We start from the raw sequence: 288358 nt of genomic DNA, 5'->3' as shown, positions 1-288358 counted from the left end.
GACATCAGGACTGGCTTCTGCCTGGGAGGGGCCCGCCCTCGCCCTGAGCCAGGAGGAGAGAGGGTTGGAGCCCCGCCTACCCCAGTGTAGGAGGAGAGGACAGAGACTTGACCCTTCCTGGGGCATCTGGAAAGAGGCTGGGAAGTGTGAGCGTGTGGAGGGCTGTGTCCAGCTCAGCGTTTTTGCACCTTTGGTGGCTTTAAGGGTCAAGAGCCAGGCGCAGGACCACCTGCCCAGAACTGAGTGTGACTTGGATGGGCCCAGCCGGTCCTCTCCACTCCATGGGAACTTGGGGCTGTGACGTTCACTCCCAAGACCCTTCCAACAGCCCACCCTACATCCACCGTAGCAGCAAGGCCTTTCGGATCGCCCAGTCCTTTGCACCCCCGTTGCCACCGTCCTGGTCCAAGCCACTGTCTTCTCTCACCTGGACCACTGGAAAGTCCTCTTAGCTGGCCTTCCGGCTTCCCTCCTGGCCCCCTGTGCCCCAGGTCCCACATAGCAGCCCGGTGATCTTTATTAAAGTACTGATCTCATCAAGCTACCACCTGACTAAAACATTTTAATGCTTCCTGTTGATCTTAAGTGAAATGCAATATTCCTCACCTTGGCCTCCAGGGCGTTCGGAGGCCTGGCCCCTCCCCACCTCTCCAGTACCACCTCCCGCTGTCTGCTGTCGCTCTGCCGCCAGCCTCACTGGTCTTACCTCAGGTCCTTGGCTCATCAGGCTTCCTCCTGTCACAAGGCCTCTGCATGTGCTCTTCCCTCTACCGAGAAAGCTTGTCCCTCCTTCCTGTACCCCCGGAGCTTCCTCATCATTCAGGTCTCAGCTCAAGCACCCCCAAAGTCCTCCAGAGTGACTTTCCCTGTCTTCCCATCTGGTGAAGACCTCCAATCATAGACTCAGTTCTGAGGTCACGTTTGCTTTGTCTCCCATCACCCTCTGCACTGTACACTCCACGAGGGCAGGGACCACACCTGCTCTACTCCCCCGTGTACACCTGCTCTACTCCCCCGTGTACACCTGCTCTACTCCCCCGTGTACACCTGCTCTACTCCCCCGTGTATACCTGCTCTACTCCCCCGTGTACACCTGCTCTACTCCCCCGTGTACACCTGCTCTACTCCTCCGTGTACACCTGCAGGGCCTGGTAGGTGCTCCCAGAGATGTGTGACATCCACGTCAGACTCTCAGAAGCAGCTAATAGCTGCGGAGCCCCACGGGTGGGCCACACTCGGTCCTCTCGGCTGATGTTAACCCATTTGATCCTCACACGTGAAGCAGATACTATTATTCCCATCCCCAGCGGGGCTCAGCAAAGTTGTCACTTGCCCAAAATTCGCAAGTTGCCGAGGCTAGGGACAGCAGCGGAACTGGCAAGATATGGCTTTAGAGCCCCGCGTGGAGCCTCTGGACTCAGAGGTCATCTCCACTGAGCCCGCCCCCAGGAGGCAGACAGCCCAGGGCTTGGCAGCGCGTGGAGACCCAGCACCACCCGCCTTCAGCCAGCCAGCCACCGGAGCCAAGGGACCGATGACTTTGACAACGTGACTATGGGCCCAGGGCGGCCAACCCACCAGGAAAGACATCAGCCCACACATAGGACGAGCCCTTCTTGTTTGCTTTGTATCTGGTTCCTGCTCAGCAACGCCTGCCAGGAGCTGCCAGGGCTGTGCTTTTTTTATCTAATGGTTAAAATTCTTAGAAGTATTATGCTCTGCTTTGCTTGGCAGTGCCTCAGAACATACCTCTGATGCGGCAGGTAACTGGATAGGGTCTTGGTCACAGCGATTTGCTGAACACGGGGTTTTGTGCAAGAAAACACATTACAGCACTCAGGGGTGTCACTCAGGAACACTGCCAGCCATGATCGGAATTTTGTGTATCAGAGAGGAGGGTTCAGGGTGGGAGCCCCAGAAGAGGGAGGCTTGTGTGAGGGATGCAGGATCCCTAAAGTGCTCAGTAAAGAGGACCCCAGGACTCACCCCAACATTACCCAGCCTGGACCCAAGGGTGAGAACACAAGCTTGATGTCAGATGGGCTAGTGGTTAGGTCTAGCCTTACTGCCCTGGCTGTGTGACCTTGTAAAAGACAATTAACCTCTCTGAGCCTCATTTTCCTCAAAAGTAAAATGAATAAAATTGAAGGATTTACCTCCTAGGAGTTCTGCAAAATGCACACACGGTATCAATTCTGTTTGGTCACTGCTGTGTTCTCCAGACCTGGAGCAATGCCCGACACGTAGTAGGAACTCCATAGATATTTCTTGTGTAGACTTGAATGGCTCACAGCTGTATCCCCAGTACCTAGAACAGTGTGTGGCATGTAGTAGGTGCTAAAATTGTTTGTTGAATTGGCTTAATTGTTCATAGCTGTGCCCAAATACCAAGCCCAGCACATGGCATGTAATAATTACTCAAAAAGTGTTTTTTTGAATGAATGATGAACATAAAGCATTTGGCATAGGATATAGTGCTTAATTTATGTTAACTTTCTCTGTTCACTCAACAAATTTTTGTTCACTCAACACATATTCGTCGGGGCCTTGTACGTGGGTTTTTCTGACACCACTTCTCTGATTCTCCCACACCAACTAAGTGTCCAACAATTCAATTTAATTCTGATACGAACTACCCGAGCCAACATCAAGATCCACCAGTTTAGGAATCAGTCCCACAAGACTTCTCTCCCTTCAGATGTCAGCCACAAATGGGGTCCCGAGGTGACCCACTTCTGCCCAGGCAACTGCAAATTCAGGGATCCTCACAACTCCCTCAGGTTCTATCATTCAGTAGAATGACTCAGGACTCAGGAGAGGGCTTTACTTAGGATTACTGGTTTATTATAAAGGATACAACTCAGGAAAAACCAAATAGAAGACACGAATAGGGTGAAGTATGGGGGTGGGATGGGTGCGCCACCCTCCCAGCACCTCAATGTTTTCGCCAACCAAGAGTGTTTATAGGGCTTCCTGGTGGCACAGTGGTTAAGAATCCGCCTGCCAATGCAGGGGACACGGGTTCGAGCCCTGGTCCGGGAAGATCCCACATGCCGCGGAGCAACTAAGCCCGTGCCCCACAACTACTGAAGGCTGCGCACCTAGAGCCCGTGCTCCGCAACAAGAGAAGCCACTGCAATGAGAAGCCCGCGCAACGCAACGAAGAGTAGCCCCCGCTCACCGCAACTAGAGAAAGCCTGCCCGCAGCAACAAAGACCCAACGTGGCCAAAAATAAATAAATTAAAGAGTGTTTATAACCCAATCTCCAGCCCCTCCCCAGAGGTCAGGAGTAGGGCTGAGAGTTCCCACATCTAATCGCTATTTGGTCTTTCTGGTGACCAGCCCCCATCCTGAAGCTTTTTAGGGGCCCACTCTGAGTCACCTCATTAGCATAAACTTCGGTGTGGTCACAAAGGGCTCATTAGGAATAAGAAAAGACACTCCTATCACTCAGGAAAAAACAAGGGTTTTTTTAGGAGCTCCATGCCAGGAACCAGGGAAAAAGACCGAATATATTCCTTAAACCACAGCCTGCTACACACATGTCACCATCCTGGGCACTGGGTGAACTAGCCAGACAGAGCCCTGGCTTCCCACAGCTCACAGGCCTTCAGATTTTACCCCCAACTCCCACCTCACCGTAAGTTTCATGTCAATAGCAAGTCTTTGCCAAGGCCCAGCCCAGCGCTGGCACTGAGGGAGGGGCAAGAGAAAGAGACCTGGTCCCCGCCTCTCATGAGCTCGCACTCCTTGGCTGGAGAGAAAAGACTGACACAAGGGGAATCATTAGGAGAGGGGAGCAGAAAACAGAAGAAGGCAGATCATGGATGGTGTCAGTACAGAATCTCTCAGAATCAGAAGACAAATATGGATCCTGGGATGGGCTGCAGGCCCAACAGTGCTGGGCAGTCTCCAGGAAGCCCATGGAAAGATGTATCTTGTTATGGGGCAGTTGCCATGGTGTGGTGTCAAGCTGACATTTTAATGCTTTTATTGAAAAGAAAGAATTGCAAACACTGTGGGCCTAACCAGCGTGTTCCCAGCAACTGTGGGCAAAAAGAAGTGTGTGTGTGTGTGTGTTAGGGTGGGTGGGTGACAGAGAAAGAAACAGAGAGAAAGAGAAAAAGAGAGACACAGAGACTAAAAGACAAAGACATCAGCTTCCCATCAACACCCATGGCAAATGGGGCTCTTTGGGAAGCAAAGCTGAGATGAAGTTAGAAACAAAATCTTTATTAGAGCCGATAAGCCTACAAAAAGATGCTCAATAACATTAGCCTTCAGGGAAATGCAAATCAAAACCACAACGAAATACCCCTTCACCCACTAAAGTGGCCACAATTAAAAAGACAAACGATAACAAGTGCTGACAAAGGTGTGGGGAAATGGGAGCCCTTGTGCACCACTGGTGAGAATGTGAAATGGTCCATCCCCTGTGGAAAACAGTCTGGAGGTTCCTCAAAAGATTAAGCATAGGGCTTCCCTGGTGGCGCAGTGGTTGAGAGTACGCCTGCCGATGCAGGGGACACAGGTTCGTGCCCCGGTCCGGGAAGACCCCACATGCCGCGGAGCGGCTGGGCCCGTGAGCCATGGCGCTGAGCCTGCGCGTCTGGAGCCTGTGCTCCGCAGTGGGAGAGGCCACAGCAGTGAGAGGCCCGCGTACCGCAAAAAAAAAAAAAAAAAGATTAAGCATAGAATAACCATAAGAACCAGTAATTCTATTCCTATGTACAGCTGACCCTTGAACAAAGTGAACCCTCTACACCACCGAAACATCTGCTTTATAACTTTACAGTTGGCCCTCCGTATCCATGGTTCCACATCCGTGAACTCAACCAACCTCGAATCGTGTAGTACTGTAGTATATATTTATTGAAAAAAATCCACGTAGGAGTGGACCACACAGTTCAAACTGGTGTTGTTCAAGAGTCAATGTATATATGCAAGATAAGTAAAAATTTATGTCCTAACGAAAACCTGTGCACAAATATTATGGCAGCATTCTTCGGAAATGACAGAAAGTGGAAATGACGCAAATGTCCACGAACTGATGAATGGATGGGCGAAGCGTGGCAGGAGCCCTGTTCTCTCCCCATCTTACAGATGAACAGAGGGGTGGGGCTAGAATTCAGGAATCCGACTCCTAATCCAGGGTCTGTGCCTCCACCTGTCAGGCAGGAGCAGTGCTCGTCCCACGGCTTACCTGACTGGCGGTGGAGATGACCCCAAGAAGTGAATCCCGGGTGAGTACGCCGGCCTTGGGGGAGGGGTGCCACTGAGGTGGGGAGTCTCTGCAGAGGGAACTGTGCAGCCGGAGCCCTCGGTAGAGACTACTTGCCCCCAGATACAGCCTGGGTTTCCCCCTCTTCCCCCACCTACTTTATGAGTTCAGATCTGGTCCATGGGTTCCAGGAACAGCAGCAGCCACTACGGGGCAACTGGATGGCCTGGGGAGGCACCTTCTGTCTTTTCCCACCACGGAGGCAGGGACTACCAGCCCAGCGAAAGTCCCACGTCCTCTCTTCCTGTGGTCCTGGGGTGCCCATCCAACAAGATCAGGGCAGCATCCAGGGAGCCAGGAAGGGCTCCACTGAAGAGAGTCCAGCCCTTGGGACAACCCCACCCTGAGACCTCTGAAGCGCCCTGCTGGATGCTGGGGCCCCACCCCAGTCCAGGGTCTCTGGATGCTGGCCCTGCTGAAGAGGCACCCAAGTGTCACACACTCCTGAGACGGTGTGCGGGGTCAGGAGACCCGGGTTCAAGTCTCCAGCTTGCCTCCCGACCCCCTCTCCCAGCTGAACAATGACAGAGTTTGAGGCTCTCTGTTGCCTTTAGAGCGAAGATGCTCTAGGATTCCAAGTGGGATCAACAGGGAGGTCCTGGCAGTGGCCAGCCTCAGAGAAGTCCGCATAGGCCAGCTTCAGTGAGCTCTCCAGGCTGATGGTTCACCTCTCAGCTTAGCAGGACTTGGCCCCAATTTTATCAGTTACCCCTGAGACTCCAGGCTCTGGGAACTTCCACATGGCTCAGACTCACAGAAGACAGGACACATTGATGTCCAGGAATACCCACCGACATTAACCCTGGGCTAACAGAGGGCTCCTCTGATGTTGCTACCCCGAAGGGCAGAGAGGGATGCTACTGAAGGGAAAGGGAACAGATTCTATAAGAGGAAGAGGAGATGGAGAAGAAGAGCCTCAGACTGCTCACAGTAGGAGGCAATGAGAACCAGAGACCCCAAAATACCTGCCCCCAATGCCAACCTCTCCCACTCCTGTCCTCCTAGCAGACATTGCTAGTCAACCATCACTCTCAACCTCTCTTCTGCAATCTTCCAGACCTTCATAATCAATTGATCACATGCAACTCTTGAAATGAGACCTCTACCGGCTTTGGGAGCAGGGAGGCTGTCTCTTCAACAGGAGGTAGATTCTGAAGTCCTCCCACAAAAGGTAAACCGCATAGCGTCAAAGATCATCCTTGAAAATCGCCTAAATCTCAAACAAAGTATAGGAGCACTCAGACTCTTAATGACTCCAACCCAGGAAGCTTTTCCTCCAGCCTGGCCACAGGTCACTGCATGGATGGCTGAATACCAAATGAGGGGCTTGAATGTTGTCGAGAGGCCGGGATGTATGAAAATGCCTGTCTTTAAAAGCCAGACTCACTCAGGGCAGTGGGAGAGGCACCCAGGACTGAGCTCAATGGAGGGGATGGCAAAAACGGAGCCCCGCTTCCTCCTGTTCTCTCCCACATAAATGTGTACCCACTGATCACACAAAACCTCCTGTCCCAGAGGAGCTGTTAGTTTTCTCTGCTACAACCTGCAAACACAGAATTGGGAGAGCCCACTGGTTGTGTGACAGAGTGGCGGAATTAGCTAAAGGCTTATATGATCAAATCCACTTAATTTGCCATCCCTGCAGTGGGGACATTTGTCCCCATCAAGCCAGGAAGGAGGAGGAAGTAACTAATATCTTCTGAGCACCTGCTGGGCACTTTTACACATTCCATGTCCTTTAAACCTTAACACTGGGGTAGATATGTATTGTTCTTGAAGGAGGGATTCCCCAATCTGACGCCCCTCTGAGTAACCCATCACCTTACAAGACATGGTGAGAAACTGAGCCCACCTCCAACTACAGAAGCGGAAAGTTCAGGTGCTTGCTTTCAGAGGCTCCCTTGCAGCAAAGGTGCAAGTATGGGACTTCAACTCTCTCTCAGGCAACCTAACAGCGTACATCTCCAGACATAAAGATGCAAAGCATCAGAGTCTCTGTTGGGTGGGGAGGTAACAGCAACAGCAGCAGGGGCATCGAATTTGCAGAGGCAACGAGGGAGTGAAGCGATGAGTTCCTCAAATCAAGGAAAATACAACAGCCCACCAGGAAAAAGATCAATGGAAATGAATGGACAGTCACAGAAGAGGGAAGCAAAAGGCCAATACATTGGTGTGAAGATACGCGATAAGGAAATGAAAGCGATGAGATGTTACTTCCCATCAGATTAACAACAATGTTAAAGTCTGAAAATGTGAACTGGCATCCCCTTAGGGTTTTGTAAGACAGATGCCAATATGTAGGAAAGCTGACAATGTACGTACCCTACACCCCGCAACCCCTCATCTAGGTGTATCCATATCCTGAGTAGAGAGTTCCAACCCTAGCGTACTATTGGAGATACTCATCCTCTCAGGCCTGGGGGCAGCAATGGCAGGGAGAGGACCCACTTGAGCCCCCTGCGAGCTGCAACACAACCAGCCCACTCCAGGGCTCAAAACTCTGTCCTAGTTACTCAAGTGTGATGTATACATACTAGCATATCCCAATTATGCTGCATGAGGTGAAAAAGCTGGGGAATTATTGCTTATACATGTGCACAAGGAAAGAGATGTGCAAAGGTGGTCATGGCAACATTGTTATAACAGTGGGGGGAGAGGGGGGATAGAAAAAGTTTACCTCTCTGTAGTGGATTCTGTTGTGAGCTGCCCAGATACCCCTTCAGTACTGAGGCACTCATGCCCCCATCTCCTGGGAGTGTTGGCTGCTAATGGCTCATAACTGAGTTCTCCTCTAAGAATGGCCTTTAATAGAAGGGAGCTGCCTTGCTCAAGGTTACACACCCTCCCCAGGGAAGCCCTCTTCCAAGAACAGGTCAGCCCAGAGTATAGCGGCCCGTCTCCTTTGCCTCACTTCAGCACATTTGAGAAGGGCTGTCCCAGCTCCAGCACTCCCTATAGGATCGATTGCGGCTTCTGTTGCAACTGCTTTGCAGCCCAAGTTCTCCTCCACCCAAGCCTGCTTCCCACAGTCCGTCACAGATATTGGTCTTGAGAGCACACCCTAATAAACCACCTGTGTACAAATATCTGTCTCAAATCTGTTTCCCTGGAAACCCACCTGTAACAGAAGCGGTCCAAGGATGGACAAACAGTGTAAAATGAGATTTTAGAGCTGGATCACCCTACTGTCCAGCTAGCAATGAAGACCCCATCACTCAGGACAGGAGGAATACAGAAAGCACCTGGCAAGTGGAAGCAGTCCAGTTGTTAAATTTTCATGGGGAGTGAATTGGGATAGGATCAAGGTAGAAGAGAATGTGCTGGTTGATACAACATCTCAGGCATTTGAGAGAGACTGTGGATGGCTATTGTTGAGTGCTATAAATGCACTGGAGCCAGACAATGAAAGGCTGAAGGTAATTAATTACCGTCTTAAGGTGGAATATAAGACTCTCATCTCCTGCAGCAAGAGGGCATAAAAAGTTCAGGATAAAGCCTAGGACTTGCCTATAAAAATAGCAGCGCTCCACTTTGCTTTACACCAGAAACTAACACAACATCGTAGATCAACTAGCCTTCGATTTAAAAAAAAAAAAAAAAATATATATATATATATATATATATATATATATAGCACTCCACAGAAAGTGAAATTCTCAACCCCAACAAATCCACTTATGCCAAAACTAGCACCCTGGTTGGGAAAGAGCAGGACCTTGGCATTTGGGATGGAGTCAATGTGCTCAAGAATCTTGAAATCTTAGATCCTCCTGAACCCTCTAGCCCTACAAAAGTGGTCCCTCCTTTCTTAAAAGCCACTGCTTTGGGGGCTTCCCCTGGTGGCACAGTGGTTAAGAATCCTCCTGCTAATGCAGGGGACGTGGGTTCAAGCCCTGGTCCGGGAAGATCCCACATGCTGCGGAGCAACTGGGCCCGTGCGTCACAACTACTGAGCCTACACGTCACAGCTACTGAGCCTGCTCTCTAGAGCCCACATGCCACAACTACTGAAGCCCACGAGCCACAACGACTGAGCCCACGTGTTGCAAATACTGAAGGCCGCCCTCCTGGAGCCCATGCTCCGCAACAACAGAAGCCACCACAATGAGTAGCCCACGCTCGCCGCAGCTAGGGAAAGCCCACGTGCAGCAGCGAAGACCCAACACAGACAAAAATTAATTAAATAAATAAATTTTTTTAAAAAGCCGCTGCTTCCCTTTGCTTAAAGATAGTGCAGAGGCTTCTACTTTGTAAGACAGGACTTATTCTTACCTCTCCTCCTGGCCACCACCAATAACTAGGGTTAAGTCACAACCTGGTCATGGTTCTGGGCCTGCTAAGGAGGGGAAAGGACTACACCCCAAAGGAACTGTGGGGTCTCAACCTGGCAGGAGCCAGGAGAATGTAATGGAATTAGACCCTGAGGGTTCTGAACTAAAAGGGACAGACTATAAAGTTGGATAAAGGAGAGTGTATTGATTTGGGAGCCCTCTCCCATGATCAGACTTAACACCCCAGCAAGGACCTTGGGAGATGGTATTCACATGCTACTAGAGTCGATCTTGTAAACTTGGAGAAAGTGATAGACCACACAACGTGAAGAAAACATTCCAGAGCAGTCATGGCAGACGGTAAAGGAAGGAATCAGAACGCTCACAGACTTCGGCATCCTAGAGTGGATATGCTACGTAAGGCTGAAATACCTACCAGTGGCTATGTTCCATGGAAAGCCTAGAGGACACTCCATTTGCCAATGTGATAAGGCGTAACGTGGTGAGGTGGCACCAACCTCACTAAGAAGCTTACTCTCTGGGCAGCCCTATATAGGAGCTAAGTAGAAGGCTGTTAGAGAACTGACTCCCTCATAACAATGGGGATGATAAGATCCTGAATTAACCATCAAAAACAGAACGAGTGCAATTATTGTTAATGAAAAGCAAAACCGAAGTGGCAATCCGAGGACATGATCCAAAGAAAGATTATGGAAATCATTAATGGAATAAGACATCCCCAGAGGCAAGATAGACAGCAATTAACAGGATAATGCTCAACCTATACAACCAAAAGAAATCAAGGATAGATTATCAGAAGGCCAAGGGTAGCAATATTAATAAAAGTCATAATTCCTTGGCCAATTTCTGGACCCGAGCCAGTTCTCACACCCAGAAACCACTGACTAAAGGAGAAGCCAGGTTGCCATGAGGAAGAGCCCTCAATGCCATGGCAGGTGTATATGGGAATAATTCCCCCAGTTTTTCTCCAAAAGTATCTACAGTCATTTACGTGGATAACCGGACACTAGAGAAAGAGGAATACCATTACATTTCAGCAACTTCCAGATACAGGCTCTGAATTAACCCTGATACTCAAGAAACTGAAGTGGTACCATGCCCCCACCGTTAGAGAAGGACATATAGGGGCCAGGAATAAATGATATCCTGGCCCATATTTGATTCACAGTGGGTTCACTGAATCCCTAGACCCATCCAATGGTCATTTCCCCAGCCCCAAATATGGAATGGAAATAGACATTCATGGTGGTTGTTACAACCCCCCCCATTGGCCTATGGGATAAGAGCTATCACAGTGGTGAAGGCCAAGTGAGAAGCCTCTGACACCACCCTCCCCTTCTAGCCAAGGATAGTAAATCAAAAACATATCGCAGCACAGAGAGAACAGCAGAGGTCAGTGCCACCCTTAAAAGCCTATTCCCATTTAATCCTCTAGTCTGGCTCCTAAGTAACAGATGGATCCTGGAAGATGACAGTGAACAACGGTAAACTCAAGCAAGTAGTAGCCTCCGTTGCAGCTGCCGACTGGTGTGCAATCCTTGCTAAACACAGCCCCCAGGACTGTACATGGCATGCAGCCACACGTCTGGCAAATGCGTTCTTTTCCCTTCCTTTCAGGAAAAGGATCCGAAATGTTTCCCATTCATGGAAGAAAAGCAACAGTATACATTGACAGTCTTCCCAGGGCTAAGTGAATTCTCCCGCTCTCTGTCATAATATAGTCCAAAGAGATCCAGACTGGCTGGACATCAGACAGAACATCACAATGGTCTACTATACCAGCGACATCATGCTAATGGGATGAACAAGCAGTAGTGGGTATTTTGGAGGCCTTCATAAGATAAACGTATTTCAGAGAAAGAGATACAACCCTATGTAAATTCAGGGTGTTACCACATTAGTGAAGTTTTTAAGAACCCAGTGATCTGGGACATTTCCTCCAAAGTTAAAAAAGTAAATGATTGCAACTGGCACCTCCCACCACAAAGGATAATGTCTGGCAGGCTGCTTCAGGTTCTAGAGGCAGCATATTCCATACCTATTGGAGGCAGCTTCAATCCATATACCACATGATATGTAAGGCTGCTAGCTCTGAGTTGGACCCAGAGAAGGAAAATGCTTTGCAGCAGGTCCAGGCTTTAGTGTAAACAGCCCTACTACTTGGGTCATATGATCCAGTAGACATGATGGTATTAGAGGTATTTATGGTATTAGAGGCATATTTGGGAAAAGATACCATGTGGAGTTCATGGCAAGCCTCTTAGAAGAGCAAGAATGTACCATTTACAACAGAAAGTTGTTTATAAAACAGCTCCTGGAGTGCTACCAAGCCCTGGTTAGAGATGGACCATCTGACCTCGGGACATCAAGTGACCATGCAACCCAATCATGAGCTGAGTTCCATCAGACCCACTAAGTCAAAAGGTTAGCCAGGCCCAAGAACAATGTATTCTATGATAGAAGTGGAACACCTAGGATCAGGAACAAGCAAGGCCTGAAAGCACAGGAAGCTGCATGACTGGGTAACCCACGCTTTCATGTGATCCACCGCTGTTGCACTGGTCCTTCTCCTCCAGCTGCCACCAATGGTTTCCTGGTTGGAGAAGACTCTTGACCAGATGATGGAAGAGGGAAAAGCCCAAGCTTGTTCACAGATGGGTCATTTCAGGACGTGGTATAAGCCAAAAAATGGACTATTGCTCCTCTACAGCCTTGAAAGACAGAGATGAGGGGAAATATTCCCAGTGGCAGAGCTTTGGGGGGTGTGCCTGATCATTCCATTGGTGCAGGAAGAGAAGTAGCCCGAGGTTAGCCTTTATATGAATGTGTGGGCAGTCGTGAGTGGCTTGGCTATTTGGTCAGAGGCCTGGGAGGAGAAAGAACAGAAGATCAATGTCAAGGAGGTCTACAGAAGAGGGATGTGAAAGAGGTATGAGAGTGCGTATGAAGTGCAAAGCTGTTTGTAGCATTAGAGAGCATCTACCACAGAAGAGGACTAAACAACAACTTGATCAGTCCATGTCAGCCAGTCACTGTTGCCGGCCACCCAATGCTGGTCAAATGGGGTCATAAATGGAGTAGCCATAGTGACAGGGATGGAGGCTATTTGGGGGCCAAAAAACATGAGCTTCCACTCTCCAGTGTGGATCTAGCTACTGCCACTTCAGAATGTCTAGTCTGCCAGCAACAGAGACCAATGGTGGGACCTCAATATGACACTATTGCTTGAAAAGACGAACCAGTCATTTGGTGACGAGTTGCCTTCACTGGACCTCTCTACCCTGAAGGAGTCAGCAAATCTTCTTGGCTGAAATCAATACACATTCTGAATACGGATTTGCCTTTCCTGCCTGCCGGGTGGCAGTCAGCAACACTAGTCCAGGATTTGCGGATTGGTTTGATCTACCAACATGGGATCTTATATAACATTGCCTCAGATCAAAAAACCCACTTTCCAGCAAAGGAGGGGCAGCAATGGGCAAATGAGCACAGGATCCCTATCATATTCTGCCCTACTCAGAAGCTGCTGGCCTGAGACGTGTGGCTGAGTTGTCAGCTTGGAGATGACATCCTGGAAGGATGGCGTACCGTCCTTCAGGATGAGTACAAACTCGAAAGTGATGATCACTATGCGTGGAATTCCCAATAGAATAAGTTGATGAGGCCAGGAGCCACAGATGAAGGTAGGAACGGCCTCATTACTATCATTTCCCATAACCTCACTGGGGAATTTGGCATTCCCATTTCCTCAACTTTAGATTTTGTGGATCTGGAAGTTCTGATTCCCAGCGAGGGTATGCTCCCACCAGGGGACACAGTGAGAATCCCATTAAACTTAAAGTTATGGCTGTCACATGGTTCCTCAGTTTCCTCAGGCCAGGAGGACAACAGATAAGAAGATGTGTTACTACACTGGCAAGGGAATTTCACTGATAGCAGAAGGATGTAGGGCTGCCATTACATAATGAGAGCAGAGAACCCAGGTAATCTACTCAGTGTCTCTTAGTAATTCCCTGCCCAATGCTGACAGCTAATGGGCAAATACAGTAACTATGGCCTGAGAAGAAATGATGACCAAGGGTTCAGCCCCTCAGGGATGAGAATCAGGGTCACTCCAGCAGGAAAGCCACCTAGACCAGCACTGGGTCTAACAGAGGATGAAATGAAAATAGAATGGATATAAAATGAACATGAATGGATAGTAGAAATGGGAGATGATGAGATCCTGATTTGGCCTCAAGGGGCCAGGGCTAGAGTTTGCCCAACTAACTTCTTTTTGTAGTTTTCCCTGGAAAAAGAGACCAACCAGAACCCTGGAGGAACTGCCCCCAGATGTGGTGAATATGAAACAAATGGATCCAAGCAGCACAATGGGTGGACTGTAGTGGATGCTGTTGTCAGCTGCCCAGATCCCCCTAAGGACAGAGACGTTCACTCCCTTGGCTGCCACGAGTGTTGGTTGCAGATGGTCTGCAGAAGAATCCTCTCTAGGGTTTGACTTTTGGCAAATGGAGCTGCCTCACCCTTTCCTGAAAGCAGCCTTCATCCAATCCATGGGCAATGAGCAGTACAAAAGCCTGGAACCTTGTTTTGATAGGTCGTCCCAGCTCCAGCACTCCCAGTAGAGATCAATTGAGGTCTCTGCCCAAGTACATCACAGTTTAACCTCTCTCTGGTCAACTCTGATGCCCTCCCTCCTTCACAGGTGGTGCTCCAGGGAACACTTCTAAATAAACCCACTGCTCAGAAATCTGTCTCCAAGTCTGCTTCCTGGGAAAGCAAACCAAGTGGATTAAATGGGAAAAATATATTCTCTGTGATTTATTCATAAACGGAATTTCATACAGATCCTAAAAGGAATGAACCAGAACTAGATAGATCAACAAAAATCTTAAAATTTTTCAAAAGTATAAACTTATGTGAAAAAGCAAGATACTAAAAGATATGAACATGTAAAAAATTTTAGACACAAGGGACAACGTTATATACTATTTATTGCTGGACAAAACTGTAATAAAGATATAAAAACATGGGCTGGCTCACGAAATTCATCAGAGTGGCAGTTTCTGGGGAAGGGAGGAAAAGAATGAATACAAAAGGGTTTCTGAAAGGACTTTCATGGGTTTTTTTGTTTGTGTGTTTATTTGTTTTGCTTTTTTGTGGGTTTTTTGTCTGCATTGGGTCTTCATTGCTGCATGCAGGCTTTCTCTAGTTGCAGGGGCTACTCTTCTTCACCGTGCGCAGGCTTCTCATTGAGGTGGCTTCTCTTGTTGTGGAGCACGGGCTCTAGGTGCTCAGGCTTCAGCAGCTGCAGCACATGGGCTCAGCAGTTGTGGCACTCGGGCCCTAGAGCATGCAGGCTTCAGTAGTTGTGGCACATGGGCTCAGTAGTTGTGGTGCACGGGCATAGCTGCTCCACGGCATGTGGAATCTTCCTGGACCAGGGCTCGAAACTGTGTCCCCTGCATTGGCAGGCAGATTCTTAACCACTGCACCACCAGGGAAGTGCAGGACTTCCATGTTTTAAGTGATATATTGTACCTTTTATTTTTTAAAAACAATTTGAAGCAGAGATGACAAAATTTTGTCATATGTTAGTTCTGGGTTGTGGGCATATTGATAATTGTTATATATATTCACTATAACTTTCTGTATTACATTTTTCTGAGCTTAAAAAAATTGCAATATAGTACGATCAACCTTCTGAAAGACACGTGAAGGTGTGCAGTTTTCTCATAATATAACTAGTGATCCTTGTCTCTGGGGCATCAAGAGAGAAGGAATCCATCAGGTAGAAACCTAGGAACAGCGTTCCAGCACCAGGGATCATTGAAGCCAAGCAAAATGCTCCAAGACCAAAACAGCAGGGCCATTTGGTGTGCCCAGAAGAGAAGGCATGAGGAAAACAGTGGCAAATGAGGCTGGGAAGCCAGAAAGGGGCAGATTGGGCAGAGCCTTAAACACACACATAGGACCTCTAGATCCAAGTCAACCTCGGTTCTTCCAGGAGCTTCTGCCCTGATCCGGGGACCTCACACAGACACACTGGAGACTCTATGGAGAAGAATAAGCACTAAACTGTACAAAATGTGACCACATCTGGCCCAGGTTGTGCATTTTCCTGGATCTGAGGTCCTATAATAAAGACACAAAATAACACACTCTATCAACATAATGAACCACTTTGGGTCATGACCCTGTAGTAAGGCCAAGCTGGGTTCACAGTCGGGCCCCTCGATCAACCACCCAACTGGCCTTGAACAAGACAGTGACCTCTCTGAGCCTCTGTTTCCTCATCTGTAAACTATGGATGATGATAGGCCTTCCTGTGGGGTGGCTGGGAAGATGCAGTGAGGTGGCCCATGCAGCGTGCTCGACACAGTGTCTGGCACAGAGCAAGCCCTCCAGGGATGTCAACTTCCATATCATCAGGAAGGACCTCCCAGGGCCCCCTGCCAGATGCCCACCCTGAGGAAAAGTCACTCTGCCTTGGGAATTAGTGAGAAAAGGAGCCCTTTCTAGACAGTCCCCAAATTCCTCACTCCTCAAACAGGAGGGGATAAAAGAGTTCCTTAATTGGTACCACAAAGACTTTTCCACGGAGAAAGAAATAGAACTTCTAAATTAAAGGCAGATTTCTCGGCAGGAGGGGCAGCTGGCCTGGAGTCGGAGCCCAGCTGCTGAGCCATTTTCCAGGAGGGAGGCCAGGGTGGAGAGAGTGCTGTCTGGGGAGCATATGCACCCCACCCAAACTCGTCTAAGTGTCCCCATGTTTGTTATCTGATGGACACCATATTGGATGGGTGGCGCTGCCAGTGTTGCATAGCTGTACCTCCAGCTGCAGCTTGGCCTGGCTGGTTCATTGTGATGGGGCCCCAGGGAACAAGACAGTGCCTCAGAGACTCCAATCCAGTAGGTGGGCAGAGCTCTGCCTCAGGAAGCTATAACCCCAGCCAGGCCTACTAAGGCATTGGGTGGAGGAGGAGTCTTGGCACATCAAAGTGGGCTCCCCTGGGAGCAAATACCAATCATAGACCCACTGAGAGGTCTCCTGATGCATGTCTGGGCCTCTTAAATTGCCTCTAGCCTAAGAAAGGACTGGGGGACCCAAAGACAGGTGTAGATTTCAGGACGATCAGGAGCCCAGTTAGGGCTAGATAAGCATTCAATCATTCACTTACCATGCATTCAGGCATTCACTTGTCAAGAAGCATTTGGGAGGCATACGACATGCCCCAGGGCCCAGAGACTCAGCAGTGAAATGGACTGGCCTCCTGGAGGTCTCACTGAAATAATGCATAATACCTGACTTGCTCGCAAGCTGTGGTAGGACTGTGTCTCCCCACCCCTTCCCATCTCAGGCCACCTCCGCCCCTGGGCCTGGTGAGGGTCTATGCCAGATGGTCCCAGCTAGTGGGAGGACAGGCCTCCAGGGGCCAAAGTCAGGCATATTTCAGACCAAATCCTCACCTCGCAGAGTGGAAATGCTGGGCCTCAAGTCCCCCCTTGGCCCCTAATGAAATCACTGATTCAGGCAAGGATTATCAATTGATGTGTTAAAACCATTAGGTGAACAGTGGATGCATAAATGGACATCCAAATTATGCAAAGAAAGACCCCACAGATTTCTTTCTGGCTCAGGAGGAAGAAACAGAACTAGAAGGGTTAAGCTGTGCCCGCCCTGATCCAAGAGTTAGTCTTGCACCAACAGTGGGACCATCAGAAATCATGTATCAAGTGATACAGGTGGAAGCTCTCAGCATCTCCCATGATATGCTCCAGCCAAAAGATGTTTACCTGGGTCTATCAAACTTAGATTTGACTTCCAATTCACAGGATGAAAAGTGGATAAAGGAACAAACTAAATGGTGACAAAAGGAAGCCACCACACTAATCCAGACAGCAGACCCTTCTGCCAGATAAAAGAGCCATAGTCTTCAACCAGCCACAATAAAGGTCACTGAGCTAGATGGAAAGCAATGGAAGGGACATGTGCCCAGAGGCACTGAAAGGTCCTAGACAAGATTCTGCTTTGGAAAAACGAGCTAAAAGACATTGCTAAGACAACCGCTCCCCTCACTAAATATGGGCCAGGTATAAGATGATATTTAGAAATAATTATTTATTTTGTTAAGTGGGATTGTGTTATTTTGGCTCAATAGGAAATGCTCTGATTTTTTAAAGATGCACACGTGGATAACAAAATGACTCCAGAATGTTCATAGCTGCTTGTGGTAGACAGAATTCCAAGATGACCCCCAAGAGTCCCATATCCTGGAATACATGTCCTGAGTGTGAATATGATGGGACACTACTCCTGTGATAGGTTATGCTATGTGACAAAGGTGAAGAGATTTTTCAGCTGTCCCTAAGCAGCTGACTTTAATCAAAGTAGAGGTTATCCTGGATGGGCCTGACCTAATCAGATGAGCTCTTTAAAAGAGGGTCTAGAGATCAGAGATGGAAGAAGTCAGAGAGATTTGAAGCAGCAGCAGACATACCCCTGTTGGCTTCGAAGAAGCACACTGCCACGTTGTGGAGAGAGTCAGGCAGCAGGGAACAGAAGGTGACCTCTGTAGAGCTGAGAACTTCAGTCCAACAACCACAAAGGAACTGAATTCCACCGACAATTCTATAAACTTAGTAGAGGATCCTGGGGTTAGGATGAGACCCCAGCCCTGGCAGACACCTTAATTCTAGCCAGGTGAGACCCTGAGCAGAGGACATAGAAACTGTGAGATAATACATTTGTGCTGTTTTAAGCCATTAAGTTTATGGCAATTTGTGATAGAGCTATTGAAAACTAATATACTTCTTTATTCATAATCACCAAAAGCCAGAAATATCCATCAGCCAGAGACTAGATAAACAAACTGTGATACATTCACACAATGAAATAATACTCAGCAATAAAAAGAAATGAACTACTGATACAGGTAACAATTTGGATGAATCTCAAAAACATTATGTTGAGCAAAAGTAGCAAGACACAAAAAGATTGTGAGTCTATGTTTATATTCCATGATTTCATTTGCATGATATTTAAGAGCAGGCAAAAACTAATCTCTGGTGATAGAAATCAGAACTATGGTTGCCCATGCGTGGGAGGGAGAAGATTCGCTGACGAGGAGCATAATGAACTTTCTGAGGTGATGAAAATGTTTTATATTTTCATTAGGATATAGGTTTTATATCCTAATGTATGTTACTCACTTGTGAAAACTCATCAAACTGTATACTTAAGATCATATATTTTACTGTATGTAAATTATTCCTCAACTTCAAAATAATAATTCTATCTTAGGTGTTTAGAGGTTGGCAGATTGTTCTTCCTGAATCTGGGGGCAAGAAAGCAGTGGGTGGAGGGGATAATTCTTCATCATGCTCACTCTCACATGTTTGCACACACACACACACAGATGGCGGCATTCCAGGCTGAGTAAGGTTCCCCTTTGGCCTTTGCCTCGTTTAATGTGGAGAAGGCAGCTGCCTCCCAGCGCCCAGGTCACTGCTCTGTGTGTCCGCCTGTCAAGATAAGAAGGCAAAGGCAGAGGCTGCTAATTACCTGGCCTTTCAAGTGGTCCCGCGGCCTCACATCTGGCTCCATCTCCAACATCCAGCTTGAGCCAATAAAAGCCACATAAAATCACGAAGGGCTAATTTGGTGGTCAGGGCTCTGACAGGCTGCACATGAGGAGGTGTAGGGGCAGGACAAGGACGTGGCTGGGAGCATGGGGCAGGAGAGAAGACACACCGAGCAGGCCAGCGGGGCAGAGAAGGTGAGAACACCATCCTGTCCCCATGGCAAACTGCTTCTGCTCTGGCCAAGCCTGGAGCAGGTCTGGGGCGAATATTTGCAGCTTGGATATGTTTTACTGAGCCCCCAGGGAGGGAGGCACCGCCTTGCATGCCAGCCAGCAGCCAGAGCCAGAGCCACCTTGCGAAGTTCACGCCAGACCTGCGGGTGTGGAGATGCCAAACATACGCCCCAGAGTTCCAGTGGTCCTGTTTCCCACGGAAAGCATGCTGGGCCCCCAATAGGTCTGTGGGAGAAGAACCTGTCCCAAATATTGCCTGGGGGAGACCTACCCCAGGAACCCTCTGGGACTGGGCAGAATGGACAATAATTTAACATTTGAGGGACTTTTGAAAAGCCCTCATCCTACTGCCCTGTCGCTTTGTCTGAAGTCCCACCATCGAAGGGAGACATTTCTTGGAGTTACAGAAGTTTTGGGGTCTTCCTTATTAAAATGCAAGTCCTGGGGAGATGTCGCTCCTTTAGTCTCACACCTTGGGGAGTGACATTCTTACGTCTTGGAGGAGAAAGGCAGTAGGTGGAGGAGAAAGATCAGTGAGATCTCTCAGAGATGGGCCTCAGTTTCCCCATCTGAGACCTTGGAACCAGACAACCTCTAAGATTAAAGAGAAAAGGTGAGTCTGCCCTCCCCACTCCTTATCTCTGCCTCCTCCATCAAAGATTGTAAACGGGCAGCCCTGCGAGCCAGATTCAGCCGGCAGACCTGTTTGGTTTGGCCTGCAGAGTGTTTATAGAGAATTGGGGCCAACATTTAAAAATGGACAGATTTCACATTTTTTAAATGCCAGTGCTTCTTTGGGGAAACGGGAAGCTCTGAGGGCACTAAGCCCATATTCCCACAAGGCAACAATTGTTCTACGCTAAGGCCAGCTGCCCCATTTAGGTAGGACCTGTTGTCTCCGGTTCGCCTCAGTCCTCACCACTCCTCAATGTTTGCCCCCAGTTCACTTGGCCCATTTCCTTGATCCCTTGCAGGCATCCGAGTCGGCAAGCCCATTCTGGATGGGGCTGGCTGGCAGCGCCTCACAGCACAGTGGACGAGTGACCCCTGGCCCCGCGCTCTCCACGGGCCCATAAGCACAGTTCGGCTCCCTCTTTGGAAAGCTGGAAGAGAACTGGGGAGAGTGTGATGCTGAGAGCCCTTTGAAGGCAATGCCGTGGGATTATTCTGCTGAACATAAAAGGCCAAAGGCAGCAGGGCCACTGATGTGTTTTTGCAAGTTCCAGCAAATTAAAAAAATGTGTGTGCAGAATTCAACTGGGGGCCAGGGCCTGGCTTTCATGAAAGAATAAATTGTTGGCCAAGACAAAGCAGCAGATTAACTTTTACAGAATATTTTTCTCTCCAGGATGCAGCTCCTACAAGCAGGCTCTTCGTGTCTGTGACGAGAGATGCCGCTTCAACCTTTATCTGCAGCCAGTCGAGCCGCCAAGGCCAGAGGCAAGCCTGTAGTAGAACTTTAAATGGCTTGGCAGCAAATGTCAAAAGTGTTTGATCTGCTTTTAGAAAATCACCTTTCAAGGCACTGGAAGATACTTGACACTTTGCAAAGAGATTAGAAACTTTTCAGCTGACTTGGAAAAGGGACCAGGAGGGTTTGATTCCAGTGGAAGCAGGAGGGGGGTCCTAGTGGTGCCTAGGGTCAGTAAGCCTGAAGCCGGTGGCTTCACTTTAAAGGGAAGAGTCAGCTCCCAGCATGGCCGCAGCTGCCAGCACCTGCCCTTGCCCTCTGCGATGGTCCCCGAGAGCTTGCCTTTCTACGCTCTCAGGGAGAGGAGATGGCTGCAGGCAGGGTGGATGTTCAAAGTATCAACTGGTAAGCTGTGGACATCAGCATTCAGCCGACTGCCAATAGGCTGCCCCACTGTCCCAGCCCACCAGCTGGTCTGGAGGCCACAATAGACATGCAGAACTTGGGCCAGCTGATCAGAACAAGGATATTGGATCAGTCAACACAAGTGACTTGAGGCATGCTGAGAGGCGTCACGCAACTGTCACCACTGCCCGCTCTTCCTTCCCCAGGTTCTCATGACTGTCCTTCCCTTTCACACCCACTGTCCCTCCACTGCCCTGAATCTACATTGACAACCTCTTGCATTACTACAACTGCTTTGCAACTGATCCCCATCCTCTGCCCTCCTTCACCCTGTGCGAGGCCACTAGCTGGATCTTCCTAAAGCATTCTGCTGCTCTTAACTCACCTACTAGACCAAAATCTTCACATTCAAACTTCCAGTCTTCCCCTAATAATAGTGACTATTGTGGCTTGCTATATTTCAGTTATATGTCAGGTGTTTTGCATGGTTTAACTAATTTAATACAACCTCTTTCTTATTGGCCTCATTTTAGAGCTGAGAAAATTGAGGCTTAAAGATTAACTGGTTTACCTGAGGTCATAGAGCTAGTAAGTGGGACTCAAACTTGAGTCTCCCAGACCTGAAACCATACACAGTACCATCAGGCCATACTCATGCTCCCTCTTATAAAAAACATTGCCAGAAAAGCCCCATCTTCTAAAATCATGGTGAAGATCAGCGAAATCTCTAATAGGCTGCACCCACACACCACCAGTTATCCATCTCCTCAGTGAGTGGATCTGCATTATTACAGGAAATGATGCTATGAAAATGTGGCCTAATAGTAGGAACTATGGGATAAGAAAGAGTTATTCTGGAAAAAAGGATCCTTCTGACATCACATGAGGATCCCCCCATGTCAAGTCAGCCCCTTTCAGAAAGCTATCATGCTGTCAGAAGACAGTAGGAAAGAATCTAAGATGGGCAACCTCCTGTGCCTAAGTTTCCTTCTGTATAAAGGAATTACAGCACTGCCTGTTTTACTAGTCAGGACAGGCTAGGTGGTGCTGCACAGACGAACAAGCCCAAAATTTCAGTGGTTTGCCACAACCAAGGTTTATTTCTTGTACACATTATACGTGTGTTGTCAGCAAAGAACTGTGCTCTACTGCAGTACTCATCCTTCAGGGACCCAGGGAAACAAGGATTCCCTAATCTACAACCTGCAACCAGCATCTCAAGGCAAGTCTTCAGGGTTCTCTGCAGCAGGTGTAGAGAAGGCTAGAGAGTAAAGCACCAGCAGTTAAATGCTTCAGCTTGGTAATGACACATGTCACTTCTGCCTACATTTCATTGGGCAGAACTTGCCACAGGATTCTGCCTAATTCCACAAAGTTTTGGAATCATAATCCTGTCTACCAAGAAGCAGATAAGAAGTGGATTTGAATGAACATTAGCTATGTCCACCACACCTGCCTCTCAGGTTGCTGTCAGCATCAAATGAACTTCCCAGGAAAGGTGATCGGGGAACCAGCTTAAGCCATGATTCTGATCCCAGATAGATACAAGTTCAAGTCCTGGTTCCAGGAAGCTGCATATGATCTTGATAAAATTACTAAACCCCTCAGTTTCCAGTTCTTCATCTGTGAAATGGGGATATTAATCCCTACCTCATAGAGTATTATGAAAATGAAATAAGATAATGCATGAAGTGCTCTGAGCACAGCACTTAGTAAGTTCTCAATCAATGGCTGGTGGTAGAGATGAAACGAATTTGGCCATGAGTTGATAATTTTTGATCCTACTTGATAAATTCATAGGGATCCATTAAAATACCCTCCCCACTTTTGTGTATACTTAAATTTTTCAATAATAAATTTTTTTTTAAAAACCCAGGAAAGGTTGAGTAATGTTACAGAAATGGAGGAGTAAGGAACTTTAAAGAAGCAATCATTAGGGCTTCCCTGGTGGCACAGTGGTTGAGAGTCCACCTGCCAATGCAGGGGACACGGGTTCATGCCCCGGTCTGGGAGGATGCCACGGAGAGGCTGGGCCCGTGAGCCATGGCCACTGAGCCTGTGCGTCTGGAGCCTGTGCTCCACAACAGGAGAGGCCACAGCAGTGAGAGGCCCACGTACCGCACACACACAAAAAAAAGAAGCAATCATTAAACTGGCCAAAAAAAAAAATTATGGCAACTAGGGGAGTGCTTAATAACCAGTCTGCTAAATTTTAATAAGAAAATGTATAGCATTTTGCTTACCTGCCTTGATAGGTAAGGCTATCTGGCTTACCTGCCATTCTCTAGATCAGTGGCAGCCATGGGGATGGCAGTCTGCATTCCTGGTGTGGCTTGCTGGAGCTGGAGGGCAATACAGAGCTTGTCCTCAAAAAGTTGTAATGGTGTGTTTTGACTTGTCTGGAAGTTCCCTGAGGGATTAGAACAGAAGCTGACCTTTGTTTGTCTCCCTCAGACTGGAGTGGCTTTCTATGTGGCATCTGTAGAAGGCATTACACTACCTATAGCCACCTGGGTGTGACAGACAAGCAAGCAGTAGACAGATGCATAAGTCTGGGAAGGAAGAGGCTAAGGAGAAACATTCTTGGGGCAATACGGATTTCAAAGGACTATCACATATACCAGGGAATCTGGAGTGCAACGTGCATGCCCATGGCTGGATACTCAGAAAAGATATGATAGGATTCTAGGCTTTCACCTTTGGCTGACCTTTGGGATCTGCACAAACAGGAGGTGAAAGCTAAGGCAGAACTGTGTATACCTGGCATAGCATTGAAGGAGTAACCCAGCTTAGAGCCAATCTGCAAAGACCAGAAGAGTATATTTCTTCTTTTTTGCTCCAGGCATTTATGGAAATCTTCCAGGTCACTGGCTAACCTCTGAGATAAAGGAACAGAGACTTCAGTGACCACACATAACAAGGAATACAGTATTTGCAAAAGTAGTTTGGAAAAGTCATTAAACGAACTATGGCTGCAGCCCACAAAAGTCAACAATAGCAATCCCTGGGGAAAATCCGATTTCAAGAGTTACCATATTATAATATTCAAAATGTCCACTTTTAACAACAACAACAAAATACAAGTAATACAAAGAGACAGGAAAGTATGGCCCATGCACAGGGGAAAAGAAACGATATTGCCAGAAACTGTCCCTGAAGAAGCCCAGATATTAGACTTACTAGACAAAGACTTTAAGTCAACTATTTTAAATATGCTCAATGAGCTAAAGGAAACCATGGACCAAGAACTAAAGAAAACCAGAAGAATGATATATGAACAAATAGAGAACATCGATGAAGAGATAGAAAATATTAAAAAGAAACCAAATAGAAATTCTGGAGCTGAAAAGAACAATAGCTGAAGTGAAAACTTCACTAGAGAGATTCAACAGCAGATTGGATCAGACAGATGAAGGAATCAGCAAACTTGAAGATAAGGCAATCAAAATTATCCAGGCTATTATGGAATAAATTGTGTTCCCCCAAATTTCTTATGTTGAAACCTTAACCCTCAATGACACTGTATTTGGAGATAGGGCCTTAGGAGGTAATTGAGATTAAATGTGGTCATAAGGGTGGGACTCTAATCTGGTAGAATTTGTGTCCTTATAAGGAGAGGGAGATCTTTCTCTCCACATGCACACAAAGAAGAGATTATGTGAGCACACAGTGAGAAGGTGGCCACCTACAAGCCAAAGAAGAGGCCTCAGAATGAAATACTCCTTGCTGGTACCTTGATCTTGGACATCTCAGCCTTCAGAACTGTGAGAAAGAAATGTCTGTTGTTTAAGCCACCTACTGTATGGTATTCTATTATGGCAGTGAACGGATTAATACACAGTTTGAGAAATAGAAAGAAGAATTAACAGAACCTGAAGATATACTATCAAGCATACCAAAATGCACATCATAAAAGTCTCAGATGAAGAAAGAGGATGGAAAGAATATTTGAAAAAATAATGGCCAAAAATTTCTCAAATCTGATGAAATACATGAATATACACATCCAAGAATCTCAGTGAATTCCAATGAACAGTCAAAAAGATCCACAACAAGACGTATTATAATCAAACTGTTGAAACCCAAAGACAAGAGTTTTGAAAGCAGCAAGGGAGAAACAACTTGTGACAAGCACAAATGACCTTCAACAAGATTAACACTTGATTTCTCGTCAGAAACTATGGAGGCCAGGAGACAGTGAAATGATACATTTAAAGCGCTGGAAGAAAATTGTCAACCAAGAATTTTATATCCAGCAAAATTTTCCTTCAAAAATGGAGAAACCACAGTGATACCATGCAAAGTGGCAGAGGAGGAAGCACTAGGGCTCAGTCCTTAAGCCAAACAACCAGTAAACTGAGGGAAAATATTGTCAAAATCAACTACCTCAGACCACGGAGTCCTGAAGGGACACTTATAAAAGTCAGGGCTTGCTTGATGAAGGGAGAGGCTATTGCTCTTTGGTAAGAGGCCAGCATGTATAAAATACCTACCATCCTCTATCACAAAGCCCTGCCATAGTGTGGGGATACTGGCTCACATTCCTGGAGCATCTGACTGGTGCCAGGATGAGCAGTGTGGTCCTTACTCTCCAGAAGTTGGGGTAGGGCATTTTGGTCAGTCTGGTAGATCCCTGAGGGACCAGCACAGATATTTGCTTTTGCTTTGGCCCTCTTAGTTTCAGTGCCTATTGGGAGGACCTATTGTAGATTTAGAGATATAATCTTTCTTTTTTCCATTTTTGCAGTCAGATGTTAAGGAAATCTTTGTCAGCTCATTGGCTGACCATAGATAATGGAACAGAAACTTCAGTGACCATGCTGACCATGCAAGGAACACATTTTGCCAAACTAGTTTGGAAATGTCACAAATAAAACAAAAGTGATGGCTCTAGTAAACTAGTAAAAATCAGCAATCCCTGAGGAGTGGGAAAATTAGATTTCCAGATGTACCACAGTATAATATTCAGAATGTCCAGTTCTCAACAAAAATTTACAAAACATACAAAGAAAGAATAAAGTAAGGCCCATCGGCAGGAAAAAAAGAATTTGATAGAAACCATCCTTGAAGAAGCCCAGACGTTGTAATTACTAGTCAATAATATTAAATCAACTATGAGTAAAAGGATATCATGGACAAAAAAACTAAAGAAAATCAGGAAAACAATGTATGATCAAAATGAGAATATCAGCAAAAAGATAAATGGCAAAAAGGAACTAAATAGAAATTCTGGACCTGAAAAGTAAAAAGAGCTGAAATGAAAAGTGCAAGAGGAATTCAACATCAGATTTGAGCAGGCATATGGAAGAATCAGCAAACTCAAAGATAAGACAATTGGAATTATCCAATCTGAGTGCAAAGGAAAAAAAGAAAGAAAGAGAAAAATGAAAAGAACCTGAGGGAGCTGTGATATATCATCAAGCATACCAACATGCACATTACAGGAGTCTCAGATAGAGAAGAAAAAAAGAAAGGCACATAAAAAGTATTTGAAGAAATAATGGCCAGAAACTTCCCAAATCTGATGAAAGACATGAATATATACCACCAAGAAGCTCAATAAACCCCAAGTAAGATACAGTCAAAAAAGATCCACAACAAGACATATTATAATCAAACTGTTGAAACCCAAAGCAAAGAGAAAATTTGAAAACAGCAAGGAAGAAGCAACTTGTGACAAGCACAAGAGATCCTCAATAAGGTTAACACCTGATTTCTGATCTGAAACCATGGAGGCCAGAGGACAGTGGAATGACATATTTAAAGTGCTGGAAGGGAAAAAAAATGTGTCAACCAAGATTTTTATATACAGCAAAACTATCCCTCAAGAATGAAGGAAAAAATCAAGACATCTCCATAGAAATAAAATCCGAGGGAGTTATCAGTAGATTTGCCATATGAGAAATGCTAAAGGAAGTCCTTCAGTCTAAAATGAAAGGACACGAGACCATAATTAAAGCCATAAGAAAAAATAAATAACACTGGTATAGGTAACTATGTATGTAAATATAAAAGTCAAATGTTACTGTACTTTTGGTTTGTAACTCTTTTTTTCCCATGTGATATAAAAGGAAAATGCATAAAACAACAATTATAAATCTATGTCAGTGGAAAAACATATATAAAGATGTATTCTGTGACAATTACAAAATTTAAAATGAGGAACAGGTATATACAGCAACAGAGTATGTATACTTTTGAGACCAAGTTAGCACTGTTCAAACTAGCTTGTTAATAAGCTTAAAAGATGCTAATTGTAATCCCAAAAGTAGTAACTAATAAAATAAATTAAATGTGTAGAGAAAAGGAAAGAAGGGAATCAAAATGGTTTACTACCAAAAAATAAACTAAATACCCCCAAAAAAGCAATAATGGAGGAATGAAGAACAAAAAAATATAAAACACATTGAAAAATAGCTAAATGGTAGATGTAAATGCTTCTTTATCAGTAATTGCATTAAATGTAAATGGTTTAAACTCTTCTATTAAAAGACAGAGCTTGGCAGATTGGATTTAAAAAACATGACCCGTCTATATGTTGTGTACAAGAGACTCGCTTTAGATGTAACAACACAAAAAGATTGAAAGTAAAAGAATGGAAAAAGATATTCCATGCAAATAGTAACCAAAAGAGAGCTGAGGTGGCTATGTTATTGTCAGACAAAATGGACTCTAAGTCAAAAAAGCTACAAGAGACATAGAAGGACAGTATATACTGATAAAAGTTTTAATTCAGTGAGAAAATAGAACAATTATAAACCTACATGAACCTAACAAAAAGACCCAAAAAGATAAAGCAAAAATTGTCAGAACTGAAGAGAGAAGTATACAGTTCTACAATACCCTAATTGGAAACTTCAATACCCCAATTTTAATAAAGGATTGAGGGACTTCCCTGGTGTTCCAGTGGTTAAGAATCCATCTTCCAATGTGGAGATGCGGGTTCGATCCCTGGTCAGGGAACTAAGATCCCACATGCCACAGGACAACTAAGCCCGTACACTCTAGAGCCCACGCACTGCAACTACTGAGCCCACATGCCACAACTAGAGAGAAGCCCTCACACCACAATGAAAGATCCTGCATGCCACAACAAAGATCCCACATGCCACAACTAAGACCCACAACTAAGATCCAATGCAGCCAAATAAATAAATATTAAAAATAAATAAATAAAAGATAGAGCACCTAGACAGAAAATCAGTAAGGAAACAAAGGACTTGAACAACACTATAAACCAATTAGACCTATTAGACATATATAGAACACTACACCCAACAACAACAGAATAAACATTCTTTTCAAGTACACAGGGAACATTTTCCAGGATAGACTAAATGTTAGTCCACAAAGCAAGAATTAACAAAAATTTTTAAAGATTTAAATCACACACAGTATCTTTTCTAATCACAATGGAATGAAGCTAGAAATCAATAACAGAAAATTCACAAATATGTGGAAAATAAACAACAAACTCTTAGATAGCCAATGGGTAGAAGAAGAAATCATCAGGGAAATTAGAATGTACCTTAAGACAAATGAAAATGAAAACACAAAATACCAAACTTATGGGATGCAGTGAAAGCAGTATTAAGAGGGAAATTTATAGCTGTAAACATATACATTAAAAAAGAAGAAAGATCTCAAATCAATAACCCAATTTTACACTATATGGGACTAGAATAAGAAGAATGAACTACACTCAAGATAGCAGAAGGAAGGAAATAATAAAGACTAGATTGGAGGGCTTCCCTGGTGGCGCAGTGGTTGAGAGTCCGCCTGCCGATGCAGGGGACACGGATTCGTGTCCCTGTCTGGGAAGATCCCACATGCCGCAGAGCAGCTAGGTCTGTGAGCCATGGCCGCTGAGCCTGCGCGTCCGGAGGCTGTGCTCCGCAACGGGAGAGACCACAACAGTGAGAGGCCCATGTACCGCAAAAAAAAAAAAAAAAAAAGATTAGATTGGAGATATATAGAATCTATTTATCTGTAAATATATATTAAAGAGAGAATAGAGAAAATCAACTAAACAAAAAGTTGGTTCTTTGGGAAGATCAACAAAATTGATGAACTTTAACCTACATGACTAAAAAAGAAAGAAAACTCAATTAAATCAGAAATGAAAGTGGGGGCATTATTACCTATTTTACAGAAAGAAAACAGATTATAAGAGAATACTATGAACAATTATATGCCAGCAAATTGAATACTCTAGATGAAATAGACAAACCCTAGAAACACACAAACTACCAAAACTGACTCAAAAAGAAATATAAAATTTGAACAGACCTATAACAAGTAAGGAGATTGAATTAGTAATCAAAACATCTCAGCAAAGAAAAGCCCCGGACCAAACAGCTTCACTAGTGAATTCTACCAAACTTTTTTTTTTTAAGAAGATATCGGGGTAGGAGTTTATTAATTAATTAATTAATTTTTGCTGTGTTGGGTCTTCATTTCTGTGCGAGGGCTTTCTCTAGTTGTGGCAAGCGGGGGCCACTCTTCATTGTGGTGCGCGGGCCTCTCACTATCACGGCTTCTCTTGTTGCGGAGCATAGGCTCCAGATGCGCAGGCTCAGTAGCTGTGGCTCATGGGCCTAGTTGCTCCGCGGCATGTGGGATCCTCCCAGACCAGGGCTCAAATCCGTGTCCCCTGCATTAGCAGGCAGATTCTCAACCACTGTGCCACCAGGGAAGCCCTCTACCAAACAATTAAAGAAGAATTAACACCAATTCTTCTCACAGTCTTCCCAAAAAATTGAAGAGGAAGGAATAATTCCTGCTCATTCTATGAGATCAGAACTACTCTGATACCAGACAAAGACAGTATAAGAAAACTGCAGGTCAATATCTCTTATGTATATAGATGCAAAATCCTAAACAAAACACTAAGAAACTAAATTCAGCAGCATATTAAAAGGACCATACACCATAAACAAGTGGGATTTATCTCTGGAATGCACAGATGGCTCAACACAGGAAAATCCGTTAATGTAATATACCACATTAATAGAATGAGGAGAAAAAACATATCATCTCAATTGATGCAGAAAAAGCATTTGCAAAAACCAACATCCTTCAAATAAAATAGAACTACCTCAACATGATAAAAACTATATATGAAAAGCCCACAGCTAACATCTTATTGAATGGTGAAAGACTGAAGGAATTTCCCCTAAGATCAGGAGTAAGACAAGAGACCTGCTTTTATCATTTCTGTGCAACACAGTATTGGAAGTTATAGCCAGATCAATTAGGCCAGAAAAAGAATTATAGGGCATCCAAGTTGGAAAGGAAGAAATAAAATTATCTCTAATTCACAAATGACATGATCTTATATATAGGAAACCTTAAAGAATCTATACAGGGGGAAAAAAAGTTAGAGCTAATAAACAAATTCAGCAAAGTTGCAGGATATAAAATCACACACAAACAATATTTCTATACACTAGCAATGAACAATCAAAATATTAATAAAATAATTCCATTTACAATAGCAAACAAAAAATACTTAGGAATAAATTTAACCAACAAAGTGAGAGATTTGTACGCTGAAAGCTACAAAGCATTGCTGAAAGAATAGAGATGTCCTAATAAATGGAAACACACCTGTGTTCATGGATTGGAAGACTTAATGTTGTTAGGATGGCAATACTACCCAAATCAATTTACAGATTCAGTGCAATCCTTATCAAAATCCCAACTGTTTTTTTGCAGAAATAGAAAACTCCATCCTAAAATTCATATGGAATTTCAAGGGACCCTAAATTTTCAAAACAATCTTGAGAAAGAACAAAGTTAGAGAATTTGCCCTTCCTAATTTCAAAACATACTATAGCTACAATAACCAAAACACTGTGGTACTGACATAGGATCGACATATAAATCAATGGAATAGAATAAGGAGACCATAAATAAACCCTCACGTATATAGTCAGTTGAGTTATGACAATGGTGCGAAAACGCTTCATGGGAAAAGGACCATCTTTTGAATAAATTGTGCTGGGAAAACTGTATGTCCACCATGCAAAAGAATGATGTTGGACCCTTACCTTATACCATATACAAAAATTAACTCAAAATGGATCAAAGACCTAAATTTAAGAGCTAAAATTATAAAACTATTAGAAGGAAGCACAGGAGAAAATCTTTACAGCCTTGAATTTGGCAATGGTTTCTTAAGCACATCACTAAAAGCACAGGCCACAAAAGAAAAAAACAGATAAAATGGACCTCACCAAAATTAAAATTTGTGTGCAACGAAAGTACTATCAAGAGAGTGAAAAAAAAAAAACCAACCCAAAACTCAGCAAGAAGACAATAACCAAATTCAAAAATAGGAAAAGGACTTGACATTTCTCCAAAAAAGATATACAAATGACCAACAGAACATAAAAATATGCTCAACAACACTAGCCATTAGGGAAATGCAAATCTAAACCAAATACCATTTTACACCCACCAAGATGGCTTTTTTTTTTAAATTTAAAACAGAGGAAACAACAAGTATTGGTGAGGATGTAGAGAAAATTCTCAAACGTTGCTGGTGGACATGTGAAATGGTGCAGCAACTGAGGAAAACCGTTTAATGGCTCCTCAAAAAGTTATACATAGAATTACTATATAATCCAGCAATTCCACTTCTAGATAGATAACACAAAATAATTGAAGGCAGGGACTCAAACAGATACTTGGCACATCAATATTCCTAGTGGCATATGTATAAAATAGATAACTAGTAAGACCCTGCTGTATAAAAAATAAAATAAAATTCAAAAAAATATATTTGTAGTGGCAATATTCTCAATAGCCCAAAGGTGGAAATGATTCAATTATCCATCAACTGATGAATGAATGAACAAAATGAGATCTATACATACAATGAAATATTATTCAGCCAAAAGGGAATGAAATTCTGATACATGCTACATAATGAATGAACCTTGAAAACCTTATGCTAAGTGAAATAAGCCAGGCGAAAAAGGACAAATATTGCATGATTCTACTTAAATGAGGTATCTAGAATAGGCAAATTCATAGAGCCAGAAAGAACAGAGGTTACCAGGGGCTGGAGCAGGGGTTGGAGGAGGAATGGAGAGTTATTGCTTAATGGGTACAAAGTTTCTGTTTGAAATGATGAAAAAGTTCTGAAAATACCAATAGATACTGATGATGGTTATACAGCACTGTGAATATAGTTAATGCCTTCTGAACTGTACACTTTAAAAAGGTTATAATGGTAAATTTATGTTATATATATTTCATCACAATAAAAATAAATAAATAGGGGGGCCTTGAAGATGGCGGAAGAGTAAGACGCGGAGATCGCCTTCCTCCCCACGGATACACCAGAAATACATCTACACGTGGAACAACTCCTACAGAACACCTACTGAAGGCTGGCAGAAGACCTCAGACCTCCCAAAAGGCAAGAAACTCCCCACGTACCTGGGTAGGGCAAAAGAAAAAAAGAAAAAACAGAGACAAAAGAATAAGGACGGCACCTGCGCCAGTGGGAGGGAGCTGTGAAGGAGGAAAAGTTTCCACACACTAGGAAGCCCCTCCGCGGGCGGAGACTGCGGGAGGCGGAGGGGGGGGCTTCGGGACCGAGGAGTAGTGCACAGCAACGGGTGCGGAGGGCAAAGCGGGGAGATTCCCGCACAGAGGATCGGTGCCGACCGGCACTCACCAGCCCGAGGGGCTTGTCTGCTCACCCGCCCGGGCGGGCGGGGCTGCGAGCTGAAGCTCGGGTTTCGGTTTTGGACGGAGCGCAGGGAGAGGACTGGGGTTGGCGGCTTGAACATAGCCTGAAGGGGTTAGTGCACCACGACTAGCCGGGAGGGAGTTCGGGGAAAAGCCTGCACCTGCCGAAGAGGCAAGAGACTTTTTCTTCCCTCTTTGTTTCCTGGTGCGCGAGGAGAGGGGTTTAAGAGCGCTGCTTAAAGGAACTCCAGAGACGGGCGCGAGCCGCGGCTAAAAGCGCGAACCCCAGAGACGGGCGCGAGCCGCGGCAAAAAGCGCGAACCCCAGAGACGGGCGCGAGCCGCGGCTAAAAGCGCGGACCCCAGAGACGGGCGGGAGACGCTAAGGCTGCTGCTGCCGCCACCAAGGGGCCTGTGTGCGAGCACAGGTCACTCTCCACACCCCTCTTCTGCGGAGCCTGTGCAGCCAGCCACTGCCAGGTTCCCGGGAACCAGGGACAACTTCCCCGGGAGAACGCACGGCGGGCCTCAGGCTGGTGCAACATCACGCCGGCCTCTGCCGCAACGTCACGCCGCCTCTGACGCCGCAGGCCCGCCCCGCACGCAGTTCCCCTCCTTCCCCCCCCCACCCCCGGCCTGAGTAAGCCTGAGCCCCCGAATCAGCGGCTCCTTTAACCCCGTCCTGTCTGAGCAAAAAACAGACGCCCTCCAGCGACCTACACGCAGAGGCAGGGCCAAATCCAAAGCTGAGCTCCTGTGAGCTGTGAGAACAAAGAAGAGAAAGGGAAATCTTTCCCAGCAGCCTCAGAAGCAGAGGATTAAAGCTCCACAATCAACTTGATATACCCTGCATCTGTGGAATACCTGAATAGACAAGGAATGATCCCAAATTGAAGAGGTGGAATTTAGGAGCGAGATCTATGATTTTTTTCCCTTCTCCTCTTTTTGTGAATATGTACGTGTATGCTTATGTGTGACATCTTGTCTGTATACTCTTGCTTCCACCATTTGTCCTAGGGCTCTATCCGTCCATGGTTTTTAAAAAAAAAAAAAATTTTTTTCTCAATAATTAATTTTAATTGTAATAACTTTATTATACTTTACCGTCGTTCCTTCTTTCTTTCTTTCTTTCTTTCCGTCCTTCCCTCCTTTAGACAACGAATCACCCCAAATTGAGGAGGTGGTCTCTGAGAGCAAGATTTATGATTTTTCCCCCTTTACCTCTTTTTGTGAAGGTGTATGTGTATGCTTCTGTATAAGATTTTCTCTGTATAGCTTTGCTTCCAACATTTGTCCTAAGGTTCTATCCGTCCCTCTTTTTTTTTTTTTTTTCTAAATATTTTTTAATTCAATAACTATATTATACTTTATTTTATTTTTACTGTATCTTCTTTCTTTCTTTTTTCCTTCTTTCCCTCCTTCCTTCCTTCCTTCCTTCCTCCCTCCCTCGCTCCTTTCTTTCCTTCTTTGCTTCTTTCTTCCTTCCTTCCTTTCCTCCTTTCCTTCTTTCTTTCCTCATACTTCTACTAATTCTCTCTACTTTTTCTCCCTTTTATTCTGAGCCGTGTGGATGAAAGGCTCTTGGTGCTCCAGCCAGGAGTCAGGGCTCTGCCTCTGAGGTAGGAGAGCCAACTTCAGGACACTGGTCAACAAGAGACCTCCCAGCTCCACATAATATTAAACGGTGGAAATCTCCCAGTGACCTCCATCTTAACACCAGCACCCAGCTTCACTCAACGACCAGCAAGCCACAGTGCTAGACAACCTATGCCAAACAACTAGCAAAACAGGAACACAACCCCACCCATTAGCAGAGAGGCTGCCTAAAATCATAATAAGGCCACAGACACCCCAAAACACACCACCAGACGTGAACCTGCCCACTAGAGAGACAAGATCCAGCCTCATCCACCACAACACAGGCACTAGTCCCCTCCACCAGGAAGCCTACACAACCCACTGAAACAACCTTAGCCACTGGAGACAGACATCAAAAACAACGGGAACTACGAACGTGCAGCCTGCAAAAAGGAGACCCCAAACACAGTAAGATAAGCAAAATGAGAAGACAGAAAAACACACAGCAGATGAAGGAGCAAGATAAAAATGCACCAGACCTAACAAATGAAGAGGAAATAGGCAGTCTACCTGAAAAAGAATTCAGAATAATGATAGTAAGGATGATCCGAAATCTTGGAAGTAGAATGGACAAAATGCAAGAAGCAGTTAACAAGGACCTAGAAGAAATAAAGATGAAACAAGCAATGATGAACAACGCAATAAATGAAATTAAAAGTACTCTAGATGGGATCAATAACAGAATAACTGAGGCAGAAGAACGGATAAGTGACCTGGAAGATAAAATAGTGGAAATAACTACTGCAGAGCAGAATAAAGAAAAAAGAATGAAAAGAACTGAGGACAGTCTCAGAGACCTCTGGGACAACATTAAACGCACCAACATTCGAATTATAGGGGTTCCAGAAGAAGAAGAGAAAAAGAAAGGGACTGAGAAAATATTTGAAGAGATTATAGTTGAAAACTTCCCTAATATGGGAAAGGAAATAGTTAATCAAGTCCAGGAAGCACAGAGAGTCCCATACAGGATAAATACAAGGAGAAATACGCCAAGACACATATTAATCAAACTGTCAAAAATTAAATACAAAGAAAGCATATTAAAAGCAGCAAGGGAAAAACAGCAAATAACACACAAGGGAATCCCCATAAGGTTAACAGCTGATCTCTCAGCAGAAACCCTACAAGCCAGAAGGGAGTGGCAGGACATACTGAAAGTGATGAAGGAGAAAAACCTGCAACCAAGGCTACTCTACCCAGCAAGGATCTCATTCAGATTTGATGGAGAAATTAAAACCTTTACAGACAAGCAAAAGCTGAGAGAGTTTAGCACCACCAAACCAGCTTTACAGCAAATGCTAAAGGAACTTCTCTAGACAAGGAACACAAGAGAAGGAAAAGACCTATAATAACGAACCCAAAACAATATAGAAAATGGGAATAGGAACATACATATCGATAATTACCTTAAATGTAAATGGACTAAATGCTCCCACCAAAAGACACAGATTGGCTGAATGGATACAAAAACAAGACCCTTATATATGCTGTCTACAAGAGACCCACTTCAGACCTAGAGACACATACAGACTGAAAATAAGGGGATGGAAAAAGATATTCCATGCAAATGGAAACCAAAAGAAAGCTGGAGTAGCAATTCTCATATCAGACAAAATAGACTTTAAAATAAGGACTATTACAAGAGACAAAGAAGGACACTACATAATGATAAAGGGATCGATCCAAGAAGAAGATATAACAATTGTAAATATTTATGCACCCAACATAGGAGCACCTCAATACATAAGGCAAATACTAACAGCCATAAAAGGGGAGACTGACAGTAACACATTCATAGTAGGGGACTTTAACACCCCACTTTCACCCATGGACAGATCATCCAAAATGAAAATAAATAAGGAAACACAAGCTTTAAATGATACATTAAACAAGATGGACTTAATTGATATTTATAGGACACTCCATCCAAAAACAACAGAATACACATTTTTCTCAAGTGCTCATGGAACATTCTCCAGGATAGACCATATCTTGGGTCACAAATCAAGCCTTGGTAAATTTAAGAAAATTGAAATTGTATCAAGTATCTTTTCTGACCACAACGCCATGAGACTAGATATCAATTACAGGAAAAGATCTGTAAAAAATACAAACACATGGAAGCTAAACAATACACTACTTAATAATGAAGTGATCACTGAAGAAATCAAAGAGGAAATAAAAAAATACCTAGAAACAAATGACAATGGAGACACAACGACCCAAAACCTATGGGATGCAGCAAAAGCAGTTCTAAGGGGGAAGTTTATAGCAATACAAGCCCACCTTAAGAAGCAGGAAACATCTCGAATAAACAACCTAACCTTGCACCTCAAGCAATTAGAGAAAGAAGAACAAAAAAACCCCAAAGCTAGCAGAAGGAAAGAAATCATAAAAATCAGATCAGAAATAAATGAAAAAGAAATGAAGGAAACGATAGCAAAGATCAATAAAACTAAAAGCTGGTTCTTTGAGAAGATAAACAAAATAGATAAACCACTAGCCAGACTCATCAAGAAAAAAAGGGAGAAGACTCAAATCAATAGAATTAGAAATGAAAAAGGAGAAGTAACAACTGACACTGCAGAAATAAAAAAAATCATAAGAGATTACTACAAGCAACTCTATGCCAATAAAATGGACAATCTGGAAGAAATGGACAAATTCTTAGAAATGCACAACCTGCCAAGACTGAATCAGGAAGAAATAGAAAATACGAACAGACCAATCACAAGCACTGAAATTGAAACTGTCATTAAAAATCTTCCAACAAACAAAAGCCCAGGACCAGATGGCTTCACAGGTGAATTCTATCAAACCTTTAGAGAAGAGCTAACACCTATCCTTCTCAAACTCTTCCAAAATATAGCAGAGGGAGGAACACTCCCAAATTCCTTCTACGAGGCCACCATCACCTTGATACCAAAACCAGACAAGGATGTCACAAAGAAAGAAAACTACAGGCCAATATCACTGATGAACATAGATGCAAAAATCCTCAACAAAATACTAGCAAACAGAATCCAACAGCACATTAAAAGGATCATACACCATGATCAAGTGGGGTTTATTCCAGGAATGCAAGGATTCTTCAATATACGCAAATCTATCAATGTGATAAACCATATTAACAAATTGAAAGAGAAAAACCATATGATCATCTCAATAGATGCAGAGAAAGCTTTTGACAAAATTCAACACCCATTTATGATAAAAACCCTGCAGAAAGTAGGCATAGAGGGAACTTTCCTCAACATAATAAAGGCCATATATGACAAGCCCACAGCAAACATCATCCTCAATGGTGAAAAACTGAAAGCATTTCCACTAAGATCAGGAACAAGACAAGGTTGCCCACTCTCACCACTCTTATTCAACATAGTTTTGGAAGTTTTAGCCACAGCAATCAGAGAAGAAAAGGAAATAAAAGGAATCCAAATCGGAAAAGAAGAAGTAAAGCTGTCACTGTTTGCAGATGACATGATACTATACATAGAGAATCCTAAAGATGCTACCAGAAAACTACTAGAGCTAATCAATGAATTTGGTAAAGTAGCAGGATACAAAGTTAATGCACAGAAATCTCTGGCATTCCTATATACTAATGATGAAAAATCTGAAAGTGAAATCAAGAAAACACTCCCATTTACCATTGCAACAAAAAGAATAAAATATCTAGGAATAAACCTACCTAAGGAGACGAAAGACCTGTATGCAGAAAATTATAAGACACTGATGAAAGAAATTAAAGATGATACAAATAGATGGAGAGATATACCATGTTCTTGGATGGGAAGAATCAACATTGTGAAAATGACTCTACTACCCAAAGCAATCTACAGATTCAATGCAATCCCTATCAAACTACCACTGGCATTTTTCACAGAACTAGAACAAAAAATTTCACAATTTGTATGGAAACACAAAAGACCCCGAATAGCCAAAGCAATCTTGAGAACGAAAAAAGGAGCTGGAGGAATCAGGCTCCCTGACTTCAGACTATACTACAAAGCTACAGTAATCAAGACAGTATGGTACTGGCACAAAAACAGAAATATAGATCAATGGAACAGGATAGAAAGCCCAGCGATAAACCCACGCACATATGGACACCTTATCTTTGATAAAGGTGGCAGGAATGTACAGTGGAGAAAGGACAGCCTCTTCAATAAATGGTGCTGGGAAAACTGGACAGGTACATGTAAAAGTATGAGATTAGATCACTCCCTAACACCATACACAAAAATAAGCTCAAAATGGATTAAAGACCTAAATGTAAGGCCAGAAACTATCAAACTCTTAGAGGAAAACATAGGCAGAACACTCTATGACATAAATCACAGCAAGATCCTTTCTGACCCACCTCCTAGAGTAATGGAAATAAAAACAAAAATAAACAAATGGGACCTAATGAAACTTCAAAGCTTTTGCACAGCAAAGGAAACCATAATCAAGACCAAAAGACAACCCTCAGAATGGGAGAAAATATTTGCAAATGAAGCAACTGACAAAGCTTTAATCTCCAAAATTTACAAGCAGCTCATGCAGCTCAATAACAAAAAAACAAACAACCCAATCCAAAAATGGGCAGAAGACCTAAATAGACATTTCTCCAAAGAAGATATACAGAATGCCAACAAACACATGAAAGAATGCTCAACATCATTAATCATTAGAGAAATGCAAATCAAAACTACAATGAGATATCATCTCACACCAGTCAGAATGGCCATCATCAAAAAATCTAGAAACAATAAATGCTGGAGAGGGTGTGGAGAAAAGGGAACACTCTTGCACTGCTGGTGGGAATGTGAATTGGTTCAGCCACTATGGAGAACAGTATGGAGGTTCCTTAAAAAACTACAAATAGAATTACCATATGACCCAGCAATCCCACTACTGGGCATATACCCTGAGAAAACCAAAATTCAAAAAGAGTCATGTACCAAAATGTTCATTGCAGCTCTATTTACAATAGCCCGGAGATGGAAACAACCTAAGCGCCCATCATCGGATGAATGGATAAAGAAGATGTGGCACATATATACAATGGAATATTACTCAGCCATAAAAAGAAACGAAATTGAGCTATTTGTAATGAGGTGGATAGACCTAGAGTCTGTCATACAGAGTGAAGTAAGTCAGAAAGAAAAAGACAAATACCGTATGCTAACGCATATATATGGAATTTAAGGGGAAAAAAAATGTCATGAAGAACCTAGGGGTAAGACAGGAATAAAGACGCAGACCTACTGGAGAACGGACTTGAGGATATGGGGAGGGGGAAGGGTGAGCTTTGACAGGGTGAGAGAGAGTCATGGACATATACACACTAACAAACGTAGTAAGGTAGATAGCTAGGGGGAAGCAGCCGCAAGGCACAGGGATATTAGCTCGGTGCTTTGTGACAGCCTGGAGGGGTGGGATAGGGAGAGTGGGAGGGAGGGAGATGCAAGAGGGAAGACATATGGGAACATATGTATATGTATAACTGATTCACTTTGTTATAAAGCAGAAACTAACACACAATTGTAAAGCAATTATACCCCAATAAAGATGTTTAAAAAAATAAAAAATAAAAAAAAAAAAAAAATAAAAAAAAATAAAAATGCCTCAAAAAAAAAAAATAAATAAATAAATAAATAAATAAATAAATAAAAAGTCAATCCAAAAAAAAGGAGAAATTAAGAGATTCCCAGATAAGCAAATGCTGAGGGAGTTTGTCACCAGGGGACCAGGCCTACAAGAAATGCTAAAGGTAGTCCTTTAGGCTGAAATGAAAGGACACTAGTCAGTAACTCAAATCCACATTAAGAAATAAGGAATCTCAGTAAATATAACTACATAAGTAAATATACAAGCCAGTGTTATTATATTTTTTGTTTCTAACTCCTCTTTTTGTTTCCTATATGATTTAAAATATAAATGCATAAAACAATAACTAAAAATCTATGTTAATAGGCATACATGTATAAAGATGCAATTTTGACAATAATAACAAAAAAGGGAGGGGACAGAGATGTATAGGAACAGGGGTTGTGTATGCTATTAAAATTAATTTGAAATCAGCTCAAACTAAATTGTTATAAAGTTAGGATATTTATTAATTGTAATCCTCATGGTACACACAGGGGTAATACTTATGACCTTGTATTTGGCAGTGGAGTCTGAGATATGACACCAAAAGTGCAGGCAACAAAAGAATACAATAGATAAACTGAATTTCATCAAATTTTAAAACTTTTGTGCATCAAAGGACACTATCAGGAGAGTGAAAAGACAGAGCACAAAATGGGGAGAAATTATTTGCAAACTGTATATCTGAGAAGAGATTAATATCAAGAATATTCAAAGAAATCCTACAACTCAACAACGGAAAAGAAAGCAACCCAGCTCAAAAATGGACAAAGGGCTTGAACAGACATTTTCCCAAAGAAGACATACAAATGGCCAATAAGCACATAAAAAGATTTCAACATCACTAGTCATTAGGGAAATGCAAATCAAAACTACACTGAGACAGTACTTTACGCTCACTAGAGAGCTATGTTAAAAAAACAAACAGACAAAACAAAATAAAAAACAGAAAATAACAAGTGTTGGTGAGGATTTGGGGAAATCGGAACACACAAACTTCGCGGGTGGGAATGTAAAATGGTTCAGCCACTGTGGAGAACAGTTTGGCAGCTCTTCAAAAATTAAACATAGAGGGCTTCCCTGGTGGCGCAGTGGTTGAGAGTCCGCCTGCTGATGCAGGGGACATGGGTTCGTGCCCCAGTCCGGGAAGATCCCACATGCCGCGGAGCGGTTAGGCCCGTGAGCCATGGCCGCTGAGCCTGCGCATCCGGAGCCTGTGCTCTGCAACGGGAGAGGCCACAACAGTGAGAGGCCCGCATACCGCAAAAAAACAAAAAAAAATTAAACATAGAATCACCATACGAATGACCAGTTTCACTCCTGGGTATAAAACCAAAGGAATTGAAAACAGAAACTCAAACAAATACGTGTACATTCATGTCCATAGCAGCATTACTCACAATAGCCAAAGGGTATAAACAACCCAAATGTCCATTGACAAGCAAATGGACAAGCAAATCGATAAGCAAATTATGGTATACACAAACAGTATTATTCAGCTATAAAAAGGAATGAAGCACTGACACATGCTACAACATGGATGAACCTTGAAAATACCATGTGAAGTGACAGAACCGCACACACAAAAGGGCACATATTATATGATTGCATTTATATGAAATATCCAGAATAGGTAAATCCATAGAGGCAGAAAGCTGATTGGTCATTTCTAGGGACAGTGGGAAAGAAAGAATAGGAAGTTGTTGTTTAAGGGATACAGAGTTTCCATTTGGGAAGATGAAAAAGTTTTGCAGACGGATGGTGATGATGGCTGTACAACATTGTGAATGTACTAAATGCAACTGAGTTGTTCACTTTAAAATGGTTAATTTATGTTATGTAAATTTCACTTAAAAAAAAAAAAAACCTGGGAGGCAAACTCTGTTGTTCTTTATTTATTGGTGAGAAATCTAATCCCCCAGGAGGCAAATAACTTGTTCAAGGTCACACAGGCCTTTCTTAGCAGCCATGTCAAGAATCAGCTTCTGAATCTAAGGGCAAGCCATGGCTGCCCCAACCTCAGGAGAGGTGACAGTAAAATAAGGAGGATGGGGGAGAGTGAGACACAATTTGTAGACTCCATCTAGATTTTACCAGCCTGGTGGGTTGTTGGTTCTGAGGTTTTTAAAAATATTTTCCAAGGGCACACTTACCTTTTCAAGGGCACATGTGTATTTCTTGTGCAGGAGCCGAAGTACTGAATGAATTTTGTAAATGTAGCCATAACCCCAGCAATGGCTCCCATAGGAGCTGGCAGGCCACCAGCATGGGGGATCTCACACACTGTGGCAAAGTCACCCCGCCACTCCCAGGCCTCACCACCCACATGTCCCTCAGGTTATTGTTGCTGTGGGGACCGTAAAGTCAGCATTTTATAGCATTAGCCCTTTTTTTTTTTCCTACATCAGTCACTGCTCTATATTTTTGCTATTTGTGACCAGACTATTAAAGAGATTTAAAGGTTTTCATATGCACTGGCATATTTTTAAGTTTTTTGAAGACATGTTTGAAATACCGGAAACTAGAACAGCAAAATGAACATCCATAAAAATCCCTCTGGATTTAATATATTTGCTTCAACCAAATTTTGTATTTTTGCTGAACCATTTGAAAGTAGATTGCAGACATCATACAGTAATACTTCAGCTTGCATTGTCAAAAAATAAGAATATTTTCCCATAATACCATTACCTAGTCTAACAACACCAACAATAATTCTGTAATAGCATCTAATAACCAGTCCATATCCAAATCCTCATTTGTTCCAAAAATGTCTTTTATCGTTGTTTAAACTAGGACCCTGTCAAAGGTCATACTTGAATTTGGTTGTTATGTCTCTTAGGTCTTTTTTAGTTTAGAACAATCCATTTTATTCTGTCTTTTTTTTTTTTAACCTATGACATTGACTTTGTTAAAGAAACTAAACCCTTTATCTTAAGGAATGTGGCACATTCTGTCAATCTGATTGTTTCCTTGTGGTATCATTTAATTTGTCCCTCTGTTCTCTATATTTTCTATAAATCAGAGTTAGGACTAAAGAGTTGATTAGAAGCGTGTTCAACATCATTGACAAGAACACCTCAAAGGTAAAGCTCATACTTCATCACGGCATCCCATCGGGAGAAACAAGAGTTCCCACATTAGCGATGCTCAGTTTGATTCCTGGGTAAGGTGGCAACAGACGGATCTTGCCATTATACAATTACATATTTCCCTTTGCAAGTGGACTTGAGGGTCGGTACCCTGACATTGTGCAAAACTCCAGTTCTCAGTCAACTTTTTACCTAATGCTTCCAACATCCATTGAGGATGCTTACCTAAATCAATTATTTCATTGATAGTTGTGAAATGACCAGTTTCTAATTGTCTCATTCCTCCATTTATTAGCCAGAATTGTTCCATAAAGAGATTTCCCTCCTCAACTGGGACTATTTGGCCACAATGAAACACAGTTCCTAAAGAAGAAGCAGGATAAGTGTTCAAACATAGTGAATAATCTTGACAGAAAATTCAGAGGCAGAGACGAGACACCAGCAGTGGCTCAGTGGGCAGAGCCAGACCTGGCACTGTTGAGGGGAGGGGAGTATGCGGGAGGTGGGTGCACCCAAGACCCACCAGCATCCTTCATCTGTTTGATAGACGTCTACAGCTCCAGGTGAATTGGTAGATGGAACAATGGTCAAGGCAACAAATTGTCAGAAGTAGCCACTGATTTTCCTTTCTTTCTCTTTTGTTTAATATCTCATGGATTGATTTTTTTTTTCACTATTGAATAGTTTGACGGCACTTTAAGCTCACTCAGCTGTTTTCAGAATTTGGTGGGCTTTTGGTTTCTTTAAATTCTACTCTCATACAACATTTTTCAAAAGCACTCGTCAGTCTTTTTGTTCAGCTTTAAAGTTTTAGGCTTCAAAATCATTTTCAGGCAGTCTTGGCTGCCCCAGTGGCTTTACAGTGTTGTCATAAATTTTTAAATTTGTCTCTAGTGCCAAAATGAAAGGTCAAAATGAGCATTTTCTTTGATAACTTTGGTTACAGCCAATGGTGATTTTTTTTACAGCTTTGTAAAACTTATTTCAGGGACTACTACCTGCAATCTATTTTTGCCTTTAAATTTTTTAAATGCATTTAAATCAAATACTGCTTACTTTATATATTCAGCAATACGTCTCACACTTTTATTCCATATTGACTTTGTATTTAAGTGGTTTCCATAAAGAAAAACAAAACTTCCAACAGTGACAAGGGCATGAACAATTCCTTTATTGGTTATTCCTGAAAACAACCTTAATATTTCAAATGTTATCCTAAGACTGGAATGTGAAATAAAGAGGTGAGAAATCGCTGCATAAGTCATTTCCAAGTTCCATTTGTCAGAGGCGTGCCTGTAGCTCCCACCCTGTGCGTGTTCCTCACTGCTGAATGGTGCTGTGACTACAGTTGGACAAATCATTGTCATAAAAGCACTGAGTCCTTCATTTAGCTATTCTTTGTTTCAAGCAGCAAAGTCACTATTGTGAAAAAAATCACTCAAAATGGGACTTACTAAGGGTACCCTGCAGTGCATTGTGAGGCCTGCAGCAGCTTTCCTGGACCTCCTATTTGTGCCAGCTAATTTACATGGGGTCAGGGTTGGGACTGAAGAGCTTCCTAGGAGAGAGCCAGGATCCAGGTTTGGGCATATTCAGGCTGTTAACTGGCTGAGAGGCTTGTGGCAGATGCCAAATCCTGAGACAAGAAGGGTCTCTCTCATTCTCTCTCTCTCTCTCTCTCTTTCTCTCTCTCTCCCCCCCCCCAACTCCTTCCTACCCAGAATCTAATGTCCTTCCTATTTTGAAACAACATCCCTTGTTCCTGGACTCTGCCCTTTACGTCAAAGGACTCCAACCTTCTCTTGATTCTATGAGCAACCAACGTTCTTCCCTTCCATTCTTCATCTGCTTAAGTTTGTCGTCGCCCATTTCTGTTGTATGAAACCAGAACGCAGACTGAACTGGGACCCCGAAAATATAAATCCTCCTGAAGGAAAGAAAACTCTGTTGTTATAAGCCAAACTTGGCAACTGAGCCTGAGAGTGGGAGAGGAAAAATGGTTCTTACCCTGCTGGCTCTTATTCAAGCTCCTTCAAAGCCAGCCATTGTGGCAACAAGAGCTGAGACACCAGGGGCTCAAGCATCTCTGCTGTGGGTCCCTCTGACTCAGTCCAGGGGCTGATTCCCCTACACATTTCCTGTGGAACATGAGGCCAGCAGTTCACTGGGTGGCAGCCAAGGGGGGCCAGGGAAGGGGGGCCCAGGCCAGCACCAGATAGTGGCCTGAAGACACAGGATACCCTTGAAGGCAGCTGCCTGAGTAGAATAGGGGGAGCGTTGCTTTCGCAGAGGGCCCAGGAGAGGAGGAAGTAGTGGCTCAGAGGCTATGGCACGAGAAGATTGAGCTACTAGGCAGTGTGAGTTGATGGTGAAGGAGAGAGGCTCTGGAGACAGCCTTCACAGAGTCTAATATCAGCATGGCCACTTCCCAGCTATGTATCCTTGAACAAGTAACTTCCCCTCTCTGTGTCTCCATTTCCTCATGTGTAAAATGGGATGATATTGGGTTGGCCAAAAAGTCCGTTCGGGTTTTCATAAGATGGTACAGAAAAACCCGAACGATCTTTTTGGCCAACCCAATATTAAATGTACTTGCGTCAAAGGGTTGTTGTGGGGATTAAATCAACTAATTCTTGTTCAGTGCTTGTACCACATACCTAGCAAGTCCTCAGTAAATGTTGTCATTAGGAGTGATTGATAAATGCACTGTTTTAGTATCTATGGTTCTATGGAGGAAGGCGGGAAGGGAGGAGCTAGCCAATCAGGGAAAGCCCACTAGATGTGTTAGGGTGACATCATTTGAACCCACAGGTTGGTGAAGCTTAAGGATATTCAGAACACCTGAAAACTCAGCTGGTTGCAACACTAATGCAGTCTAGAGCAAACGGAACTCTCACGCACTGGGATGGGAACATAAATTGTTTGGCAGCATCTAACTAGAGCTAAGCATTTGCTCCTCTAGGACTCAAATATTATACACCTACATATACACCCAACAGAGATTCATGCATGTGGCCACCAAGAGACCCATGTAAGAATGTTCATAGAAGCGTTATGCACAATAGCCCCAAAAACGGAAGCTACCTAAATGCCCAGCAACAGTGGAACGGATAAATTCAACTGTGATCTCTATCTATCTATCTATCAATAGATAGATAGATATCACAGTTGAATTTATTTATTTAAATTAAATTACTAATTTATTTATTTATATATGTGAGACTATGTATATATAGTATAGTTTTGTATACAGTCTCACATATATAGTGAGGAAATACACACACACACACACACACACACACATATATATACACTTCTTCAGTAATGAAAATAAGCAAACTAAAACTATGCCCAACCAACAACATGGATGAATCTCAAACATAATGTTGAGTAAAAGACACTGAGAAAGCACCAAAGAATGCTCACTGATGATTCCATTTATAGAAAGTTCAAGTTCACAACCAGGCAAAACTAATTTATGCTATTAGAAGCCAGGAGAGTGGGAGGTATCTGGCTGGGAGGGGACATGAAAGGAGTTTCTGGGGTGCAGGTGCAGTTCTATTTCTTGATCTGGGTGCTAATGGGTATGCTCACTTTGTGAAAATTTATCACACTCTGATGATTTGTGTATTTTCCTGTATGTACACTACACGTCAATAAAGATTTGCTTTTTTAAAATGGCTGGAAAACGTTGCTTTTAATTAGTTCATGTTCAAGCAGCTTATTTGCTTCTCCCCATTAAATGTCAGGCATAGAGAGAGGAGAAGATGGCGAAAGAGTAAGACGCGGAGATCACCTTCCTCACCACAGATACATCAGAAGTACATCTACACGTGGAACTGCTCCTATAGAACACCTACTGAACGCTGGCAGAAGACCTCAGACCTCCCAAAAGGCAAGAAACCCCCCACGTACCTGGGTAGGGCAAAAGAAAAAAGAATAAACAGAGACAAAAGAATAGGGACGGGACCTGCACCAGTGGGAGCGAGCAGCGAAGGAGGAAAGGTTTCAACACACTAGAAGCCCCTTCGCGGGCGGAGACCGTGGGTGGTGGAGGGGGAAAGCTTCAGAGCTACGGAGGAAAGTGCAGCAACAGGGGTGCAGAGGGCAAAGCGGAGAGATTCCCGCACAGAGGATCAGTGCTGACCAGCACTCACCAGCCCGAGAGGCCTGTCTGCTCACCCGCCGGGATGGGCGGGGTCTGGGAGCTGAGGCTTGGGCTTCGGTCGGAGCGCAGGGAGAGGACTGGGGTTGGTGGCGTGAACACAGCCTGAAGGGGGGCTAGTATGCCACGGCTAGCCGGGAGGGAGTCCGGGGAGAAGTCTGGACCTGCCGAAGAGGCAAGAAACTTTTTCTTGCCTCTTTGTTTCCTGGTGCGCGAGGAGAGGGGATTAAAAGCGCCGCTTAAAGATGCTCCAGAGATGGGCGCAAGCCGCGGCTAACAGTGTGGACCCCAGAGACGGGCATGAGACGTGAAGGCTGCTGCTGCCGCCACCGAGAAGACTGTGTGCGAGCACAGGTCACTATCCACACCTCCCCTCCCGGGAGCCTGTGCAGCCTGCCACTGCCAGGGTCCCGTGGTCCAGGGACAACATCCCCGGGAGAACGCATGGTGCGCCTCAGGCTGGTGCAACGTCACGCCGGCCTCTGCCGCCGCAGGCTCACCCCGCATCCGTACCCCTCCCTCCCCCCGGCCTGAGTGAGCCAGAGCCCCCGAATCAGCGGCTCCTTTAACTGGGTCCTGTCTGAGCAAAGAACAGACGCCCTCAGGCGACCTACGTGCAGAGGCGGGGCCAAATCCAAAGCTGAACCTCGGGAGCTGTGTGAACAAAGAAGAGAAAGGGAAATCTCTCCCAGCAGCCTCAGAAGCAGCGGATTAAATCTCCACAATAAACCTGATGTACCCTGTATCTGTGGAATACATGAATAGACAACGAATCATCCCAAATTGAGGAGGTGGACTTTGGGAGCAAGGTATGTTATTTTTTCCCCTTCTCCTCTTTTTGTGAGTGTGTATGTGTATGCTTCTGTGTGAGATTTTGTCTGTATAGCTTTGCTTTCACCATTTGTCCTAGGATTTTGTCCATCCGTTCTAGTTTTCTTTTTTTTTTTACTTTTGAAATTTTTTCATAATAATTATTTTTTATTTTAATAACTTTATTTTATTTTATCTTATTTTATTTTATCCTCATTCTTTCTTTCTTTCTTTCTATTTTTTTCTCCCTTTTATTCTGAGCTGTGTGGGTGAAAAGCTCTTGGTGCTCCAGTCAGGCGTCAGAGCCATGCCACTGAGGTGGGAGAGCCAATGTCAGGACACTGGTCCACAAGAGACCCCTCAGCTCCACATAATATCAAACAGCGAAAATCTCCCAGAGATCTCCATCTCAACACCAAGACCCAGCTTCACTCAACGACCAGCAAGCTACAGTGCTGGACACCCTATGCCAAACAACTAGCAAGACAGGAACACAGCACCATCCATTAGCAGAGAAGCTGCCTAAAGTCATAATAAGGCCACAGACACCCCAAAACACACCACCAGACGTGGACCTGCCTACCAGAAAGACAAGATCCAGCCTTATCCACCAGAACACAAGCACTAGTCCCCTCCACCAGGAAGCCTACACAACCCACTGAACCAACCTTAGCCACTGGGGACAGACACCAAAAACAACGGGAACTATGAACCTGCAGCCTGCGAAAAGGAGACCCCAAACACAGTAAGATGAACAAAATGAGAAGACAGAAAAACACACAGCAGATGAAGGAGCAAGGTAAAAACCCACCAGACCTAACAAATGAAGAGGAAATAGGCAGTCTACCTGAAAAAGAATTCAGAATAATGATAGTAAAGATGATCCAAAATCTTGGAAATAGAATAGAGAAAATGCAAGAAACATTTAACAAGGACCTAAAAGAATTAAAGAGGAAACAAGCACTGATGAACAACACAATAAATGAAATTAAAAATACTCTAGAAGGGATCAATAGCAGAATAACTGTGGCAGAAGAATGGATAAGTGACCTGGAAGATAAAACAGTGGAAATAACTATTGCAGAGCAGAATAAAGAAAAAAGAATGAAAAAAATTGAGGACACTCTCAGGGACCTCTGGGACAACATTAAATGCAACAACATTCGAATTATAGGGGTCCCAGAAGAAGAAGAGAAAATGAAAGGGACTGAGAAAATATTTGAAGACATTATAGTTGAAAACTTCCCTAATATGGGAAAGGAAACAGTTAATCAAGTCCAGGAAGCACAGAGAGTCCCATATAGGATAAATCCAAGGAGAAACACACCAAGACACATATTAATCAAACTATCAAAAATTAAATACAAAGAACACATATTAAAAGCGGCAAGGGAAAAATGACAAATAACACACAAGGGAATCCTCATAAGGTTAACAGCTGGTTAACAGCTGATCTTCCAGCAGAAACTCTGCAAGCCAGAAGGGAGTGGCAGGACATATTTAAAGTGATGAAGGAGAAAAAGCTACAACCAAGATTACTCTACCCAGCAAGGATCTCATTCAGATTTCATGGAGAAATTAAAACCTTTACAGACAAGCAAAAGCTGAGAGAGTTCAGCACCACCAAACCAGCTTTACAACAAATGCTAAAGGAACTTCTCTAGGCAAGAAACACAAAAGAAGGAAAAGACCTACAATAACAAACCCAAAACAATTAAGAAAATGGGAATACAAACATACATATTGATAATTACCTTAAATGAAAATGGATTAAATGCTCCCACCAAAAGACACAGATTGGCTGAATGGATACAAAAACAAGACCCATATATATGCTGTCTACAAGAGACCCACTTCAGACCTAGGGACACATACAAACTGAAAGTGAGGGGATGGAAAAAAATATTCCATGCAAGTGGAAATCAGAAGAAAGCTGGAGTAGCAATTCTCATGTCAGACAAAATAGACTTTAAAATAAAGACTATTACAAGAGACAAAGAAGGACACTACATAATGATCAAAGGATTGATCCAAGAAGAAGATATAACAATTGTAAATATTTATGCACCCAACATAGGAGCACCTCAGTACATAAGGCAAATACTAACAGCCATAAAAGGGGAAATCGACAGTAACAATCATAGTAGGGGACTTTAACACCCCACTTTCACCAATGAACAGATCATCCAAAATGAAAATAAATAAGGAAACACAAGCTTTAAATGATACATTAAACAAGATGGACTTAATTGATATTTATAGGACATTCCATCCAAAAACAACAGAATGCACATTTTTCTCAAGTGCTCATGGAACATTCTCCAGGATAGATCATATCTTGGGTCACAAATCAAGCCTTGGTAAATTTAAGAAAATTGAAATCATATCAAGTATCTTTTCCAACCACAACTCTATGAGACTAGATATCAATTACAGGAAAAGACCTGTAAAAAATACAGACACATGGAGGCTAAACAATACACTACTTAATAACCAAGAGATCACTGAGGAAATCAAAGAGGAAATCAAAAAATACCTAGAAACAAATGACAATGAAAACACGACGACCCAAAACCTATGGGATGCAGCAAAAGCAGTTCTAACAGGGAAGTTTATAGCAATACAATCCTACCTTAAGAAGCAGGAAACATCTCAAATAAACAACCTAACCTTGCACCTAAAGCAATTAGAGAAAGAAGAACAAAAAACCCCCAAAGTTAGCAGAAGGAAAGAAATCATAAAGATCAGATCAGAAATAAATGAAAAAGAAATGAAGGAAACGATAGCAAGGATCAATAAAACTAAAAGCTGGTTCTTTGAGAAGATAAACAAAATTGATAAACCATTAGCCAGACTCATCAAGAAAAAAAGGGAGAAGACTCAAATCAATAGACTTAGAAATGAAAAAGGAGAAGTAACAACTGACACTGCAGAAATACAAAGGATCATGTGAGATTACTACAAGCAACTCCATGCCAATAAAATGGACAACCTGGAAGAAGTGGACAAATTCTTAGAAATGCACAACCTGCCGAGACTGAACCAGGAATAAATAGAAAATATGAACAGACCAATCACAAGCACTGAAATTGAAACTGTAATTTAAAATCTTCCAACAAACAAAAGCCCAGGACCAGACGGCTTCACAGGCGAATTCTATCAAACATTTAGAGAAGAGCTAACACCTATCCTTCTCAAACTCTTCCAAAACATAGCAGAGGGAGGAACACTCCCAAACTCATTCTACGAGGCCACCATCACCCTGATACCAAAACCAGACAAAGATGTCACAAAGAAAGAAAATTACAGGCCAATATCTCTGATGAACTTAGATGCAAAAATCCTCAACAAAATACGAGCAAACAGAATCCAACAGCACATTAAAAGGATCATACACCATGATCAAGTGGGGCTTATCCCAGGAATGCAAGGATTCTTCAATATACGCAAATCAATCAATGTGATACACCATATTAACAAATTGAAGGAGAAAAGCCATATGATCATCTCAATAGATGCAGGGAAAGCTTTTGACAAAATTCAACACCCATTTATGATAAAAACCCTGCAGAAAGTAGGCATAGAGGGAACTTTCCTCAACATAATAAAGTCCATATATGACAAACCTACAGCCAAGATCGTCCTCAATGGTGAAAAACTGAAACCATTTCCACTGAGATCAGGAACAAGACAAGGTTGCCCACTCTCACCACTATTATGCAACATAGTTTTGGAAGTTTTAGCCACAGCAATCAGAGAAGAAAAAGAAATAAAAGGAATCCAAATCGGAAAAGAAGAAGTAAAGCTGTCACTGTTTGCAGATGACATGATACTATACATACAGAATCCTAAATATGCTACCAGAAAACTACTAGAGCTAATCAATGAATTTGGTAAAGTAGCAGGATACAAAATTAATGCACAGAAATCTCTGGCATTCCTATACACTAAGGATGAAAAATCTGAAAGTGAAATTAAGAAAACACTCCCATTTACCATTACAACAAAGAGAATAAAATATCTAGGAATAAACCTACCTAAGGCGACAAAAGACCTGTGTGTAGAAAATTATAAGACAATGATGAAAGAAATTAAAGATGATACAAATAGATGGAGAGATATACCATGTTCTTGGATTGGAAGAATCAGCATTGTGGAAATGACTCTACTACCCAAAGCAACCTACAGATTCAATGCAATCCCTATCAAACTACCACTGGCATTTTTCACAGAACTAGCACAAAAAATTTCACAATTTGTATGGAAGCACAAAAGACCCCAAATAGCCAAAGCAATTTGAGAACAAAAAATGGAGCTGGAGGAATCAGGCTCCCTGACTTCAGACTATACTACAAAGCTAAAGTAATCAAGACAGTATGGTACTGGCACAAAAACAGAAATATAGACCAATGGAACAGAATAGAAAGCCCAGAGATAAACCCATGCACATATGGTCACCTTATCTTTGATAAAGGAGGCAAGAATATACAGTGGAGGAAAGACAGCCTCGTCAATAAGTGGTGCTGGGAAAATTGGACAGTTACATGTAAAAGTATGAAATTAGAACACTCCCTAACACCATACACAAAAATAAACTCAAAATGGATTAAAGACCTAAATGTAAGGCCAGAAACTATCAAACTCTTAGAGGAAAACATAGGCAGAACACTCTATGACATAAATCACAGCAAGATCCTTTTTGACCCACCTCCTAGAGAAATGGAAATAAAAACAATAATAAACAAATGGGACCTATTGAAACTTCAAAGCTTTTGCACAGCAAAGGAAACCATAAACAAGACCAAAAGACAGCCCTCACAATGGGGGAAAATATTTGCAAATGAAGCAACTGACAAAGGATTCATCTCCAAAATTTACAAGCAGCTCATGCAGCTCAATAACAAAAAAACAAACAACCCAATCCAAAAATGGGCAGAAGACCTAAATAGACATTTCTCCAAAGAAGATTTACAGATTGCCAACAAACACATGAAGGAATGCTCAACATCATTAATCATTAGAGAAATGCAAATCAAAACTACAATGAGATATCATCTCACACCGGTCAGAATGGCCATCATCAAAAAATCTAGAAACAGTAAATGCTGGAGAGGGTGTGAAGAAAAGGGAACACTCTTGCACTGTTGGTGGGAATGTAAATTGATACAGCCACTATGGAGAACAGTATGGAGGGTCCTTAAAAAACTAAAAATAGAATTACCATACGACCCAGCAAACCCACTACTGGGCATATACCCTGAGAAAACCATAATTCAAAAAGAGTCATGTACCAAAATGTTCATTGCAGCTCTATTTACAATAGCCAGGACATGGAAGCAACCTAAGTGTCCATCAACAGATGAATGGATAAAGAAGATGTGGCACATATATACAATGGAATATTACTCAGCCATAGAAAGAAATGAAATTGAGTTTTTTGTAGTGAGGTGGATGGACCTAGAGTCTGTCATGCAGAGTGAAGTAAGTCAGAAAGAGAAAAACAAATACTGTATGCTAACACATATATATGGAATCTAAGAAGAAAAAAAAGAAAAGGTCATGAATAACCTAGGGGTAAGACCGGAATAAAGACACAGACCTACTAGAGCATGGACTTGAGGATATGGGGAGGGGGAAGGGTAAGCTGTGACAAAGTGAGAGAGTGGCGTGGACATATATACACTACCAAAGGTAAAATAGATAGCTAGTGGGAAGCAGCCGCATAGCACAGGGAGATCAGCTTGGTGCTTTGTGACCACCTGGAGGGGTGGGATGGGGGGGAGGGGGACGCAAGAGGGAAGATATATGGGAACATATGTATATGTATAACTGATTCACTTTGTTATAAAGCAGAAACTAACACACCGTTGTAAAGCAATTATACTCCAAGATGTTAAAAAAAAAAAAAATGTCAGGCACAGCACTAAGCACAGAAGGGGTCCAAGGTGGCGCAGACACAGCCCTGACTCCTCAACACGGCACATGTGATTGAGCCTCTGCCCTCTCTGGTTCAAGTCCTTCCCTCGTCGCAGGCCTGGGTCTCAGGTTGCTGATTCCACAGAGGAGTTTTCCACCATGGGCTTGAGTATCAGAACTGTCAGAGCAGGCCCCTTAACCAGAGACACCGCCAAGTTTCCTATCAGCTCCTTCCCCTTCCTGCTCTGCACCCTCCTACCTCCCATTTACTGTGTGCCAGGCGCTGTGCTAAGTACTTTACATGGACGAGCCCCCACTTGAACTTCCTGGACCTTCTTCTGCTGGGCCCAGCCCTCCCCACACACCCCCAGGAAGAGGGATTGGAGTGGAATTCAACTTGGCTTTAAACAGATGTGGTTTCATGCGCTGGTTCTACCTTGTCCTAGCCACGTGACTTGGGCAAGTCATTCCACCTACCTGAGCCTTTGTTCCCTCATCTGGTAAAGAAAATTCCACTGGCACCTACTTCACAGGGTCGTTGGGATTACCAAGGGGGCTAATACATGTAAAGTGTTTAGCACAGCACCTGGTACACACTAAATGGTAGTGACAATGCTTCAAATGTCCCAGATATACATTAATTTAAATTTCATAGGGAAAGGTCTCAAACAACAGATGTAAACAGCCCAAATGTCACAGTGAAAGAAAGTCTTAGCCAGAGGATGAGGGCAGAGGCACGGGCCCCCTTGCCTCCTCCTTGCCCTCTGAATCAATGACTTGGAGAATTCTGTTAGGAGGACATGGGGAAACAGGAATTCCTGGGCATTGCTGACGAGAGAATAGACTGTGTAGCCAATCTGAGAGCAACTGGAGGGATTCAGCAACATTAGGTCTACTTATGACCTGGTTCAGGGGTCTACAAACTTGCAGGCCAAATCTGACCAGACCCTGTCTTTGTAAATAAATATTTACTAGAACATAACTATGCACATTCACTTACATATGGCCTATGGCTGCCTTAGTGCTACAACGGCAGAGTTGGGTAATTGCAACAGAGCTGTATGGACCACAAAGTCAAAAATATCTACTATCTCACTCTTTATGGAAAATTTGCCAATAGATACAAGTATATGTGTAACTGAATCACTTTTCTGTACACCTGAAACTAACACAACATTGCTAATCAACTATACTCCAATATAAAATAAAATTTAAAAAAAATAAATTAAAAAAAAAGAAAGAAAATTTGCAAACCCTGACCTAGGACGCGTTGACCCCACTCCTGCAGGGAGAAATCCTCCTGCTGATCTGCACGAGATGCTCACTGTTACATTGCCGATTGGGGGTCCATCTCTAGGGACTCAAAAAGTAAAATGTAGGCAATACACAATGTGGAGTAAAATTAAAAGCAAAGAACCAGATATACATACAGCAGTATGGGTGGTTCTCAATATTGGGCTGAGTGATAGAAAACCAAAAAATGAGAAATAGAATAATGAAAATAGCTAACTTTTTTTTTTTTTTTTTTTGCGGTACGCGGGCTTCTCACTGTTGTGGCCTCTCCCATTGTGGAGCACAAGCTCTGGATGTGCAGGCTCAGCGGCCATGGCTCACGGGCCCAGCCACTCCGCGGCATGTGGGACCTTCCCAGACTGGGGCACGAAACTGTGTCCCCTGCATCGGCAGGCAGACTTTCAACCACTGCGCCACCAGGGAAGCCCAACATTTTTTGAGCATTTAGCATATGCCAGGCAGTGTTCTGAGTGCTCCGTATTACCTCATTTAATCTTCCAGATAGTTCTATGACGTGGGAACAAATATACCATCCCATTTCACAGATGGAGACATTGAGCCACCAAATGGCTAGTGAGAGACAAAGCTGGGGTTTTGAACTCAGGCAGTTTGAGTCCAGAGCCTGTACTCTTGACTGCTACACTGTACAGAACACAGTACTTCTCTCTATATTAAAATTACGTACACCAAAAAGGTAAATTTTATGTGTATTTAACCACAATTAAAAATAAAAAACGAAACACACATCCACATACAAAGCAACATTATGTGTTCAGGATGTTCACGCAACACGCTGAGAAGGCTGCCAACCTGCTGGCAGAATGGGGGAAGGGATGAAAGTGACGTGACGCGGTGCGGGGGAGGGGGTATAAAACACAGACAAATGGTAGTAGCCTGCTACGAACTGAGACTCCATTCGGCGCACCTGAGATCCATACTGTCTTCAGCTTTAAGATGTTTAAAGAGAATTCTAGCACTCCCAGTCCAGCATGAGGGTCCGATCGCAGACCGTGCCCGGTGCTGCCAGCTGCCTGGTCCCCCACCCTCCTCGCCCTCACCTGCGGCCTGGCAGTTCGGTGGGCCGTCCCGGCAGCCACCAGCAGTGCGGGAACTGGGGCTGGCACAGGGGGCCTGGCGGGGCACGGCGGGCTGGCTGACTTATCGCGCCGGACAGAACAAACAGCGTGGGGCCTGACACGGGCCTTCCCCGTGGCCGCAGCGGGGCAGCCAGCTTTTTTTCCTGACCATCTTTGAGCTCGAGATCAGACACAGGGAAAGATTAAAACAAATATGAATTTAATCAAGGGATTCTGCTGTCCTGGGGTGGAAACAGGAGCCTGCTGACATAAAGAGGGGCTGAAGCGCTGGGGAGCCAGAGTCGAATCAAAGCCGCTTGCTTACCACTAACCGCTCAGATGATCCATATCATAACAACAAAAAAGAAAAACAATTATTTATTCTTTTTGATGTTGCAGCTCAGCAGCAACTTGCTTTTTGAAGAGAGCAAGGTCAAAACCAAGTTATTGTTTTTGCCTGAAACTTTGACAGGAGCTCTGAGTTCTTCCGTGTGACCTACTTAGATGAGGGATGTGGGAAACTTGGAGATGTTCATTTCTTCTGGGCCACGGATTAGGGCCTCCTTTCTTCTCCTGCCCTCCCTCCTCCTCTCCGTTCCTCGAGCCCCTCTCTTCCCGTTAAGGACCTGAATAAGATGTCCTGGGGAACACAGAGGCCGCCAAGCAAAAGTTGTCTCCTCCAGGAGAGCCTGAAGCCAAGCTCTCTGGATGCACTCCTCCGGGCCAGGCCAGAGAAAAGTCACCCTTCCACTGCCTGAGTCACTCCCCAGACACTACTACATCCCCAAAGGCCAGGGACACGACCAGGAACAAATCAGATGCGGCCCCTGTTCGAAGAGAGTTCACCTTGCATGAGAGCAACGTGATTAAACAACAGGTTATAATCCAGGGGATTACATCACCACAGGGGTTCCTGAGAAAACAGGCTCCTGTAATCCAGACCAGGGATCCAGAGGCACCCGCTGCATGGAAATGGCATTTAAGCTAAACCTCAAGGATGAATCAAGGTTGGCCAGGGGAGGTGGGAGGAAGTGTTGGGGGCAGAGAGAAAGCAAGCGTTAGGCTAGCAGGTGAAAGAAAGTGAGTCCAAGGAACTGAAGGCACTTCTGCCCTGTAGGCATGGGCCTCCAGGTGTTAAGGGGAGGGGAGAGCCTGGGGCCTGGAGGTTGGACAGGGACCAGCTCCTGGGATGGGGGCGGTGGGGAGCTTGTTAGACCACAGCAAGGAGTTTGAGTTTCCTCTTCACGGAGATGGGGAGCCACAGACGAGGCCTTTCAGCAGGGAGCAATGTGGCCAAGGTTGCTTCAGAAGGAGGGGTTGCAGGGTCACAAGACTGGAGATGAGAGGTGATGCTGGCAGGGGCCAGAGAGGTGTCAGGGGAGGTGGGGAGAAGTGGAGAGCTTTGGGAAGGATGCACAGAGGACCAAAACAAAACCCTGTGTGACCGCGGGAGAGAGGGGTTGGTTGCAGTGTCTGCCTTCGTTGCCTGAGAGGAGGCATGCCGGGCGGGGAGGCGGGGGAGGGGTGATAAATTACATTTTGAGCTTCGGCCCAGGTGGAGGCATCTGGTCGGATGCTTGGGTCTGGAGCTCAGGAGACAGGGGCCTGGGCATGCAGATTTAAGAGGACACAGCACCTGTAGACCGCATCGTCCCTGTCTGCCCTTCAGCCTTTAGCTGGTACCTCCTTGGATCTGGACTTTGAAGTTGAAACCCTGGTGAGTCCCTCACACTGTGCCAAGCCCTGAGGGGAATCAAAAAGCACCATCAGACACAACTCCCACCCCATCAGATTAGTCTCGTTCAGAAGCCAAGAGGCATGGCACACTGTGTCCCAGGATGGGCTCCCCTGAAGCAGAGCCTGAGACAAGAATATGACTAACAGGGAAGTGGTCCCAGGAAGCCCCGGTAGGGACGTGGGGATGTGAGGCGAGAGGAGAAGCCAGCCAATACGAGAGGGGTTACTGAGCAGGTGACTGCTGCTGTGGGCGAAATGGGTTCCATCCCGACCAGACCCCTGGGACCTGCCTGAGGGGTGTCCCACCCAAGGCGTAATGAAGCTGAGAGATTCATCCACCATTTGCCAACAGTCCTCCACTAAGGCTGCTCCTGGGACACTTCGGGCCCGTCCCCCGTGGGGCCAGTCACCCTCTGGCATTCAGAGAATGAGTTCAGATAGTTGCACAGTTCTTTGTGGTGAGAAGCCAGAAGTGGGAGCTGTGAGTAGCAGGGCATCCACCATGTCTGCTGCAGGCAGCAAATCACCAAAATGAGTGAGTTCCCAATAAATGAATGGATTTTTGCTATTTAAAAAAAAAAAAAACTACAGAGAGCATTTTCTCCAGACTCCCAACCACAAGAAGGAAATATAAGAGGGCATAAGAAAAAGCAAGAAATAAATATAATTGACCCCATTTCCACCCCATCGAGGGCCAGACAGAAGCCCAGAGAAGGGACACATCTGAAAATATTCCAGAGAAACACCTCCACATCCAGAGAACAACAAAATGGTTTTATTGAATGTGTTAAAGATGTTTACTACATTTCTTGCTCGAGGGAAGCAGGTAATGTTTCTTTCAACAAAGGAGTAGTATGCTGGGGGAGAACGGGGTCCAGAAGCTGGTGAGGGGACCCTGGAGGCTGGCATGTTGGATGCTTCATTCTTTTATTTTTTAGAAAAGTGAATTTTTTTTAATAAAAATGCAAAATTCAAGGTTTTTTTTAACTGTTAGATTTAACAGATATACAATTACTCTGGCAAATTGCTAGCAAAGTTTCTCAATGCTTATTCTTAATGCTATACTTATCTCCCCATGCACCAGTAACTGGCACCTGTCTAAGGACCATATGTTGAAGAGTACATATTGCTAAAGAGGTTGTATTATCTCATTTAGCCCTCGTAGAAATCCTACGATGTAGTTAATATTTCCATTCTACAGATGAGGAAACCGAGGCACAAAGCAGTTATCTTGCTAATGAGGCCAAATTAGATCCTTCAGCAGTCACTTAGCTTTGCAAAGAGGAAAATCTCTATTTTATAGCCGTGGAAGTGTAGCTCACCTAGTCATTGTAAAATTAAGAGTAGCTTAAGAAAAACAGGATGCTGCTTTCTTTGCTCACAATTCTCCAGTGGCCCCCATGGCAGACCTTACCATTTCCACATCCGCTGTGGCCCAACTGGCAACTTCCAGCCCCTGTGCAACCAGAGACCCGGCCAGAAGTGCCAGAGAATTACCATCCCCTAGGGAATAGCCACCCCCCCCCCGAACAATGGACGGGGAGTTGGTGGGTGGTTACCCCAGCCCTTCTCCCCATGAGGTAACACAGAGGCCTGTGCTTCACGCCATTTCCAGCCGTCCCAGTGGTACTGAGCTCTAGGGGCTTGCCTTGGAAGCTGGCTTCCGGCCACCTTCCTTCCCTGCCTCACTTACAGAGGTGTGCTGAAGCCAGCTCAGACCAGCCCATGAGAACCCATTTCCCCCATCTCTTCCCATCTCCTCATTCAGGTACATCATGCCAGTAGCTTGAAATCAACCATGGTGGAAACATTTACACCATGAAAATTGGCAGACACTGGAAATCAGGGTGGTTTTTTTTTCCAGGGAGCCAGTTTACTAGCACAGCATGACTCCCCTATCAGTGTTTCTTGGCATTACCTCCCAGATAAATTAACTTGCACCCAAACCCTTGCTCAGGATCTGCTCCTGGGGAAACGAAAATGAAGACAGCTCTCCTGAGTCTGGAGACTGAGAATGGTCATCTGGGTCACATGGTGGTGTCACAGAGGCAGGAGGCCTTTTTCCAGTCCTTACATTATACTCCAGCCTCTTCTCCTGCAGGCCCTCCTTCCCTGCTACCCACACACCCAGCACAACCACATCCGGCCCCCTCCCTCCCAACACCCTCAGTGGACATCTATTGTTTATACTCACTCAGTAACCATTCTCTTTCTGCTACTGACAGTGCCCTGGTTTTCTTTAGGGAAGGTGCTGATTTGTTTCCATGGTCCCAATTCTTCTCCCCTCTCCACATCTAAACCCTTCACCTTCGGACTTCATAGTTTATCTCATTAAAGAAGCAAAGTGTATATTCCCACCCCTGGAATCTGGGCAGAGTCCTGTGACTTGCTCTGGGCAATGAAATGAGGCAGAACTGATGGTGTGTCCAGTCCAAGCCTAGGCCTTATGAGGGATCACTGTTTCTCATCTTGTGACTTTGCTGTCACCCCGAGGAGGGCATTCTGGGCTGCTCAGCTGGTTCCAGGAGGAGAAGAAGAGAGAATGGGAACAGAGGCATCCCACCTAACTGCCTCAGGTAAGCCCAGCCTGAAGCAGAGCCTCCAGCCAAACCACAGACATGCGAGCAATAAACATTTCCTGTTGCAGGCTACCAGGTTCTGTGGTTGTTTGATACGGTAGGGAACCATCCCCACCCATTCTCAGTCCACGTGGTTCAGGGGGAGAGAGAGCTGACTCCATCTCCCAGCTCCAGAAAGGACAGGTACCAATCAGTACACTCTGTGCGCCGGCACCCTGGCCTCAGTTGCTACTTCACAAATGGGCATGTGATCCAAGCCAGGCCAATAAAACCCAACCCTGGGACATTTTCTGGGACTCCTGCAAAAGAGGTACTTGCTTCCCACTGGGGTTGCATAGGTGCTGGGATGTCAACCAGTTGCTGTGGGCAGGCTTCTTGCCACTACAAAGGAAGTGGCTTCTGGAGAATGGAGCCATTGTGTGCTTGTGAACTAGCTCTCCTCCCACAAAGAAAAAAGAAGAAGAAGAAGGAAAGAAAGCCCTGGTTTGCAGCATTTGCCAGTTTCCATGATATAAATACTCTCACCATGGCCAATTTCATGCTACCAATGATTTAACAACACTGCCCAAAATTCCTGAATGTTTTACAGTTGGCTCCAGCACACGCCTGGAATGGAACCTATACCATGGAAAACAGAGCCAAAAGATGGAGAGATAGACAGTATCCTGGTGATATTATTTGAGCCTCTGGATCAAGCCGTGCCTGAAATTCATTAGTGCCCTTAGACTTTACTCTCAATACACACCCCCTCATGCTCCTCCATGCTTCCATACCTTGAGAAATAATAATAAATAATTTAAAAAATAATAACAGTAACAAAGCAAGACTTTATTGAGCACCAACTATGTGCCAAGCACTTTATAGAAAAGTTCAACCTTACAAGACAGACATCATTGTGTCCACTTCTTAGATAAGCAAACTGAGACATGGAGAGGAACTTGCCTTAAGGTCATCCACTTGAGCCATTCTGCCTCATGGGGGCCCCCAAAGCTCCAGACTCACTTCCTCTCGGCCGTAGGTCTACTGGAAGATAGAATTCCCTTTCCCTAACTCACAAAAATAGTGGGCCTGAACTTCATTGTCCCAGATTGGGACAATGGGCATACTTGAACCATTTCCTGTGATCACGGGATGGATATATGAGTTAGCTTAGGCCAGGGTCACAATCTATGCCCTAGGTCTGGGTGTGAGGTCAGTCCCACCCACACTCTACAGACTGAGTTTGGAGGAGGAGTGGTTTCCCCAAGGAAAATGGGAACATTCTTACCAGAAGAAGCAAGAATGATTGCTGAACATAAAAGCAACAAATTCCCATGATATCCATATCCATTCTAGGCCACCATCCAACTCTAGACGGCCATTATTTCTCACCCGGTCTCTGGACAACTCTCAACTTCATCCTCCCCATCTTAACTGTCCTCTACACAGCTCTGCATCTTTCCACTTCACTCCAAAAGAAAAAAACAAACACACACTTCAATGGCTCTCTGTTGTCTAACCCATAAAAAATCCAAGGCCCTAGACCTGAAACTCAAGACCTTCCCTGCTCTGACCCCAACAAAACTCTCCAGCCTCATTGCCTCCAGGTTTCCTTTCCCCACTTACCTGACATTTCATCCAAACTAAGCTAGCTGCTGTTCTTCTAATCTATGTTTTCTCTCCTCTGAGCCTTTATAGCTCATGCATTGCCCTTCCCCTGGAATGCTCACCTGTTCCCCTCTTCGTTTCTCTGAGACCCTGAAATCAAGCCCATCAGGAGGGTTCATATTCTGTTGAATCCATGCCAACTCCAATTCTCCAGCCCAGCCGCTCTTGCTTCTGACTCCCAGCCCTTCATCATCTGGTCCTCCTCAGCGTTCGTCTCCTGGTGTAGCTTCTCTGTTGAGGAAGCTATGAGTTCCTGTGAGTGACAGTAGCGTGAGCATGAGATCAGGCCTCCTAGGCAATCAAGCCAGCCTTGCCATTGATCAGGACTCTTTCAATTGCAAGAAACCCAAGTCAAACGCTTTAAGGGCAAACAGCAATTTGCTCAGCCATACACACACGCAAAATGGGGATACCTGCACAGCTGGATTCAGGGTTTCATTCTCTCTCCCCCCTTCCTGTGTTGTTTCTCCTTTCCCTAACCAGATGGCCTCATTTCCTCCTACTGTAGCTTCCTTTATGCAGCTGGAGAAGGTGGTTTCTAGGGATTCCAGCTTACAGCATCCTTAGAACTTGGGTCTCAGAAGATGGAAAACCATCTTTCCTGACAATTCTGGCAGCAAAATTCGGGGGAGGACTCTGGCCTGGTTTGGGTCCTATGACCCCCTTAAGCCAGTCGATCACTCTGGCCTGAGGAGTAAGGTTCTCTGATTGGCCAGGCCTGTGTCACATGGGCCCAGCAGGTGCCACACCCGCTTTAGAACTACATGGAATAGGCCCCCAGGAAAGAGGGCCTGTTGTCAGAAGACAAGGAGAGAGAGAAAAAAGACAGTTGACTTACCCCAATAACCCAACAACACCCAAGCAGGAGAACTGGTTCACAGTGTGGATTGTCAACTGGGTTGTTGCTGACAATGATGGCTGAAGAGATTTAGATGGGGACAACAACAGTAGTTCAGATTTGTTGAGTACCAGTGTGTGGGCACTATTCTAAGCACTTTACATATCATAAGTCACTTATTCGTCATAACAATCCTATGAGCTAAGCACAGTTATTAGTCCCATTTTACAGATAAGAAAAGAGAGGCACAAAAAGGGTAAGTTATTTTCCCAAGGTCCCCCAGTTAAAAAGTTGAGGAGCCAGGATTCAAACTTCAGGAATGTGGTCCCAGAGCCTGTGACCCCCCCCCAATGTGCTTTACTGTCCACAAGGGGAGCTTGGTGGTGTCAGGTGTGCACCATACACACCGGAGAGCAGGAGAAATCCACCCCCACACAGTTAGAACCTGTAATCTGCCCAAATTCTCCTTCATTAAAATAGCCCAGGGGCCTGGCAGGCCACTTCTGCCTGGCTCTGCCCCAAGGGAGGAAGAGCGATGTGACATGCCAGCCCTTGCCACAGCACCACCCCTCTCCCCCTCCAGCGAGCCTGCACCCCTCAGTATCCAGAGGTTCTCCACCTCTCAGCACCCCAAGCTCCTCACTCAGCAACAGGCGCAGTAGGGAGATGAGGCACCTGAAGTACTGGGAGGCTACGGGGACACAGGAGGCTACAGAGGCCCCAGTGTCAAGAAAAAAAACCAGAGCCCCACAGACATCATGGGAGAGGGATGGGGAAGAGACAGGCAGACAGACAAAGTGGGAGACACACAGGGAAAGAGCAAAGGCAGAAAGTAAGAGAAAGAGATGGGACTACCGCCTCCCTCGTCCACCTGTCAACACATCTAACTCTCCCCTCACTGGGGCTGAGAACAAGATGGGGAAAAAGGAAGACCTTTTAACACTAGCAGGTAAACGTTGGGCGGCTACTTTTCTTTAGTTTCAATTCTCCTCAAGTCTCAGATGCACAGCAAAAGCCTCCAGAGGAGAAGTGAGTAAAGACACGCCCATGGGGGGATGCCCCTCACTTGACCACACCCTGGGCAAGGGACCTGATGCTCAGGGAGCCCCAGGAACACCTCTCGGCCAAGGCTCCAGAGGCCAAAGCCCATGGACAGTGCGGAAGGAATGTGCCAGACCCTGTCCAACTCTCTCATCAGGTTCTGAACTCCCTTCTGACCCCACGTCACACAAGTCCCTCATTCTCACAGAATATCTGAGTCCTCCTGTGGAACATGGACTTGAGGGCTTGCTTGTCCCTAACCTGCCGTGTGACTTTGATTAAGCCCCTCCCCTCCCAGGACCTCAGTCTGCCACCTGTATAGTGAGGGCCCTTTTAGGGCTGACATTCTGGGGGGCCTGTGAGTCTGTCGGCCTTCACCAACCTTCAAAGCCAGTGATGCCTTCACAAGGAGGGCATCCCCCAAATGTCCACCCGGCCCCTCCCCTGGAAGCCCCCTTACACAGCCCAGTTTTCTGCCTCTTTCCTTCCCCGCCTATCAAATCTTAGCTGTCCCATTCCCACAAGGCCTTGCCTAGGAGCTGACCAACCATTCACAGGGACTAAATGGGGGGGGAGGCAGGAGCTGAGTGTAGCCCGGTGCACCCCCCTGCTGGAGAACACGGCGGCTGCACAGGACAGGCCTGGCCTTTTGGCTGATGGTGGGCATTTAAGACAGTACGTGCCGTGGAAGGACGTCTATAGGCTCCCCCACCCCTCTGAGTCCCCCAGAACAGCGGTCCCCAACCTTTCTGGCACCAGGGACGGGTTTCCTGGAAGACAATTTTTCCACGTGGTGGTCGGGGGCAGGGGTTCAGGCGGCAATGCGAGCGACGGGGAGTACAGATGAAGCTTCGCTTGCTTCCCCGCCGCTCACCTCCTGCTGTGCGGCCCGGTTCCCTGGTTCCTAACAGGCCGAGGACCGCTACTGGTCCGCAGCCCGGGGGTTGGGGACCCCTGGCCTAGAACAGGGCTGATCCCTAGCTGAGAGAGCGTGTGCAGGCAGAATCGCAGGTCAGAAAACCCCTCCCCGCGTCCTGAGAGACAGACGTTGAAACCTTAAAGAAGGGCGAGCGGGAAGGGAGGCTGACCCGTGGGCACCTTGGCCTTCTTCTCACGGATGACGGGCGTTGGCGGCCAGCGAGGGCGCTCGGACCCTCATGTGATGGAACGACGCATCACACAACACAGCCTGTGCCAAATGTCAGGCACGTGGCACAGCTCCCCGCCCCCATTCCCAAAAACCAAAGGCATCCCTTCCAGAGAAGAAAGAGGAGGAAGCCTCATCATTAACAGCGCTGGCGGCAAGGTAAAGGCACCCGCCCAGCGCACCCTCGCCCATAATTACGCCAGCCAGGCTTTCATCCCCACGCGCACGCGGAAAGTTTATTGTTGTATTGAGGCCTTTTTTCAGTCTTCTCTGCCTTTTATGCAAGGGGAAGGGTGCTGAGGGGTCAAAGCGTCCTCCCCCAGCTCCTCTCCTTGCTTCAGTCCTTTTAGAAAAACACCCAAAGCCATAATTTGTCTTAGAATTTCTTTTGAAACAGCTACAAGAAAGACTAACGACTGCTCCTTTCCCTCTGTTTCTGATTCCAGCCATCCCTTTATCTGGCTTTCATTAGAGCCTCGGCCGCGCCTCTTTTGTGGGAGAGACTTGAGGGAGCCGAGGCAGTTTCCCAGCCGCTGTGATGTTGCTAAAGATTAAAAAGGAGCTTTGAAGCTGCACCAGTTCTCTCTGCGCCCCCTCGGTACAGGACCTCAGAAAGACCCAAGCCATCTGGCAAACCTGACATAAAGACAAAATAAAGTGATTGAAACAGCCTCTTCAAAGCCACAATGGCAGATTTGTTGATTTGGGCGTTATCTTTCATGCGAGGCCCTCAGAAGTCACCAGAACACCTAGGTAATCTCAGGCAGGCCTGACTGCAGTGGATGGAGCCTTCCAGGCCGAGGCTCAGAGACGGGCCTGGCCATGCCGGGCGGGACTGAGGGATGGATGGAAGGCCGCTGGAGGTGGGCCCTGCGCCCCCAGGGAGACTCCACAGTTGGATCCAGAGCCAGGCCCTGGCAATGGTTTCCAGTTAGGCCTGCTCATCCGGGCCCCCCTCTGGTGTCCCACCTCAGGAGGGGCGCCTGCCACCAGCCAGACAGAGTCAGGACAGGACAGGAAGCTGATGCGAGGCTGTCCTTAGCAGGAGGGGAGTGGCAGGGAGATGAAAGGCCGCTGCCCTAATTGCAACCGACAGCCCGTTAGTAACGCCCTGGCAGCTTCCACATCAGAACCTGCTTCACACAGCTCCTGGCTGGGTGAAGCCCGGGCAGATGGCTGTCTGCCAGGGCCCTTGGGAGGGTCTCCATTGGCCGACTGAGCCTGGGACAAGCGAAAATCCGGAGGAACAGAACCAAAGGCAACTCTGACCCAATGCTGCATTAACACCCTGGCTGACATCCACGTAATCCAGAGGCTGGCCCTCTTGGGACCTCAGATGGCCCTCCTGCAAAAGGGACAGGGCCTACCCTCACAGGCAGAATTTCTCTTATCCTGTTGGGTAGCAGTGCCCAGAGACCAAAGCCTTGGTCATGGGTGTTCCACTGGCCCAGATGGGGAGCCTGGAGGAGCTGGCACCACAGCCAGTAGTACAACTGAATAGACACCCCCATCCACACTGACTTTCAGTCCAGGAATTTGGGAGATATCACCCCGCATACCCATTACTGATGCAACTTCAGACAAATCATTCCTCTCTCAGTGCCTCGGTTATCCTAGTAAAACCTGAGAGTTGGAGTTCACCAGAGACATTCAGGTGCTGGGAAGAACGGGGTTCTATGAACATTCCTCAGGGGGCCAAGGGGGGGGGTCGAGAGAAAGCTGAGCGGGCAGTCCTCTGGGTCCCTGCTTCCCTGCTTTTATCTGTTCAACACATTAGGCTTCAGGTAAAATCTCCAGGCTTGTTTCAAGGTCCTGCTGATAAAAACACACATATAATTTAGAAGTCGCAGATCTAGAGGGTCTCTGCTCCTTCCTTCTGACCTCCTTGAAGCTGTGATTCTAACTGGACCCTGATGAACTCAACTAAGAGCTACACTTCATTCTACCCAGTTTTAGAAAAATGATGAATTCGCAAAGTCTGACCATTGATCAACAACCAAGAATCTATGGAAGACCTACTCTGTACTTCCACCCAGGAGAATGTAGCACCTGCCTGTCTCCAGAAAAGATATCTAAGGGATGTCCACACTCACAGGGGGATGCAATAAACTGCCCTCTGTTTTCGAAACCACAAAGAGAGGGCCACTGGTCACGGGTCTGGGGGACAACTCGCCCATCCCCATCTTTCTTGACCTCCTCCTTCTGACCAGATGCAGGACTTGGGTCCCAGCTCCTCCTCCACTGCCCTGCCCTTTGCAGAGGGCCCAAGAGGAAATTTCTCATCAGAGCTGGCCCCCAACCACCCTTCCTTCTTCCTAGAAGCCCAGCTGGCCCTGGCGCCAGGGTGGAGGCTCACAGCAGAGACTTCCTGGCATCTCGGCAGTGATGTGCCAGCATAAGATTAGGCTGTGTGTCCTCTCGAAGAGAGGGAGGAAGTCCAGCTCCCGGAAAGGCAGGGCCACAGAAGAGCACGTGAGGGAGGGGGCAGCGGCCCAAAAACCCCATATGGGAGTCTTCCAAGTAGACAAAACATCTCTCCTTTTCTAACCATGCCTCCTCATCTTCTTTGTCTGGTGAACTCCTACTCATCCTTCAAAACCCATATCCAATGTCACTCATTCTTTGAAGCCTTTCTCTCCCTCATTTCACATGCCACTTCATACACACCTGTCTTAGGTAGCTCTGAAATTAAATGACAGTAATTTTTCCACAAAGAGGTCCTATGTCTGGAAATCAAAGAACCTCAGTTCAAATCTCAACTCCCTTATTTATCAGCTGTGAGACCTTGGACAGGTCTCTGAGCCCCAAGTTCTTCATCTGTAAAGTGGAGAAAATAAAACTTTTCCTCTAGGGTGGTTTTGAGGATTAAATAAGGTAATATACATTAAAGAGCCTGAAATTGTGTCCAGTGCATACAGGTATGCAAGAAAAGTGAGCTTCATTCCTTCCCTAGCAGAGGGTGAGCATCTCAAGGGCAGAAACCAGGTCTTCATTCATTCATTCATTCATCATTCAGCCATCATCACTGAGCTCCTGACAAGGAGCAAGCCCTGAGCCAAAAGCTAGGTTCTCCAGCAGGTCGCAAGACAGACACTGGCCGGATGCCCATCAATCTCACAGTTGGTCTTCTCCTCCATGTATCTCCAGCACCCACTTTGGCTGTCGCTGTCCCACTCTTCCCAGGTGGTTGGCTAAGGGCAGGCCTGCAGAGTCCAGGATGAAAGCTGCCTGCCCACTAGGATTGTCCACAGACATTTCTCCGACACTAGACATCCGTTGCAGACAGATCCTTGTCTGAACACTCTTGGAAGAGAGAGATGAAGAGATGCCATCACCCCACTCTCAGGGAGCTCCTGGTCCGATGTGGGAGACACTCACTTCATCCCTGGGGAGTTTTCAGCCTAATGGAAGAGACAAATACATAGTTCTCAACCTTGAAAACGCCCAATCTGATGAGAGAGTCACATTTTCCTTGGGGAACTCCTAGTCTGAGAGCTGAGAGCAGAGTCTCATTTTTCCCAATGGCAGAGACATATTTATCCCTGGACTGTAGAACTCCAAGTCTGATGCAGGAGACACATGGCTCCTAATCTTGGCCCAGTGTATCACTGATGGGGATGAGATTGTTCCTGTCACAGGAGGGCACCTCCTCTGATGGGAAAGGCAGTCTGTGCCCACAGATAGCTTGAGAGTCAGATAAAACAACATGCATGGAAAAAAGAGATCAATCTAGAGTCCCTTTGAAAAGCTAGCCGTGCAGTGTCTCTGTTTGTCTGTAGCCTCAGAAGTGATATTCCTGGCTCTGCAGATGCACCATGCTAATCCACAGGGCTGGACACAAATGACGCAGAATGGTCTGCCTCACAAGCATCCAGCCAAGGCCCCTCACCAGAATCCCAGCCAGAGCTGGCCTGAGGCCCCCATCACTGGCATCTTATGCCAGGCTTGCCACGGGAGACTTTCTCAAGATCAGGGACATCTGGGCTGGCCCAGCTCCCAGAGGCCACCGACATGAAAAGAGAGGGGTCGGCGGAAACGCCATCTGCACATCATAAAGCCTCTTGGTGGTTCCCAGAGGCTGTCTCCAGCTGTGGCTGTGCTGCCGGAAAAGCAGAGGAAGGTACCAAGTGACCACGAGGGGGAGAGGGGGAAGGATGGCCAAGAGGAGAAAGCTGGGCTGCAGTTCTTCCAACCAGCACCTGACACGCTTTGCAAATGAATGTCACCTGTTTGTCTCCCTGTCACTGCCCGGGACCACAGGTCATGCTTATCCTCGAAGGTGACTTGGTGACATGCGCAGTGTACAGTAGTGGTCATGCACTCCGATTTTAGAGTTGTACCGCCTAGGTTCAAATCCCAGATCCACTCTCTAGGCGAGTGAATGGACTTTGCTGAGCCTGTTTTCATACCTGTACATTAAAGATAATAATCATCATACCCAGAATCATGGAGTTGCTAGAAGAATTGCAAGAAATAATACACGTATTGAGCTGTACGCTTATATTCGGGCACTTGTTATACTCTGATAAAATTTCATTATGAAAGAGGTAACGTGGGCTTCCCTGGTGGCGCGGTGGTTGGGAGTCCACCTGCCGATGCGGGGGGCGCGGGTTCGTGCCCCGGTCCGGGAGGATCCCGCGTGCCGCGGAGCGACTGGGCCCGTGGGCCATGGCCGCTGGGCCTGCGCGTCCGGAGCCTGTGCTCCGCGACGGGAGAGGCCGCGACGGTGAGAGGCCCGCGTACCGCAAAAAAAAAAAAAAAGAGGTCACGTGTGTCCCGTGCCTGATTTAAAGAAGTACTCAGTCACTACTGACTCTTATTATCATTGTCTTCCCTCCCAGATACTGTCCTGAGGCTCAGGAAGCGGGCACCTAAATGGGGTGGAGCTGTTGGGGATATTTCATTGGCCACCCACCCCCAAGGCCTCGCCCCCAGCACCAAGGCTACAGCTGATTGGACAAGAGGTGGGACCTGGTCCAAGGGAAGCTAGATATTGGCAGTTGAGCAGAGCCTGTCAGATTCTCCGTGGAGAATTTGAACTGGGGTCAGTCTGTTAGGTCGTGTGGATCGATGGTCCTCTGAAGAACAGAGGAAGAAGACAGAGAGGAGGAGAAAGATACAGAAAATTGAGAACAGCAGAGATGAGAGAAACAAAAGGTTCCTAAGAGACAGGAAGAGATGGGGGGAGCCCCCGGTTTGGGGTTCTCACGTGATTTCCCAGTAGACAAATTTGTTCTGTACCTCCTGACTTTGGGGCCTGTGAGATGAATCCTGCCAAGAAGCACAAACACATGTGCACAAACACAAGAAGAGTACACACATGTGCACATACCACACACACACACCATACCCCATCCTACCAACGTTCACGCACTCCTTTTTACTTTTTCTTGACAATTCCCTCCCACATCTGAGCAACTTCCAGAATGGTAAATCTCAAAGGAGACTCATTTTGTTGAGTGGGTGCAAAAGCTGAGAGACGGAGATCAATCATTCTGGACAATAGAATTTTTGGAGAAGGCAGAGGGAGAAGAGAGGAGGTGGCTGGCTGTAGGAGAGAAAATACCGGTGCACAGAGAGATCTCATGGGGAATTTCATAAAGTGTCTGAACTGTGGTGTGTGATCCTAATAGCAAAACTTCATTAAAATCACCTCACTTGAGTAGCACGGATATATATACACTACCAAATGTAAAATGGATGGCTAGTGGGAAGCTGCTGCATGGCACAGGGAGATCAGCTCGGTGCTTTGTGACCACCTAGAGGGGTGGGATGGGAGGGTGGGAGGGAGGCTCAAGAGGGAGGGGAGATGGGGACATATGTATACATATAGCTGATTCACTTTGTTGTACAGCAGAAACTAACACACCATTGTAAAGCAATTGTACTCCAAAAAAGATGTAAAAAAAAAAAAATCACCTCACTTGCCAACTCGGTTCTGCTCACCTCCATGTCGGCTCCGTTCTTGAAGGATCTGCCCCCCATGACTGGCAAGACAGCTGCTGCAGCATCTCCTAGAGCTGCATCACCCCTTAACCGTAGCCAACAGGTGTCTTGGTTTGGGTTCCCCCAGAAGCAGACCCCGAGAAAATGATTTGAATACGAGTCATTTATTAGGAAGTGATCACAGGAAATGCTGGTAGGGGAATGAGAAAGTGAGCCAGGGAGGGAAAAGAAGCCAATAAAGGATGTATTACTGAGCTAGTTATCTCTGCAGGCGTCCAGAGCCTAATCTTACTGAGGAGCTGTGAGAAACAGGGTAGAGCATGCATCCGAAAGGGAATTGCAGCATTTATCTACCAGCTCCCATCAGCCATTGGTTGAGGGCTGCTCCAGGGCTGGGCCTAGGACTCCTTACATTTTACACACGAGGCATGCCACTCTCCTCACCCAAATCCCAGCCCTGGCAGCTCCCTAGTAGAACTGACTCTGGTACTTTGGCCTGCTGCACGCATGAGCACAGTGGGCTCCAGCAGCCTGAGAGAGCCCTCAGGCAGAGTCCCAAACACTGGCAGTTGGAAGTTCAGCCAGCGTTCATGGAAATGGCAGATGCCAGGGGGCTATGGTGGAGGCACAGACAGCAGCTACACCGACAAAAGTCTCATTGTATCTCAAAGGTTCTAATTGGGTCATATGTTCATCCCTGGACCAATCACTGAGGCCAGAGTGATGTGCTATGCTAATTATATTAGGCATGGGGTGGGGGGGGGGAGGCGGGAGGTCGGGGGGCAGGGACATGAGAAGGTGGTGAGGAGGTGTTCCCTCTGTATTTCATTTAAATGGGTGAGGGTGGACCACAGCAGCCCTCAGCAATAAGGTTGATGGATGCTAGGTGGCCAGAAAAACAAATCACGCAAAGGACCACTCCTCAATCGCCAAGTTAATTGGAAGGTGAGAAGGTTATGTTTGGCTTGTCAAAAGCCCTTCTGGTCGAACATTTGAGCTGGCCACTTGCGCTTATCAGAGTATAAAGCATTAATTGAGTGCTGATTTGTGCCAGACACTGTGCCAGGCTCTGAGGGGGCACACACAAAAAGGTGTCACTTCTATTCTCTGAAAACTCCTGGGCAAGGGTAGCAGTCGGGGAGGAAAAGACAATGACTATTGTTTCAACTACCATCTCATCATATCTGTTCATGAGATGCCCCTGATTGCAATACACACAGTTTTTATGAACCACCAAGCAAAACTAAAAGCCACCAATTAAATTATGTTACACCACGGATTGTAATTCCTTCCAATTTCAGAAATAGGAAATGTTTTAAAAACCCATCTTAGAACTGATGGATTACAGTAATATTTTTATAGTTCATACAGGGTTTTTCCCAGGCATTATCCCATTAGATGCTTTCTACAAACCTATCAGGGGTAATATCGCTGCTATTTCCATTCCATGAAAATGCACTCAGAGAGGTCAAGTGACTTGCCCAAGGTCGTTAAGCTACTAAATGGTCAGAACAAGACTCCACCCCAGGTCTGTAGCTGCAGAACCAGGATACCAACAACCCTGCCTAGCAAACTTCTTTGAATCCTGGTTCTTCTTTTTCCCAGATGTCGACTCCTCCCACCTCTGCTTCCGTGCTGCTCAAAACTGACAGGCAGCCCAACGAGCACCACCTCTTTCTGCTACCACCCACCCACTTGCCCAAGCTTGAGATATTTCCAGTCCTAGAACCCTTACTCCTGAGAATATCTTCAATTAGAACTTCTTATTAAAGGTTTTTATGATAGTTTCCTCACACATATGCCTAAATGGTCCCAGGCTGAGAACCAGGGCTGGGAGGAAGGCAGAATAGGCAAGGTCCCAGGACAGATGGTCATGCCGCACAATTACCACCAGAGGGCAGCTCTGCCTGGAGACAATGGTAAACAGGAGGTTAACGCTAGAGGGCTGTCAGTGACTCCCATCCCTGCCTCAGAATAGCAAATAATAATACTTACTGCCAACCCTTACTAAGCCCAGCCCTGTCCTAAGCACTTTCCGTGCATCAACTCACTGAATTATCACCAATGTGGTTGGTACATTTATTACCCCGTCCTACAGATGAGGAAACTGAGGCTTTGAAAAAGTTAAGTAATGGGTCCAAGGTCATACAACTAGAAAGGCGTAAGTCATGTATGTGTTCTACTAAAATCTGAGCTTCCTGAGCTCAGGGGCTGTGTCTTGTTCTTGTCTGAGGCCCCACAGACTCTAACACAATCACTGTTTGCTTAATGAATTCTGTTAAAGTGAGAGCCTAGGGGCTCAGGGGCTGTTGCTGCATTCCCCCCTCCCCCCACCCCCGCACTCATCCCTGCCCCTGAAGATCACTAGGCTTAGTTCAGGTACTACCTCATCTAGGCGTGCTGTCTCCTGGACGATGATTCTTAGAGCTTGTCCTGGCTCTGTTGTGCCAGAATCTCAGGATCCACAACTCACCAGTGGAAGAGAGAGTTTTACATTTTGCAGTGGCTTGGCAACTCTGAAGTCTCATCCTGTAGGTTGCTATCTTTGCCACTTCCAAGAGTTGCTGGCTATGCAGTTGAGGGGGCGGGGGAAGAGCACAGGTAATATGAATTCATTCAGCAATCCCCACTGGGCTCCCGCTGTGAGCCAAACACCAGGTAAGTGGCTTGAGGGAGACAGCAGTAAGTGTGACACAATCCCTAGTCCCCTCTTGGGAGAAAAAATCAGCCGCAGCCAGAAGGAAGAAGACAGAAGGAAGTCCTGCCTACCCTAAGAGAGAACCCCAACTCTCTAATCATTTGGGCAACAAAAATGTATTATGCAGAGGCTAAGTGCCAGGTGCAGGGGATATAGCGGTAAACACAAAAGAAAAATAGAACAGCTCTTGCCCTCATGAAGCTCTCTGTCTAATGGGGAGACTGATAATAAATAAATATGCAGTTGCAAACGTGATGTATTTAAAGGAAACAGGAAATGCAGAGTGGTAGGAAAGAAACTATTGATAAAGGAGGCTCATGTCAGCAGGGTTTAGGGGGTTACCTTTCTGAGAATGATAAGAAGGAACCCGCTGTATGAAGAATGTGGGAACAGCTTTCCAGAATAAGAGAACAGCATGTGTGAAGGCCATGCATTTAGAAGCATGTGGCACGTTTAAGACTAAAATTAGGGATATTGGGCTTCCCTGGTGGCGCAGTGGTTGAGAGTCTGCCTGCTGATGCAGGGGACACGGGTTCGTGCCCCAGTCCGGGAAGATCCCACATGCCGTGGAGTGGCTGGACCCGTGAGCCATGGCCGCTGAGCCTGCGCGTCCGGAGCCTGTGCTCCGCAACAGGAGAGGCCACAACAGTGAGAGGCCCGCGTACCACAAAAAAAAAAAAGAAAAGAAAAGAAAAGTAGGGATATTATATCTGGAGTACAACGAGTCAAAATGGATTACAGCACAAGACTGGGTCAGAGAGGAGGGCCCAGGACAAAAGCTCAGGTTTTTATAATTCAGAGATACATGCACCCCTATCTATGTTCATAGCAGCACTATTCACAATAGCCAAAACACGGAAACAACCTAAATGTCCATCGATGGATAAATGGATAAAGAAGATGTGGTACACATATACACTGGAATACTACTCAGCCCTAAAAAAGCACAAAATAATGCCATTTGCAGCAACACGAATGCAACTAGAGATTATCATACCAAGTGAAGTAAGTCAGAAAGAGAAAGACAAATACCAAATGATATCACTTATATGTGGAATCTAAAATATGGCATACATGAACCTATCTACAGAACAGAAACAGACTCATAGATACAGAGAACAGACTTGTGGTTGCCAAGGGGGGCGGGAGGGAGAGGGATGGACTGGAGTTTGGGGTTTGTAGATGCAAACGATTACATTTAGAAGGGATAAACAACAAGGTCCTACCGTATAGAACAGGGAACTATACCCAATATCCTGTGATAAACCATAATGGAAAAGAATATAAAAAAAAGAATGTCTATACGTGTATAACTGAGTCACTTTGCTGCACAGCAGAGATTGCCACAACATTGTAAATCAACTAGACTTCAATTTTTAAAAAGCTCAGGTTTTATTTTGTTTTATTTTTTATTTTCTTGGCTGTGCTGCGTGGCATGCAAGATCTTAGTTCCCCAACCGGGGAATCAAACCCGTGCCCCATGCTCCAGTGGAAGCTCAGAGTCCTAACCACTGGACGGCCAGGAATTCCCCCAAAGCTCAGGTTTTATCTGAGTGTGAAGGAAGGCCACCGAAGGGTTATGAACAGGGTGAGGTTATGGTCTAAGCTAATCTGTGTTTGTAAGGTCACTCTTGCTGTCATGGGGAGAGTGGATGGAGAGTGAGGCAGAGTGGAAGCTGGGAAACATGGCGGCTCATGCTAAGTCAATGTCAAGGACACATAGATGAGGGGGTTATTCCCTCCTAATGGGGACATATGGGAAGGCTTTGAGGAGGGGATTTTTCCCCAAGTGAAAGCTCAAGAGGCAAAAGAAAAAGGAGAAGGCTGCATTCCCCCTTCCAAGCTTTTTCCTCCTGCATAAAGGGAAAACTTGTTTTTCCTTTTTCTGCCTCAGAAACTAGAAAGAGATGAGCATTCATCAATAAGCACCTTCCAAATCACCTACACGGAGGATTAAACAACAATTATAACAAACCATCGGCAGTTCCAAGTGAGAATAACCCAATGACATTATCAAATTTGGCATAAATAGACCTGGCTGAGCCTCACAAATTTTGTCCTGGGGCTGACAATGTCAGCAATTCCAAGTCTGATCCCCGCTGGCCTCTGAAAGACAAGATCACAGGAGAGAGAGAGGCAGAAAAAGCCTCCCTGGTTGCATTTCCCTGAGCAAATGGGCACATTTGCCTCTGGGATGAGCAGGGCAGTGTCAACGAAGCCGATCAGAATGTCATTAGTCAGGAAGAGTCTTTCTGCCAGCCCTTCATTGGTGACCAGCCTCATGAGAGCCAAGAGCTCACATTTTGTGAAGCCTGTTGTGTTCATTAAATACCGTATGTTTCTGTTCAACCAGGTATTGCCTGCCAGCCAAGTTTGCACAGCAACCTGCCTCCAGGCTGCATCCATCTCAGGACAGGTACCAGTCCCCCCTGTTGTCTACATCCTCCTCTCACTGGACCCTCACAACAGTGGTCCCCTCAAGGCAGGGAGAGAAACTGAGTTTAGAAACTGTTTTGTTTTTGTTTCTACTAAATTGCTTTGCCTATCCAGCATCCATTCTCCAATCCTGTGGTAACAGCTCCCTAATTTTTCTTGGGGATCTCAACTTAGGCCACATGGTTTAGGTGGCACCGGCCTCCCACCCAAGTTCCAGGGTGGACTTACGATCTAGACTTGGCTTGTCATTCAAATCCACCACTCAGGGCCACCTCCCCCCCCACCCTGCCCCGTCATGGTAATTGGTTCAGAGTGGACACATGATCTAAATCAGTTCAATCAGATAACCCCATGACTTTTTGCGGGACCCCTGGGGGAAGGAGCATTCTCTTTTCTCTGAATTGGGATCTCTGAGGATGTCAGCGTGGAGCTGCTGGAGGCCATTAGAGCCTGTCTGAGAATAGGACCAGAGCAGAGCCAAGAGATAGAGAAAGCATGAAATTTTGACATCATTTGAGCTTCTGAATGGAGCCATACCTAAAGCACAACCTCATTAGGGGTGGGTTTCTGACACTGTCAAAAAAAAAGCATTCTGACTTTCACATGAAGGCTACAATACAAGGATGAAGACCAGGCATTCTGATTTCTAGTCCAGTGCTCTTACCCTATATCATGTTCCAGGTGACTTTATCCAACCACATATCCAAACTTGAATAATCTGTATGGTTTTACGGTTTACTAAAAGATAAATATTTTTAAAACAAAAACATCTGACCACAACATTGTTTAATCTAACTGAATCACAGAGCCATGGGAGGATCCCTGGAGATCATATCATTGAGTGGTTTTCAAAGATTTTTAGCAACTTCTTATTTCAAATGAAATATTAAGCAGAGCTCTTGTGTGTAAGAAATAAAAGCAGTGTCTCTTTAGTGCAAATGTATTTTATCTTTTAAGTTAAAAGTTTTAACATTTACTTTTTTAATAATCAATGACCTAGGGGCTTCCCTGGTGGCACAGTGGTTAAGATTCTGCCTGCCAATGCAGGGGACACGGGTTCGAGCCCTGGTCTGGGAAGATCCCACATGCCGCGGAGCAACTAAGCCCACGTGCCGCAACGACCGAGCCTGCACTCTAGAGCCCGTGAGCCACAACTACTGAAGTCTGTGTGCCTAGAGCCCGTGCTCCGCAATAAGAGAAGCCACCACAACAAAGAGTAGCCCCCCTAAAGAAAACCTGCACGCAGCAACGAAGACCCAAGGCAGCCAAAAGTAAATAAATAAAAAAATAAAGAAATTTTAAAAAAATAATCAGTGACCTAAATTTCAATGTGTTTGTTTCCAAGGTGTAAAAATTGGTTAAATAGGGAATCAATAGAGAAAAATCAATGAAACCAAAAGCTAGTTCTTTGAAAAAAAATAAATAAAATCAATAAGCCTCTAGTCAGGCTAAGAAAAAAAGAGACATAAATTACCAGTGTCAGAAATGAAAGGGGGGGTGGGAGGAATTGGGAGATTGGGATTGACACATATACACTATTGATACTATGTATAAAATAGATAACTAATGAGAACATACTGTATAGCACAGGGAACTCTACTTAATGTACTGTGGTGACCTAAATGGGAAAGAAATCCAAAAAAGAGGGGAATATGTATATGTATGGCTGATTCATTTTGCTGTACAGTAGAAACATAATATTGTAGAGCAACTATACTCCAATAAAAGTTAATTTAAAAAAAACAAAGAAGGAATGAAAGAGGGGATATCGTTACAGCTTGTACAGGCATTAAAAGGATAATAAAGGAATACAATGTACAACTATATGCCCACAAACCTGATAACCTGGATGAAATGGACCAATTGCTTGAAAGATGAAATTTGCCAAACTCACAAAAGAAGAAATAGACCATCTGAATAGGTCCATATCTATTAAAGAAATTGAATCAATAATTAATAACCTTCCAAAAGAGAAAGCATCGGGCCCAAATGGGTTCACTGCTGAAATCTACCAGAAATTTAAGAAAGAAAATATACAGATTCTCTATAATCTCTTTTAGAGGATAGAAGCAGAGGGAATATTTCCTAACTCATTCTATGAGGCCAGCATTAGCCCAATACCAACACCAGTCAAAAACATTATAAGGGGCTTCCCTGGTGCGCAGTGGTTGAGAGTCCACCTGCCGATGCAGGGGACACGGGTTCGTGCCCCGGTCCGGGAAGATCCCACATGCCACGGAGCAGCTAGGCCCCATGAGCCATGGCTGCTGAGCCTGCACATCTGGAGCCTGTGCTCCACAACGGGAGAGGCCACAACAGTGAGAGGCCCACGTAACGCAAAAAAAAAAAAAAAAAAGAACAGCTACCAAAAAAATCTACAGCTAACATCATACCTAATGGTGAGAAACTCGAAGCTTTCCCTCTAAGATCAGGTACGAGGCAAGGATGTCCCTTCTCACCACTCCTTTTCAACATTATACTGGAAATTCTAACCAATGCAACAAGACAAGACAAGAAAATACAGATTTGGAAGAAGAAATTGTCTTTGTTCACAGATTACATGACCATCTGTGTAGAAAATCTGAAAGAATTGTTTAAAAAGCTGGAACTAATTAAGTGATCATAGCAGGTTGCAGGAATTAAGGTCAATATATAAAAGGCAATCCTTTTCCTATATACTATCAATGAACAAGTGGAATTTGAAATTAAAAACACAATACCATTTATACTAGCACCGCCCCTAGAAAAATGAACTACTTAGGTATAAATCTAACAAAATATGTACAAGACCCATATGAGGAAAACTACAAAACTCTGATGAAAGGGATCAAAAAAGAACTAAATAAATGGAGAGATATTCCATGTTCACAGATAGGAAGACTCAATATTATCAAGATGTCAGTTGTTCCCAACTTGATGTATAGATTCAATGCAATCCCAGTCAAAATTGCAGCAAATTATTTTGTGGATATTGACAAACTGATTCTAAAGTTTATATGGAGAGGCAAAAGACCCAGAGTAGCCAACACAATACTAAAGAAGAACAAAGTTGGAAAACACACAGAGCCCTCCCTGGTGGTCCAGTTACTACTGGACCAGAATCCACCTTCCAATGCAGGAGATGCAGGTTCAATCCCTAGTCAGGGAACTAAGATCCCGCATGCTGTGGGCCAACTAAGCCCTCACGCCACAACTACTGAGCTCACGTGCTTCAACTAGGGAGCCTGCATGCTGCAAACTACAGAGCCCACACGCTCTGGAACCCGCACTCCACAACTACAGAGCCCTGGAGCCTGCACGCCACAACTACAGAGCCCTGGAGCCTGCACGCCACAACAAGAGAGAGAAAACACGCAAGCCACAACTAGAGAGAAGCCCGAACGCTGCAACGAAAGATCCCACATGCTGCAGCTAAGACCCAACACAGCCAAAATAAATAAATAAATATTTTTAAAAAAATAGTTGGAAGACACACTACTCAACTTCAAGACTTACTGTAAAGCCACAGTAATCAAGACAGTGTGGCGTTGATGAAAGTACAGACAAATAGATTGGTGGAACAGAATTGATAACACAGAAATAGATGCCTATAAATATAATCTACTAACAGGAGTAAAGGCAGTATAATGGAGAAAAGAATCTTTTCAACAAATGGTCCTGGAATAACTGAACATCCATATGCAAAAAAATGAATCAGGACAGAAACCTTACACCCTTCGCAAAGATTAACTCATGTTTCCTATTTGACCGAGGGCTCCAGGTTTATCTTTATCATGGCAGAATCTGAGTCCAAATGACTTTGCGGTTGTCTGCAATGGGCACCATGGCTTGGACTTACTGCACTTGAGCAAGCGGCTCCGAGGCCACAAGGGCAGAGGCAGCCCAGGATATCTACATGGACAGCTGTCATCTGCCACCTCTCTTTTGTTCACTCAGAGGCAGGCGGCTGGGGCCTCATGAACAACCCTGGAAGCCGCACCATCGACAGCCTGTCACAGCGAATCACCTCAGGCCGCTGCATCCCCAAAGAGCTGCTCATCGACCCAGCCTCGGCCCCCTCTGGGGCTCTCCCAGCAGCACAAACAGGCTGGTGCCAGGTAGGCCCATCCCTGCTGCCAAACTGGGGCACATGCTCCAGCTGCTGGGGGTCTGGGCTCGGGAAATGCCACCTCCCCCTTTTCCCCTGGGGACAGAGTGCAGGGCACCCCCAGAGCATCTGGGAGAACAGCAGTTTCCTGCTCCATTATATTTACTTGGGAAGGCTTTCACTGTGCAAGAAGCCTTTTCACTTACCCTGACCCTCATGCCAACAACACAGGCTGCACAGGGCAGGTTCTGCCCATTCCTCACAGGAGAAAACTGAGGCTCAGACAAAGGAAGACAAGAGAAGAAGTAGTAGCCCGAGGACAACTGGTTATGGGAGATCTTTGCCCTGCCTCACTGCTGCATTAGGGGGCTTTGGGGAACACAGCAGGGCAGAGGGGAAGGTCGTGGGAGCCCCTGATGTTCAGGCCTTTCAGTGTGTCTAGATCAGGGGGTCGGCTCCCAGTAAGCCTTTTTCATCTGGCAGCTATAAGGGGATTCCTGTAAAGGGTCCCCACCAGCTCTCCCAGAACTGTCCCAACCAAGGGAGACCACACTCTATCCCAGGGTCAGGTGTCTGGGACATCAGCTGTGTCCCAGGGCGCCCTCTCCACAGAGGCGCCAAGGTCAGAAAGAAGGCCCAGCTGTGGTGGGAGCCTGGCACACCTCAAGGTAATGAGTCTGCTCAGGGCCTGGCCTGCCCCGGCCTCAGGCCCACTGGGCAGCTGCAGAGAGGCCTGGGCCTGAGAGAGCCGGTCAGAGGCCATTTCCTGGGAATGCCACACCCCCCAGTGGCCAGCCTTCCCCAGTGCCTCTCTCCCCCTCCTCATTCTCAGACTCCCCCAGAGGCCACCAGTTACCTCCTGTCCCCAACTAAAAGACCCTCGGGGAGGACAGAGACGGGGGAATCATCTCACAAAACAGTGGTAATTATTCATTCCTTCATCCAACAAATATTTGAGGGCCTGCGCTGAGCCTGGCACTGTGCTAGGTGCAGAGGACACAGTGTAAGGGAGACAGACCCAGTCCCTGTCCCCAAGGAGCTGGGAGTCCAGTGGGGAGAGTGGACAAAGGCGCACACAGACAGGTAACTGACACGTAACTCCACGAAGAGGAGCAAAGCCATGGGGGGCTGAGGAGTCAGAAGCCTGCTGAGGCAGTCACCCTGGAGCCCAGGATGGCCTGAGGGCAGGAGCCAGGCCAGGAGCTGAGGGGAGAGCATTCCAGGCACAGGGAAGAGCAGAGGCTGTGGTCCTGGGTGTGTCAGAACAAGTGAGGAGGCCGGTGTGGCCCAGCCACGGTGACAGGGGCAAGAAGTGGGGCTGGAGAGATAATGAGGCCAGATCAGGCCCTGAAAGCCAAGGTAAGGGTTTGGCTTTGACTCTGAGGAAGATGGAGAGGCACGAGACAGTTTTGAGCAGGAGAGTGACATTATCTGAATCACGTTTTTAAAGCATCATAGAATATTTTAAAATTAGCACTTCCCTGGTGGCGCAGTGGTTAAGAATCCGCCTGCCAATACAGGGGACACGGGTTCGAGCCCTGGTCCAGGAAGATCCCACAGGCTGCGGAGCCACTAAGCCCACGCACCAAAACTACTGAGCCCGTGCTCTAGAGCCCACGAGCCACAACTACTGAGCCTGTGAGCCACAACTACTGAGCCTGTGGGCCACAACTACTGGAGCCCACACGCCTAGAGCCCGTGCTCCACAACAAGAGAAGCCACCACAATGAGAAGCCCGCACACACAACAGAGTAGCCACCACTAGCCGCAACTAGAGAAAGCCTGCACGCAGCAATGAAGACCCAATGCAGCCAAAAGTAAATAAATAAATAAATTTATTTAAAAAAATTAATGCTAGCAGCTGACATTTACTGAGCACTTACTCTACACCAGGCCTCACTCTCGGTGTTTTGATTCTGACTTCCACCCTCTAGCTGTGTAACATAGATGGCTCCTGTCTGGTCCTGATGCTGCCTCTGTAAGATGGACACGCTATCTCCTCCTCTGGGTGTTGCAGGGAGGACACTGAGGAAGGGTCCAGGCTGGTGAGTGCACAGCAGATGCTCAACAGGCGTCACAGCAGTTATTCATGCCCAAAGCATCAGGGGCTGTGTTCTAGGAATCTGGTGAAATGCATCAGGCCAGTCCACCTTGGAAAGAGAAAGCATCCATTCAGCCTCCACGACGGAGGTGCAGCAAACCAGGCTGCAAGGGAAGTGACAGAGGCCCACAGATGTAGGAAGGTGCTGGGTGGGACTAAGCAAGGTACAGAGCCAGACCTGTCCTCTCCCACTGTGCTCCTCCTTTTCCACCAATAAGGATGCATGAGAGAGAAGCTCCCTCTCCTTATGAGGGGTGACCAGCTGCTGGCAAGGAGCCTCCCCTTGCAGCCCAGGTCAGAACCAGGTCCCTACACAGGTCTCATAAAACCTGAAGTTTGGGGACTTCCCTGGTGGTCCAGTGGTTAAGCATCCCCCTTCCAATGCAGGGGACGCGGGTTCGATCCCTGGTCGGGGAACTAAGATTCCCACATGCCGCGGGGCAACTAAGCCCGCGCGCTCCAGAGCCTGTTTGCCACAACTAGACAGAAGCCCTCGCACCACAAGGAAAGAGCCCACATACCACAACTAAGACCCGACGCAGCCAAAAAAATAAATAAATACTAAAAAAAAAAACAACTGAAGTTTGGTCATTAGAGAGCTGGTCCATCAAGTCAAGCAGTCATCTTTTTTTTTTTTTTTTTTTTTTTGCAGTACGCGGGTCTCTCACTGCTGTGGCCTCTCCCATTGCGGAGCACAGGCTCCGGACGCGCAGGCTCAGTGGCCATGGCTCATGGGCCCAGCCGCTCTGCAGCATGTGGGATCCTCCCGGACTGGGGCACGAACCCGTGTCCCCTGTATCGGCAGGTGGACTCTCAACCACTGCGCCGCCAGGGAAGCCCAAGCAGTCACCTTTTATTGGTCAACTTCCCCTTGTTCCATAACAGCAAAACTATTTCCGTTCTTCAACTTACCTTCTGATCCTTTTCAAGGCACAAACATCCATTTCTACACGTTTATGTGAGTATATGCATCTTCTTCTGGAATTGTTTTCATCTAACGCTACTCCAAACATGCAGGAAGGGACTTTGGAGATTATCTGACCCTCTTTTTGAAGAGCAGTGTGACCTAATGGTGAGAATGTGGGGTTTGGAGGTAGGCAGACAAGGATTCAGATCCCAGACAGGCAAGCTGTGTGACCTCGCATAAACCACCTGACTTCTGCAGGCCTCAGTTTCCTCACCTGTGGGACAGGGATAAGAGTGCTCTTCTCACCCACCTAGAAGAGGTTGAAAGGAGATGGCAGCGTGGGCAACACTCCAGCCAAGTCCCCTGCACAGGCAATTGCTCAGTTTCTGTCATTTCAGTCCTTCTTATTGACATACGTAAGAGGCTCAGAAGGCTTATTTGTGTAAACTTTTTATACAAATACCATATAACAAATTACACGACGACTCGGTGGTTTAAGTAAACATACGTTTATTCTCTTACAGCTCCTGTGGGTCATGAGTCTGAGCGTAGTCTCCCTGGGTCTTCTGCTTTGGGGTCTCTCCAAGTCTGTAATCAAGGTGTGAGCCAGGGCAGAGGTCTCATCTGAATGCTCCACTGAGGAAGGATTCACTTTGAAGCTCGGGTGGTTGTTGGCAGGACCAATGGCTCAAGGGCTGCTGGACTGACAGCCTCAGCTCTTGGGGGTGTTGGTTAGAGGCTGCCCTCCATTCCTTGCACGTGAGCCTATCCAAAATGACAGCTTGCTTCACCGAAGCGTGCAAGCCAAGAAGACAACAGAGCCGGCTAACAAGACGAAAGCCACAATCTTCTGGAACCAGATCACAGAAGTGACATCTCATCACTTTTGCCATATTCTGTGGTCAGAAGTAAGTCTCTAGGCCAGTCCACGGTCAATTGGAGGAAGTGACACCAGGAGGCAGGAATTTTTAGGGGTCATTTTAGACTCTGCCTGCCTCTACAATGTTCACTTCAACTAGAATTTTCTGGTGCCTTTTAGGTGCCAGGCACTATCCTTGGACTGGGAATGAAAAAGTAGATGAGTTGAGGTTTCTATCTCCCAGGAACTTTTTTCTGTGAAGTGCTCTCTGCTCAGGTTCTTACTCACTTTTCACTGCTGGGAATACTTTGGGACCTAGGTAAGATCTCTGCTGAGAAAAGGAGGGAAATTACTAACTCCCTAATGTAAATGAGTTAACTGGACCCTTTCCCTCCATCACAGGGCGCTCAGAGGGAAGACACACCACACACACACACACACACACACACACACACACACAGAGTAAGCTAGTTCTGAGGGGCCTTTGCAGAGTAGTGGTCACTGTGCTGGGTGCTATGGACACAAAGGTCCTGTGCTCCCCAGACCAAACCCTGCCCTGGGGGAGCATACTGGGTGATGAGGAGAAGGCCGTAAAACTCACAGGTTCAGCCTGGAGTGAGGCCAGACCCATAAGGGGAGCTGGCATAGCAGTTCTCCTTAAAGCAAAAACAGTTATAGCCAGTAGTTGAAAAGCTGAAACCAAGCTTTGCTCTATACTTAGGGGGCTTTGGTGGCTTGATTTCAGAGGTTCAGAGGTTCCCTTCGCCAACACCTCTCTTGCTCCACTCTGATATCCACCTCACAGATGACAGAGAGGCGTGTTACAGAGAGCTAACAGACACAAACTCTTAGCCTTTGTGAAAAAGCAGCTCCCCTCCTCTAAAGGAACCTCATCTTCACTGACTAATCACTGGGGTCTGGTGGGGACTGCCAGTCATAGACTCTTAACTCCTCTTGGCCATAGGGGTGGACTTGGTATCCAAGCTGGATCACTTGGTATCCAAGCTGGATGAATCTCCCATTCCCTTGCCTATAAAACATGTGACCCAAGCCAAGCCAGTCAGAGCCCTCCCCTGAAATTTTTTCCTGGGTGAAGCTGATAGGGAAGAAAGAGACCTGTTTCCCAATTAGTCAGGATACAGCTGCTGGTAACAGTGTTTTCAGCCATGTAGGGGGAAAAAACTGGAGCCCAAAAAAATGGAGCCCAAGGGATGAGACAAAGAAAGAGAGAGAGACGTCACAGCATCAAATCCCTGGTTCCCATCTTTCTACAGGCGACTTTTACTCCTGTCATTCCTGGACATGTGACCCAATACATCTTTTTTATTTACTTGAAATAATTCAAACTGAATTTCTGTCATTATCCAACCACAGGGCTCTGAATTACAAGTCTACCATTTCACCACTGCAGTTCAAGTTAAAGCTACAGATCTTCCTGGGAGAAGTAATCCCAAGGTCCAAACTCTTACTCAAGTATAAATGATTAATGTCAGCTCCTTTCTTGAGAGCAAACTGTGATTATAGGTTTATCTGAAAACAAACAGGGCACTGTAACTCTAAAGGTAGAGACAATCAAGACCTCCTTCATCAGGTTCACAAGCTTATGATTCAGATTCAGAAAACCTGGATTTGAAGCCTGGCTCTACTGCTAACTGGCAACTTACTTAATTTCTCTGGGTATCCATTTCCTCATCTGTAAAATGGGAATAAGAATATTTCTGCCCTTCCTACCTTACAAGGTTGTCATGTAGAAAAATATCAACATCATTTTGTTTCCCTGCAGCCATAATCCCTGGATGTGCTATCTTAAACACACCTTAACATTTTATTCAGGTAAATGCCAGTGAGCAAAAATGTGAATAATTCATCTCACCAGTAAGGCTCAGCATCTAAGGATAAAAGTGAATGAGAAGAAGGGCTTAAAACAGGATTGAGGAGTGGACATCCATCTACAGAGCAATAGTGTTAGTCTGGACCCCCACTTGGTGTGGATCCAGATATATTTTCAACATTTTTTCAATCTAATTTCTAAATTTTCTTTCTTTTTATTTCAAAAAAATTAAACATGCACATGAGAAACTTTTCAAGCTGTACAGAGAAGCATAAAACTAAACCAATCCACTCCACCTCCAGTCCTATTCACCTGAGATAACCACTGTTAACAGTTCTTGTGTATCCATCACAGCCTTTTAATCCAGATGACAACATTTATTTCCATACATGCATCTTACCAATACACTCTGCTCCATACTTCGTTGATGTTGTTTTAATTAAGGTCTTGGAGGCCTTGACATATCATCACATAAGTTTTCTGTTGTTGTTGTTTTTTAAGTTACAATCCTTCAGTTACCAAGGTGCTGGATTTGCTGGATCTGGCATCCAGTACAGGGTTCAACAAATACTGTTAAAGGGAAGATAGAAGCTAGGGAAAGTGGGAAAAAAGGGAGGATTCAGGAAAGGAGGAAGGGTGATGAAAAGAAAAAGGAAGAAAGGAAGGAGGGGGCGAGGAGGAGGGAGGGAGGGAGGGAAGGCATCAAGGGAGGCAAGAAAGAGAGAGAGATGAAGAGGAAGGAAGGGAGAGTGACGGAGATAAAAGAGAGTTTCAGAGCGGTGGATCCCACCCTGGCCCCGCCCCCGGGCCGGACTCCGCCCCCGGGCCGCAGGCTGCAGCGCTACCTCCAGCCGCCAGGGGCCGCCACGCGCAGCCGGCCGCTCTCTGCGCGCGCGGCAGGCCCTCTCTCCCGCCTCCGCCGGCCGCTCGCCGATCCGCAGCCGCTCTCGGGCTCCGGCTGGGTCTCGCGCGCTCGGGCGCTGCTGGGTCTCTTCGTGAGAGGCCTCGCGCCGTTCGGCGCACGCCGTACCCCTGCCTCGAGGCGCGGGGTCTCGTGGGCCCCGCTCCCGCCCTCCGCTCGCCTGGCCCGGACCGGAAGCGGCGCCGCACGGCCTGGGCCTGGCGAGGGGGGCGGGCACCGGGGCCCGGTCCGACATGGGCAAGAAGCACAAGAAGCACAAGTCGGACAAACACCTATACGAGGGTAAGGAGTGGGCCGCGGTGGAGGGTGGCGAGCCCGCGACGGCTCGGTGGGGTTTTCGTGCCTTCGAGACTACCCTCGAGCGTTCGAGGCGGGCCGGGGGCTACGCCTCCCGCGGGCAGGACCGGACCCGCGAAGGGGACGCGACCCGTCTGAGCCGCGCAGACCCCAGGCTAGGGCGGCATTCGAACCCGGGACCCCCGGTCCGGGCGGGTCTCTTGTTGAGAGGTGTGAGGCGGCCCGGGAACGTTCGGGGCGTCCACTTGGCGAGTGCCCGTCATTCAACAGGTGCTTTGTGGGGCGCCCACTGCGTGCCCCGGGCCGCCTCGGCCTGTGCGCCTCCTTCTCTCCCGTCCAGCGGTCACTCTTCGTTGTGGATACTGCCCCGCGAGGGCCTCCTTTAACTGAAGCCCTTTCCTTTCATTTAAGAGTATGTAGAGAAGCCCCTGAAGCTGGTCCTCAAAGTGGGAGGGAACGAAGTCACCGAACTCTCCACGGGCAGCTCCGGGCACGACTCCAGTCTCTTAGAAGACAAAAACGATCATGACAAACACAAGGACCGAAAGCGGAAAAAGAGAAAGAAAGGAGAGAAGCAGGTTCCAGGGGAGGAAAAGGGGAGAAAACGGAGACGAATAAAGGTAAAGGTCGTTGCGTTGCTTCAGCTTTGCAGGTGGTACCAGTTTCTGAGGGTTGCCGCCTCCCGCTGTCAACCTTGCTTTATTTTCTTTGTGTCTAGTGAGATGCTGAAACGCTTGTAAAATCGGACTTGTCTTGAGCAGGATTAGGGCAGAATAGAAACATGAATCATCTGAGTTTCAACAGCTCTGTCTTTAATTATACTCTTAGTTGTACTCACACATCAGGTGAGTGAGCAGCTAAGTCCTGATTTTCAAGGAGCTGCTTCCTACCATCTAGGAAAGGTAAAAGTCATGCTCAAGAAAGACTCAGTGTTCGAGGTTTGTGGAAAATAGTCATTTCAAAAGTAAATGGGGGGCTTCCCTGGTGGCGCAGTGGTTGGGAGTCCGCCTGACGATGCAGGGGACATGGGTTCGTGCCCCGGTCCGGGAAGATCCCACATGCCGCGGAGCGGCTGGGCCCGTCAGCCATGGCCGCTGAGCCTGCGCGTCCGGAGCCTGTGCTCCGCAACGGGAGAGACCACAACAGTGAGGGGCCCGCGTACCGCCAAAAAAAAAAAAAAAAAAGTAAATGGGATCTATTGGGATTCAAGTTTTGTTCTGAAATAAATACTATAATGCCAAATACATAATGAACAACTTTCATATTTTAGAACAAAGTTTGAGTCTATTGATGAGATAATTTGATCAGAGACCTTTAAGGCATATGACACCAGTGATGAAAATAAGCATTTTCTTAACCATTTGTAGCTAATAGAACGTAAAAAAGAAAGTAGCTGCCATCTCTATATAAATAGTAGTAATAATTAACTTTCCTTCCAAGGATGATCACATACATACCTGGAATTGTCCTAGACTTCTTCGGCACTTCCCAAATTTAACCTGTCACGAAGTGACTTGTTGAATCAGTTACTGGATCTTGAAGCTAGATTTCTGTAGGTTTAGTTTTATAATTTTTTTATATTTATATATACAACAGAAATGTTCTAGTCCATGTGATTAAACACATGGGTAAGTCACTAAATCTTAGAGATTCTCTTTTTGGAATTTCTTAATTATATGCGTTTCTGCCCCAGTGTTTATTGCCTTTGTCTAGATTGTGACAATATATAGAACTGTCTAATGTTTTTTTCCCCTAAACTATAAAAGCCATATATGCCTATGATGTTTTTTTTAAAGAAATTCAAGTAATACAGAAGTGAACAAAATGGAAGGGAAAAAGTTTTGCTCACTCAGGTACCTCATTTAATCTTCCTCTTCAGAGGTAACAAGTTTTGTTTCGTTTTTTTAAAATTATTTACTGTTAGGAGTAAGGTAATTCATGAGTAGGTTTGACATACATACACTACCATGTGTGAAATAGATAGCTAGGGGGAACCTGCGGTACAGGGAGCTCAGCTTGTTGCTCTGTGATGACCTAGATGGGGGGAAGGGGGGGAGGGAGGGGATATATATATACATATAGCTGAGTCACTCCGTTGTACAGCAGAAACTAACACAGCATTGTAAAGCAGTTATACTCCAATTGAAAAAAATTACATTAAAAAAAGTGTAAAGAGTACTACAAGGCTTTTAACATAAAAGCGGTGTCCTGCTCCATCCTGGAGTTTTACTTCCCAAACTTTTTTTTTCTTTGGATGTTTATCTCCATTTCTAAATGTAGGTTTATATTGCTGTTTACTGATTTATGTGTACATCTTTTACTGACATCCTGTTGCAAAAGATGAGAATTTAAATTAGCATCCTTATATTGTTCCACGCCCCCAATTTCCCTTCCTGCATTCTCCCAGTGTAGATACAGCTCAATATTCAGTGTTTATTTCTAATTATTCTTCACTGGAGACAAATGGAATATACAAATACAGATCTGATCTTGACCAGTTAATTAATTGCTTTCGTTTGTTTAGTTATCATGTACTAATTCTTCCCAAACTTCTAACAGATTTGTAAAACCCATCTGATTTCTGTTTTTCACATGGTCAGACACTTTCCCTTTTTTGGAAACATCCATCTTGCAGCCCTCTGTCCCCTCCTGCTCTAATCTGGACTAGCTGTTCTCTAGGCCTCCTTTGCATTCTTTCTGGATCCCATGTCTTCTTCTTGATTTACTCCTTTGTTCTGGTGGAGTCTTAACTCTACGAACTTCCTAAGAAAGCATTCATAGGAGGTGGATTTTTGTAAGTTCTTACATGTTTGAACATCTTTATTCTACTCCCATATACTCTCCTCATGTAGATTGATGGTTTGACTCAGCATGGAACTCCAAATTGGAAATTACTTTCTCCCAGAATTTTGAAAGCATTGCGTGTTGTTTTCTGGCTTCTAGATTTGCTGTTGAGAAGTCTGTTGCCTTCTGATACTTAGTCCTTTGTACATGACCAGTATGTGCTCTCTCAAAATGTTTAGAATCTTCCCCTTTATCTTCAGTAGTCTGTTGCACAACGGATATTCTTGCCTTCAGGTCTGAGATGTTTGCTTGAAGTATTTCTGTGATAGCTTCCTTCCCTCCGTTCTCTCTCTTCTCTCTTTCTAGAACCCCTGCCATTTAGATGTTGGACTTCTGGACTGATTCTCTAATTTTCTTATGTTTTTTTCTCCTCTTTTTCCTCTTTGTTCTTTGTGTTCTACCTTCAAAGAGAGTTCCTAAACTTTGTCTTCTGGCTCTGCTCTTGAATTTTATTTCAGACCTTGTATTTTGAATTTCCAAGAACTTTTTCACGTTTTCTAACTGTCCTTGTTTTAATAACATCCTGTTCTTGTTTTTACATGCAGGATCTTTTATTTCTCTGAAATATTAATTGATGAGTTTTTTTGATATTTTTCTTCTAAGTTTTTTTTTTGTTCCTTGCACTGTCTCTATTTCCCCTCAAGTTCTTCATTTTATCTGGTCTCTTCCTTTTGTGTTAAAAGCATCATTTAGTTATCTGTTGAGCGTTTGTAATCTATTTGTATTTAAATGTGAAGCACAAAAAGGCTGATTATATGCTTTGTGCCTAGACAAAGTTTGTCAGCTGATGGACTTCACTGTGGGCATCACTAAACACAGACCTGATCATTTTGATTGGGAGCTGCCAAAGTTTTGTGCTTTTCCAGGTTTCTGGGGTTAGAACTTTTCTCAGAGGTGTCTCCCTCCTTGCATGCAGGAGGTATCTTCTCTGATCTGCAGACTCCTCCACTTGCCTTTCATCTCCCAAGTGTGTTGATATCTTTCACCCACTGTCGTCTCTTCTTTACTCTTTTTTCCCGCCATCATCTCATTTAACTGGAAGTTGAACCCCTTTTAACCACTTCTGGGTTTAGTTCTGGCAGTTTCTACCATTATGCCAGCTGATATACTCCTACTCCTCTTTTCTTGTTTTATCAATTATCTCATCTTTTTATTAACTGCATTGTATTTGGTTATATTACTGTACCATATTTTATTTTATATAACTTGTGAATGTTACAAATAATACTGCATTGAACCTCATTGTTCACATCGCTTTGTATACTTTTATAAGGATATCTTCAGGATAGGTTCCTGGAAGTCTCCCCCTCTGCCCTTTCTTGACGGTGGCTCTTAAGTATCATTAGCCACCTATATATTTTTATTTCATTGCAAATTAACATGCTTTCGCATCCACAGTTTCATTTGGAAATAACACCCAAAGTAGGGCAGGGAGGTGGATGATTTCCATTGTACAGAAGGTAAAGTGGAAACTCAGAATTGAAATGAATTTGCCCAAGGTCCCACTTCCCCAGGACTCAGGGCTAGGGACTGTGGGATACTTCTGGGGCGTCACTGGTTCTGTAGAGCCTGTTTGGGTTATCTCTTTTCTCCAGGCTGGACTGGGGAGGGGGAAGAGGGGTTCCTTTGCTAGGGAGACTCCAGAAGGACACCTTTCTCTGAGCTGTACTCTGGATCTCCAGGGAGTTTTAGGAACAGCAGTTGCTTCTGGTCTTTTCTTGGGGAAGGTCAGCCATGTGACACCTGTGGGCCTGAAAGGGGCTAGAGTATGTGTGGTTCTGAGGGACTGGTGACTCTTCTGTTAGTTCATGTAGCAGGAAGGGGGAAGGGCACAAGAAAAAGATAAAACATGTCCTTTCCCTTTTAAAGTGTTTTTCTAAAAGGCATTCATAACTTCTGCTTATATTTCATTAGCCAGAACTTAATCACTTAGCCACCCTTGCTGCTAGGGAGGCTGGGAAATGTCTTTTAGTTTAGGGAAAGGGTTGGGGGCATTAAATCCTAATAAAAATCAGGAATCTTTTACTTAGGAAAATAAGGAGAAGATAAAGTTTGGGGAAAGCACAGATGTTTACAAAACAAACCCTGTAATTTCTCAAAGATGTCATATAAAGTTAAGTAATATTCTTCTTTTGAGTAGGAAGGCTCTGATTATACTAGTTTAAAATGCCCCAACAGATAGGATCAGTATTGTTTCTCCCTGTAGAGCAGTGGTATTTAATACCAGCCACAGCATTAAAAGCACACCATGCTTTAGTTTTTTGTTTGGGGGTGGTTTTTTGTTTTGTTAAGATTTTTTTGATGTGGACCATTTTTTAACGTCTTTATTGAATTTTTTACAATATTGCTTCTGTTTTATGTTTTGTTTTTTTGGCCACGAGGCATGTGGGATCTTAGCTCCCTGACCAGGGATCGAACCCATACGCCCTGCATTGGAAGGCGATGTCTTAACCACTGGACTGCCAGGGAAGTCCCCATGCTTTAGTTTTAATCATACCATAATCTGCACAACACCGAAGTGTGTTGGCTTTTTTTTTCTTACACATTTGAATGCCAAGCAGGTGGCAAAGTATTTGCCTGCTGGCATAACTCTAGTCTCCAGAAGTCAGAGCACAGTGATGTTAACGCTACAGCCAACGTGGGGTCAACTGTGTATTCTGAGCTATTACTGTAGTAGAGCAGAAATATTCTTTTCACATCATACTATTGAAGGATCATATGTATAAAGCCATGAGTATTATACTTTACGGGCTACTTCAGATATTTTCAAAGGTAACCTGACAACCCACTTTTCATCTATATGCTGACTTGAGAAGCTGATACCTGAACAGAATGGTACATTACTGCAGAAGCAAGGAAGCTTGCACACCGTGTGGAGAACTAAGAACAATAGCATGAAAGTGGGCAAATGTGAGGGTGTGTACAAGGGACATAAAGTAGTTCTGTTTTTGAAGCACAGAATACGTGAAGAGGAGTATGGGATAAGATCTGAGAGGCAGTTGAGATGGCAGAGTAGGGAGTTTGAACTTGAATATGTAAGCAGTAGAGAGAAACTTTCTGAGTGGAAGAATGATAAAATGTTGAGCCTTAGTAATGGTAATCTGTTAACAGTATCTAGCAGATACTGAAGAGAGTAGAGACTGGGTGTAAGGAGACCTACTTAGAAGGCTTTTTATTGAAGTAGCTCAGATGAGAGGTCTAAATTCTTTCATTGAAACTCAGACCTGTTCTTCAGAAAAGCATAATCCTAACCCGAATTCTGTCTTAACAACTTTGCGAGTCAGCTTCAGGTTTAGATGCTCAAAGAAGTTAGGCTAGTCCCGTTGCTAGGGATGTTATCAGAATAAAATGACAGGTGTTTTTCTTTAAATTTTTAAAAATCATGAGCATTAAATATATAGGATATTATTCACAATGCTAGAGTTAAGTAGAATTTTGTTTTATTAATTTATTTTTTATTGATGTAACATTAGTTTATAACATTATATCAGTTTCATGTGTACAGCATTATATTTCTACTTTTGTATACAGTACAGCATGCCCACCACCAAAAGTTTAGTTTCCATCCATCACCATACAGTTGATTCTTTTTACCCATTTCACCCTCCTCCCGTTCCCCTCTGGTAACCACTACTCTGTGCTTTGTATCTATGTGTTCAGGGTTTTTTTGTTTGATTTGTTCATTTATTTTGTTTTCTTGTTTGTTTTTTGTATTCCCATATGGGTGGACTCATAACAATATTTGTCTTTCTCCATCTGACTTGTTTCACTTAGCATAATATCCTCAGGGTCCATCCATATTGTTGCAAATGGCAAGATTTCGTCTTTTTTATGGCTGAGTAGTATTTCATCGTGTATGTATACATATGTATATATACACACACGTGTGTGTGTATATATGCATCCTTTTTTTTCCATTCGTCCATTGATAGGCACTCAGATTGTTTCCATATCTTGGCTATTATAAATAATGCTGCACTGAACATAGGAGTGCATATATCTTTTCAAATTAAGTAAAACTTTTAAATTTTTATTTATTTACTTTTTCGGCCGCGCCGGGCGGCATGTGGAATGTGGGATCTTGGTTCCCCGACCAGGGATCGAACCCGCGTCCCCTACAGTGGAAGCGTGGTGTCTTAACCACTGGACACCAGGGAAGTCCCAGTGTAAGTAAGACTTTTAATGAAAATTTAAAACTTATTCATATACAATAAATTCCTGTTTTTATTAAACACTATACTAGGTCCCAAGGGGCATACATATAAAAACTAACATTTGAGTGTTTACTATAAGCTAGGCATTGTTCTGACTTCTTTATATTTACTATTTTAATACTTAATAGCTTTATGGGGTAGGTACTGTTAGTATCTCATTTTGTTGCTGAGTTAACTGTAAAGTAGCTTACAACTAGAGAGGAGAAATGAATGACTGTAATTGTTGAGCAATGTGGGAATTCTCTCAAAACACAATTCATTGACTTCTTTTGTATGAATCTGCCATACCCAAGGTCTCAGGGCTGCTATGGCTTATTTGGGCTGGCAGAAAATCCTCTCCGCTTTTTCCCATTTTGCTGTTCCCTCCCGAGGTGGTCCTCTTTCTTTTTTTTTTTTTAAATAAATTTTTTATTTTTTTTTTTTGGCTGCATTGCGTCTTCATTGCTGCGCACAGGCTTTCTCTAGTTGCAGCAAGCAAGGGCTACTCTTCGTTGTGGTGCGCAGGCTTCTCATTGCAGTGGCTTCTCTTGTTGCTAGCACAGCTCTAGGCTTACGGGCTTCAGTAGTTGTGGCTTGCGGGCTCTAGAGCGCAGGCTCAGTAGCTGTGGCGCACAAGCTTAGGTGCTCCGCGTCATGTGGGATCTTCCCGGACCAGGGCTCGAACCCGTGTCCTCTGCCTTGACAGGCGGATTCTCAACCACTGCGCCACCAGGGAAGCCCTCTGAGGTGGTCCTCTTAATCACAGAAGATCTTCCCAGAGAAGAAAGGACTCTGACTAAGGGCATAAGAGTAGTGTTGGTCCTCTGATAGAAGGATTATTTATTTTTTTGTTTATTCAACAAATATCTACCAGAAACCTATGATGCACTGGACTCAAATGATAAATAAAATATAGTTCCTACTCTGCAGGAGCTCAAAGTTGGGCTGGGAAATCAGACCCAAAAGGATAAATAAACTTCATGGCCTGGTAAGTTCTAATAGAGGTATGAATAAAGTGTTCTGCGAGTCCAGAGGAAAGTGTTTCTCATTATGCCTTGGGGAAGTAGGGGAAAGCATCATAGAGGTAAGAGCTAAATTATGTGGCATATGCAATGGAGGGCCAAAGATGAGGTGTAGCTTCAAAGTAATAAAACTGATTTTTTCAGTTGAATTCTAAAATCAGCTGTTAAACAAAGCAAAGTTCTGAAATTGCTTTGTACACTGGAAGCATTATTTGAATATAGACATAGATATCTATGTATGTATACCTCTCCTACAGAAGTGACCAATGTGAAGGATAGTACCTAGAACTTCAGCTGTTACTTCTCATGCTTTCACGTTACCATTTCACGCTGTCTCTTGTGATTGATTAATTCTACAAATATTATGTATTAGGCATTATTGAGCTTGGGGGTACAGAGCTGAATAAGACTTGGGCCTCTGCCCACCAGGAACTCCACAAAGAGGCAAATGTGTCTATGACATGCAATGAGTGTTATAATATTAATAATATGAGCAAAGATTTACTTCAGAGGTGTTATGAATTAATAAAATAACTTGCCATTGAGTCATGGATAAAATTAGAATCTAGTCTGACATAAATGCAATGTGTTTGTAGTTATGGAAATAGCCACTGTTTTTCTCTCCTGCCTCAGACCTTCATACACACAGGATATTTACTCTCCCTGGAATTCTGTTCCCACCCCCAACCTGGCTAAATTTTCTCTCCTTCAGATCTCAACTCGGATGTTACTTCTTCATAGAAGCCTTCCCATACTTCTCCAGTCTAAATTAGATTCACCCAACAGTTATCCTCTCCTTAAAATCTGTTTGGGTTTCTTTTACTAAGTTGTTTGATGTCTGTGGCTTTTTACCCTGTTGGCTTCCTAAGGGCAGGGCTGTGTTTGTTTATCCACCAGTAAATATCCACACGGTAGAACCTCATTTATTTATTGAATGCATGAATGAATGAGTACTCACCATGTGCTAGGTAGGCACTGTGCTAAACATTCACATACACTATCTTATTTAATCCTCAAAACACTCTTCTAAGGTAGGTATTGTTGTGTCTATTTTAGGGATGAGGAAATTAGTCCCCCCACAAAAATTATGTACTTGATCCATGCTCTCATAGCTAATAAGTGGCAAAGCCAGAATTTGAACCCATTTTATAAACTGAAATTATAAACCCTCCTACCTGAAGTTAAATGGCTTTAGTATTTTTGTTCAGTTTTCTCTATGTAATTAGAAAAATAAACCGCTCTTAACCAGAACTGTGTTAACTTCCAGTTTTACGTTATCTATTACAAGTGACGTTAACAGTAGGGTTCTATAGTATTTTGAAATCATAAAAAAAAAAATTGGAAGGTAGGAATCAGAATGTTAGGTGGAGAGAGAACTATAGAGATCAGAGCCTCTTGTTTTACAGGTAAAACAAAGACTGAAACAGTGGAATAACTTGTTCAGGTTTACATTCTGGTAAATTAGAAGCTAGATCTCCTAATACCTAGTCTGGCAATAACATGTTACAATATCTCCTTTCACTTTAGGGTAGTTTCCAAGTATATGTTTTTTATATTCTTTTTTTCTTTTGGACTCTGGCCCAGAAGGCAGTATTCTCTTGCCATACCAAATAGTAAAGTGGTCACTGTAGACCAGTCTAACTAGATAAAGTTACCAGATAGGGGTAGTACATAGACATTATACCTTCCTTTGGTACTTTTTCAGCTTTTCTGTTTCATGGTCATTTCACCATCTCATAAACTCTAAAATAAGAATCAACAGTTGAATCTCTATCTTGCAGGTGATAAAGAGGCCTAGTGAGAGTAAACGAGTGCCTAAGAAGGTCAGAGTGTGTTAAGGATGAAGCTAGAGCAAGAACTTGAGCCTCTAGACCACGTGTCAGCAAACTAGAGCAAGCACCACCTGATTCTATAAATAAAGTTTTATTAGAACATAGCCACACCCATTCATTTACATATTGTCTGTGGCTGCTTTCTTGCTATACCAGCAAAGGTTAGTAGTTGCGACAGACATTATGGACCACAAAGCATAAATTATGCTACCTGGCCGTTCACCAAAAAAAAAAAAGTTTGCCAACCCCTACTCCAGACTTCTTGTACTATGGCCTTAGTTCTTTCCACCTAGGAGAGTGCTTACTGCCTTTTCAGGCTGTCCTCTATCCACAATTTATGTTTAATAGGAAGAGATCTTGTCTCTGAGGGTCTTTTTTCCATTGAACAGTTGTTCTAAACCTGCCAACCTATAAAAGATTCATACTAGTTTTTCTGGGGAAAAGATACAAAACTTTCCTGAGTCAAAAATTGCTGCTCAGGGCTTCCCTGGTGGCGCAGTGGTTGAGAGTCCGCCTGCCGATGCAGGGGACACGGGTTCGTGCCCCGGTCCGGGAAGATCCCACATGCCGCGGAGCGGCTGGGCCCGTGAGCCATGGCCGCTGAGCCTGCGTGTCCAGAGCCTGTGCTCTGCAATGGGAGAGGCCACAACAGTGAGAAGCCCGCGTACCACAAAAAAAAAAAAAAAAAAAAAAAATTGCTGCTCCAAAATATGAGGCCATAAAAAAGATAGCAGTCAACTTAATGGAAACTGACATCAAGTGCACAATGAGTACAGTTTATAACATTGTTCTCTGGAGCTTCAGTCAGTCATATATTCTGTATTAGATGCTTTGGGCTCTGAGAATAGGATGTGAAGTTCTGTATCAGTGATACTCAAAGTGTGATCACTGCACCGGCAACACCCACATAGCCTAGAAACTTGTTAGTAATGCAGATTCAGAGGCTCTACTCTAGACCTACTGGATCGGTAATTCTGGGGACAGGGCCTAGTCATTGGTGTTTTCTTTGTTTGTTTGGTTTTTGTTTTTTGTTTGTTTTTTGGTGGTACGCGGACCTCTCACTGTTGTGGCCTCTCCCGTTGCGGAGCACAGGCTCCGGACGCACAGGCTCAGTGACCATGGCTCACGGGCCCAGCCGCTCCGCGGCATGTGGGATCTTCCCGGACCCGGGCATGAACCCGTGTCCCCTGCATCGGCAGGTGGACTCTCAACCACTGCGCCACCAGGGAAGCCCGTCATTGGTGTTTTAACAAGACCTTCAGGTGATTCTGATGCACACTGAAGCTTGAGAACCATAATGAGACCTCAGAGTTTGCAGTTCTAGCAATTTCCCAGATGATGCTGATGTTGCTGGTCTGGGAACCACACTTTGAGAACCACTGCTCTCGATACTAGAACAAGAAATTTGGACATAGGCCAAGAAAATTAAGATCCTATTGAGAATCTTGAGCATAAAATAGACATTTTTGGACAATTTTACTATAAAATTTAATTTTTAAGATTCAAAGAACAGAGAATTAAACAAAAACTACCACCTGGATACCAACCATTCAGCTTTAACAAATCGTAACATTTTGCCTTTTGCTCGTATTTTTGGGTTTTGTTTTTTTTAAGAAATTAGAGTACAGACACAGATGAAGCTTTCTGTGTATCCTGCCAGAATCCATTCCTCTTCCTCATTCCCTACAGAGGACCATGAATTTGGTGTGCATCACATGAAAACTTGTTTTTATAATTTTACTCCTTCTGCATACGTTTGTAAAATACACTAATATATTTTCAAAACTTGCGTAACTAATCTTGTAATAATTCTCAACTTTTTCCTCCAGAAATTATGTTTCTGAATATAATACATGCTGATACAGTGTAACTTTAGGCTATTAATATTACTTGCTATGTAAATATGCCATAATTTATTAATCCATTTTCCTTTTAGCGGGTTGTTCCTAATTTTTCACTATTTCACAGAGTCCTGTAATAAACTTGCCACATGTGTACATGTACACTTGTGAAAGGAAGTTTCTCTAGGGTATATGCCCAGGAGTAGAATAGCTGAGAAGTAGGATAAAGGTAGCTTCAGCTTCATTAGATATTGTTTATTGTTCTCCTAATGGTTGTACCTATTTACTCACCCATCTGCAAGGTATGAGAGCCCCATTTCTCCACATTTTCATCAAAACTTGACATTTTTAGACATTTTAATTTTTACCAATCATAGAGATGTGAAATGCCTTCCAGTTTTTAAATTCATAATTCCCAGAGTTCCAGGAAGCCTGAAGCTAGTTTTCAAGTTTCTTAACATTTCCAGTTTTTTTTCTGGAAATTACTTATGATACCCTTTACCCATTTTCTATTGGGTTATTTACCTTTTTACATGAATCTGTAGGTGCTCTTTATGTAATCTTTGCTAATACTTTGAGTTATTTGTGTTTCTCAGTCAATAGGCTAGTCTTTTAGCTTTATAGATAAGAAAATCCCTCCTCTTGAGTCATAAAGATTCTTTTACTTTATCTCAAGTTTAAAATTAAGTCTAGTTTATCTGAAATTTACTTTTACATGTGGTATGAGGTGGAGATCTAATTTCATATTCTTTTTAAATGTAGATAACCAGTTGTCCCAGCACTACCCTTTTGTCATTGATTTATAATGCCAATCTGTGATACATCGAAGACTTTTCTATGTGCATGGGTCTGTTTCTGGGCTCTTTGATACGTTCTATAGGTCCGTTTGTCCCTGTGTCAGACCCACATTGTCTTGATTATCACTTTATACAAATACTTAATATCTGATAAGACGTTTTATTGTGACCTTTTTCAAAACTGTTCTGAATATTCTTGATGACTCACTCTTCAAGGTAGATTATACAATTGGCTTATCAAATTTCATGAAAAATCCTGTCTTACAATTTTGATAGGCATTACATTTTATTTATAGATTACTTTGGAGCAAATTGACTATCTTTCAGTTCATGAACATGGTATAAGCTCCTTTATTCAGATCTTCCACAGTGGCCTTTCAGTAGTGTTTCATAATTTTTCCTAAAAGGTATTACTCATCTTTTATTAGATTTACTCCTGGGTATATTATCTTGCTTTTGTGAATAGTATTGTTTTTCTAATTGGTTGTTTCTACCATATAGAAGCACTTTTTTTTTCCCCTTTATGAACATATTATTCTCTCATTTTCCAGTAGCTGGCAGTAAAATACATTAAGATTTCATTATTAATAATCTTTTCAGTGGTGTCTTCTTTTTTTCCACTGAAATTAAAATGATTTGTTTTAGAGGTATTGATTCTGGAGTATTTCTAAATTATCTCCCTTTGTTCCATTTAGGAAGATAAAAAGAAGCGAGATCGGGACCGCGTGGACAATGAGGCAGAAAAAGACCTCCAGTGTCAGGCCCCTGTAGGATTAGACTTGCCTCCTGAGAAGCCTCTTGCAAGCTCTTTAGCCAAACAAGAAGGTTGGAATAACTCTGAATTAACTGTCCTGAATGAGGAGGCTGAAATTATTTTAAAGATGGTAGCCAGGGAAAGTGACTGGGTTTTTAGCTTTTAAGTTAAAGTTTAAAAGCTGTTAAATTTTTTTTAAAGTTTTCTTATTTATATCACTGCTTAAGAGCTTTAAATTAGCTTCAGTTTTAAACTTGATATTCTCATACTTTACCATATTTGAAAGATAAATGGAATTTCTCTGAGATATTTAATGATGGGTATGAGATAAGTCATATATAGAAAGAAAATAAGCTAAACAATACTCTCTAGAATCTTCCTTTTTAAAACGCTCTTTTCCTTTCTTCTTTACTTTAGAAGTAGAACAGACACCCCTTCAAGAAGCTTTGAATCAACTGATGAGACAACTGCAGAGGTGAATGTTTTTTCCAACATTTTTATAACATGGAAATTGAAATGGGAAATACAGGATCCAAACCACGTCTTTTTATTATTATTATTTGTTAAAGCCATATTTTATGGCCTGTATCCAAATGTACTTGATTTTAAAGTGGATGATAAATATTTTGCCTGGCAATAGAAGTACTCCAAGAGGCTGACTTCTAGATGTTCTCATTTGGTTTGTTTTAAATGGCAGCTTGAAGAGTGTTACTTAATACTCTTAATGGAAAATTTCTCCTTAATCTAAAGTAACTTCTGATGTTAAAGCTTTAAACCAGGATTAAACAATATAGATATTTCCATTTGCTAATACATAAACACACCTTCTATATGTTTGTGCAGTGCTTATCACTGCTGTCAATATTCAACAATTACCAAGTCTGGGAGAAGAGACAAAATGCCATAAATAAGATTTGTGACCCTCTCTTAAATGCAGAAATTTGTTCTAAAAAATTACAATATCTTGATAACACTAATGTTAAGTTCTTAGAAAAGAATAACATGATCTTCATTAAAATATTTGTTTTGATACCTCTCTTTACTCAGAATTTGAATTCTCAGCTCAAAGACATTTACATTATTGGCAGAGGATTCATGGGTATAGGGCATGCATTCTCACAGTGAGTTTTCTTCTTACCATGTTGGCCTTATATGTCAACCCCAGAACATATCATAAATAATTTTTTAAGGTAAAGCCTCTACTGCTATCTGTATTCAACACCAATTCAGCTTTGCAGTGAAAATCAGAAATTAGTGGCCTCTCTTCCTTTTTGGTGTTACAGAACAATTGAGATATTTACATCTCAAGTCTTTACACTTGAGTAAATCATTCATTACTTGTCCCAAAGGAGTGAACAGGTAAGTATTAAGCATTCCAACTCAATTAGAATGTATGACTATAAAGCATTTTGGCTACCTTTTAATTTTGTTTCTTACAACGTAAGACCGGAAGGTAGGGTAATGACGTCTCCTTAAAAGAAATCTACTTATCAGGGTCTCTCTTAGTCTAAGGATGTTCACATTGCTTAGAACATTTTGGAAATTAGAATCCAGAGCCACATTTTTTTGGAATAGCCTCAGTGATTCTTCATCCTTGAGGCTCAGCGCAAATGCTGGTAAAGAATATAGTTGACCAAGTTTAATAATAGCATTTTTGGTCAAACCAAGTGGGACTCTATATTAAAATGACTGATTCTAGGAGGTATAGATAATTTGCTCTGAAGAGGCCCTCCAGAGATGCTTCATGGTGTTATTCACAGTAGCTTTCATGGATAATATGCATTTGGATGTATAAGTTCCAGACTGGACTTGTTTGCTTATTCTCGGTACTTTTTAATCTCACTGCTTAGGCGTCCTGCTGGGAAGAACAAAGGCAGATTCACACACACCTAAATTCAGATTCCATCTCTGTATTTTATCAGATTTATGACCTAGAACAAATCATTTGACCTCTGAGCCTCAGTATTCCCATCTCTAAGTGAGGATACCACCTCCTTGATGGCTTTTGTGAGGATTAGATATAAAATACTTCAATTCCCTACCACTGGCCCTGGCATGTGGTAAATACATCTTTTAAATTGTTGCTATTCTTATTTTTAAATAATAATAAATATATTTATTTAATAATAACCATTTTATTGATGTGATTATTTGGAGTAAGAAAGCTTTGATATGCCAGATTTCCAGAGGAAAATAACAGTCTAATGAACTAGTCTTATAGAGCAGTGGTTCTCAACCCTGTCTATCCTGGAAATATCAAAATTCAACCCTAGAAAAACCATTGCCTGGACCACCCTCCTATAAGAGATTCTCATATAGTGGGTCTAGGGTAAGCCTCCCACCCCACTGGAATTTTTTTAAAGCTCCTCTAATGATTCTCATGCACAGCCAGAGTTAAGAACCTATGATGGAAAGCACTGGGTCTCAAGTATGGGGGTATTATGAGGACCTTTTTAATGTCAGTTTTTTGAGACCCCCCCCCCTACACACACAATAGAAGTTGTATCCATTGATTAAGAAAATATATATAGTCATCCCTTGGTATCCACAGGGGATCGATTCCAGGAGCCCCCATAGATACCAGAATCCAAGGATGCTCAGGTCCCTTATATAAAATGACAGCAGTCCAGTGAATACAGTCAGCCCTCCATATCCACATTGAGAAACCCACGGATACAGAGGGCCAGCTGTACTGGTGAGGAAGCAACAGCTCTGTGGCCCAAGAGTCCAAGCCTAATTAGAAACCAATATGGAAGATTGCAGGTGTGCATTCATTGTTATTATTTCTGCTTTTTCCTCTATGATTGATAAAAATACATAGTACTAATCTTCCAGAGTACAAGATATTGGTTAGTTAATCTAGATTTCTTATTTTGTTTCATCTTTCCCTGTGTTGGAGATGCTATGAATTAATTAAACTGCATATTTTAAAAGATTCTCTGTCTTAAGGGTACAATTTATATGTAAAGCATCTTAACCTTATTAAATAGTTAGTAGTCTTTAAAATCGTTACTTCAGTTTTCAGTGAAAAACGCATTAGTCTACTACAAATTCTACATCTGAAGGGTTTCCTCTGACTCATGCTCCTTGACCAGTAGATTTGTTTGTGGTAGAAATAAAATTGCCTTTTTCCTGTCTTCACAGGAAAGACCCAAGTGCTTTCTTTTCATTTCCTGTGACTGATTTTATTGCTCCCGGCTACTCCATGATCATTAAACACCCAATGGATTTTAGTACCATGAAAGAAAAGATCAAGAACAATGATTACCAGTCCATAGAAGAACTAAAGGTAACTCTAGTTACTTACCTCGTGTTGGAGAAATAGACTGAGCTGTGCTACAAAGTAACATATCTATGCAATTGAGAGTCAAACTTTTGGATCCTATATGTACAAAAATCCTGGCAGAAATCTGCACGTCTGGTATTCAGAATCTTTCTCAAGTTTATTTTGATACCTAAAATCTGTATTTTTTTGTCTTAGAAAACATCTTTGAGCTTGGTGATTAAAAAACCAGACAAAATGAGCCATCTGCTGTCTTTTATTATTTTGTGGGTTTTGGTAAAATTTTTAATTTCATGCGTTCTATAAAATATTTTCTCAACCTTTAAAATGAAAAGATGTTTGATTTTTAATTTCAGATCAATGCAGGTAAAATGGATATTTTTTAAATTAAAGTATAGTTGATTAACAATATTGTATTAGTTTCAGGTGTACAGCAGAGTGCTTCAGTTATATATTTTTTCAGATTATTTTCCATTAAGGCTATTAACAAGATATTGAATAGTCAGTATTTTAATGGAAGTTGATTTAGAGTAGTTTCTTTTTCTATTTCTAGACATCTTCCTAATAGAGAATAAATTGGCTTGTCTAGAAATACTAAACAGAAGTTTAATTACATTTTCTTGGGGCTTCCCTGGTGGCGCAGTGGTTAAGAATCTGCCTGCCAGTTCAGGAGACACGGGTTCAAGCCCTGGTCTGGGAAGATCCCACGTACCGCAGAGTAGCTAAGCCCGTGAGCCATAACTACTGAGCCTGTGCTCTAGACCCCACGAGCTACGACTACTGAGCCCGCGTGCCACAACTACTGAAACCTACACGCCTAGAGCCTGTGGTCCGCAACAAGCCACCGCAACGAAGAGTAGCCCCCGCTCACCACAACTAGAGGGAGCCTGCGTGCAGCAGTGAAGACCCAACGCAGCCAAAAATAAAAATAAATAAATAAATAAGAAGTTTAATTACATTTTCTAGTTTGATGAAAGTCAGTTGCTCCCTGCGTTCACTTCGGCTATACTTGTTTAGCATATTTTCTTCAACTTTGAGAAGAGAGAAATTTATAAATTACAGATAAAGAACCTACAAGCTACCAAGATGATACATATGCCTAATGTTATAGTTGAAGTTTTTTCCATCTTTAAATAGCCTTGGTATATATGTTGGTTTCAGAGTTATACTTTACATTTTAGTCATCCGAAGAAAAGGAACCATGTGTTTTCTTTTTTAATTTGCTCTGTACCAAACCATTACGAACTTAACTGGTTTAGATAATATCTATTCTATCTTTGTTTTTTCTGGTTGAACATTGTAGCGTTCACCTGACCTAAGGGCTAGACCCTAATCAGTTACAGAAGGAAAATAAGACAGTAAACGTTTACTTGGTCTCTTTTTTTTTCATCCACGTTGATCGGTTGAAATTTATAACACTACCATTTAGTTCTGTCTTTACTATCAACTTGAATGTATAGATAATATTTCACTCTGAAAAACCTGAATTGTATTCTCTTGTATTCAAAGAAATGGAAGCTTTTCTCAACTTTTCATCTGGTGAAAATTAGTCTAGAACTGTTTATTTCAGCATATTTCGGACCTTATATATTGCTTAATGGAAAATTTTTCACAGTTTTTTTTTTCTTTTTGTGAATAGTTTTCCTTGGATCTTTTCCTTATGATGACATGAGGGAGTAGAAGTATGCCCCCTAAGTGTTTTTGAGCTATGGTCAAGATTTATCATAATTGAAGTGAACAAGTATTTTTAACTTTTTGGAGTTTTCTACATTACTACACTTTTTTCTCAGGAAAATTCAATAGCCCAATATAGTATTTATTAGCTTATCCAGCTCATTAGGCTGTTCAAGGTTTTTTTTTATTATTACATGAAAAGTATGCAGAAAGGTCATTCAGCCTTATGAATGATGAAGTGCCATTACACAAAAGTCCAGTAAAGCCTAGCACGTGGCAGTTAAGATTCATGGAATCTACAAATTGCCTTAACAGATCAGACCTGTAATCAGAATAGTCCAGTACTCTCTTGCCAGTTAGAGACCAGTGGTCATTTAGTGTAATAGTCATCTAGTGTCTCCCCTCATTTGCTTCTCCTACCCCTAAATATATATTTAATAATTCTTAATGGAATGGAAGCTTTTCAGAATATCTGTAAAAGGGTTCTTAACCTGGGGTCCTTTGGGTAGCCATGGATGAGCCTTTAGGGGGACCAGGAACCTTATAAAATGACATGAAAATTTTGTGTTCACCTTTGTATTACATGTATGTACTTGAGGAGTGGATCCATAGCTTTCATCAGATTCTTAGGGATCCAGGACCTAGCAAAATCCTAACTGATGAGAGACTTGGCCAAGAACTGAGGAGCCACATATACTTCGTTTCATCTCCTTTAAATTTAATATCAAATTTATTGTGACCCTTGAACAGTCTTCTCACATGCTTTTAAATAATATCCAGTCTACCTGTCTTCATTACGTTAAGTGTTCTAAGCTGTCATCACTAGTTATTAAATAATGGGGCTTGAATGTTGCGTTTTAAATTCAGAGGAGGAGTTTGGGGCTCAGATTATTTTTTGTTGGGTTTTTATCATTTTAACTTAGTAAGGCCTTGGCATAATCGCCCTCACATTTATGCAATGTAAAAATTACTTAACCGTGAAAATATGCAGTGGGATTGAGTTCCCCAGCACATGTGCATACTTTGAAATTTAAACCAAAAGTACAGTTTTGATAATTTGCCTACTGCAGTTACATGTTGTAACTCTTTGAGGTTGTATGGTTTATTTCAGGTTGGCATGATTTTGCAACATTCTGCAAATTATGTTTGGCTTATAACAGTATCCAAACACTTAAAAGAAAATTAGTGTAAATGTTTTGCCATTTTTGCTCAGTTAATTTGAATCTGGTAGGAAATATTGTGATAATTTAATATTGTCCCAGTTTTCAGTCAGGATCTGAAGTAAAATATTTAACTCGTAACTGGAGAATTAAGATGTTTGTTTTAAAACTAAGAATATTTTTTAATTAAATGAAGTACACAGTTAAAATTATTAAATATAAGATAGAAGTATTTTCTTCTAATTCTTTTTTTGTGCAATAAGATTGTACTGAAGAAACCCATTTTAAAATTTTATCTCGGGATCTAAAATTTATATAGTTACTATAGAATGTTTAAGAATTTGGAAAGGAATGTAATAGGATATTTAAATTAATTTAGCAGTATTCGTTTTGTTAGTGCGTTTTTTTTTTTAACTTTTTTTTAAGTTTAAGTTTTTTCTTGCATGTGGGCTTTCTCTAGTTGCGGCGAGCAGGGGCTACTCTTCGTTGCCGTGTGCGGGCTTCTCATTGTGGTGGCTTCTCTTGTTGAGCAGCACAGGCTCTAGGTGTGTGGGCTTCAGTAGTTGTGGCGCATGGGCTTAGTTGCTCCGCGGCATGTGGGATCTTCCCGTACCAGGGCTCAAACCCATGTCCCCTGCATTAGCGGGCGGATTCTTAACCACTGTGCCACCAGGGAAGCCCTGTTAGTGAATTTTAAAACTTAATAAGTTGCTGTTAATGTTGCTTAGTAAACAGTAAAAGGATGGGAGCGGGTTTTGGTTTGTTTTTGTTTTGGGGGGTTTTTTTTGGTGGTGGTGGTTGTTTTTAATTTCTTGAAGACCTGCATGATTTCAAACAGGACAGGAGGGTACTTTGTTTCATTTTAATGTATTTCTCCCTAATATTTTCTCTGCAGGATAACTTCAAACTAATGTGTACTAATGCTATGATTTACAACAAACCAGAGACCATTTATTATAAAGCTGCAAAGAAGCTGTTGCACTCAGGGATGAAAATTCTTAGCCAGGTAAAGGAAATTCTTTGTCATAAATAATAATGGTTATAAAAATCTATATCCCTTTGCTTTTTGGTTATAGTGATGCAGGTCCAATACAGTACTGGTTTTATTTTATAGGCAGATGATATTAAAAGTAGGAAATACTAAATGAAAAAAATTTTTAACATAGAAAAGAAAATTAAAGCAGGAAGATTCTCATTTGGAATTGATAGAAATAAATATCGGCAGTCACTTGTAATTATTTACTTAAGAGGCTCTTGAGTTGGTATTCACCAGATAGACTTATATTGGCTGTGAAACAAACATCAACATGAATCCCAGGACAGGATAGATTACATGAATTATGAGACCTTTTAGAAGGAAAGCTCTCTATTTCCCTTTGTAGGGATGGAATCCAATGCTCTGGTGAAGCACAGGAACTCCTTCGAGTAGAAAGAAACAAAATACACAAATGAACGATAATTTGGAATTGTCTCAAAGCCACCTCCGCACAGGAGCAGACTTTCCTTTGAAGGATAAGAACTGTTGCACCTAGTAAGGCATTTGACATGGGAGAAGCGTGTGCAGAGACGCAGACACATCATCATCATCAAGCTTCATGAGGGAGCTTAAACTGATAACTTATTCAAAACAGACATACCGTAGATAGTGGCAGAAAGTGACGGGAGTCTCGTCTCAGAGCGATGGCTGATGAATGACCTTGAAGGGCAAATTGAGGTGATCGTGTGCATCTGCCGGCAGAAGAGGAGAGCTCACAAGATAAATCACGTCTTTCGAGGTTTTACTCACAACTCTGTATAGGATGGAAAATTAACTGAGACAAACCTGGCACCTTATCACAGCGGGAAGTCAGAAGACTGAGTTCTAGTTTTAGCTCTTTTCCACTAACTTTTGGACCTTGGCCCACCCTGGGCCCATTAACCACCCTGGGCCTCAGTGTTCTTATCTGTAGAGAAGAAGGTTTAATCTGAGATCTCAAAGATAATTGCTAGCATTAATGTGCTGATTTTAGAAAGAACTAGAGTAAGGAGGAGATCAAAAAGCACAAGATGTGAGAGGGATTTTGCAAAGAGAAATGAGTGGGTATGAGGAGAAAGAAATCAGAATCAAGGGCTCGGGTTCAAATTCAAGGGAGTTAGAGAATAGTAGAAATGAGTCATGTGTAGATGCACATGGTTTTCCAATTTTTATGGTGATCATTTGTATCACAGTTTTACATTTAAAGAATTGCCTTGGTGCGCAGATGTCTTAGTGTCTGTGTGCTTGGCTCTGAAAGATTCTTGTATCCACTTAACGGAGGAAAGAAAAACATTTGGATTGATGTTCATTCTTGCACTCCTAATATTTAGACAACATCAATTCCACCCTTTGCTAGAGACTTGGGAAACTGTAATGTAAGCCAGTTACCCATCTTTGGCAAAATATGCAGAGGAAAGGGGAATATAAAATGTTTATCCCATTCTTCGCAGAAAAACTCAGAATCCAGAACCAAGCCATATTCCAGTTTTAAAAACCTGCAAAATACTTGCTATTTTTGTATTTGAAGTAAAAGTGCACCCAACAAATGCAGTGTTTAGTCACTCCAAAATATCTACATTGAATTTTTAGGATAAAGTTTAATTCGCAAACATAACATATCCAAGTAAAATTTTCAACTTTGATCTACCACTGTTTTCTCATCTTTAAATAATGTAGTTAATATAACATGTAAACGACTCCAGTATCTCTTGTATTTTATTGGGGATGGGATGGCTGGAAGCACAGGAAAGAAAACCTTTCTCTTCCACTTTCCCTTTTCTCTCTCTGTTGTCTTCCCTTTTTTCAGATCTCTTCCTGTTGAGGAGCCCTACGCATCCTGTGTTATAGCTTCCTGTTGACTGTTCTCTCCACCCTAGATGGGAGAGACCCTTACAGTAGTGATTTTTAAATGTTTAAATTTAGACCTTCTGAATTACTCTTTTAATAGCACATCTCCCAAGAGAGCCCAGTACACCCTTCCGTGAATGGTGTCTTTTCAAAGATAACTGTTTTTGAATTCAGTGTAAAGATTGTAGAGCAGTCATTCATCATTTTTTCAGTTACACACAAGTAGTGACTATTAGGTGACTATTAGTAGATGTGTTATTTTTATAAAAAGTGGACATATGCAGAATAATTCTTTTGATCTCCCAAATACTAAATGCTGCATTATAGTATAAACAGTACTATTCATAGCATAGTGGCTTTGGATCAGACTAATCAAGGTTCAGGTCCTGGCTGTGTTATTGAGACTCTGTGTGATCTTACGCAGGCCATGTAACCTTTCTCAGCCTTTTTCCCATCACGTAAAATGGCATAACAGTAGTACTTACCCTATAAAATTATACCTGCTATGTGAGTGAGCACTCAGTAGGTGTTAGCTGTTATTAATGGCAAAGAATCAAACCCTTTAGACATTTGTAAAATTGAGAATTAATAAACAGTATGCTGATTTGGAGACATTTTAGTTACCAAAAAAGAAAGACATTGCTTTCAAATTAAAATTAATTAAACTCAATTTTTTTCCATGACTTGTGTTGAAATTTAGAAAATTTCTCTAATTGAATTATTTTAATTTTATGCATATTATGTTTTTCTAAAAATCTGAAAACGTTATTAAATGTAGGTTCTGCTTTATAAAACTCTAGAATGGAAATTAAAAGGTTACTGAGAACTTTGTGATCTAAGCCCATTCATTTAACCAGCATTTATTGAGTGCCTACTATGTGCCAGCCTCCGTTTCAGGTGCTAGAAATAGATGAGTTAAGAAGTGGCTTAAGTGACATGCACAAGGGGAAACACAAATGGCCAGTAAATGCACACAGAAAGAATCACACACTAGTATTTTTTAAGTGTGTATTAAAATAAAACCTGTTTTTAAAAATCAAATTAGTAATTTTTTTTTAATGGTACTAATCAGTTTGCCAGGGATTCAGAGAAAATTTCAAACACTGGTGAAACTTTCAAATACTGTTAATTGTTACAGTTTTTCTGGAAAGCAGTTTGGTAGTACACATCAGAAGCCTTAAAAATACTCATTCCCTTTGACCTAGTATTTTTACTCCTAGTATTTATTCTAAAGAGATAGAGATTCCTGGAGACTTTTATTTATAATAGGAGAAACTTGGAAATAAGCTAAATGTCCAGTAAGGGTCGTTAATTAAACCATGAGACGCACATGGGATGAAATATTATACAGTTGTTAAGAATATTTTATGATACAGAAGGGAGATACTTGCAGTTTATTAACTGAAAAAAAAAAACTTTGCTTGTTACAAAATGTTCATTATAATTCCAATTTGCTAATATGTGTAATGCTTAGAAAAATACTAGAATGTTAAACCTGTTAACACTTTTCCTCTCTGGATAATAAATTAACAAGGTATTTATTTTCTCCTCTACCCATGTCTTTGTCTACCATAAAATATATTGCTTAAATAGTTTTAAGATTATTTTAAAATTATAGTCCAGTAAAAATAGGGTCCATTTCTTGAGGCTCTCGGTCTGTACTGCTAATATAGCAGAGTATGATGAAGAAAGTCCCCATCGTGAGAGGCAAGAGGCCTGGTCTTGGTCACTGGTCCTGTGACTTTAGGTGAGTCATTTAGCATTTCTGGGCTACACTGTTCTTATTTGAATGACCTCTGGTCCCTTCCAGTTCTAGTTTCTATTATTCCACAGAAGTCTTCCCTGCTGTTGCTGTGCAGCCCTGAGGAGACTGCAGTCCGTATTTTATCCAGTGACAACACTCAGAAATAAAACGCAGAATAGTCACTGGGAACAAATCTGCCTCTTTAACATTTGTCCAGAAACCTCAAGTCCTTAACCACCATGAAAATTTCACAGCGTATCAATGCAGTGGAAAATTCAGCATGTTTCACAAAACAGAAACAATACTTCTTTGGTTAGAACATTATGCACTCTGAAAAAGAAACTATGCTAGCAGCCTTTTTATTCTCCTTGAGGCCATGTTTTCACACAGAGAAAAATGCCAGAATCATCATTGATTATCCCAGGATACCAGAATGTAAGGGATCTTCACATGTTCACATGCTCTAGGTTTTAAATACCTGATAATTCTTAAATTTCAGAAGATAAAACCATTCTGTTAAATATACAACTTTAACATCCTATTAAACTAAATTTTACTTTTTAAATTTAGTACTGCAAAGAATACTTAGTATTTATTCACACTTTCTCTTCTGTGAACTTTTTGATGATGCAGCAAAGCTATAGAGCATTCTCTTACGTTGGAAATTATCTGCATTGAAGGAATAGACTTTATTGTCCTGGTTCCTAAATATTCTACTCTGTTGGTATGATTACATTTAATTGTTTTTCTTCCCTAGTTAATAACAGGATAAGTGCAAACTCTTGTGGAGGAAAAATGCATTACTTTCAAAATGAATGACAAACATTCAATAAGAATATTCTTGAATATTTTTAGGAGAGAATTCAGAGCCTGAAGCAGAGCATAGACTTCATGGCAGACTTGCAAAAAAGTCGAAAGCAGAAAGATAGAACAGACACCTCGCAGAATGGGGAGGACAGCGGCTGCTGGCCAAGAGAGAGGGAAGACTCTGGAGACACTGAGGCACAAGGCTTCAAGAGTCCCAAGAAGGAAAATAAAAAGTAAAGAATCTCTGGAATATTAAGGTTAAGCTGTCTTTTTCACACCAGTATCGGGAGAAAATACTGATTGGGGGCCTGCCTTGGGTCCATGGTTGGTTGGGTTTTGTCCTGAAAGTCCATTTTGATGATTTGATACCCTTCTTCTCATGCAAAGCATTATATGGAATTGTCCAAACACAGTTCAGAAAATAGTTCTGAATGTCTATTCTGTATGAAAGTAGTTTTAAAACCAGTAAATTACCTTTAGGGACTCATAATTGTCTGTGAGTTTATTTTAGTAGAACTATTTGTTTAAGAAAAAAGTGTATTCATTTCATTCCACAAAGGAGTTGAGACCGTACTTAAGCCTAAGCACAGTTAAAGCTACCTTCTAAACAGATGGGCTATCACTGAGATGTGTGCATGTTTTCCACTCAGTGTCAGCTGGTAGGAGCAGTAATGAGCCACTGGTCCTACTGGGCAGCAGCTGGCATGGCTGGACGCAGTCGTGTATATCCTGCTCACACCACTGCCTACTCTGATGCCCAGCACCTCGCTGTCAACTCTGGGAGAAGGGTTTAGCTAGCAGTGTGCGATTTCTGCTGTCATAATGCAAAGAAAGTAAACTTGTGACAAGTTTTTGTTATATTTCTAAGATTTATACATTTTAAATGTACATTTAATTTTAAATATTGAACTTAATAAATACAAATTGTGTGCCCCTCCCCTTTTAAAACATATTTGAGGTGGAGTTTCGTTTTTGTGAATCTTCTAAGAAAAACGTTTAGAGCAAGTAACACTGGACACAAAAAGGGAGGGAACTAGCCAACTACTTGGTTTGCCTTACTGTTGGTGTGTTATTAGGGCCCCTTACCAAGTCATTAAGGAACAAAGTTTTAATTGGTGTCAGTAGCGCAAATTTCTCCACTTCAGTTGTATTCATATTTGGAATTACATTTTAATGTTTTCATCTTACCTTTTTCTTTTTTTACTTAGTACTAATGTGTGTTTTCAGGAAAGACAAAGATGTACTTGAAGATAAATTTAAAAGCAATAATGTAGAAAGAGAGCAGGAGCAGATTGACCGCATTGTTAAGGAATCTGGAGGAAAGCTGACCAGGCGGCTTGTTAATAGTCAGGTGATCAAGCTTTTCCTTTCGTTTCATTACCTACTGATCCGGGTTGTCTGAAACTTAACAGTTTTTAAGTTGCTTGTGTCCTTTTAATCCATATCTGCCATAGAGTTCTTAAGGAGAACACTCACAAAAAGAAAAAGTAATAATATACCTGGTTTGTAAAGTATATAGTATTATCCTCTGTTACTGGATAAAGGGATTTGGGTTTGTTTGTTTTTTTAAGTGATGTTAATGTGTTCTAAAGTTGGAAAATGAACCACAGACTTAAAGCTTACAAAGAAAACATTTATGTACTGGTCTTTTCAAGTCATATTGTATAGCACGTTGGTTCTAAAACCAAATGAATTAATACATGACTTTGGGCAAGTCACTCCCCTTCCCTGGCCTTCAGTATCCTTTTTTAATAGAGTGAACAGAACTCGGTGACCTTAAGGACCCACACAGCTCTTCAAAATTCTGAGATTTCTCTAACCTTCATTTCTTTAACCCATCAACACCTGTGTGCATGGAGACAGGTGTGAAAGTTGATATCTGAGTATAGTGATGATCGCTACCTGTAATATTAGCTTGACTAAACTAAGGTAAGGTTTTCTGATGAGCAGCATATGTACATATGGTATATAAAATTGTTCATGCCATTTGAATACTTTGGGTCATTGCAGTGTGAATTTGAAAGGAGGAAACCAGATGGAACAACAACATTGGGACTTCTCCATCCTGTGGATCCTGTTGTAGGAGGTAAGTTCACAGAATTAGACTGTGCATGAACTTTGAACTTGATGCTAATTTGGAAAAGAGCAGTAACCCGGGTTAACATTTTAAAGCAACAAGTCTGAATATTGATAAACCTAACTGTATCATCATCCATAAAGAACTTGGCTAGGCATCGTGTACTTCATGCTAACAGCTAGCCTAACTTTATTTCATCCCAAATAAGTACTACAGATCAAGTTTTCTTTAAAATATAAAGTGCCTGGAATATCATACCCACCATTAACAAAGCCAAAATATTAGGCAGTCATTTCTAGCCCTGGTTTTAAGAGACTCTGGTATAAAGGCTCAGTTATTTCTTGAAGTATCTCAAAACCCTCAGACTATGGCGTAATAAATTTAACTTGACTTTTTAATTTCAGGGAATAAAATGAATATATATGCCATGTAGTACCTTAATGGGAATGGAATAATATACAGTTAATGACATATCTTTCACTGTGGTTGATAGAAAGTTTACAAAGGTTGGGGATCACTATTTTAGAAACTCAAGTCATACTTAACATTTTCTCAAATGATATTTTAATGGAAGTAGTATAGGGAATATTCTAAACCTTGATGTAAGAATGGGAAATTTATGTCATTCATCTGAGGGGGGAGAATCATGTGATAAGCATGAGAATATTTTATAAATATCTGTTTTCATACTACCATTAGGAGAGAGTTAATTGGAGATACAAAAATGAATAATGACAAAATTCCTGCACTTCAGGAAATAGTCTCCATTATTTATTGTTTGCCATGAGCAAGACACTGTCTTAGGAGCTTGAGGTGGAGCTAGGTGTAAAAAGGGAGCAAAACAGGAAGAGACAAGTCCCCCTTAACGTTCTGTGGAGTGGGGAAAGGAGGACACAAACAAAAAGAATCATGTAAAGAGATGGCAACTTGTCCACCATGAATCAGTACATCAGAGGAACAGAGCGGCAGAGTAGTAACAGGATAGATCCATCTCGTGTCTGGGGGTCAGAGAGGCTTCCTTAAGAGATGTTTAGGTTGATCCCAAAATGGTGGGTAAGGGATTGGGGAATAACAGGTAAAAAAAACACCTTGAAGCAGAGAAGAGCTTGGTGCATTTGACGCAAGCCTGTCAATGTTCTCTTTGAGCATTGCATTCCACTCTTGAAATGCTGAAGGAGAACATTAATAGCCTCCTTACTTAGAAGAAAAGGAACTGGTGCTACGTTTTCAAAACAAAACTCATTTTTTACTTTTATATGAGCTTTCCGTACGAACTTTTTAGGGTCTTGTGTCAAAGAAGATGCCACAGGGGAGAAAAATAAAAAAGAAAATGCCACAGGATTGAGAGCATTGCTCTCTGTAGTATAGCCGTGATGAAAATTTGGTGATGCAGCTAAGTTGATTTAGGTCACACCTTAAGATCTGCCCCTTTCTTTGTACTTGGGGTCTGGTCTCTGCTCTTGGTCTGGTTTTCTGGATTTCCTGCTTCTGTAGGCATTATCAAATGTGGCCAATGCTGACCTGACTCCTCACACACACAGCAGCTCCCCCAGGAGGCCAGTTTACTGGTTTAAGGCAGAAGATGTCCCTGGCTCAGCTCCATCCTCCTAGTTGGAGGCACTAGTACCAATTAGGACATCAGATTCCAGAAGATCTGATTTAGGTGTTTGAAGTTTCTCACAAGTGCGTTTATTTTATCACACTGATCACATGTGGCAGTAGACTCTATTCCAGGGTGGTCATGCTACAAAAATCATCTTGTCTCTTCTTCAAGAGAAAGTGTCCTTTCTGTTGGAATTTGTTAGAGACCACGTTTTCTCCTGATACCATCCTTCTCAGTTCTTATGCTTGTATCACAGATTTCTAGCATCATTACAGGGGTTCGTTCCTGGTTTACAGACCTCACATCTTTAAAGACTATTCTTCCCTGCAGTGCAAGTCTGCCTCAGATTAATTCAGATTCACTTATCCTGAATATATTATGAGTTCTTGTCTTTAATCATGTATTTTCCCTTAGTCTTTTACTTGACCTTTTCTACTGGTTTACTTGCATCATCTTAACATTAAAAGATCCGACCTTCAGGACTTCCCTGGCTGTCCAGTGGTTAAGACTCCACACTCCCAATGCAGGGGGCACAGGTTTGATCCCTGGTGGGGGAACTAAGATCCCACATGCTGCGGGGTGCGGCCAAAAGAAAAATTTTAAAGAAGCCCATGTTTAAAAAACTTTAAACATGTTTTTTAAAGTGAAGTGCAACATGATTATAAAGAATTCCAGGATGCAGTAGAGTATAATGAAAAGGACCAGATTTTGGTCCGCGTACATTCCTGCCTTTCTAAGCTCAGATTTCCTTATGTTAAAAATGGGTAGAGCAAGGGCTGCCCAGAGTCACGTGGATGGCATGAAGCAGTGTGCGCACAGATGCTGAGTGAGAGCACCATCTGTATCACTGCCACGTGAGCTGCCTCCACCGTGCTCACTCTTATGTTTTAGAACCAGGCTACTGCCCTGTGAGACTGGGAATGACGACTGGAAGACTTCAGTCTGGAGTGAATACTTTGCAGGGGTTCAAAGAAGATAAAAGGAACAAGGTAACTCCAGGTAAGGCTCCCACATGGTAGTCAAGTTTTTTCTCTTCTCTCTTTCTCAAGGAGCTGAGGAAAAGAAGCACTCTCTTTATGGTATTTTTGCAACATTAATTAGCTATTTTATTAAGAAACTGAAAAATCAGTATTTTTTTTTCTAAATTTATTTATTTTTGGCTGCGTTGGGTCTTTGTTGCTGTGCGTGGGCTTTCTCTAGTTGTAGCGAGCGGGGGCTACTCTTCGTTGTGGTGCGCGGGCTTCTCATTGCGGTGGCTTCTCTTGTTGCGGAGCACGGGCTCTAGGCGTGCGGGCTTCAGTAGTTGTGGCATGTGGGCTCAGTAGTTGTGGCTTGCGGGCTCTAGAGCACAGGCTCAGTAGTTCTGGCGCACGGGCTTAGTTGCTCCACAGCATGTGAGATCTTCCCGGACCAGGGCTCAAACCCGTGTCCCCTGCATTGGCAGGTGGGTTCTTAACCACTGTGCCACCAGGGAAGCCCCTGAAAAAATCAGTATTAGTATTCAAAATGAGTTTTGTTATTTCTTTTTTTTCCTCTCTGCCTTGTGGGCAAAGATTCACCTGAGTTGTGACTTCACAAATACATGTTTGGAGAAAATGTTTACCCTAAATTTGTATGCCAGTCAATGAAGTAGCAAAGTTAGAAGGGAATAATCTTTAATAAACAAAAAAATAGATTGACATACAAGCTAAAGAATGGTATTGTGGTTTTGTGTGTGTGTGTTTTTATCAACAGTGCTATACTTGAATTATGGACCCTACAGTTCTTATGCACCACATTATGACTCCACATTTGCAAACATCAGCAAGGACGATTCTGATTTAATCTATTCAACCTATGGGGAAGACTCTGACCTCCCGAGTGATTTCAGGTGAGTCACCGGTTCGTCAGTATTCTGAGTGCTACGTTGTCCTAAAATACTGATATACATAAGTGATCTATTGATAGACTTACAGAGTTATTCAAATGGTAGAAAATGTGTTCAGTAATTTTTTTAATTGACAGTAATTAAATAGACCCTTAGTTATCATCGTTCTTTAATAGAGACCATATATTTTAAAGAAAGAATGTATCTCCCTAATATTTTCTGATGTTGGCATCTGTAGTATTTTAATTCTTACAAAAATATCTTTTTAAAGATGCTTACTAAAATTCAGGAGCTTGTTGCTTCAAAATGTTGACGTGCCACCTGCTTTACTGTAACAGTTTTGTGTGTCAGTGAGTTTTTCCAAATTTGATCAGTTTGGGAAGCCACAACCCATTTTCCCCAAGATCAGAGGTAGGACATGATTCGATTCCTAACGCAACCCACATCCAAGCCTGTTTGACCCGTCACGTACCAGTAGACCATTGCAGTTACACTCAACTATCCCTTATTGTTTCTGTGGGAAGATAACTTTGTGTTCTTATTTAGGATGTTGGGTACTTTGCATCCCATCAACATAATGAAATGTCCTGATTTACTGGGATTCTGGCTTGGGGTGGAACACTGAACTTGGGTTATTCCTCCTTGGCCCTGGCACTTTGTTAACTTCGTCATATGTAAGAATTTAACCCAATAGATTAACCAGTCTCCTGGTGTTCTGACAAAGGGGGGATTGTTCACTTTTATATATGTATGGTGGTAGTGGCGGCAGTGTTTTTATAAGGCAGGGGTCCTTAAGTCAGTGACTGTGGTTTAAGATCAAGCCATTTGTATATCCTTTAGACCTCTTCTCACCAGCTTGAATAAATTCTTTCTGGATTATTCATCCATGCATTCCACATACAGGCATTGCAGGTGCCTCATTTTCCAGGCATTCGTCTAGATACTGGGGATTCCCCTGGGAAACAATGCTGACAAAGACCCATGCCCTCCTGTCAGGTGGTAACAGGTGTTTTGAAGAAAAGTAAAGAAGTAAAGGAAGATAGTGCTAGGATTGGGAGAGGGGTGCTGTTTTAAATAGGGTAGTCAAGGAAGGCTTTGCTAAGTGAACATTGAGCAAAACTGAAGGAAGTAAAGAAGCAAGCGTTGCTGCCACCTGAAAGAAGAACATTCCAGCCAGTGGAATAGCTGTGCGAAAGCCCTGAGGTGGGAACCTGCCTGACACATTTAGAGACCAAGAAGAGCAGTAAGGGACAGGAAGAGTAGGGGAAATAACTGGTGGGAGTAGATCTTTGTAAGGACTTGGCATTTTATTCTAAGTGAGATGGGAAAATATTGGTGGCTTTTGAGCAGAGTAGTGACCAAGTCTGGCTTATAATTTTAAAAGGAGCACTATGGCTGCTCTGTGGAAAAGATTGCAGGGGGGCAAGGGAAGAAACAGAGGAACAGCTGTCATAATCCAGATGAGAACTGGACCGTGGGAGTGGTGGCTGAGGTGCTGAGAAGGGATCAGTAGTCAGCCCGTAGGATTTCTTGACTCACTGAAGTGGGGTGTGAGAGAGCAAAGTCAAGGAGGACTCCAGGGTTTTAGACCAAGCCTAAAAGGATGACATTGCTCTTTACTGAGAAGGGGAAGATTTTAGAAGGACTACTTCGGGAGGAAGATCCAGCAACTCAATTTTGGACATTTTGAGCCTATTAGACATCCAAATGGAGCTGTCCAAAGAGTGTGGTCCAAACTGGAGGTGTGACTTTTAGAGTCTTTTAGTATATTTGAGAGTCCTGAGGTGAATACGATCACCTTAGGGAAGAAGTGAAGGGGAGAAGCAAAGAATTCCACAGGCTGAGCCCTGATCCCCTCCATCACTGAGGTCTTGTTTTTCTTTGAAGTTTTCCCCAGGAGCGTTTCCTTTTCATGGTGTTCTTGGTATTGTTTAATTCTCTTGTGATGATAACTTGATCACTGGTAAATATGTAAATACAGTGTTGTGTCCAGATGGAAAGTTTCACATCATGGGGTATAAATTAAGGGCATCTAATGAAACAGTTGCCTATGATAGGACGGTTACGCCAGTGGAGATGATTTGTATGAAAGTGACTTTCCCAACACTCTCTCTTTCAGCATCCATGAGTTTTTGGCCACATGCCAGGATTATCCATATGTCATGGCGGATAGTTTACTGGATGTTTTAACAAAAGGAGGACATTCTAGAACCCTGCAGGAGTTGGAGACGGTAAGAATGCTGCTAAAGAAATAGTGAGTTATCATTGGCCCTCAGGTGTTAGTCATCAGTGTTATGAAACCATGGGATTTACCAGTGTGACAGCTGAACTCCATTCCGCTGAAAAGACAGCCCAGCCCGGGTGGAGACCATGGGTGGAGGACAATGAACGGAAACGCGTAACTTGGCTACCAGGGTCTGTGAGGGCCAGAGGGTTGTCTTTATCTCCTCATCTTGGAAACGTAGGAATCAAAAACGGGGTTATAACTCAGAAGTCAGCTCGTGTTCTGTGCCCCAACAAAAAAGGAAGTCTTGCTCACTGGCTTGACATTAAGTTGACTAAAATGATAGGGAATGTCCTTTTCCTTATTACATAGTAATAAGACAGTGGTGGAGCCTCAAGTAAAAAAGTAACAAGCTTCCTCATTGCTGTATTGTATTAACACTTGTAAACTAGCTCCAGTTCAGTTGGACATAGTTCATAATCTGGGATAATTCAGAGACTTGGCTCAAAGATTAAAACCAGAAAGTGTTCCTTCAGTGTAGAGGAGAGTTGGTCTCCAGAATGTCCTTGTCACCATAGTTAGAGGAACCCTGTATCTCCTGGGGGTCATAACTCTTCCTGGTGGCTGTGACTGACTGTAGTTGCCTTGTCCTCTGCCCTCGCTGTACCTGTGGCTGCTGGTCCTTGGGTGACCTGTCAGCAAAGCTGAGTCAGCGCCTAAAGTTCAGTGAGAACTGCTGTACAGTCTTATATCTGAGCACATAAACTGCATTCTTCACATGACCTAAAACACATTCAGCTTTACATCAATTCAGAAATATTTTTACTATACCCTTCCCAGCAATTAACCTGAATTAATTAAAAGTCTTGAACTAAAATTGCATGTCTTTCATTTTGTTGATATGGCAATATATTTCAAATTTAAAGTTCCTCTGCCCTTTGATCCAGCAGTTCCTCTTAGAATTTATACTAGCAAATTAAGATAGAAGTTATATATAAGCAATACAGTGTTTATAATTTTTTAAAACTGGGAATCAGTTAAATCACAGTATAACCTTTCAAGAAAAGATAACAGATCATGATTGATTCTTTTGCATGATACATGTATTGTTCATATATGCAGTATCTCTGAAGACTAGGATTATGGGAAGTTTTCATGTTCTCTATAGCATTTGAATATTTTACATTCTCTGCTGTCTGCAAGTGTTGCCTCTTTGTATGCAGAATACACCCTGGAGTACTCCTGTCTTCTCTTTGTCAGAGATTTCAACCACCTATTGCTGAAAATAAGGCTCCATTTATTTAGGTCCTTGTATGCTATTTACCAAGTATCTTCTTAAACATGTACGTTGCTTCTTGATTGGTCATAGAACTATCAGTCTTAAAGTCACCAGTAATATGTACTCTGGACTCACAAAATACTCTCAAAATGCTAGTAATTATATCTAATTCATTTTTGGTTTAAAAAATTATATTTTGATAATACGTATTCCTTTTATCTTGCCGTGAAACTCTTGACGTTTTTCTATTTTCCTTGATATTTGCCTTTTTATATGTCTTTTAATAAAGTGTTTTTCTTTCTCCTTATAGTCATCTCCTGAAGATGAAGGCCAAACTAGGATGCTTGACACAGCAAAAGAAATGGAGGTGATTATATTTTTTTACTCTTCATAAGAAATATTTAAATGGCGAATAAGCTAAAAAGCCTAAATGATAAAGCTTTTATTTTAAAAGAAAAATATTTATCGAGTGTCTCCTGAGATCGAAGACCTTTTTTTGCCTGTGGGGAATGTAGTAGCAGCGAGTGCAGTAGATAAGCACGCACGTAAACAAGGGAGCCAAAGCCAATTACCGTACAGAGTAAATGTACATGTTGTGGGAACGCAGGTTGGGGAAACCAGCTGCTTTGGACAGCTGAGGAGATCCTCGCCGAGGGACTTCCGGATGAACTGGGTCTAGAAGGATGAACAGGGTTCCTGCAGCACAGGGCCAGGTGTGTGAAGTGGGTAGAACTTCATGTGTAATGACCTGAATAGATCTGAGCAGGCAAGGCACATGTGCAGAGCACCCAGAAAGTGAGTGACCACAGGGTACCTGGAGAGAGGAGGAAAGGTATTGAGGACCAGATGATGACGAGTCATATATGCAGTGCTTAAGAAGTTGAGATTTTAGAAGTTAGACTGCTGTGATCAAATGTGGAGGCGAGAGAGGGGCTGGAGGGAGGGGACCAGTGAAAAGTTATGGGACTTAAACTGCTAGTTAACTTTTTGCTTAGATACAATACAATGGAAGAGAATGAAGGTGTACAATAAAGAGAAATACAGTAGAACTAAAATTGACAGGACCTGCACGAGGTAGATATTAGTATTGTTAGCTCATATTCGACATACAGGAAAAGGAGCACACCTTTGGCAGGGAAAGAAATTTCACTTGGTTTCAGGGCTGGTGAGTGTGATTTGAGACATCAATGGAGGTGTGGATCTGGAAGTCATTGGTGTCAAGGTAGAATTATTGTAGGTATTAGGTGACTGAGATTGTCCAGGCAGAACACGTAGGCTGGGAAAAGGCTAAAGAACAGAACCTTGGAGAGACCAGTAGTTAAGGTGGGAAAACCACGGAAGACTAATGCAGGAAAGAGTCCAGTAGTGTCAGATGCTGCACAGAAGCCCAGTAAGAGGAGACCAGCAGGTGTCATTTGTAACCTTTATCAGAGTAATTTCAGTAAAATGGTGGGGACAAGATAAAGGTACCGTGAGTTAAATGACTGGAGGAAAACTGGGACATTGAAGATCAGAGAGATGTAAGCTCTTTGAAGGGAAAGAAAACTTGAAGATGTGAGATCAAGTAAAGACAGATGCAAATGTAGATGGTACTGACAAAATCCTGTCATTTTCCAAGAAAGGTCATGTACTTGGTGAGCAGGCAAGAACGAAAGAAAACTTCAGAATGGGAAAGAAAGCTGGGTAAGAAGTTTATTGATTAGAGAAGTAAGGGCCCAGCCGAAATGGCAAACCATAAGTATCAATATGTACCGATACGGTTTTCTCCGCCACACACTTTTAGCCCGTATGTCGGTAGAGAAATAGGATGTTCAGACTGTCCGAGCTGAGAGTGCAATACCAAAGTATAAAAGGAACCATTAACTTTTGTTTACTCATTGTCAGGATTGATCTGTTCCTAAAAAGCAGTGTTGGGGTTATGGAAAACTCCGAGTCTTGTGATTCCAAAAATAAAACTCCACCCTTTTTAGGATTTTGTTTCTCCCGTGCAATACTACAGCCTGGCTTTGGGGCCTGGAGGAGACCCAGGAAGTATCTTATTATGTTCAAGATCTACCACAGGGGAGTGCAAGTGTATAGACTGAAACACTGCCTGTGAACCTCAGAAACTGCAGCCGTGTCACAGTCACCAAAAGCGCTTCACAGTGTCGGCAGTAGCGAGGCTTATCTTTAGAGTGGTGATGAAACAAGTGATGCAGATTGTGTAAGACACACCATTCCATTACCAGGAAGTGTGATTTATGGACACTTTTGCCAGGATTTCGGAATGGCATTTTAAAGGTTTTTATAGGCATCAGAATTATAACTCTATAGCTTGGCTTACAAACACAAGCCATCTTCTTAATTTCTCATTCTAGCACTGTCAGGGCTTAGCAAGCTCAATTAATCTTTTTTTTTTTTTTAAAGCAGATTACAGAAATCGAACCAACAGGGCATTTAGACTCCAATAGTCAAGACAGGCTTACAGCACTGAAAGCAGTAGCAAACTTTGGAGCTCCAGTTGAAGTTTTTGACTCGGAAGGTAAGTGTCTCCAGAGGGTTTGAAGGAAATACTTCATGACACAGGCAGTCAAGATTTGATGTCACAGTAGCACAGATTAACATAGCCATTCACTACAGGAACATCTTGACTGGCCATGCTTCAGTGGAATAGTAAAGCATGTCTGTGGTGTTGATTTCATTTGAGGGGGATTACTCCTTTGAGGAGAGAAGACTAACCAATAAATAGCAAAACCCCAGAGCATAGTACTCAATTTATTGCACAAGATCAAATACAAGTATGTCCATGTTGTCCTTAGTAAGTTATTTTTCTTACCACACAGAAGCTGAAGTGTTCCAGAGGAAACTTGATGAGACCACCAAACTGCTCAGAGAGCTCCAGGAAGCCCAGAATGAGCGTTTGAGCACCAGACCCCCTCCCAACATGATCTGTCTCTTGGGTCCCTCATACAGAGAAATGCATCTTGGTATGTTGTACCTCTGGTAGGAGAATAAGGGTGCTTAAAGGGAAAATTTCTGAGTAGTGATACCACAATAAAGTAACACTGAAGTGAATACCATGGGCAGTTTATTTTTTGCCACTTATATATTTATTGGGCTTTTGTTTTTTTCTTTTTTAAGTTATCTAAAGGAACCACATTTCAGTACCTTGAACTGTCTTTATGTTGATTTTTCTTTCCAGCTGAACAAGTGACCAATAACCTTAAAGAACTTGCACAGCAAGTAACTCCGGGTGATATTGTAAGCATGTACGGAGTCCGAAAAGCAATGGGGATTTCCATCCCCTCCCCGGTGGTTGAAAACACCTTTGTAGATTTAACAGAAGGTACGTGCCCTGTGTTTCTGGGAGAGTGGAGGGCTAATAAGTGTGAGTAAAAGTAAACATTGGTCTTCCCCCTCCAAGTAACACCTGAAAGGTTTTGTCTCTGCTGTTAACATATAAACTATTTAGTTTTCTTTCCATCCTGTCTAAGGAATAAAGATTTCACCACATTTGCCAAAAAAAAAAAAAAAAAAGCCACAGTGATGCACCTAGTCTTTAACCTTGAACATAGTAAAGAAGGGCTATCAACAGTTACCCTTTTTTTACCGTCACATACCTTTTCTAATTAAAAGGAAAAAAGTACTGAATGAAGGGGGTTTTTTCTTCCAGATTTTGAAGAACCGAAAAAGACTGATGTTACTGAGTGTGGACCTGATGGGATTTGAAGCTAACTGGTATTTGATTATATATTATGTATATATTTTTTCATTCTTAACTTGGAAATGCTTTTTCAGAAGATATTAAATATTTGTAAATTGTGTTTTTAATTAAACTTTGGAGCAATTAATTTTAATGTTCCAGAGATTGGACTTCTATTAGGTAATAAAGCTGAACCTGGGACTGTGAGCTGTATTGTGCATATCAGCTAAGTTACCCCTTCACCTTTCCCTGGGGCTAAATCTGAGGATGAAATGATAGAGAAAATCTCAAAAAATAGAACAGCCTTTTTATGACCATCCATTAAAAGAAGTTCCCCCAAATAACTGAAATCCCTCATTTTGCCACATTTGCCGTACTTCTCATTAAGGAAATTATAACCAAATGGTTCCTGACTTACCAGATTTCACCTTGATGATTTATTCAAAAAGTGGCCTTGTGAGGAATGAATGATTTTGACCTGTTGCCATACTGAGCAGAAAGTGGGTGGGAGTGGACCTGGGCAAAGTTCTTGCAGAGCAGTGATAGTGCTGCTTCCTTATGTTTCACAGGCAGGACCATGACTGAGAAACTCTTCTTTAAAATCCCCATCCAATGAGATTTTCCATTGTTATGCCATGAAAACAAATACACTTAAAATAACTTTAGAATTTACTAGTGTGTCCCCTGTATACCTGTTGGGAATGATGTCCTTATGTAGAAGGATTAGGGGCTTCCCACCACCACAGAAAAAAAACAAACAGAACATATCAGGAGTTTCATAGCACTAACTTGTCTAGTGTTCCTTTTTGGTTTGTTTTTGCCATTTGTCAGAGGGTTATTTGGAACTACAGTAGAAGGATAAGCCAAATAAGATAACAAACTAAATCATCCATGAATACATAAGGAAATCACCAAGCTTAAAGGAAAGTTTACGTTTCTATTTACTGTTTCTCACAGGTTACCTATGCTTCTGCCATACACCCTAAACTAATACTCATCTACTTTTACCTGAAATGCAAAGGTCAAGTGCCCGAGCAGTCTGATTACTTAAGTAGGAGACGATGATGCGGTCTTCTTCTATAACCAGGCACTAGACTGTAGCCTAGTTCAGTGAACAAATTAAGCTTAAGACCCTACTCAGACTGCATGGAGCCCTTCTATAAAACATCCAGGCAGGAAGCTATTTTATTATTTTCATGACTTTGAAAACTAACACTTAACAAGTAGGGTGAAGGAAAATTGAATCTCTCAAGAGAGTTAAGATGACCTAATCTTTCAAAAACATACTTGAAATCATATGCCAAGAGAATTCAAGAATCAGTTCAAATATGTATTTATCAAGTCTTTTTAGAGTTTGTCTCTCAAACATAATTCAGGCAGTAACCGACTCAAACTTTAGATCTACTTAGCTAATAAGGTAAGTTCCCGAAGACCAAGAAAACATTTAAATTCAGAACACCGTAGGAATCAGGCTCCCTGACTTCAGACTATACTACAAAGCTACAGTAATCAAGGCAGTATGGTACTGCCACAAAAACAGAAATATAGATCAGTGGAACAGCTTAGAAAGCCCAGAGATAAACCCACGCACATATGTTCGTTCACCTTACCTTTGATAAAGGAGGGAAGAACATACAGTGGAGAAAAGAGCCTCTTTAGTAAGTGGTGCTGGGAAAACTGGACAGGTACATGTAAAAGTATGAAATTAGAACACTCCCTAACAAACACCATACACAAAAATAAGCTCAAAATGGATTAAAGACCTAAATGTAAGGCCAGAAACTGATATCAAACTTAGAGGAAAACATAGGCAGAACACTCTGTGACATAAACCACAGTAAGATCCTTTTTGACCCACCTCCTAGAGAAAGGGAAATAAAAACAAAAACAAATGGGACCTAATGAAACTTCAAAGCTTTTGCACAGCAAAGGAAACCATAAACAAGACCAAAAGACAGCCCTCACAATGGGGGAAAATATTTGCAAATGAAGCAACTGACAAAGGATTCATCTCCAAAATTTACAAGCAGCTCATGCAGCTCAATAACAAAAAAAAACCAACCCAATCCAAAAATGGGCAGAAGACCTAAATAGACATTTCTCCAAAGAAGATATACAGATTGCCAACAAACACATGAAAGAATGCTCAACATCATTAGAGAAATGCAAATCAAAATTACAATGAGATACCATCACACATCAGAATGGCCATCAAAAAATGTAGAAACAGTAAATGCTGGAGAGGGTGTGGAGAAAAGGCAACACTCTGGCACTGCTGGTGGGAATGTGAATTGATACAGCCACTACGGAGAACAGTATGGAGGGTCCTTAAAAAACTAAGATACGACACAGCAATCCCACTACTGGGCACATACCCTGAGAAAACCATAATTCAAAGAGTCATGTACCACAATGTTCACTGCAGCTCTATTTACAATAGCCAGGACATGGAAGCAACCTAAGTGTCCATCATCAGATGAATGGATAAAGAAGATGTGGCACCTCTATACAATGGAATATTACTCAGCCATAAAAAGAAACGAAATTGAGTTATTTGTAGTGAGGTGGATGGACCTAGAGTCTCATACAGAGTGAAGTAAGTCAGAAAGAGAAAAACAAATACCATGTGCTAACACATATATATGGAATCGAAGGAAAAAAGGTCATGAAGACCCTAGGTGTAAGACGGGAATAAAGACACAGACCTACTAGAGAATGGACTTGAGGATATGGGGAGGGGGAAGGGTAAACTGGGACAAAGTGAGAGAGTGGCATGGACATAAATACACTACCAAACGTAACGTAGATAGCTAGTGGGAAGCAGCCGCATAGCACAGGGAGATCAGCTCGGTGCTTTGTGACCACCTGGATAGGGAGGGTGGGAGGGAGGGAGACCCAAGAGGGAAGAGATATGGGAACATATGTATAACTGATTCACTTTTTGTTATAAAGCAGAAACTAACACACCATTGTAAAGCAATTATACTCCAATAAAGATGTTAAAAAAAAAAACTGACAAAAAAAAAACCTTGGGACATCAGGTTTTCCAAATTGCTAATTTAATCTCTGAAAAGCTAAACAAAGGAGAAACACTGGTGCTTTATAAAAATGAAATTATAACATTTTGAAACAAATGTTACAGGTCTATAAATATTCAGTATATAGAATAACCCCTAGTCATTTGCATGTACTTTCTCAAAGCATATTTCTGTACATATACACAATGTATACAGTGGTTAATGAGCTTGTCTGTTAGGAAATGTTCTTAATAAGTAAACCAGAAAACTTCAGGTGTGATTTTCACTAGCATCAGTGAGGCCACCTCAGTAGAAATCTGAAGCAGGTCCCTGACCCATAGAGAACGTCAGTGTTAGGAAAGATACTTGTCATAAAGCAAAATGACACCTGTGAAGAAATGACTTGGTAATTGGAAAACAAATTTTTGAAAAATAACTAAGTGATTTTTATGGTCAGTTACACACTATGATCTGATCATCAAAAACTCAAAACTTAGGGACTTCTCTGGTGGCGCAGTGGTTGAGAGTCCGCCTGCCGATGCAGGGGACACGGGTTCGTGCCCCGGTCTGGGAAGATCCCACATGCCGCAGAGCGGCTGGGCCCGTGAGCCATGGCCGCTGAGCCTGCGCGTCCGGAGCCTGTGCTCCGCAACGGGAGAGGCCACAACAGTGAGAGGCCCGCGTACCGCAAAAACAAAACAAAACAAAAAAAACCCTCAAAACAATATTCTTATCTGAGCACAGTGAAAGAAAAATACATATATGGTAACCAATTATTTTTTAAAACTCCCAACTGGGATTTCTTTGCCAGAGGAAGAAAGTAATTTGCATATTGCAAGAGCAGAAGTATGCCCACCTCAGAGAGGCCCAGCACACTGATGTGTGTCTACACCATATCCGTGACAGAACCTTCCTGACTTCCCAGGAGAGCCCTATTGAGCAGCCCTGGTCACTCCTGATTTTAAGGGTATAGATTTCAGCATAGTACTTAGATGAAGAATTGGTGTGTAAAAAAGGCAATTTAAGTACGGCTTATTTCCCTTACCAGCGTTTTCACAATGCAATTCCTTTAGGCCAGCAAGTTCTTGTGATTTATTCCTACCTATTCCAGTTTCATGCAGAGCATCAGAGCTGCCACTAGCCCACCCAGCTCCCAACAAGACACAGCACCAGCAGGCAACAGCTTGGGCTTCAGTCCCCTCCCTGCCCGTGGCTGGGGTGCCAGCTCACCCCACAGCCCTCCGTCCCAGGCAGACCTGGCTGCTCAGTCACCTGTCTGCAACGTCGTGTAATCTTTTGAAGCCTCACGTATGCAAGGTTTTCTGTATAATTTCAGGGGAGTTCATGGATGACTTCTGGCTAAGAATTCCTGCTGGATAGTGAAATCCAGCTGTATTTATCAGAAACCCCAGGGATACTGTGGTTATGAGGCAATGACGTCAGTTCAGAAAACGGAAAGGGCAGTTTGGTTATTATTATTTCTCACCTTGAAACAACATAGGTAGACTTCTTTCCATTCTTTTAGAGCTAAAGTGCTGTAAGACACCACCTCACAGACCTGGCGTCTTCCCTTGCCTTGATTCATTCAGTTGAGAACAAGGCCATCTGAGCACCTGTGAGAGGGCTGGCCTCCCAGATACAGGAACCTCTACACGTGCTAATGCTGAGTAGATGCTCTTAGTTTTGAAGCTCTTCAGAGCTAGCTATGAGGACTGAAGGAAAGGAAAGAACTACAGGCTGTCCAGCTTCTCTCCACACAGACTCCATTCCTTTCCAGTACAAAGCTACGACAGAGTTGAAGGTTGCAGCGGGTGCTCAAAAATGCATGAGGAGTCAAGGAAGGGCTAAGAGCTTATACCTTATTTTCTAGGCTTTTCTCATATTAAACCTAATCTCAGAATTCTGGCTTCAAAGTTGTTTGATTCAAAGCCAAGGCTGTGACACTCCTTGCCTTCCTGCTATGAGCCGCATTCCTCTGAGCTCCATCCCACAGCTGAGCTGATCTCATATGCTCACACTGGACAGTGGTCCCACTTACGTGTCAGTGGTTACAAAGGCAGAGACTACGCTGCAGAGAAGATAATTTGTCTAGCATCTCAGAAGTCATTTAAAGGATAAGAAATACCTCCATTAACAATGTATCCATTTAAAACAGACACATACCAAAGATGACAAGAAGTAAGAAGTGTCCACTGGGGGGTTTTCTCCCAATTGCTTGAAACCATTTATAGATTTAAAACAAGCACCCTTTCAGCTCTTTACCAGAATGCCTGTATGAGAAACGTGGACTCTTCTAGCTGTTCTGCTGGGGAGAAAGGAGTCTCCACCCATCCCGGACAAGAAAAGAAAGACGAGTCTCGCCTGTGCAGCTCACAGGCCAAGGGGGAGTAGGGGTGGGCAGGGGTCTCCAGGTCATGCTCTGAGGTCTCATCCACAGCACCTGGGGGGATGAGGGTCTAAAACTCACAAATGAGCTGTTCCCTGCTGTGCTGGAGGCCGAGTTGCAGACTCCCGACAGCACAGAGGTTCTGGCTGCCTGTGTGTAAGGCTTGGTGGTCGCCTCAAGCTGAGAAATCCTCTAGTGCCAGTTCAAGGAAGCCATGCACAACCACCTGCTAGGGGTGGTAATGGCCAAACCCTTGGACTGCCTTTGTGACCGACGTGGGGCTGAGCCTTCCCCCTGGCTTGCTTCAGGGAAGGAAATGGGCTTCCAGCACGTTCTGCGCCTACCTAAAGCCCTCAGTTCAGCCCCAACCCTTGAAACTTGGCAGTATCCGTACAGACAAAGTAAGTCCGCAGTTCGCCTTTGCCTTTGACATTAATCAGTCCGCGGCATTCACAAGAGTAACCGAGTCCCTGGAGGATGGCACACGTCTCTTCAGTAACCTGAAAAGGAAAAGAAACCTATGTCTTCAGAAGCAGAAAGAAAATCTGCTGTGGGAGGGATGAAGAGAAATCGGCCGACGGGGTCTGGTTTCCCTCGAGAATTCTGTGGCTAGAATCCCACAGCTGACTGATGCCCAGGCTCCCTCACCTCCGGGAAGTTCTTTCCCCCTTGGGCACAGGTTTCCCCAGGTGAGCTTTTACCTGGATTTTCCCAAGTTCTCCAGTGCTCTCCATTCGACTGGCAACATTGACCGTGTTTCCCCAGATGTCGTACTGAGGTTTTCGTGCCCCAATCACTCCAGCAATCACGGGCCCATGGTTTATGCCTAAAGAACATGTTTGCAGTTAGCAGATCATAGAGGCAAAGCCTCAGGCTTATAAGGCCACAGAATCCACCCGACAACCACAGAAAGCGTTGACAGAACAACTGCAATGAAGGTTGGAAGGGTGCTTCCTGAGTCTGACAGGAGGTGGTACTTGGGATGGGAGGAGAGCGCTCCCTGGGCAGTTCTTTTCCAGACTGTGCTGGATGTGAAACCTGAGTCCACTGTTAACACTTCTTGTATCTACTAATCTTTTGAACAGTAAATGGGCTTTGAGCACAGACCCCGTTAGCTAACAGTGACTACTTAGGTTAATGATTTTGCTTTGTTCTCAGTGTATTCAAGGTCACCTCTTTACAGCCAGGGATTTGGGCTTTCCAGTCCCCGTAGTGATACATTCCTGTTTACTTAAAACTTGCCAAGGTAACTTCATAAATAGTAGGCAAAGAATTCTTATTACCCAGTCACTGGGGTTTTAAGATCAGAAAGGGATTTCTAAAACTTTTCATAGCAGATGGCAACATACACCGGACTGAGAGTGGATTTGCCAGGAGGCAGGAGCTGCACAGTCCCACCCGGAGCTCAGGCCCAGCCCGCCTTCCCAGGACCTCACCAACTCGGAGGCGGAAGGAGTTGAAGGAGTGCCGGTTGATGCCATCCAACTTGCTCATCAGGGCGGTGCTGAACTCCACCATGATGCCGATGTGGGCATGCTGCCGCTCCAGGTCCTGCAGGACAGAGCACTCCGTGGGGCCAGGCCCAATCACACCCCGTCTTCCTGCCTCCACCGGCTGTCAGACGGACGCTCCAGAACACCCTGACCTGCTGAGCACTGTGTGCCAGCCTGGGCATGAAACCCATGGGGGACCACTGATGGGCAGAGATGTACCGAGGCTCCTCCACAGAGGGTCTAGGACCTGCTCCCCCACCTAAGCTCCCCTCCTGGTGAGGGGCCGCCTGCCCCAACCCCTCCACCAAAAGGCTCCCTCAGGCTGAGCCATGAGCTCCTCTGCCCTTCCCTCAAAGGAGGGGGCACAGAGAGGTGTCGGTCTGGGGCTGTCTTGAATTTCCCCTCATCTGGGGCTGGGACATGAGACCACCAGATTGCCTGGGTACCTGGTTCTCGTGCCCTGAGGGGATGCTGAGCCCTGCAGCTGCCATGTACGTGCTGCCGATGGTCTTGATCTTCTCCACACCACTGAACTTGGGCTTTAACAGCAGCTATAAGACGAAAGGAAGCAGGCCATATAACACAGCTGCAGCCCAGGCCTGTCCCAGGTTCTGAGAAGGGTGTAGGATTCTCTCCCACCACCACTCCTAATGCAAACATTTCTCATGCGGGGCCCTTCCCACCTGAGTTCACACCTCCATACAGGTGGGGACACAGCCTCTGGGTTCTCTCCCTGCTGCTCCCTCGTCTCTGTTCCCTGACATTCCCTGTCTCTTCCATTCTCATCTGGTCTCATTCCTGCGAAGGAGCAAACACCCCACCCAACAGTATCTACACAGGAATGTCGATTATTTGCAGCTAAGAGTTAAGCCCAAACTGAGTGACTTCCTTTGAAACAGGTTGCTAGCATGGGCTTAGCAGGAAATCAGACTGTTCTACAACCTAAACCTAAGCAAGCTGCCCCTCACAGAGAAGATAAATTACATCGTGACAAAACAAACAAGCAAACGTGTAGGTACGTTTTATAATTTGTGTACCATGTGTTCTCCCCAAGGGCGCCGCAGCACACGTGTTCAGTGGGCGCAGGGTGCCCCCGGCCCCACCCTGCCCTCTCCAGGCTGTGTGGAGGGAGGCCTTACCTCATCAAAGTCAGCTATGATCTCGTTCAACAGGCGCAGGCACTCCAGCCCTTCCTTGTTGACGTCGCACTCCGTGTAGAATACTTTGAAGTCCGGCACGGATGCAAACATGACACACACGCAGTCATAGGACTGATGGTACCAGTCCTGGATTGGAGGTGGGTAGAAACATGACCCTGTGGCCACCAGACCTCGCTGGGGCAGGTGGCGGGGGGAAGCAGACGGGAGGCGATTCCGTGCGCTCCAGGAACAGATGCTGGCTGTACATGGGACTCAAGTGGGGGCCGTTACAAATAGGAGATTCTGAATCAATGTGTCGGGGAGGGTCAGACTCAGGTTGGTTTGGGGCTCCTTTAAGTACCCTGGGTCTGTACAGCTGGGCTTGAGAACCCGTGGGTGGCAGAAGGTAACAGGAGGCCTGGGATCCATGCCCACTGGGCCCGAGTTTCCATAGATAAAAAAACTCTCTGCTACACAGAATTGGTAAAAATGCATGTTTTCATCAACAGATGGTCCAGATTGCAAATACCTGGACATTTGATCCTTGCAACCATCCTGCCAGCCAAGTACTATCAGCCCCATTTTATAGACGTGAAAATCAAGGCCCAGGGCAGTGAGAGATCTTGTCCACAATCACACCTGAACCCTAGTCTCCGATCCAAAGCCTGTGTTCTTACAGCTAACACCACACATGGTCTCCTGGGCGCATCAGTGAGGCCAAGAGCCATGGAAACCAAGTGCAGAAAGCACCTTGTAGCTATAGCGCGTCCCTCCACGGGACTGCATCTGTACCGTCAGTCTCCCTGTCCTAGTGACTGAGCCCCCTCTCACCCACACCTCATTTAACTTGTCACCAATGAAGTGGGCGGCCACATGGGCTGGCAGGACATTCTCTAGAAGAAGGCGGTTCACATTCTCCATGGTTTCAAACTCCTCGTGTTCCTTCTTGAACTTCTTCTTCCACAGACAGTCCAAGCGGCAGTAATAGTCAATCTGCGGACAGAAGGGAACATCGGTGTCCCGGCAGCAGTGAGCGAGGGCAGAGTGCACTCGTAACCCTGGGGGCTTCGGAGCCGGCCCATCAGCACTGCAGCCTGTGCCCCTGGCAAACGTCCCCAACTCAACAGCCACTCCCCAGTCAGCCAAGTGACCCACAGGATTAAATGTCACTCGTGTCCTGATGGGAGGTAAGGACACTTGCCCAAGGACCCCGACCCAGGGGACCGGAGGTCCCCGAAAGACTGCAGTCCTGTGTGCTGCTCCAAATCTGAGGCAGCCCCAGCCCCACCCCCGGCCTCTCCAGAAAGAGGTACAAGGAGCCAGGTAGAGCTAGGGACGCAGAGGGCGCCTCCTGGGCCGTACCTGTCTGGAGAGCATGATGAGGGTGGTGTAAAACAGGACCAGGTAGAAATTGATCATTGTCTTCAGATCCCATGAACAGGACGGGGAGCTGCTGGATATGAGGGGAAAGGCAGGCGTCATCTCCACTTCTGCCCAAAGCCCCCCACATTCAGGGGATGGCACGAGGCCCAGACGCAGGACCAGCCCACGGGAAAGTGAACAAGATGGGAGATTGTTGCCCTTGGAGCTCACATTCTCGGGGTTGGCAAACAGGACGCTTCAGGTTGTAAAGAAAAGGGGGACGTACAGTTGACAGGGAGGTGACATCTGAGCTCACACCTGGGTCTCAAGGGATATTCATGGCGAAGTCTGAAGGAAAGCACTCTAGGCAGGCAGGGGAGCGGCCACAGGCCTTGCAGGTCAGCAGAAGCAATGTGCAGGTGCAAGCCAGATCCACGGGAGCACACCTAGTTCTGGGTCCCCAGGCTCCTGCCTTTTAGTTCAAGGGGAGCCAGGCCCCCGCTCCTCAATCCACTTGAGGCCCAGAGCCCCCAGAACCACGCACACGCCAGCCCCTCGCATCAGTCTGGGAAGAGACCAGAGCCAACTGCTCTCTCCAGAGCTCTGGAGACCCAGGACATGGCGCAAACAGGGGACTGGGCTACAGCTGAAGCCTCCGCCTCCCGCCCCCAGGCTGGCCTAGAGACAGGGTAACCCAGGTGGCCTCCTGGGACCAGGGACACCCCCTGCAAATGAGTCACACTCAGCTCTGAGTGCTGCAGACCCAGGGCCTGAGCCTATCACTTCCCCTTCTGTAAAGCGGAAACCATGCCACCTGCCGGTCCAGCCCACAAGGTGTCCGGTCCAGAGGGGACTGTGAATGCAAAAACACCTTAGTTTGAAATGACACTAAGACAAGACAAAAAGTGCTACGATGGGCCACAGTCGAGACAGGCAGTGGGCAGGGGTCCCGGCAGTGTGGGGTCTGAGCCCCACCTGAGGGTGCCATTGGTCTTGGTGAGGTTGCCCAGGCTGTAGCCACAACAGTCCCACTGCCAGCACGGGGAGATGTTGAAGAGCACCAGGTAGGCCACCAAGGCCACTGTCAACAGCACGACCTTCAGCTCCAGGCTCATCCGCAGGAAGACAGAGCAGGCGATGAAGGCCAGGATGCAGCTGCAGGTGTAATACTGGGGAGACGGGGACGTCGGTCACCCCACCATCTCCCGTCACCAAGAGGCACCTCCCGGATCAGAGGTCACCCAAGGGAGGGACACCTTTAGCCACAGAGGAATCCATGAAGATCCAGTGTGTCTCCTGCCTCACTGACCTCCCTTAACAAAGAGCAGGCAACGGAATCTAAAACTTTCTATATTATGTTGTTTTTAACTATATTTTTACTTCCACTTATGGCAAGTGAACTCAAGGAAAAAGAAACGCAGTAAATAAAAATGCAGGTGCTGGGGAGGCTGTGACAAGGTCCAGGCAGTGATCTGAGTTCTGCCATGAGCCGGTGCCCCCCAAAGTGCATCTCTGCCCATGTTACTCTCCTGCTCAAGAGCACTCTGTGGCTCCCTACTGCCCCCAGAATAAAGACCAAGCTCTTCACCCTGGCACTCATGCTCCACTGGAGCTGGATCTAACCTACCTCTGGCTTCATCTCCCAATCCTCCCCCACCCCCTCCCCGTGACACGACCACCTGAAACCTACTGTGCCCACTACCTGCCTTGGCTTTTTTTTCGCTGTCCCCTCTTCCAACCCCCGTCCCATAACCTCTGTGCCCTTTAGAGACCAGCTCAAATTCACCACCAGCCCCTCAAGTCCCACAGCCCTCATCCTGTGCGGGAGGGTGCTTCAGGCACAGCTTCTGGTGTCAGCCCACCTGGGCCCAGTCCTGGCTCCGCCGCCTATGAGGCAAATCCGTCGGCCTCCCCACGACCACTCCCCCATCCATGAAGCGGAGATCATGACGAGCGTGGTCAGGAGACAACCACCAGCGCAGGGCGCTCCCACCCTCTCGCCTTGGACCCAGGCGCCAGCACCTGGACCCCTCAGCCCCACCCAGCCCTGCTCTGCCGCCTCGCCTGGGAGGTGGGGGACTCGGCTCTTCCATGCCCATGGGCTCCGGTGCTCAGTGTGTCCTGAGCACGCAGGGACAGTCCGAGTGAGGGCACCAGGAGCCCCGAGGGACACACTCACCGGGAGGAGCTTGCACAGGGTCCTCTCCCAGCTGCTCACGGCCCCCGGGCCCGTCTCGTTCCCAGCAGGCAGCCCTGGGGCCGGGAAAGGCATCAGCGGCTACGGAAAAGACAGGTCCCTGTGAGGGGTGGTCCAGGGGCTCCAGGGTCTGCCCCGGCTGAGCGGGGCTGGGGACCTGGAGCGGGCAGAGGGCAGGGCCGGGGCCTCCAAGAGCGCCATGGGCATCTCCTGCCAGGCCTGGCTCTAAGCCTGGCCGGAGCCTCTGTGCCCCCGATGTCCCACCACAGCTGGCGGCTTCACTGCGGGAAGAGGGAGCCCAAGGAAGGCACAGGGACGCCACCCCAGCGCCTGACTCGGGGCGGGGGCAGAAGCTGGGAGCAGCATTTTCAGTGAGCCCCCTTCTCCGCAGGTGACGCTGAGGGAGGTGGTCACAGAGTCCCTAGTGCAGGGGACACGGAGATGGGAGAGACTCTGGCTCTAAATGTCGGAGCGGGGGAGGACCGGGTGGGACAAGTGCTGTCTGAGCCCAAAGCACACGAGCCCGGCCAGAGAAGCAGGGCCCAGGCGTCCCCTCCAGCTTGTGCCCAGGGCTGCTCATCCCCAGCGAGGAGACTGGGTCTCAGAAAGGCTGAGACAGGACCTCCTCAGGGGCAGGAAAGAAAGACCGGGACGTCAGGACGCCGTGGTGGCCCTGTGGGGTCGGCCACGTGAACACTCTTGGGGCCCCCAAGTCCTCATGTGACAAACACAGGGTGAGGAGCTCAGAGCCGCCACGGGAACCTCACAGGGCTCTGGATACAGTCACACCAGATGGGCTTTTAGGCAACAGGATTATAGGATTCTAGAATCCGGAGGTCCCCAGGGTCAAAGACTGCTCCCTCCTCCCCGGAAGCGTGCACGGCCCAAGGGGTCTTTGCCAGGCCTGCCGTCCCCGCCGCAGAACCCACCAGGTTGACGACAGCGACGGCGAGCAAGCTGCCGATGGTCAGGACGGCCAGGGACACCCGCAGCAGGGGCTGCGTCTCCACCCTCTCGGAGATGGCTCGGAGCGCGCCCCGGGCTGGGCAGCACCTCTGCGGAATCACAGTGTCATCACCCAGCACCCACACCCGAGGTGGAGGGAGAGCCCGCAGGAGGCCTGGCCCGGGGGCCCACAGCCCAAGGGCCCAGCAGAGCGAGAGCTTCTGAGAGCTCTGCTGGGGAGTCAGGGGTGCTGTGCCCGCCCGGCCCAGAGCTCAGGACACGTGTGGTGCGTAGACAGCAGGGACAGCCCCACCCTTGGGGCTGGGGACAGCCACAGCCGCTTGCAGACTACTAGCACATAGGACGGAGAGCCCTGGGAGAAGCCTCCAGACCGTGCTCCAGGCCGGAGGGGCAGGGGTCACGGGGCCGGGGCTCGCACCACCACAGCCCCGACACCTGGTGGGCCCGGCCTGCCCGCCGCCCAGTCAGGGGCCTCCCCACTCACCAAGAGCTCACGGGCAAAGCACAAGCCTAGTACCAGCCCGAGCACGCAGGCTACCAGCCCAAAGGACACACCCAGAGCCGCCATCCTGGAGAGGAAGGAAAAACCTAAGTTCTGGGGGACCCTCTGCCCAGGACCAAGCCACCGGCATGCTCCCCACCCCCAGCGCCTCAGTTCACCTTCTCCCCCCTCCCAAACTGCTACTCTGCACTCAGCCGAAGGGGCACACTGCACACCGTGGTCCAGCTGCCCCACGAACAACACACAAGGCCTGGCCGAGACATGAGGACCAAGGTCAACATCACGCCCCGCTTTCCGGGCCAAGTATACAAGAAATAACTGGTTATACAGCCTTCAGACTCTTGCCCGGCACACAAGCACCATCGAAAAGCGTTCCCTATTTCGTCTTTATTAAGCACATCCTGAACCACGATCCTAGTGGATCCTTTGGCCTAACTACCCTTCCAGAAGCCTCCAACTGGCTGACCTTCCTACCTCCCTGTGACCTCAGCCCCGTCCCCGCCCCCAGCAACAGAGCCCTTTCGCAGAAGCGTGAATCTCAGCGGCTCCTGTGTACTGGCCACACACCCTGGATAAGGCATTAAGCCGCCCCCCAGGCCTCAATTTCCCACACCTAAGAGGGAGGTGGTAGCAGCTACGGTTTTAGGAGTCTGCCCTTCTAGGACTCCAAACACCTAAGGCAACAGTCTCAAAACACTGAAATGCCTGAAGGGCCACACAGAAAACAGGTGACTTTGAAGGCGAGAGGCATCTGGGAGTGGGGAGGCCTGCGGCTTGAGCGTGCAAGCATGTTCAACTAACACTAAAACTAAACGTTGGCAACTCCAGGTATGGGGGCCACGGTGCCAGGTCCAGTTTCTGGGGCTCTGACGCCTAAAGGTACTAACTCTAACAGCCAGCCCCTTCCTGCAGGTCTTCTGGTGGGATCTGCACAGTCACCACCCCTCCTAGCCTGACCCCAGTGTGCCTGACCATCCGGCCCACCCCCCGACTGACCTGGGCATGAGCAGGGCATGGACGAGCAGGATGCAGATGAACACAAGGCTGGCACAAGCGAAGTAGTAGCGGGCCCGCGGGATGGGTGCCAGGCGGTACTGGGGGCGACAGAGACTGTGAGGGGTGGCCGGGCAGCTGAGGCCCTGCCCGCAGGGCAGGCTACTTGCTCTGACCCCTTCCTGGGCTCCACCCTGGCTCGAGTTAATCATCTCTAAGAAAAGCCTTACACCCCCTCCTTGACTTCCTCCCCTCCTTGACTGTTACATCATCACCGAACAAACAATTTTCATCTGTTTCCATTCTGCAGTCTCTCTTTTACATTTAGAGGTGATACCTTCCCCTCCCCCACCCCGCCCAGGTCTCTGACTTCATTTCCAAGGTCCCTGTAAAGCCTGTAGCCCAAGTCCGTGGGCGAGAACCAAATGGGAGCTCTGGGGCTGCTGCGACTGGGGCTAGTGGGGGTTCTGTTCTCACCCCAAACCGAGGAGCACGGCCAGGCCTGAGCCCCAAGCCGTCGGGCGGGGGGCCTGTGCTGCCCGCCCCGCCACACCCGGCACCGTCTCAAGATCTCAGCCCACAGGGCTCCCGCCGCAGATGAGCAAACTGAGGCTCAGGGAGCCCGGCAGCCTGTCCAGGTCTCACAGCCAGCAGGTGGCCCGCCAGGCGGCTCTCCTGGTGACCACACCTGCCTCCAGACCCCAAGCTCCCCACACAGGGAGCCCTCAACTCAGGGAGACCCCCAGTCCTGGAGGCTGAAGCGGCAGAGAGGTCCCAGCACCAGAGAGCCGTGGGCTGGGTCACTCTCTCAGGCCACACCTGAGGCCAAGACGCCCCAAACCTTGGGGTCCGTGACATGGGTACCATCGCCCACCTTGGCCTGCAGGTGAGGGCAGAATGACACACACGTGCCTTGGACGTTGGCAGAACCAGTAGACTCTCGAAAAATAAGTGAACGGTCACTAGTGGGACACAAGCATGGTGTTACAGCAGCCAGAAGGGGGAACCGGTCAGGCCCCGTCAAACTGATACTGAGTTTGGGGCTTTTTCCTAAAACGTGCAGAGCCAAAGGTGCACGCTGGCCCCTATCAGCACTGGCTGAGGTTTGGCATTTGAAGGGAGCAAAGTCTCCCAAACCCAAGTCGGGGAAGCACTAACGGGGGTGTCAGGTGCAGGGGCGAGGCCAATAAGAAGAGAACCCAAACAGGCTGCACTGAGCCCCGTCCTCACCCCAGTGGCAGCTGGAGCGACTCCCCAGCGCCCTCCCTGAGCAGACCTTCTGGGGGTGTTGGCTGCCCTGTGGCCAGCACCCGCCCCCCACCCCAGGCCTTGTTGCCCCTGTTCCTGGGGCTGCTCAGAGGTCCTCACCTCTTGCTCGAAGCCCTTCTCCAGGAAGATGGACCCAAAGGTGTAGAAGTCATCAGACTTGGAGCAGCAGGGTCTGTGGGGTGGAGACACAGGCAGTGAGAGGTGGCGCCTGGAGGAATCGGGGGGAGGGCGTGGGGGGCCACCCTCAGGAGGCAGCACCACGGACACAGCCACTGGGCATGAGGCACAAGGCGAGCACAGGTCTCGGAGCCTCACCTCGTGGAGCTGAGGCCCTCGATGGCTGACAGCATCTCATCATCGTACGAGTCATCCTCCGGCCGCCCCTTGGGGGACGCACTTCTGGAATCAGACACCCGCAACGGCATCAGCCCGGGAACCTACATCTACCTGCCCAGAGGCAGGGGTGTGGACGAGATGACTCACCCAAGTGGGGTTCCCAGGTGCCTGCAGGAGGTCCCAGAGCCTCGTGCAGGATGGAGGAGGGACAGGCGGGTCCCATTGAGGCCCAGAGAGGACAAGTGAAGGCCCAGCATCACCCAGCCAGAAGCAAAGGGCAGACCCCCCAGGCCCCGGTCCAAGGTCTCTTCCACTAAACCCCAGGGTTCCATCACACCAACCCCACTGACCCCACTACAGGGTGGGTATACAACAGCCACTCGATCACTGTGAAGTTTTGGTTCCTAAAAACACTCTGACCCAAGCCATGGCGAAACCCATAGTCAGGGCTGGGCCTTGTGGAGCTGCCCTCCTGGACAGAGGCTGGTCAGGGCAGCCTGCCTGGAGGAGGTGACTGGGGCAGGACTTGGCCAGGGAGGCAGGAGACAGGGCACAAACCTGTCAGGGGTCCGGTGGCGCCGTAGGGGAATGGCCTGGAAGGGAAGGGAGGGGGAGACGGTTATTCTCCAGGACCCGGGGCCCTGATGCGCCTCACCGGACTGGGTCTATCATCTCTGGCACTCTCGGATGCAAGGACTGTCCAAGCTGCAGGCACCCAGAACTGAAACTGAACTTGGTCTGGAGAACCAGGAGGCCAGGGACATCCCCCGCCACCCTGGAGCATTCTCCAAATGCCTTCACTTCCCCAAGGGCCCCAGGAGGGAGCGAGGGAGGGCAGAGCCTGGAACCATCCTGCAGATGCGGAAAGTGAGGCTTGGCCGGAAGGACACCCTTAGCGGAAGGACACCCGTAGCATGTGCTCTCCCGCCCCTGCCCGCGGCTCCTGCTCCCAGCTCTCTGGGAGGAGAGGTCCTACCTTGGGCCTCCGCCCGTGGGGCACAGGGGTCTCGTTGCTGCTCACATTCTCGCGTTGGTTGAGGTGTGCGAAGGGCCGCGCCGCCCCCCAGGACTCGAGGTAGCGGGTCATGCGCACGGAGGCCCGCATCTTCAGGGTCGCGTCCCCCTTGGACTTGGTGAGGTGTAGGCTGGGCGGGGGCGGCTGCTGGCTCTGCGGGCAGACGCAGACACGGCCTGTCCCACCCCTCCCCTCTCAGCACGGGAACGGCCCGCCCCCATCCCGCTCCCCCAGAAGTGCGACGCTGCCCAGAACGCTGGCCCATCTGGCCAAAAGGGAAAACGGCAAAACAGCTGCTGGGTCTGCAGGCCCTCGGGGACTGGCGGAAGCCCAGTGCTCTCCCTGGCCGGGCACCGGGGAGGCCCCAGCTCGGGGCCCTGTCCCTGCCGCAGGCACAACTGTGCACAGCCCCTCAGGCCCTTCTCTGCCTCCCCAGAGCAAGAGGTGGGGTCAGGCCCCAAGCCCGAAGGCTCCACTTGGCCCCTGAAGCTCCCTGGGTCTGAAAGCCCATCGGCCCCTCCCGGTGGACGCACCCCAGGGAGATGGCACCCAGGGAAGAAGCCACAGGCATCCTGCCCTGCCCACCCACATGTGGCAGCACACATCGTTCGTGTGGGAGCAGCCAGGAGGAAGGGGAATGCTGGCCAACCCAGGGCTGCTCCCCACGGGGCAGCATTCCAGGGAGTTCCACTCGTACACACAGCATGGGTCCAGTATCTGCCACAAGCCTGCCGCGGCCATGCCTGGGACACGGTGGCTTAGCCAGGCCCTGAAGGAGGGGCCCAGCCCTGCCGCCCTCTCCCCCAACCCCCCGCCAAGAACAACAACCTGCCTGGGACCATCCTCAGCCGGCGAGGCCAGACAGGACTGGAAAAGGGGGAGGGAAGAGAAAGACCCCCGAGGCCACCAGGGACAAGCTCGGGCCATCTCGAGGCCTGTTGAGTCCCCCTCATCCCCTCACAGCCCTGCCCTGCAGGAGTCCCAGTCTCTGGCGGCTCCCACAAACACCCACACAGACCAACACCTACTGCCACAAACACTCGTTCAGCCATAGGCAGCAACTTTCCTGGAAACTTCTTGCCTCCTCCTAGGACAGAAACATTCTTAAACTCTGAGCCATGTCTGTCTGCCAGGCCAGAGGGAATGGCATGGAATTCAGTCCTTGTGCAGAGAGTCCCGGGGTCCTGAGAGCGAGCGGCACCTTGTGGTGAGTGACCTGCCCTGGGGGTCTGGGGAGGTTACATTTCTCTGCCTCCCCCTCCACCGTCAGCAACTCTTGCCTACACGGCAACCAGCTCTTCAAGTTCAAGGCCACTGCCACTTCTCTCTTAGGGCAGGGAAGCCAGACACTGTCCCTAAAAATTAAACGGGTCCTGATGATCCATCAGTTCTGAGCAAAAACGCATCTGTTGAGAAGCAGGGCCCAGGGAGGGCACCTGCAACCTGCACCGGCCACGGGCCCCCTACCGGCCACCTCTGGACACTCATCCCTTGGGGCACCTCACACACACATAAGCCTATAGAAGCCAGAGCTGGGAAAGGACCTTCCCACCACGCCTCGGCACAGTGCGCGCAGCGCGCAGTCATGAGAAGAGACGAGGGCGGTCTCTGTGCGCAGAAGGCAAGGTCTCCAAGTTACGTCGCTGGTGAAGCAAAGCTCACACTGGTGGAGGCGCTACCGCCAGCTCAGCAAAGAGGCCAGAGGAGTCTTTCCCCCTCTACTTAGATGCGCACAGACACCTCTCACCACACGGGTCCCCGTCAGGGGGGACGTGCCGGCGGCGAACAGGGATGCACGAAAAACTTTCTATAGCACACCCTTCTTGCTTTTTGAATTTTCAACTATGGGAATGAATAAAATTAAACAAAGATGGGGGAAGGTAGCGTTGCCAGATAAAAGACAGGGTGCCCAGTAAACCCTGCATGAGACACTCGTACTAAAGCCTTCTCCCTTGTTCATCTGGAACACGAGTCTGACTGGGCGCCCGCGGTCATACCTGCTGATCCGGCGGCCCTGCGGGGTGGGTTACAGGACTACGCCTGCCACCACCTCGGGGTCAAGGGCTCTGCTTCACTCGTTCACAAGCTATCTGGGGCCCTGCTCTGTACCAGGCGTTGTCCTAGGACCGGGGGTTGAAGCCTGGAGAAGAGGGACCCCCACCCCGAGCCTGCCCCCGTGGAGCTCACACTGACAATAAACAGTAAAAAGGATAAACAGGAGCATTTGGGACAGAGGGCTCTGGGCTGAGGGGGCAGCAGTGACAAGGGCTCTGCAGTGGAAAGAGCCTGGCAGTGGAGGGACAGGAGGCTGGCACAGGGCGGGGGAGGAAGGAAGCGGGGGGGGGGGGGGGGGGTCAGAGGAGTGGGCGGGGGGCGGGGCCCAGAGCTGCAGGGACAGGGCGAGGGGCTGGGTGGTTTCCACAATAGTGGGCTGGGAGCAGCCCCAAGGTACCAGGAGGGGTTCCCCCGATGCTCGCTCAGCATGGCTGACCCACCTAGGGCGCACTGGGAATGTCGGCAGGATGAAGCCCGAGGGTGTCGGGGGAGGCTCACAGGCGGGCCCGCGGCTGCCCCAGAGACTGGCAGGCGGGCCAGCCCCGAGGACGGCAAAGGCCAGAGTGAGACGGAGCTGGAAGGAGCAAGCCACTGCCGACATTCTTGAGCAAGCCCCAAGGATGATTCACCGAGGGCCCAGACGAGCTGGCCTCCCACAGGCGGGAGCGAAAAGCCCCTGCCGGCGCAGGCCCGGGGCCCACGGCCCAGAAGCAGGCTCACAGCCTTCCCCACCACGGGGTCCTGAAGGGAGTGGGGCCAACTGAGAACCTAGAGGCGCCGGCCGGGCAGGCGCACGCGGCGGGTCAGAGCCCAGGACACACAGGGGCTCCTGCCTATTGGCCCCCTGGCCATTCCTTGCTTCCCTGACTCCCATCCAAAGCGTGTTTTTAAAACGTGTCTTTTGAAAATCTGGACGATTAGTGACAACCTCATGGAAAATAAACTAACAGTGACTATTGTTTCTAGAACGTTTATGATGCACCCAGTTGACGGGGAGGGCTTCACTCAGATTAGCTTTTTCTCCTCTTGAGGTAGGGGCCGTTGTTATCCCCGTTTCATAGAACAGAACACTGAGGTCCAGAGAAGTTGTCCCTTGGGGCCTAGACCATGCCTAGTAACGGGGCACTGCCTCCTACCCCGGGCGGGCCCCACCTCTCCCTCCACGGGGGCCATGCCCCGGGCGTGGGCCCTGCTCCCAAGCACAGCCCCAGCGCCACCCCCCAGCCTGCCGCGGCTGAGCCTCGTACCCGGGGGTCGATGACCAGGTAGGTGCGGATGTTCATCTCCTTCAGGTAGGGGTCCCGCTGCTGCCCATGCCCGTCCTCCACCTCATACGCCTTGTCCAGGTGGTTCAGCGTCGCCTCTGTGATGTGCACCCGGCTGGGGGAGACGAGAGTCAGACAGCAGCAGGGCCCAGCGAGGGCAGACACCCACCCGGGGGTGCACAGCAGGCAGGGCTGAGCAGGCCGGAGCCCGGGCGGGCTCCCCCCACTTCAGGTCACTGATTCCCTCTCTGACCCCATGCTGATACCCCACCACCGCAGCCCAGAGTCAGCCCCAGACCTCTGACCCCACCGCCATCCAGCTGAGCCTCACCCAGGGACTCCAGCTGCCTCCATCCTGTTGGCCAGGGACACGTCATGGGACCACACATCATACTGCCACTTGCGCAGCCCGATGACACCGCACAGCACGTTCCCCGAGTGTATGCCCACACGCATGCTGATGTCCACGCCTGTGGCCTCCCGCACCTGCCTGGGGCAGAGGCCCGTCAGCCCACCCCAGCCAGGGCTGCTGGGGGGCCCTGAACCCTAGGACAGGCTCAAGGTCCCTGGTAGGGGGTATGGCACGGGGTGGGGGCAGAGCAAGGGTGCGGGGAGCGTATGGGAACAGGGCAGGCCCAGCTCACAGAAGAGAACGTTCTCAGCCTGAGGGGGCTGCCTCCTTGCAAGGGGATGAGCCCCCCATGTCTAGGAGTGTGCAAATGGATGTGGCCGCCCCAAGCTCAAAGGCTGTTAAAAGGAGGAGGAATTCCAACTGTCACTGGTCACGGTGGCTCCTGCTGGAGGCCCTAACATACTATCATTGGGTGTTACCCCTGCCTGGCAGCCCCAGCTGGAGTCTGCAGAGGGATCCAGACACTGCCCCAAACCCAGCAGAAACAAGGAACATGGGGCCAGCCCTCGGGGGCCTTACACACCCCCATCTCTGGGAACTGGGAGTACTGGGGGTTGCCAGCACCACTTAGTACAAGGAGCCCCAACTTCAGAGTTCCCTGGGGCACAAGGCACCCCCAACACGAGCAGGCCTCCGGGTCCCTTTGATAAGTGCGTGAGGGCCTGGGCAGCAGCCGGTGCCACGTGTCCGCCAACGGGCTAGGGATGGACCGAGCCTGCCGGGGTCAAAGCCAGTGGGAGCGGAGGGCCCGCACAACCTCCACATGCTCCAGGGAGGGAAGGAAGCCCCAGGGCTGTGGCACCAGCCCGAGGTCACACAGGCGGTGACGCAGAGCCAGCCTGTGACCTGGACCAACTCCCTGACCGGGTTTTATTCTGGTGAGACTTCAGGAGGACAAGCCGGAGCTGGGTTTGCGCGGAAGCTGTGCGCTGCCCGGCAGCCCAGCCGCGCCCGGCTCTGCCCCGAACGCTGGGCCGTTTGGCCAAGCCTGCCTGGCCCTCCGCCACCTGCTTGACCACCACAGACCACGGCTGCTCGGGGCTCCAGAGAGCCTTGTGGGGAGCTGGGATGTTGGTGGCAAGGAGCCGCAGGAGGCTGAGGGCTAGTCCCCCAACTCTAGGGTCTTCACAGGGGGAACAGGAAGCAGACGGAGGCCTGGAGTCCAACGCTGCGTCTGCCAGCTCCCCTGCTGCTGCAAAGGCTCAGCCTCCGGAGAAACGGAGCCCAGCTGCCCGTCCTCATGGCCCTCAGCTCTGAGCTTCTGAGACTCTCTGGAACTCGGAGTCCCAGTGGGCCCAGAGGGAGGGATGCAAACACACTGCTGAGTGGTCCAGGTAAGCCTCCTGCGCCCCTGGAGCCTCAGTTTCCTCATATGCAAAGCAGGGACAATGCATTCCCCAGCATGCCTTGGGGAGCAGAAGGGGCCCGCCGTGGGAACAGGCCCCAGTGCCCCAGGCTTGTGCGTGGTACCTACTTAATGGCCTCACACATGTCCAGCCCCATCTTCACACAGTTGCGGGCGTGGCTGGGCAGGGACACGGGCAAGCCTGACACACAGTAGTAGCAGTCGCCCAGGATCTTGATCCGCATGCATTCATTGGCCTGCAGGGCAAGGGGAGGCCTGGTCAGCAGATGGCCCAGGGGCCATGGAGCAGGCATGCTGGCCACCTCCCCACACCCTCCAGAGTCAACCAGGCTCTCTTCTGGCCAGGGGCTTTCTCCTGGGGCACCAGCCACCAGCAACTGCCTCTGGGCCCGGCAAAAGGATGGGGAACACGGGGGGTCTGCAGGAGGAACCCCAAGCAGGTGTCAGGGATAAAAGCAAGTGTTACCAAGGGTGGCCACCTGAGGGTCTCTAGGGAGGCGCTACCTTTGTTTCATTCATCTATGCAATGTTTGAGCATCTACGGAGTGCCCTGCTCTGCCCCAGACACTGGGACACAGCAGTGAGCAAAACAGAAAACAATCCCTGCAGCCAGTGGCAGAGCTGGACACTAAGCTACATAAATAAAATCTGTAGACACCCATGATAAGTGCTATGGAGAAAAATGAGAAATGGGAAGGAAGAGGAAGTTCCCAGGAGGCCAGGAAAGGCCGCCCAGTGAAGGTAACATTCGAGCAAAGTCCTAAAGGAACTGAGGGAGCAAGCCATGCCAGGATCTGGAGGAAGAGCATCCGGGCAGAAGGAAGCAGCATGTGCAAAGGCCCTGAGGCCAGAAGGGTGTTTGAGACATAGCACAGCAGTCAGTGTGGGTGGAGTGGAGAGAGTAGGAGGGGTGAGAACAGAGAGGTAGCAGGTGCCATAAGCTATGGGGTCAGCAGGTGTCAAGGTAACCCAAGAGATGACTCTGCTGCTAGGGATACAGGGTTTGGGGAGTGGGGGAAGAACAGAGATGAAAGATGGGAGTGGGGAGAGAGGGTGGGGTCACATAAAAAAAAATGCCCCTGGAGGGGAAGGGGAGGCCCAGATAGGCTGTCTGAGGTTCCATCTGAGGTGGTGCTGCAGGTACTTGACCCTCCATAAGCCCTTAGCAAAGGCGGCCATACATATCAAGGCCTTGAGGGTGGGATTTAAGGGAACAGGAAGGAGAAGCTGCCTACTGGGCTCCAGTGAAGCCTTGCCCCAGCTCCCTCCTGCCTTTTCCCAGAGGGCTGGCCCCTAGAACCAGGGTACCCTCTGTCTCCAGATCCAGTGCCCACTCCCTGGCATGCCCACCAGGCCTGTGGGTGACCACCCAGCACCGATGACCAGGCCAGGCCCCATCCCTCCCTCGAGGTCCCCTACCCGCCAGGCCTTTGTGAGCAGTCCCCTTCCTAAGCCCTCCTCCAATGACCCATCTGAGTGTGTGCCAGCTGCTTCCCGGTGTGCTCCGTCTGGCACATGCTGAGTTCTGAATGGCCTAACGGAGGTGGGGGAGGACAGTGCTTTCCTAGAAAGCAGCAGAAGCTCGGCGAGGGCTGGGACACCCAGGCACAGGCTCAGGGCACCGCTGCCCTTATCTTATCTCCTCCAGAGCCAGGCGCAGGGTAACAGTCTGGATCCAGCCCCGCTGTCAGGGATTTACAGGAGGCCACGTTCCCCAGGCTGCTCTTCCCCGCGCCTCTGAGACTTACAAACTGGAGGAGTTGTGTGAGTGTGTTGGGACAGAAAATGCCTGAGCCCAGACGCAATGCGGACACCTCTGAGAGGAGGCCCTGGCTCTCACCAGGAGGTTACAGTTCTGGAATCTGATTGCTGATAGGAGAAAAGGCTGGGACCAGCTCTGCCTGCTGTGTCTGCCCAGGGACTGGACACTCTGGCCTGAAGACTGGCACCTGCCATAGCCTCCTTCTTCTCATCTATAAAATGAGGCTGCCTCCTGGGCCTGCCATGGAGAGCGGGCTGTGTCCAAAAGGGCAAGGGCAGGTCCTTGGCTTTGTGGCAGGGGAAGAGCCAGCTGTGGCTTTGCGTAGTGAGGATGGAGCCTGGGCCCACATAAGGCCCAACCTCTAGGAACCTCCACCAGAGACATCATGAAGGAAGGAAGCTCCTAAAGGAAGGCTCCCGGCTAAACAGACCCTCAGAGTCACACAGTCCACAGTACCCAGGGGGGACAGCTCTCCAGAGCGCCCCTGGCCAGTGGTGTCCAACTGTAATTTGGTTACCTCCTGTGACGGGAAGCTCATCTCCTGAGGTGGAGCCTGCTCCTGGTGAGGTAGTCCCTCCCAAGATTGAGTGCGAGGCCAGAACTTGTTCCCATCAAGTTCTAAACCATCGATTCTCTGCACATGGAGTCACCCGGGAGGCTCTGAAAAACTCTCATGGGTGCGGGCATGGGTACTGGGGTTTTACTTAAGCTTTTCATGTGATTCAAACACGCAGCCAGGACGGAGAGCCACTGCCCTAAATCTTACACTTGGGTCTCTACTCAGTGGCTACCACTTCCAGGAAGCCTTCCTGACCACCTGAGGCTGGGCTAAATAAGCACCCCCAAGTCCTGCCCCCTGTACCCCTCTTCCAACCACATAGCACGTAGCCTGGGAGCAACTTGAGGGCAGCCCAGGGCTGCTACTCAGCAGGTCCCCGGACCAGGTGGTAAATTAATGAATAACTGAGGCTCCTCCCCAGCCCCCTACACACACCCCTGGAGCTGGGTGTTGCTTGTGAAGACAAAACAGTGAGATCTCAGCTCAGCCCTCTTTGGTCTCCAGACCCCTCCTGCCTTGGCTGAACCCTGGAGGCTCTCCTTGCCCAATGCCCTCCCTGCTTGGCACCTGCTATGCTCCCCAGGGTCCTGAGGTCAAATCCCGCTCCTCAACTCAGCCCTCAAGTCCTTGAATGTCTGACCCTGTGACCATGTTCCCCGCCAACACACTCTGTCCCACTCACACTGAGCCACTTTCATTGCATGGACACACAGAGCTTTCTTTCTTCTCTAGGTTTTTGCATATGCTGTTCCCTCTGCCCATAACACTGTTCCCTTTCCTCTTCAGTTTCTTTTTAGGTTTCTCAAACTTTAACGTGCAGACTATTCGCCCTGCGATCTTGTCAAGAGACAGATGCCGGGTGAGGCCTGGCATTCCACAGTCCTCCCATGCTCCCAGGTGAAGCTGAGGCTGCTGACCCTGCGTAGTCAGGATGGAGCCGCCTCCTCCTCCAGGCAGCCTTCTGGAGTCCCCCTCTAAGCTCGTGAAGCCCAGTGCATTCCCCAGTGTGCACTGACACTCTGGGGGACAGGATCCTGGCTCAACCTCCACTTTGACCATGGAGCACTTGAAAGCTTTGCTGACTGAATGCTAAAATGCAGCCCAGGCCTCCCCACACCCATCTCAGCACAGCGCTGGACACAGGACACGCTGTGGATGCGGTGGGAAGGGCTCCTGACTTTACCATCAGCGGAGGGGAGGCAGCACAGGTCAGTGGGCTCACCTTGGCGATCTGGTCGAACTTTCCGAAGAGCTCGTTCAGCACCACCACCAGCTCTTTTGGGGAGCAGTCGCTGGCCAGCTGCGTGAAGCCCACGATGTCAGCATAGAGGATGCTGGGGGTAGGGGGGCCAGCAGGAGGGTCAGGGCCAAGAGCCCCTGAGCATCTGCCAGCCCCGCACCCAATCACCCCTGCGAGCCCTCTGCCACCAGGGATGGGAGAGAAACCCGCCGCCATAAGGATGAATTAAAGTTCCAGAGGCTTCACATCAAAGAAAATGAAGCAAGCCCCAGTTTGCAGGGGCCCTCCGGAACCCCCAACCCCTTTAGAGCCTCACCACAGATGACTGAATGGAGCCCTTACAGGTGGATTCTCGGGCACCTGGGAACTTCTCCCCTTCCCTATACCTGGATTTCACCTCTGCGCAGACTTCAGAGCTAAAGCCCTGGTAAGATGTGACTGCACGCTCCCTCCAGCTGAGCTCCACACCCAGCGCTTTCACACATCTAGTCCTCACGCTGCCCTTGTAGGAACCCCATTCTACAGACGAGCAAACTGAGTCCCAGGGAGGTTAAGACTTGCTGGGAAGCCAGAGCTGCATTTTGCACCAGATCTCCCCGCTCCTGAGTCTACAGTTCTGGACCATCCACAGCCCAGAGGCAGCAGGCCAGTCTCGGGGGTAATGCAGAGCCTGCAGGCAGAGGACCAGGGTGGAGCTCACAGCGCCCACATCTGCGTTTCACTCAGGTCAGCGCCACTGAGTAAGATTCTGCAGCCCCTTCAAGTCAGTCAAAGATGGTGTCAGGACTGGGGGGGGGGTCCCTGGCGGTCACCTGGGTGGGGCTTCATCTCCTTTTGGGGGGCCTGTGCCCCTTTGAGAATCATCTGAAAAGACCCTTTCTTCCCAACAGTCACGTTCGTGCACAGAGTTTGACAATTTTAGGGGGCAGTGGATCTCCCCCAATACTAATCTAATCTGCCCCCACCCCCTGGGGGAACAAGTGGGAGACTGAGGCCCAGGGAGGCGCCTGGATTTACCTCTCCCCAGTCCCCGTGCGGGCTGGGACCTGGGCCTACAGGTAGGAGGGCAGCGGGCCACCTGCCGGGGCCGCCCTGGGAGACACTGCGCATACGGGCCCGGCCAGCCACCCACCTGACGTTCTGGTGCCGCTTGACGTAGAGGCTGTGGAAGTTGTTGTCAGGCAGGTAGCGGCGGTCCCCGCGCTCCTTGAGCCGCTCGATGATGGCCAGCTTCATGCCCATGGAGATGTGGGCAGGCAGCACGGACAGCAGCAGGTTCTCCTGGCACGTGGGGCACAGGCAGGGCGGCGTCAGGCCCCGGGTCTCCATCCTCTCTGCCCTCCTGCCCCTCTGCCCACCACGTGCCCCATTGCTGCTGGCCTACACCCTGCTACCAACCCGGCAGGCACACACCCTCCCGTGTCCCCAGCAGCCCCCGGGATGACACCAGCACAGGTGTCTGGCCAGGTGCCCCAGGCGCCTCACCGTGCTGTTCAGTGAGCACATCCTCAGAGAAAGGATGCAGGGCGTGGGGCCGGGGGGACAGCCGGGGGGCCGGGCAGGGCCAGGCGGGTCCCCACCTGCTGGCGCTTCTCGATCCGCAGCTTACGGCGGATCTGAATGCACTTCACAGTGTAGGTGAAGAGGTCTCGGGAGGCATCCTGCATCTGGTGCTTGTGGAAGGCGCCCGTGAGGTTCCCGCACAGGAAGACCACAGCGTTGGCCAGCAGCTGCGGGCGGGCCGTGGCGGGCTCAGCATCAGGCCTGGCCCGTGCCCCAGGACACCGACCCCCTTGGTGGGCCGGTGACGGCACCCCCTCCCCGATCCCTGGCCTCCCAACCCACTCGGGCTGCAGCCTCCCTGGGGTGGGCAGGCAGGGAAACAGGTTCAGACTCACTGGTCTCCTAGACTCATTAGTCTCCTAGTAGGTCACTGCGACCCCAGGACCAGGACTCAGGCCTGTCTCAGCATCCACCAGACATTCCCTGGTGCAGAAGCGCTCAGGCCCCAGAGACCGGAGCAGCCAGCCACTTCCAGGGCGGCAGGAGCACAGCCCCTCACAGAGCCCAGAGGGAGAGCCAAGGACTGCCACGGAAGGCACAGGGCCAGGCTGGCTGCCCAGAGCTCTGGCCCCCACCTCCCAGACCAGACACCAGGCCTGCTCAGGAGGAAGACACATCTGCGCGCCACCACCAACTGTTCATCATGACTCAACGCGAAGGACACCAGACGCGGCGTCCGACCCTGTGCAGATGGGGCTCTGGGCTGAACGAGCGAAACCTCGGGAACAGGGCCTCACCCAGCAGTAGTGCGCTGGACCCAGGAAGGAGGCCCGAGGGTCAGGGCTCAGCCTCCGGGGTACCCCAGGCCAACAAAGAACAGGCTGCAGGGCAGGGCACCTGCCGACTTGGACGAAGCCCGGCCTCGAGGCCACCCATCGGCAAACACCTCTGTCTCCGAGGCCTCCAACTCACCCGCTCCAGCCTTGGCTGCCCTCGGCCCAAACCAAAGCCCCACCCAAGGCCTTAGCCGGCCCCGCGCCCCAGACCCACACGCCCCTCACCTGCAGCCCTACCCGGACGCTGGGCGTGGTGAAGGCCCCCATCAGAGCGCCGAGCACCAGGAGGTGGGAGGTGCTGGAGACGACGCCGGCCACGACGGCACCCCGCGTGCTGAAGGGCAACAGCGTGTACACCACGAAGACCACGAACAGGAAGAAGGGCACCTGCACGCAGAGGCGTCGTGAGCGCGGCCACCACGCCGCCCCTGCCCGGGGCCCAGCTGGGGTCACTCCGCAGCCCCGGCTCGCGGGGATGGCCCTGGAAGCCTGAACTCTGAGGCTACGCCCCCCTCCCCGCGCCCTCGGCCCTCAGGTCGGCCCCTTCCCCCACCCTGTGTGGCGAGAGGCAGCGACAGACACAGGATAGAAGGAGAAAATGAGGCCCAGCCAGCATCATCTCCTACAAGCTGATTTACCATCTGGGGCTGAGGCTGAGCCTCCGCCGCCCTCGTGACCCAGCGAGCTCTCGCCTGGTGCCCACTGCCCACGGCCCTCCCTCCGCAGGAATGGTAACTACTGCCACCCCCAGCAGCCCAGCTCACCGGCCCCGCCCACGCTCTGAGCTGGCCCCTGCTGCTCCCCCCCCACCCCCGCCCAACCCGCCCGCTCCCACCCCTGCTGGGAACGGCACCCTCCCCCGAGCTTCCCACCTGCATGGCTTGCCCGAGCCTCACCCCACCCCAGTCACAGGACCCAGCCCCAACTGTCAGAGCCGCCCCCCTCCCCGGTGACAATGACCGTCCAGGGCTGGGCCCATGCCCCAGGCCAGCCAGCGCAGCTCAAGCTGGTTGAGAAAGGGCTGTCTCTTTCAGCTGGCGTGGGTAGGCTGGTGGACGGGCAGCCCGGAGGTGCCGCAGGCACCTCTGTCCCGAGCTGGGGGTGGCCTGACAGGGAATGAAAGAGCACAGAGGAAAGCAGAGCCTGGAGAGCTCGGGACCTGGCCTTCCTGCTGAAGCCCCAGACCAACCCCTGGGCCCCTCCTGGCACGTGAGCCAGTCTGTGCCTTTTTGCCTCTTTGAGCTGGAAATGTGTCATTTCCAGAAAGAGCACAGCCAGACATTCACGTGGACACTCTTCTCCCACCTCACCCCCATCGCATCAGCACAGGCCTGAGAGAACAAGATCAGCCCAGGGCCCATCTCAGTCACAGAACCACAGCCCGGAGAGAGGGAGGGGCCCGTGGCTGGCACACCCAATGCGGCCCGGTCTCCAGAAGGGATCTGATGCCCAGAGGGGACAGGAGCTACCGAGTGCACAGCTGGCTGGCAGCACCCAGCCCCCAGGGGCGCCAGGGTCCCCTGCCCTGTTACCTGCTCCCAGTCACAGGCCTCCTTCATCCATGAGTCAAACACCAGCACATAGCCCAGCGTCACAAGGCAGGCCCAGATGAGTAGCGCCGAGGCCCTGAGCCACCGGCGGACGAGGCACTCAACATACACGAGCGCGTAGAGAGCCACAAACACGGCAAGCGTGAAGAACGCCGTCCCCAGGACAGCCTGGTGTCTGGAGGGGTCCTGGGGGGAAGGGGCGGGGGGTGAACACACACAGAAATGCCATAGCTTTCCCCAGCGGGGTGCCACCTCCTCCAGAAAGCCTGCCAGGTTAGCCTGTCCAGCCTGCCCTAAGCAAGGTCACTTGCTGCTTCCTCCACGTGGGTGGTGTCCACCCTCCCTCTAAACATCAAGTTCTTTCTTACCTCAGGCTTTGTGCTGTTGCCTCTGCTAGGGGTGCCTTCACCACCACCTTTCCCCAGTCACCTGTGGGGCCCAGCCCTATGACGTTCTCACTCCCCACCCCTCCCCCTCAGGCGTCCCCCGGGGTCCCCAGCAGCTCTGTGCACACCTGCAGGGCACAGGTACAAGAGCACAGGAGCAAAGCTGTGCAAAGCCTCCTGGGGGAGAGGCCAGTGCTCCTAACTCATAAAGAATGAATGGATGTTTATGAGGAGATACGACCAAAGGCATCCCAGACAGGGGAAGAGCTGAAGGAAAGGTACAGAAGTGTGACACTGTGGGGAGAAGGTAACAGGCAAGACGTTCACAGGTGGACAGCACCTGGTTTCCCCCAGAGGCCCGTAAGCTCCATGAGCACAGAGACTAATCTGGGGCCAGCACCCAGTGGGTGCTCAGTAACTATGTGCCAAATGACAAAACAAAGGCCCTCGGGTTTACATCCACAGAGATACAGGCAGCACCGTCAGAGCACCTACTGGGTGCTGGCCACCTTACACATATCACCCTGTTAACAGCCTGTAGTCTCTGATGTTTTCTTCTAGAACTTCACTGTCCCATACAGCCACCACTAGCCACATGTGGCTATTCAAAATTAAATTTCCAATAATTAAAGATAAAATCGAAAATTCAGTTCCTCAGTCATACTAGCCACATTTCAAGTGCTTAACAGCCACGCAGAGGTAATGGCTATAGCAGGACGAGGCCTAAGGCAGAGATAATATCAGTGGTGCCTGCTGTCTTAAGAAGGATTCTGAGACATACACCCCCCCCACCCCGGCCGGCTCCGTGAGAAAGAGTGCCGGGATTGATGCATGATGTCTGCCACGGTACTGGAAGTGGGAGCGGTGATACACAGGCCTTCAGTAAAATCAAAGTCCATTGTGGAGAAAAGTGAGGGTAATTTATTTGGCCAAATTAATGTAACATCTAAAACCGCCCCAGACTTAAAAATTAAACTAAAAAATGTGTCTTCCTCCAGCCTAAATATGCTCCATAGCACTTTACAGATGCAGAAACTCAGGCTTTAAGAAGATAATGACTTGCCCAAGGCCTCACAAATACAAAGCATCAGAGCTGAGACCTGGAGCCCAGGGAAGCCCCCACTCACCCCGCAGCTGAAGGCAATGATGATGAGGACGACGCAGGCAGTGATGGCCACCAACAGGAGCGTGAGTAGCAGCGGTCCATGCTGGCTGGTGAGGCGGTACTTCTCGTAGAGCGTGTCGTGGCTGGGGTCCTCCTCGCCCTCGTTGAGGAAGTAGCGCCCCTTGGCCGGCATCCTCCACCTCTGGCACACCCGCCCAGCAGTCCACGCAGGAAACCCCGCAGCCTGGGGAGCATCTGTCTGCCGACACCCACCCCTGTGCGCCTAGGCCTCTGGTTTCTCCGAGCCTGGCAGGCGGAGCGGGGCAGGAGTCCCCTCAGCCAGCAGCTCCATGGACACACGGGGCCTGCACTGCTCCAGCCGCCAGGCCTTGCTCACCGCAGAGCCCGCATCTGCTTTTGCATCCAGGCCCGAATGAACAGACATGCAGGGTCCTCAGCTCTGCAGAGACACAAAGCAGACCAAGATTTGACCTGGACTGGGAAGGCTGGCATCGGGCGAGAGCAAGGCCAGGCCTCATAGCCCCAGGTCTGATTTATCAACCTTAACCAAACCTAACTTTTAGGTCTTTAAAGCTTGGCCCACCCCAAGGTCATAAAGCTGGTCTTCTGTGTTTCCGAGAACCGCGCGGTCCGATACAGTAGCCACTAGCCACATATGACCATCAAAAATGTAATTTAAGTTTATTAAAAATGAAATTAGAAGTTCAGTCCCATATAGAGGCTACTTGGAGAAGATAAATGGTGGCAGGAGGTGGCCAAATCTACCACGTGGGCTAGTCAACAACAGTGGTACCCAGGAGAGATCCTGGAGGGCTTGTGAAAACACAAATCACTGGGCTGCATTCCCAGCGTCAGTAGGACTGGAAGGGGCCTGAGAAGAAACGTGCATTTCTCACGTGTTCCCAGAAGACGCTGAAGCTGCTGGTCCACACTTTGAAAACTACTGGCCTACAGGACAAATAGCCCGTTATTAACCAGTCAGTACCATGAGAGAGAGTGGGGATGTTACAGAATAAAATAAATTCAAAAGGCTTACAAACCCAATGCGATATAATGGACTTTACCTGGATTTTGATTCTAGAAAGCTGCAACTACAAAAAAAAATGTTGAAACGACTGGTGAAATCTAAATGTGAACTGAAGGTGGGATGAAGTTAATAAATTACACTTAATTTTTTTGAGTATAATAATAGCTTGATTACATTTAAAACATTTTGAAAGTTAAAAAACAAATGTCAGCCCCTCAGCCACACCAGTCACATTTCAAGGGCTCAACAGCCACACACAGCTAGCGTTTATTACACTGGACAGCACAGAGATAGAGCCCTTCTATTATCCAGAAACTTCTACTGGAAAGCACTGCTCTAGAAGTTTGAACAGTTTACTTTCACACGTAGGTCTCCGATCCATCTCAAGGAATTCTTGTGTATGGTGTGAGGCAGGGACCAAGCTTCTTTTTTCTGAATGGATATCTAATTACCCCACCAGCCTTTCGTGGAGCCACCATCCTTCCTTCAAGAGTTTTAGTGGAGGCACCTTTGTCCTAAGTCAGGTGGCCAGGCATGTGAAGTCTGTTCGCAGGCTTTCTTCTGTTCCAATGGTTCTTGTGCAAAGACCTCACTCACTCGATTACTGGAACTTCTCAATGAGTCTTGTGTCTCAGACACTAACGCCAGCTTCACTCAGAGGATACCCCTTGCATTCATGTTACGTTAAGCTTCCACGTAAGACTGAATTTTTCTAAAAGGGCCCACTGACAAGAATTTAAGAACCTTGCAAGCTCCGCTTCATAGATAAGGAAACTGAACCTCAGAGAAGAACACGGTGGACCCTTTATGACAAAGTTGAGAGCGGACCCCAGGCTTGCAATGCTTAGCCCAGAGGGGCTCCCTCTTTCCCCAGCACCATGCATTTATTTGCCCATTCCTTTATTCCCAAACAGCTCGTTAACCATGCCTATGGCACACCAGGCCCATTATATCTCCTGTGTGTCAGGCTAGCTCTCTCTCCCCCTAGGACTCCCAGTCTCCAGGGAGAGAAAGTTACCAAAAAAATGTGCAATCCCTAGATGTAGCGACTGGGGCTTGGGGTGGCTGACATATTCCCAGCAGGAACCTTGTGTCAAGGGAGCAGCCCTGGACCAGGAGTCCAGGCCCCCAACATCCTCCAGGCCTGCATCAGCTATAGGAACCAGGACAGGGCAGGGGGCAGGGAGGTGGTAAGATATGGGAAGGCTCAGGGCAGACACAAAGGGTGCAAATGGCCACTGGTGGAAGCCGTGAAGGAAAGTTGGTCCAGAGCCCCCAAAGGCAAAATAGCAGGGCACCCAGAGTCCCAGAGTCTGAGTGAAGTCCCCCAGTGAGTGCCAACTGCCTTGAGTAACCTTGGGGCCACCTTGGATCGGGAGTCACCTGCGGCACTATTCCACCTGGGAGCTCCTGTTCCTGAAACCCCAGGAACAAAATGGAAAAACCACATGTTTGGGGGTGGAGGAAAGGGCTGTTTGCCAGGAGTCCTGGCCCCTCTGCTCCTTCTGGGCCCAGGCAGGTGTCTACAAGCCTCGGCAACTACCTGTTTAACCCAGGCAACCCTGAGGGGGTTGGGCCAGGACCGCCAAAGTGTACAAAGTGCTTGGACAAAAGCTACAAATCTGATTTCTACGTGAAATACTGATTTCCAACTGTTGCCAGCTGAGTTCTAAAATGTGCTTGGTGCCAACAGCCAAACCGTGGAAACACCTGAATACCCATCGACGGATGGATGGATGAAGAAGATGTGGTGCATATGCACAATGGAATATTACTCAGCCATGAAAAAGGATGAAATAATGCCATCTGCAGCAACGTGGATGCAACTAGAGATTATCATGCTAAGTGAAGTAAGTCAGAAAGAGAAAGACAAATACCAAATGATATCACTTATATGTGGAATCTAAAACGTGGCACAAATGAACGTATCTACAAAACAGAAACAGACTCATAGATATAGAGATCAGACTTGTAGCTGCCGGGGGAGAGGGGAGGGAGAGGGATGCACTGGAGTTTGGGGTTGGTAGATGCAAACTATTACATTTAGAAGGGATAAACAACAAGGTCCTACCGTAAAGCACAGGGAACTATGTCCAATCTCCTGGGATAAACCTAATGGAAAAGAACATAAATATATGTGTAGCCGACTCACTTCGCTGCACAGCAGAGATCTGCACAGCACTGTAAATCAACATTACTTCGATTTAAAAAGTCTCTAAAATTTGCATAGCACAGCCCACTAGTTCGCCACCTCTAAAGCTACGCTCAGCAGTCTTTGTTCCACAAGAGGCATTTTTTGAGTACTAACCATATATGCCCAGCCCTGTGCTAAAGGGGTCACAAAACAAGGTAAGGTCCCTGCCCTGAGAAGCCCCCACCCCCGGGCACGTGTAAAACAGCTGTCATGCTGTCACGCCAGGTGCCTGCACATCCATCTCCACTCTCACCTTCATAACCTGCTAAGGACAAGGTGTTACAGCCATTTCCCAGAGGCAAAACTGAACCCAGAGAGGGAGCGTGCCTTGCCTAAGATTACACAGCCGGAGCTGGTTGGTAGAAGGGCTGGGATTCAAACCTGAGTCTGCCAGCTTCCAAACCAGGGCTCCTTGGCCCAGCCTCACTGTCTTACTGAACTGAGAAAGGCTTCCCCATGGAGCTCCTTCCAGAAGCAGCAGGTCCCAGTGACTGAACCAGTTGTCAGAAGTATACACAACACTGCCTGTCCCTCCGGCCTGGCGCAAACACCAGTGCACCGGGACTGCCAGGCTGAGAAACCCCAAACTCCAAGGAGCCAAGGCAACTCCCCACAGCTGCTCCATCCCCCAGACAAAGCCCCCAGAGCAGAGCTGTGGGTGGCCAGGACATGCACAAGTGTGCATGTGTGTGCACATGTGCATGTGCGCGCGCGCACACACACACACACACACACACACACACACCATGGAGCCTTTCACCCCCAGATGCCAACCTGCCCTTCCAGGCACACAAAGCCGGGCTGAGCCAGGCATGGAGAGAGAGGGATTAGTTGGAAGATTCCGAGAGTCTTGGGAACTCAGGCCTGGTAAACACTCCTCTTGGGGATCTAATTAGGCCACTTCCTGGGCAACGGCAGGCGGGAGAGGAGGCAGACAACGGGCAGTACTGGGCACGGAGACTAGGCCCCCCAGGGACCCCGTCCATCTCCGGCAGAACGAGCCAGGGCTGGGAGGAAGGGCCGCACTTCTCCCTCCTGCAGACAACCCAGCACCGAGAGGCACCTGCACAGGCCAGCTCCTCTCCAGGATGAGACCCAGAGGCCCCTCTGTCGGGGCAGGTTTCAAGGCCCCTCTGTCCAATCTCCAGTTCTTCTGCCAGTTGCCAACTCAGCTGATAACTGGGAGGGCCCCTATGAGGCCCTGGATGAACCCCTTTGCCAGGTCTCCAACAAGTGTTGCCGCAAGCTCAGCTCGCAGGCCTCGGTGATGGGAAGCTCATCCCCTCTCAGGCCAGTCTTCTCCAGCACTGGGCGCGGCTCTGGCTGTAAGTCCGACCTGAGGTCAAGCCAGGCCCTGCCTCCCTGTCACTCCGTCACCCACACCCCGCGGGTCCTTTGTGAACTCCAAAGACACCAAGAGCAGAGACATCGAGGCCCTTTTACCTGGAGAGGCTGGATTCCCAGGGCTCCCTCACCATCACTCACACCTCACAATAACTCTGGCAGGGGAGCAGCCCCATCTCACGGAGGAGGGGGACCCCAAGGGTCCAGTTGGGAGGGTGTTTCCCGCTTCTGCTGGACATGGTCCTCTGCCCCCTCTCAGCCCTGGTTCAGGGGCCACATGACCCAGGTCTGGCTCTTCAGCGCAGTCTCTCCCAAGCCGCAGTGACTGGTTTAAAGATGCACATGTGACCAAAACCATGTCAGTGAGAATACTCTTTGGGACGTTTGCTGGCCCACGAGGAAAAGATGCTCTCTTTGCCCGCGGCCTGGAGCTGCTGGCAGCCACCTGAACCACCACAGTAGACAGCCCACCTGAGAAGGAAGCCCACACGGAGAAATGGTGAGAGACAGAGCCCTGAACATACCCGCTGGGGCCCCCAGATCCAGCTCTGTCTGAGGCTCAGGCAACCCCCAGGTATTTCCTCCCAAGGGATAATCAATACCCCTCCCAGGTGAAGTCAGGGTGAGCTTCTGGCACTTGCAACCAAGAGTCCCCAGGTCCATGTTGGGCCTCCTGCCCCAGTCTGCTGTGTCCAGAAAGCCCTCGTGGCCCCTTGATGAGTCCAAGTCGGGAGAAGTTAGCTCAAAGGTGAGAGCGGGCCCCTGCAGACGCAGCCAGTCCTGGCTAAGACCTCCTCTGGAGGGACGCCGGCCAGGGAGGGGAACCCTTCACCATCCCCACCCCAGCTCATACCTCTGTCACCGTGTCCCAAACTAAGCAGGGCAGCAGGGGGCCCAAGGCTGCAGGAGGGATTAGGGAGCGGAGGGACGTACTTAGGTAGAAACTGATACCGGCGGAATCAATCTCTTCCCCCAAGCGATCCTGGCGGACTCAGCTCCCCGCAGCCGCAGGGCCTGTGACTGAGCAGGACAGACCATCACAAAATCTACTGACTGCTTATTGTTTCCCGGCACTGTAGTCTCTCTAAATCTGCACCCCTGCCCTGTAGGTAAGACTGCTGTGTCTGTTTTATGGATGTGGGAGCTGAGGCAAAGAGAGATTCAGTTACTTGCCTGAGGTCACAAAGCTAGTAAAAGAGAGCTGGGATTTGAATACAGGCCACTCAGGGTCCTGCCCGTCACCCTCCCAATGCTGACATTCAAAGAGCCCATAACATCTCAAAATGCCAACCCCTTTCTGCCCTCCCCCTTCAAGGCCCCAGACAGAGGGTGGGGGGCAAAGTGGACTCCATCAAGGTACCTCCCTCTGCCTTCCAGGGGCAAGATGAGGCAGCCATGCCAGGGAGCCTCCTCGAAGCCAGCAAGATCCAGGAGGGCCTCTTCCTCCAGGAAGCCCTCTGAACTACCCCATACACACCGTCTTCTCCCTTCCCTGCAACAAGACAGGACTGGGGTCTTCTTGCCAAATACTGACAGGCGGGGTCCAGGTTCCTCAGCTAGAAGAGCTGCTGGAGATAGGGTGCTGGGACCTCGAATTATGACTGCAGGACCGGGCCCTCAGGGGTGCTCAGGAAATCCTTCCCCAGCGGGACTGGCTGATCTGGCAGCACCCCCAGCCCTACCACACCCCTGGGGGAGTTCTAGCCCACCCCAGCTTTCACAGACACAGACAGGATACCCACTTCCTCACCCAAGCAATACTGGCAGGAACCCAGCCCGGCTTCCTCTGGCCCTGCCCTGGCAGGCCCCTGAGCTGTACAGGGCCTGGTGGCCCCAGAAAGGGGAAGTGGGGCCTTGGGGTGTGAAGCGGGGCAGGCAGGCAGGCCTAAGGAGAGGAGAGGGCCCACTCAAGCCCCTCAGGCCGGACCCTGTACCCACGCCCCGCCCAGGTGACCGTACTGCTGCTGCCAGGAACCCACCAGCACAGTCTTGCCCCCTAGGCCAGCCCAGTGCCTGGTGGGCTGGGTCACTGGCAGACTTTCTGTTTGCTGAGGGACTCATGTTAATGCCACCTCCCTCAGGAGACCCAGAGCTCTGTGAAGGAGAGCCACCAGCCCCGGCCTGGCACCTAGGGGCACCCAGAAAACCTCATGGGACTAAGGGCCTCCCCAAGCCTTAGCTCGTGCCGGGGCCTAACCTCCCTCCCCATACCATTCTCTCCTGGACATCTGCGCCCCTCGGGAGGCCTTCCGAGACTTCTATCAAACATCCCCGCACCTGTCTCACCAAATCGTGGTGGGATTTACGTCTGTGTCCTGCAGCTAGGCCCTGGCAGATGCTTGTGGGACGGACAGATGGACGAGCCAACCAACTCGAGTCCTGAGTCGGGCAGAAAGGTGGCAGAGAGCAGGCAGGGCAGCTTTGGTGAGGGGCTGGGGGGCGGGCATTAGGGCGGAAGGTGATGAAAACAGACAAAAGGGTCTCCCCCAGAACCGGAAGTACCTGCCGCATCACACCTTCCCGCAGGTGAGCTGTACCTGGAGGGAGGAGGCCTGGGTTCAAATTCCAGCTCTGCTACCCTTGGCCATAGGAGTGGCAGAGTCTCTCACACTCTGGGCCTCAGTTTTCTCATCAGTAAACTGAGGTGCTGATACCCAACTTCGGGGGAGAGCGAGGCGCAGGTCCTCACGGCCAACAGGCCAAGTTTGTGAGGACAAAATAGCAAATGCGCCCAGAAGGAAGGCTCAATTCCTAGAGCTGAGGAAGCCCAACCATGAGGTCCAAACAGGAGAGACAGAGGTGCACAGGGGGCAGAGACCCTAACAACCCTCCACTTTATCTCCCCACCTCCTGGCGACAGTCTGCAAAGCCACCAGGCAGGAGCAAAAGCCGAAGCCCCCAATAGCATATGCCCCCAGACAGCCCTGCTCCCCAAGAACTCCCAGGCTGACTCTACCCCAGCCTCTAGGGACCACAAGCTGTCACTCAGTCTTGGGGTCTAGAGACCTGTGTTCCAGTCCCAGCTCTGCCACTAACGTGTTCTGTGACCCTTACCTGATCCGGGCCTCGGTTTTCCCTCTGCCAAAGGAGATGGTTATGTCAAATCTCTGAGGCCCAGCTCTGGGCTGGGCTAGGAACGGAGGTTAAATCATGAAACAAAGAGAACTGAGGAAAAGCTGAAAAGCCTGCGTGTTGCCATCTGGCCCCAGAGGGCTAATTCCAGGGGTGGGGTAGGGAATTGTTCTTTGCTCCTGAAATCCTCCCTTCCACTCTTCCTCTGGATTAGGCATTACCCTAGTCAATCTCTCCTCTAAAACACAAATACCTTGTCACCCCTCCCCCGCAAGGCTCCAGCCGCCAAGGATAATAAATCCAGTTTGCCATCTCCTGTGCCAATTCTAATGATGGTTAGTAATTGCCTGGGAAGAGTTCATCTATTCATTCACGCATCTTGACAGAGATTCACGCATTCACTCCTTCAGGAGATGTGCACTAACACCTTCTGTGTGTCAAGAGGAAACTCAGCTCCAGGCACAAGTTTTCAGAAGGCAGACCTTGGTGCCCCCTTCCCCCAGGTGTCTGCAAAGGGCTCTGCACACAGGAGGTGTTCAGGCAACAATGTTTACTAACTGACCAACTAAACAACCAGGTTCCCATATTGGAAAGAACAGCTATATCTTCCCCCAACTCTTGCCTGAAATTCCACCATTAGTTATTCATTCCTTTAAGTACTATCTTCACTAGGCTCCCCCTTTAGAATGAAAACTTTCATGCCCATGTTTCATTCCTGATCCCTTTCCCCTCGATAACAAAGAACAGAAAGGGGAAGTCTAGCTGGCCTTCAGGGACCTCATGTGGTGCTACTTCTGCCCAAGATGGCAGAACACTGGGCTTCCCACGGCCCACCCAGACAGTGGTTCTGCTGGTGACAGAAGATTTAACCCAGAGTAGCCACTGTCCTGGAAAGAGCAAGAAAGATTTAGGTTTAAGTCTTAACTTCTGCACTGCTAAGTTGCCTATTTAAAAAGTCAGCAGAGCCCAGAGGAGGGAGAGAAAGCTGGAGGCACAATTTATACCAGGATGATTTCCAAAGAGCAAGAAACCATGAAAGAATTCTCATATAATGCTGTAGTGAGTAAGTCCTTTCTAACCTGACACAAAACCTAAAAGCCACAATGAAAAGACTGATAAATTCGATTACAATTAAAAATTCTTTTTCTACATAGTAAAAACTATCAAAAGCAAAATCAAAAGATGAGCAAGAGATTATGGAGACATTTGCAATTTTTATCTCCCTAAAGAGCTAATCTCCCTCATATGTAAAGAGTTCCTACAAATCAAAAAGAACAATAACCCAATAGAAAAATGGGAGAAGAGGATGAACAGAAAGTTCACAGAAAGACAATACAAATCTCTTAAATATTTGGAAAGAAGCTGACCTCACCCATAACAAGAGAAATGCAAATTAAAACTACTATGGAAAACCATATCTACCTACCCAATTGGCAAAGATCAGAGCATTTCATAAATCTGTGTTGGCTAGGCCGGGGGGGAAACAGACACTCACGTTCACCCCTGGGGGGTGTGTGATTCAGCACAACGTCTGGGGCAGGCAGTTTCATCATATCTAACAGACTCACTAATACACACACACACCTTTTGACCTAGCAAACCTACATCAAGTAATTTATCCTATAAACACTTTCACCATGTGTGAAATTTGACATATGTACAAAATTATTCATTGCAGCACTATTTGTAATTGCAAAACACTGAAAACAATATGTGTTATCAGTCTGGGGAAGATAAATCACAATACGTTCTTACAGTGGAATACAATGCAGCTATCTAAAAGATGCAGCAGCTTGAACCATACTGTGGAAGGGTATCCTGTGAAAAATGCACATGGTGAAGGTCACGCCTAGAATGGATTAGGACTGAACCAGGACACAGAAACACCAAAACTGCTGCTTTGTCAGAGTGAACGAATCTTACTCCTCCTCATTTTCAGTTTCTATTTCTATTGTTATAATGTAGCTTATGCAATTTTTTTTAAGTTTTCAGTAGAAAAAACAAGATCGACCATATACATAGTGCCTATCATTAACAACACTGTATTGAATACTTAAAATTTTTTCAAGAGACTTCCCTGGTGGCGCAGTTGTTGAGAATCCGCCTGCCAACGCAGGGGACATGGGTTCAATCCCTGGTCCGGGAAGATCCCACATGCTGCAGTGCAACTAAGCCCGTGTGCCACAACTACTGAGCCTGCACTCTAGAGCCTGCGAGCCACAACTACTGAAGCCCACGTGCCACAACTACTGAAGCCCGCGTGCCTAGAGCCTGTGCTCTGCAACAAGAGAAGCCACTGCGATGAAAAGCCCACTCACCGCAACGAAGAGTAGCCCCAGCTCGCCGCAACTAGAGAAAGCCTGCATGCAGCAACAAAAACCCAATGCAACCAAAACTAAATAAAAATATATTTAAAAAAATTTTTTTCAAGACGGTAGATTTTATGTGTTATCTTAAAAATAATAATGATAAACTAAAAGGGGGAGGAAAATTTAGGCTGTGAGGGACACGTTTATGGCATGGATTGTGGTGATGGTTTCACGGGTGTATACTTATCTCCACACTTATGAAGTTGTATACAATAAAAATGCACAGCTTTTTGTATGTCACTCATACCTCAATAAAGCGTTTTTTAAATAAATACATAAAGTAAAAAATAACGACCCTAACAGAAAAACTCAAAGGGCAATATAAAGCGACTGATCATTGAAGTGACGCTCTAAGTTTATTAACATGGAAAGATGTGTTCCTGGCATGTTTGTCGGTGTGTGTGTGTGTGTGTGTGTGTGTGTGTGTGTGTGTGTACATATATAAATATGTATGTGGGGACTTCCCTGGTGGCACAGTGGTTAAGAATCCACCTGCCAATGCAGGGGACACGAGTTCGAGCCCTGGTCCGGGAAGATCCCACATGCCGCAGAGCAACTGAGCCTGTGAGCCACAACTACCGAGTCTGCGCTCTAGAGCCCGCATGCCTAGAGCCCGTGCTCTGCAACAAGAGAAGCCACCACAATGGGAAGCCCGTGCACCTCAAGTAGCCCCCGTTCGCCACAACTAGAGAAAGCCCGCGCACAGCAACAAAGACCCACCGCAGCCAAAAATAAATAAATAATTTTTTAAAAAAAATTTATAAAATATGTATGTGAATACACAAAAAATAAATAGAGCCTATAAATGAAAGAAGAAGAAAAGGAAAACGAGCCCCAGGTCCATCAGGTCTAAGACGCATGACCCTGAAAAAGTTACTTATCCTCCTTGAGCCGCACTTTCCTCATTTGAAAGAAAGGGAGAATAACGTTCAGACCACCCAGGGCTTTGAGGGGATTCAGTGGAGGTGATGTAAGCAGAGCACGGTGGCGGGGGGCGGGGAGGGGGCTGCACCTGGCACAACACGCCAGGTCAAGACGACAAGTACTACCAAGTTGGCAGAAAGGGCCTTAAGGGCTGTGGGTGGGCCCAGAACCTGCCCCTTCCCCTTCAGCCCACTCTGTCATGAGCCTCGGCACCAAAGAGGTCAAGGCACCCCGGCCCCCTCCCTGCTCTGGAAGTGGCCTAGCCTCTGGGGTGGATACAGCAGTGTCAGGAACTTGGGACTGCTTTCTGGGGTACAAGCAGCATCAGCATCGCGTGGGCTCACACGCCCACGCAGAGCCTAGCTGGACCTCAAGGGAGCAGCTGTCCACTGGGTCAAGGAAAGCGGGAAGGTGGGCCTGAGCCAGAGAGAGCTTCCAGGCAGCACGGGGTCCTCACCCCAAGGCCTCTAGGGCTGTGGAGAGGAGAGGAGAGGAAACACAACGCCCGGCCCTCCAGACACGCTCTGCACACCCTGAACCCAACTGGGAGACAGAGGGCAGGAAACCCGACGGGAGGCGCCCCTGCCATCAGCCTCCAAGCACCTGCAGGGAAGAGGCAAGGTCCTTGCATCCAGACCCCCAGGGCGGGTTAAGGGTGCTCTCCCTCTGTTTCCAGCCAGGGGAACCAACTCCGGGATCCTAAGCTCCTCGTCCAAAGCCTCCTGGCTGGGATTCAAACTCAGAGCTGCCCACTCCAAGGCCCAGACTCCTTCCTAACCCTGCGTCTGCATTTCCTGAGGTGTGCCCTGCCCAACAGCAGGGCCGTGAAAAGCCACACGCACACCAGTTTCTGGTCACAGGCAGTGCTGGGCTTCGCATTCTCTTCCTCCTTCTCTAAAGATACCCTGTGCACATTAGCAAATTCAAGGTTCTGAGAAGTCCTGCAGGAAAGCAAGCTGCTGAATTAATGAACACAGCTAAGCATTTCCCAGTCTTTTTGGTTCACGAGGCCCTTTTTGCATTAAATCTCTAAGGGATCCTCTTGGGGAAATGCTGACTTTGGCATCTCCAAGACTCGGCTCAGGGATCCTCCCCCAAGAAGACTCCCTAGGCAACTGTGGCCCACAGAGGCCACGATCTGCCCCTTTTCTGAGAGCCTGGGAGCTCCCTCAAGCTGGGCCCCAACTCCCCCGCCTCCACCTTCCCCTGGGCTGGGCTGCGTGGGCGCACAGGAACCAGCCCTGACCTTGGCCTTCAGGGTAGCATTCGGGGAAGACTGGAGGAGGCCCTGCCCTAGGGCAGTTTTCAGCTGGGGAAGCAATCTGCCCTGGGGAAGAGAAAGTGGGAAAAGGCACTAAATACCAACCAGGAAAGACCCTCCTGTCATACTTCCTGCCTCTCCCACAGGGCTGCGAAGTGCCCCCTGCCTCAGTCTCCCCACCTGACATAAGCAAAGCAGTGCGGGGGATAGAGACCTAAGGTCCAGCCCCGCTCTGCCTCTGGCCCTCTCTGGGCCTGATTCCTCCAGGGGCAGGGAAGGCCCCCAGGGTGTGCGAGGTCCCTTCTCACTGAGACTACCAGAGAAGCTAGCCACAGAGAGGGCAGCGGGAAAGGCACATGGAGAGGCACCTCCACGCAGAGCTCAGCAGGCCCTGTCGGGGCCGTGGCCTCCCCAGCACCCGTGAGGCATCACTGTCTATCTAGTCTGGCTCCCAAAGCCAGTGCCTCCCCAAGAGGTCCTCCCTCGGACTCCCGCCACACCAGCCACCAAGAGTGCCCGGCCCTAACCCAAGATGCTAAGACCCCCCTTCCCCAAGGCTTCCTGGGGACTGTGCGAGGTCAAAGGGGCACATGGGGGACAGGGGCGGGAGGGCTGCCTGGTAAAGCCCAGCCCAGAGCCCGGAAGAGCCCTTCTGCAGGGGAAGTGGCCCCAGCCGACCTCCCCCGCACCCCTAAAAGCCCGGCTTCCGAAGCCACAAACACAGGGGCTCGGGAGCCCCTCCCCACGGCTGTCCCCCCAGCCCAAGCTCCCCATTCCTGCTTGGGCACCCCTTCCTTCCAGGCTCCGCTGGGCACAGGAAGTCGCCGTGATGGAGGCTCAGTCTCCGGCAGCCACATGCCCCCCAAACCCAAGCCTCCCCTGGGATTTTCCACCAGGGCTCCCCACGCCTGTCCGCGACCCCAAAGACAACGAGCCCCGTCCTGCTCACCCCCAGCCAACCAACTCCTCCAGGGCTTCCTGAGACCTTCTTCTCGGCTGTGTGATTTGACTTATTTCGGTTCCCCAAACAAGCCCCACCCTTTTATCTCCAGGCTAAGACAGTCTAAAAGCACTGCCTACCTCCCCACCCCCAAACTCCCTCTGCCTGGCAAACTCCTACCGGCCCTTGAGAGCCAGGCTGAGCTGCCACCTCCTCCAGGAGGGCTGCCCAGCCTTGACTCAGTGCCTGCACTTCCCACCACAGAACAGGGCCCCTGGCCTGTCGCTGCCTGATCACGTGATGCCTCTACCAAGGCCGATATCTGGCCACGCGCTGCCCTGCTTTCAGGACCCAACAGTGCCTGGCACACAGCGGACACTCAAACCCCAAATTCACGAACTGAGTCAAATACAGCCCACCCTGAACCGCAGGGTCTGGCCCCCAACCCTGGGGTCCCTAGTCCCATCTGCTTGAGCTTTGGCACGTCACCTGCCTCTCAGGCCTCAATTTCTCACCTGAGCGATGGGGACGAAAACACTCCCCCACTCCCCGGCCTGTTCTGGCAGTGAAATGACCTTGTGGCTAAAAAACTCCTTACAAATCCAGAAACTTCGCACATGGAAGGGGGCCAACCTTGCTGTGTTGTTTCTACCACAGGAAAACAGGCCCCAGCCTAAGGCTCCCGTGCTGCCATCCAACAGGTGCCCACTGGGCTCCTGCCCGTGCCAGGTACCAGGTGAAGTGCTGAAGCAAACAAGATGGACGCAGGGTCCCTTGGGAGCCCATGTTGCGGGGAGGGAAGACACGTGTGCCAAAGAAGCCACACGAGGCAAAGAAATGCCAGGGTGGGAGAGGGCCCAGCCTCTGGCCGGGCAGCCTAGTGGTTGTGAGCACAGGCTCTGAGACCAAACAGGCGAGAACCCCAGCTCCACATCAGAGGAGCTGTGTGACCTGAGGTACGTTAATTAACCTCTCTGGGCCTCGGTTTTCTCATTTGTAGAATGGACTGGTGATGGTACCGAATGCCCAAGGGCCTCACACAGAGGCTGGCACACAGGGAGTGCTGTTACATGGGTCCGCCCCAACTGGCTCCAAACAGGAGGGGTGGGCCTGAGAAACTCTGACATTACTCCCACCCCATCATCTCCAGCCGGGCCCAGGAGAGACAGAGAGAGAGGACGTGGGCCTTGGGGGGCAGGAACACGGCCGAGGACTAGGGCACCCACAACAAAGACCTCAACAACAAAGACCTGGGGGACACACTGCGAGTCCTAGGGGTCTCAGCCTCACTTCCTGTCAGCCCCCAAAAGGCAGCTCTTCTCTTCTCTTGGTCCCCTGCTCAGAAAGCGGGGTCTGACAAAGGGATGCCGGGGTGCCAGCCCCTGTCCCAGGCCTTGCCTGGCACTAAGGCACCCCTTCCAGGGAGTCTATTTCAAAAGGGGACACTTCCCCATTAGCCCAGGACCCCATTAAAGCAACGCCTCCAGACGACTTATTCAAAGGGCACCTCCTCCCCCAGGCGGATGGGGCCCGAAGGAGAGGCCAGGGAGTAGGGCTTGGGCAGCAGGGGTGGGCGTGCCCGGGAGGTCCCTGGCCCGCACAGCAGGGAGGTGCGCAGGGATAGGGTCAGCCTGACTACTGCAGAGATGAGGAGAGAGGCCAGGAGGAGAGGACGACCACCCCAAATCCACATCCCCCACTGAGCGAGGCCAGGGAAATGTGCCTCCAAACAGCCCTGACCAGGAAAACACACTCGCCCCGGGGCTGTGGAGCCCTCTGGGCCTCAGTTTCCCCATCTGTGCAGAGAAAGGCCGCAGCCCTGGATCCTGGGCCTCCCCCTGCTCGGCCAGCCAGTGATGCCAGGAACCGTCGACCCAAGTCAGCTGCACCTGAGGTAGTGAACTAAGCCACTTCCAAGGGCAAGAAGGCCTGGATTCCTGGAAGACAAAGAGGCCTCCGGCAGGTACTCTGGGTCCTGAAGGTGGGTGGTGGCACCACTGACCACACACACACACACCCCCGGGGGCCTCACGACGCCCAAAAGCCAGGCCTGCCACGCTGCCACCCCCAAGTGGGCACGAGTCCCCCCTGGGTCATCCACCCCATCACCTCCAGCCCAGCTCAGAAGAAAGCAAGAGAAGGTGGGCCTTGGGGGCCAGGATCACGTCTGAGGACCAGGGCACCCACAACAAAGGCCTCAGTTTGTTTCTTTTTCCTCAGGCACAGCTGCAGGGTAACAGAGCTCAAGGCGGGTGGGCAGACAGAGACACAAAGAGGAGGGTGTTCCTGGTGCGCCCAGCAGAGCCCAGGGGGAAGGGGGAGGCTGCCGAGTAGAGCAGACACACTTGCACCCCGTCTTCTCCTGAGCCCGAGGACCCCTGAGGGGGTGACACGAGGCAAAAGGGGGCTCGAGGTGGGGAAGCACTCAAAGGGCAGAGGGGGCAAGCCGACCTGCCACCCAAGCCAGGGGGTGGGCCCGGAGTGCCTGAGACATAGAACTGGGGGCGGGCGGGTGGCTCACCAACACGGCAAGGGGGGCAAAAGCCAGGAGAAGGGGTTCAAACGTGACACCAGACAGGAGGAACTCACTGACATGTGTGTAAGAGGAACCCAGGAACCCCACGGGCCTCCTCTCCAGGGCTGTCCCACCCCATCTTCACAACAGGGTGGGCTCAGGTCTATCCCCCAGCACAGCATTTAGTGCCCCAGAAAACGCCTGTGAAATACACTCATCAGAGATCAGCACGTGCAGGGAGAAACGACGATCCCAGGCATCACGGCGAGAAAGGTAACCAAAGAGGGAATGAGGCCACCTCTGCCCAGGGCTCACGCCCCGCCCCATCCCGACACCTTGTCCTCCTTCGAAGGCTTGGGGTGGGTGTGAGCGTGGGGAAAGGGCAACCCAGGGAACGGAGGTGCTTCAGCCCAGCAGGTCTGCGCCCGGGACTGGGCAATGCCCCAGCCATGACGCAGCCCCTTGTGAAATGCGTGGGCAGCGGCAGGTTGAGCCAGATGCCAGCGGCTGTCAGGTGGGCACCGTGCCACCCTCCTTGGGGGGTGTTGGCAGGAGCCACAGGTGGGCAAGTGGAGACTCCGCAAGCAGGCTCAGCTGGGAGGGTGGGGGCAGAGCTGGAGGACCCCTGGAGGGGCTGGCAGGATTCCACACACACAGGCTGGGGGGCTCGCCACTGCCAGGGACCTCTAGGCCTCGGCTTGCTGGTCTCAGATGCCTGGGAAGCATTTTTCACGCATTTAACTTTCCCAGCAACCTGCCTGGGCGCTGCCATTTACAGATGAGGAAACTGAGGAATAGAGAGTCAGTGATTACCCCAAGGGCTACCGGCTACCAGGGAGGCCTCTCAGTGACACCCCTCAGCTGGCCCTGCCCATCCTCACCTCCGAGGCTCCCTTCCCTAGGGAGGTCCACCCTCCCACCCAAGGCAGGACGGGGCAGTAATGACAAACACCTCCACTTGGGTAGTGGCTTCTCTGTGCCAGCCGTACCACGTACGTCCCTTCGTTTAATCCTACAACTACCTGGCACGTTGGGTACCATGAGCAGCCCATTTTATAGATGCAAGAAACTAGCTCAGCCCCTTGCTCATCTCGCACGCTGCCGGGAAGAGGCACAGTGCGGCTGAACCCAGGCCATCACCCAGCTCTGCCTGGAGACGGGCTGGACGTGGTGACCTCCGGAAGACCCAGCTCCTCTGGCGACTGTTCAGACGCCAAGGCCTCATTCACTGAGCCAAACTAACTCCCAGCTCTTTCTACACAGGCCTTTTTAAAGGCAGTAAACGCCCCAAAGGTCCACCATCAGCACTTCCCTCTCATCCCTAAGACCCGACCCCACAAAAGGCTAGAATTGGCCACTCGGACTCAGGTGCCCAGTGTGACCCACTCTGCCTGCTCCCTCAGGGGGCCCTGGAACTTTCCCGGGCGAGTTAAGCACTGCCCTTGGCCTGGGCAATGGGATGTGGAAAGCCGCCTTCTGCTCAGTGTGATGTGCCCAGGACAGGAGGAGAGAGGTGAGGGACAGGCCACCGGCCACCCCTTCATGACCCCTGGTAATGGTGGGATGGCAAGTCATGGAAAATGCAAAGGGCTGGGTCATCCACCTCCCCGCTGAGGCAGGACTCGAGCACGGGTCCAAGAACCCACGGCCCAGCTGGGGCGCGAGCCCTGACTCAGCCCAGCCACCCCGCAGCGGGGACAGGCAAGACCCTCCGCCAGGGAGGCTCCCCCGCACCAGCCCTCCAAAGCCACCCAGAGCCCCTGTTCAGCTGTGCTGCCCCCCACCAGCCTCCCCAAAGGCACAGCGTCCCTACCCAACCCCAGGCCTCGAACGCGGCGGCTCTCCGTGAGAGGTGGTGTGTGCAAGTGGACGCCCCCGGGGACCGACTCCCTGTGTGGCCCAGGACGAGACGGTGCCCTGCTGGCCTTGGGCTTCTCCTCTGTCAACTGGGGACAGACGACACTACCACACAGGGTGGCGGGGAGGCAGGGAATGGGTTAGACCAATAGTTACAAACTGTAAAGGGGGGTGCACATGCCCAAAGTGGTGTCAAGTTGGGCCTCTGTCTCCTCTTGAGAAGCACCTCTGGCTTGTGTGGAAGCCCCACTCCTGCCCCGTTCCCCACCCCCTACCCCCGGCTCACTGTGCCAGCCCCCAGCCCCGTAGGGCCCATAGGAAGACTGCCTCTCCCCAGACCCACTCCTGGCAAAGAGGCCCCGTGAGACCACCCTCACCCCCGACCCCTGGGAAAACGGCCGCCAGTAAACAGTCACTTCTTTTCGATGAATGACCACTGGCGACTTCCCCCCCAAAGCTCACACCTTCCCCACTGTGGGCAGAGAATGTGCACAACCTGAGCGTCCCCTCCCCTACACCAGGAGCCACAGGAAAACTCCAGGGAGCCCAGGGCCCACGTGGAGCGGGGAGGCCCGCAGCCTGGTCAGAACGGAGGGCGCTCAGACGGGCCTTCCAGACTCCGCGCCCCGCTGGACGCCCGCACTTCCTGTGGAGCCAGTCCCACTATACTTCCTCTTAAGTCTACCCGTTTCATTTCTGTGTCTTCTTCGGCCTTGTCCAAGGCAAAAATACGTGCATGAAGTCACAGATCCAATGTCCTATTTCCAAATTTTTTTTCTGAAATGTATGAAAATGAATACCTACACGTGAAGCCTGTTCACCCACATCCAGGCTACACCGTCTGAGGAGCAGGGTCCCCACCCCGAGAAACGCTGGTCTGGTCACCCCCTCACATCGTCCACCTGCACGTCCGTGGCAGAGAGCCGGTGACAGCCCACAGTCACACAGCCATTCCAGGCACCCGTCCAGGCCTTGCGGACCGGGGTTCTGTCTCCCAGAGGCCCAGCCCAGGCCTCTGCTTTCCCAACCCCCTCCCCTCCCCCTCCCCTCCGGGCTGGCCAGGAAGGAAGCCCCCAGGGCCAGCTGTCCTGAACCCCATGTGATGACACGGACAGGAGATGCCTGCTTCAACCTGTGTCTGTGCATGTGTGTCTGGATGAGTGGGCAGGAAGATCCAGAAAGACCCACTCCCCACGGTCCACACTGGTGGTCCCGGGACCTCGGGCTAGGAGGACTTGGAGGGAAAGAGAGACTGTTCCATTTTCTTGAGGCATCTTGGTTCTTTGCCTCATGGGCATGCATCACTTTCAGGGTTTGGTTTTTGCTTATTCTTTTTCAATCTAACAACATAAATTCAGTTGCACTTCCCCAGTTAACTTTTACTTTCATTGAGAAAAGTAGTGTACTTGTAAATGTAAAATTACAACCCTGTAAAGAAACTCGGGCACCTGAGAGACAGTCACGGCAGTCTAGGTGGACCAAGCCAAATAAACACCACCACAGTCATAACAGCACCTTCCAGTCAGGCCAGGAAGAGCCGGTGACAAGGCATCTCTTTCTCGTCCAGAAGCCCCCCCACCTTGCCGTCTGCCCAGCAGCCTCCAAAGCCTCCCCTACCTCCAGTCCAGACCCTGTCCATCCACTCCCAGGCTAGGCCCGCCTGGTGGGGAGGGGCGCTGCCCAGCGGTCCCCTCAGGCCCAGGCCACTAGGACACATGGTGCTCCAGCTCCCCTCCCCACATTACCTGGCTCTCCTCCAGGGCCCCTCGGCAGCTGGGCCAGGGTCAGAGCCAGTGTGGAAGTGGCCGCCGCCTGCCCCTCCTAGGCCAGTGTCCAGGCTCACACGTGTGAAGGCTCGTTCTACCAGCTACCTAATGAGAGTGACTCACATCTGGGACCCACAGCTTCCTGCTCTGGCGGTGGGAGCAGCAGAAAGCCTCACGTTCAACCCTCAGCTCAGGGCCTCTCGGGGTGTGTAGTGGGGCTCTCCCAGCCCCAGAGAGCCCTCAACAGGAGGGGGAGAGCTGTCAGGCCAGGCTCCTGACTCCAGTGACTTCATGGAAATTGGAAGCTTTAAGCTGGAACCATTTTCAAGAAGTAAAAAACAAAACAAGGACCAAAAGCCTGCATGAGAAGCCCAGCGACAGCTTATGAAGGCAGGGAGTAAACGCCTCCCTAATGAGCAATTAGAAGCAAGAGCGGCCGGGCAGGGAGCCGCATCCTGGCTCCGCCACTCACACAAGGCTCTGAGCCTCAGTTTCCCCACTGGGGTCATGGGATGCTCAGTGGTGAGGCAGGAGACTAGGAGGGACTGGGAAGCAGGGCGCACAGACCTCCCAAAACAGAGGGGGAAAGCACCTCCTGGTCCTCAGGGAGCCCTCTGAGCATGAGACATGGGGACCTGGGATCATCTTCTACCTTTTATCCTGACAGTAAACCCTACTGTTCAGTAACAAAGTAGGGAACGGTGTCCAATTTTCCCAGCTGACACGTCCTGCCCTCCCCAGGTCTCCCTTCCAGCTCTTTCCTCAGAGGAAGCAGACTCTTCTCTGCTGACCTGCTGCACCCCGAGGCCCAGACCCCGGCACTTGACACCTCACCCCTCATACCAACTGCGAGGTCCCAGCAGGCAGGACCTGTGCACACAGGCTAACGTACCCAGGATCACTATTTAAACACTGACTGTGTGCTGGGCACCATGCACAGCCTCATGAGGAGGTCCCGCTATTGTGCCCATTCTATAGAAGAGAAAACTGAGACTCAGGCTACTCACTTGCCCAAGCACACACAGCTTTAAAAAAAAAAAAAAAAAAAAAGGCAGAGCCAGAATTCAAACTCAGGTCTGTCTGACTCTATGACCTAGGCTCTCTCAACCACTCACATCATGACCCTCCCCAGGAGCAAAGAAGGGCTTCCCTGGAGACAGGCTGATCCAGATCCCACTATGCCCTCCTTGGCAGGTGCCCTCGCCCGAGATCTCCAAGCCCTGGCACTTGGTGCTCCCAAACCTGCCAGCGAAACTTCCCCAAAGGAGGGGCAACTGCGGGCTTTCTCAGCATCAGGCAGGGAAGACTGGTTTCTGTTCGCTCAAGGTGCCAGGCGCAAAGCACAGCCCCACCCTCTCCTGTTCCACTCAGCAGCACCCGCCCTCCCCCCCCGTGGGCAGGACTCCTCTCTGGTGCTGGGGACACAAGCGTGTCTTGGACACAGCGTGCCCACCACCAATGACATGGCACAGAGATCTGGGAGAAGCGTCCGTGAAGGCAAGATATGTGGTCCAGAGCTCAGGGGAGAAAGACCTCACCCACCTGGGGGAGGTTCAGGGCCTCCCTGAAGAAGGGGACCCAAGAGAGGGCGTCCCAGGCCCGGGAGATGGCCCAGCCAATCCCTGACTGGTGCGTGGGAGCAATAGGCTGTAGAGAGTGGCAAGGCCGTGAAATAGTGGGCAAGAAAGAATAAAACTGCAGCAAAAACAAGGCAGACACAGTTGGCCGTCGACCAAGAGACAAATAACACTGAGCTCTGAGCACATAGTTTGGCCCCATTTGACAAACCCAGATGTCAATCCCTTTCCCCTTGGGAAGAAACCCCACAGCACCCCAGCGTGTTTCAAACTCCAGGCAGATTTATGAGAGGGAGTGTGAGCACGGAAACCATCAATACTACAGTCACCACACCCCGGAGAGGGGTCTGAGCAATCAGGTCTGGCGATTCACCCCCAACCCAGTCCCTTGTCCCATGAATGTGGGATGAAGAGGCTGAGAGCTCTGCAATCAGAGTCCCCATCAAGTGACCTTGGCCGCTCAAGGAGCCCATCTGTAAAGTCAGGACAACATCATCCAGCTCCTTGGGAGGCCGTGAGGGTTAGTGAGAAATGTGTATAAGGCACACAGTAAGTGCTCAGTTACAGCTGAAGACAAGGGAGGCTGGGCAGAGGGTGCTCTCTCAGTTTTAAACCCTAGATCCTGGGCTTCCCTGGTGGCGCAGTGGTTGAGAGTCCACCTGCCGATGCAGAGGACACGGGTTCGTGCCCCGGTCTGGGAAGATCCCACATGCCGCTGAGCGGCTGGGCCCGTGAGCCATGGCCGCTGAGCCTGCGCGTCCGGAGCCTGTGCTCCGCAACGGGAGAGGCCACAACAGTGAGAGGCCCGCATACCACAACAACAAAAAAAGTAATAAACCCTAGATCCTGGCCCTACTGTACACCTGTCCTGTTCAAAGAACTTCCATGGCTTCACGGTACCTCCTGAGTCAAGTCCTGGCTCCTCCTCTCGGGCCTCCACACCTGGCCCAATTCGTCTTTCCATCCTGATCTCCTTTAACCCCATGATCCAGCTGCCTCACCCTGCTATACCTTGGCTCAAGCCTTTCTGCCACCAGGAATGGTCAAAATGCTACTCATCCTGCCGAGACAAGTACAAACGCCACCTCTTTCAAGAAGCAATGCCCCATCGTCGCCCCCTCTGGGCCACAGTGCCACAGGCCTCTCCTTAGAGGATATACACTGTTACCTTCCTTCTGTAGCATCCATTTTCACTTCTAGTAACAGCTCCCTATTCCTATGGAGAACCAGCCCTTCAGGGGTGGGCTCCTGATCAGTGTTCACTGAGGAACGGGCATGTGACTCAAAATGTTGAATTCTGGGACTTTTGTTGGAACTAACTGGAAAAAGAAGATGCTCTCATTTCACTAGGCTGGGAGGATATGAGCTGGAAGCTGCTGGGCTCATCTATGCCACAGTGGTAGTCAGCCTCCAATGACCCTTGCCTCCTGGTGTTCACGCCCTTGTATGGTGTCCTCCCACATTACCTGGGCGACCAACAAAATACTGCAGAAATCACATGTTTGACTTCTGAAGTCATGAAGAATACTTTGGCTTCCACCTTGCTGCCTCTTGGATTACTCCCTCTGGGGGGAAGCTAGCCAACGTGTCGTGAGACACTCAAGTAGCCCTGTGGTGAGGAACTGAGGCCTCCTGCCCACAGCCAGCACCAACCTGCCATCCATGTGACTGAGTCACCTCGGAAGCAGATCCTCCAGTCCCCGTCAAGACTGGACTGATGCACTCTCACTGTAGCATCCCGACCTGATCAGGAGAGACAGGGGGGCACCTCCGCTCTTCCAGCAGACCCACCCATCCCCAGTACCAGGCACTTAGGAGGCCTTCACGACATCTCTGCCAAACTGATCTGCACTCAGAATCCCCTAACAAGAACATAAGGCAGAAACACAGAACCCACTCTGTGCAGACAGCAGCACTCCCCCTGCCTGGGAGGACAGAGCAGTCTGGCTCAGTAGTGGTGTCAGGTCTGCTGGCCCCACTCCTCCAGGCCCCCAGTTCTTCCACGCTCTGGGCCAGGAGATCCCCGAGGAGACAGCCTCACCGAGGCAGGCACAGCCTTGTGGTCCCGTCACTCACCCTCCTCCCAGAATGATTTTTCACACTGGGGGGAGGTGGGGTGCATTCCAATGCAGTGACTCACCTCTGGCCCCTCTGCCATCGTCTCTTCCCAGTCGACTGCAAACTCAGGGATGTGCTAGGATCCCTTCCTTCCCCAGGCTGGGAACATATGGAGATGCTCTGGCTCACTCCTTCAGTCCAGAGAAGGGGCCGACTGAGGTCATGCAGCCAGTTACAAGTTATAGGATGGAACAAAGGCCCTCACTCCTAATCAGTGGTGGTCCTAAGGGGTGAGATGCAAAGCCGCTCCAAGGAGACACATGTGTTAATAAGTAAACAGCACCTCTGCAACCAAACTCAGCTCCCTTACTTAGCCACTGCCCCTCCTGTGCAGAAATCTGCACAGCTGCTGCTTGTCTCAGTTAGAATGCCAGACAAGGAAAAAGGAACCACCCTGCTTCATGCTGGTGGCACAGCCTGCCAGAGGGCAGGGGGCTGGCTCCCATGACCCCCATGGCCCCAGCCTCTGCCAGGCCTCGGGGACAGGGCTTTGGAGAAGGAAAGGGGCAGCCCAGGTCACAGTGTGTTGAGTAACTGCAGAGAATCCTAAAAGAACAGATGTGAAAGCAACTGCCCTGCCAACCAAAAGTCCTTACTTCCTTTGAAAATCTTGGCAGCTGGGCTACAACCAGCGGCCGCCTGTCCTTCCCCACACCCCGTCTGGTGTGAACTACTGATGGACAGGGAGCAAGACCATGACCCCTCCCTACAGATCCTGGGAAGGAGGTTATGGAGGTGCCACGAGGTGAAAACAGACCTTTCATTCAACAATATCACAGATTTACGTATATTTTTTAACACAGAGGAAAATCCGGAAAAATATACTCCAAAACTTAGGAGTTATTGCTAGGTGATAAAATTTAACACAGTTTTAATTGCATATTTTCTTGTTTATGCCTGTTTTCCAATTTTCTCTAATGAAAATATACCTCCCATGTAATTAAAAGATAACAGGGAAAAGCAACTACTATGAAGAAAAAGCAGGAATAAGGAAAAACAATGGCCTGAGACTGGAAGGTCTCCACCCAATGCCAAACTCAGCACTACCTGTAACCAAGTGAAAATGGAAAGTTTTTATGATAATTTAAAATATTACTACCTTAGGGACTTGCCTGGTGATCCAGTGGTAAAGAATCCGCCTTCCAGTGCAAGGGACACAGGCTCGATCCCTGGTCAGGGAACTAAGACTCCACATGCCGGGGGGCAACTAAGCCAGCACGCCACAACTAGAGAGAGAAAACCCGCATGCCACAACTAGAGAGAAGCCCGCATGCCACAATGAAGAGCCCGTGCCGCAACGGAAACATCCTGCGTGCCGCAACTAAAAATCCGACGCAGACAAAAAAATAAAGAAAATAAATTTAAAAAAAAAAAAAAAAAAAAAACTACTACCTTAAAGCCACTGAAGATCACAAAAAGAGATTGAACCAGACAATGTGAGCCCCCCAGTAGAAGTTTGCAACCCCATTTCCAGTGTGCTCTTGTGTGGAAAAAAAGTCAAAACTAAATTAGATCAAGGCTCCAGATACAACTACCAATCTATAGGAGGTTCGGTGGATAAAAAACACATTAAGCATTATAGGGAGCAAAAAATAAAACATGGCACGAGAGAGAGTGAATGAATATCAATCATACAGATGAAAGAAGACTTGAGAAATATATCAACCAATCTCATTACACAGACCTCATTTGGACGCTGATCTTAAAAAACTAAAATAATATATATATATATTTTGACATGTACGAAACAATTGGAAATTTGAACACAATACACTGCATGGATAGCTATGATCTTAAAGAATATTGCGAAGTTTTAGGTGTGGTAATAATACTCTGGGGTTTTTTTGTTCTGTTTTGTTTTTCTACTCCTTCTCCTTTAGGAATAGTTCCTTGGTATTGCAGGTTCGGTTCCAGATCACTGCAATAAAGCAAATATTGCAATAAAGTGAGTCACACGAATTTTTTTGGTTTCCTAATGCATATAAATGTTATGTTTACACTGTACTGTAGTCTATTAAGTGTGCAATACCATTATGCCTAAACAATGTACATATCTTAATTTTAAAAGACTTTATTGCTAAAAAATGCTAAAGATCATCTGACAAGGCAAGGTGGCCACAAGCCTCCAATTTATAATAAAAAAGAAACACAATACCTGCAAAGCACAATAAAACGACGTATGCCTGTACTACAATTTTTACAGATGAAGTGATATGAGGTCTGAAGGAGGGAAGTGTGTGGGAGGAGAGATGACTCCAGGTTAGCCAAGAGCTGGAAACCGTGGCATCTAGGGGATGAGTATATGGGGGTGGACATGCTATTCTGTCTTCCCTTGTGGGTGTTTAATTTTTCCATAATGGAATGTTGAAACACTGTCACTGTAAGAGCTCTGGCATCTGTTGTCTCATTTGAGTCTCACTTGGTGAAGGCGACATGCTCAGCCCCTTCCTACAGATGAGGAATGCCCCCCAGCCTGCCCCCAGGGAGTCTCAGAGCCAGTAACACAGAATCAGCCTCAGCCCTGCTCCCGACTGGGAGGGGTGGGTGCACCCTCAGCCTGAACCATGAGCAGGGCACAGACGCCCCCAGGCCCCTCTGCGGAAGCACCGGAGGCTGCAGGGCTGCAGGCTCCACCGTCCTGTACTAGCCTGGAGCAGCGGCCACCTTCTCCTTCGCCTCCACCTCCACCCAACTCCCGCACAGGAGCTTAAAGGCTTCCAGTACCAGCCTGGACGGCGGCATCTTAACCCCTCTTCTGGCAAAGCCCTCCGGTGGGAGCCCCTCCCCGTCGCATCCTCTGACCGCAAAGCAGTTTACCGGGGGAGTGGGGCGCCCAGGACCTCCACGCCTGCAGACACGGCCCGACCACAAACCTGCATCCAGTCTGCAGTGCCACAAACCCTACAGAAAATAATCCCCAGTGTGTACAAAGACTTAACTTACGGGCTACTCAGCGCAGTGAGCTAACTGCAAAAATACTGGAAAAAACCCTAAATGTCCAGCAATAGGGTACAGAGAAAATCAACCAGGGTTCCTAGTATACCAAATGTTGGAGCGGGCCTGATATGTGTCTGAGAACTCCAGCAGCTCCACTCCCAAAGCCTGGGGGCAAGCAGGACAGACACAGTAAGAAATGTAATGCTTTTTTTTTTTTCTTGTCACATGTTTAAAAAAAAAAAACCCCAAAACAAGAAATCGCCTGGAAAGACGTACACCAATACACTAATAGGTTACATTAATGGGTACAGATTCTGGCTTTTCTCCCCACTTTTTTTTTTTGTGCAGTACGCGGGCCTCTCACTGTTGTGGCCTCTCCCGTTGCGGAGCACAGGCTCCGGACGCGCAGGCTCAGCGGCCATGGCTCACGGACCCAGCCGCTCCGCGGCAGGTGGGATCTTCCCGGACCGGGGCACGAACCCGTGTCCCCTGCATCGGCAGGCGGACTCCCAACCACTGCGCCACCAGGGAAGCCCATCCCCACTTTACTGCTTAGGTTTTATGCTTTTTTAGTAATAAGTGTGAATTATTTGGGTAATTAACACAAAATTCAAGCCATTTGAAAATACAAAATGAGCTGACCTTCTCCTCCTCCCCAGGAATGCTGCTCAGTCTTGGCCCAGGAGGCAGAAGTTGCCTGGCTGTGGGACTTCTCAAGGCCACACGGCCTCTCTGAGCCTCAGCTTCCCCATCTGTCTGACACCAAATCCACCAAGTGAGCTCTTCCCACCTCCTCACAGAGCCTGTTCCCTCCTCTGTGAGATGGGTACAGTAAGGCACACCCACAAGGCCACACAAACACCACCTGCCTAGCCTCCCCTCCCCCACTGCCCATGGACTGGTGCCCTCATTTCCAGCCTTTGCTCATTCCTCTGCCTCTTGGGCACCTGGTGACTCTACACCCAGCGTGGTGGAGAACCAGGGGCATCAGAGGCCAAACGCAGAATGAAGCAATCCCCACGACCACACCCCCAGATCTCCAGCTGCTCGAGGCTGACAGGCTAGACCCTCCAGCCCTCTGACCACCCTCCAGGAAGGCGGTATAGCCCCGATTTACAGAGAAAGAACCAGAAACTCAGAGAAAAGAAATAACCACCCATCTACATATACCAAACCAAGATGAAGACTGCAGCCTGGGGGCCCTTCCGTGAGCTCCTCCTACACCCTCCTCATGGGGTATCAGCAAACCACCCTGTACCCTTTCTGAAGAGCCAGGCGCACTGCTTAGGGCCACGGGCAGGACCGAGGGAAGACGAGGAACGTCATAGGACACACCAGGCTGGAGGCACAAAACTTCCGGCACCTCCTCATCAAAGCGGCTGCAGCCCCCCAGCCCCTCTCCACACAGCTGGTAGGCGCTCAAGTGTAGGTTGAGCAAAGGACGTGCGATGCTGCACCCTCTGGCTGGAGGAGCAGGTGGGCGGAGGGGAGAACCCAAGGTGGGGCATCAGGAGGGAAGGGAAGAACCCAAGCCTTGGCCTGGCGCCCTGGGATCAGGTGTACAATGGCACTCTCCCAGAGGCGCAAACTCAGAGCCCCCGGAGATCAGACGGGACATCAACCAGTGATGCCGGCTGGCCGGCTGGCTGGCTGGGGACTAGGGTAAACTGGAGGCCCAAGCTCCGTGTAAAGAGAAGCTTCAAAGGAAATCAGAAATCCGGGTTTTTACAGAAACAGACTCACAGACATAGAAAACAAACTCAGGGTTACCAAAGAGGAAAGGGTGGGGTGGGGGGGGTGGATAAACTAGGGGTATGCGACTAACAGATACACACTACTGCACATAAAATAAACAACGAGGATCTACTGCATAGCACAGGGAACTATATTCAATACTTTATAATCATCTATAATGAAAATAATCTGAAAAATATGTATTTTTAAAAATTATATATATATAATTACATATATATAACAATATATATACATTACATATATATAACTGAAAAAAAAGAAATTGGGTTTTTTTTACATAAAATCTCATGCTGGCAATGAATCCAAAATAAATTTTAAGCAGTTCTCCTGTCAGTGCTCTGGACTCACTGCTGTGTGACCCTGAGCAAACCACTTAACCTCTTTGGGCTTCAACTGTCATCTGTAAAGTGGAAAAATAACACAGGGTATTGTGACAATGAAGTAAGACAAAGACAAAGATGTATACTCTGTCCATATTAATGATAACAAAAAGCAACACTAACAATAACAGCTAATGCTCAGGGAGTGCGAGGCACTGCTCTACGTAACATCAGTTAATGTCATTTCATTCATACTGTTAGATGGGCATTTTTTTGAACTGTGTATTTTGAAACACTTTCAAACTTTCAGAAAAGTTAGATGAAAACTACAAAGAACTCTCCTATACTTTAAGTCACATTTGCCTATTTGTACCATTTTGTCTCACTTTCTGTATTATCTGTCTATACATATGTTTCTCTTTAATATTTGAGAGCGGTTTGCTTATACCGTGAGCCTCTACCCCTAAATACTTCAGTGCACGTTTCTTAAGAACAAGGACCAATATAGTTATCAGGTCACTTAATACTGACACACTACTTTAATCTATAGTCCATGTCCAGTTTCATCAGCTGTCCTGATAATGTCCTTTATGTAATTCTTTTCAGCCCAGGTTCACATAACTGCATTTGGTTGTCACGTCACTTTGGTCTCTTTTAATCTGGAACTGTTCCTGGCTTTTGAGATACGTAGTCTTATTCTGTCTCCATTTTATAGATAAGAAACTGAAGCTCAGAGAGGTTGAAGCCCCTGCCCAAAGTCACACAGCTAGGAAATGTTGAGCTTGGACTCAAGCCCAAGAGGTTCCCTCCAGAGCCTGTGTCCTTGTCCTCCAGGCATAAAAGCTTGCAAATAGTAGCCTTTGTTGTTAATAACTGAAAACAGTGGCTCCCTCTGCAAGCAGGTGGATGGCTGCTCACAGCCACCTCACTCAGCAGGTGGTCATTAACTGAAGGGGTGGCCTCCTGTGCCCACACTGGCTGGACCTCCTGCTGCCATCTCCCCACACTTGGCAATGGCCCTGGCCCAAGGCCCACCACCCCACCCTGTGGGGCCCCATTTAGCTCCCTCTATACAAGCTGGGCGGTGGAGAGCTGGAGGGGCCCACAGCTCCTACCTTGCTTTTTCCCCCTCTTAAAGTGACAGTCCAGGTACAAATGCCCATGTCCCAAAATCAGAGCAAGGCAAATACCCCAGGGACAGAGCCTGAAGTCAAAAGGGCCCTCAGGCCATGTTCCTGACCCACAGAGCACCAGACTGAAGGGGACCCCTGAGGTCAGTTGTCCAAGAGGGGGCTGAGCACATCCTAAGACACATGACAGAGTTGCACTGGAGAGAAGGGTTTATAGGAAGAAGGAATAGCAAGAGGAAGGGCTGGAGGTGGGAGCGGAGCTCTCGCAGCAGGGCATCACGCAGCCTGTGTTGCGTGCAAAGAGGACCAGGAGGCTGTGGGCTGATCCCACAAACTCAGCTTCCTCAGGGAGGACCCACGTGGATGTGGACTTGTCCACTCTTCTCTGGCCAAAGTCCCTGCCCCCAATTCCAACCTAGGCCGGGCAGCATCAGCTTAAAAAACCACTCTTTGGTTCCCAGATGGGTGTGGCTCAGGGCCTGGGAGCTGCCACCAACCTTGCCTCCATCACCTCTAGCTCTTGCCCACCCACCAGCTAGGCCCCATCAGATAGCTCTCCAACAGTTGGTCGTGAGCCACAAATACCAGCAGACTCGCAGTGGGAGAGGCAACACTGTCAACAAGAAGTTTGCAACTTCTGCCTGAGCTCCAGGCCATTCTGTAGACTAGTTTGTGCTGAAATATCTCAGAATCCTGGGACCTTCCCTTTGGATGCCCTATTAAATTCAGAAGTTTACCGACCTCACCTGCAAACCCAATTCCAAGTTTCAGAAGCAGAATAGCTCTTGAAAATTTTCCAGAACAAACAAAAAACGGAACAGTTTTGCTTTTCTTCTTCATTGTAGACAATTTTGAAAATACAGAAGGCATGAAGAAATAAGAAAATGACCTATCGACAAACTCTCCCAAAGATATCACAATGCAGACCCCTCCGTCCATCCTTCTAGTGCACAGACCAGCCTGCCTGCTCTGTGAGCCTCTCTCTACAGAGGTGTTTGGGGTCAAGGTGCAACCACTCTGTCGCCCCTATTGGCAGGGGGCAGGGACCGCGCCTAACTCGCTTTTCTGCCTCCTACCAGGGCAGGCCAGTCGAGGCTCCCTTGCTGGAGTCAGCCACAGAGGCAATATAAGCCGTTATCCCCCCATTAGCAGTCCCTTTGAGCCCAGCTGCAGAGGAAGGGGATCCAAGAGGTGAGGTCAGCAGCAAAGTCCAGAGCATCTCCTGGTAAGCAGTAGGAACAGGAGGAAGAGAGGTGGGCAGGCAATGTGCTCTACCCTTGCGGGGGATTTAATGGGCTCACTTAAGACTGCCTGCTGGGATGGGATCAGGCTCCCAATGGGTACTTAGTCAGACTCCACCAGAACCAGGCCAAAACAGGATGGGAAGACCAGAAGGCCAGGCCCTAGTCCCCACTCCAGGCCTAACTTGCTACAAGACCTTCAAGGACTTCAGCTTTCCCACCCATAAATGGTGCTCGTCATTCTGTTCCTAACAGGATCCAACGGTACAAGGGACATGCCATGGCTTTGTAAGCCATCTGGCCTCAGAAATTGGAACTCCCCCACCTCTTTCAGCCTTCCTCCATAAAAGGCCCAAGAGCAACCGCTCTCAAAAGCCCAAGGGCATCAAGGGCTGAGGAAGAAGACCCAGCCTCTGAGGATCCCAAACATTCAGCACTGGGGAAGGCAGCTCCAAAGGTCACCCTGTGGACCCAACTCCATGCCCCAGACCCAGCTGGCCACCCCTGTGGGGCTTCCTCACTACACTGGGGATCTGCCCCTATAGCTCCAGGTCCACAGCGGGACACGCTCACCTCTCCTAGGAGGGCACCTGCCCACGTGTGAAAGTGGTGATTGATTGAATGCCAGAGGCCCTCATCTCTGAGCCCAAAGCCCCAGCCTGCCAAGTGCCCTCAGCCTCACGCCCTGAGACCATTGCAGTCCTGCTGGTCATTCATTCGTTCGTTCATTCATTCATGCTTCTGTTGACCATCATCCTGGACCAGGTCTGAGGAGGCTTCAGCAAGCAATGAGGGCCCTGAACCTAAGGCCAGTCCAGATCTGGCCATTCCAGGCACAGCCTAACCACCAAGGGCACCAGTGGTCCTCACCTTAAAGGCTCCACTTCTAGTGAAAGGGCCCAAACTCTCATTTTCCAGCTCTGGCTCTGGGACTCAGAAAGAACACGAATTCTTCGCCTTTGAGGAAGGGGACCCGAGATATACACCAGGAGAGAGAACAACTCCAGCCCACACTGAGAAAGGCTCCATCATCTCACCCCCAACCAGGGATGGTTACCATGCCGTTCGCGTAAAAGGCTAGGTTTCGGGAGTGTCCCAATGGGGACGCAAGCCAGAGCAAATGCCTCACCGGCTCTCCCATCTACACACCGCCCCCCTTAACTGGTGAGGCGTCCTGCTCACTGTGGCTGTGACTGGACTGCTTCCAACCCCAGGCCGTAGTCTTGCCCTTACCTGAGCCTTCTCCCTTTGAGTTATTTTTTACTTTAAACAGACCATATTGACCCTCCTGGGGCCCCTGCCTTGCCTGAGCCTGAGAAACCTGAAAAACCAGCCCCTCTTTTTACCATCATAAGCCAATGGGCGTTCCAACAGAGTGGTCGGAGCGTGCCAGACCCAGGGGGGACGCAGAGCCATGTCCCTCAGTGAGGTCTCAGTCTTGTCATCCGGAAAGTGGGGTTGGGCCCCAGTTCCTGCGCTGAGGTCCTATGTGGGAAACGTCTCCCCGCAGTGCCTGAGCGAGGGGGCATCTGAGAAGACCCACCCCAAGCTTGGGCCAGAGAAAGCGCAAGGCCGGGAAACGGGGCGGGGGCGGTTCCGCGGGGCGGGGGAAGGGGGCAGTCGGCCGACCCCGCGCCTCTCCCCGGCTCCCGAGGCCCGGGAAGGCAGGCCGAGCGAGGGGCCCGGCTGCAGCCGCCCACGCCCACCCCTCCGCTCGGGTGCTGCCTGGCGGGCGAGCAACGAAGAAGCCGCAGACGCCCCCCACGCCGACGCCCTGCCACGCGGGGGTCCAAGGACCTGGCCGGCGGGCGCGTCCCCAGGCCCCGAGCCGCGGCGCGCGCCCCCTCGGTCCGGCCCGCCCGCCGCGCCTTTCCCCGCCAGGGCCGTCCGGACCGCGCTCACCTGCCGCCGCCGTCGTCGTCGTCGTCGTCGTCGTCGTCGTCGTCGTCGTCGTCGTCGTCGCCGCCGCCGCCGCCGCCGCCGCCCAGCTCCTGCGCCGGCCGTCACCGCCGCCGCCGCCGCCGCCCGAGTGGGCGCGCCGCCGCGGGCGGGATCGGGCTGTGCGGGCGGGGGCGGCGGAGAGGCCGCAGGCGCCCCCCGCTGGCCGCCCGGCCCAGCCCGGAGCTCCGGGCCCCGGGCCCGGGCCCCGCGGCCGGGAGGGAGGGCGGCCCCAACGCCCCGGCCCCCATTCGGGCGCCGCGTGCCGCCACCCTGCTCGGTTTTCACCAGAAACGCGGAAAACGCACAAGCATCCCACAGCCGCCACCCGCCTTCCCACGCGGGTGTGGGAGCGAGCGGCCAGGCACCCTCGGAACGTGAGCAGGAAACAAAACCTTTTCAAAACACATTCTCTTCCTCAAGGCCACGCACGTGTTTGGACGCGCCAGGTGCAGCCCCACCCCCAGAGGAAAACACTTTCTAGCAAATTCTTTCAGCTGTTTCTGCTCCAGATTCCCATCCCACCCCCACCAGTAACGCCGTTTCTAGAAGGACCCATGGACTGTGGTCTAGTGCCCTCCTGCCAAGATGAGGGAAACTAGTCGAAACCTACTGTCTCACTCAGGCCTTAAACTCCTAGGGGTCCGGAGGCGGGAGCTGCCCCAGCACCCGCGAGATTCAGCCCTTTATTGACTTTCTTCTCGGGCACCAGGAAGACCAAGCTCGCTTCAGAAAGTAGTTGTCCTCAGGAAGCAGGTGCCGAACCTCGTCGTGATCCCACTCACCACTGCCTACAACCCGGGTGAGGCCCCAGAGCTGGCAGCAAAAAAATCTGTCCTGTTTCCGAGGAACCCAGGCTGGGAGAACAAGAAATCCTTCCTCTGAGTCACCACTGGGAGGGACAAAGGAGGCTGACTGAAGGGGTAATCAAGAGGAGGAGGCGTTTAACTCATACACCTGCATGAGTTTCTCCCTTCCCACTTGTCCAGAGCGCCCTTATGCCCACCGTGGAATCCCGAGGCTCCCACTTTGCTGAGAGGAATCATGTGAGCATCTGTTGTACCCATTTCTCAGGTCCAACCTCAGAGGCCAGAGCCCCACAGGAAAGATTCCTGGGAATCTGCAGTTTAACGAGCCCCCAGGTGATCCTATGAGAAGCAGGTTCATGAACTCTGGTCTACTTGGGACCCTGTGGTGGAATCCTGGAGCAAGGTACCACAGCTTACTCCAGGGGGAAGAGACCCTGGATGTGTCACAGCCTTGACCCTGCAGTGGGCCTAGAGCCCAGCCCAGAGCCCACCTACTTTGGAACTATTATGAGGAATCAGAGGATGGGATGCTGGAAGGTGAACATCTGATTTCCATTCCAGATGGCAGGTGGGAAGATCCCAGCTGAAACGTCTGTCCTCAGCAACAAGCCCTCCCTGGTTCCCTGGAGACTGGTCAGGCACCTCCTTGGGCTCCCACAGCCTCTGGGTGTCCAGACGGTGGCCCTTGGCCCTCTAGGCTGGAGCCCTGGTGCAGTCACTGCTGCTTCCCGAGGGCTCAGAGGGGAGGGTCTTCCCAGCTGCTGGGACATCCCCCCGCAGGAAATGGGAAGCCCTGCGGTGCGCAAGATGGTGGGCACACCTCACGCTCAGCCGAGCTGACTTGGGAGCTGTGCCTGCCTACCTCCTGCAGCCCTTCCTCCTCAACCACCCAGGAAGTCAGGGAACCCACCTGTTTAACCCCAAGGCCTCAAGAACAGTGCGTGTCTCAGCCCCGCAGCAGTGCGTTCTGCTGCGTGAGGTCAGCCCTGGAGGGTGAGGTGGAGCCCTGGGCAAGGGATGGCCCAGTTGGGGCTTGCTCTCAGCTGTCTCCCTCCATTGGCCTCTCCATGCAGAGCGCTAGAAGCCTTCTGCCCTTCGTGATGTTGCAGGGCGGCGGGGCTGGGAGCTATGCTATGCTATGATTTCCCACCCTGTTGTGTGTGTCATCTTTATGCAACTCTGTGACCAACTCTCTTGACAGCGAACAGAAAAGCAGAGCCAGAGAAAGTGAGTTAAGCATGATGCCTGCAAAAGCGTTCGCCATGAACTGCCAGGATAGCTCCATCACCCCATCAGTGCTGTGGTCACCTCAGTGGCAGTCACCTCCTTGCATACTCAGCCCTCAGTCAGTGATTCTCAAACTATAGCCAGCATGAGAATCGCCCAGAGGCCTGGTGAAAACACACCCTGCCGGGCCCCACTTCGAGTTTCTGATGCAGCAGGTCTGGCAATGGCTACCAAGAGTTTAACCTTCTACCCAGCTCCCAGGTGATGCCAATGCTGCTGGCCCTCAGGCCAGCCTGTGTAGCAAGGCTCTGAGGCACTGGTCTCCAAATATGGTTGGATCCTATTCCCAGAGATTCTGATCCTGGGGTAGGTCTGCGAATATGCATTATTAAAAAGCCCATAGTGAGTTTAGTTCATGACGAAGATGGCACTTGAAATCAGAAAGGGAAGGAAGAGCTCCTTCAATCCATAGTGTTGAATTGGCTACCATTGAGGCAAAACTATTAGAAAGCACCTCAGTAACAACAACAGTCAACCAATAGAATCAGATCTTCGTGTATGAAAACAAACCTTATAAAAGAAGATATTTTAGTAATTTTGGAGTGGACAAGTCTGCATAGGATATCAAATCCACACTGAAGGGCTGCAGTTAAAAGTTGAACGTCTCTCTCCAGGTGAGGGGTCTCCAAATGTCCACATCGAGTATGTTTGTGATTTTAATTATCCACTGTGTTGAAAACCTCCAGAGCACGTTTGTCTGAAGAGTCCCTCATTAACTGCCCCAGGGACAGAGTCCCCCGTGGAGGGCCAGTATCTGCAGCTAGAAAACCGTCGGCATTTGTTGCCTGAATGAATTTCTGTGGTAGGCAACAGTTCAGGGGCCTTGATTCACTTGTGTAGGGAGAAGATTCAAAAACCTAACATAAGTCACTACAATGCAAGCTATGATTTGCTTATCTCAGTAAACTCAACCCTTCTCTTTATCAGGCCAAGCAGGAGAACATGCCAAGTTGGTGCTTTTGTCATTGCAGTCCTGGTACAACTTCTTCACTCGTCACTACGTGAAGCCGCGTCAGCCTTCCCAGCCGGATGGTCCTTGTCACTTACCGCTAAGGAAGAAGGAGCTTTCTCCTTGCCCTCACTCCCCCGAGCAGCACTTGTCATGGACAGGTGTTCTTTGAGTACCTGTGGAATGGGCTATGCAGCTATCGATTTTTAATTAGAAAGGGGATATGTACTTCACAGTAGAAAAATGAAACAATCCAAAGGTATGAAGGATTGGAAATCTGTCCTCTCCTTCACGCCACTCCCTGAGAGAAGTGACTCTCAAGGCTTGGGATATATTCTTTCTACACCCTTCTCCTTGGCAACCCAATTTTACGTTAGAAGACTCACCAGATTAAATCATTAGGCTGTATACCTTAAACTTATACAGTGCTGTAGGTCAGTTGTATCTCAGTAAAATTGGGAGGGAACAATGGTCAGAAAAGATGGTGGACTGAACCCGTTATCTACTCCTGCTGCCTCCTTACACCCACTAAAACAGCAATGAAAGGATTTTTTAAGGCCCATAAAAATGAAGAGAATGAGAGGGGAAGTAAAGAGTACAAATTTGGAAGGTGGGAAGCAGATGGACCAGTGGTACTGACTTGGCAGACACAAGAAACTGAATCACCCACTGGCAGTTGGGAAAGACTCAATCCCAGTTATACTGGAGTAAGCTCCAAAGTCTCAGAAAGTGGAAGTGCTGGGTATCTCAGGAAGCAAGGTAGAGCTCAAGTAAAGAAGGTAGGTTGAAAACCTAAGAAGCAATTAAGAGTGCCAGTCTCTCCCCCACCCCTGACTACCACCACCCAGCTGAGTACCCCTCCCCAGGCAAGCAGAAATCTGCAGGGTTTTTCTCTAGAAAAGCTAAAATAGTCTCTGGATTGGACCACACCAAGCCCAGCTGTGGGAAAAGAGAAATTTAAAGGGCACATTTATACAGGAAGCTGAGACATACCCCGCCCCAAGCCAGCCCTCTTCTCCACTCAGCTAGTCCCAGGGTGTTGGCAGCCAGACCACTACCCCCAGGCTGGAGGGATTCCCTGGGGAACCCCTGAAGATCCTCTCCTCACCCCCATCAAGCCTGATCACCCTGAGAGAAGCACACAGCTGGCTGCCACACTGAGTGCAGAGCTTCCCACGAGCTTGTTAGGCCCCATTCTTACACGTGTGCAGGCAAGCAGAAGACATCAGGAATCCGAGGAAAGCCTCAACCCAAGAAAACAGAGTCCAAGGCAGCAAGAGGGGGAAAAACGTTCACAGAGACTATACAGGCAAACAATAACTGTATCATTAATATATTCAGAGATTCAAAAAATACACTGTAACCATGAAAACGAATAGGGTACTATTTTTTGACAAGGAACATCTGAGGAAAACAAAAGAATCCTCAAATGAAAACATGATAGCAGAAATGAAAAGCCAAGAGAAGCGTTGGAAGATAAGGTTGAATAAAAAGTCAGAGGTGGAAAATAGGGAAGAAGAGATAAGAAAATGAGAGCTCGATCCAGGAGACACAATATCGGAATAATTGTGGAGTTCCTGAGAAAACAGAAGAAAGGAAGATAAGAATTCAAGATTTCCCAGTACTAAAGGTCATGCGGTGTCAGATCAGAAGGGCCCGTACCATCTAATGCCCCAGTACAAGCGACAAAAATAGAACGACCAAATCTCCATAGTAGTGAAATTTCAGACCACTGGGAACCAAACAGGAGTTCTTAAATGTTTCAAGAGAAAAAAACGAACAAATAAAAGGTTACAACCAGCTTTTCTCACAACAACAGTGGGAGTGATGAAGGAATGCTTTCAAATCCTGAGGGAAAAATGTTTTCTAACCTAGAATTCCATACCCAGCCAAACTATCAGTTGAGCATAAATGAAGAACAAAGACATTTTCAGGTGTTTACTGTCTGTGCACCCTTTTCCAGGGTACTGGAATGTGTGCTAAGGAAAGGAGAGAGTTTATCAAAAAGAGGGAAACGGGATACAGAGAACAGGAGCTGCAACACAGGATACGTGATAGGAATGTCCAGGTGGAGGTTGGACAGACCAGGGTGACGTGTGCACAGGCACAGCAGGCCAGAAGCTCCAGGAGAGATGCCTCTGATGCACCTGAGCATTTAGAGAGGCTTAGAAAATTGGCAGAGTTTAGGGTGAATTAATGTGGAAAGCTGAAAACAAAAAACTCCAGGAAAAACAAAAAAACTTGTGCAGAAAAGGGAGTCATATTATCATCCAGCTCAATGGATAAGCACAGCATCTACACAGTCACGATAATGCAACCACTGTATAGTGTGCTAAGCAAAATTCAATATAACTGTGTTGGGAGGTTGGGGCACAGAAGTTTGGGGTTGGTGGGAAGTCAACACACAATTTCAAGAACAAAAAATCAAGAAGTGTATTAAAGGTATATTATTTAGAGACAAGGAGGTAAACACTCCACCCCCCAAAAAAGCGGGGAGGGAGAAAGCAGAGGGAGGGAATGGGAGGCAAACTTTTAGAACTATTGGTTTTAAACTGTAACACAACTCCTGCTCTGTCCCTATCCACCTGCTTTTCACTTCCTTGGCAGACCCCCCTCATGCCAGCCTGGCTGCCTTACGCACCCCTAACTCCATAGGCTGTTCTGTGTTGCCTTTTCCCCTTCACTTGGGTCTTCCTGTGGAGACGTCTTGCCTACTTATGTGAAAGCACTGTTTTCCTGAATTGGATTTTAGAAAACAAAGATGCACGATGTAATCACCTTTCAACTATTTTGAGTGCTTGCACAAAACCACATTCCTAAAGATACCTGCTGAGTGATTTAAGTACAAAAGTGGTTTGCAACCCACATTGGGCAATAGCTCTTTTGAATATTGATTGACACACCATTTGATTAGGCCACTTGATACTTTTAACCCTCTCCTTTCCCTTCAATTTCATCTTGGCATTAAACACTGACATTTTTATCTCTGATGGGTTTCTCTTCAACGTTTTAATCCTGTGTTTTCAAATTGGAGTTAGTTACTCGCTTTAGAAACACACATATAACACACATTTATACTATTTACACCCAAATAGATTATTTCACATATTAATTTGGGTTGCTGATGAAAAAATTTAACAGTCAATCTAAGAAAGAAATGGTAAATTTTACTTGGGCCAAACAGGATTATAACCCAGGAGACAGGCTCTCAGAGAGCTCTGAGAGCTCTTCTGACGAGGTAAGTGGTGGAGTCCAGTAGAGATGTGACTTTGGCAAAGGGCGTATGTGCAACCAAGCACACATCTTGGTAGATGGTCGCTGCTAGCCACAAGGAACAAACATCTTGGCTAACGGTTTTCTAAGTATGGGAAGATGCAAGAAACTGGGTTCGTAAAACCTTCTCCTGAAAATAGCTATCTGAGGGCCAGTCTCTCAGTCTTCTCAGAGCACAAAGTGCTTCATCTGCTCTTCACGTTGAACTCCTTTCAGGGTGTCCTGGGGGTCAGCAGCTGGATGGTGGGCAACATTCTTCATTTTACAATCCCTTGCCTTTTGGTCTTAATTTTGACCAAGTTTGGGAAGGCATTTCGTGACCAATTTGTCCCGTGATGCCAAGAATGTTCGTCCCCTGGTCAGGCAAGGATTTCGCTGATAGGCCACTCAATTTGCTATTACTGGACTAGGCCCTGTTAACAGTAGCCAAAAGCCTCTGGACCACCGGTCTTACTAGTCTGTTACGGTCCAGGAAAGTTCCCTCTTCCCACATCTAGAGTTACACTATTACAATCATTATCTTGCATATTTGATCAACTGTTTCAAGTTGCCTAACCATCATTAATTTTCTCTGAGGCTAGTCACACATTGGTAATGCAAGAAACAGTAACCTTGTAAAATAGGCAGAATACAAGTAACATTAGCTAGTAACATTAATAAGGTCGTAAGTATTTAAGAACTTCTATTAGGTGCAGCCCAGTATATCCCCAGGTCCTCTGAGCAGTCTGTTCTGCACCAATTGCTATCTTTCAGGGAAATGATATATTGGCATTGTACAGAAAGTTCACCAAAGATGTCTGCATGTACAAGGTTATTATGACCCCTTACAGGATAGAGAAAGGAATGTTATCTTCTAAGGAGTTACATGGCTGGTACCAGAAGGAGAAAAATTGATCTTTATGGTTGAGTAGGTATTTCTGCCCTTGGGGAGGTCTCATTAATGCATAATGCAGACGCACAATGCACACCAGAGGGGAGGGAGGAGGCCCAAACAGGCAGAGAAAATTTTTATTTTTAAATTGTCTTGCCATAAAATATGAATTTTTATTGCATCGGCGTTTCTAAATGGTTTTCTTAGACAAGCAAGAAGTATAAAGCATTCTCCTTATAAAGTAAAAAATGGTCCCAATTTAAAAGTCAAAGTTGTTGCGTTCCTAAGCTAACCTGGTAAATATAGAACATCTCATCACAGACTTAACTGAATGATAATGAACGCAGATTACAGCAAAAATTCTACAATTGGGCTTCCCTGGTGGCGCAGTGGTTGAGAGTCCGCCTGCCGATACAGGGGACATGGGTTCGTGCCCCGGTCCGGGAAGATCCCACATGCCGCGGAGCGGCTGGGCCCGTGAGCCATGGCCGCCGAGCCTGCGCGTCCGGAGCCTGTGCTCCGCAACGGGAGAGGCCGCAACAGTGAGAGGCCCCCGTACCGCAAAAAAAAAAAAAAACAAAACCAAAAATTCTACAATTGCAGCCTAAGAAAGTGATTTCAAGGAAAGCACCTCCTTAGAAAATGACAGCTCCTAAAGAGCAGGGAGACCACCATCTGGAATTTCCGACAGCTACTGTTCATCCTTTTTCCAACAATTTTTTCCAGCAGATTTTCCCAATAAAATCCAAGGCAGTTTTCTGCCTACTCTTGACCCAAATAGCTGGATCCCTTTTCTTGCCAGAGTTCCCTCTCTTGGCTCACTGTATGATTCATTCTACTCTAAGGCAGATAACTTATTTTTAGAGAAAATTTTACGGTTGTTGCTGCTACAGTCACTGAATGGTCTTAAAAGATTAAGTTAGGGGACAGGTGGGGGGAAAATGATCAATAGAACTAATATTTTTTTAATCAGTTTTGCCAAGGGCAATTTTTTACGTGGAAGTACAGAAAAAAAGTAGCAGGGTGTAGTTTCAGACGACCATGTTGCATTTATAACATTTAAATCCTAGTAAAGGGGCTTCCCTGGTGGCGCAGTGGTTGAGAGTCTGCCTGCCGATGCAGGGGACACGGGTTCGTGCCCCGGTCCGGGAGGATCCCACATGCCCAGGAGCGGCTGGGCCCGTGAGCCATGGCCGCTGAGCCTGCGCGTCCAGAGCCTGAGCTCTGCAGCGGGAGAGGCCACAACAGTGAGAGGCCCGTGTACCAAAAAAAAAAAAAAAAAAAAAATCCTAGTAAAAATATCAAAAAGCAACTCATGAAAATTCACCTAAAAGATAAAACTAGGGGAATTTTTTTTTCTCAGTAAAAGTTCAGAAGAAAAAAGGCATCAAACAGCAACACTTTATAAAACCCCTATTCAAGTCAAGCTGAAAAGTACTGGACATTTCATAAGCGCTTATTAGCTTATAAGAGCCTTGGGGTATCTGACATGTGAATTTACCAAAGCTACTTGCAAGCAAACGTCAGCATATAAAAAGGAACCAAGTAGATCTGTATGTGCGCTGACACGGAAAGATCTCTCTATATGGTAGGAGATTTGCAGAATACTATAGAATGATACCACTTATGTAAAAGGGGAAATGACCCCTCTGAAATTATATTTGTGCAGATATGTTTATGTGTGAAAATGCATTTCTTTTTAAATCTTAAAAGTATACATCCCGAAATATTAAAGAAGCTGGCTCTAACATGAAGGGATTAAGAGGGTGAAGGGTAACTAACTCCTTTTATGTAGCTATTTACAAATTACATTTCTTCACAATGAACACACATTCACGTATTTGTTGAGAAATTAAGTAAATTCACTGTGTCTGGGTGTCTGGACAAAAATCATCCTGTATATTCAATTTATTTTCTAATTTACTTTGAGAAATTTCTGGGGTGCTATTTCACAGGATTATACTTTATTGCTTTTTGTTTGGTTTTTTTTTTTTTTTTTTTTGCGGTACGCGAGCCTCTCTCCGCTGTGGCCTCTCCCGTTGCAGAGCACAGGCTCCGGACGCGCAGGCTCAGCGGCCACGGCTCACGGGCCCAGCCGCTCCGCGGCATGTGGGATCCTCCCAGACCGGGGCACGAACCCGTGTCCCCTGCATCGGCAGGCGGACTCTCAATCACTGCGCCACCAGGGAAGCCCTACTTTATTGCTTTTTAAAAGAGAACATTTCCAGTAACTGGAGTGGGCAGTCTGGATTTACCAGCCAGTGGCCTACAGACTGCTGAGCTACTACTCTTCACCCAGAACCAAGCTTTGTAGTCATCCTGTAGCAAACTATTCAGGATTTTCCCCGCCACCACTCAGTTGCGCTCCAGGCAAGCACCACTGGTCCATGCCGTAGGACTGCCAGTTCTGCTCCCTGGGTGAGCATAATTCTGAACACATGCTTTAGTTGCACTTGATTATTAACCCTGCTTCTCTCTGTTCCTTGGAGAAACTAACATTTTCATTACTCTATTGTAAGAGTCTGTGTAATCTGCTCCACTGAACAAATGGTATCTCAATGTCTTAGTACAGCAAGCGCAACCCCTTACATTAAAGTAAAGAGTAAAACTGGGTTGGTGCTTGCAAATATCTAGATTTGAGGGAGTCTGTCCCCACAGTCTTGCAATGGCTATGGGGAGGCCAAAAGGATATCTTTGGCTAGGACATGGGCAGAAGAAAAAAAAAAAAAAGCATCTTCGAGCATCTTCCTCTCCACTGCTGGCATTTATAAAAATGAAAACCCACAGAAATGCTATCTGTACAGATACAAGAAAACCTCTTACCAGTCTAAATTGGGCCGTCCTCAGAATTACAAGATAATTTCTTTTTAAAGTAGCTATTCCAGTCTTACATAAAGGCTCATACCAGAGGTTATGAAGATAAATCAAAGTACAAAGCCTTTATTGAACTGCAGATTATGAATAATAAACCCGATGGTAAGCACTGGAGGCAGATGTGTGCAGAAATGCAATTTATAAAATTTTTAAGGCAAACAGTTGACATCTTTGAAGAAATCATTGGTAGCTTAAAAAAAAAAAAAAAAAAGCTTCCAGGTGTGCAATTCATTCAGAGCATTCAGGGTAACTGGTGCCCAGTGATATGACCTCAGGAAATGTCGAGATTTCATAAATCATTTGTATCAAATCTCTTTTTCTGGTAAATTCCTTTCTGCCTCTGCAGCGGTAACTAGACAAGATTGCAAAGCTTTCAAGATGATTCAAGCCTCCAGCACCTCACAGGAGTCCGCATTTCTTAGCACAGAAGGCAATGCTAATCAAAGAAGGAAATAAATAAAAGGTTATTAAAAACAAACACAGGTTCATCAAACTGCTAAATACATGTATCTATGTATATTCCACTCAAAAAAAAAATGTTTATCTCAACAGTCCTTCACATTTCATATCCAGAAGCTACACTGGCTGCCACCTATCCTCTCATCTTTAACACCATGCGGTAAGACGGTGCTTTTTAGCAGTGAGTACAGCGCGAAGACTCTGATACTTGCAACAAGTCTTTGAATTGTTTTAGGATTACAGGACTTTCAAAAGACTTCTTTAAAAAAAAAGTGACTGGAAGTTTCAGTACGTAAAAATCAGAGGGAGGGGATCTTAAATTTCAGAGATTCTGTTTAGGGACAAAGAGACATGCTGTGATAAGCCGCAACCAAATATAAAAGGTAATATGAAATGATTTAGGGAACAGCTATGAATTGCACAGAACCCAAGCGGAAAGCTGAAGATAAATTTAAACTCAAAGAAAGTGGCTGATAACCAAAAATCTCATTCTCTTCGAAAAGTACGGCTGACTAATCCATAAGAGACAAGGACTAGATTTCATCAAGTTACTGGCTTTACAGAATGCTTCTCCTGGGCCCCTTTCTTCTCCCCTCCCCACCCACCCCACCAGTGGGTAACGACCAGCTTGTTTTACTTCATAATCTCTCGTTACCACAGCATCTTTAAGATAAAACAACACTCCTAACAAATTCATCCCGACTGTTTCCTTAGTGGAGACCTTCCCTGTAATCAGGACACGTAGAAGCTGCTGCAATGAAAAGAAGCCATGGCTGTGTGGAACCAAAAGGACTTAAATTAAAATGCAAAATTAAGATGATGTGCAAATACCAATCAACACGTTCGCTGAAATACACAAAATAAGAGAACACCTGACTTCCCTGTTAGCATCTGTTCTTATTGACATGGCTAACATGTCTCTCAGTAAATCCAGGAGATACCTCAAGTGTTTAGTCATCAAAGGGCATGCACTATCTATCTCCATCTCTCTGGTTCAGCCTCTTTCTAAAGTGTTACCTCCTTCAGGCTAGTAGACTATGGACTAGGCTAAACTGAAAACTTAATAAGGCACATACTCAAGCAGAAAATATAAAGGCCAAATACTCAGAAAAAACAAAAAAAAAACCCAACCTGACATGAGGAAAACAAACATTAGCGCATTAGCAGTTTATGAGCTAAAAGCTGTCCTTAAGTAAATATTTAACTCTGGATATAAAACAGATCAGCAGACTTTATAAGCAATTCCTTTGGTTAATAATTTTGTCAGCATTCAATGTATACAGACATTTAGTTCATTCTCTTTGAAGAAAAAATGTTGCTTAAGGTGTAAAGTCAAGACAGCTCACGAGAAGATGGTCGAGAAAAAGGCTCCTGGATGATGTAGGGTTTTCAAGTCATGCAAGTACTCTCCGGGGTAAAATCTGGCTTGTTTCTTAGTTATGGTAACTACCAAGTAGCATATTAAAATTCATTCTTTAACATTATTCCACCCATAAATGTCCTGACAAAATTGCAGGCAGTTAAGAGTCTTGAGGTTTAGAAACTGAGACAAGGTAAAGACACCAGTTCCAAAGAATTACTTACACGTACCTTTGATCCCACTTCAATGCTACATCATCCTCTCTCTACACATTTCACTAGATGTCACTGATGAAAATTAGGATAAAGAGCAACTGTTAACTATAACTTTCCTACTCAGGTTTGACAGAGTCATTTATTGAATACTCCGCTCACAAAATACTTTACGAGAATGTTGCTTTCCACTAATTCAAACAGCTTAATGAGAGTAAGAACTGATGGATAAGCATAAACTCTTCTGATTATTAATTTTGACATTTTAATATTTATCACAGCAAAATTGGGAATATTTTTTATACTTTACCATTTAATGCCTGAAAAGTTAATTGAGAAGCAACCAACTTCCTATCAACATTCCAAGTTAGTGACTGAAACACTAAGAAATCAACAGCGTCTGACAGCTGAGGGAACTGATCGGTTTCACACTCTAGATGGATATTGAAGTTGAGAAGATACGTCATGAACAATAAAAATAGCAGCAAAACTTATCAATAATACCCATGGTGATTCCTAGGGATTTCTACAGAGCAACTTAAAAAACTACGTCCTAGTCATCGGGGAGGTCTTTGCAATGGATACACGTCACAGCAATAGGGTCCTGCAGCTCAGAGCAGCCATACTCTCTCGTGACCCACCTACAGTTCAGAACCCCCAAACACTAGGCCATAGCTTAAGGCAATGAAAAGAAAACACAAGGAGATTTAAGACTCCAGAGGAAAAAAGGCTATTAAAAATGCTCTCCCTGCCGCACGTGTTTTGCTCTGTGAAGACTTTATCCAGGAATATCTGGAGCCAAAGCAAATGACCTAAATATTAAACCTAAATATTAATGAGAGGTTCAAAATGCAAGGAAATGTAAAACACTCAAAACAGGACAAAAATATAATATGATCAACTGGTGAAGACCGGAGGGCGACTACATGTAAAACCAGTGGATCCCGCAGATCAAAGCTAGATTTGCAAGCCACGCGCAACATCTCCAAACAAATCAAAGACACTAAAAACTGGGCACCTTCACGGACACCTTAAAAATGGAAGAACAAATGCATTTACCTTTATCATCAAAGCACAACCACTCAGGTTTTGTGCTGACACCTCTTTGACCCATCAGCACCTCTAAAAACCAGTATTTTGAAAAGTTTATTATGACTTTTTAAGGAGCTTCCACACCAGCCAGGTACACATACGCCACTGCCAGAGAAATGTCACCACAGTGAGGCCAGATTTGTAAAACCCCATCCTACAAGTACTAGCAAAGGAAGGTTATGACTCATGGATATGGATGGACCATAATATTTAAATGGCATGTTTCTGACATATTCACAAAATCTTTATAGAAACTATTTAAACTCAGAAGAGAAAAAAGACAGGAGTCAAATACAGAGATGAAATGTACAAAACAAATGAGCAGGCAAACTAAAAGTTCTTGAAAGTATTTTACTTCAGGTTGAAAAATGAACAGCTTCCACACCGTTCATTGCAAGATACACAGTATTCACGAATACAATGCTGGTCATTTGAGGAAATGTACACACCTCAATTTCTCCTTCATGCTTTTCTTTTAGAAAGATACTGTTTACCAAAAAGAAACGTCAGCAGTACAGGAAAAACTATTTTCCCAATAAATGTACGAAAACCTAAGATTCCCAATGGAATCAAGATTATCTTCCCGCTACCACCACCTTAAAACAATCACATGCTTATTGAAACACTAATACCTGCACCCTAAGAGTACGTTTACTTTCAACAATGAGGGTGATTCTTTGAAACAAAACTTCAGTGTGGTAAATGTAACATGGATCTCTGCAAGTATTAAGTGTCTGAAATAGGCAGCTAATACTGGATTTAATATTATTTTATAAATAATTGTTCCCTTAGCAGTAAACATAAGTCTACACATTCACAATAGTCCTAGAAAATAAATACTGTGATTATGCACAACGTTATGACGAACTAGTTTCAAAAAACAGAAGCTCAACATCTTGATAAAAATTCTGACCAGAATAAAAGGTGACTCTAAAATTTAAAACATTGTCAAAATAACATCACATTTAAAATCTTCCACGGTTTACACAAGTATTATGAACCTCCAGTTTTGGAACACATAGTTTTTGTTGTGAATTAAAATACGAACTCATTGAAAACTGTTAATTTCAGTGATGACATCAGTTTTGGTCTTATTTTAGCATTATTTTCTTTATCAAAAGTTGCACTAAATGTCCATTAATGGTCTGATTGGTCTTCAGTATTTCATAAACATATATAAAAGAAATTCCTAAAAGCCAATAGTACTTTATATGTATATATTTATAAAAGAATCTCATCTCAGAAATGGCTGTAATTACCAGAGCCAGACATAGTGATGCTGAACACAAGGAGTGTTCACCTTGAAAGAAAGCATTTTCAGAAATATCACTTACATTCTATTAAATACTTCCAACCGAGCTTCAAACTCAACGTGTGATGAATAACAGAATTATACATCTCATTTGCACTCAAAACTGACCATAACCAAAATTTACAGTATGACTGAAACAAGCCAATGTTTAAAAAAGTTTTAATTAAAGATAACAATTCCATGAAAGGAGAGGATAAAGAATGGGATGACAAGAAGTATTTGGTCTTAATAAGGCAATACAAAATAGATCCATTATCAAAGACCATTTAATTTTTAAAGATCAACAATACCAAAAGCATAAAGTGGAGTATAAGAAAATAGTTTTTTATCAGTATGATTTAATTAAAGCTGTTTACAGTTACTCTCTCCCACAGTAGTTAAGCATGAATTTAAAAAAGAATAAGAGATGAGAAAAACAAGCACACGCGGCACACGGGGTTAGAGGAGCCAGCATGCAACGCCTGTGGGACTCGAGGTCTCCCTGCAACAGGAATGGGACCAGACGTGGGTGGCCTTTTTTTTTTTTTCCTATTAGGAAGAAAAGAAAAAAAAAAAAAAAGACTGCAAAGGAAACAAACACAAAGTCATGTAATTGCCCATTGCCCAAGACGACAGCACTATAGAAAACAGTTGCAAGTCAATTCTTAGAGATGACTAGAGATTTTTCAGTGTTTACACAAAAGTACATAGTACGTATTTTTTTTTTTTTTTTTTTTTTTTTTTTACAAAATAAAGTAAACGTCATTTGCCACCATAACCTTTTCTTTAGAGAGGAAAATTTTTGCAGCAGGTCACAAGGGTTCTATTAAGTCATTTCAATGTTGAGGAAACAAATTGAGTAATAGAACTAATCACTTCCCTATAGATGGATGTTAAGATGACAATTCAGATTATTTTTCAAACTAATCCTGAGAAAAATCTGTTTACAATTTAAACAGTAATGTTATGTAAAAAGTATTAACAAATCCACTATTACAAATATCAATTTCCTATATGGTCATCTATATATACACACAATAAAATGGTAAATATATGCAAAAATATTAAAAAAGAAAAACATGCACAGATCACTTTCCCCTTTGAAATCTGGACTTCCTATAAGATACCTGTGTTTTCCTTCCCCACCCCATCCTCTGAAATTGTTTCTTGTTTCTATCACCCTACCCACACTGAATACTATTCCCTATAACTCTGCATAAAGCCAATGAGAAATAGATTTATTTTACATTCAAGCTTTAAATCTTAAAATGACCCTGTTATAGCATATGACTTATCAAATGAGCAGCCTTTTTTTTCCCCCTTTTTTGCGTGCTTTTCGTTTTTGCAGTTGTCAGTCTTCATGATCCATTCCGTGGCGAGCTGGGAAAAAACGCAGTTGCTAAATCAACGTCTGAACAGTGTAAGGCTCCCGAATGTTTCCCAGGAGTCCCTATCCAACTGTCCTGAGCATGAGATCATTGCACACAGAAGACAGTCCATCGTACAACGCCGACTATCTACAAAGGTCTGAGAGGGGGGCGTCCCTCTTGTGTTTCCTCTTTTTGCCATGGTAATACTGATTATTTGATTTGCCTTGATGTTGTTTGTTTGTCATCAAGGAACCATGGCTTGTTTGGGTTGTACCTTGGAAGCCTTTGCTGGAAGAACGAAAGAGCCTTGCTGATCCATGCTGCAGAGAAGGAAAGCGGTCAAAAAGACATCAGTATTGCAGATTCAACAGAGCACTGGCTAAGACCTACCTCGGGGAGCTTTCATAACTAGGAACACGCTGACTTATCTAGCAGGCAGAAAACGATGCTACAGGGGTTAACTCTCTCGGGCTCTAAAACTTTTAAATATCAAAAAACATAGGCCACTTCTTCTGTTAAGAAGAAGCCCTGTCTTCTTAACAGAGTATATGCAATGTAAGGCTTTTCTTAAGGAGCCTATCGACCGATACACCACGTAACAAATGGCATTACTGGAAGAAGCTGTCAGACATGCAGGTGTGTTGCCAGGTCAGGGGTCATCACAGCTGGCCACTCCTTTCCTGCTATCACGTGTCACTTTAATTGCCATTTCTAAACGAGTCTGTGTTTGGTGCACATGACTACAGGTAAAGTGGATTCTGCGAGTCAAGTCACACATGAGGTGACTGACATTAACAGTCAATCTAACAATCAAGGGGCCTTCCCCAGGGTCCCTGATGTACTGGGAGAGGGTGTGATGGCCTTAGGCCAGAGTCGAGTACGAAATGACTTCTTCCCCTCATTTTGATTCATTACTCACAATGAATAAAATTTCAGGCAACTGAAAAACTTCCAATAGAGTGTCTCTGTGGCCTTTTTAAGTCAAAGCTAAAGCTAATCAGCTGACTATGGCTGACTGCTGCCTGATCATTTCAACACAGGCAACCAGGTATTGAATTTTAAAATAAAAAAGGATATATTATTCCCAGATGTGCACAACACTGCAATGAGGTCATGCAAAAACTTCACGTGAGTTTACTTCAAGTACAGCCGAAACTTTTTATAACTTGAAGCAATTTTTTTTATGCTGAATCTGTAATAAGGTGGGTTGGCCGGGACATCTTATAAGGACCAGGTGCTAGATTCCCACAAAGGTTTATGTTACAATGGTGTCTCACAAAGATCCTCAGGACATCCTGTTACTAGAAGCACTGTCACGCTTTGGCACCTCTTAGAACAAAATATGTTTGTTTTTTAACCTAGAGCTTTCTTTAAACCCATAATGTGTATGAATACATACGTATATATGTATATGCACGTACAAAACTCTTAAATAGTCTATACGGAATATTAACAATCAAAAACACAAATTCCACACACCTGGGATTTGTTGGTGCTGTTGGATATGTTAGTGGTCTGGGTGCTCTGCATTTTCCCGCCTGCCTGAGAGGACTCCAGGGACACATCTTGCGACCCTACCCGGTTCCCAGTGGACGGGCGGCAGAGCAGCTGTTTCGGGGTTTTGCACGGTGTCGCATCGGAATCCTAACACAAGTCACATGAATTATAATGTGACACAGTAATAATTTAGACATTCAATATTAAGAAAGGAAAAGAACTTCAGCTAAGCACTCTCTGGACTAAGTCTAATAAACATTTGGGAGTTAAAGGAAGCACACTGAGGAATTTATAAAATTAACTGCTTAAGTTTTCTTCCAAACATTTAAAGTGGCTTATTCTATCAGAGGGTTTCTGTTCATTGTTAAATCCACTGCCCACGCCTGACCTTGTTAATCGGCCTTGAAGGAGCTCATAGAGGTCCAAGTTTATTTGCATTTTTATTTACAGAAAATGAACCATGGTATAGTGGAAAGGGCATGGTAAAGAGTGAGGACCTAGGTCCCGGTCCCTGATTCAATGTCTTCAACCAAATACAAAACAGTCACTTTACAAAGCTCAGTCTCTCAGAGTCTGCGATGACAAATCAGTGCTCCCTGCACCGAACACACCGAGTGGATCAGACTTCCCAGAGACATCGGTCTGAGCCCACCTGTTTCTGGGCTGCTGGGCCCATGACTGCTACTCTTTCCTCAGCTCTACCTTTCCCCTCACACTCTGCCCAGCATTTCAGAGACACATACTCTCAGTCCCTAAGGCGCCCTCTCGAGGCTGTATCTGCTTTTGCCCCTCTGTGTCTGTGACATCTAGCTCAGCATTCTGTCCTCCACAGCTCTGCTCTAGGAACCACAGCTGCCCACAGGTAGATCCTGCATGTGAGCGTTTACGACTTCATTATGATAAACAGTCATCGTCGACAACGAAAAACTACGCCTCTTCCATATTTACAATTTTTTTTTTTTTTTTTGCAGTACACGGGCCTCTCAGAGCGTTGTGGCCTCTCCCGTTGTGGAGCACAGGCTCTGGACGTGCAGGCTCAGCGGCCCTGGCTCACGGGCCCAACCGCTCCGCGGCATGTGGGATCTTCCGGGACCGGGGCACAAACCCGCATCCCCTGCATCGGCAGGCGGACTCTCAACCACTGCGCCACCAGGGAAGCCCTCCTCTTCCATATTTAGATTATTTTATGTTATACACTTAATGAAGCCAATAAAGTCCATTTTATTAATAGATCTTGATTTTAAGTAAACTCAGGATAAGACAGGAAGTAGATTAGGGATTTCCAGGGCACGGGGGGGAGAAGAAATTAGGGACTGCTAATAGGTTTGTTTTTGGGGTGATGGAAATGTCCTGGAATTAGATAGTGGTATAGCTGCACAATATCATAAATATGCTAAAAGAAAACCACTTAAGTTGTACATTTCTAAATGGTGAACAAGAGAGTATATATCCCATTTATATAAAATTTTGAAACAGACAAAACTAATCTATGGTATTAGAAAATCGTAGTGGTGGTTACTTCTGAGGGTAAGATTGGGAATTTACTTGAAAACATCATGAGGGAACTCTTTGGGGTGATGGTAATAGTCTGTATCTCGCTAGGATTTGGGGTTACACATGTGTATGCATTTGTTAAAATTTAGTAAATGTATAATTAAGATCTCCTTATACGTTAATTTTATATCAAAAGAGAAAACTGGACAAACGCTGAACTGTGGTTAATGACAAGCACACAACAGTACTTTGTGGGAAGTGTGCTAATGTCTGCAATACTTTGAAATGTATCAAAGAATAAGATGAACTGGTGAATGAATGGACAGCTCTGTGATAAGCCAGTAAAATGTTAATGGTAGAATCTAGTGGTGGCGTATAGGGATGTTCACTAAAATCCTTCCACTTTTGGCTGTATGCTTGAAAATTTGAACACAATGTTGAGAAAAAGTATAATCATAGGGCTTCCCTGGTGGCAGAGTGGTTGAGAGTCCGCCTGCCGATGCAGGGGACGCGGGTTCGTGCCCCAGTCCGGGAGGATCCCACATGCCGCGGAGCGGCTGGGCCCGTGGACCGTGCCCGCTGAGCCTGCGCGTCCGGAGCCTGTGCTCCGCAACGGGAGAGGGGACAACGGTGAGAGGCCCGCGTACTGCAAGAAAAAAAAAAAAAAGTACAATCATAAAGTTATTAAAATTTCCCAGGAACAAACAAGAAAATGAGCTAGCCTTGGCTCTCTAGATAGAGTTACCCCCAACAGAACTCCTAAGGGTCTAGGTTTAGAAAACAATGTCTTCATACTTACGACGTCACTAGAGCTGGACTGTGTAGCGGAAGAGGAAGACACTGGACCTGATGAAGAGTTTGAAGAGTGTTTACTAACAGATTCCGAAGTTTTACTTCTACATTTTCCAAGGGCTTCATTTTCTTCAGATAGATTATTATTACATTTATCTAACTGCTGAGTATCTACTATCAAGGTAACACCATTTCCTGAAAGAGTGGCAAAAGATTGGAAAACGTTTCTTCCCATTAAGCACACACAACACAGAAAAGCCTCTAATGCTCAATCGATGAAAAACTCTTACCATTGCATGAAGGCTCAGGCCTATTCTGCAAGCCCCACTGCTTTGATATCCAGTCTCTATATGTGGCAACTTCATCTGTTACTCTAATTATTCTACCTAATATGCTGCAAGTGTTTAAAAAAAAAAAAAGAGGGGAGGTACATTAATTTGAAGATAAGAAGCCACAACCAATTTTGACCCAATGGGCTGATTTTAGTTAAACTTTTACCTCTCCGTTTCGTTGTTGGGATAGTACTTTGCTATTGGCGATACAGCATGACTCAGAACAACGTAGGCATAATCAAAGGCCTGTTTCACTTGCATGGCCCCATATGAACTCCTTCCAACATCATTACCTTTAAAAGAAATATGTACATAAGATATTAAAACTTACCGTGGCTTAAAATGAACTAGATGTTTGTGAGCCCTCTTTTGGGAGAGCAAGGGCACTCACTATCCTGCTAGAGTGGCACTCAGAATCTGAGCTGTCAGTCGGTCCCACAGCTCCCCAGACTCTATAAACACGTGCATCACGCATAAATATGTTCTTATGTCACATAAATTGCCTAAATGTCTTCTGGCCCAACAGGACTATCCCATACACAGTCATGCAAGTAAAAGAAGTAACGGCCTGGTTTTCCCTAAGAGGGAAACCAAGCTAAATTATAAATACTTATTTTTTGCTTGGTAGGTATACAGACATCTCCTTCACTAAATTATGAGCTACTAAAAAGCAAGGACCATCTTGCTGAAAAAACCTTAGTGTCCTTTAGGTAGGGTAGGCTCCCAGTAAACATTTCCTCAATGAATAAACACAGAACTTTCTTTTTTTTTATTGGCCGCACTGCACGGCATATGGAAATCCTAGTTCCCCGACCAGGGATCGAACCTGAGCCCCCTACATTGCAAGTGCAGAGTCTTAACCACTGGACCGCCAGGGAAGTCACCACACAGAACTATTAATGTTTATAAGATGGCTCATCAAGCCGGAAAAGGGCTCCTAGGTAACTACTCTATCTCTTAACTCCCTTTCCTTACTCATTTTCAAGGCCAATACATTAAAAGCAAATGACTAAAAGCATTTCCATTGAAGTCCGATAACACGGAATCTAAATATTTTACAATTATATCAGGAAAAAATATTGCCCAGAAAAACCAGGATACAAGCAAGCAAACACAGCATCATGAAAGCACAGGAGGAATTCATTTTCTGCTCACTTTTAAGCCAACATAAAGCCGGAAAAAGCACAGGGAGACTATGCAAAATTAAAAAGAAGGGGTCCAAAGGGAAACTTAGCTATCTCTTGGTACCCTTTCCCTCATGAATTCTGAGACATATGAGCGAGCTCACTCCCTCTAATGACCTCAAAATCCTCACTTAAAGCGCCGTTTGACAATTGGTTAGAATCAGGAGCAGTGAGGACGCAAGAAAGAAGAAAAATGGCACCAAACTGGAGATGCACAAACCCACCCATATAGTTAATACCCATTCTCCTTTGCCTTTAAGAGTCGAATGGATTCCACTCCCAACTCAACTCATTTGGAAGTATGCAATGTGTTTTCCTGCTGTGTGTGTGTGTTTATGTTCATGTGTTTGCTTATAAAATATTTTGAGGGCTTCCCTGGTGGCGCAGTGGTTGAGAGTCCGCCTGCCGATGCAGGGGACACAGGTTCATGCCCCGGTCCGGGGAGATCCCACATACCGCGGAGCGGCTGGGCCCGTGAGCCATGGCCGCTGAGCCTGCGCGTCCGGAGCCTGTGCTCCGCAACGGGAGAGGCCACAACAGTGAGAGGCCCACGTACCGCAAAAAAAAAAAAAAAAATTTTGAGGGGAAAAAAAATGACTACAATTACAAGTTAATGCTTAATTTTTCATCTGAAGAGAGTTTAAAGTACAATATGATGACTGACAATGCCCTTTTCTTTCTTTTTCTTTTTTTTGCCGCACTGAGAGGCCCGCGGGATCTCAGTTCCCCCGACCAGGGATTGAACCCAGGCCCTCAGCAGTGAAAGCGTGGGGTGAGTCCTAACCACTGGACTGCCAGGGAATTCCCAGTGCCTTTTTCTTTGAACGTCCATAAATTTACCTAAATTCAATACCTGGTTGTAAAGGATCTTCAATATAAAGCATGGATGGCCTATAGCCATCTAGCATATTTTTCTGTACTTCATCTTTGGCCACATAGGAACCACCATCCTTTATCCGGATGCCAGTCTTTAAATAATTGAAGTGTCGTCCATATAATTCAAAAAATTCTATTAAGAGAACACCATAGTTTGTATTGGGGATGCAAGCATCTTCCCTGGGATGTAACTAAAATGAGAAGAAAAAGAATTATATTGGACTTTCTCTGAATTCAAGGTGAGGATAATAAATGACATTCTAACTTCTATAAACAGTATTATTATAATTTTGCTTTAGCATAGCAGCCAATAGGTCATGGAGTTAGAGCAAGCTAATCATAATAGTACTTGTGTTATAGACAACCTAAATTAAAGCCCCATGGGTGTGGGGGGACCTGGTGGGGGACAATTTATAAGGCTGAATTTTACAGCTGCTCCAGGATGCTGAGAGCGCGGGCTTGGCCCAGCATCAGGGGAGTCATTCTGACTCACCAGCGAGTCACGCAGTTGGCAACACTGCGCCACATAAATATGCTCAATGACGAGAGTAAGACTTCTAACTCATCTTAACCAGACAGCAAATCTCAATTCCAGCTAAACTTACAAGAGTAGTTGCTTAGAAGACATTCTTAATTTTGGCATTTGTGTTACTATTTACACCTATGGAGACCACACCATACTTTTGCATGCTAAAATTTGCAGTGAAAAGTCTCAAAAATACTAGAGCACACGGGATTAAAAATAATAAAAAAAAATTCTTCCCTAGGGATTTTAAAGTACTTATTTGCTAAATTATAAAAAGGTACCTAGTTTAAAGGGAGAAGTCGTAAGTAATCAAGGGAAACACTCTAATTAGAGCTTGATTTAAATTTTTTCCAAAATGATTCCCAACTGATTTATTTTAAAAAATGTTTAGTGTACGCTAGTATGGTATAACTTACCTGAAGGAAACTCACTGCCATTAAAAAGAGACTATAAGAACCAATTCCACCTGTAAATACTTCATTAAGGTCCCTCTGTAATAAGAACTGTTTCAATACTAAAACCAAGTATGGTAATACAGGATATTTCTGGAAAAGAAAAGTGTATTTTCAATGAATTCCTACATCAATAATAGCTCTAAGCATTAACAGCATATGTGGTCTCTAAGTATAAACCGGTCCTTACATTACAAACTTTGGTGGACATATGTAACATACTTAATTTTCTATTTTAAAAACAAGCTATAAAAAAGTAAGCTAAAAGTAATTAAGGATTGTCTCCTCACATCTAAAATCTAAAACATGTAGACGTAAATGACAGCACCCAAGCACTCACTACAGGACAGAAACGCTAGCAATACATATTTTGTGACACTCATTTATGACCATTACCGAATAATATTCAATTGTAAATAGGTAACAGAAACAGTACAGGACAATGTCTCAATTCTTTTTTTTGGCCACACCTCCCAGCTTGCAGGATCTTAGTTCCCCGGCCAGGGATCGAATCCAGGCCCCATGTAGTGAAAGTGCAGAGTCCTAACCACTGGACCGCCAGGGAATTCCCATCTCTTAGAGCACCAAATCAGTGGGATTTTAAAGAATCACTTCTTGTAGGTGGCACTCCATAGGCAGACCAGGGTCCTTCAGATGATTGTGCAGAGCCCAGAAGCAGGAGCCATCCTGCCTGCTGTTCTCCATGCGGGCAGGTGAACACACAGACCCACCTTCTGTGCTTTACAAAGAAGGGTGAGAACATCCATGCTGGCAAATATGGACAGTGTGAGTCTGTCTTTCACTCAGGCACACACTCATTAAGTTCTCTCCACAAGCCAGGCCCTAGGCTAGGGACGCCGAGGGGAACAAAGCAAGCACAAACATCGAGAAAGAAGTCAACAGCCATTACCTAGGGGCGGTAGAATTACTAGTGATTTCCACTCTTTTCTTGACACTTACAACGAAAACAAACTGCTTCCATAAGAAAGAAAAAAGTTTAAACTTTTGCAAATCATGTCAAAGTAAGCAAGCATGAGAAACAACAAAAATATGGAGAAATAATCATTTTTAAACGCTACAGTTGAACTCAGAAATATAGTCTCTTTAAAGAACAACTAGGCAAATTTCCAACAGAATTTTTTCTGCATATATCCTCTGACCCAGAAATTCCACTTCCGGGAATCTTCCTACAATTTATCAGTGTAAAGAAAGATGTAGGCATGGAAGGATGTCCACCAAGCACTTTCTGTAACAGATAAAACCACTGGAAACAACACCGCGGAAGTGCTACACAAAGCACAATAATCCTGACAAGGGACAACCATGTAGTCAGTGAAAAGAATGAAGGAACCCTGACTGTGCTGATACAGAAAAACCCACCAAAATATTAAGTTAGAAAAAAAGTATTAGACATCTTGTATATAGCGTGCTATATTCCTTTTGTTAAAAATTTCAAGAAGAGGATAAAAAGCAAAGAAAAAAAGCCGATGAAGGCACATCCTATGAAGCTGGTCTAAGCATATAAGGTGTAAGGGTGACTCACTTTTCACTACCCTTTTATACTGGTAAGATTTTTTATCATACGTATTATTCTCAATTTTTTAAGAAGTTTCTTTCTGGTAAAAAGAAACTTTATACACACCCAATGCCTCCAAAAGAGTGGGATTACAGATAATATTTCTTTTCTTTTTCTGCTTTTCTATACTCTGCTCATTTATATAAGAATATAATGTTTACCACAGGAGAGTTAAAATTTTTTCTGACATAAAAAGAAAAAGGTGAACCTGAAGAGCTGCTAAAAAACAAAAACATCGTGGGGGCTTCCCTGGTGGCACAGTGGTTAAGAATCCGCCTGCCAATGCAGGGGACACGGGTTCGAGCCCTGGTCCGGGAAGATCCCACATGCCACAGAGCAACTAAGCCCGTGCGCCACAACTACTGAGCCTGTGCTCTGGAGCCCGCGTGCTGCCACTACTGAGCCCATCTGACACAACTACTGAAGCCCGCGTGCTCTAGGGCCTGTGCTCCGCAACAAGAGAAGCCACTGCAGTGAGAGGCCCGCGTACTGCAACGAAGAGTAGCCCCCGCTCTCAGCAGCCAGAGAAAACCGCGTGCAGCAGAGAAGACCCAATGCAGCCAAAAATTAAATAAATGAATAAAATAAATAAATTTATTAAAAGAAAAACATTGTGAATGGAGAGAAATGATATTCTACATAAGCCAAAGCAGTTCACAGTTTTAGTTTTGGGAGAAAAAAGCTGATGGGTTTAAGCATGTGAAATGTTCTGAAGATGATGTTGACAAATTCTGCACTACCTGGGAAGAAAACAGAATAAGCAGAAACAGACTTAAACCACTGCAAGATAAGAGAAGGACACCTGCAGGACCTATCTTACAGGTGACTTGGGGATTAAAATCTAGAAAAGGCTCCCTAGAGAGGGTCTTAATCTGAACTCTTGGAGAGAAGTTCTTCAAAAGCTTCCTCAACCCTTAATTCTTACTTGAGGTCACATTATAAATTACTGATTATTACAAGCAGATTCAAGGAAAGTAAAACCACTGCACAGAAAAGAAGCATTTGTCAGTGATACACATATAAAAATAGTTTAGCCAAGTATATCAGAACACCACCACAACAGAATCTCAAAACAAAACTCCATTTCTAACATTTTCACTGAATAAACACTATAAATTCTCTGACCTTGGTAAAATCTTTGATGAGGTCAGCTGCTCTCACACCATTCTGTACATTAAAGCTGATATCAACTTTCACTTCGGTAAAAGAATCTGTTAATTTAATAATAGGTACCTAGAAAGAGAAGACAGGTAAAATTTAAACACTTTAACCAAATTAAATGACAAAATCAGGGGATGGAAGGTTATCAGACTTGAGGTCTTCACCTCCTCATGAGGACATAAAAACACTGAGTATTCTGAACACTCCGTACCATAGTTGACTTGGCCTTCTAGATATTTTACATTACATATTTAGCATTAACCTCATGCAATATATTTGTAGTTTCTACTAACTGAGAATTTTGAAATCAGGTAACAAAAACTTTCTCAACATTAATATACTTTGGAGAACAGTTTCCAACTCAAGAAAATCAAGAATTATGAACGTCAGCCCAACAGCACCGAACCGTTTCCAATAAGAAAACTGCTAGATTCTTAAGTCACACGCAGTAAGTCGCTGGCCTTTATGGTCAGTTTTGCAAACAGCCCAAAAAACAACCTAACAAGAGAACTTAAAATGTAAGAATGATTCTCAAATGAAAAATGATAGGATGATTTATATGCGATATCAGGAATTCTTTAAAAAAAAAAAAAAAAGCTCTATTTCTACCATGTATTAGAAAACACAGGCCAGCAAACTTTGTGTACAGAACTGGATTTCCAAATTAACGGCTTTTAATAAAAAACAATACAAGTTGTTTTGCTCTAATAAAACCTAATATGCAAAAATCCAAACTTCTAAAATAGACATATTTATTTCTAAAATGAGCTTCTGTGAAAATTCTTTAATGTCCATTCCGTTAGTTAAAATATGACTTGATGTACAAAATTTCAATTAATACAATTCTTCAAGGATACAAAATATGACAGAAAAGCAACAGCTGTGCAACTATAAACTGTATCAGATATCCACATTTTTACTTATGTTTTTTATATTAAAAAATCTCTACAGTATTATGTATGATAAATTGAATAATATTTTTTAAAGAAATGTACAACCAGAATAATTCATTTGTCTCACAAACACAACTTTTTATGTACAAGCACTGTGATCATGAACAAAAGGAAGGAATAATTCACTCACAATCCGACGGTGCTCACCAAAATTGAATTTTAATTTTACAAGTTTCATGCATAAGTAACCTAGAGAGTTTAAGAGGAAATGTTGAAGAACTTACAGTTGCTTTGTCTAGAACTTTCACCGAGTCCTCATCTGCAACCTTATGCTTCCGAAGAGCTTCTTCCAGGGTCCAGAGGGGTAGGTTCTCCCACTTCCCAAACACCACAAGATCGATGTCACTGAACACAGAGCACACACAAGAGTTGTTTCAAGAAGTGAGAAACTGTACTTTCTTTAACTCATTCAAGCTACAGACAGCAGGTTAGTACAATGGAACTCTATTTCTCACCCTGCCCAACGAAGACTAAATGTGTTGGTGAGGACTGTTTTTAGAGAGGAAGTGGAAACTGGTGATTTTAACAACCTCCTCCTTCTCCTGGTCATTTCCCGGGGTGATTTTAAAAGAAGTAACACCTCAAAAACACCAGTTAACGTTTCCTGTTCATAAAGGCTTCTGGTACTAAAAAACTTAAGACTTTCCAAGTGAATGAGGTTAACTGATTGTGGCTTACATTATTAAGTATAAAAAGCAAGATGCAGGCAGTGTATCTAGTATGCTACCATTTGTGTACAAAAGGAAGAAACACACATTTCCTTTTATATGCATAGAATATCTCTGGAAGGATATGCAAAGAACTGGTAATAGCAGCTCCTCCAAGGAGAGAAACTGGGGGAGAGAGGTGGGATCCAGACTTTTCATTGTAATTACGTGTGTGCTCTTTTCAAATCTGAACTAGGTAAATGCAGTACTGTTCATAAAATTTAATTAAATTATTAGAAAGAGTGACTCAGGTTTTGCTGAGGCTCAGAACCTAAATAAGGAAAAATATGAATGGACTCAAAGTTGAATATTTTATGGCTTTTGTAGGCCTAAGACAGCAATGGGAAGAATGGAAATTGCTAGGATCCATCCACTTTAACACATTTTAAGTTTGGGTAAAGTAGACTGAATCAAACTCAAATGAAAAACATGATGGATGCCTATAGTGCACGCGAACATTTGTTAAAAGGGTAAATCTCAGGTTGAGTGCTCTTACCACAATAAAAACAAAAACATCATAAATGTTTTCGCTTCGTAAAGACCACAGCATTTCAATTCTTAGAGGACGGGTACCCACTCCTCAAGGAAGTCTTACTAACCCCCAAAATCACCCCCAACACACACACCCCACCCCCAGCTATGTATGGGCCAAGACAGCCCTCATTTGAGAAGACCGAAACAAACAAGAGGCCTGAGAAGACCAAGACTTCCCTCAGAGAAGAGTCTGTACCCTGATTTTCTGAATCAGAACACTGGAACAGGAGCTAATAGTATGAGTTCTCAATAAAAAATGAGAGACCTGGCATTCCAGAGAATACAAAGTTCTAGAGCATAATCAGGTGTTTTACCATAATATGACATTAACATCTGTGTTAGTGGGTTAAGTTACAGGGTTGAACAGTTCTCTGCAGTGATATTCTACTTCAAGATAATTCAAATAAAATACAGGTAAGTGAATTTTTGTTTCATAAACCTGCTTTGTTTCAACTCTTACACATTCAACAGTCAAAGCGCAGACACTCTAAAAAAATGTACAATCCCTTATGAGTGCCATAAATGTACTAACCTAGTAGGTAAATACAGGCCAGTTTTAAAACTTCCAAATATCTGGACCTAAAAGAGAAAAAATTGTTATATTAAAATATCAGATGAAAAGCCACCAAGCTATGGAGAAATGCAGGGTTTTGCCACCCTCTACTGGTAATTTTTAGTACTACAAGAGCATTTTTTTTCTAACACCGTGCTTTCATGAAGCGGGATCCCGTGGCTTATAGGCAGACATTCGGAATATAGCTTAAACTTATTAGGTTCAAATATCAAATATGTAGACTTAAATAGAAACCTATCAAAAGTAATGTTCAGGTCACTAATGTTCCCTGATAATCTAGAGATATAATCACAAATCCTTAACTTCTGTTCTCTCAAAAGGAATCTTCGCATAGATTACTGCATTAGGGTCAGACTACTTCAGTTCCAGGACAAGTGCCAGCCTGTAGGCCATCTCCACAGAGAACACCAGGCACTGTCATTATAACATCATGCTGTGGCATAAAATCAGGACATATCCTATCTCAAACCACAGAGAACAGTGGAAGACTCAGGCAAATACGTGTTTGCAAGTAATTGCAATAAAGGATGAACAATGAAAAAACTTCAACTTTTGAGGTGAGATGGACCCAGGAACCTAATCACAGCCTCGTGCGCCTCATCTGCAAAAAAAAATTGTGGATAAAATCCCCCACCTCAGAAGGAGGAGGACTGATTTAGATCAGGGTTTCTCAACTTCAGCACTGCTGGCATCCGGGGCAGATAATTCTTTGTGTTGAGGAGCTGTCCTGTGCATCATGTGATGTTTAGCAACCTCCCTGGCCTCTACTCACCAGATACCAGGAGCACCTCACCAGTCACGATAATAAAAAATGTCTCTGACATTGCCAGATGCCTCCTGGGGGAGAAACTTATCCCCGGTTGAAAGCTGTCAATCTAGATCACATGGGAGGAACAACGTGGTATACAGTGGCTGCTCAATAAAATATTATTAGTGTCCTCCCCTCTTCCCTGTACCTACAGTATCTTATTTGAGGCTTCTCTGTTTTGCCAACTGGACCAGAAAAACTTCCCTGGCTTCACCTTTACCAGCCCATGACGGAGTCTAAAGAAAAGCTATACAACACAATGTACAATGTAATGGATTCTAATAAGTTACTTCTTCGAATGCACAAAATTGTACAACAGACCCTCAAAGGAGCCCTAAAAAGTGAGTGTCCACAATAAGAACCACAAATAAGCAGAGGAAATCTTGGGCAAAAGTTTTGTTCACTGGGTGGGAGCTATACTGGGAGGCAAGGAGTGATTAGAAAAAGAGAAGAAAACAGCAGTTTCAGGAAAGTAGAACACACGCCTGCATTAGCCTAGGAAAACGAATTTCAAATGACATAAGAAATTCCTACTTGACATCTTCATTCAGCTGTACACAATTATGTAATGTTCATACTGACAGGCTGGAACAAAATAGTAACAGCGTTTTGATACATCACATCCAAATAACCCACTACTACAAGGAGGCTTTATTTGTCTTTCTTCTCTTTATAGTAATGATTCCTAAAAATAGTTTGCAGTTAGTAGCTGCTATTCAGTACTGCAAAGAAACAGTTTTAAGTAAGTCATCCAATTCAATGCAAATAATTAGGAAGCCCAAAATTCTAAAAGCTGAAGAAAATTCTTTGCTTTTAAAATTTCATTAGATCACAACTCTACAGATGCACATACACAGGGATATTACCACCGAAGCACCCTTCTACCCAGACAGGTACTCACGTCAGCACTGGGCCAGAGTTCCTTAATCACACTCTCGATCCTGTTCACCACCTCCATCCGCATCTTCTCCTCCTCTGGTCTTGGAGACATGTATTCATAAAAATCACTTATTTCTTCGTGCAGACTGAAAAAAAAAAAGCAGAAAAGTTAATATGAGCGGGGCCAGACTAATGAGAAATCACTAGCTTAAATAATCTTACCTCCTTAAGTCTATAAGATAACTCAGTTGATGATTTTACATTCACAGATTTCTCACCTTAATTTTAAAGTTACAATTCATGCTAAAATGGGAACGTACAAAATTTAATCAAAATGCCAAAATAAATAAAACAAGAAATTCCAAATTCCAAGAAGCCTTAATAGAAGTGTACTAGCAGCTCTCATAGCACGTATTTATCTGCCTGTGCAGAATATTTGCTGGGTGCTGGTGATTTTTAAATTTCTTAAACTTCAAGTGTAAGGCCTGGCCTCTGCCTTTACACTTCTGATCCAGTAGATATGAACACAAGAAGATACAGAATCTAGGTGGCAAAGACAAGCTTCCTGGCAGCGCGGATGACCCTCTAACCCCTCTGTAATCCATTCCTCACAGGAGCAAAACAGCGTGTCTTTCATAATGTTTGCTTCGTGAATTAAGTGTCAAATGAATAGGTCAGCCAGTGAATATCAGCAAAGACCTGAAAAGAATGGCTGGCAGACGAGGCTCCACGAAGGAGCTAAGACGACTTCCAGAGACCGAGAGGTACAAGGCACACTCAGGGAGCCCCGAGCAGAGGGCACAGCCTGTGGCGGAGGGAGGAGTAAAGGGAGGAACAGCAGCTGAGAGCAAGGCAGAGCCTGATGGCGGCAGGCTTTGAACGAAAAGCTAAGAAGTTCAGACCTTCCCCGGGGTAACGGAGCTATTTAAATGCCTCTGAGAGGGACCCGGGAAAGGCCGACTTAAAAAATGGAGCATTTTAAGAAGATTCATCTGGCAGTGGTGCCAACAATGGATTGGGAAAGAGACGAGACTGGAGGCGGAGGAATGGCTCATAAACTACTGCAACTGTAGAAGAACTAACTAGCTGAAGGCCTGGAGGATGGTGGAAGGAAAGAAATGGGCTCCAGAAGTGCCACACACACGGACACAATGGCTGGGCCGCAGGGCATGACCAGCAGTGGAAAGACAGGAGTGAGGACACCTGCAAGGGCTGAGGCCTGAGCGGCTGGGGGCATCAATGAACAAGATGAAAGGAAAAACTAGGCTGGCGAAGGGGCTGGGTGTAGTCAATTACTACTGCAGAAGAGAAGAAGACGAAAATAGCATTCCTTAACAAGCTGGCGCAACTGTGAAGCGCTACCTCTAGGAGGGAAAACTGAATATAAAATGGGAGGAAGTCTGCTGAACTTGCGTTGGATGCAGACAAGGTGGGAGGCCGGGCTCCAGGTAGCTGGAGGTAAGCCAGAGTGAGGTTGTGCTCGTGGCATCTCAGTCTAGCACCACTGTGATGGACCAGGAAGCCAGGAGAAGGGCACTAGTTAAATCGCAATGGGTGTCAAGTGCCAGAGGGGAGCATGCTGGGGGGCAGTGGCAGGCAGTGCAGCCTCGAAGCAACAGAATCCGGAAGGAGGGGTGTGCCCGCAGCGGCAAGCCCATTCAGGTCCAGAGCGCGTACGGGATTCACAGGAAGCTAGAAACACCAGGACATCCAAAATGGTTATAAAGAAAGGAAAGAAAAATGTCTAAATCCCAACCTCCGCTGGCTATAACATTTAAAATGTGGCTGAGTAAGCAATCAACAGTTTCTGCCTCTTCTGATGTTTTATTTTTAGACAGAGTCAAAAACACTTGAGTTCCAGACTCAGGCTCAGCCTGAGGGCAGCTATGTTCTTTTTGAAAAGCAACTGGCACTTTCTGGCCTTGGTGTCCTCAGGCACGACCAAAGGGTTGGCAACAGGGAGCCTTTTCAGCCCCTTAGTTTCAAACCCTGGGCCATTTGGTAAGGAATGATTTATAGCAGCGTTCTGCCTGTTCACTGTGCAATACCACAGAAAACTGGATTTTAAAACTCCAGGGATGGGCTTCCCTGGTGGCGTGGTGGTTGGGAGTCCGCCTGCTGATGCAGGGGACACGGGTTCGTGCCCCGGTCCGGGAGGATCCCACATGCCACGGAGCGGCTGGGCCCGTGAGCCGTGGCCGCTGAGCCTGCGCGTCCGGAGCCTGTGCTCCGCAATGGGAGAGGCCACAACAGTGAGAGGCCCGCGTACCGCAAAAAAAAAAAAAAAACTCCAGGGAGTTCTGCAGGTGGAATCAAGTCTTCCTTGGTATGCTTCTAGGTACCCTAGGATCTTCTGATTTTTTTTAAGCTTCCCAGGTTTTAATATATTCTCTAAGGTTATCCCCTTTGGCTTCTTAAAGATAACAGCTAAAATGACTAGTCATTACAGAGTTTACAGCTTGCTTTACTCTTCTGCACTTTTGGCAGGGATGAGGCCCACAAATAAACAACAAAATAAACGGACTTCTTATCTAACTGGATCATTTGCTATGTATCAGAGTTTGTGGTTCGAAAGCAGATCACTGTAGAATACTTCCATTTTAACCAATGGAAAAAACCTCCTAAATTTGACTGTTATCTATTCTACAAAGGCCCACTTACACATTTTCTAATTCAAATACAGGCAAAAAATATTTAGCCTGTCTTCCAGTTAATCTTCAAGTCATATGAAACTAAATAAGAACACTACCGAGTGCCCACGTTCAGGGCATTACAAGGAAAAAGGCTAGTCACACATGATCCTTGCACTGGGTAGTTTCCATCTAATGATGAAAAGAAATACTCATTTGAAGTAGTTTTGTGATGTGTAATATATATATTCTGCACTGTTCCACCACAGGCAGGTTGCAGATAAACAGGAGTGCTTTCCAATGATGATAGCTTCGGGAAATGGAAAGGGGTTGCCTTGCAAGGTAGTAAGGTCCCCGTCACTACAAGTATAAATAAAAAAAACTAGATGACCATAAAGCAAACAAAGGTCTTAGAAGAGATTTCTGAACTTGGTAAAAAGTGGAGAAGATTCTAAAATTCCTGTTTATCACTAGGCTTTTAGGTTTCTAATTAGCACATTAATTTGGAGACAAGATATTACAGTTTTACGTGACAAATCCTTGAATCAAGACTACCCTAAACTTTAAAAATCCATGGAACCATCTTCCCGTTTAGGAAAATATGGTTCTACAGCTTATCTGTAGATTTGCATTTGCCATATTGGAAGGGGGAAAGAGGAATAAAGGAAAAAGGGAGGGCTATTAAAACAAAAACGTACTCGAACAGTAAGAACAAGAGAACCCATCTCAAGCCTGCCAGGGTCATCTCTTTACCCACACCAAACACAAACATCACTACCTATATCTCGTCTATATTTAACTAGCTACTTGTAAAATGCTTAAAGAACTAAGTGAGAAATGTTGGTATATTTAGGAAATAAATTTCCAGTAAAGATTTTTAAATAATTCTGAGGGGCTCTATCCCTGTGGACTGCATAATTTTACTGGCATGGTGCCATGTATATCTAGGGGCGGCTTCAAAAATCCTGAAGGAACTGACTCCCATTTTTGGAGTAACTACTGCATGCCTGGCACACCTCTGAGTGACATGATGACCTAATAAAGGCTGGAAACTAGAGAAACTTTGCAAGTTTGCTTTCACATATTAACGCAACTTTGTGCCTCTGAAATCAATGACTCAGAGAAAACTTTAGTTTCCCCCACATCTGGGTCAAAACTCAGTATGATTAATTAGTAAACATTGCTGTATGCTACATACGCAGCCTTATGGTTTCTCATCTTAAATTAATAAAATACAGCTCTCCTGTGATCAAAATTCCTGAGTGATCAAAACACAGTGCCCTCTATCAGGATATCAATGTTTTCTTTTTATAAGATAAAGTGAGCATGAAAGCACACCCACTCCCTGTTTTTAAAGGAAAAGTACATAATATAAAAGCAATATGATAAAGTAGGTGCTACTATACAACTGGAGAGGATACCACCCCCCCAAAAAAACAGAATCAAAATTAATTTGCTGGGGTAAAATTTACATTAATCTCAAAATTAATGATAATACAAAAATTTAAAGTGACAAGGAAGAAATATCAACAAAAAATAGCTTCTGTATTTTAAAAAGTACAACCCCACAGATAATTTAGGTCAAAACAGAGACATGAAAAAAAAAAAATTGCTTCTGCTCTGAGAAAAGTTCCACCAGGGAGAAATGTTAGCCTCTCAAAATGGCCCTCAAAGGCTCAGTTTCTCTGGCTATCAAAGGGAAGAACTGCTTCACACCCTTTCAGCTGGGTTGCCCAGGGTGGCGGTGTGAGTCTCTTAGGAGCTTCTGTACCCTCAAAACCAGAGGCAACATGGCAGTCTCCCTGATGCCTCCGGGCCAAGGCAGGCAGATCACCCACTGCTGGCCCCGCTGCTCAACACTGCTCCCTGCAGTTCAGCCAAAATCTGTTCAGGGGCTGCTTCCTGAGGGACACCTGCCCAGCTTGCAATGTGCCTGAGAACACTGCCACATCAAGGGCAAGCTTTCCAGTTTCCATAACTGAAGTCCTCATTAATTATAACTTCAGATTTACATGAAGGCATTGACAAAGTTCTATTCAATTACTCCCCCCCCAAATTTTAAGATTAATAATAACCAATTTTGACAAGGACATATGGAAAAGGCACTCACATGCTGTATGTAAAAATATAAACTACTACAACCTCTCCAGAGGTTGTTGTATTAATTAGTGATAAATAATGCTTATATAAATAATTTTTAAAATCCCATTATGTCATTAAAATCAGGATCTGGAAGAGTATCTTATCTGCAGTCCTATGTTTACTGCAGCATTATTCACAATAGCCAAGATATGGAAACAACCGAAATGCACATTGACAGATGAACAGATAAAGGAAACATGGTCTATATCTATAATGACATATTATTCAGCCTTAAAAAAGGAAATCTTGCCATTTGCAACACAGACAAACCTGAAGGACATTATGCTAAGTAAAATAAGCCACTCAGAGAAAGACACATACTGCATGATTCCACTTATAGGCAGTATTTAAAACAAACTCACAGAGGCAGAGAACAGAATTGTGGGTGCTAGGGGCTGGCATGGGGGTGTGGGTGGGGAGTTGTTCAATGGGTATAAAGTTTCAGTTAAACAAGATGAATAAGTTCCACAGATATGCTGTACAACACAGTGTCTGTAGTTAACAATACTGTGTTATGCACTTAAAAATTTGTTAAGAGGGTAGATTTCGTGTTGCATTCTTACCACAAAACAAGTGAGGGGACACAAGGAAACTTTTGCAGGTGCTGGACGTATCAATTACCTTGACTGCAGTAATGGTTTCATGGGGGGATGCATATGTCCAAACTCATCGAGTTGAATATTTGCATGAAATATGTGCAGGTTTTTGTAAAGCTGTTTAAGAACAAATCCCCTTCTTTTCACCCTTCAGAAATATTTCCATGAGGGAACAAGGATATTCACCACAGCATGATTTAGGATACTAAGTAACTGAGAAACAGCCTCGATGTCCATCAATGGGATCCAATTAAATAATCATAGGAGTACTCATTGACCTTCCCTTGAACTATAGCCAATAACCCATTAAAAAGAATGATGAAGAGCTAAATGAGCTGAGAGAGAAAGATCTAAGATTTGTTATGTTTAAAAGAAAGGATCCCTTTCATGTACATTAAAAAGACACACACAGGGACTTCCCCGGTGGTCGAGTGGGTAAGACTCCATGCTCCCAATGCAGGGGGCCCAGGTTCGATCCCTGGTCAGGGAAAGAGATCCCACATGCCGCAACGAAGATCCCGCGTGCCACAGCTAAGACCCGGCGCAGCCAAATAAATAAATAAAATAAATTTTAAAAGATAAAATAAAGTAATAAAAACACACACACAAAGAGAGAGAGTCACCATATGTTTCTATTTGCATTACAAGTTTTCTGGAAGGAGAACTGTTAACAGTGATGGCTGTGGGGACAGGGCATGGCAGGAGAGGTAGGGACACTTTAGTTTTTTATTTCGTATCACTCTGTATAATCTTGTAATTTTTTTAAAACCACTAGTGCTTATTTGTTTGTCTGCTTTTCTAACAGGAATCATCATTATCTGTTGGGAGAGATTACAGGTCACTTGTCATCTTCTTTATATTTTCCATGTGAAAAATACACACGTGTGTGTATCTCCCCAAAGCTTCGCCCCCACAGAACACGGTCTATATACCATACTGTTTATGGTGACTAAACCTGGTGAGTGAATTTGGGGGTGGGAAGAGACTCACTTTTTTTAAAGTATACACTGATATATATATAGTCTATCATTTAAAATGCATACACGTTAATTACCATTGTATATTTTTATAACACGGAAAAATATCATTAAAGAAAATTAACACTTAAAGGAAAAAGACTCAGCTTACTCTAATAATCGAGCTTTGCAGACCAAAAGGCTACACACCAGGCAGCTGGAAGACTTGAGCAGAGAGGGACCCCAAACCCGGGCACGCAGCAACTGACACATGACACAGTTGGGAAGTTACGGCATGCATGATGCAGTGAGTATAGTAGTAAGTTTCTGCTGCTGTCTGACTCACCCCTTCTAGGGACTTAAATGTGTGTGTATATGCAAGACAAATTTCTGGAAGAATACATAAAACTGCTCGCAGTGGTTTCCTCTGGGGGGAGGGGGTGGGACTGAGGTCTGAGGTATAGGGATTTATACAGCCTTTTGTACTGTTTGATTTTTTTCAAATGCAAGTAGGCACCAAGAGAAGTGAATAACAGCAAGCCCTGGGGCAATCCCTAGAGCAGTCTGAGTGACATCTTCAGGAGGCTCTAGAATTTGATTTTTACAAAGAAATTGTCACACACACACACACACACACACACACACACACACACACGTCCTATATTTCCGGCTGCCGGCTAGACTCCTCTACCTATATGTCACCTCAAACTCATTCAAAATGAAATTCCTTGTCTTCTTCCAAAACCTAGCCTTCCTGCTTGCATTTTCTTCCCTGAGTTATTGTTTCCCCAAAATGGAAACCAAACTGGTCTCCCTGCCCCTAGCTTTTCCCTTCTCTGGGCCATCTTCCACGTGAGCACCCTTCCTCAAGCTATCTGTGTCATTTCCTGATGCCTCTTCCCCCCCAGTACAGCCACAAAGAACTGTACTGGTACACGCCAGGCCTCCTCAAGAGCCCCGCCCTTGTACAGGCAGGCCCTGTGCCTGGAACACCTTTTTACTCAGCCTTTGCGAGCTCCACTAGCACCTCCTCAGTCAAGTTCCCAGAAGCAGTGTCACTTCAGCTCCTCCGCAGCGCTCCTGCCCCTCTAGTCTTAGTCCTACCTCCTGCCCAGCAGTCAATCCAAGCGAGTTCACAGCAGATGCCCTGCTCACAGGCCTCCCTGCTCCGACTCGACTCTCCGAGGCAGCTCTGTGTCCCCAGACCCAGGACACAGTACAGAAAAGCACTTCTTGAGGAAGGGACCCTCAGCTGACATATGTACATCTACCCACACCCACGTCCACATGTCATAAAACTTCATGTCAGGCATAGAAGATAAGAATTTTGATTTTAGGCGCTAAATATAGGAGTTCACACAAATAGGAAACACACTTACATACTAGAACCCTTGAGAGAGAGTGTGAAAGGGATTTCCTGTCAGGAGACAGCGCAGGGCTTTAGTTCATGTCTCTTAGCCATTTGCCCCCAGACCTATCTGAAGAGGTGAGACGTTCTTCCCTCAAAAAAGCATTAGGAAAAAGTTGTCTTCAAGTAGAAACAAATGCCAAAGGCATTTATAACCAGGGGAACATGAAGCTTCTTTCTTCACAGCTCTATCTCACCATAATTCACTTCCAATATTTTAAAATCAAATTGGCAGTCTTACACTTCAAATAGGGACAACTCAGTTGAGAATTTAACAGTGAGAAGACATGGTATTTGAGGGTCATGTTATCCACAAAAAACAAAACTAACGTAATAAAAACCAAATTTGACAGATTTTTGGCAGTAAAATTATATTTAAACACATACATCAGGATCTGAGATTAAGAATACCAGCTTTTATTTTGGTTGTAATCAAGAGAAAAAACAATAATATATAAAAGCACTAAAGAGAAGCAATTTTAAAAACCCTGAAGTTATAATAAAAATAACTGAACGTGGGGCTTCCCTGGCGGTCCAGTGGTTAAGACTCCCCTGCCTCCAGTGCAGGGGACGCAGGTTTGATCCCTGGTTGGGGAACTAAGATCCCACGTGCCACGCACGTGGCGTGGGAAGGAAAGAAAGGAAAGAAAGGGAGGGAGGGAGGGAGAGGGAGAGGAAGAGGGAAGGAGGGAGGGAGGGAGGGAGAAAGAGAGAGAGAGAGAGAGAGAAAGGGAGAGAGAGAAAGAGAGAAAGAAAGAGAGAGAGAGAAAGAGGGAAAGAAAGAAAGAAAGGGAGAAAGAGAGAGAGAAAGAGAAAGAAAGAAAGAAAGGAAGGAAGGAAGGAAGGAGAAAGAGAGAAAGGAAGAAAGAAAGAAAGAAATGTGTCTCAAACTGGCCCTGTAGATACTTCTTCTAAGTCCATATGTTCTCTATAAGAATTTTTAAATTGTGTGTTTTCACTTCAATATTACTCTAATAGCATTAGCATGAGCTTGTTCTGGATCATCCAGATGCTTCTCTGGAAACAGAGAGCTGCCCAGGGATTCTCCAGCCCACATGTGCTGTTGTGTTTACCATCAAGCTAAGGCCAAAGAAGAGGATTTTAATTGGTCTGTACTAACAGTCAAGAACAGGGTAAGACCTGATACATGTATCACACATATATGCCAAGTAAAGGTCAAACGGCACCCCTGAACATTTCTACAGTTTTCAGAATAGAGAAAAATGATGAGAGAACTGAGTTGTCACATGGCAAGGTACCAAAGGCATTTCCAGTGCATTCCCAACACCACAGCAGGCAATATCATATTTACATTGAGAGTAGCAATATGATCTGCATAAAACATCATCTGTCCCATAAATTATTTTTAATTTTATTGATTCTGTCATTTTATCTGTATTTACCTGGTTGTTTTGTTTTTGTAACCTTTTTTAAGCATAAGAAATTTATCCTTGTGTGCATTCTTACATTATAATAAAAATAACTCAAGCTAGGGTGCCAAGAGCAGTCGATGGAGAAAGGACAGTCTTTTCAAAAAATGGTGCTGGGCGGCTTCCCTGGTGGCGCAATGGTTGAGAGTCCGCCTGCCGATGCAGGGGACACGGGTTCGTGCTCCGGTCCGGGAAGATCCCACGTGCCGCAGAGCGGCTAGGCCCATGAGCCATGGCCACTTAGCCTGTGCGTCTGGAGCCTGTGCTCCGCAACAGGAGAGGCCACAACAGTGAGAGGCCCGCGTACCGGAAAAAAAAAAAAAAAGAGAGAGTGAAAAGACAACCAACAGAATGGGAGAAAATATTTTCAAATCATCTATCTGATAAGGGATTAAGATCCAAAATATACAAAGAACTCCTACAATTCAACAACAAAATCAAATCCCAATTCAAAAATGGACAAAGGACTTGAATGGACATTTCTCCAAAGAAGAACTATGGATGACCAATAAGCACATGAAAAGATACTCAACACCAATAGTCATTAGAGAAATGCAAATCAGTACCATCAGATTACTTCAACCCATTAGGATGGCTATTATCAAATAAACAGAAATTAACAAGTGTTGGTGAAATGTGGAAAAATCGGAACCCTCCTGCATTGCGGGTGGGAATATAAAATGATTAGCTCAGGTGGAAAACTGTGGCAGTTCCTTAAAAAGTAGAATTACCATATGATGCAGCAATTCCACTCCTAGGTACAAACCCAGAAGAACTGAACGCAGAAACTCGAGATGTTTATACACCAATGTTCATAGCATTATTCACAATAGCCAAAAGGTGGAAACAAACCAAATGTCCATCAACAGATGAATGGATAAACAAAATGTGGAATATTAGTTGGCATTAAAAACGAAGGATAGGGCTTCCCTGGTGGCGCAGTGGTTGAGAGTCCGCCTGCCGATGCAGGGGACACAGGTTCGTGCCCCAGTCTGGGAAGATCCCACATGCCGCGGAGCGGCTGGGCCCGTGAGCCATGGCCACTGAGCCTGCGCATCGGGAGCCTGTGCTCCACAAACGGGAGAGGCCGCAACAGTGAGAGGCCCGCGTACCGACAAAAATAAAATAAATAAATAAATAAATAAAAACGAAGGATATTTTGATATATGTCATAGCGTGCATGTTAAGAACATTATGCTAAGTGAAGCAATAAGTCAGACACAAAAGGACAAATATTGTATGTTTCCATTTATATGAAGTACCTAGAATAGGCAAATTCAGCGGGAAAGCAGAACAGAGGTTAGTTACCAGGGGCTGGAGGGGAGGGGGGAAAGGGGAGTGACAGTTTAATGGGTAGATAGTTTCTGCTTGGAATGACGAAAAATTCTGGAAACTGATAGTGGTGACGGTTGGACAGTGATGTGAATGTACTTAATGCCACTGAACTGTATACTTAACAATGGTAAATTTTATGTTATGTATATTTTATCACAATAAGAAAAACTTAAGCTAACACTGGATATCTGCCAAAAATATTTTATGAAGATCTTAATCTGAGAAACACTGCTACAGAGTTAGAATTAAAAATTAAACCATTTATGTAATGTTTAAAAATATAGACACCAATGGTATATATTGCTATGGATGTAAACACAGAAGCATAAAAACATCAGCGTTGCAAGAGTGGTTACCTCTGGGAAAGGAGGGAGGTAAATGGGAGGTATGCCAAACAGTGTTCAAGTGTACCTGAAAAGTTATATTCCTTATGTAAAGGAAAAAAAAGAAAAAAAAAAATGGAAGAAAAGAAGGGAGGGAGGGAGGGAAAAAAGGGAAAAAGTCAAATTTGTTAAATCCAGATGGTGGGTACTCAGGGGTTCATTGCTATTCTGTATCCTCTACATATGTTTGAAATAGTTAATAATAAAAATTTGAAGTGACTAAGAATCAAAAGTTTACATAATAAGGAATTAAAACTTCCTTTAGCCATTCTACACAATGAATGAGCAGACAGCCCAGACACAGGCCACATTCCCAATTTACCATCAAGAGCACCTTCTACTTCCCATCTTCCCCTCTCCCCATAGATCTAAGCTGCCATCAAGCAGTCAGAGCTGTCAATCAGCATTCACTAGCCAGACTTTTCTATCTCTCACTCTGAGACCATAATTGGTCTTACAATTTTTGCTTGCCTCCAAAATTGCAAGTTAAAAAAACACTAATTCCCATTAGAATTAATGTAAAAACTGCAGCATTTCTACATACAATTAAATTCATACCAGGCTAGTAGTAATACAGTTACGACTGGTTCATAATTACTTACTGCAGGTAACTGAAAATTGTCAATAAAAGGCAAAAATTCCCAAATAAGCCAGAACTTTGAAGCAACTGCAACTTGGAGCTTTGCTACTTTGCCAGTTATATCAAAAGTGTACAAATAAGATCAGGGTAGAAATAACCCTAGAGCCATTCATAGTCATTCTTTCTCTCTCTCCCTCTCCCTCTCCCTCTCTCTCTCTCTCTCTCTCACACACACACACACACAACACACAATTAGATCTTTTTTTTTCTTTTAGCCAAAACACTATTTCTATGTAAGTATGGGAGATGTAAAAGTACACCAGGCTCAAAATGACACTAAGAACCAGAAGAGGGAACACTCCTAGGTATCTATCCAAGGGAAATGAAAACGTATACCCACGCAAAAGCTGTTCATAACAGCATTGTTCACAATAGCCAAAAAGTGGAAACAATCCAAGTGTCCATCAATTGATGAATGGATAAACAAAATGTGGACACACTGAAATGTTATTCAGCCACATAAAGGCATGATACATACTACAACATGGATGAACCTTAAAAACACGCTAAGTGAAAGAAGGCACACACAAAAGGACACCTAAGCTATATAATTCCATTTACATGAAATGCTCAAAATAAGCAAATCCGTAGAGATAGAAAGTAACTGCTAGTGGATATGAGGCTTGTTTTGGGGGTGATGAAAATATTCTAAAACTTATTCTGATGATAGCTGCACACCTCTGTGAATATACTAAAAGACATCTGAACTGTACGTATCTCAGTGAGGCTATTATCAGGGAAAAAAGAAAAAACAAGGACAAGCTGCCATTACAGACCCCAAAAGATTCTGCCTCAACTTGTACGTTACCACAAAGCAAAATAAGAGGAATAGGAGAGTCTGTAAGTCAATAGAAAGAAGACTTGTATATCCAGGTGGTAGATGACTTAACACAAACCCAAAACAAAATAACTTGACATTTTACTTAGCACATGAACCAAGGTAACAGGCAAATTGTTACGCTTTTTGAAATACTGAAAGACCCAAAAAGGACCTAGGGATCCCAGGGTCAACATGTATCTAAGGCATACAGAACTTTTAACGCAACATCAATCTAATCCGAGAGTCCCAATAGCTTCTCCACATGTCATTAGAGAGTCCATGAATCTGCGCCTGCCCATCTCAGCTCCCTCCTGGGCACTGCTGGTTTCACAGGATAATCCTCAAGCATCCACAGAAGTCAAAAACGAAAAAACAAAAACAAAAACTCTTTTCACCATTAACTTCCCTAACAATGAGCATATATTATATGTCCTTAAGTTTACCATTACTTAGGGGGTCTTGTCTTATTTTACGGAAAGTTATATAAATCTGAATAAGTCTTTGACATTCTCCATTGGAAGACACAACCACCCATTTCTGGAACTGCTGAATCCCTCATGTAATTACCTCTTTCCTGGGCATATGATCTTCTGGTCAAGGACAAACTGCCAATGTTCTAATTCAGTGGTGCCAAGTTCATTATTACCTCACTTTCAGATAAGAAAGTGATACGCGTGAGAAAAATCAGAACATTAACACACTAGAAACTTCAAAGTAGAATAATAATACAGCCAACACATTTACACATACCTCAACAAACAAACACACACACCAACAAACCCATGAGGCAAAAATCTCACAACCACTATTCCATGACAAAAATAAGTAAACGGATAAAGCCCAAATCTACTTGGGGGTAGGGGGGTGCAGGGTAGGAGCCTGGGAGCCTTCAGAAAAGCGGTAACAGTTTCCCTCATTCACCGTTAACCTTCACAGTCTTTCTAACACATAATGGGACCAGCAATTTTACTTTGAGGAACACAGATGGAGAAACTGGCTCAAAAGTAAACAACACTTATAAGTATGTTTCTCATGCTTTATTCACAACAGAAAATGAAAAGCAACTTAGATGTCCAACAACAAGGGCGTGCTTTAGTAAACCCTGGTATATAGTTATGTAGGAAAATATGGTCTACCCTCTCCAAAAAACACTGCATCGTAGACTATGTAAATACACGGAAAAGACCATGCAAGATGTAAACTAGGAGAAGCAATAAGATCTTTCAAGTAGAAGAAAATTGTATATTTTTAAATGGATCTTTTACAATGACACTTAAATAAGAGTTTATGGAGACTAATATTAGTTGATAATTTTTAATGAAGAGCTTCTTTGAAGTGGCATATTTGTTGTTATTGTACAGTCAAGTTGATCAAATATACAATACAAATTACTGAATATACAACGTAAAGTTTCTAACACTATTACGAAAGGCAAGCACCAAAGAAAATGCAGAACTCATCAAATTCTCTTGATACTTCTTGCTGTTTTGACACAGTTATTCTGGCTACCATTACCTGTTAATCATCCTCACATCACTAACCTAATTCAGCGTTTTTTATAAACTATTTCCAAGTCAGCAGCCAGCACAATGGCACTGGGCGTGAAGACATTCAGGGTCTGCGAAGCAAACCCAAAACGCTCCTCAAATTTTTGACAATTATAAACAAAAAAATTGCTCTGCTACTCGTGTGTCTTCACTGAAATATTTGCAAATTCAATGAAGTCCAGAAAATTCTCCTGAGTTCCCCTCCTCAACACTTCTGCAGCATGACCTGGCTGGAGGACAATTTAGCATTTTGCCCCAGCAATCACAGCACATGTGCACACAGAGGCATCCACAAGAATGTTCACTGCAGCACTGGAATAGGAAACAGTGGAAACAACATTTGTGCTCACCAGGAGGAAAATGGCTTTAAAAATTATGGTACAACTACACAGTTGAATTCTACACAGCACGTGAACTGACACGAAAACATTTCCAAGATACATTATTTGGAAAAAACCAAAATTTACAAAATAAGTCCACCCAGTAGGAAAAGTTCTGGGAGGATCCACAGGACACTGGAAACAATCACTACCTCTGAAGAAGAGGCTGGAGCTAAGAATAAGAATGGTGGTCAAAGGAGACTCCTGACTTTTCTGTAACGTTTTGAGTTTTTACAAGGAGAATAAGTTCATGCCTTATTTCCATAATTATAATTTAAGAAAAATCTCTGGATCATAAATTGCATGTGATTTATCTAATATTCCATTAAGGGAATTCAAATCTATATGAACACAGGTGGTTTGGGTCTAACTGATAAAGGGCATTGAAGGTGCCCTGTCTTCACATTTAAATACAAAAACACACTTCCCTCTGTACCTCTCCAACAATGTAAATATGTTTCCTTCCTTAAAAACAACCCCAGACACCCTCCTCGCCAAAAAAAAAAAAAAAAAAAGGAAAAAAGCACTTTTAGTACAAGACCAAATTTTTAAAAAATCTTACACATAATCTCAAACTACTTAATAAGCGTTTTTACTTTTCATCCAAAAAACGATAGTGTTACAAAGCCTTAGCCAAACTTCACCTCATTAAGATGATGTCTGTTGCCCACATAACTATTTTGAAGTTGTTTCATTCACTTGGTCTGGTTTTAATCAATACAGAAAAGTTAGTGGGAAGGCAAAGCTATTCCATTTTGAGCATAATTTCGGAGGACTTCCAGCATCTCATCTCCCGCCTCAACAAGGAACCCCTCTTATAGCAAGGGGGTCCAAGGGATTCTGATAATTAGCCGGATTTGGGAACCCACGCTCTAAAAGTGGGTTTTAAGCAGTACCTCTCAACCCGTGCTGCATACGACGTGAGAGCCACCACCCACTGCAGACCTATTAAATCAGAATCTCTGAGGAGTGGGTTCCCGTCATCAACTCTCTTTTTTAACTTCCTCAGATTGAGAACCCTGTGTTGAAGTAACTGGTTTAGGCGTTGCTCTTATCCAGCTCAGGAAGCAGAACACCATTATCTGCATGGGCCATAGGAAACGCAGTGGCAGCCAGCAGAGGAGCTGAAACACCAACCCCCAGTTTTATTTGAAATCACAGAGTTAGGCTAACAGGACCAGATTCTCTATAACTAAGATCCATTATAGACTAGGGCTAGTAAGAAGCCCTGGTTTCAACTAAAGATAAAGTCACTCCACTAACTTGAAACTTGGTAAAGACATTTAACCTCTCTGAGGTTCAAATTATCAATTTTTTAAAGGACTGGAATAAATGACCTCCGAAGATCCTCTGATCTCAAACCCCATGATGATTCTACCATATGGCCACAAATCAATCAAGTCCATAAGCAGAGTGTTCTTAAATAAATGCATGAATATCTTCTGCGAGTATCAGATTCATCATACATATAATTTTATGCTAATCTACATAAAAATTCTATTCATCATCACACCATAAGAAATCCTAACTGAACCTAATTAGATTCTATCAGATCAATCACAAGTGAAAATTAAACTAGTCACATAAGTCTCAAAATAAATACAGGGACTTCCCTGGTGGCGCAGTGGATAAGACTCCACGCTCCCAATGCAGGGGGCCCAGGTTCAATCCCTGGTTGGGGAACTAGACCCCACATGCGTGCTGCAACTAAGAGTTTGCATGCCACAACTAAGGAGCCCGCGAGCCACAACTAAGGAGCCCTGGAGCTGCAGGTAAGGAGCTTGCGAGCCACAACTAAGACCCAACGCAACCAAATAAATATTTCTTTAAAAATTAAACAAACAAATAAATAAATAAGACTATAAAAATAAACAACCTAATCCTACACCTAAAGCAACTAGAGAAAGAAGAACAAAAAAACCCCCAAGTCAGTAGAAGGAAAGAAATCATAAAGATCAGAGCAGAAATATATGAAATAGAAACGAAGAAAACAATAGCAAAGATCAATAAAACTAAAAGCTGGTTCTTTGAGAAGATAAACAAAATTGATAAACCCTTAGCCAGACTCATCAAGAAAAAAGGGAGAGGACGCAAATAAGTAAAATTAGAAATGAAAAAGGAGAAATCACAACTGACACTGCAGAATTACAAAGGATCATAAGAGACTACCACAAACAACTATATGCCAATAAAATGGACAACCACGAAGAAATGGACAAATTCTTGGAATGGTACAGATTTCCAAGACTGAACCAGAAAGAAATAGAAAATATAAACAGACCCATCACAAACAATGAAATTGAAACTGTAATTAAAAATCTTCCAACAGCTTTTCGGCCGGAACCACCATCTTCCAGTAATTCGCCAAAATGATCAACACAAAGGGAAAGAGGAGGGGCACCCGCTACATGTTCTCCAGGCCCTTTAGAAAATATGGAGTTGTTCCGTTGGCCACATACATGAGAATCTACAAGAAAGGTGATACTGTAGATATCTGGACACTGTTCAGAAAGTTATACCCCAGGCTTCCCTGGTGGCACAGTGGTTGAGAGTCCGCCTGCCGATGCAGGGACACGGGTTCGTGCCCCGGTTCGGGAGGATCCCACGTGCCGCGGAGCGGCTGGGCCCGTGAGCCATGGCCGCTGAGCCTGCGTGTCCGGAGCCTGTGCTCTGCAACAGGAGAGGCCACAGCAGTGAGAGGCCCGCATACCGCAAAAAAAAAAAAAAAAAAAAAAAGGAATACCCCAGAAATGTTACCATGGCAAAACTGGGAGAGTCTACAATGTTACCCAGCATGCTGTTGGCATCATTGTAAACAAACAAGTTAAGGGCAAGATTCTTGCCAAGAGAATTAATGTGCGTATCGAGCATATTAAGCACTCTAAGAGCCGAGACAGCTTCCTGAAACTGGTGAAGGAAAATGATCATAAAAAGAAGGAAGCCAAAGAGGAAGGTACTTGGGGTCAACTGAAGTGCCAGCCTGCTCCACCCAGAGAAGCACACTTTGTGAGAACCAATGGAAAGGATCCTGAACTGTTAGAGCCCATTCCCTATGAATTCATGGCATGATGGGTGTAAAGAAAATAGAAGACCTGGACTGTATAAATGTTTCTCTTAATTGAGTAGAAGTGTGTGACCCCCCTCCCCCAACCAAATATTTAAAGCACATTTTAACTGTGTCCAAATTCAGTGGGTGACATCTTTTTACTTTTCAAATTTAGTGGGTTTTCTTCCTGAAAGATGTGAGGTAGTTTGTTGTGCAGTATACTCCACTAGTTAATAAACTGCTAGATATTACTTATAAAATATTTGTACTAGTTTGAAAATAGTCTCTAAATTCCTATGAACAAAGGATTTAAAATAAATGAATTAAAGGTTAAAAAAAAAAACCTTCCAACAAACAAAAGTCCAGGACCAGATGGCTTCACAGGTGAATTTTATCAAACATTTAGAGAAGAGCTAACACTGCTCCTTCTCAAACTCTTCCAAAAGATTGCTGAGGGGGGAACACTCCCAAATTCATTCTACGAAAACACCATCACCCTGATACCAAAACCAGAAAAAGATACCACAAAAAAAGAAAACTACAGGCCAATATCACTGATGAACATAGATGCAAAAATCCTCAACAAAATACTAGCAAACAGAATCCAACAGCACATTAAAAGGATCATATACCATGATCAAGTGGGATTTATCCCAGGGATGCAAAGGTTCTTCAATATACACAAATCAATCAATGTGATATACCATATTAATAAATTAAGAAATAAAAACCATATGATCATCTCAATAGACACAGAAAAAGCTTTTGACAAAATTCAACACCCATTTATGATTAAAAACTCTCCAGAAAACGGGCATAGAGGGAACCTACCTCAACATAATAAAGGCCATATATGACAAACCCACAGCAAACATCATTCTCAATGGTGAAAAACTGAAAGCATTTCCTCTAAGATCAGGAACAAGACAAGGATGTCCACTCTCACCACTATTATTCAACATAGTTTTGGAAGTCCTAGCCACGGCAATCAGAGAAGAAAAAGATATAAAAGGAATACAAATTGGAAAAGAAGAAGTAAAACTGTCACTGTTTGCAGATGACATGACACTATACATGGAGAATCCTAAAGATGCCACCAGAAAACTACTAGAGCTAATCAATGAATTTGGTAAAGTTGCAGGATACAAAATTAATGCACAGAAATCTCTGGCATTCCTATATACTAACAACACAAAATCAGAAAGAGAAATTAAGGAAACAATCCCATTTACCATCGCAACAAAAAGAATAAAATACCTAGGAATAAACCTATCTAAAGGGGCGAAAGACTTGTACTCAGAAAACTAAAACACTGATGAAAGAAATCAAAGATGACATAAACAGATGGAGAAATATACCATGTTCTTGGATTGGAAGAATCAACGTTGTGAAAATGACTCTACTACCCAAAGAAATTTACAGATTCAATGCAATCCCTATCAAACTACCAATCACATTCTTCACAGAATTAGAACAAAAAATTTTACAATTCGTATGGAAACACAAAAGACCCTGAATACCCAAAGCAATCTTGAGAAAGAAAAACGGAGCTGGAGGAATCAGGCTCCCCGACTTCAAACTATACTACAAAGCTATAGTAATCAAGACAGTATGGTACTGGCACAAAAACAGAAATATAGATCAATGGAATAGGATAGAAAGCCCAGAGATAAACCCACACACATATGGTCACCTAATTTATGACAAAGAAGGCAAGAACATACAATGGAGAAAAGACAACCTCTTCAATATGTGGTGCTGGGAAAACTGGACAGCTACTTGTAAAAGAATGAAATTAGAACACTACCTAACACCATACACAAAAATAAACTCCAAATGGATTAAAGACCTAAGTGTAAGACCAGACACTATAAAACTCTTAGAGGAAAACATAGGAAAAACAATCTTTGACATAAATCACAGCAAGATTTTTTTTGACCCACCTCCTAGAGTAATGAAAATAAAAACAAACAAATGGGACCTAATTAAACTTAAAAGCTTTTGCACAGCAAAGGAAACCATAAACAAGACAAAAAGACAACCCTCAGAATGGGAGAAAATATTTGCAAAGGAAACAGACAAAGAATTAATCTCCAAAATATACAAACAGCTCATGGAGCTCAACATCTGTCATACAGAGTGAAGTCAGAAACAGAAAAACAAACACCATATGCTAATGCATATATATGGAATCTAAAGAAAAAAAAAATGGTACTGGGCTTCCCTGGTGGCGCAGTGGTTGAGAATCCGCCTGCCGATGCAGGGGACACGAGTTTGTGCCCCGGTCCGGTTAGATCCCACATGCCGCGGAGCGGCTAGGCCCGTGAGCCATGGCCGCTGAGCCTGTGCATCTGGAGCCTGTGCTCTGCAATGGGAGAGGCCACAACAGTGAGAGGCCCGCGTACCGTAAAAAAAAAAAAAAAAAAAAAGGTACTGATGAACCTAGTGGCAGGGCAGGAATAAAGACACAGACATAAAGAATGGACTTGAGCACACGGGGCGGGGTGTGGGGGTAAGCTGGGGTGAAGTGAGAGTAGCATCGACGTATATATACACTACCGAATGTAAAATAGTTAGCTAGTGGGAAGCAGCCGCATAGCACAGGGAGATCAGCTCGGTGCTTTGCAACAACCTAGAGGGGTGGGATAGGGAGGGTGGGGAGGAGGCTCAAGAGGGAGGGGATAGGGGGATATATGTATGCATATGGCTGATTCATCTTGTTGTACAACAGAAACTGACACAGTATTGTGAAGCAATTATACTCCAATAAAGATCTATTTTAAAAAATAATAAAAAGATATACATAAATAAAACTATAAAAATAAATACATACATTTGGAATAAAGAAATTTTAAAAATAATTCAACCTTTTCTTTGTCAATGTTCTGATTAAAGGAAATTTTTTCCCATTTTTAAAAACTGTGGTAAAATATGCATAAAATTTACCATTTTAACCATTTTTAAGTGTGCAGTTCTATGGCATTAAGACATACACATCTACTCAGCCATAAAAAGAAACGAAATTGATTTATTTGTAGTGAGGTGGATGGACCGAGAGACTGTCATACAGAGTGAAGTAAGTCAGAAAGAGAAAAACAAATACCGTATGCTAACACATATATATGGAATCTAAAAAAAAAAAAAAGGTCATGAAGAACCTAGAGGCAGGATGGGAATAAAGACGCAGGCCTACTGGAGAATGGACTTGAGAACACGGGGAGGGGGAAGGGTAAGCTGGGACAAAGTGAGCGAGTGGCATGGACATATTTACACTACCAAACGTAAAATAGATAGCTAGTGGGAAGCAGCGGCATAGCAAAGGGAGATCAGCTCAGTGCTTTGTGACCACTTAGAGGGGCGGGATAGGGAGGGCGGGAAGGAGGGAGATGCAAGAGGGAAGAGTTATGGGGATATATGTATATGTATAGCTGATTCACTTTGTTATAAAGCAGAAACTAACACACCACTGTAAAGCAATTATACTCCAATAAAGACGCTAAAAAAACAAAAAAAGACATACACATCTTGTGAAACTATCACTACTATCCATCCATAGCACTTTTTTTTTTAAACCACTTTACTGAAGTATGACTGACACATAATATAACCATACTTGTAAAACTATCACCAACCATCAAGGCCAAAAACATATCCAGCACCTCCCAAAAGTTTCCTCCTGCCCCCTTTATTTACTTTTTTAATGTGTGTGGTAAGAATACGTAACAAAAGACATACCCTCTTAGCATATTATAGTATACAATATAGTACTATTAGTTATAGGCACCATGCTGTATAGATCTTCAAAACTTGTTTATACTGCATAACTGAAACTTTGCTTCAGAACTTGTTTTTTTTCTTTTTTTTGTTTGCGTTCGGTCTTCATTGCTGTGTGCGGGCTTCCTCTAGTTGCGGTGAGCAGGGGCTACTCTTTGTTGCGGTGCGCAGGCTTCTCGTTGCGGTGGCTTCTCTTGGTGCAGTGCACGAACTCTAGGCGCACAGGCTTCAGTAGCTGTGGCTCACGGGCTCAGTAGTTGCAGCATGCAGGCCCTAAAGCACGCGGGCTTCCGTAGTTGCAGTGTGTGCTCCACAAATTTTTTTTTTTTTTTTTTTTTTTTTGCGGTGCGCGGGCCTCTCACTGCTGTGGCCTCTCCTGCAGCGGAGCACAGGCTCTGGACGCGCAGGCTCAGCGACCATGGCTCACAGGCCCAGCCGCTCCGCGGCATGTGGGATCTTTCCGGACCGGGGCACGAACCCGTGTCCCCTGCATCGGCAGGCGGACTCTCAACCACTGCGCCACCAGGGAAGCCCTCCACAACTTTTTAATCTTCCCCAAATGAAACTCTGTACCCATTAAACACTAACTCCCCATTCTCTTCTCCCCCGCCCCCAAACCCCTAGCAGTCACTGTTCTACTTTCTGTCTCTATGAATTTAACTCCTCCCTAGGTATCTCATAGAAGTAGAATCACATTCAATTCTGTCCTTTGTGACTGGCTTTTTTTTCACTTAGCACGTCCTTAAGTTTCACCCATGTCGTAGCATGTGTCAATTTCCTTCCCTTATAAAGCTGAATGATATTACATTGTGTGTATATTACAACATTTTGTTTACCCATTCATCCATCAATGAACACTTGGGTTGCTTCATTCTGATTTTTTTTTTTTTAACTGTATGTTACTTTGAAGTCACATACAATAAAAATGAGAGAACCTTACATCATCACATTTCTTGGGGGGGAAAAAAAAGACCTGTAAGCAGATCACATTCTGGGCCATAAAACACACCTTAAAAAATTTTAAATCATACAAAGTATACTCTCAGACCTCAGTGGAATTAAACGAGAAATCAGTAATTTAAAAATAGCTGGAAAATCCCAAATATAATATTTGAAGATTAAATATGCAATACTTGGAGACTAAATAATTGGGAAATTAAAACTTGGGTCAAAGAAGTTGTCTCAAGAGATAGTCCTAACTAAATGAAAGTGAAAATATAACTTATCAAAACTTGTGACATGCAGGGAAAGCAGTACATAGAGTAAAATTTATACCACTGAATGCAAATATTAAAAAAGAGAAAGGGATTCCCTGGTGGCGCAGTGATTGAGAGCCCCCCTGCCAATGCAGGGGACGTGGGTTCGAGCCCTGGTCCGGGAAGATCCCACATGCTGCGGAGCAGCTGGGCCCGTGCGCTACAGCTGCTGAGCCTGCGCTCTGGAGCCTACAAGCCACAACTACTGAGCCCACATGCCACAACTACGGAAGCCTGCATGCCTAGAGCCTGTGCTCCGCAACAAGAGAAGCCACCACAATGAGAAGCCCGCGCACCACAACGAAGAGTAGCCCCTGCTTGCTGCAACCAGAGAAAGCCTGCGAGCACCAATGAAGACCCAGTGCAGCCAAAAATAAATAAATTTATAAAAAAATAAAGAAAGAAAAGAAGAGAGATCTAAAATTCAATTATCTAAGTTTCTACCTTAGGAAACTAGAAAAAGGTGAACAAATTATGTTCAAAGTAAGGACGAGAAAAATAATTAAAATTTGAGCAGAAATCAGTGAAAAAAGAAATCTATAGAGAAAAATCAGTGAAACAAAAGCTGACTCTTTGGAAAGATCAATGAAATGGATAAACCTCTAGCCAAATTGAGAAAAAAGAAAGAAGACACTAATTACTAACATCAGAAATGAATGAAGGGCCATCACTACTGATCCTATGGATATTAACAGGAAGATAAAGAAATATTATGAACCCACAAATTGATAACCTAGATAAAATACACCAATTCCTTGAAAGAGACAATCTACCAGGATTTATACAAGAAGAAAAGAACAATCTGAATAGGCCTATGTCTATTAAGGAAACTGAATCAATAACTAATAACGCTCTTAAAATAAAAAGCAACAACCCCAGATGGGTTCACTAGGGAAATCTACCAAAGATCTAAGGAAGAAATTATCTTAATTTTCTACAATCTCTTCCAGAAAATAGAAGCAGAGGAAATCGTTTGTAATGTATTCTCTGAGACGATTACCCTAATCCCCAAACCAAAGACATTATAAGAAAAACTACAGACCAATCTCTCTGATGTATCTCTGAACACAGATGTAAAAATCTTGAACAAAATATTAGCAAACCAAATACAACAACGTACAAAAAGAATTATACACCATGACCAAGTGGGATTTATTCCAGGTATGCAAGACTGGGTCAACACTCAAAAATAAATTTATGTAATCCATCACATCAACAGGCTAAAGAAGAAAAATCCTATAATCATATCAAAAAGACAGAAAAAGCATTTGAAAAAAATCTAACACCCAATCAAAAACACTCAGGGGGCTTCCCTGGTGGCGCAGTGGTTGAGAGTCCGCCTGCCGGTGCAGGGGACACGGGTTCGTGCCCCGGTCGGGGAAGATCCCACATGCTGCGGAGAGGCTGGGCCTGTGAGCCATGGCCGCTGAGCCTGCACGTCCGGAGCCTGTGCTCCGCAGCGGGAGAGGCCACAACAGTGAGAGGCCCGCGTACTGCAAAAAAAAAAAAAAAACACTCAGGAAGGGAATTCCATGGTGGTCCAATGGTTACGACTGCAGGGGGCATGGGTTCAATCCCTAGTTGGAGAACTAATATTCCCCCATGCCTCGTGGTGCGCCGCCCACCCCCCCCCAAAAAAAAAAAAAAAAAAAAACTCAGGAAACCGGAAATAGAGGGGAAGTTACTCAACTTGATAAAGAACATATTACAGATATCTTCCAGCTACTTAATGATGTAAATTAGATGCTTTCCCACTAAGATTAGGGACAAGGCAAGGTGTCCACTCTCACCACTCCTAATCAGCATCCTATTGGAAGTCCTAATGCAATAGAACGAAACAAGGAAATAAAAAGTGTACGCATTGGAAAGGAAGAATAAAATTGCCTTTGTTTGCTACTGACATGATTATCTATGTAGAAAATCCCAAAGAAGTAACAAAAAAATTCCTGGAACTAGGTTACAGGATACAAAGTTAATAAACAAAAGTCAATTGCTTCCTTATATACCAGCAATAAACAAATGAAACATGAAATTTAAAATGCAATACCATTTTAAAAAAACCCAAAACAGAAATACTTAGGTATAAATGTAACAACATACGATCAAGATCTATATGAAGAAAACTACAAAACTCTGATGAAAGAAATCAAAGATCTATTCCATTTCTTTGCAACTTGATCTACAGATTCGATGAAATCCCAATCAAAATTCAGCAAGACATTTTGTACATATCAACAAACTGATTCTAAAATTTATATGGAAAGGCAAAAGATCCAGAATAGCCAAAATAATATAGAAGGAGAAGAACAAAGTCAGAGGAATGACAACACCTGACTTCAAGACTTACTATGATGCTAAAGTAATCAAGACAGTGTGGTACTGGCGAAAGGCGAGACATGGAACAGAATAGAAAGCCCAGGGCTTCCCTGGTGGTGCAGTGGTTGGGAGTCCGCCTGCCGACGCAGGGGACACGGGTTCGTGCCCCGGTCCGGGAGGATCCCACGTGCCACGGAGCGGCTGGGCCCGTGAGCCATGGCCGCTGAGCCTGCGTGTGCGGAGCCTGTGCTCCGCAACGAGAGAGGCTGCAACAGGGAGAGGCCCACGTACCGCAAAAGAAAAACAAACAAACAAACAAACAAAAAAACACAAAACTATAAAATTCCTAGAAGATAACCTAAGAAAAAATTTAGGTGACCTTGAGTTTGGCCATGACTTTTCAGACACAATACCAAAAGCACAGTCCATAAAAGAAAATTGCTAAATTGGACTTCACTAAAAGTAAAAACTTCTGCTCTGCAAAGGACACTGTCAAGAGAAGGAAAAGGCAAGCCATCGACTGGGAAAAATTTTTTTACAAAACACATATTTAAGGGACTTCCCTGGTGGTCCAGTGTTAAAGAATCCACCTTGCAATGCAGGGGATGCAGGTTCAATCCCTGGTCGAGGAACTAAGATCCCACATGCTGCAGGGCAACTAAGACCGCGCACCACAATTAATAAGCTCGCGCGCCTCAACTAGAGAGCCTGCGGGCCGCAAACTACGGAGTCCACGCGCCCTGGAGCCTGCCTGCGCACCACAACTAGAGAAGAGGAAACCCATACACCACAACTAGAGAGAAGCCCGAGTGTCACAACGAAGAGCCCGTGCGCCACAGCGAAAGATCCCATATGCTTCAATGAAGATTCCACACGCCGCAACTAAGACCCGACGCAGCCAAAAATAAATAAAATAAATAAATAAATAATTTTAAAAAAATACATATTTAATAAAGGACTGGTATCCAAAATATTTAAAACTCAACAATAAGAAAATAACCTAACTGGGCTTCCCTGGTGTCGCAGTGGTTGAGATTCTGCCTTCCAATGCAGGGGACACGGGTTCGAGCCCTGGTCTGGGAAGATCCCACATGCCGCGGAGCAACTAAGCCCGTGAGCCACAACTACTGAGCCTGCGCATCTGGAGCCCGTGCTCCGCAACAAGAGAAGTCGCGATAGTGAGAGGCCTGCGCACCGCGATGAAGAGTGGCCCCCGCTTGCCCCAACTGGAGAAGGCCCTCGCGCAGAAATGAAGACCCAACACAGCAAAAATAAATTAATTAATTAATTTAAAAAAAGAAAGAAAATAACCTAACTTACAAATGAGCAAAACATGGAGTATCATCTATAAAAATATCAAATTCTATGCGGTACACCTGAAATTAATACAATACTGTAAGTCACCTATACTTCAATTAGAAAAAGAAAAAAAGCAAAATATCTGAGGAGACACCTCACCAAAGAAAATACAGATGACAAGTATAAGAAAAGATACCTGACATCATATGTCATTAGGGAACTGCAAATTAAAACAATGATATACCACTATACACCTATTAGAATGGCCAAAATCCAAAACACTGACAACACCAAATGCTGGAGAGGATGTGGAGCAACAAGAACTCTCATTCATTGCTGGTGGGAATGCAAAAATAGAACAGCCACTTTGGAAGACAGTTTGGTAGTTTCTTGCAGAACTTAATATACTCTTACCATCCATCCAGGAATCTCACACTCCTTGGTATTAACCCAAAGGAGCTGAAAACTTATGTTCACACAAACACCTGCGCACAGATGCTTATAACAGCTTTATTCATAACTGCCCAAACCTGGAATAACCAAGATGTCCTTCAACAGGTAACTGGATACATAAGCTGTGGTACATCCATACAATGGAGTACTATTCAGCAATAAAAATGAGCTATCAAGCCAGGAAAAGATACAGAGGAACCTTAAATGCATACTGCTAAGTGAAAGTAGACAATCTGAAATGGTCACATACTGTATGATTCCAACTATGTAACATTCTGGAAAACACAAAACAATGGAGACAATAAAAAGATCAGTGGTTGCCAGGGGCTCAGGGGGAGAGAGAGATGAACAGGTAGAACACAGGATTTTTAGGGCAGTGAAACTATTCTGCGTGATATCATTCTGTATAATGATGGATACAAGTCATTATATACATTTGCCAAATCCACAGAATGTACAACACAAAGAGTGAAACCTAACAGTAAACTATGGACTTTAATTAGTCATAATGTATCAACATATGGCCCATCAATTGTAACAAATACAATAAATACAATATATTAATTATAGAGGAACTGGGGTGGGAGTGGGGAAGTGAGGGAGTATATGAGAACTCTGTACTTTCTGTTCAATTTTTCTGTAAACGTAAAACTGCTCAAGAAAAAATCATATACACACAAATATATACATAAAACACACACACACACACACACACACACACACGGCTCTTGGGGAAGGAAAGAGGAACCAGCTACTTCAGAACAGAAATGTCCATGAATATCTCCACTTTGCCCAGGTCTCACAGTTTTCCCTGCCTACTGACTCCCCAGAGGGGCGACCACAAACTCCTAAGGAAGCTGAAGCCAAACCACGATCTTGAGGCTCGATTCACGTCATCATCTTGGAGCATTCCTTTACAGAGGTCATACTGCCCTTCCTTTACACACCTTGCTACATGGTTTTTATACGTAAATAGTAACCTTTAAAAAAAGTATTTGATTGGAGGTAAAGTGTTAAACATTTACTCCCGGTAGGAATCCTTCCTATAATGCTGTATGGGTTACAGCATTCTTTAGCCTAAGGTTAAAGAATATTAGCACAAGATGAAGAAACATAATCCAAGTTCAATTTAAAGGAAAAATAAATGTATTACTCTGGTTGTCAAGTTAAGGCTGTGAGAATTCTGTCTCCTGAGCAGAGGCTCACAGACCACTACATCCATCATGGTTTTCTTCAGCTACCACAAGCTGAAAGCAAAGGTCAGGTGTGCCTGTGGGCCAAGGGCTCCCCTGACAGTCCCAGCCACCGACCAAAGGTCACGTACAGTTCACTACTTCCTCTTCCACACACCAGGCACTAGTCGGCCCAAAGCCCAATTCAGCTTCCTGCAGCCCACCTTGCTTCTCTTTCCTGAGGGATGACAGCTCATTAACAGAGCTAGTTAAAAGTTATATCCCCTTTCTCACTCTTATCCTGTTTTCCCTATGGCAACCGTACCCTCAGGACAACCAAATGGTTGAGGAGGAAAAGTTTCTCCTTTTAGGAGTATTTCAGCTAATAAATGATAAAGGATCAAGAGAATAAGAAGATCCCACGTTTACAACTCTAATAATGAACTAATATTTATAGGCAATGATCATTAATGGCTACTAATATCACAAAAATAAAGACATTCAGATACTATATGTGTCCTGGGAAAAGTACACACCACCCTCTATGAAGTATTCTTGCAGAAAACAACAACAACAAATCTAAACAAGCCTCTAGATCTAATTACAAATTTATAGAAAATACAGGGGGACACAGAACATATTAAATTGACACCACAGGAATGCAATTAGCAAAACTCAGAAAGTAGAAAAATCAATAGGAAAAACACCCCAGCTTCTTCAACAAATAAATTAATGGGGGGAAAACAGACAGCAGACAAAGCTGTTGATTAAAAGATTAAAAAGGCATTTCAACCAACAGCAATGCAAGAAACTCATTTGGATTCTGATTTGAACAAACTGTTAAAAAAAAAAATTATGGCACAATTGGGGAAATATAAACATTGGGTATTTGAGGTAACTAAGGAATTACTGTTAACTTATTCAGGTGTAATAATAGTATCACGATTATGGTTTCTTTTTAAGTCCTTATCTAGAGACGCTTGCATACAGAAAGGTTTATATAAAATGATGCGACATCTGGAATTTGCTTCAAAATAATGTGGGGTGGAAATGGACTGGCATGCAAGTGAAATGAGTTTGGCCACGGGTTGATGACTGTTGAAGTTGTGTGATGAGTACATGGAAGTTCATTATCTATTCTGTGTACTTTCATACCGTTTGTGATTCTCCATAATAAAAATGTTTTTAAAAATGAAGTAGAGGGCTTCCCTGGTGGCGCAGTGGTTGAGAGTCCGCCTGCCGATGCAGGGGACACGGGTTCGTGCCCCGGTCCGGGAAGATCCCACGTGCCGCGGAGCGGCTGGGCCCGTGAGCCACGGCCGCTGAGCCTGCGTGTCTGGAGCCTGTGCTCCGCAATGGGAGAGGCCACAGCAGTGAGAGGCCCACGTACCGCAAAAAAAAAAAAAAAAAAAAAAAAATGAAGTAGAGTAATTTCAGATCTCAAATTTCTCTAAGAAAGATAAACCATTATAGCCCATCATAGTAGATGCTGCTCCCCATCTATCTCGATTATGCTAAATACTACACAGTCAGCCCTCCGTACCCGTGGGTTTCACATCCAAACAATCAACCAACCACAGATCAAAATCTCAATCCGAGGTCGGTTGATTCCTCAGAGGCAAACCCCACAGACACAGAGGGCCAACTGTATTCATTGCACTGCACCATTTTATGTAAGGGATTTGAGCATCCCCGTGTTTTGGTATCCATCCTGGAACCAATCCCCTATGGATACCCAGGGACCACTGTATATCCAACCTATCCTTTTAGGGATTGTCATATGAAACCTGTATAACCAATTTTTCCTTTCCAACCCTCCACAACCTAACCAATCTTTCAAAACATTAGCAAAAAACCTCTACTCTTCTCAAAGTTTGCCCTTACCTCACCAGTCAAAAGCAACCTCTCCACCTTATCCAGTTTATCCAACCAGACCATAATTTCTTAGAAGGCAGAGAATGTTTTACTGTCTTTACTTCCCACAAAAAGCCTAGTGCAGTGGCTTGCATACAGCAGTAGATTATCCAACCAAAAAACCGTGTGGATCATCCTGGTCTGTTTGGAGATGAGTCGCAAAATCAACAAGTAATAAAGAACCAAAAGCAGAGGACATGTTTACAAAATCTATATGTCATAAAGAATGGATGAACATATTGTGATAGATCCATACAATAAAAATGCTACTCGGCATTAAAAAGTAACAAAGAACACTATATTACACACAATATGCATGAATCTCCAAAACATCATGCTCAGAGAAGTCAGGCACAAAAGACTGCCCAGCATATAGAATTCCATTTACTCAAAACCCTAGAAAAGGCAAAAGTGGTTGCTCAGGGGAAGCGATCGGGTAAAGCAACTGACTGTAACGGGCATGAGGGTACTTTCTGAGTGATGGAAATGTTCTGTATCTTCTTCCTACATTTTGATTGTTGTGGTCACAGAACTGTATCTATTTCCAAAAGTCACCTATCTGTACAATTTAAATGGGTGGATTTATTATATATAAATGATATCCTAATAAAAGCTATTTATAAATCATAAAATTAGAATTAAAAATTACATGTATTTGTAATAGGACAGAACAAGGGCTCTTATAAGTAAGACCAACATCTCCAAGAAAAAGGAACGCAACTGGGTCATTTGTAGAGATGTGGATGGACCTAGAGTCTGTCATACAGAGTGAAGTAAGCCAGAAAGAGAAAAACAAATATCGTATATTAACGCATATATGTGGAATCTAGAAAAATGGTACAAACACCCTATTTGTAGGGCAGGAATAGAGACGTAGACATAGAGAACGGATATGTGGACAGAGGGGAAAAGGGGTGGATGGAATGAATTGGGAGATTAGGTTTGACATAAAAACACTACCACATGTAAAACAGATAGCTAGTGGGAACCTGCTGTATAGCACAGGGAGCTCAGCTTGGTGCTCCATGACAACCTAGATGGGTGGGATGGAGCGGGGGGGATGGCAGGGAGGTCCAAGAGGGAGAGGATATAGGTATACATATAGCTGATTCACTTCATTGTACAGCAGAAACTAACACAACATTGTAAAGCAATTATACTCCAATTAAAAAAAGATAGGCAAGGGAAATAAGAAATTGAAAAGAAAAATAGCCAATTAATGTGAAGGCATGTGCAAATGAAACCAGTAAAATACTATTTTTTACCTATAAAATTGGCAAAAAAATGTTTCCTTTTGTATTGGTATTTGCTTTTATTTGTAACATGTAGCATTGGTGAAGTTTAGGGAAAATTCGGACTCTTGCACACTGCTAATGTAAGGGTAAACTGATCCAATCTTTCCACAGGAAAATTTGGCAAAAGCCCTAAAAGATATAAACATTCTCCAGTCTAAAACTTTATCCTCAAGAAATAACCATGTGGCAAGACAATTTATGGAGAAAGAATGGTCTTTAACAAATGGTGCTGGGACAACCTCATATCCACAGGCAAAAGAATGAACTTAGACCTCTACCTCACACCATATGCAAAAGTGAATTCAAAATGGATCAAAGACCTAAATTTAAGAGCTAAAACTGTAAGACTCTTAAAAGGCAAAATAGGGGTCAATTTTTGTGATCTTGGCAATGGTTTCTTAGATATGACACCTAAAGCACAAGAAACAGAAAAAAAAATAATAGACAAATTGGAATTTATAAAATAGAACAAACAAATAAAACTTTGTGCCTCAAAGGACAATATCAAGATAATATAAAGACAATCCACAAAATGGGAGAAAATATCTGCAAAACATCTATCTGATAAGGGTCTACAATCCAGAATATATAAAGAACTCTTACCATAAACAATAAAAAGTCCACTAGAAAAAACTGGGCAAGCAACTTAAATAGACATTTCTCCAAAGAAGATATACACGCAGCCTACAAGCACATGAAAAGATGCTCAACACCCTTAGTCGTTAGGGAAATGCAATCAAAACCACAATGAGGGCTTCTCTGGTGGTGCAATGGTTGGGAATACGCCTGCCAGTGCAGGGGACATGGGTTCGAGCCCTGGTCGGAGAGGATCCTACATGCTGCGGAGCAACTAAGCCTGTGCGCCACAACTACTGAGCCTGTGCTCTGGAGCCCACGAGCCACAAGTACTGAGCCCGCGCGCCTAGAGACCGTGCTCCGCAACGAGAGGGCACTGCGATGAGAAGCCCACACGTACCGCAACGAAGAGTAGCCCCCGCTTGCGCCAACTAGAGAAAGCTCGCGCGCAGCAACAAATACCCAATGCAGCCAAAAATAAAATGAATTAAATAAATTTTAAAAAACACAATGAGATACTACTTCACACTCCCTAGGATGGCTATAATAAAAAAGACAGATAATGAAAAGTATTGACAAGAACATGGAGAAACTGGAAACCTCAGACATTGCTGGTGGGAATGAAAAATATTATAGCCACTTTATATGACCCAGCAATTCCACTCCAAGTTATTTACCCAAGAAAAATGAAAACATATGTCCACAAAAAAATCTGTACATGAATGTTCATTATTTATAATAGCCAAAAAGTGGAAACAACCCAAATGTCCATCAACTAATAAATGGAAAAACAAAATGTGGTATATACATACACTGGAATATTTAGGCATAAAAAGGAATGAAGTACTGATACATGCTACAACACAAATGAACTCTGAAAACATGCTAAGTGAAAGAAGCCAGACACAAAAGGCCACATATTATATGATTCCATTCTTATGAAATTTCCAGAATCATAAATCCACAGAGACAAAAAGTCTGTATGAGGCTTCCAGGATCTGAAGGGGATAGTGGAGTGATAATGGGTACAGGGTTTGTTTCTGTGGTGATGAAAACGTTCTGGAATTAGATAGCTGTGATGGTTGCACAATCTTGTAATGGTCTAAAACCACTGAATTGTACACTTTAAAAGGGTGAATATGATAGCATATGAATTTTATCTCAGTAAAAATAAGTAGAAAAATAGGAGAAATAATCCTCACTGTGGCACAGGCTCAGCTAAAAACATGTCTTTTAAAAAACAAGACTGGGGCTTCCCTGGTGGCGCGGTGGTTGAAAGTCTGCCTGCCGATGCAGAAGACACGGGTTCGTGCCCCGGTCCGGGAAGATACTGGGAAGATCCCACATGCCACGGAGCAGCTGGGCCCATGAGCCATGGCCGCTGAGCCTGCACTCCGTAACGGGAGAGGCCACAACAGTGAGAGGCCCGCGTAACGCAAAAAAAAAAAAAAAAAAGATTGGAAACAAACTAAATGTTCAACTGGGGATTGGTGAAATAAATTAAGGTGCATTCAATCACTGGAATACCATGTCCACACACAGTAGGTACACAGAGTCATACTAAAGGTAGTGGGGTATTTTTAAATGCTGTAGAAATGTATTTCATATGCAAGATATTTGTCACATTAATACATTTTTTTAAGTCAAAAAAGTATGCCCACAATAGTCTGATACCCTTCTCCCAAAGTAGAAAACAATCTTAAGATAAAAACCAGTTCTAAGTTCTGGCCTCCAGATTGTGAGAGAATAAATTTCTATTATTCAAAAAAATTTTTTCTAGGGGCTTCCCTGGTGGCACAGTGGTTGAGAGTCTGCCTGCCGATGCAGGGGACACGGGTTCGTGCCCCAGTCCGGGAAGATCCCACATGCCGCCGAGCGGCTGGGCCCGTGAGCCATGGCTGCTGAGCCTGCGCGTCCGGAGCCTGTGCTCCGCAACGGAAGAGGCCACAACACTGAGAGGCCTGTGTACTGCAAAAACAAGCAACCAAAAAATTTTTCTTTAAATTGGAAAAAAATTTTAAGTATACCCATAGTGGAGTCCATATTGATAGACAGAAAAAATGAAATATAGTAAGTGTATATATTTATTATTATATATTAAATATATATAAATATTATAAAATTAATATTATAAAATTTACATTATAAAATTTATATCATATTATATTATTATATATTATATTATTATATCATATTATTATATTATATTATAAAATTATATTATAAAATTTTTTATAAAAATATATTATAAAAATATATTATAAAATTATATTATAAAATTTATATTATAAAATTATAAATATTATAAGTTAATATTATAAATAAAATTAATATTATAAAATTATAAAAAATATCTACACCAAAATATGCTAACAATAGTTATGTCCTGGTACTAGTATTATAGGGGCTATTTTTTCTTCCTTTGGTTTAGCTGTATTTTCTAATTTTTTGACAATTAGCACTTATTAGTAGTATATAAAACATAAGTTGATTTTAAAAACAAGTATTCTGGGACTTCCCTGGTGGCGCAGTGGTTAAGAATCCGCCTGCCAATGCAGGGGACACGGGATCAATCCCTGGTTGGGGAAGATCCCACATGCCACACAGAGCAACTGAGCCCACGTACCACAACTACTGAGCCTGTGTGCTGCAACTACTGAAGCCTGCACACCTAGAGCCCAAGCTCCAGAACAAGAGAAGCCACTGCATTTCTCTAATGATTAATGATGTTGAGCATTCTTCATGTGTTTGTTGGCAATCTGTATGTCTTCTTTGGAGAAATGTCTATTTAGGTCTTCTGCCCATTTTTGGATTGGGTTGTTTGTTTTTTTTGTTATTGAGCTGCATGAGCTGCTTGTAAATTTTGGAGATTAATCCTTTGTCAGTTGCTTCATTTGCAAATATTTTCTCCCATTCTGAGGGTTGTCCTTTGGTCTTGTTTATGGTTTCCTTTGCTGTGCAAAAGCTTTGAAGTTTCATTAGGTCCCATTTGTTTATTTTTGTTTTTATCTCCATTTCTCTAGGAGGTGGGTCAAAAAGGATCTTGCTGTGATTTATGTCATAGAGTGTTCTGCCTATGTTTTCCTCAAAGAGTTTGACAGTGTCTTGCCTTACATTTAGGTCTTTAATCCATTATTTTTGTGTATGGTGTTAGGGAGTGTTCTAATTTCATACTTTTACATGTACCTGTCCAGTTTTCCCAGCACCACTTATTGAGGAGGCTGTCTTTTCTCCACTGTATATTCTTGCCTCCTTTATCAAAGATAAGGAGACCATACGTGCGTGGGTTTACCCCTGGGCTCTCTATCCTGTTCCATTGATCTATATTTCTGTTTTTGTGCCAGTACCATACTGTCTTGATTACTGTAGCTTTGTAGTATAGTCTGAAGTCAAGGAGCCTGATTCCTCCAGCTCCATTTTTCATTCTCAAGATTGCTTTGGCTATTCGGGGTCTTTTGTGTTTCCATACAAATTGTGAAATTTTTTGTACTAGTTCTGTGAAAAATGCCAGTGGTAGTTTGATAGGGATTGCATTGAATCTGTAGATTGCTTTGGGTAGTAGAGTCATTTTCACAATGTTGATTCTTCCAATCCAAGAACATGGTATATCTCTCCATCTATCTGTATCATCTTTAATTTCTTTCATCAGTGTCTCATAATTTTCTGCATACAGGTCTTTTGTCTTCTTAGGTAGGTTTATTCCTAGATATTTTACTCTTTTTGTTGCAATGGTAAATGGGAACACTCTTGCACTGTTGGTGGGAATGTAAATTGATACAGCCACTATGGAGAACAGTATGGAGATTCCTTAAAATACTAAAAATAGAACAACCATACGACCCAGCAATCCCACTACTGGGCATATACCCTGAGAAAACCATAATTCAAAAAGAGTCATGTACCAAAATGTTCACTGCAGCTCTATTTACAATCGCCAGGACATGGAAGCAACCTAAGTGTCCATCAACAGATGAATGGATAAAGAAGATGTGGCACGTATATACAATGGAATATTACTCAGCCATAGAAAGAAAGGAAATTGAGTTATCTGTAGTGAGGTGGATGGACCTAGAGTCTGTCATACAGAGTGAAGTAAGTCAGAAAGAGAAAAACAAATACCATATGCTAACACATATATATGGAATCTAAGAAAGAAAAAAAAAAAGGTCATGAAGAACCTAGGGGTAAGATGGGAATAAAGACACAGACCTACTAGAGCATGGACTTGAGGATATGGGGAGGGGGAAGGGTAAGCTGTGACAAAGTGAGAGAGTGGCATGGACATATATACACTACCAAACGTAAAATAGATAGCTAGTGGGAAGCAGCCGCATAGCACAGGGAGATCAGCTAGGTGGTTTGTGACCACCTAGAGGGGTGGGATAGGGAGGGTGGGAGGGAGGGAGATGCAAGAGAGAAGAGATATGGGAACATATGTATATGTATAACTGATTCATTTTGTTATAAAGCAGAAACTAACACACCATTGTAATGCAATTATACTCCAATAGTTAAAAAAAAAAAACTGCAAAAAAAAAAAAAAAAAGAGAAGCCACCGTAATGAGAAGCCCTCGCACCGCAACGAAGAGTAGCCCCCGCTCCCTGCAACTAGAGAAAGCCCGCGCACAGCAACGAAGACCCAACACGGCCAAAAAAAAAAAAAACACCAGAAAACACGTATTCTAAGGAACAGTGGTATTAACACCTCAAACAAAGAAGAAAACCAAGGGTGAATAACTAAATTTAAGAATAAAGACATCAAATTTAAAACCTCATCACAGACCTAACACTTTATTAAATCCAAATTACTAGAAGATAACTTTTAAAACTCCACAACCGGGCTTCCCGGGTGGCGCAGTGCTTGAGAGTCCGCCTGCCGATGCAGGGGACACGGGTTCGAGCCCTGGTCCGGGAAGAGCCCACATGCCGCGGAGCAACTAAGCCCGTGTGCCACAACTACTGAGCCTGCGTACTAGAGCCCACAAGCCACAACTACTGGGCCCACGTGCCACAACTACTGGAGCCCACGCGCCTAGAGCCCGTGCTCCGCAACAAGAGAAGCCACCACAGTGAGAAGCCTGTGCACCGCAACGAAGAGTAGCCCCCGCTCACCGCAACTAGAGAAAGCCCACACACAACAACAAAGACCCAACGCAGCCAAAAATAAATAAATTAATTAATTAAAAAAAAAAAACAAAAAACTCCACAACCACAATCCTAATGCATCCTTACTCTTGCTTTGGCAGAAATTTACAATACAATAAATTTACAATTTATAGGGCTTCCGTGGTGGCGCAGTGGTTGAGAGTCCGCCTGCCGATGCAGGGGACATGGGTTCGTGCCCCGGTCCGGGAAGATCCCACATGCCGTGGAGCGGCTGGGCCCGTAAGCCATGGCCGCTGAGCCTGCGCGTCCGGAGCCTGTGCTCCGCAGCGGGTGAGGCCACAACAGTGAGAGAGACCCACATACCGCCGAAAAAAAAAAAAAAAAAAAAAAGTACAATTTATAATACAAACTTGACAGTGCTAAAAGTTATGTTATTTTGACAAAATCAAAACAGTGACTAAAGGGGCTGGTAAAGGAAAGATAAGAGACCAGGTCCTAATTCTCAGTCCAGAAAATGGTTCCAATGAAACATGGTTTATTCTAGCATAGATATGAAGAAAATATATTTATTCTACACAGTCTGAAGGCACTGTTCAGATGTAAAAATACTGTAAAAAAAACCTTACTACCACCACCAACAAAAAAAGTCACCACTAGGGACTTCCCTGGTGGCGCAGTAGTTAAGAATCCACCTGCCAATGCAGGGGACATGGGTTCGAGCCCTGGTCCAGGAAGATCCCACATGCCACAGAGCAACTAACCCCGTGCACCACAACTACTGAGCTCGCGCGCCACAACTACCGAAGCCCTTGCGCCTAGAGCCCATGTCCTCCAACAAAGAGAAGCCACTGCAGTGAGAAGCCCGCACACTGCAACAGAGTAGCCCCTCTCGCTGCTAGAGAAAGCCTGAGTGCAGCAACAAACACCCAAAACAGCCAAAAAATAAATTAATTTAAAAAAAAATCACCACTAACCACGGGGTTTACTCCCCAAAATATAACCAAGCCAACAGAAAATAAAGTTTATTCATAGCATATGAAAGGAAGGACTCTAAATTGTGAAATCAACTCTGAAGTTATCCTTTTATATGTTTTTAGAAAATGAAAATAAAGCTCTACTTCATACTAGTTTCTAAGAAAAAGCAACATGTAAAGGAAACACTGTAAAGTAATTCAATGATAAAAGAGTTAAAGTGATATTGCTAAGCATAAAATCAAAGCAAATCGAAAAGTAAGACCCTTTTAAGTCAATTTTACTTACAGATTTTTAATTGCAGACGTTCTCAATACTGCCAAGAAGTTTTTAAAATAAAACTTAAAATTAGGTGGAGTTATTTATGAGGTGGTTAATATGATAAAAGCATAATAAACTATTGCTATTCATATGAGAACAGCTAAAATAAAAAACAGTAATAATACCAAATGCTGGCGAGGATGCAGAGAAACCAGATCTCACATACGTTGCTGGTAGGAATGTAATGTGATACAGCGACTCTAGAAGAGAGTTTAGCAGTTTCATGTACTTACCAAATGACTCAGCACTTTGGGGCATTTATTCCCCCCAAAGTGAAAACTTACATTCACATAAAAATGTGTACTACATGAATGTGTATAGCAGCTTTATTTGCAATAGCCAAAAACCATATAAACTCTTCCGGAATGTCCTTCGCCAGGTAAACTGTTAAACAAACTGTGGTACATCCAAATTTTGGAACACTACTCAGCATTAAAAAGGAAGGAACTATTAAACATGCAACAATTTGGAAAGAACTCAAAGGAGTTAGGGTAAATGGAAAAAAGTCAAAGTAAAGTACCATATGATTCCATTTATATAACATTTTCGAAATGAAAAAACTATAAACATGGAGAGCAGATCAGTGGTTGTTCGAGGTTAGAGATGAGGATGTATGTGCGTGAAAATAAAGGGACGGCATGAGGGATCTTTGAGGTGATGGTATAGTTCTGCATCTTAAAGACGGTGGTGGTGGTTACACAAATCTACACGTGTAAAATTGCACAGAACTAAACACACACACACTACACAAATGAGTGCACGTAAGACTGGTGAAATCTGAATAAGGCTATGGATTATAACAATGTTGATTGCCTGGTTTTGATATTAAACTATAGTTATGTAAGATGTTACCACTGCACGAAACTAGATGAAGGGAACATGGGATCTTTCTGTACTGTTTTTTGCAACTTTCTGTGAATCTATATTTCAAAATAAAAAGTTTTAAAAAATTAGATGGGGCTATGCATGAGAAGGTTAATATAAGAAATACAAAAGGTTTAACACAGCATATGGAACATGGTAAAAAGGCTCCATGAGCACTTTTATTTTATAGAGCACTTTTAATAAAGCAACTAATTTGAAAACACAGGTTTCTGTATACTATTCAAACTATTTCAGCAGAAAGCATGACTTGAGCTAGAATTCCAGAGTTCAGTTACCAGATACTACATGAAATCTCTTATGCACATGGCAAGATTTTTTTCCATACTCTGAAACCCTTCAAGTGATTAAGGAGCCAGTACACAACAAAAACAGCTCCACATTCAGCTTTTTCCCAAAATCTTTAACTCAAATTTCTACATAACCCAAAGCCCTTAGTATTAAAAAAAAAGTCTCTAATATCATTAAGTAACTTATAGGATGGAAATAAATTAACACCTGCTGTTTGGGTTCAAATTAATGAAAAGCCTAGTTCAAGGGCATCCTCAACTTCGATAAATATTCTCTTAGAAAAAAATAATTTCCTGTCATGGTAAAAATGAATTTAAAGTCTTTTTGGTGTTCTGTAGCAGCTGAGTCCCTAACAAATATTCAGAGGGTTAGGCCATCCTCTGAATCCCCGAAGTAGGCTGAGCTGTCCAGCCAGTTCTGTAGGAAGGAGTCAAAATAGCAGTCTCAGACCAGCTGCTGGGAACTGGACCCTAATTCTTCAAATGAGCATCCTCTTAGGCCTACAGCCCCTTCAAGACTACTCCATACCTATGTGTGTATAAATGATTAACATATACAGTCTCCAGTGCAGTGGGTGTGATCCTGAAATAGTTTCCTCCACTAAATTTTACTCTAAAGGACAAAAAGAAAGCTGAGTAAAATCATACAACGCCTTGCTTTTCTACTTTCCATGGAAAAGTGGCTTAAATTTTTCTCAGGTATAAGAATACCTAACCACAACTGTCTGACCAGTCCAATGCCAGCAAGGGAGCCGTTGAAATTTTCTCCCCATGGACCCTTCCGGGCTCCTAACACTAGGATTTACTGGTAGCGGTTTCACGGAAGAAGTTGTGATGTAAGGCCATCTACCACCCCAGGACCAGAACTGCTGTAACACACACTCCCTCCTCCTCCCTACCTTAGACTTTCCTAGTATCCCTTCCCCATGCTTCCTTTCCAGAAAAAAACTAAACCTTCTGTGTGACCCCACGGTAGATTCCTAAAAGCTCTAGTAATGGCTTCTTTCTGCCTTTCGGCACCTAAAAACTTAATGGGTGTTGAAGAAAATTCCACACGCTAAAATGCCAATGATTCTGATGGTGTGACAGTGTTCACTGTCACAGATTTTAGACAGAAGATGAGTTGTGGCATGGAAGCAGCTCAGTTGAACACAGTATGCTAGATTTGAAATTCTCAAATATGAATTATGTTGTTAGTGTAGAATCTACACTGCAGAAAACCTAATGTCTTCTTGAAAGCACATTTAAGCACCCAAATGCAGTAAAATTCAATAACCTGAAGGTCCTAGTTCAGTGAAGAATTACTGTGGGCTACATTTGCAAATGCACAGAAATTATACTTAGAGCAAACCCTTGGAATAAGGCCTCTAAATTCTTTCATGTTAATCTGCCTGATCGCTTTGGAGCCCAGCACTAACACCAATCCCACTGATCATATTGCGTAGAAACAGTCAGAAAGAGGCCATAAGGCCAGGGCCAAAGAATAGCGTTAACATCTCGGACTTACTACGATACAGTGTACAACACACATAAGAAAGGACACTGCCCCACTGCAGTAAAGATGACTGTATCTCAGCCCCAAAATTTCATCTCCCTGCTAGACAGTTCTATCTAAACAGCACCATACCTTTTGCTCCAAACCAACAGTCATAACCCTTATTTTCAACAATAACACGAACATTACCCTAGTCACTCAAATTCAAAGCTGTTATTAAATCCATGAAGGGAGTCAGAATCTTTTCCATTCTTACCTTGTGGTACCTTTCACATTCACTCCTTCCCATTCCCATACGCATCATCCCAGTTCAAGAAATTATTCCTTCAACCCAAGTTTCCCACCAGGGACTTCTTGATGTCCCACAGTCAAATTCATACTCTAAAACGTTGTTTTGAACAAGTCATCCAAGCCTTGAAAAAATATCTACAGAGTTGGCAGTGCAGCCAACACAAGCCTATCCTCATGAGCTTGGACAAGCGCCAAGCACCTTCCACAAGAAGTTTCTGGACACCTGGACGCAAGACCAAGGACTCTGAATCTGCCAAAGTTTCCCATGTTTGCTACCTTTTGGCACCTCCTCTTTCTCCATTATGATCAACAATTAAATCTCTGAAAAGCAAAGGGCTTAAAGTTCATTTTCACGGACAACCAGAAGCAGCAGGCGGACTCGTCCTATATCATAGCCAGCGCTGAAAGGGGATGAATTCCAAGAAACAGAATAAGTGAAAGCAACTTTATAAAGAAAAAAGGCTTCCCTGGTGGCGCAGTGGTTGAGAGTCCGCCTGCCGATGCAGGGGACACGGGTTCGTGCCCCGGTCCGGGAAGATCCCACATGCCACGGAGCAGCTGGGCCCGTGAGCCATGGCCGCTGAGCCTGCGCGTCCGGAGCCTGTGCTCCGCAACGGGAAAGGCCACAACAATGAGAGGCCTCCGTACCGCAAAAAAAAAAAAAAGATTCTAACCTAAATAATCCAAACTATAGAGAAACTCATAGTCACAAAGAATATTGAACAATGTATTGAAATATAAAATGCTTAAAATAGGGACGAGTTTAAGTAAAATATGATGTAACCACTAGACAGAATAATACACAGCTATTAAAATCATTAAGTAAAAAAGAATAAGTCTATGGGCTTCCCTGGTGGCGCAGTGGTCGAGAGTCCGCCTGCCGATGCAGGAGACGCGGGTTCGTGCCCTGGTCCGGGAAGATCCCATGTGCCGCGGAGCAGCTGGGCCCGTGAGCCATGGCCGCTGAGCCTGCGCGTCCGGAGCCTGTGCTCCACAGCGGGAGAGGCCACAACAGTGAGAGGCCCGTGTACCGCAAAAAAAAAAAAAAAAAAAAGAAAGAAAAGCAAACAAACTCCTTGGATCTGGGGTACACAGAGAAGGCTGAGATGGTAAGCCGAGGTGAGTTTTAATTTTGAAAGAGGACCATGAAAACTTCGGGATGAAATCCAAACATCTTACTCTACATTTAAGAAATTTCCATCTTACCTCAATTTAAAAAAAAGAAAGAAAGAAATTTCATCTTAACTAGTGACCTAGTGGGTAAGAGAAAACATATACATAAAAGGAAAATCAAACATAAGCAAGCTATACCAAGAGCATGAAACAAGTACTACAAGATTTCAGAGGAAGAACCAAAAAAATCATGAACCTGGGCAACAAAGTCAGGATTTTAAACTGGATCTTGGAGTGTTCAGGGAATAAGTCAACCAGTCTGGCCAAAACAAAGAACACAGAGAGATCAAACATGTGAGACAGAGTGTGTATACAGCTGTCCCACAGTTCCAGTCCACTGTTCATGTGCTTTTTCTTCCTCTCCCTATCTGGACAGTCATGTCAGTTCAGAGGCCAGGGACCACCATGATTTGTTAATCTGTTAGCTAAATGTCAGTCATCCCAAGAACTCAGAATAGTTTTACTGTATTTAATCTCAGAATAGCGTAACATTGAGGTGCACTCTGAAATGAGATTTTTTTAAATACCTGTATTAAAAAAAGCAAAACTTTTGAAAAAGTCAAGAAGTAAGGATCCATAAATCACAACAAGAATTTTTAAGCACCCAGACACTTTTACAAAAACACTCTTAGGAACCGCTTAATAAAATTTAAAAAATTTAACTGCTGACATCCTCTAAAGAAGGAGGCAAAAGAATGGAAAGTCTGATGAAGCGATAAGCAGTTTTAAGACAGGTTTACAATCAGTTTTTAAACAGTAATCCTTCTGGGAAATGGAAATTCCTCTCCTTAATCCCTTTGAGGAAAATATAATATTTGAATCAGGACCAAGAACATCTTGCTTCTACCTAAGTTCAAATGTGAGTCTTTTACAGTATCCTCAACATTAAATAGCAAGTGAAACAGAGAATTTCTAATCTATCAAAAAGAGAGGCAGCCAGCATTTTGGATTTATAATGTATCATTGCTACATACATATGCAGAAGCTTCAGTAAAATGAAACTAGGGAACTTCAAGATTTTCGTTTACAGTGATTACTTAACTGGAGCTTATTCCTGTGAAATGAAACTACCAGAATCCCTCAATATCAATTTGCTTGTCACTAAACCACAGGTTTATGCTTCATCTTGGAAATGCTAACAGGATGGAACCATGAGCCTTTTATTAAAACGAGATGACCATGGAGAGCGCCCTTGAAGCTTAGCAACAGAGGACTAAACCCAAAAAGGTTCCCCTCTGGAAAGTGAGGACAGGTTTGATATGTACCCCAATGCCAGTCCTAAAATGCTTGACTACATTTTCCATAAAAGGTGGGAGTTGTAATAGTAGCATACAGCAGACACCAGCCCACTAGAAGCAGATGGAACCCACCAACTCATTTTACCCAGACCTTCAAAAAGGTACACAGAACTCTCTCTGCTTGCCAAAGCAGGGCAGATCTGAATGGATGAATCTAAGAAAAGGTTTCACAAGGGACTACTAATGGTGATTTCATTTGCCTACTGTAGCCCACAATGTAAAACAGGATCTGAAAAATGAAAAGCAATTTTAAAGCTCATTCTCCATACTCAAGCTAAACACACACACACACACACACACACACACATACACACACACACACACACACACACACACACACACACACACACGGCCCAAAAGCTTTATTTTACAAAAATTTTTAAAAAGGACTGTATAATCAATTCCAGCACAGGGGCTCTTCCAGAAGGGAAATCTAGCTGGAAACAGTCCCTGTTTATGTACATAATTCACTAGGGGTCAGGTAAGATTCCATTTTGTAACAGCTGAACTTTCAACAGAAAGTCATTAGTGGTGCAACATTCATTCATTAGCATAAAGTTACCCCTAGAATGAAAAGCACTGGCTGTCTCTGCCAGGATGACAACTTTACAGAGAGAGACTGGGGCCAAGGACCATGAACTCCTAGAAAGTTCTATCCGCCTGAGAAGAAGAGCTCACCATCTCCATCAGCCTAAACTTAACTGTCACCCCATTCCTCACTCCCCACAAAGCAAGGCATCGCTAATATAGGAAAGTTTTAAAAATAAAAAATAAAGAGATGGGCCAAGGGTCAATAGCAGGCAAAGCCTTTCAGGGCTGACACGGATTCCTGTTTGGGATTGGGGGAGGGGGAGGAGCTTTCTGGATGTTTCTATTCTTGGCAAGAAAAGCACCTCCAAGTCCTGTACCGTCAAAAGGCACTAACACAGGAACGTTCTCAGGGAATGAATGATTTGCCTGTGCTAAGCGACTTCATTTTGGGGTGTGATGATGGGGAGCAGGGTGGGGAGGGCTAGAGGGCTGGAGAGGGAATAGAGGGAAGGTGTCTTTGACTAGGGGGGATGGGAGGAAAGAGTGGATGGATAACGGGGGGGGTCCAGGGAAAGTGTGGAGGGTTAAAAAGGAGGATGTGGATGACTAAGGGAGGTGAGGGGAGGGTGTGGATGGCTGAGGGGATGTCCAGAAAAGGCGTGGAGCTGAGGGGGAGGGGGGAAAGCTGTGGACCGCTAACCAAGGTTGGGAAGAAGGTATGGATGGCGGAGGGATGGAGCGATGGCCATCAGCCCCCTGAGGACCAGTAACGAAGGTAGGCAGAGGGGGGTGGCCTCACCCAGGCTCCCCCCCAATCCCCCTTCTGTGGTCGTGTGCCCGGCTGCGCGTGTGCAAGGGCCAGGCCGCCAGGCCGCAGGGCCACCACTCACCCCACGACTCCCTGGTTGTAGTTCCTCCGCTTCCACGGGGTCCCGCTGTACAAGCCCCCGCTGCCGTCGGCCCGGCCGCCCCCCGCGGCCCGCCCTCCGCTGGGCTGCAGCAGGCTGTAGTTGAGTCCGTAGGTGCTGGCCTTATTGTCGCGCTTCCTCTTGTTGCTGCTGCCCGAAGCTGGGTCGGCGGGTTCCGCGGCGGGGACGGCGGCCGAGGAGTGCGGGGACGAGGACGCCAAGGGGGACGGGGACGCCGAGGGGCCCGCGGCAGCCCGGCGGGCCCAGGCCGCGGGCTGGTGGTGGTGGTTGTTGTTGTTGGTCGTCTCCAGGGGCAGGAAGTCCCGCTGCTCTGCCGGCAGCGCGTGGCCGCCCAGCAGGCGCTCCCCGGAACGGTACATGCCGGCCGGGGCCGGGGCCGGGGCCGCGCCGCCCGGGCTGCCGGTGCTGCTGCCGCTCCCGCCGGTGGCCGTGCTGCTGCCGCCGCCGCCGCCGCTCGCGCCGCCGCTGCTGTGACAGTGGTGGTTGAAGTAGAGGTTCCTCAGTCCCTGGGTCGTCTCCCAGATCTGCATCCACAGACTGTTGGACGGTCCGAGCTGCTCTGGCTGGAACCAGGCGATCCTCGGATCCATCAAACGGCGGCGGCCGCTGCCCCCGCCCCTCCTGGCTGCCCGCAGGGCCGCCGCCGCCGCCGCCGCGCCTCAGGCGCACGCCCGGCCTCGGCGGCTGCTGCTGCTGTTGCTGTTGCTGCTGCTGCTGCTGCTGTTGCTGCTGCTGCTGCTGCTGCTCCCGGCCCGCCGCGGGCGGCGCGGTCGCGCTGTGAGCCCGGCCGGCGCCGGCGGCGTCGCTCCCGCCCTCGGGGGCTCCGCGGGCCCTCCCCCCCTCCCTCCGCCCCTCTGCCGAGCCCCTGTCACCGGGGTCCCCGTGCAAATGGCGGCTGCAGCGGCGGCTCTGGAGAAGGGTGATCGGCGGCGGCAGCAGCGGCAGCGACGGCGGCGGGGCGCGCCTGCTCCGTAGCGTCCTTGCTCCTCCGGCCCCGGGGCGGGGCCTCTGCCGGGTCCGCCCCTCACGCCCCGCCCCCGCCCCGCCCCCACAGCGCGCGCCCCGCCGCCGATCCAGCCCCAGAGGCCGCGCGGTGCGTCACAGAGGCCGCGGGAAGGTGTGTCTGGGGCTGAAACCGCCCTGCCCAACCGTCCCGGCGCCGGCTAGGGAGAGGGTAGCACGTACCTGGGCGTCCAGGCGCCCCTGATGCGCGTGCCGCCTCCGATCCCAGTTTCCCGGTCCCTGAGGCTGGGTGGGGCCGGACGGAGGTCGCCGCCCCCTCCGCAGGGAATGGATTGTGGGAGGTGCCGCCCCGCCCACTGTCCCCTCCCCCAGTCTGCAGCAACGGGACCCCCTGGGCTTCTCCGACCCCTCCCGAGATCTCCGCTCTAAGCAGTGTTCCAGAGGGGAGAAAATGCGCCCCCTCGCCACCCGAGCATGTGTCCCGGACCCTGCCTGGACGCAGGCTGCCGGGCCATCCCACTACTCCCTGCGCCCGCTCTGCCGCGCCCTGGCTGGGGTTGGGAGCCGCAGGCCTTGGCGGAGGGTCCCCCCACACGACCCCGAGACTGGAGAAACCTGTGCCCACCTACAGGGCTGGACGCGCTTCTTCGTAGAGTGCGTAAACCATGGGCTCAAAACCACCGTCACACACCCCAAACCGACTTTATGCAGACTTGCACACAGAAACACGCGCAGACGCACCGGCAGGGAGACAGACACAAGGTGTTCAGCGTGTAAAGAAACTTCACTTGCCCTAAGGTGCACCAGCAACCATGAAAAACCCTTCTTAGTTCAGAATGAAAGAAAACCCAAAACCTTTTAAGCCTAATTTGAGGACCATATTGTTGGCATCAGCAGAGATTTTCCACAAAGTGGTTATTTGCATATCTTCCCAATTCCTGTGGGGAAAAGACAGGGATTTTAAGTGTTTTAAATCATCAAGAGAAAAACGGAAAATAAGTTAGTACGTTTCATGTGTGCCCTCTAAGTTTGGTCCAAAGTCCAGAATGAGCCCCTAACGCCCGATTTTGGCCTATTTTGGGAGCTCAATTTCCTGGAAAGGTTTTTTTGGCAAAGATGAAAAATTAACAAATTACGAAGCATTGCTCTACCTTTTTTCTTGCTCAGAGAATAACATGGGCATAAATATGGAAAACACACCGAAAACCCTAAAGAATTTTGGTTCGTTCTATTTGTTTGTTGTTGCTTTACTATAAATCAGTATTAAAAGTTTTCTCAGAATGAAATTTGCTATGTCCTGAGAATTACATAGCCAGGAAAATGAGTAGTGATATTTTTATGCTCTTCACACTGGCAAATTAAAAATAAAGCATTGTATAGAAAAAAGTTTCTTTTCATGACTTCAAATTTGTTTTAAACATTCAAGTGAGAAAAATGCAAAGCCAAAAAAAAGTAAACATTACTAAGATCCCACCATGTAGAAATAACTATCATGAAGACTTTGATAAACACTCTTCGAAAAATCTCTCCATGCATATATATGTTTCAAGACAGTCTTTCTTATTTTTACTTATTTCCTTATTTATTTTAAATCTTATTCAGTCTTTTAAAATAGTTTTTCAGATGTCCAAGAACACATTAAATGATATTTAAACCAAAAAAAAAAAATAGTATTCAGAATTAGCAATAGTACACGCCGGAAATTAACATTTGTTATTTTTGAATGCTTGTTTCTTCAGGCGAACCTTCAGAACTACTAAAGTATTACCAAAATGATCATATGAGTTAATATACATAAAAGTAGTTTGTAAAATGTGGGCTGTAAGGCAAGACATCACTGTTCTTGTTCACCTGCAGGTAACGCTGACCGGTTAGCCATGTCACATGTCCATGTTTCAAGGCATTCATTCAGTAAATCTTGGTTGAATGTTTAGCATCCTTGCAGAGCTGAGCTAATTGTTTTAGAGAAGATAAATAAGCAACCAGGGCCTTTGGCTGCCTTCCATGAATTTACTGTCTGATTAGGGAGGCAAAAAAAGGTAAACATTTAAAGTCAAATTAAAATTCATTCAGTTAATTCAACAAACATGTCTTGAGCAATTATTATGTGCCAAAGTCTGGGGATATAGCAATGAACAACACTGACGATGTCCCTGCCAAGCATATAAGGTCAGACAGTGGCTAAGTGCTGTGAAGAGAAAGAAAGCAAGCTAAAAAGATAGTGACGGTGTGCTATTTTTAGATGGGCTAATCAGGGAAGGCTGCTCTGAGGAAGTGATATTTGATCAGGGACTTAAGTGAGGGAGTGGACCATGACCATCTAGGGAATGACACATCAGACAGAGGGAATAGCAAGTGCAAATCAGCAAGTGCAAAGGCCCTGAGGCGGGAATTTACTTTGTGTGCAGGATGATAAGGCAATGTAAATGAGTGTTGAATGTGTATAGAATCATAAAGTATCTCTTCTGGAAGTTTCCTCAAAAACCATCCAGTCTAAAACAATAGGGAATTTTAAATACACAAAAATATATTCACTTTCCACAACAAATCTCAATGTTTTGTCTCAAAGTAATCTACTACTGCGACCAAAGAGAAAGACTACACTAATTTCAATAATAAATTTTGATTACTCAACCTTTTCATTTTGCTATTTAGAACATTACATTCTTTAAAACCACCTTCATTAAACTGATGAGCCAAAAAACAGAGCTATCAAAAACCCAGACATTGGGGACTTCCCCAGTGGCGCAGTGGTTGGAACTCCATGCTCCCTATGCAGGGGCCCCAGGTTTGATCCCCAGCCAGGGAACTAGATCGCACATGCATGCCACAACTAAGAGTCCACATGCCACAACTAAGGAGCCCGCCTGCTGCAACTAAGACCCTGTGTAACCAAATAAATTAATTAATTAAAAAAAAAACCCACCAGACATTATCCTGCATAATATAACGTCCTATTCATTCTCAGCATTCTTACTCTTAGGGGGGAAAATGCTGAGCTGATGGTCTCAACTTGCAAGATTTACAGAAACATCAAGATTCTGCAGAGTAAAAATTGAGTAGATAAATGAAAAGCAAGTTGCCCAAGAATCAGGCAAATTTAAGTACAATTTTGTTGATTTATTAACTTGAATAAAACAGAAGGGGGATTGCACATACATACTACTACATGGTGTTATTAATAATTGTCATTGTAATTAAATCTTAGTGTGTGATTATATTACTCCAGAGTTCACAAAACCATGAATAATAGTCACATAGTTACAGTTATTAGTATCTTCTGTGTTTAGCAAATGAAGTATTTGCCCAGGTATTAATAATCTTGGGCTTAGGTACCATTTACAACTTTCCCCTTTTTTGCACAGAATATACACCATTGTACCATGTTTGTTTCCTCCTTTGTGAGTACAAAGAGGATTCCAAGTAGGGAATTGCATTTCAATGAGACTTCAAAATAACATGCGATGTGGAAGCCTGTATCTTGTTCTGTGCAATGGAAGTTTCTCCCATTCCTAACTTTTAGAAAAAATATTGCTCAAATTGTGTGCATTCTGGGATCTTTGGAGTGAGAGTATCTGTGTGTGTATGCATGTGTGTGTGTGTTTACACACGTGTGTGTGTTTAAAGTCTTTATACTATAATTTCTATACCATAAAATTCACTCATTTTAAGCGTACAATTTAATAACTTTTACTAAATTTACAGAGTTGTGCAGCCATCACCACAATCCAGTTTTGGAGTCCTATGGGTTCAGGGCCTGAATAGGACAAAAGGCAGAGGAAGGAGGAATTCACCCCGTTTTTCACACCTTGCTGATTCAGCTGAGACATCTCATCTCATCTCATCGTTTCCAGCTTGGACTGGGATTTATATCATTAGCGTCCCTGGTTCTCAGGCATTCAGACTTGGACTGAATTACACCACTGGTTTTCCTGGGTCTCCAGCTTGCAGACAGGAGATCATGAGACTTCTCAGCCTTCACAACTGCATAAGTCAATTCCTCATAATAACTCTCCATATAAATCTCTATATATGGATATATATTACATATATAACAAATTCAAATAATAGATAATATATATATCCTCCCGGTTGTTTCCCTGGAGAACCCTGACTAATATAGGTCATTGGTGCTAGGAAGTGGAGGTGCTGCTCTAACAAATACCTAAAAATGTGGAAGCAGCTTTGGATCTGGGAAATGGGTAGAGACTGGGGAAGTTTGGAGGCGCATGGTAGAAAAGCTTATACCGCCATGAAAGGCCCTTTAAAGGTAATTTTTTTTTTGGCCGCATTGCTTGCAGGCTCTTAGTTCCCTGACCAGGGATTGAACCCAGGCCCTTGGCAATGAGAGCGCAGTGTCCTAACCACTGGACTTCCAGGGAATTCCCCCTTTAAAGGTCATTCTGATGAGAGGTCAAAGAAAAGAGATCTGTAGAGAAAGACTCAGTTTTCTTTGGGGATACCTAAGTACTCATGTACGGTATGTTGGTAGAAATATGAACGGTAAATGCCATTCTGGTGAGGTCTCAGATGGAAATGAGGAACATGTTATTGGAAACTGGTGGGAAGGCAATCCTTGTTATAAAGTGGTAAAGAACTTGGCTGAATTGTGTTTGTGTTCCAGTGTTTTGTGGAAGATAGAACATGCAAGCAATGAAATTGGGCATTTAACTGAAGCGATTGCTAAAATAAAGTGTCGAAGGTGTGGCTTGGCTCTTCCTGGCTGCTTATAGTAAAATTCAAGAAGAGAGAAATGACTTAAAGACAGACGGTTAAGCAAAAGGGAAGTAGAACTTAATGATTTGGAAAATTCTCAGCCTGTCCATATTGCAGAAAATGAGAGCGCTAAGGATATGGCCAAGTGACCATTTGGGGCATCAGGAAATGAGTAAGGATATGGCTGACACCCCAGGAGGAAAACTGCCAATTTAAACTGAAGGAGAAGGAAATAGGAAGGAATGAAGGAAGGCTGTCAAACTTTGCGGATTTTACAGGATGAGACCGTAGAGCTATTTGGTGAGATCATGTGCTATTCTTCAAGACGAGAGAAGAGTGACCCCAAAGGCGATTCAGAGGTCATCAGGGCTGCCTCCTTGGTTTCAGAAAATAAGACCATTGCCTTGCTTCTACCAGGCTAGACAGCCTCTGCCCGGAGCCGGACGGGCAGGGCTGCCCAGAGCTGTGGGGATGGGGCTTCCTAGCAGAGTCCTGGGGGCCACTCTTGCCTAGTAGGGCTCTGGAGGCAGCACCTCCACCCCAGTGGATGTGGGGCCACTGCCCCAGTGGGTCAGAAAGGTGGGATTTCTGCCCCAGTGGGCCTGGAGGGGAGAGCATGGAACCAAAGAGGGTTATTCTGGAGCTTTAAGATCTCATGGAGTTTGGCTTGCTGGGTTCTGGACTTGCTTGGAAACCATCACCCCTGCCTTCTTCCCTGTTTCTCCCTTTTAGAATGGGAATGTCTGTCCTATGCTTGTCCCATCATTGTATTTTAGAAACACATAATTGGTTTGGTTTCACAAGTTCACAGCTAGAAAGGAATCAACCTCAGGATGAATCATACCTTAAGTCTCATCCATACCTGATTTGGATAATATTTAGATGAGACTTTGGACTTTAGACTTTAGAGTTGATGCTGGAATGAGTTTAACACTTTTGAGCAGATGTATTTTGTGTGTGAGAAGGACATGAATGTGGGGGATCCAGGGGAAGAATATTATGGATTGAATGTTTATGTTCTCCCAGACCCTACTCCCTGATGTGACGGTATAGGAGTCTGGGGTTGGGGGGTGGGGGGGAGTTGAGTATACAATTAGGAATAGATGAGGTCATGAGGGTGGAGCCCTCACGAATGGGATTGGTGCCCTTAAAGAGTCATGAGAGAACTAGCTTCCTCCCTCTGTTCTCCACCATATGAAGATACATTGAGAAATTGGCAGTCTGCAACCTGGAAAAGGGTCGTCACCAGAACCTGACCATGCTGGAACCCCAACCTTAGGCTTTCAGTCTCCAGAACTGCAGGAAATAAATTTCTGTTGCTTATAAGCCACCTTGTGGTTTTCTGTGGCATTCTGTTATAGCAGCCTGGACTAAGACACTTGTTCATGAAAGTAGTTTCCAAAGCCCCTGCGGAGAATCCAGTTTTACTCTTGCTGTTGTTCTACTTTGATAGTCACCTTCTGCTTTATGCCCATCAGATTAAGTGTGGTCTTCCCTGCAACAAAACCATTCCTTACTACCTTCAGACAACCTCCGGACCTGCCCTATTTTACCTCCAGGACACACTGAAAGTCCATTCACTTCCGTCTCCTCCCACCCTATTCTGCTGAGCCCGGGCCACCAACACTCCTTGGCTGGGCTGCCACAATACCATTCCAATTGTTGTCTCAGAGCATCCACACTTTAACTTCTCAATCCAACATGTCACAGCAACCAGAGTGAACTTTTAAAAATATGAAGTTGAGGGCTTCCCTGGTGGCGCAGTGGTTGAGGGTCCGCCTGCCGATGCAGGGGACACAGGTTTGTGTCCCGGTCTGGGAAGATCCCACATGCCACGGAGCTGCTGGGCCCGTGAGCCATGGCCGCTGGGCCTGCGCGTCCAGATCCTGTGCTCCGCAGTGGAAGAGGCCGCAGCGGTGAGAGGCCCACGTACGGCAAAAAAAAAAAAAAAAAAAAAAAAAATGAAGTTGACTATATCCTTCGCTTTCAAGTGTATAATAAAATGAAATTCTAGATTTTTTCTGTCCAAACCCATTCCTCCCACTGTCTTCTGCATCTCAGTAAATGGTGACACCATTCTTCAAGTGGCTCAGGCCCAAATCCTTGCCATCACCCTTAACCTTTCTCTTTCCTTCCCACCGCCCATCAATTCCACCCTCAGTGCTGCAGGCTCCACCTCAGACTAGATCCGCCTACTTTCCAGGAAACACACCAGCGCCACTTCCATCCAAACCATCATTGTTTCCTGCCGAGATGATTAAAACAGCTTGCAAACTGGTCTCCCTGCTTCCACCGACGCCTCCCTTCAGTCTGTTCTCACCCCAGGAACCATGTGATCTTTTGCAAAGGTAAGCCAAACAATGTTTCTCCTCTGCCCCCAATTTTCCAATAGCTCTGCATCTTGCTCAGAGATCCTTACACCCACAAGGTCCTATCCCATCTGACCCCATCTCCTCTCTGGGTTTGTGTCCTTCCACCTGAGCGATGGCTTGCAGAAACACCAGTCTGCCGACTTACAGAACTCTCCAACAAGTCCACAAGGTAGGGCCTGTGCACTTGCTGTCTCAGGCTGGAGCCCACTTCTATTAGCTCTCTGTGCAGCTTCCTCACTTCCTTCAGGTCTCTGCTCCCATGTTGCTGCCCCTGAGAGGCCTGCCCTGACTACACCCTTCACTTCTGTTCCATTTAGCCAGATTTATTGTTCTGCTTTAGCATTTATTTGCAACCTTTATCTGTCTATTCCTTTGTTGTCTGTCTTCCCCTACTATAATGTAAGCTCCATGACCGCAGGGGCTTGGTTCGTGAGGCGACAGACTCTAAGACGCGTGCCCCCACCCACGATCCCCACTTACTGGTGTTTAATTCCTTCCTCTTCCATGCAGATGGGACCTGTGACTTGTTTCTTTTATATATATATATATATTTATTTATTTAGGCTGCGCCAGGTCTTAGTTGCAACATGCGGGATCTTTGTTGTGGCATGTTTTTTAGTTGAGGCATGTGGGATCTTTAGTTGTGGCATGCTGACTCTTAGTTGCAGTATGCAGGCTTCTTAGTTGCGGCACACGGAGTGTTAGTTGCAGCATGCGAACTCGTAGTTGCAGCATGCGTGTGGGATCTAGTTCCCCAACCAGGGCTCGAACCCGGGCCCCCTGCCTTGGGAGCACGGCTTCTTACCCACTGGACAACCAGGGAAGTCCCATGTGACTTGTTTCTAACCAACAGAATGTGACAAAGTGATGGGCTGTCATTCCCGTGATTATGTTACATAATATAAGACTGTCTTGCTAGTGGATCCTCTCACTCTCCTGCTGGCCTTGAAGAAGCAAGCTGCCATTTGTGAACTGTTTGAGGGTGGCAACTGGGAACTTAACACCTCTGACCAACAGCCAGTTGAAAACCTGAAGCTCTCAGTCCAGGCACCAAAAGGAAATGATTCTACCAACAACTGGAGCGAGCTTGGAAGCAGATGAAGAGTCCAACTGAGCCTTCAGATGAGAGCACAGCCTTGCGGACATGTTGACTGCAGCCTGCCCAGAGCCTGAAGCAGAAAACTCAACTAAGTAGTGCCCAGCCTCTTGATGCACTGAAACTGACAGATAATAAATGTCTGTTGTTCTTAGCTACTAAATTTGTGGTAATTTGTTATTCAGCAATAGAAAACCAACATAGTTTTTTTCTTCATTGTTCTATCCCGAGTACTTAGAACAGGATCCAGCATATATTAGGTGCCCAATAAATGTCTGTTGAATTACTATATTATTATGCAAAAACAAAACAGAGAAAACAAAGTGGACAATTGTGTTATAATATGCTATCACTTGTGTGTGTATGTGTGTACCTACATAAATGTAGAATTTCTCTAGAGGGGTCTACAAGAAACTGACAAAAGTCTGGGGAGGAAAACAAAAGTATTAGAAATCCATGAAGGAGGGAGACTTTCATTTCATTTTATACCCTTTTGAACTGTTTGAAAAATAGTTTTATGCTATAAATGTATTACTTAAACACATACACAACAGAACAAAATAGCCCCCGTGACTTCAGATTTGAATGTTTTCTAAAGTAAAATCACTTCTTCAGCACTTACTCCTTTAGGCAGTGCTCTGCCTGCCCCATCCAAGCAACACCCTAGTCTATTATTCTTCCACCCAATCCCCCTCCAGGATGTTTCGTGGCAAGCATCTTCAACAAAAGAATTGCTACGGGGACTTCCCTGGTGGCCCAGTGGCTAAGACTCCATGCTCCCAATGCAGGGGGGCAGGGTTCGATCCCTGGTCAGGGAACTAAGACCCCACATGCCACAACTAAGAGATCGCATGCTGCAATTAAAGATCCTGCATGCTGCAATCAAAGATCCCACATGCCGCAACCAAAGATCCTGCATGCTGCAATGAAGATCCCACACGTAGCAATATGCCGCAACTAAGACCCGTTGCAGCCAAATAAATTAATAAATATTTTAAAAAAAGAATTGCCACAGACAGAACTAAATATATTTCGGACTTGCACATCATGCTTTGACTGCCTCACAAAGAAGCAGAAAGGCAAATTTTGTTTCCAGACATGTGTAAGCTAAGCCACCAGGGCCTTTTCTACAGTCAAATGCGAGACAAAATGTGCCAAGTTTTTCCCTTATTGTTATCATGTATCCAGTCTAAAAGGCATCTCATTCAAGAAAATTTTGAATAACTTAAGTTATAGAGTTATGCTGGAGTTTGGGGCTGGTCTGATAAGCTTTGAAAAATGTGGCCAAAATAATGGGAGGGGGGCAATTTCCATATTGGTTTGGCAGAAGGGAAAAAAAGCCAACTGAAATTTGCAGGTTGAGGACAAATGGACTCGTTGCATAGCAAGGAAAACCGAGTCAGAGAGTAGAGCGTAGAGCTCTGAGAGGCCACACACCATGTGCCACAAATAGAAATTGCCAAGGTTACCACTTACCAAAACAAACAAACAAACAAACACACACACCCGCCCCCGTAGACATCATGCCAGTGGAATAGTTTCAAATCTGTAGCCCCGATCTGTTTTAAAACTAGCCCATATAACAAATTTAAGCTATACTGAAAGCCATTTCTTAGTGCTCTAGAAAATATTTGACATAATTATCCACTCTCAGTAATTAGCAAGGTACTATGACCACAGCAACACAAGGTTACTGACCTTGTTCAAAGTTCTAGAACTGAATCAGAAAACACACAATCATGAGTGGTCAATGATTAATCAACATCTGGGAATTAACGGCTAAAAAACAGTGAGTAATAAGATATCATCGCTATCCAGCTTCTCAAATCGTAATTCACTTCGTGCGAGGGTATATATGTGTAAAACACTTCAGTTTTTCATAGGTTGGCTTGACTGTTCCATCTGTTCAAGCCACGAAATTTGCCAGTGTGGCTACAAGGTCATGACTTTGAATGCTATGAAGATCAAAAGTTGTGCTCAGCCTCTTGGCCAAAATAACATCCTTCCCAAGAAACATTTGGATACTTAACTAATTGGTATTTTTGCCATTCATTCATACATACATACATTTACTCGTTCCATCAGCATTTAACACTGGGGTACATAGAGGCATAAGTCAGGGGCATCATTCATAATCCAGTGGTCCATGGGTGTGTGGGTGTGTTTTCTAATTAATATATGTCATTGTAGCCCAAACTTTTTTATTTGGCTGGAATGCAAGCACCTGGAGGACAGGCATAGGGGATGTATAATTCAAACGGGGCACCTGGGAGCCCCTGGAGCAGAGTGTCCTGGTGACACATCCTTGTACTCCCAAGAAGAAAGAAGAATGATCAGTAAGGAGCTAGCTCAACATATCTCAAAGAAAAAAAATTGCACGTCTCCCTCATTCCTACTTCTATCAGTCTGTGGACACATGTAATAACAACTTCTGTTCTAAAACTGTTCAAATACATTTCACATGGCAATCAGGCAGTTGAGAAAATTTGACTCTAGTGGAAACTTACGTTCATCTATAATATTATATGACCTATAGCTCATTTTTCCAAATCACAGTGAATTAAATATCTTACTACCAAATATGAGAGACCCTCCCAATAATGTTCTCTTACCTTTATTTCTTTTATAGCCATTTCAACTCATGAATTATTAAAGAAGCAAGAGGAAATGGAAAGTGAATAAGAAAATTACTTGAAACGTCCCTGTGGAGTTGGACGAGCTTTCACGTAATACCACATGATGGGCTTCCAGGGATGGAGAGGGAGGAGAAAGGATTCACTCTAAAAGTCACACACTCATCTGGAAAAAAATCTCAATTTCAAGTATACATTAAGTTACATACATACATTTTTTGTGTCTCTCAGATTGACAAAGATTAAACAGTGTGATTATACCCAGTGCCGGTGAGGATACAGGGGAAATAAGCCTTGTTTACTGTGTGTGGAAGGGTCAAGTGGAGCAAAACTTCAGAGGATTATTTTGGTCCATCTATCAAATTAAAAATGTGTATGTCCTTTGTCCCAGTGTTTTAGTCTACTCGGGCTGCCATAACAGAATATCACAGACTGGGTGGCTGGCTGAAACAACAGAAATTTATTTTCTCTCAGTTCTGGAGGCTGGAAGTCCAAGATCAAGGTGCTGATGGGGTTGGATTCTGGTGAGAACTCTCTTTTTAGCTCGTAGGTGACATTTTTCCCCTGTGTTTAAATGTGCACACAGAGGAAGAAAGCGATCTCTGGACTCTCTTCCTCTCCTTAAAAGAACACAAGTTCTGTTGGATCAGGGCCCCACACTGATGACTTCATTTAACCTTAATTACCTCCCTAAAGACCCTCTCTCCAAACACACATTGAGGGTTAGGATTTCAAGATGTGAATTTGGCAGGGGGCAGGAGTTAGGGTCACAGTATAGTCCATAACACCCAGCAAATCCAGTTTTGGAGATTTATCCGACATATGTGTTTGCATTGTGCACAAAGATCTTTAAATAACAATATTTAAAACTGTATTGTCAGGCTTCCCTGGTGGCGCAGTGGTTAAGAATCTGCCTGCCATTGCAGGGGACATGGGTTCGAGCCCTGGTCTGGGAAGATCCCACATGCCATGGAGCAACTAAGCCCGTGCGCCACAACTACTGAGCCCGCGTGCCACAACTACTGAAGCCCGCATGCCTAGAGCCCATGATCTGCAACACGAGAAGCCACCGCAATCAGAAGCCCACGCACCACGACGAATAGTAGCCCCCACTCGCCGAAAGTAGAGAAAGCCCAAGCACAGCAACGAAGACCCAATGCAGCCAAAAATAAATAAATTAAATAAATAAATTTTTTAAAAAACACAAAAACTGTACTGTCTGCTGGAGTCAAAAACTGTAAATAACCTAAGCATCCATCAGGAGAGGGCTAGTCAAACGAATTAAGGTACATTCAGTCAATAAAATACTGCTATGCAACTGTTAAAATGAATGAGCCAGCGTTAAACACGGTGACATGGAGAACTCACTAAACTATATCATTAAGTGGAAAAGGCACGGTGCAGAGCAGTGTATAGAATATGATCCAATTTCTGTAAAAAGAAAAAAAAATTAAGCACCAATATTTTCTGGAAGGATTTACAAAAAACTATTGGCAGTCATTACCACTAAAGAGTGAACTTGGAGCATGAGGAGGAAGAATTTGTTCCTTATACCCTTCCATACTGTTTGTGCTTTGCCCACCCTCACTGCCAGGTGAAGGCATGTTACTCTTTTTTTTAAGCTAAAAAATTCACGTAGAAAAACATTCACCATTTTAACCATCTAAAAGCGTACAATTCAACAGCACTTAGTGCCTTCACAATGTTACGCAACCATCACTTCTCTCTGGTTCCAAACATTTTCATCACCCCAAATGAGCAATCGCTCTCCCTTCCCCACCCAGCCCCTAGCAACCACTAATCTGCTTTGCATCTCTATGGATTTACCTTCTTTGTATACTTCTTATAAACAGAATCATAATAGTGTGGCCTTTCTGCCTGGCTTCCTTCACTTAGGATAGTGTTTTCAAGGTGCTTCCATACCGTAGCACGTATCATTCCTTTTTATGGCTGAACAATATTTCATTGTATGAATATCCTACAGGAAGTTTTTCTGTTCATTCGCAGTGGGCATTTGTATTGTTTCCAACTTTTAGCTATTGTGAACAGTGCTGCTATGAACATTTGTTTACATGTTTTTATTTGAATACCTCTTTTCAGTTCTTTTGGGTACATACCTGGGAGTGGAATTGCTGGGTCATATGGTAATTCTATGTTTTAACTTTCTGAGGATGAATATTACTTTTCATTGTATTTTAATATTTAGTTACACGCCATAAATGAGAATGTATATGACAGGATCTTGAAAGATCTTTCAGTCTGGTCTCTCTTTGACAACGGATATTATTTATCGTAGTTAAAGCAGTAATGTGGGTTTAGCATTATATTTTGTCTTAGGGTCTATTAGATATCCTGTATAAAATGGAAAGTCTAATGCTCTTGCTGCTGAATTGAACTGAAACAGTGCATCTCAGAAGGATACAAGTATTCTTCTGTAATATTAATATCCTTAGACAAGATGCCATGCAATAAACAGTCATTATTCTAATTTTAGAAATATTGTTTGTTTATTTGTTTATTCAAAAAAATAACTATTGCCTACTTCACTCCCATTAGGAGGGCTATTATCAAAACATAAAAAGTAGCAAGTATTGTCAAAGATGTGGAGAAATTGCAACCTCACACTATTGGGGGGACGTAAAATGGTGCAGCTGCTGGGGAAAACATCATGGTGCTTCCTCAAAAAATTAAAAACAGAACTACCACACCACACAGCAATTCCACTTCTGGGTGTATACCCAAAAGAGCCTGCCTGTAGCAACCAAAAGAGCCCGCACGCAGCCACGAAGATTCTGTGTGCTGCAACTAAGACCCGGCACAGCCAAATAAATAAATAAATATTAAAAAAAAAAGAATTGAAATCAGAGACTTGAGCAGATATATATACACTCATGTTTATAGTAGCATTATTCACAATAGCCAGGAGGTGAAAGCAACCCAAGTGTCCATCAACAGATAAATGGATTTAAAAACATGTGTTGCATACTCAGACATGGATGATCCTTCAATACATAATGTTAAGTGAAATAAGTCAGTCACAAAACAACGGATATCATATGGTTCCACTTATATGGAGGTCCCTAGAGTAGTCAGATTCATAGAGACAGAAAGTAGAATGATGGTTGTCAGGGGCTGTGGGGTGAGGGGAGTTAATGTTTAATGGTACAGAGTTTTGGTTGAGGAAAATGAAAAACATTCTGCAGATGCACGGTGGTGACGGTTGCACAGCACTGTGAGTGTCCTTAATGCCACTGAACTGCACACTTAAAAGGGTGAAAGTGGCAAATTTACGTCATATTTAAAAAACATATTTTGCCACAAAAAAAGAAGAGGAACATATGCACACATATGCACATGAATAAAAATAACTACTGAGCTCCTGCTAAGGACACTGAAGGTACATAGAGCAGTGAACATAACGTATAAAACATAGCCCTTGATTTGATAGAACGTACTGTCTAGTAGGGGAGACAATAAAAAATTTTTAAATTCAATACACACACTCATACTCTTAGACACATACATGTGTATCTTTATAAAAACATACTATTTGTCTTAAAAATATAGATGTGTATTTTGTAATGTAACTTTCTTTTCACTTAGCAACCTTAGAGATCTCTTGGTGTTAATACATGTAGATCTACTTTGCTCCTTTTTTTTTTTTTTTTTTTTTTCTTTGCGGTACGCGGGCCTCTCACTGTTGTGGCCTCTCCCGTTGCGGAGCACAGGCTCCAGACGCGCAGGCTCAGCGGCCATGGCTCATGGGCCCAGCCGCTCCGCGGCATGTGGGATCTTCCCGGACCGGGGCACGAACCCGTGTCCCCTGCATCGGCAGGCGGACTCTCAACCACTGCGCCACCAGGGAAGCCCCTACTTTCCTCCTTTTTTAACTCCATACGGAATTTAGCCACACCTCTACAGATGGGCATTAGGTAGTTTGCAATCTTTTGCTATCATAAACACTGCTGTAAGGAAGATCTTCATAGGAGTCTATGCAGTTCTATATCTTAAAATGCATGTCTTTTAATAACGACTTTATTTTTATTTTTCTAAATTAATCCCCAGACCTATCCAAGTAATCATCAAGGTGATCCCCCTTCACAGATGCAGAAATGAGGCACAGTTTAGATAAGCAACTTCTTATATTTTTTATACCTGTCATCTCTCCTGGATTAAAACACTGTTTTTCAAACTAGGTGTATTGCTCTGATTTTCCAGTATCTCATTTCATCTCATTCCTGTTAGACAAGAACTTATCCATTGGCTTTCCAAGTGCAATTTCATGTGTAGTTCAGCAAGTATTTCCATCCACACACTCATAGGTTAGATCTCAAAAATCAGCTTTGAAGTTAGTTGTTCGGACCTCAGAATCCACCAGCAATTATGAGTTTCAGGATGAAAGATTTCCCTCTTGAATTTGTTTCCCACGTAATTGGCAATGACATGACAAACATGGGGAGTGCCATCATATTTTCCCAGTAGTATTTTTTAACACATTTTTTCAAATAGCTATATTATTCTGATCCTAAGTAGATCAAAATATAATTTAATCGATCATCAAATCCATTTCTGTTAAACAGCTATGTGAGCTGGCGTAAGCAGTTTTTGATATCTGCAGGAGGAAATTAGTTTGATAAATGGAAATGAGAATTATCTTCTATCCTAGGGCAGGAAATCTCAGATGATCACCCTGCACGTTGACTAGAGCCACTCCATGGATATGGCTAACGCACAAAACTCTTGCACACCCAGAATGGAAATTTATGAACTTACGAATTTTACACACACATAGTTTTGCCCCGAAAACACAACTTAAATATGTCTTGTGTTGCTTTGGGTTCTCCGAGAAGCAGGCACTGAGCCAGGGTTTCAGGTGCAAACAGTTTACGTGGGAGGTGATCCCAGGAGACCCCAGTGGGAAGAAGGAAAGCCAGATGGGGAAGGGAGGCAGCGATGAAGGGTTTGTTTTAGTCTTAGTTACCAGTGTGAGTAACTAAGACTTAATCCTGCTGGATCATGCGGGCACCTCAGAGCCACACCCCATCCAGGGGACAAGTGTGCTGTGTAGTTACTACACCTCTGCCTGCCAGTCGTTGATGGAAGGAATGGGAAGGGGGAGGTTTCATCCATTCCTTGTCATGCTGGGGCAAAGAAACACCTGGGGGCCAAAGAAAGTCCTCAGGCAAGGAAACGTAGGGGCTGGCAGCAGGAAATTAGGCAGGTGTGCGCCAAGGGGCAAGAATGAGGGCAGGTCTGTAGGATAGCATCTGACACATCTGTCTTCCTAAAACTTCTAAGCAGGATTAGTTGCCTCTTTCCCCCTGTTTCTTCCAGAATTTATTTGGCTGCCCATGTCATTACAAATGGCAGAGACTCACAGGCCTCTCATTCTCTGCAGGGACACTGCAAGCCCCCGGAAGGCAGGTACAGCGACTTCCTCGCCTTCCAGCGCTAGCAGGAAAGGGCAAGTTGAGCGCTAGGTAACACGCAGCTTCCAGATCCCTGTTCTTTCTAAAGCCCTCTTTAAAGCAATGCAAAAACCTAGAACACAGGAGGTTTCTCCAGTTTCTGGTTGCTATTCTTTCCAAACGTAAAGAGAAGAAATCTGGGCCGATTTATGGAATTAAAAATAGAATGTTCTAAATAAAAGTATATATCAAATGGTGATAAGTACTAAAGAAGAAATATACAGCAGAGTAAGGGTGTATAGTGTATGCTATTTTATTTTATTTTATTTTATTTATTTGGCTGTGCTGTGTGGCTTGCAGGATCTTAGTTCCCCAACTAGGGATTGAACCAGGGCCCCAGCAGTGAAAGCACCGAGTTCTAACCACTGGACCACCAGGGAATTCCCAAGGGTGTGTTATTTTAGATGAGGGGTGTGGGAAGGGACATCATAATATATGTTATACATAATATATATAATACATTATATATACATATAAGTGTGTGCATATACATACATATATATACTTCTTTTCCTTTAGTAATTCAAGTCCTAGGATCTTGTGCATAGATATTCACATAAGTACTAGAATATTCACTTCAGCATTGTCTGTAGCAGTTAAAGACTGGAAACAGTCTAGGTACCTATCTAGGTAAGAAACATTTGTATAGCTTTTAATACGTGTTAGGCACTGTTCTGTGTTTTAAAAATATTAACCCTCAACAACAAACCTATTAAGGGTCTAATGTCATTATTCCCTTTTTCAGATGAGAAAACTGAGGCATGCAAATTAAGTCACTTGTCCAACTTAACACAATGAGGAAGTGGTAGAATCGGGATTCAAACCCAGGCCATCTGGCTCCAGACTCTAATCTCTTGACCTGGATGCAATGCTGCCTCCCTCTCTAAGGGGAGATTAATTAAATCATGCTTCCAGCCTTTTAATGGTATTCTATGGAGCTGCTAATAAAAAGGGGGGGTGGGGGGCAGTTCTATAAAAGTTGATATGGAAATATCTTGAAGATATTAACTAACAACATGAAGATACTGAATAGTATGAAGCGTACACTAAGATTTTTATACAAAACAGGGGCAGGGGGCTTCCCTGGTGGCGCAGTGGTTGAGAGTCCGCCTGCCGATGCAGGGGTCACGGGTTCGTGCCCCGGTCCGGGAAGATCCTACATGCCGCGGAGCGGCTGGGCCCGTGAGCCATGGCCGCTGAGCCTGCGCGTCCGGAGCCTGTGCTCCGCAACGGGAGGGGCCACAACAGTGAGAGGCCCGCGTACCACAAAAACAACAACAACAACAACAACAAAAAAACTGGGGCAGAACACATGTATGAGCTTTATCATGCAAAGAGCATTTCTAGAAGGATGCATGTAAAACCGGAAGGGGTATGTTTTTTGGGGAGAGGAACTGGGAAATAGAAAATTTTTTCAAGGACTTTTCTGGCATTGTTTAATTGCTTATCATACACATGTAATACCTCTTGAATATAATTTTTAAAAATTGAGGAAATTCCCTGGCAGTCTAGTGGTTAGAACTCGGCGCTCTCATTGCTGTGGCCCAGGTTCAATCCCTGGTCAGAGAACTAAGATCCTGCACGCCGCGCAGCACGGCCAAAAAATAAAAATAAAAATTTTTTTTAAATTAAAATAAATAAATAATTGAAAGGAAATGTAACTTCTTTCAATAGAGCAATGGGAAATGTCATCTTCTGAATTTTTCAGAACTTATTTTACTTTATACTTTAAGGTCAAAGTGAAAGACCAAAGGTGAAAACTTCCTTATCTTTCATATGGTTTAAAAATTTTTTGGTGGCTTATCAGTTTTACTTTTATCAAATTGTGAAACACATTAAATTCATGTGTAAATTTTAATGAAAATAATTGCACGATACGGAGTTATTTCCTTTGAGTGTGAAATGTTTTTAAAATGGCCATGGGACTTCCCTGGTGGTGCAGTTGTTAAGAATCCACCTGCCAATGCAGGGGACACGGGTTTGAGCCCGGTCCAGGAAAATCCCACATGTCGTGGAGCAACTAAGCCCGTGCACCACAACTACTGAGCCTGCACTCTAGAGCCCGTGCTCCGCAACAAAGAGAAGCCACCGCAATGAGAAGCCTGCGCACCGCAACGAAGAGTAGGCCGTGCTCACCACAACTAGAGAAAGCCCGCACACAGCAATGAAGACCCAACGCAGCCAAAAATTAAAAAAGAAAAAAAAATGGCCATGATTTTAAACTTCTTTTCTGACTAATCTTTTTACACTAATCTTTGAAATAAAAAAGGAAAAGGAGGCAACTATTTCTAACACCTTTGTGAAATCATTTCAGCTCCATGTTCTGTACCTATTCCACTATCTGTAATTTAAAATCTCATGGCCCTAAAAACAAATCCATTATCCCTTTAATTCAATAGCATTCAGTCTAAAAACAAAAACTTCATTTCTTCCTATTTTACTTGAATAACTTTAATTATCTTTATGTTAAATAAACTCAGGAAATTGGTTCCTACAAATGAGAGTAGGAAAGCATTTTTCCTGGTTTCATTCATACTAAATGAAAGCAATTGAAGACTATAACTTCTTTATTCAAAAAGAATTTGTTTTTTTTCATGGACAGGCATACATTCCTGAACATGTTAAAAGTTTAGGGTAAATGTGTTGTCATAATTAGGATTCCTATATGAGATTAGGGAGGATAAAAATATATTTAAGGGCTTCCCTGGTGGCGCAGTGGTTGAGAGTCCGCCTGCCGATGCAGGGGACACGGGTTCGTGCCCCGGTCCGGGAAGATCCCACATGCCGCGGAGCGGCTGGGCCCGTGAGCCATGGCCGCTGAGCCTGCGCGTCCGGAGCCTGTGTTCCGCAACGGGAGAGGCCACAACAGTGAGAGGCCCGTGTACCGCTAAAAAAAAAGAAAAAAAAGAAAAAAATATATATATTTAAGCAAAACTGGAAATCACTTGTTTGTAATTTCTCACTCTGCCTAGAAAAAAATGACTCAAGTTAATTCTGTTCATTAAAATAAGGGGACCAAAATAGTTTCAATTACAGATATAAATTTCTCTAATACGGCAAAGTTTGAGAATCTTCCACTATATGAAGAAATAACATTTTTTTGGTTAGACAGTAAGACTAAGGTGAACTTTTAACTCAAAGACAGGATAAGATGAAAAGAGTGTGCACTAAGACTTTGAAACTCTCAATGTTTGTTACCAACAGAAGCAGTAAACAGGTTTTGAGGTTTGGGGAGGAAAAAAGCAACTTCTTTAAAAGGTAAATTAAGATTTCCTAGTTAGGGACTTCCCTGGTGGCTCAGGTGGTTAAGAATCCGCCTGCCAATACAGGGGACACGGGTTCAAGCCCTGGTCCAGGAAGATCCCACATGCCGCGGCTCAACTGAGCCCGTGTGCCACAACTACTGAGCCTGCGCTCTAGAGCCCACGAGCCACAACTGCTGAGCCCTCGTGCCACAACTACTGAAGCCCATGTGCCTAGAGCCCGTGCTCTGCAACAACAGAAGCCACTGCAATGAGAAGCCCACGTGCCGCAACGAAGAGTAGCCCCCGCTTGCCGCAACTAGAGAAAGCTCTCGCGCAGCAACGAAGACACAACGCAGCCAAAAATAAATAAATTTAAAAAAAAATTTTCCTAGGTAAATGCTTCCTCAACTCCAACTACAGGTACTTTCCTCCTAACCTGAGTCTTGCTTCCCATCTCCAATAGACAAATAGACCACTATTCAATTAGTTCCATAAGCTGGAAGCCAGGATGATCCTGGGATTTTCTTTTGCTCTATCGTCCATATCCAATACATCACCAATTCATTCATTTGTAGTAAATGAACACATGTGACTCCTTTCTTCAGCTACTGCCTCGTCTCCTTTTTCCCTTCACAAACCTCTCTGGAGACTGGTCTCCGCACCAGCTTCATTTCCTCCCCTCTCACATTCCACCAACTCCCTCCAGGCTGCCGTCTGACCTGATCACTCCATGGAAAGAGCCCTTGCTACTGATACCGGTGACATCCGAGTCACTAAACTGGTGGCCGTTTTTCATCTCTCCTCTTCCTGGACCTGAATCACATTCCACGATCTTGGCCCCTTCCTCCTGAAAGCATTCCCTAGTGCCCCTGTCTTTGCACTCTTCTGGTTTTTCTCCTACCACTCGGGTTGCTCCTGTGTATCCAGGTAAGCCTCCACTGACCTCGCTGACTAGAGCAAGTCTCTCTTATGGCCTCATAACAACCTGTACTCTCTGTTTGTAGCACTTCTCACCTTTGTCATTTTACGTTGACTATGTGTGTCTCCTGTGAGTCCACAAGCTCTATAAAGACATTTTCCTTACCTTGGTGTCTGCAGAAGCTGCGTGCTTGGTACACAGGCAAGTGCTAGCATTCTGATGAAGAATGAAGTGCTACAAAGGAAGGGTATATAGTACAAGATGCTATGAGTGGCCAGAACACTAACTCCTGACCTTGTCTGGAGGATTAGAGAAAGTTTCCCTGCGAAATTGCTATTTGAGCTGAGTTTTGAGGGATGAATAGGAGTTCCCTAAATTAAGTGGGAAAAGAAGCCAGATGGTGGGTTTGCGTACACATGTGACACAGGGGAGCATGGTGCATTCAAACAACTGAATAAAGGACAGAATGGCTGAAACTTAGCGAGGCAGATAGCAGGAGGAGCCAGGGATCAAGCAGGGGGTTATGGTTAGGAAGACCATTTAATTTAATGTCTAAACTGGAGAACTTTTTTCCCCCTAATTTAAAAACATTATTTTTCTAAGTTTTAATTTTGATATAATTTCAGACTTAACAGAAAGTACAAGAATAGTTCAGAGAAGTCCCATGTACCCTTTACCCAATTCACTAGTTCTTTACATTTTGCCCCATTTGCTTTATTTATTTCTACATTTATATAGAGATGAATTTTTGTTCTGAATCATTTGAGAGTAAGTCAGAGACCTCCTGCTCCTTTACTCCTAAATGTGTCAATGTGTATTTCCTAAGAACAAGGACATTCCCTTTCATAAACACAGTAATCAAATCAGAACATTTAACAGTGATAAAATACTACCATCTAGTCCACATTACAAATTCAACTTGGTCAGTTGTCTCAGTTATGTCCATTAGAGCTGCTTGTATCCTGGTCCCAGATCCAATCCTGGATCTTACACTGTCTCATTAGTTTCCAGAGCACTTCTGATAGTCAAATAGAGTGGTGTTAATAATTATGCTGGACTCTCAGGCAAACCTGGACATGTAATCACGCTACTTGCAGGGGATAGCAAGGATTTTAAACTTTATCTTATGGGTGATGGGAAACATTGAAGAATTAGAGCAAAAAGCAAGGAAGCAACGTAAGTGATTTCATGTTTCAAAAAGACTACTCTCACTCCAATGTGGAGAAAAGATAACAATGGGGGCAGTATTTGTTTAATAAAACACTAAATGTTGAATGAATAAAGAAATCTGTTAATAGACAATTACATCTAGCTCATCATTAGAGAAATGCAAACCACTATGAGGTACCACCTCACACTAGTCAGAATGGCCATCGTTAAAAAGTCTACATGGGGGACCTTCCTGGTGGTCCAGTGGTTAAGAATTTGCCTTCCAATGCAGGGGACACGGGTTCGATCCCTGGTCGGGGACCTAGGATCCCACATGTCGCAAGGCACAGCCAAAAAAATAAAATAAAATAAAAATTTAAAAAATGTCTACAAACAACAAATGCTGGAGAGGACGCGGAGAAAAGGGAAACCTCCTATGCTGTTGGTGGGAATGTAAATTGGTGTAGCCACTACAGAAAACAGTATGAAGTTTCTTTAAAAAGCTAAAAATAGAGTTACCATATGATTCAGCAATCCCACTCCTGGGCATATATCCAGACAAAACTATAATTCAAAAAGATACATGCACCCCTACGTTCATAACAGCACTATTTACAACAGTCAAGACATGGAAACAACCTAAATGTCTATCGACAGATGAATGGATAAAGAAGATGTGGTACATATACAGCAGAATACTACTCAGCATAAAAAAGAATGTAATGATGCTATTTGCAGCAACATGGATGGACCTAGAGATTATCACACTAAGTGAAGTAAGTCAGACAGAGAAAGACAAATACCGTATGATAGCACTTCTATGTGGAATCTAAAATATGACACAAATGAACTTATCTATGAAACAGAAATAGACGCACAGACATAGAGAACAGACTTGTGGTTACGGGGGGGAGGCGGGGAGGGGGGATGGGGGAAGGAAGGAGTGGGAGTTTGGGATTAGCAGATGCAAACTATTATGTATAGAATGGATAAACAACAAGGTCCTACTGTACGGCACAGGGAACTATATTCAATATCCTGTGATAAACCATAATGGAAAAGAATATGAAAAAGAATGTGTGTATATGTATAACTGAATCACTTTGCTGTACAGTGGAAATGAACACAACATTGTAAATCAACTATACTTCAATAAAATTTTTAAAAATTAATTCAATAGACAATTGCATGTAGAAGTGCACAGAATACTTTTTGACTTAAAGTTAGAAGAGTAACCAACTCAGTATAAAATCACAAATCTCAACCTGATGTCCATGTGTGAACTGAAAAAATCCATAAACAATCTGAACTCTGATGCAGGATAAAGGTAGGTATGTTCAAAAATATGCTATTCCTTTCTTCAAGATGTGGAACTTAATTCTCCTCCTCCTGAGCGTGCGTTGGACTTATTGGTTCACTTACAACAAATAGAACATGGCTGGAGTGATGGTGTGTTACTTCTGAAAATAGGTTATATTTATTTAATTTTTAAATTTTATTGAAGTACAGTTGATTGACAATGTGTTAATTTCTGCTGTACAGCAAAGCAATTCAGTTATACATATACATATTCTTTTTCATACTCTTGAAAATAGGTTATAATCAGCTCGGTGCTTTGTGACAACCTAGAGGGGTGGGATAGGGAGGGTGGGAGGGAAGGAGACGCAAGAGGGAAGAGATATGGGGATATATGTATATGTATAGCTGATTCACTTTGTTATAAAGCAGAAACTAACACACCATTGTAAAGCAATTATACTCCAATAAAGATGTTTAAAAACAAAAAAGAAAAGAAAATAGGTTATAAAAGGCATCTCAGCTTTCTCCTCTCTCTCTTGGAATATTGACTCTGGCGAAAGCCAGTTGCTGTGTCATGAGGACTGAGGTTTCCTGCCAATAACCAAGTGAATGGGCCACCTTGGAAGAAACCCTCCAGCCCAGTCAAGCCTTCAGCTGACTGCAGCCCTGGACGACATCGTTACTGCAACCTTGTGAGACCCTGGGGCAGAACCACCCAGCTAAGTTGCTCCTGAATTCCTGATCCACAGAAATTGTGAGATAATAAAGTTTGTTATTTTAAGCTATTAAATTTGGGGTAACTTGTTACACAGGAGATAACTAATGCAGTGCATTTATTTGAAGCGTCTATAATTTTCATTAGATTCTCAGCATAATTAATGACCCAGAAAAGGTTAGGAATTACTACTGTAAAATACGTACTAGATTTCTAAAAATCTTGGGTCCCCATCTTATAGTTTCTATCGGTTTATTTTTAATAAAAGTTTGGGATTAGGTCCAACAAATGAGGAGATTCAATTTTCCAAACCACTGGAAGATTCAAAAGAATGTTTAAAAGTGCTGTCTCAAGAACAGGCCTAGAGATGCAAACCATTATATATTGAATGGATAAACAGCAAGTTCCCACTGTATAGCACAGGGAACTATAGTCAATATCCTGTGATAAACCATAATGGAAAAGAATATGAAAAAGAATGTGTATGTACATGTATAACTGAATCACTTTGCTGTACAGCAGCAATTAACACAACATTGTAAATCAACTCTACTTCAATTAAAAAAAAAAAGAACAGGCCTAGAAAAGCAAATTCACCCCAACCTATCAAGCTAAGATCTAACAGACGCTCCAGTGGAAATGAAGTGATTTTTCACATTCAAGAAGAAAGGTTTACCCTAAGACCTAATCACGATTCTGACGTGACAATACATCCCTGAATTACTGTTAAAGAAAAAAGCCAAGCTGCAGAACATAATG

The 288358-nt window shown here is 45.5% G+C and overlaps 3 protein-coding genes and 1 pseudogene across 29 annotated transcripts; 2 read left to right on the top strand and 2 right to left on the bottom strand.

Moving 5' to 3' along the window:
- The first annotated feature begins 87295 nt into the window (after positions 1-87295).
- Positions 87296-125363, top strand: BRD7 (bromodomain containing 7). 5 transcript variants are annotated; one of them, XM_022555155.3, is made up of 17 exons: positions 87298-87595; positions 88022-88230; positions 100835-100964; positions 101311-101368; positions 104038-104182; positions 107906-108016; positions 112473-112657; positions 113652-113775; positions 114435-114510; positions 116996-117103; positions 117839-117974; positions 120091-120202; positions 121785-121841; positions 123884-123995; positions 124297-124440; positions 124656-124799; positions 125127-125363. In XM_022555155.3, exons 1-17 carry the CDS (start codon positions 87547-87549, stop codon positions 125180-125182), a joined length of 1956 nt encoding a protein of 651 aa, XP_022410863.1. In that variant the 5' UTR covers positions 87298-87546; the 3' UTR covers positions 125183-125363. The 5 variants fall into 5 exon arrangements, with proteins under 5 accessions (XP_089759149.1, XP_022410864.1, XP_022410863.1 ...); XM_022555154.3 differs by having other exon boundaries at positions 123881-123995; XM_089903023.1 differs by lacking the exon at positions 116996-117103 and having other exon boundaries at positions 87296-87595.
- On the bottom strand, positions 109703-189030 carry ADCY7 (adenylate cyclase 7). Of its 22 annotated transcripts, none has more exons than XM_089903006.1 (28): positions 188790-189030; positions 158990-159030; positions 155893-156330; positions 154362-154565; positions 153055-153216; positions 152071-152220; positions 151623-151771; positions 150473-150584; positions 149209-149250; positions 147038-147165; positions 145483-145641; positions 145134-145266; positions 141793-141984; positions 141375-141409; positions 140796-140879; positions 140580-140652; positions 139215-139312; positions 138201-138285; positions 137680-137805; positions 136733-136831; positions 135529-135722; positions 134554-134644; positions 134029-134184; positions 133192-133338; positions 132499-132603; positions 131996-132110; positions 131261-131385; positions 109703-122288 (listed from the first exon to the last, which is right to left on the bottom strand). In XM_089903006.1, the coding sequence occupies exons 3-28, from the start codon at positions 156061-156063 to the stop codon at positions 122043-122045; spliced, it is 3381 nt and encodes a 1126-aa protein (XP_089759132.1). In that variant the 5' UTR covers positions 156064-156330; positions 158990-159030; positions 188790-189030; the 3' UTR covers positions 109703-122042. The 22 variants fall into 22 exon arrangements, with proteins under 22 accessions (XP_089759132.1, XP_089759133.1, XP_089759134.1 ...); XM_089903007.1 differs by lacking the exon at positions 188790-189030 and adding an exon at positions 188141-188190; XM_089903008.1 differs by lacking the exon at positions 188790-189030 and adding an exon at positions 187585-188114.
- Positions 189031-201699: 12669 nt separating this feature from the next.
- TENT4B (terminal nucleotidyltransferase 4B) lies at positions 201700-263960 on the bottom strand. Of its 2 annotated transcripts, none has more exons than XM_022555151.3 (12): positions 262986-263960; positions 218391-218514; positions 216640-216686; positions 215091-215211; positions 213878-213985; positions 211141-211269; positions 210176-210389; positions 208305-208431; positions 208097-208200; positions 207814-207860; positions 205503-205667; positions 201700-204343 (listed from the first exon to the last, which is right to left on the bottom strand). In XM_022555151.3, the coding sequence occupies exons 1-12, from the start codon at positions 263612-263614 to the stop codon at positions 204167-204169; spliced, it is 1992 nt and encodes a 663-aa protein (XP_022410859.1). In that variant the 5' UTR covers positions 263615-263960; the 3' UTR covers positions 201700-204166. The 2 variants fall into 2 exon arrangements, with proteins under 2 accessions (XP_022410859.1, XP_022410858.1); XM_022555150.3 differs by having other exon boundaries at positions 207814-208001; positions 262986-263958.
- On the top strand, positions 234376-236657 carry LOC149744634 (large ribosomal subunit protein eL21 pseudogene; annotated as a pseudogene).
- Positions 263961-288358: the final 24398 nt, after the last annotated feature.

Source organism: Delphinapterus leucas, chromosome 20 (genome assembly GCF_059928025.1).
Source record: "Delphinapterus leucas isolate spDelLeu-1000000601 "Yukka" chromosome 20, BTC_Dleu_Yukka2, whole genome shotgun sequence".
NCBI classification, from domain to species: domain Eukaryota; kingdom Metazoa; phylum Chordata; class Mammalia; order Artiodactyla; family Monodontidae; genus Delphinapterus; species Delphinapterus leucas.
The sequence above is the reverse complement of the archived record's forward strand: the minus strand, read 5'-3'. Positions and strand labels throughout refer to the sequence as shown.

Excerpts from the sequence above, each read along its gene's own strand:
- TENT4B (XM_022555150.3), bottom strand. The coding sequence starts at position 263,614 with ATGGATCCGAGGATCGCCTGGTTCCAGCCAGAGCAGCTCGGACCGTCC. Across the intron at positions 211,270-213,877 it reads TCATCAAAGATTTTACCAAG|AAATATCCTGTATTACCATA; the intron begins GTCAGAGAATTT and ends TTTCTTTTCCAG. Across the intron at positions 208,201-208,304 it reads CCCAACAACGAAACGGAGAG|CATATTAGGTAGAATAATTA; the intron begins GTAAAAGTTTAA and ends AAACACTTGCAG.
- BRD7 (XM_022555154.3), top strand. The coding sequence starts at position 87,547 with ATGGGCAAGAAGCACAAGAAGCACAAGTCGGACAAACACCTATACGAG. Across the intron at positions 104,183-107,905 it reads AGTCCATAGAAGAACTAAAG|GATAACTTCAAACTAATGTG; the intron begins GTAACTCTAGTT and ends TTTTCTCTGCAG. Across the intron at positions 117,104-117,838 it reads AAGGAACAAGGTAACTCCAG|TGCTATACTTGAATTATGGA; the intron begins GTAAGGCTCCCA and ends TTTTATCAACAG.
- ADCY7 (XM_089903003.1), bottom strand. The coding sequence starts at position 156,063 with ATGCCGGCCAAGGGGCGCTACTTCCTCAACGAGGGCGAGGAGGACCCC. Across the intron at positions 145,267-145,482 it reads GAGGCAGCTGGAGTCCCTGG|CCGGGTGCACATCACAGAGG; the intron begins GTGAGGCTCAGC and ends CGTCTCCCCCAG. Across the intron at positions 136,832-137,679 it reads CCGTCGCTGTCGTCAACCTG|CCGCTGATGCCTTTCCCGGC; the intron begins GTGGGTTCTGCG and ends TCTTTTCCGTAG.